This window comes from Haliotis asinina, unplaced genomic scaffold (assembly GCF_037392515.1).
Source record: "Haliotis asinina isolate JCU_RB_2024 unplaced genomic scaffold, JCU_Hal_asi_v2 scaffold_27, whole genome shotgun sequence".
NCBI lineage: Eukaryota > Metazoa > Mollusca > Gastropoda > Lepetellida > Haliotidae > Haliotis > Haliotis asinina.
In genome coordinates, this window is record NW_027133899.1 from 1 (window position 1) to 220,509 (window position 220,509).

General features: G+C 43.2%; 36 protein-coding genes across 38 annotated transcripts; 17 read left to right on the forward strand and 19 right to left on the reverse strand.

The window, feature by feature from the left end:
- Positions 1 to 88: 88 nt before the first annotated feature.
- On the reverse strand, positions 89 to 469 carry LOC137270030 (histone H2A). The gene has a single exon (XM_067803842.1). The coding sequence runs from the start codon at positions 467 to 469 to the stop codon at positions 89 to 91; it is 381 nt and encodes a 126-aa protein (XP_067659943.1).
- Positions 470 to 691: 222 nt separating this feature from the next.
- Positions 692 to 1,365, forward strand: LOC137270042 (histone H2B, gonadal). The gene has a single exon (XM_067803853.1). It carries the CDS (start codon positions 692 to 694, stop codon positions 1,058 to 1,060), a length of 369 nt encoding a protein of 122 aa, XP_067659954.1. The 3' UTR covers positions 1,061 to 1,365.
- Positions 1,366 to 1,656: 291 nt separating this feature from the next.
- On the reverse strand, positions 1,657 to 1,968 carry LOC137270029 (histone H4). Its single transcript, XM_067803841.1, has one exon. The coding sequence runs from the start codon at positions 1,966 to 1,968 to the stop codon at positions 1,657 to 1,659; it is 312 nt and encodes a 103-aa protein (XP_067659942.1).
- Positions 1,969 to 2,425: 457 nt separating this feature from the next.
- Positions 2,426 to 2,836, forward strand: LOC137270022 (histone H3). The gene has a single exon (XM_067803835.1). It carries the CDS (start codon positions 2,426 to 2,428, stop codon positions 2,834 to 2,836), a length of 411 nt encoding a protein of 136 aa, XP_067659936.1.
- An 832-nt stretch (positions 2,837 to 3,668) lies between these two features.
- LOC137270026 (histone H2A) lies at positions 3,669 to 4,049 on the reverse strand. The gene has a single exon (XM_067803838.1). The coding sequence runs from the start codon at positions 4,047 to 4,049 to the stop codon at positions 3,669 to 3,671; it is 381 nt and encodes a 126-aa protein (XP_067659939.1).
- Positions 4,050 to 4,268: 219 nt separating this feature from the next.
- Positions 4,269 to 4,945, forward strand: LOC137270040 (histone H2B, gonadal). Its single transcript, XM_067803851.1, has one exon. The coding sequence runs from the start codon at positions 4,272 to 4,274 to the stop codon at positions 4,638 to 4,640; it is 369 nt and encodes a 122-aa protein (XP_067659952.1). The 5' UTR covers positions 4,269 to 4,271; the 3' UTR covers positions 4,641 to 4,945.
- Positions 4,946 to 5,236: 291 nt separating this feature from the next.
- LOC137270044 (histone H4) lies at positions 5,237 to 5,548 on the reverse strand. The gene has a single exon (XM_067803855.1). It carries the CDS (start codon positions 5,546 to 5,548, stop codon positions 5,237 to 5,239), a length of 312 nt encoding a protein of 103 aa, XP_067659956.1.
- Positions 5,549 to 6,005: 457 nt separating this feature from the next.
- LOC137270016 (histone H3) lies at positions 6,006 to 6,416 on the forward strand. Its single transcript, XM_067803829.1, has one exon. The coding sequence runs from the start codon at positions 6,006 to 6,008 to the stop codon at positions 6,414 to 6,416; it is 411 nt and encodes a 136-aa protein (XP_067659930.1).
- Positions 6,417 to 7,248: 832 nt separating this feature from the next.
- LOC137270028 (histone H2A) lies at positions 7,249 to 7,629 on the reverse strand. Its single transcript, XM_067803840.1, has one exon. The coding sequence runs from the start codon at positions 7,627 to 7,629 to the stop codon at positions 7,249 to 7,251; it is 381 nt and encodes a 126-aa protein (XP_067659941.1).
- Positions 7,630 to 7,851: 222 nt separating this feature from the next.
- Positions 7,852 to 8,525, forward strand: LOC137270039 (histone H2B, gonadal). The gene has a single exon (XM_067803850.1). The coding sequence runs from the start codon at positions 7,852 to 7,854 to the stop codon at positions 8,218 to 8,220; it is 369 nt and encodes a 122-aa protein (XP_067659951.1). The 3' UTR covers positions 8,221 to 8,525.
- Positions 8,526 to 8,816: 291 nt separating this feature from the next.
- Positions 8,817 to 9,128, reverse strand: LOC137270045 (histone H4). The gene has a single exon (XM_067803856.1). It carries the CDS (start codon positions 9,126 to 9,128, stop codon positions 8,817 to 8,819), a length of 312 nt encoding a protein of 103 aa, XP_067659957.1.
- Positions 9,129 to 9,585: 457 nt separating this feature from the next.
- On the forward strand, positions 9,586 to 9,996 carry LOC137270019 (histone H3). Its single transcript, XM_067803832.1, has one exon. It carries the CDS (start codon positions 9,586 to 9,588, stop codon positions 9,994 to 9,996), a length of 411 nt encoding a protein of 136 aa, XP_067659933.1.
- An 832-nt stretch (positions 9,997 to 10,828) lies between these two features.
- LOC137270027 (histone H2A) lies at positions 10,829 to 11,209 on the reverse strand. Its single transcript, XM_067803839.1, has one exon. It carries the CDS (start codon positions 11,207 to 11,209, stop codon positions 10,829 to 10,831), a length of 381 nt encoding a protein of 126 aa, XP_067659940.1.
- A 222-nt stretch (positions 11,210 to 11,431) lies between these two features.
- Positions 11,432 to 12,105, forward strand: LOC137270037 (histone H2B, gonadal). The gene has a single exon (XM_067803849.1). It carries the CDS (start codon positions 11,432 to 11,434, stop codon positions 11,798 to 11,800), a length of 369 nt encoding a protein of 122 aa, XP_067659950.1. The 3' UTR covers positions 11,801 to 12,105.
- Positions 12,106 to 12,396: 291 nt separating this feature from the next.
- LOC137270047 (histone H4) lies at positions 12,397 to 12,708 on the reverse strand. Its single transcript, XM_067803857.1, has one exon. The coding sequence runs from the start codon at positions 12,706 to 12,708 to the stop codon at positions 12,397 to 12,399; it is 312 nt and encodes a 103-aa protein (XP_067659958.1).
- A 457-nt stretch (positions 12,709 to 13,165) lies between these two features.
- LOC137270020 (histone H3) lies at positions 13,166 to 13,576 on the forward strand. The gene has a single exon (XM_067803833.1). The coding sequence runs from the start codon at positions 13,166 to 13,168 to the stop codon at positions 13,574 to 13,576; it is 411 nt and encodes a 136-aa protein (XP_067659934.1).
- Positions 13,577 to 14,408: 832 nt separating this feature from the next.
- Positions 14,409 to 14,789, reverse strand: LOC137270025 (histone H2A). The gene has a single exon (XM_067803837.1). The coding sequence runs from the start codon at positions 14,787 to 14,789 to the stop codon at positions 14,409 to 14,411; it is 381 nt and encodes a 126-aa protein (XP_067659938.1).
- Positions 14,790 to 15,011: 222 nt separating this feature from the next.
- On the forward strand, positions 15,012 to 15,685 carry LOC137270036 (histone H2B, gonadal). Its single transcript, XM_067803848.1, has one exon. It carries the CDS (start codon positions 15,012 to 15,014, stop codon positions 15,378 to 15,380), a length of 369 nt encoding a protein of 122 aa, XP_067659949.1. The 3' UTR covers positions 15,381 to 15,685.
- A 291-nt stretch (positions 15,686 to 15,976) lies between these two features.
- On the reverse strand, positions 15,977 to 16,288 carry LOC137270048 (histone H4). The gene has a single exon (XM_067803858.1). The coding sequence runs from the start codon at positions 16,286 to 16,288 to the stop codon at positions 15,977 to 15,979; it is 312 nt and encodes a 103-aa protein (XP_067659959.1).
- A 457-nt stretch (positions 16,289 to 16,745) lies between these two features.
- Positions 16,746 to 17,156, forward strand: LOC137270021 (histone H3). The gene has a single exon (XM_067803834.1). The coding sequence runs from the start codon at positions 16,746 to 16,748 to the stop codon at positions 17,154 to 17,156; it is 411 nt and encodes a 136-aa protein (XP_067659935.1).
- Positions 17,157 to 17,988: 832 nt separating this feature from the next.
- LOC137270024 (histone H2A) lies at positions 17,989 to 18,369 on the reverse strand. Its single transcript, XM_067803836.1, has one exon. The coding sequence runs from the start codon at positions 18,367 to 18,369 to the stop codon at positions 17,989 to 17,991; it is 381 nt and encodes a 126-aa protein (XP_067659937.1).
- Positions 18,370 to 22,957: 4,588 nt separating this feature from the next.
- On the forward strand, positions 22,958 to 23,631 carry LOC137270041 (histone H2B, gonadal). The gene has a single exon (XM_067803852.1). It carries the CDS (start codon positions 22,958 to 22,960, stop codon positions 23,324 to 23,326), a length of 369 nt encoding a protein of 122 aa, XP_067659953.1. The 3' UTR covers positions 23,327 to 23,631.
- A 291-nt stretch (positions 23,632 to 23,922) lies between these two features.
- LOC137270049 (histone H4) lies at positions 23,923 to 24,234 on the reverse strand. The gene has a single exon (XM_067803859.1). The coding sequence runs from the start codon at positions 24,232 to 24,234 to the stop codon at positions 23,923 to 23,925; it is 312 nt and encodes a 103-aa protein (XP_067659960.1).
- A 457-nt stretch (positions 24,235 to 24,691) lies between these two features.
- Positions 24,692 to 25,102, forward strand: LOC137270018 (histone H3). The gene has a single exon (XM_067803831.1). It carries the CDS (start codon positions 24,692 to 24,694, stop codon positions 25,100 to 25,102), a length of 411 nt encoding a protein of 136 aa, XP_067659932.1.
- An 832-nt stretch (positions 25,103 to 25,934) lies between these two features.
- LOC137270032 (histone H2A) lies at positions 25,935 to 26,315 on the reverse strand. Its single transcript, XM_067803843.1, has one exon. It carries the CDS (start codon positions 26,313 to 26,315, stop codon positions 25,935 to 25,937), a length of 381 nt encoding a protein of 126 aa, XP_067659944.1.
- Positions 26,316 to 26,537: 222 nt separating this feature from the next.
- LOC137270035 (histone H2B, gonadal) lies at positions 26,538 to 27,211 on the forward strand. Its single transcript, XM_067803847.1, has one exon. The coding sequence runs from the start codon at positions 26,538 to 26,540 to the stop codon at positions 26,904 to 26,906; it is 369 nt and encodes a 122-aa protein (XP_067659948.1). The 3' UTR covers positions 26,907 to 27,211.
- A 291-nt stretch (positions 27,212 to 27,502) lies between these two features.
- On the reverse strand, positions 27,503 to 27,814 carry LOC137270050 (histone H4). Its single transcript, XM_067803860.1, has one exon. The coding sequence runs from the start codon at positions 27,812 to 27,814 to the stop codon at positions 27,503 to 27,505; it is 312 nt and encodes a 103-aa protein (XP_067659961.1).
- A 457-nt stretch (positions 27,815 to 28,271) lies between these two features.
- Positions 28,272 to 28,682, forward strand: LOC137270017 (histone H3). The gene has a single exon (XM_067803830.1). It carries the CDS (start codon positions 28,272 to 28,274, stop codon positions 28,680 to 28,682), a length of 411 nt encoding a protein of 136 aa, XP_067659931.1.
- Positions 28,683 to 29,514: 832 nt separating this feature from the next.
- On the reverse strand, positions 29,515 to 29,895 carry LOC137270033 (histone H2A). The gene has a single exon (XM_067803844.1). The coding sequence runs from the start codon at positions 29,893 to 29,895 to the stop codon at positions 29,515 to 29,517; it is 381 nt and encodes a 126-aa protein (XP_067659945.1).
- Positions 29,896 to 30,117: 222 nt separating this feature from the next.
- Positions 30,118 to 30,791, forward strand: LOC137270034 (histone H2B, gonadal). Its single transcript, XM_067803845.1, has one exon. It carries the CDS (start codon positions 30,118 to 30,120, stop codon positions 30,484 to 30,486), a length of 369 nt encoding a protein of 122 aa, XP_067659946.1. The 3' UTR covers positions 30,487 to 30,791.
- Positions 30,792 to 31,082: 291 nt separating this feature from the next.
- On the reverse strand, positions 31,083 to 31,394 carry LOC137270051 (histone H4). The gene has a single exon (XM_067803861.1). It carries the CDS (start codon positions 31,392 to 31,394, stop codon positions 31,083 to 31,085), a length of 312 nt encoding a protein of 103 aa, XP_067659962.1.
- Positions 31,395 to 31,851: 457 nt separating this feature from the next.
- On the forward strand, positions 31,852 to 32,262 carry LOC137270014 (histone H3). The gene has a single exon (XM_067803828.1). The coding sequence runs from the start codon at positions 31,852 to 31,854 to the stop codon at positions 32,260 to 32,262; it is 411 nt and encodes a 136-aa protein (XP_067659929.1).
- Positions 32,263 to 61,688: 29,426 nt separating this feature from the next.
- On the forward strand, positions 61,689 to 76,317 carry LOC137270054 (cdc42 homolog). The gene is made up of 3 exons (XM_067803863.1): positions 61,689 to 62,351; positions 67,562 to 67,620; positions 73,810 to 76,317. The coding sequence occupies exons 1-3, from the start codon at positions 62,195 to 62,197 to the stop codon at positions 74,215 to 74,217; spliced, it is 624 nt and encodes a 207-aa protein (XP_067659964.1). The 5' UTR covers positions 61,689 to 62,194; the 3' UTR covers positions 74,218 to 76,317.
- A 1,831-nt stretch (positions 76,318 to 78,148) lies between these two features.
- LOC137270055 (protein sprint-like) lies at positions 78,149 to 198,655 on the reverse strand. 3 transcript variants are annotated; one of them, XM_067803864.1, is made up of 20 exons: positions 198,609 to 198,655; positions 189,311 to 189,512; positions 128,211 to 128,395; positions 127,370 to 127,490; positions 113,763 to 113,924; positions 109,583 to 109,767; positions 109,182 to 109,273; positions 107,395 to 107,531; positions 105,171 to 107,247; positions 91,255 to 91,421; positions 90,990 to 91,079; positions 90,709 to 90,824; positions 90,470 to 90,545; positions 89,958 to 90,089; positions 87,699 to 87,747; positions 87,389 to 87,588; positions 80,540 to 80,663; positions 80,340 to 80,414; positions 79,966 to 80,100; positions 78,149 to 79,694 (listed from the first exon to the last, which is right to left on the reverse strand). In XM_067803864.1, exons 2-20 carry the CDS (start codon positions 189,380 to 189,382, stop codon positions 79,675 to 79,677), a joined length of 4,215 nt encoding a protein of 1,404 aa, XP_067659965.1. In that variant the 5' UTR covers positions 189,383 to 189,512; positions 198,609 to 198,655; the 3' UTR covers positions 78,149 to 79,674. The 3 variants fall into 3 exon arrangements, with proteins under 3 accessions (XP_067659965.1, XP_067659966.1, XP_067659967.1); XM_067803865.1 differs by having other exon boundaries at positions 198,367 to 198,619; XM_067803866.1 differs by lacking the exons at positions 189,311 to 189,512; positions 198,609 to 198,655 and adding an exon at positions 139,575 to 139,680.
- Positions 198,656 to 199,565: 910 nt separating this feature from the next.
- Positions 199,566 to 208,187, reverse strand: LOC137270056 (adenosine receptor A3-like). Its single transcript, XM_067803867.1, has 3 exons — positions 208,153 to 208,187; positions 202,804 to 203,994; positions 199,566 to 202,487 (listed from the first exon to the last, which is right to left on the reverse strand). The coding sequence occupies exons 2-3, from the start codon at positions 203,528 to 203,530 to the stop codon at positions 202,213 to 202,215; spliced, it is 1,002 nt and encodes a 333-aa protein (XP_067659968.1). The 5' UTR covers positions 203,531 to 203,994; positions 208,153 to 208,187; the 3' UTR covers positions 199,566 to 202,212.
- Positions 208,188 to 211,249: 3,062 nt separating this feature from the next.
- LOC137270057 (uncharacterized) lies at positions 211,250 to 220,230 on the reverse strand. Its single transcript, XM_067803868.1, has 3 exons — positions 220,110 to 220,230; positions 212,694 to 212,855; positions 211,250 to 211,750 (listed from the first exon to the last, which is right to left on the reverse strand). The coding sequence occupies exons 1-3, from the start codon at positions 220,228 to 220,230 to the stop codon at positions 211,527 to 211,529; spliced, it is 507 nt and encodes a 168-aa protein (XP_067659969.1). The 3' UTR covers positions 211,250 to 211,526.
- Positions 220,231 to 220,509: the final 279 nt, after the last annotated feature.

The following is a 220,509-nucleotide window of genomic DNA, read 5'->3' on the forward strand; positions in this document are numbered from 1 at the left end:
AGTTTGTTTTCATCATATTTCCAAGCATTCTTTTGTGTGATTTGGTGGTCCTGAAAAGGACCGTTGATGGAGAAGCGTGGGTGGAAATTTACTTTCCGGCAGACTTTTGCGTCTTCTTGGGGAGAAGGACAGCCTGGATGTTGGGGAGGACACCACCTTGGGCGATGGTTACTCCGGACAGAAGTTTGTTCAACTCCTCGTCGTTCCTAATGGCCAGCTGCAGATGTCTGGGGATGATTCTGGTCTTCTTGTTGTCTCTTGCGGCGTTACCTGCCAACTCAAGAACCTCAGCGGCGAGGTATTCCAAAACGGCAGCCAGGTACACTGGGGCTCCGGCACCCACGCGTTCGGCATAGTTTCCTTTACGGAGGAGGCGATGGATACGTCCAACGGGGAACTGAAGTCCGGCCCTGGAGGATCGGGACTTGGATTTGCCCTTGACTTTTCCGCCTTTACCACGTCCTGACATGTTGGTAGTTTTATCGATATGCAACAACAAGCAACGAACTCAGCCCATTTATACGGCCCTATACAAAGCAACTGGACGCGCACCGGGTCGAAACATGGATTTTGCCGGGAAGGTTGTCTTCTCCGACGTCCGCGCGCTCAAAACCTCCGATCCGATCCGCTGTATAAAAGGCCTGAGATCGCCAAATCCATATACACAATCTTGCACTGCTTCAGTATCAACATGCCACCAAAGGTTAGTTCTAAAGGAGCTAAGAAAGCCGGAAAGGCAAAGGCCGCACGTGTCGGCGACAAGAAAAAGAAGAGGAGGAGGAAGGAAAGTTACAGCATCTACATCTACAAGGTGTTGAAACAGGTGCACCCTGACACTGGTATCAGCAGCAAAGCTATGTCCATCATGAACAGCTTTGTCAACGATATCTTCGAGAGAATCGCCGCCGAGGCATCCCGTCTCGCTCATTACAACAAGCGATCCACTATCACCTCTCGGGAGATCCAAACCGCTGTCCGTCTTCTCCTCCCCGGTGAACTGGCCAAGCACGCCGTCTCTGAGGGTACTAAGGCCGTCACCAAGTACACCAGCTCCAAGTAGACAGTTCACCTACGGGCTTCTGCTTACCACCCAACGGTCCTTTTCAGGACCACCAACTCTCACAAAAGAACACTTGAAAACAAGTAATTAGACTCAGAGAAACACAACAAAACATAACGTGTAGAAACTAAACACAAATAGGAGAGAACACTCACGAGTATTAATGTAAGCCCTATGTATTCTTCATACATAACGTTATAATTATCCATGTTTCTTTTTCTTTAAAAAACAAAACAAACAAAAAACAAACAAACAAACGGTTTAAATTTGTAACCTATACCTGATTACAATACACAATCAACGCATCTAATCTACTCACTTACTAACTGGCTGTTATTGTTTTCTGGTTCCACATATCATCGTTTCACTCATGCTCTTCACTGGTGTGAATCGGTTAACATTTTACTGTGCATTTGAATTTATTCGATTGCATCACGTGCGTGCGTGCGTGCGTGCGTTCGTGTGTGAATGTATTTAGAATGCAAATGAAATAATGACAATGTGTTTTTCATAAAATCAAGTTATCAAGCATTCTTTTGTGTTATTTGGTGGTCCTGAAAAGGACCGTTGAGAGTGTTGGTAAAAACACAAAGTTTTCAACCGCCGAATCCGTAGAGGGTACGTCCCTGGCGTTTCAGGGCGTAGACGACATCCATGGCAGTGACAGTCTTCCTCTTGGCGTGCTCTGTGTAGGTGACGGCATCACGGATGACATTTTCAAGGAAAACTTTCAGGACACCACGGGTCTCTTCGTAAATCAGACCGGAGATACGCTTGACACCACCTCTTCTGGCCAAACGACGGATGGCGGGCTTGGTGATACCCTGGATGTTATCACGCAAAACCTTCCTGTGACGCTTAGCGCCCCCTTTTCCAAGACCTTTACCTCCTTTACCACGTCCTGACATCTTTACTCTGAGAGATTTGCAGACAGAATGTCCTGGGAAAGGCCGGGTTCAGCTTTTAAAGGAACGCGCGGACCTCGGAGAAGACAACCAAGCATAAAAACAGTTGTATTTACGTTCTAGCTAGCATAATAATGGCAAAAACACACTTTTTTTACATAGCGGATACCAATTAGCACTAGTGTGTTCTTACATCACACGTTCATTACGTTTTATTGTCTTGTTTTTGCAGTTATTACAAGTAATTGCCCCAGCCGATGCCAAGAGTTTATACACTAACATCGCATGTGTGAAAACTCACTCACTGAGCCAAGTCAAGTCAGTCCGTACGACCACGAAAAGAAAGGCAACCAATCAGGATAGCTGCTCATCGACCAATCAACGGCCTCCCCGCGCAAGTCCGACTCCCGTCAAGAGCGAGCATCAACTGTGTTTGATTCAGTTTCACTTGTGAATCGAGATGGCACGTACTAAGCAGACAGCGCGTAAATCCACCGGAGGAAAAGCTCCCCGAAAACAGCTAGCCACCAAGGCTGCTCGCAAAAGCGCCCCGGCTACCGGAGGTGTAAAGAAACCTCACAGGTACAGGCCCGGAACAGTCGCCCTTCGTGAGATCCGTCGTTACCAGAAGAGCACCGAGCTTTTGATCAGGAAGCTGCCATTCCAGCGTCTTGTCCGTGAAATTGCCCAAGACTTCAAGACTGATCTACGATTCCAGTCCTCGGCCGTCATGGCCCTTCAGGAGGCTTCCGAGGCTTACCTTGTCGGTCTGTTTGAGGACACCAACTTGTGCGCCATCCACGCCAAGCGTGTCACCATCATGCCGAAGGACATTCAGCTTGCCCGCCGTATCCGTGGGGAGCGAGCTTAAACAGCGGTCCGCTCATATCTATCATAACGGTCCTTTTCAGGACCACCAAATACCCGAAAAGAATGCTTGATTACACGATAATGAAAACACTCGGGACACGAATAAACTTACCAACCAATGATGTTAATTTATGCTTAGGCATATCATTCAGTACGGGCAAAACCTCGCTTTTATATACACAAACGAATTACACACACTCATGGATGTTTATCTTCTATACATATTACAAACCCACGTTTCCAAACAATGAAAATGCATTGCACCCCTAACCCCAAATACATGTACTGTGACACACACACCTATATGCCATTTCAGACGAATTAACCCCAAAGTGCTAGGCGGATAGGGCCGAAACTGTTCTTTCACGCTACCATGTCACAGCTGACGTATGCACCTGACCCAGACATGCACGAATGAAGTAAGCCATAACCCTACCTACCCAACACTATGTTCTGTATAGGCACAGACGTTCTTCATTTACGTTTAAGACCAAACGTACATGTACCGGATCGCCGCTCAAACCTACAAAAGTTGTCTCCCTTCCACTGCACTCTATCCGTGTAGCAGTGATAAATATATTTCTGTAACTGTGAAAGAAACCATTAACTGTAAAGTGTAATTAATATTAGAACTGATATCATCATTTTGGTATTGATTAAATAATTGACATTGTGTATGCGTGTGATTGTATTAATTAGGATAATAATGATTCGATTGTACAAGGTAAACATGGAAAGTTGCTGCAGTTTGTTTTCATCATATTTCCAAGCATTCTTTTGTGTGATTTGGTGGTCCTGAAAAGGACCGTTGATGGAGAAGCGTGGGTGGAAATTTACTTTCCGGCAGACTTTTGCGTCTTCTTGGGGAGAAGGACAGCCTGGATGTTGGGGAGGACACCACCTTGGGCGATGGTTACTCCGGACAGAAGTTTGTTCAACTCCTCGTCGTTCCTAATGGCCAGCTGCAGATGTCTGGGGATGATTCTGGTCTTCTTGTTGTCTCTTGCGGCGTTACCTGCCAACTCAAGAACCTCAGCGGCGAGGTATTCCAAAACGGCAGCCAGGTACACTGGGGCTCCGGCACCCACGCGTTCGGCATAGTTTCCTTTACGGAGGAGGCGATGGATACGTCCAACGGGGAACTGAAGTCCGGCCCTGGAGGATCGGGACTTGGATTTGCCCTTGACTTTTCCGCCTTTACCACGTCCTGACATGTTGGTAGTTTTATCGATATGCAACAACAAGCAACGAACTCAGCCCATTTATACGGCCCTATACAAAGCAACTGGACGCGCACCGGGTCGAAACATGGATTTTGCCGGGAAGGTTGTCTTCTCCGACGTCCGCGCGCTCAAAACCTCCGATCCGATCCGCTGTATAAAAGGCCTGAGATCGCCAAATCCATATACACAATCTTGCACTGCTTCAGTATCAACATGCCACCAAAGGTTAGTTCTAAAGGAGCTAAGAAAGCCGGAAAGGCAAAGGCCGCACGTGTCGGCGACAAGAAAAAGAAGAGGAGGAGGAAGGAAAGTTACAGCATCTACATCTACAAGGTGTTGAAACAGGTGCACCCTGACACTGGTATCAGCAGCAAAGCTATGTCCATCATGAACAGCTTTGTCAACGATATCTTCGAGAGAATCGCCGCCGAGGCATCCCGTCTCGCTCATTACAACAAGCGATCCACTATCACCTCTCGGGAGATCCAAACCGCTGTCCGTCTTCTCCTCCCCGGTGAACTGGCCAAGCACGCCGTCTCTGAGGGTACTAAGGCCGTCACCAAGTACACCAGCTCCAAGTAGACAGTTCACCTACGGGCTTCTGCTTACCACCCAACGGTCCTTTTCAGGACCACCAACTCTCACAAAAGAACACTTGAAAACAAGTAATTAGACTCAGAGAAACACAACAAAACATAACGTGTAGAAACTAAACACAAATAGGAGAGAACACTCACGAGTATTAATGTAAGCCCTATGTATTCTTCATACATAACGTTATAATTATCCATGTTTCTTTTTCTTTAAAAAACAAAACAAACAAAAAACAAACAAACAAACGGTTTAAATTTGTAACCTATACCTGATTACAATACACAATCAACGCATCTAATCTACTCACTTACTAACTGGCTGTTATTGTTTTCTGGTTCCACATATCATCGTTTCACTCATGCTCTTCACTGGTGTGAATCGGTTAACATTTTACTGTGCATTTGAATTTATTCGATTGCATCACGTGCGTGCGTGCGTGCGTGCGTTCGTGTGTGAATGTATTTAGAATGCAAATGAAATAATGACAATGTGTTTTTCATAAAATCAAGTTATCAAGCATTCTTTTGTGTTATTTGGTGGTCCTGAAAAGGACCGTTGAGAGTGTTGGTAAAAACACAAAGTTTTCAACCGCCGAATCCGTAGAGGGTACGTCCCTGGCGTTTCAGGGCGTAGACGACATCCATGGCAGTGACAGTCTTCCTCTTGGCGTGCTCTGTGTAGGTGACGGCATCACGGATGACATTTTCAAGGAAAACTTTCAGGACACCACGGGTCTCTTCGTAAATCAGACCGGAGATACGCTTGACACCACCTCTTCTGGCCAAACGACGGATGGCGGGCTTGGTGATACCCTGGATGTTATCACGCAAAACCTTCCTGTGACGCTTAGCGCCCCCTTTTCCAAGACCTTTACCTCCTTTACCACGTCCTGACATCTTTACTCTGAGAGATTTGCAGACAGAATGTCCTGGGAAAGGCCGGGTTCAGCTTTTAAAGGAACGCGCGGACCTCGGAGAAGACAACCAAGCATAAAAACAGTTGTATTTACGTTCTAGCTAGCATAATAATGGCAAAAACACACTTTTTTTACATAGCGGATACCAATTAGCACTAGTGTGTTCTTACATCACACGTTCATTACGTTTTATTGTCTTGTTTTTGCAGTTATTACAAGTAATTGCCCCAGCCGATGCCAAGAGTTTATACACTAACATCGCATGTGTGAAAACTCACTCACTGAGCCAAGTCAAGTCAGTCCGTACGACCACGAAAAGAAAGGCAACCAATCAGGATAGCTGCTCATCGACCAATCAACGGCCTCCCCGCGCAAGTCCGACTCCCGTCAAGAGCGAGCATCAACTGTGTTTGATTCAGTTTCACTTGTGAATCGAGATGGCACGTACTAAGCAGACAGCGCGTAAATCCACCGGAGGAAAAGCTCCCCGAAAACAGCTAGCCACCAAGGCTGCTCGCAAAAGCGCCCCGGCTACCGGAGGTGTAAAGAAACCTCACAGGTACAGGCCCGGAACAGTCGCCCTTCGTGAGATCCGTCGTTACCAGAAGAGCACCGAGCTTTTGATCAGGAAGCTGCCATTCCAGCGTCTTGTCCGTGAAATTGCCCAAGACTTCAAGACTGATCTACGATTCCAGTCCTCGGCCGTCATGGCCCTTCAGGAGGCTTCCGAGGCTTACCTTGTCGGTCTGTTTGAGGACACCAACTTGTGCGCCATCCACGCCAAGCGTGTCACCATCATGCCGAAGGACATTCAGCTTGCCCGCCGTATCCGTGGGGAGCGAGCTTAAACAGCGGTCCGCTCATATCTATCATAACGGTCCTTTTCAGGACCACCAAATACCCGAAAAGAATGCTTGATTACACGATAATGAAAACACTCGGGACACGAATAAACTTACCAACCAATGATGTTAATTTATGCTTAGGCATATCATTCAGTACGGGCAAAACCTCGCTTTTATATACACAAACGAATTACACACACTCATGGATGTTTATCTTCTATACATATTACAAACCCACGTTTCCAAACAATGAAAATGCATTGCACCCCTAACCCCAAATACATGTACTGTGACACACACACCTATATGCCATTTCAGACGAATTAACCCCAAAGTGCTAGGCGGATAGGGCCGAAACTGTTCTTTCACGCTACCATGTCACAGCTGACGTATGCACCTGACCCAGACATGCACGAATGAAGTAAGCCATAACCCTACCTACCCAACACTATGTTCTGTATAGGCACAGACGTTCTTCATTTACGTTTAAGACCAAACGTACATGTACCGGATCGCCGCTCAAACCTACAAAAGTTGTCTCCCTTCCACTGCACTCTATCCGTGTAGCAGTGATAAATATATTTCTGTAACTGTGAAAGAAACCATTAACTGTAAAGTGTAATTAATATTAGAACTGATATCATCATTTTGGTATTGATTAAATAATTGACATTGTGTATGCGTGTGATTGTATTAATTAGGATAATAATGATTCGATTGTACAAGGTAAACATGGAAAGTTGCTGCAGTTTGTTTTCATCATATTTCCAAGCATTCTTTTGTGTGATTTGGTGGTCCTGAAAAGGACCGTTGATGGAGAAGCGTGGGTGGAAATTTACTTTCCGGCAGACTTTTGCGTCTTCTTGGGGAGAAGGACAGCCTGGATGTTGGGGAGGACACCACCTTGGGCGATGGTTACTCCGGACAGAAGTTTGTTCAACTCCTCGTCGTTCCTAATGGCCAGCTGCAGATGTCTGGGGATGATTCTGGTCTTCTTGTTGTCTCTTGCGGCGTTACCTGCCAACTCAAGAACCTCAGCGGCGAGGTATTCCAAAACGGCAGCCAGGTACACTGGGGCTCCGGCACCCACGCGTTCGGCATAGTTTCCTTTACGGAGGAGGCGATGGATACGTCCAACGGGGAACTGAAGTCCGGCCCTGGAGGATCGGGACTTGGATTTGCCCTTGACTTTTCCGCCTTTACCACGTCCTGACATGTTGGTAGTTTTATCGATATGCAACAACAAGCAACGAACTCAGCCCATTTATACGGCCCTATACAAAGCAACTGGACGCGCACCGGGTCGAAACATGGATTTTGCCGGGAAGGTTGTCTTCTCCGACGTCCGCGCGCTCAAAACCTCCGATCCGATCCGCTGTATAAAAGGCCTGAGATCGCCAAATCCATATACACAATCTTGCACTGCTTCAGTATCAACATGCCACCAAAGGTTAGTTCTAAAGGAGCTAAGAAAGCCGGAAAGGCAAAGGCCGCACGTGTCGGCGACAAGAAAAAGAAGAGGAGGAGGAAGGAAAGTTACAGCATCTACATCTACAAGGTGTTGAAACAGGTGCACCCTGACACTGGTATCAGCAGCAAAGCTATGTCCATCATGAACAGCTTTGTCAACGATATCTTCGAGAGAATCGCCGCCGAGGCATCCCGTCTCGCTCATTACAACAAGCGATCCACTATCACCTCTCGGGAGATCCAAACCGCTGTCCGTCTTCTCCTCCCCGGTGAACTGGCCAAGCACGCCGTCTCTGAGGGTACTAAGGCCGTCACCAAGTACACCAGCTCCAAGTAGACAGTTCACCTACGGGCTTCTGCTTACCACCCAACGGTCCTTTTCAGGACCACCAACTCTCACAAAAGAACACTTGAAAACAAGTAATTAGACTCAGAGAAACACAACAAAACATAACGTGTAGAAACTAAACACAAATAGGAGAGAACACTCACGAGTATTAATGTAAGCCCTATGTATTCTTCATACATAACGTTATAATTATCCATGTTTCTTTTTCTTTAAAAAACAAAACAAACAAAAAACAAACAAACAAACGGTTTAAATTTGTAACCTATACCTGATTACAATACACAATCAACGCATCTAATCTACTCACTTACTAACTGGCTGTTATTGTTTTCTGGTTCCACATATCATCGTTTCACTCATGCTCTTCACTGGTGTGAATCGGTTAACATTTTACTGTGCATTTGAATTTATTCGATTGCATCACGTGCGTGCGTGCGTGCGTGCGTTCGTGTGTGAATGTATTTAGAATGCAAATGAAATAATGACAATGTGTTTTTCATAAAATCAAGTTATCAAGCATTCTTTTGTGTTATTTGGTGGTCCTGAAAAGGACCGTTGAGAGTGTTGGTAAAAACACAAAGTTTTCAACCGCCGAATCCGTAGAGGGTACGTCCCTGGCGTTTCAGGGCGTAGACGACATCCATGGCAGTGACAGTCTTCCTCTTGGCGTGCTCTGTGTAGGTGACGGCATCACGGATGACATTTTCAAGGAAAACTTTCAGGACACCACGGGTCTCTTCGTAAATCAGACCGGAGATACGCTTGACACCACCTCTTCTGGCCAAACGACGGATGGCGGGCTTGGTGATACCCTGGATGTTATCACGCAAAACCTTCCTGTGACGCTTAGCGCCCCCTTTTCCAAGACCTTTACCTCCTTTACCACGTCCTGACATCTTTACTCTGAGAGATTTGCAGACAGAATGTCCTGGGAAAGGCCGGGTTCAGCTTTTAAAGGAACGCGCGGACCTCGGAGAAGACAACCAAGCATAAAAACAGTTGTATTTACGTTCTAGCTAGCATAATAATGGCAAAAACACACTTTTTTTACATAGCGGATACCAATTAGCACTAGTGTGTTCTTACATCACACGTTCATTACGTTTTATTGTCTTGTTTTTGCAGTTATTACAAGTAATTGCCCCAGCCGATGCCAAGAGTTTATACACTAACATCGCATGTGTGAAAACTCACTCACTGAGCCAAGTCAAGTCAGTCCGTACGACCACGAAAAGAAAGGCAACCAATCAGGATAGCTGCTCATCGACCAATCAACGGCCTCCCCGCGCAAGTCCGACTCCCGTCAAGAGCGAGCATCAACTGTGTTTGATTCAGTTTCACTTGTGAATCGAGATGGCACGTACTAAGCAGACAGCGCGTAAATCCACCGGAGGAAAAGCTCCCCGAAAACAGCTAGCCACCAAGGCTGCTCGCAAAAGCGCCCCGGCTACCGGAGGTGTAAAGAAACCTCACAGGTACAGGCCCGGAACAGTCGCCCTTCGTGAGATCCGTCGTTACCAGAAGAGCACCGAGCTTTTGATCAGGAAGCTGCCATTCCAGCGTCTTGTCCGTGAAATTGCCCAAGACTTCAAGACTGATCTACGATTCCAGTCCTCGGCCGTCATGGCCCTTCAGGAGGCTTCCGAGGCTTACCTTGTCGGTCTGTTTGAGGACACCAACTTGTGCGCCATCCACGCCAAGCGTGTCACCATCATGCCGAAGGACATTCAGCTTGCCCGCCGTATCCGTGGGGAGCGAGCTTAAACAGCGGTCCGCTCATATCTATCATAACGGTCCTTTTCAGGACCACCAAATACCCGAAAAGAATGCTTGATTACACGATAATGAAAACACTCGGGACACGAATAAACTTACCAACCAATGATGTTAATTTATGCTTAGGCATATCATTCAGTACGGGCAAAACCTCGCTTTTATATACACAAACGAATTACACACACTCATGGATGTTTATCTTCTATACATATTACAAACCCACGTTTCCAAACAATGAAAATGCATTGCACCCCTAACCCCAAATACATGTACTGTGACACACACACCTATATGCCATTTCAGACGAATTAACCCCAAAGTGCTAGGCGGATAGGGCCGAAACTGTTCTTTCACGCTACCATGTCACAGCTGACGTATGCACCTGACCCAGACATGCACGAATGAAGTAAGCCATAACCCTACCTACCCAACACTATGTTCTGTATAGGCACAGACGTTCTTCATTTACGTTTAAGACCAAACGTACATGTACCGGATCGCCGCTCAAACCTACAAAAGTTGTCTCCCTTCCACTGCACTCTATCCGTGTAGCAGTGATAAATATATTTCTGTAACTGTGAAAGAAACCATTAACTGTAAAGTGTAATTAATATTAGAACTGATATCATCATTTTGGTATTGATTAAATAATTGACATTGTGTATGCGTGTGATTGTATTAATTAGGATAATAATGATTCGATTGTACAAGGTAAACATGGAAAGTTGCTGCAGTTTGTTTTCATCATATTTCCAAGCATTCTTTTGTGTGATTTGGTGGTCCTGAAAAGGACCGTTGATGGAGAAGCGTGGGTGGAAATTTACTTTCCGGCAGACTTTTGCGTCTTCTTGGGGAGAAGGACAGCCTGGATGTTGGGGAGGACACCACCTTGGGCGATGGTTACTCCGGACAGAAGTTTGTTCAACTCCTCGTCGTTCCTAATGGCCAGCTGCAGATGTCTGGGGATGATTCTGGTCTTCTTGTTGTCTCTTGCGGCGTTACCTGCCAACTCAAGAACCTCAGCGGCGAGGTATTCCAAAACGGCAGCCAGGTACACTGGGGCTCCGGCACCCACGCGTTCGGCATAGTTTCCTTTACGGAGGAGGCGATGGATACGTCCAACGGGGAACTGAAGTCCGGCCCTGGAGGATCGGGACTTGGATTTGCCCTTGACTTTTCCGCCTTTACCACGTCCTGACATGTTGGTAGTTTTATCGATATGCAACAACAAGCAACGAACTCAGCCCATTTATACGGCCCTATACAAAGCAACTGGACGCGCACCGGGTCGAAACATGGATTTTGCCGGGAAGGTTGTCTTCTCCGACGTCCGCGCGCTCAAAACCTCCGATCCGATCCGCTGTATAAAAGGCCTGAGATCGCCAAATCCATATACACAATCTTGCACTGCTTCAGTATCAACATGCCACCAAAGGTTAGTTCTAAAGGAGCTAAGAAAGCCGGAAAGGCAAAGGCCGCACGTGTCGGCGACAAGAAAAAGAAGAGGAGGAGGAAGGAAAGTTACAGCATCTACATCTACAAGGTGTTGAAACAGGTGCACCCTGACACTGGTATCAGCAGCAAAGCTATGTCCATCATGAACAGCTTTGTCAACGATATCTTCGAGAGAATCGCCGCCGAGGCATCCCGTCTCGCTCATTACAACAAGCGATCCACTATCACCTCTCGGGAGATCCAAACCGCTGTCCGTCTTCTCCTCCCCGGTGAACTGGCCAAGCACGCCGTCTCTGAGGGTACTAAGGCCGTCACCAAGTACACCAGCTCCAAGTAGACAGTTCACCTACGGGCTTCTGCTTACCACCCAACGGTCCTTTTCAGGACCACCAACTCTCACAAAAGAACACTTGAAAACAAGTAATTAGACTCAGAGAAACACAACAAAACATAACGTGTAGAAACTAAACACAAATAGGAGAGAACACTCACGAGTATTAATGTAAGCCCTATGTATTCTTCATACATAACGTTATAATTATCCATGTTTCTTTTTCTTTAAAAAACAAAACAAACAAAAAACAAACAAACAAACGGTTTAAATTTGTAACCTATACCTGATTACAATACACAATCAACGCATCTAATCTACTCACTTACTAACTGGCTGTTATTGTTTTCTGGTTCCACATATCATCGTTTCACTCATGCTCTTCACTGGTGTGAATCGGTTAACATTTTACTGTGCATTTGAATTTATTCGATTGCATCACGTGCGTGCGTGCGTGCGTGCGTTCGTGTGTGAATGTATTTAGAATGCAAATGAAATAATGACAATGTGTTTTTCATAAAATCAAGTTATCAAGCATTCTTTTGTGTTATTTGGTGGTCCTGAAAAGGACCGTTGAGAGTGTTGGTAAAAACACAAAGTTTTCAACCGCCGAATCCGTAGAGGGTACGTCCCTGGCGTTTCAGGGCGTAGACGACATCCATGGCAGTGACAGTCTTCCTCTTGGCGTGCTCTGTGTAGGTGACGGCATCACGGATGACATTTTCAAGGAAAACTTTCAGGACACCACGGGTCTCTTCGTAAATCAGACCGGAGATACGCTTGACACCACCTCTTCTGGCCAAACGACGGATGGCGGGCTTGGTGATACCCTGGATGTTATCACGCAAAACCTTCCTGTGACGCTTAGCGCCCCCTTTTCCAAGACCTTTACCTCCTTTACCACGTCCTGACATCTTTACTCTGAGAGATTTGCAGACAGAATGTCCTGGGAAAGGCCGGGTTCAGCTTTTAAAGGAACGCGCGGACCTCGGAGAAGACAACCAAGCATAAAAACAGTTGTATTTACGTTCTAGCTAGCATAATAATGGCAAAAACACACTTTTTTTACATAGCGGATACCAATTAGCACTAGTGTGTTCTTACATCACACGTTCATTACGTTTTATTGTCTTGTTTTTGCAGTTATTACAAGTAATTGCCCCAGCCGATGCCAAGAGTTTATACACTAACATCGCATGTGTGAAAACTCACTCACTGAGCCAAGTCAAGTCAGTCCGTACGACCACGAAAAGAAAGGCAACCAATCAGGATAGCTGCTCATCGACCAATCAACGGCCTCCCCGCGCAAGTCCGACTCCCGTCAAGAGCGAGCATCAACTGTGTTTGATTCAGTTTCACTTGTGAATCGAGATGGCACGTACTAAGCAGACAGCGCGTAAATCCACCGGAGGAAAAGCTCCCCGAAAACAGCTAGCCACCAAGGCTGCTCGCAAAAGCGCCCCGGCTACCGGAGGTGTAAAGAAACCTCACAGGTACAGGCCCGGAACAGTCGCCCTTCGTGAGATCCGTCGTTACCAGAAGAGCACCGAGCTTTTGATCAGGAAGCTGCCATTCCAGCGTCTTGTCCGTGAAATTGCCCAAGACTTCAAGACTGATCTACGATTCCAGTCCTCGGCCGTCATGGCCCTTCAGGAGGCTTCCGAGGCTTACCTTGTCGGTCTGTTTGAGGACACCAACTTGTGCGCCATCCACGCCAAGCGTGTCACCATCATGCCGAAGGACATTCAGCTTGCCCGCCGTATCCGTGGGGAGCGAGCTTAAACAGCGGTCCGCTCATATCTATCATAACGGTCCTTTTCAGGACCACCAAATACCCGAAAAGAATGCTTGATTACACGATAATGAAAACACTCGGGACACGAATAAACTTACCAACCAATGATGTTAATTTATGCTTAGGCATATCATTCAGTACGGGCAAAACCTCGCTTTTATATACACAAACGAATTACACACACTCATGGATGTTTATCTTCTATACATATTACAAACCCACGTTTCCAAACAATGAAAATGCATTGCACCCCTAACCCCAAATACATGTACTGTGACACACACACCTATATGCCATTTCAGACGAATTAACCCCAAAGTGCTAGGCGGATAGGGCCGAAACTGTTCTTTCACGCTACCATGTCACAGCTGACGTATGCACCTGACCCAGACATGCACGAATGAAGTAAGCCATAACCCTACCTACCCAACACTATGTTCTGTATAGGCACAGACGTTCTTCATTTACGTTTAAGACCAAACGTACATGTACCGGATCGCCGCTCAAACCTACAAAAGTTGTCTCCCTTCCACTGCACTCTATCCGTGTAGCAGTGATAAATATATTTCTGTAACTGTGAAAGAAACCATTAACTGTAAAGTGTAATTAATATTAGAACTGATATCATCATTTTGGTATTGATTAAATAATTGACATTGTGTATGCGTGTGATTGTATTAATTAGGATAATAATGATTCGATTGTACAAGGTAAACATGGAAAGTTGCTGCAGTTTGTTTTCATCATATTTCCAAGCATTCTTTTGTGTGATTTGGTGGTCCTGAAAAGGACCGTTGATGGAGAAGCGTGGGTGGAAATTTACTTTCCGGCAGACTTTTGCGTCTTCTTGGGGAGAAGGACAGCCTGGATGTTGGGGAGGACACCACCTTGGGCGATGGTTACTCCGGACAGAAGTTTGTTCAACTCCTCGTCGTTCCTAATGGCCAGCTGCAGATGTCTGGGGATGATTCTGGTCTTCTTGTTGTCTCTTGCGGCGTTACCTGCCAACTCAAGAACCTCAGCGGCGAGGTATTCCAAAACGGCAGCCAGGTACACTGGGGCTCCGGCACCCACGCGTTCGGCATAGTTTCCTTTACGGAGGAGGCGATGGATACGTCCAACGGGGAACTGAAGTCCGGCCCTGGAGGATCGGGACTTGGATTTGCCCTTGACTTTTCCGCCTTTACCACGTCCTGACATGTTGGTAGTTTTATCGATATGCAACAACAAGCAACGAACTCAGCCCATTTATACGGCCCTATACAAAGCAACTGGACGCGCACCGGGTCGAAACATGGATTTTGCCGGGAAGGTTGTCTTCTCCGACGTCCGCGCGCTCAAAACCTCCGATCCGATCCGCTGTATAAAAGGCCTGAGATCGCCAAATCCATATACACAATCTTGCACTGCTTCAGTATCAACATGCCACCAAAGGTTAGTTCTAAAGGAGCTAAGAAAGCCGGAAAGGCAAAGGCCGCACGTGTCGGCGACAAGAAAAAGAAGAGGAGGAGGAAGGAAAGTTACAGCATCTACATCTACAAGGTGTTGAAACAGGTGCACCCTGACACTGGTATCAGCAGCAAAGCTATGTCCATCATGAACAGCTTTGTCAACGATATCTTCGAGAGAATCGCCGCCGAGGCATCCCGTCTCGCTCATTACAACAAGCGATCCACTATCACCTCTCGGGAGATCCAAACCGCTGTCCGTCTTCTCCTCCCCGGTGAACTGGCCAAGCACGCCGTCTCTGAGGGTACTAAGGCCGTCACCAAGTACACCAGCTCCAAGTAGACAGTTCACCTACGGGCTTCTGCTTACCACCCAACGGTCCTTTTCAGGACCACCAACTCTCACAAAAGAACACTTGAAAACAAGTAATTAGACTCAGAGAAACACAACAAAACATAACGTGTAGAAACTAAACACAAATAGGAGAGAACACTCACGAGTATTAATGTAAGCCCTATGTATTCTTCATACATAACGTTATAATTATCCATGTTTCTTTTTCTTTAAAAAACAAAACAAACAAAAAACAAACAAACAAACGGTTTAAATTTGTAACCTATACCTGATTACAATACACAATCAACGCATCTAATCTACTCACTTACTAACTGGCTGTTATTGTTTTCTGGTTCCACATATCATCGTTTCACTCATGCTCTTCACTGGTGTGAATCGGTTAACATTTTACTGTGCATTTGAATTTATTCGATTGCATCACGTGCGTGCGTGCGTGCGTGCGTTCGTGTGTGAATGTATTTAGAATGCAAATGAAATAATGACAATGTGTTTTTCATAAAATCAAGTTATCAAGCATTCTTTTGTGTTATTTGGTGGTCCTGAAAAGGACCGTTGAGAGTGTTGGTAAAAACACAAAGTTTTCAACCGCCGAATCCGTAGAGGGTACGTCCCTGGCGTTTCAGGGCGTAGACGACATCCATGGCAGTGACAGTCTTCCTCTTGGCGTGCTCTGTGTAGGTGACGGCATCACGGATGACATTTTCAAGGAAAACTTTCAGGACACCACGGGTCTCTTCGTAAATCAGACCGGAGATACGCTTGACACCACCTCTTCTGGCCAAACGACGGATGGCGGGCTTGGTGATACCCTGGATGTTATCACGCAAAACCTTCCTGTGACGCTTAGCGCCCCCTTTTCCAAGACCTTTACCTCCTTTACCACGTCCTGACATCTTTACTCTGAGAGATTTGCAGACAGAATGTCCTGGGAAAGGCCGGGTTCAGCTTTTAAAGGAACGCGCGGACCTCGGAGAAGACAACCAAGCATAAAAACAGTTGTATTTACGTTCTAGCTAGCATAATAATGGCAAAAACACACTTTTTTTACATAGCGGATACCAATTAGCACTAGTGTGTTCTTACATCACACGTTCATTACGTTTTATTGTCTTGTTTTTGCAGTTATTACAAGTAATTGCCCCAGCCGATGCCAAGAGTTTATACACTAACATCGCATGTGTGAAAACTCACTCACTGAGCCAAGTCAAGTCAGTCCGTACGACCACGAAAAGAAAGGCAACCAATCAGGATAGCTGCTCATCGACCAATCAACGGCCTCCCCGCGCAAGTCCGACTCCCGTCAAGAGCGAGCATCAACTGTGTTTGATTCAGTTTCACTTGTGAATCGAGATGGCACGTACTAAGCAGACAGCGCGTAAATCCACCGGAGGAAAAGCTCCCCGAAAACAGCTAGCCACCAAGGCTGCTCGCAAAAGCGCCCCGGCTACCGGAGGTGTAAAGAAACCTCACAGGTACAGGCCCGGAACAGTCGCCCTTCGTGAGATCCGTCGTTACCAGAAGAGCACCGAGCTTTTGATCAGGAAGCTGCCATTCCAGCGTCTTGTCCGTGAAATTGCCCAAGACTTCAAGACTGATCTACGATTCCAGTCCTCGGCCGTCATGGCCCTTCAGGAGGCTTCCGAGGCTTACCTTGTCGGTCTGTTTGAGGACACCAACTTGTGCGCCATCCACGCCAAGCGTGTCACCATCATGCCGAAGGACATTCAGCTTGCCCGCCGTATCCGTGGGGAGCGAGCTTAAACAGCGGTCCGCTCATATCTATCATAACGGTCCTTTTCAGGACCACCAAATACCCGAAAAGAATGCTTGATTACACGATAATGAAAACACTCGGGACACGAATAAACTTACCAACCAATGATGTTAATTTATGCTTAGGCATATCATTCAGTACGGGCAAAACCTCGCTTTTATATACACAAACGAATTACACACACTCATGGATGTTTATCTTCTATACATATTACAAACCCACGTTTCCAAACAATGAAAATGCATTGCACCCCTAACCCCAAATACATGTACTGTGACACACACACCTATATGCCATTTCAGACGAATTAACCCCAAAGTGCTAGGCGGATAGGGCCGAAACTGTTCTTTCACGCTACCATGTCACAGCTGACGTATGCACCTGACCCAGACATGCACGAATGAAGTAAGCCATAACCCTACCTACCCAACACTATGTTCTGTATAGGCACAGACGTTCTTCATTTACGTTTAAGACCAAACGTACATGTACCGGATCGCCGCTCAAACCTACAAAAGTTGTCTCCCTTCCACTGCACTCTATCCGTGTAGCAGTGATAAATATATTTCTGTAACTGTGAAAGAAACCATTAACTGTAAAGTGTAATTAATATTAGAACTGATATCATCATTTTGGTATTGATTAAATAATTGACATTGTGTATGCGTGTGATTGTATTAATTAGGATAATAATGATTCGATTGTACAAGGTAAACATGGAAAGTTGCTGCAGTTTGTTTTCATCATATTTCCAAGCATTCTTTTGTGTGATTTGGTGGTCCTGAAAAGGACCGTTGATGGAGAAGCGTGGGTGGAAATTTACTTTCCGGCAGACTTTTGCGTCTTCTTGGGGAGAAGGACAGCCTGGATGTTGGGGAGGACACCACCTTGGGCGATGGTTACTCCGGACAGAAGTTTGTTCAACTCCTCGTCGTTCCTAATGGCCAGCTGCAGATGTCTGGGGATGATTCTGGTCTTCTTGTTGTCTCTTGCGGCGTTACCTGCCAACTCAAGAACCTCAGCGGCGAGGTATTCCAAAACGGCAGCCAGGTACACTGGGGCTCCGGCACCCACGCGTTCGGCATAGTTTCCTTTACGGAGGAGGCGATGGATACGTCCAACGGGGAACTGAAGTCCGGCCCTGGAGGATCGGGACTTGGATTTGCCCTTGACTTTTCCGCCTTTACCACGTCCTGACATGTTGGTAGTTTTATCGATATGCAACAACAAGCGTTCGTTCGTTAGTTTAGTGCTTTTGAGGTCGCCTTCGCCGGTTGGCATGTCGGCAGACCTATCCCTCCTTGGGATGCGTGGGGTGTCCCTCTTTGGGACGCATGGTTGCGGACGTGGTTGTGGCTGCCAAGGGCTGGGGGTGTCCCACTTTGGGACGCATGGGCCGTTGCTGGTGTCGGTGCTTGATGGGGGAGTGGGGTACACAGTGGCCTGTGTAATGGGTTTTTTTTTTTTTTTTTTTTTTTTTTTTTTTTTTTTTTTTTTTTTTTTTTTTTTCGTACGGGAGTAGACACGGCCACTCCCCTCGCTATTTGCTGGGGAGTAGACACGGCTACTCCCCGACTTCACCCTGGGAGTGGGCACGGCCATTCCCCTCGCTATCTACTGGGGAGTAGGCACGGCTACTCTCCGACTTCACCCTGGGAGTGGGCACGGCCACTCCCCTCGCTATCTGTTGGGGAGTAGACACGGCCACTCCCCGACTTCATCCTGGGAATGGGCACGGCCACTCCCCTCGCTATGTGTTGGGGAGTAGACACGGCCACTCCCCGATTTCATCCTGGGAGTGGGCACGGCCACTCCTCTGGCTATCTGCTGGGGAGTAGACACGGCCACTCTCCGGCTTGACCCTGAGAGCGGGCACGGCCACTCCCTTAGCTCTCTGCCGGGGAGTGGACGCAGCCACTCCCTCCCATACCTGCTTCTGGAGCGGATATGGCCTCTCCATTGTGGTTACCTATGCTTACCTTGTTCTGTTTTTGTCCCTCCTTGGGACGCATGTGGTTGTTAATTGCCGACACACGTGCAATGGTCCCAGACTATGGTGGGGAGTTTCAAACCATGGTGCGGTTGGGTTGAGACCTTGGGGATGGGAGCTTGGGTGCAATAATATCCCTGTGTCTGTAACAAACCGGAGGACTGGCTGATTGATATAATTTCTCTATATATACTGACATAGTTCACTGTCCAGAAGAAAGTTTGCTAGTGGCTTATACATTGAATGGTGCTCCGTGTGAGCCAGCAACTGCTTTGCTGTCAACGTATCTAGTTTGGTTTCTTCTTTAAGTGTCTGCCTGATCGTGTCAAATCGTAGGCAGTCCAGCATGATGTGAGGGACGGTGGCCTTGGTGTGGCATGTTTGACAGTCTTTGTATGAGGTTTTGGTGGTACCTAGCCTCAGGCGTGTGATCATAATATCCACTCGCCTGTTTTGTGAGGGGCCTGGTAGCTTCCCTTTCACACTGGGGCGGAGTTGATGTAACCATCTGCCTTTGTCTGAGGTGTCCCATAGCCTCTGCCACTTGCTAGTGATTGAATTCTGGATCATACTTCGGATTTCGCTTTTTGAATAGGGATGTTCCAGTGACACATTCAATTCTAGCGCCTGTCTGGCTAGTTTGTCCGCTCTCTCATTGCCGGGTATACCAACGTGAGATGGTATCCAGCACAGCGTGACCTCCTTCTCATTTTCCTGTCTTAGTTTCTGAATGAGAACCAGGATCTCATGGATGGTGTCGGGTCTACTACTGGAGTGCTTGGTTGCCAGTGACTGTATTGCACTGAGTGAGTCTGAGAGGATAACCACTCTTTTCTCATGTAGGTTGCGACAATACCTAAGTGCATGGTGTATGGCTTCCAGCTCTGCAGTGTAGACCGATTGACCGTCCGGCAGGCGTGCCGAGATTGTGTGGTTGGAGGTGGCTGTGTGGATGAGGATACCGTAGGCGGTTCTGTTTCTCACGGGATCTTTTGATCCGTCAGTATATATGTGCGCCGAGTCCTCGTAAACCGTGTCAATCCTACTGAGCGCTCTGACACGTAGTAGCATTGGATTCTCACTTTTAGGCGGTTCATTTGTGAGAGTGGTGTCGACATTTGGAGACCGGAGTCTCCATGGAGGACATTGCACTGTCATTGGTTGGGTTGGAGGTTCTACCTGGTCGCATCCATGCTCTCGCCTTAGCTGGATGACCCTGAGCCCACCTGGCGTTGTGTTGGGTCTCTTTTTAAGCCACGCTTTGGTTCTACCAGAGTAGAGTTTCTCCTCCCACAACCTAGTGACGAGTGGATTGGAGCAGCGACTCCAATAGTTCAATGTCAGTTTCTCTCGCCTGAGATGGAGTGGTAGCTCCCCAGTTTCCACTAATAGGGCCTGGTGGGAGGTACAGGTCGCCGCGCCTGTGACCAGTTTAAGAGCTTGGTATTGAATGTTTTCAAGCCGGCTCAGAGCCGATTGGGAAGCACTGTGGTAGGCTTCGCACCCATAGTCTATTTTACTCCTGATTAGGGACTTATAGAGGGTCAGGAGTGTTTCACTATTCGCTCCCCATGAGCTGCCGGATACAGCTCTCATAGCGTTGAGGTCCTTCTGACAACTCTGGGTGATATTGTCTATATGTTTGGCCCAGGTGAGATGTTGATCGAAGGTTACCCCGAGAAACTTGGCTGATTTCTCAAATTTGACCTCTTTGCCCTTGAGTTTTAGACAGGGTGTGTGGCTTACACGGCAACCCTTACGCTTGAAAACCACTCCTACTGTTTTCTCAGGCGAGATAGTGAAACCCCATTTGTCGCACCATTGTTCCACCCCATCGAGAGCTTCCCTGAGTTGAGCCTGGATCTTGGATAGCTCTCGATGTCTGACCCATACAGCCCCGTCATCGGCGAACTTAGAGGTGTTGGTGTAACTGTCCCGTGGGACGTGTTCAAATAGGTCGTCAATCATGATATTGAATAGCGTGGGACTGATAATGCTTCCTTGCGGTGTGCCATTATCTAACCTGTGTCGCTCAGACAGGTGGTCCCCGAGGAGGACTGATATCGACCTTTCTTGCAAAAAACTTTGAACATAATTTGCCATTTTCCCTCGTACACCAACATTCTCTAGTTTAAGGAGGAGTCCATCGTGCCATACCATGTCAAATGCTTTGCTGAAGTCTAGGAAGACAGCAGCTAGGTACTCTTTCTTGACTTGGGCTAATCTTATATCACTTTCCAGTCGGAAAATGTGGTCAAGACATGAGCGGTTTGATCTAAACCCGCTTTGGTCATGAGATAGGTGTCCGTTTGTTTCAAGGTGATGCTTTAGGCGTATATTCACCATTGCCTCCATACTCTTGCACAGATTTGATGTTAGGGATATTGGGCGATATGAGTTGGCGGACGCCTTCTCCTTTCCTGGTTTGAGCAGAGGTATGACTGCCGCATGTTTCCATGCTGCAGGTACCTCCCCCCTATCCCATATCAGATTGTACAATTGTACGACGACTTTGGCTACGCTGTCAGGCAACCTTTTTAGCATCTCATAGCTGACCATGTCCTCTCCGGGACTAGTACCTTTTTTGTGGTGTATGGCAGTTCTGAACTCCTCCACACTGAAGCATTGATTATAGGCATGCTGTTCGCCTGGGGGCTGTTTGGGCCGTTGCGGTGGCTTCTCTGACTTTGTAAACTCTTCAGAGAAGTTGTTGCTGCTACTGACAGAGGCAAAGTGGGTGGCTAAGATACTGGCTTTTTCCGGTATGGAAGTAGCCCCTGTTATCTTGGGATTGCAAGCGGACTTGCGTTTCCCTCTGATAGCATGTATCTTTTGCCAGACCTGTTTACTGTTTGTTTTGTGGTTGAGCGATCCACAGAACTTTTGCCATGAGTCAGCTCTGGCCTGATCAATGAGATCTTTAACTTTTTTCCTGGCTTCTCGGACTTGTCCTACGGCAGATTTGTCCCTTTGTAACCTGTTTAGAGCCTTTTTCCTAATGCGTCTAGCTTTGGCTATTTCCTCATTCCACCATGGGACGGCACGGGAGCCGTGTTTTGGCTGGGTGAGAGGTATTGAAGCCCGGGCCGCTTTGTATATAGCTGACGTTAGGTTGAGGCTGAAGGTTTCGATATCATCAGAGATGATTTCAGACGGGTCCAATTTATTGCATTCCGTACTGAATAGGGACCAATCTGCTTTGGAGAAGTTCCACCGCTCTCTAGGATTTATGTGGTGGTCGCATAGAGGAGGTGTGCCAAGGTGTGTGATGCACGGATAGTGATCACTTCCCATACTGTCATCATGGACCTGCCATTGGCAATCGTGGGCTAGGTCGTTTGTGGCAATAGCAAGATCTAGGCCTGTCCATCCGCCCCTGATGGGACAATGTCTAGTTGGAGAGCCGTCATTCAGAATTATGAGTCCTCGTGACTCCACCCAGTCCTCCACCATCCTGCCGAAGCAGTCTGAGTGTTTGGCTCCTTCGTCCCACAGCGGGCTGTGGGCGTTGAAGTCGCCGAGGATTAGGCCTGAATGCCCGACCAGGTCCATGAGTTTGTTAAGCTCGTGGATGTTGGTGGGTTCGGCAGTCCTGTGAAACAACAAGCAACGAACTCAGCCCATTTATACGGCCCTATACAAAGCAACTGGACGCGCACCGGGTCGAAACATGGATTTTGCCGGGAAGGTTGTCTTCTCCGACGTCCGCGCGCTCAAAACCTCCGATCCGATCCGCTGTATAAAAGGCCTGAGATCGCCAAATCCATATACACAATCTTGCACTGCTTCAGTATCAACATGCCACCAAAGGTTAGTTCTAAAGGAGCTAAGAAAGCCGGAAAGGCAAAGGCCGCACGTGTCGGCGACAAGAAAAAGAAGAGGAGGAGGAAGGAAAGTTACAGCATCTACATCTACAAGGTGTTGAAACAGGTGCACCCTGACACTGGTATCAGCAGCAAAGCTATGTCCATCATGAACAGCTTTGTCAACGATATCTTCGAGAGAATCGCCGCCGAGGCATCCCGTCTCGCTCATTACAACAAGCGATCCACTATCACCTCTCGGGAGATCCAAACCGCTGTCCGTCTTCTCCTCCCCGGTGAACTGGCCAAGCACGCCGTCTCTGAGGGTACTAAGGCCGTCACCAAGTACACCAGCTCCAAGTAGACAGTTCACCTACGGGCTTCTGCTTACCACCCAACGGTCCTTTTCAGGACCACCAACTCTCACAAAAGAACACTTGAAAACAAGTAATTAGACTCAGAGAAACACAACAAAACATAACGTGTAGAAACTAAACACAAATAGGAGAGAACACTCACGAGTATTAATGTAAGCCCTATGTATTCTTCATACATAACGTTATAATTATCCATGTTTCTTTTTCTTTAAAAAACAAAACAAACAAAAAACAAACAAACAAACGGTTTAAATTTGTAACCTATACCTGATTACAATACACAATCAACGCATCTAATCTACTCACTTACTAACTGGCTGTTATTGTTTTCTGGTTCCACATATCATCGTTTCACTCATGCTCTTCACTGGTGTGAATCGGTTAACATTTTACTGTGCATTTGAATTTATTCGATTGCATCACGTGCGTGCGTGCGTGCGTGCGTTCGTGTGTGAATGTATTTAGAATGCAAATGAAATAATGACAATGTGTTTTTCATAAAATCAAGTTATCAAGCATTCTTTTGTGTTATTTGGTGGTCCTGAAAAGGACCGTTGAGAGTGTTGGTAAAAACACAAAGTTTTCAACCGCCGAATCCGTAGAGGGTACGTCCCTGGCGTTTCAGGGCGTAGACGACATCCATGGCAGTGACAGTCTTCCTCTTGGCGTGCTCTGTGTAGGTGACGGCATCACGGATGACATTTTCAAGGAAAACTTTCAGGACACCACGGGTCTCTTCGTAAATCAGACCGGAGATACGCTTGACACCACCTCTTCTGGCCAAACGACGGATGGCGGGCTTGGTGATACCCTGGATGTTATCACGCAAAACCTTCCTGTGACGCTTAGCGCCCCCTTTTCCAAGACCTTTACCTCCTTTACCACGTCCTGACATCTTTACTCTGAGAGATTTGCAGACAGAATGTCCTGGGAAAGGCCGGGTTCAGCTTTTAAAGGAACGCGCGGACCTCGGAGAAGACAACCAAGCATAAAAACAGTTGTATTTACGTTCTAGCTAGCATAATAATGGCAAAAACACACTTTTTTTACATAGCGGATACCAATTAGCACTAGTGTGTTCTTACATCACACGTTCATTACGTTTTATTGTCTTGTTTTTGCAGTTATTACAAGTAATTGCCCCAGCCGATGCCAAGAGTTTATACACTAACATCGCATGTGTGAAAACTCACTCACTGAGCCAAGTCAAGTCAGTCCGTACGACCACGAAAAGAAAGGCAACCAATCAGGATAGCTGCTCATCGACCAATCAACGGCCTCCCCGCGCAAGTCCGACTCCCGTCAAGAGCGAGCATCAACTGTGTTTGATTCAGTTTCACTTGTGAATCGAGATGGCACGTACTAAGCAGACAGCGCGTAAATCCACCGGAGGAAAAGCTCCCCGAAAACAGCTAGCCACCAAGGCTGCTCGCAAAAGCGCCCCGGCTACCGGAGGTGTAAAGAAACCTCACAGGTACAGGCCCGGAACAGTCGCCCTTCGTGAGATCCGTCGTTACCAGAAGAGCACCGAGCTTTTGATCAGGAAGCTGCCATTCCAGCGTCTTGTCCGTGAAATTGCCCAAGACTTCAAGACTGATCTACGATTCCAGTCCTCGGCCGTCATGGCCCTTCAGGAGGCTTCCGAGGCTTACCTTGTCGGTCTGTTTGAGGACACCAACTTGTGCGCCATCCACGCCAAGCGTGTCACCATCATGCCGAAGGACATTCAGCTTGCCCGCCGTATCCGTGGGGAGCGAGCTTAAACAGCGGTCCGCTCATATCTATCATAACGGTCCTTTTCAGGACCACCAAATACCCGAAAAGAATGCTTGATTACACGATAATGAAAACACTCGGGACACGAATAAACTTACCAACCAATGATGTTAATTTATGCTTAGGCATATCATTCAGTACGGGCAAAACCTCGCTTTTATATACACAAACGAATTACACACACTCATGGATGTTTATCTTCTATACATATTACAAACCCACGTTTCCAAACAATGAAAATGCATTGCACCCCTAACCCCAAATACATGTACTGTGACACACACACCTATATGCCATTTCAGACGAATTAACCCCAAAGTGCTAGGCGGATAGGGCCGAAACTGTTCTTTCACGCTACCATGTCACAGCTGACGTATGCACCTGACCCAGACATGCACGAATGAAGTAAGCCATAACCCTACCTACCCAACACTATGTTCTGTATAGGCACAGACGTTCTTCATTTACGTTTAAGACCAAACGTACATGTACCGGATCGCCGCTCAAACCTACAAAAGTTGTCTCCCTTCCACTGCACTCTATCCGTGTAGCAGTGATAAATATATTTCTGTAACTGTGAAAGAAACCATTAACTGTAAAGTGTAATTAATATTAGAACTGATATCATCATTTTGGTATTGATTAAATAATTGACATTGTGTATGCGTGTGATTGTATTAATTAGGATAATAATGATTCGATTGTACAAGGTAAACATGGAAAGTTGCTGCAGTTTGTTTTCATCATATTTCCAAGCATTCTTTTGTGTGATTTGGTGGTCCTGAAAAGGACCGTTGATGGAGAAGCGTGGGTGGAAATTTACTTTCCGGCAGACTTTTGCGTCTTCTTGGGGAGAAGGACAGCCTGGATGTTGGGGAGGACACCACCTTGGGCGATGGTTACTCCGGACAGAAGTTTGTTCAACTCCTCGTCGTTCCTAATGGCCAGCTGCAGATGTCTGGGGATGATTCTGGTCTTCTTGTTGTCTCTTGCGGCGTTACCTGCCAACTCAAGAACCTCAGCGGCGAGGTATTCCAAAACGGCAGCCAGGTACACTGGGGCTCCGGCACCCACGCGTTCGGCATAGTTTCCTTTACGGAGGAGGCGATGGATACGTCCAACGGGGAACTGAAGTCCGGCCCTGGAGGATCGGGACTTGGATTTGCCCTTGACTTTTCCGCCTTTACCACGTCCTGACATGTTGGTAGTTTTATCGATATGCAACAACAAGCAACGAACTCAGCCCATTTATACGGCCCTATACAAAGCAACTGGACGCGCACCGGGTCGAAACATGGATTTTGCCGGGAAGGTTGTCTTCTCCGACGTCCGCGCGCTCAAAACCTCCGATCCGATCCGCTGTATAAAAGGCCTGAGATCGCCAAATCCATATACACAATCTTGCACTGCTTCAGTATCAACATGCCACCAAAGGTTAGTTCTAAAGGAGCTAAGAAAGCCGGAAAGGCAAAGGCCGCACGTGTCGGCGACAAGAAAAAGAAGAGGAGGAGGAAGGAAAGTTACAGCATCTACATCTACAAGGTGTTGAAACAGGTGCACCCTGACACTGGTATCAGCAGCAAAGCTATGTCCATCATGAACAGCTTTGTCAACGATATCTTCGAGAGAATCGCCGCCGAGGCATCCCGTCTCGCTCATTACAACAAGCGATCCACTATCACCTCTCGGGAGATCCAAACCGCTGTCCGTCTTCTCCTCCCCGGTGAACTGGCCAAGCACGCCGTCTCTGAGGGTACTAAGGCCGTCACCAAGTACACCAGCTCCAAGTAGACAGTTCACCTACGGGCTTCTGCTTACCACCCAACGGTCCTTTTCAGGACCACCAACTCTCACAAAAGAACACTTGAAAACAAGTAATTAGACTCAGAGAAACACAACAAAACATAACGTGTAGAAACTAAACACAAATAGGAGAGAACACTCACGAGTATTAATGTAAGCCCTATGTATTCTTCATACATAACGTTATAATTATCCATGTTTCTTTTTCTTTAAAAAACAAAACAAACAAAAAACAAACAAACAAACGGTTTAAATTTGTAACCTATACCTGATTACAATACACAATCAACGCATCTAATCTACTCACTTACTAACTGGCTGTTATTGTTTTCTGGTTCCACATATCATCGTTTCACTCATGCTCTTCACTGGTGTGAATCGGTTAACATTTTACTGTGCATTTGAATTTATTCGATTGCATCACGTGCGTGCGTGCGTGCGTGCGTTCGTGTGTGAATGTATTTAGAATGCAAATGAAATAATGACAATGTGTTTTTCATAAAATCAAGTTATCAAGCATTCTTTTGTGTTATTTGGTGGTCCTGAAAAGGACCGTTGAGAGTGTTGGTAAAAACACAAAGTTTTCAACCGCCGAATCCGTAGAGGGTACGTCCCTGGCGTTTCAGGGCGTAGACGACATCCATGGCAGTGACAGTCTTCCTCTTGGCGTGCTCTGTGTAGGTGACGGCATCACGGATGACATTTTCAAGGAAAACTTTCAGGACACCACGGGTCTCTTCGTAAATCAGACCGGAGATACGCTTGACACCACCTCTTCTGGCCAAACGACGGATGGCGGGCTTGGTGATACCCTGGATGTTATCACGCAAAACCTTCCTGTGACGCTTAGCGCCCCCTTTTCCAAGACCTTTACCTCCTTTACCACGTCCTGACATCTTTACTCTGAGAGATTTGCAGACAGAATGTCCTGGGAAAGGCCGGGTTCAGCTTTTAAAGGAACGCGCGGACCTCGGAGAAGACAACCAAGCATAAAAACAGTTGTATTTACGTTCTAGCTAGCATAATAATGGCAAAAACACACTTTTTTTACATAGCGGATACCAATTAGCACTAGTGTGTTCTTACATCACACGTTCATTACGTTTTATTGTCTTGTTTTTGCAGTTATTACAAGTAATTGCCCCAGCCGATGCCAAGAGTTTATACACTAACATCGCATGTGTGAAAACTCACTCACTGAGCCAAGTCAAGTCAGTCCGTACGACCACGAAAAGAAAGGCAACCAATCAGGATAGCTGCTCATCGACCAATCAACGGCCTCCCCGCGCAAGTCCGACTCCCGTCAAGAGCGAGCATCAACTGTGTTTGATTCAGTTTCACTTGTGAATCGAGATGGCACGTACTAAGCAGACAGCGCGTAAATCCACCGGAGGAAAAGCTCCCCGAAAACAGCTAGCCACCAAGGCTGCTCGCAAAAGCGCCCCGGCTACCGGAGGTGTAAAGAAACCTCACAGATACAGGCCCGGAACAGTCGCCCTTCGTGAGATCCGTCGTTACCAGAAGAGCACCGAGCTTTTGATCAGGAAGCTGCCATTCCAGCGTCTTGTCCGTGAAATTGCCCAAGACTTCAAGACTGATCTACGATTCCAGTCCTCGGCCGTCATGGCCCTTCAGGAGGCTTCCGAGGCTTACCTTGTCGGTCTGTTTGAGGACACCAACTTGTGCGCCATCCACGCCAAGCGTGTCACCATCATGCCGAAGGACATTCAGCTTGCCCGCCGTATCCGTGGGGAGCGAGCTTAAACAGCGGTCCGCTCATATCTATCATAACGGTCCTTTTCAGGACCACCAAATACCCGAAAAGAATGCTTGATTACACGATAATGAAAACACTCGGGACACGAATAAACTTACCAACCAATGATGTTAATTTATGCTTAGGCATATCATTCAGTACGGGCAAAACCTCGCTTTTATATACACAAACGAATTACACACACTCATGGATGTTTATCTTCTATACATATTACAAACCCACGTTTCCAAACAATGAAAATGCATTGCACCCCTAACCCCAAATACATGTACTGTGACACACACACCTATATGCCATTTCAGACGAATTAACCCCAAAGTGCTAGGCGGATAGGGCCGAAACTGTTCTTTCACGCTACCATGTCACAGCTGACGTATGCACCTGACCCAGACATGCACGAATGAAGTAAGCCATAACCCTACCTACCCAACACTATGTTCTGTATAGGCACAGACGTTCTTCATTTACGTTTAAGACCAAACGTACATGTACCGGATCGCCGCTCAAACCTACAAAAGTTGTCTCCCTTCCACTGCACTCTATCCGTGTAGCAGTGATAAATATATTTCTGTAACTGTGAAAGAAACCATTAACTGTAAAGTGTAATTAATATTAGAACTGATATCATCATTTTGGTATTGATTAAATAATTGACATTGTGTATGCGTGTGATTGTATTAATTAGGATAATAATGATTCGATTGTACAAGGTAAACATGGAAAGTTGCTGCAGTTTGTTTTCATCATATTTCCAAGCATTCTTTTGTGTGATTTGGTGGTCCTGAAAAGGACCGTTGATGGAGAAGCGTGGGTGGAAATTTACTTTCCGGCAGACTTTTGCGTCTTCTTGGGGAGAAGGACAGCCTGGATGTTGGGGAGGACACCACCTTGGGCGATGGTTACTCCGGACAGAAGTTTGTTCAACTCCTCGTCGTTCCTAATGGCCAGCTGCAGATGTCTGGGGATGATTCTGGTCTTCTTGTTGTCTCTTGCGGCGTTACCTGCCAACTCAAGAACCTCAGCGGCGAGGTATTCCAAAACGGCAGCCAGGTACACTGGGGCTCCGGCACCCACGCGTTCGGCATAGTTTCCTTTACGGAGGAGGCGATGGATACGTCCAACGGGGAACTGAAGTCCGGCCCTGGAGGATCGGGACTTGGATTTGCCCTTGACTTTTCCGCCTTTACCACGTCCTGACATGTTGGTAGTTTTATCGATATGCAACAACAAGCAACGAACTCAGCCCATTTATACGGCCCTATACAAAGCAACTGGACGCGCACCGGGTCGAAACATGGATTTTGCCGGGAAGGTTGTCTTCTCCGACGTCCGCGCGCTCAAAACCTCCGATCCGATCCGCTGTATAAAAGGCCTGAGATCGCCAAATCCATATACACAATCTTGCACTGCTTCAGTATCAACATGCCACCAAAGGTTAGTTCTAAAGGAGCTAAGAAAGCCGGAAAGGCAAAGGCCGCACGTGTCGGCGACAAGAAAAAGAAGAGGAGGAGGAAGGAAAGTTACAGCATCTACATCTACAAGGTGTTGAAACAGGTGCACCCTGACACTGGTATCAGCAGCAAAGCTATGTCCATCATGAACAGCTTTGTCAACGATATCTTCGAGAGAATCGCCGCCGAGGCATCCCGTCTCGCTCATTACAACAAGCGATCCACTATCACCTCTCGGGAGATCCAAACCGCTGTCCGTCTTCTCCTCCCCGGTGAACTGGCCAAGCACGCCGTCTCTGAGGGTACTAAGGCCGTCACCAAGTACACCAGCTCCAAGTAGACAGTTCACCTACGGGCTTCTGCTTACCACCCAACGGTCCTTTTCAGGACCACCAACTCTCACAAAAGAACACTTGAAAACAAGTAATTAGACTCAGAGAAACACAACAAAACATAACGTGTAGAAACTAAACACAAATAGGAGAGAACACTCACGAGTATTAATGTAAGCCCTATGTATTCTTCATACATAACGTTATAATTATCCATGTTTCTTTTTCTTTAAAAAACAAAACAAACAAAAAACAAACAAACAAACGGTTTAAATTTGTAACCTATACCTGATTACAATACACAATCAACGCATCTAATCTACTCACTTACTAACTGGCTGTTATTGTTTTCTGGTTCCACATATCATCGTTTCACTCATGCTCTTCACTGGTGTGAATCGGTTAACATTTTACTGTGCATTTGAATTTATTCGATTGCATCACGTGCGTGCGTGCGTGCGTGCGTTCGTGTGTGAATGTATTTAGAATGCAAATGAAATAATGACAATGTGTTTTTCATAAAATCAAGTTATCAAGCATTCTTTTGTGTTATTTGGTGGTCCTGAAAAGGACCGTTGAGAGTGTTGGTAAAAACACAAAGTTTTCAACCGCCGAATCCGTAGAGGGTACGTCCCTGGCGTTTCAGGGCGTAGACGACATCCATGGCAGTGACAGTCTTCCTCTTGGCGTGCTCTGTGTAGGTGACGGCATCACGGATGACATTTTCAAGGAAAACTTTCAGGACACCACGGGTCTCTTCGTAAATCAGACCGGAGATACGCTTGACACCACCTCTTCTGGCCAAACGACGGATGGCGGGCTTGGTGATACCCTGGATGTTATCACGCAAAACCTTCCTGTGACGCTTAGCGCCCCCTTTTCCAAGACCTTTACCTCCTTTACCACGTCCTGACATCTTTACTCTGAGAGATTTGCAGACAGAATGTCCTGGGAAAGGCCGGGTTCAGCTTTTAAAGGAACGCGCGGACCTCGGAGAAGACAACCAAGCATAAAAACAGTTGTATTTACGTTCTAGCTAGCATAATAATGGCAAAAACACACTTTTTTTACATAGCGGATACCAATTAGCACTAGTGTGTTCTTACATCACACGTTCATTACGTTTTATTGTCTTGTTTTTGCAGTTATTACAAGTAATTGCCCCAGCCGATGCCAAGAGTTTATACACTAACATCGCATGTGTGAAAACTCACTCACTGAGCCAAGTCAAGTCAGTCCGTACGACCACGAAAAGAAAGGCAACCAATCAGGATAGCTGCTCATCGACCAATCAACGGCCTCCCCGCGCAAGTCCGACTCCCGTCAAGAGCGAGCATCAACTGTGTTTGATTCAGTTTCACTTGTGAATCGAGATGGCACGTACTAAGCAGACAGCGCGTAAATCCACCGGAGGAAAAGCTCCCCGAAAACAGCTAGCCACCAAGGCTGCTCGCAAAAGCGCCCCGGCTACCGGAGGTGTAAAGAAACCTCACAGATACAGGCCCGGAACAGTCGCCCTTCGTGAGATCCGTCGTTACCAGAAGAGCACCGAGCTTTTGATCAGGAAGCTGCCATTCCAGCGTCTTGTCCGTGAAATTGCCCAAGACTTCAAGACTGATCTACGATTCCAGTCCTCGGCCGTCATGGCCCTTCAGGAGGCTTCCGAGGCTTACCTTGTCGGTCTGTTTGAGGACACCAACTTGTGCGCCATCCACGCCAAGCGTGTCACCATCATGCCGAAGGACATTCAGCTTGCCCGCCGTATCCGTGGGGAGCGAGCTTAAACAGCGGTCCGCTCATATCTATCATAACGGTCCTTTTCAGGACCACCAAATACCCGAAAAGAATGCTTGATTACACGATAATGAAAACACTCGGGACACGAATAAACTTACCAACCAATGATGTTAATTTATGCTTAGGCATATCATTCAGTACGGGCAAAACCTCGCTTTTATATACACAAACGAATTACACACACTCATGGATGTTTATCTTCTATACATATTACAAACCCACGTTTCCAAACAATGAAAATGCATTGCACCCCTAACCCCAAATACATGTACTGTGACACACACACCTATATGCCATTTCAGACGAATTAACCCCAAAGTGCTAGGCGGATAGGGCCGAAACTGTTCTTTCACGCTACCATGTCACAGCTGACGTATGCACCTGACCCAGACATGCACGAATGAAGTAAGCCATAACCCTACCTACCCAACACTATGTTCTGTATAGGCACAGACGTTCTTCATTTACGTTTAAGACCAAACGTACATGTACCGGATCGCCGCTCAAACCTACAAAAGTTGTCTCCCTTCCACTGCACTCTATCCGTGTAGCAGTGATAAATATATTTCTGTAACTGTGAAAGAAACCATTAACTGTAAAGTGTAATTAATATTAGAATTAATTATATAACGAAATACACTGAGACGAGGTTTACTTAGACAGCCAAACACACTCATATGCATAAACATGCCCGCCTTGTTAAAGTACTCCTTCCCCTGTTGTCTAGCCATTTTCATCATCACCTCAATGCCCACACGATAAAGTTCATTATCTTGTTGTCTTGTTTTCTTTGTTACACACCACCCGTGCAGGTCGCGGGGTAGAATAGGCCTTCAGCAACCCATGCTTCCCATAAAAGGCGACTATGCTTGTCGTAACAGGCGACTAACGGGATCGGGTGTTCAGGCTCGCTGACTTGGTTGACACATGTCATCGGTGCCCATTTGCCCAGATCGATGATCGTGTTGTTGATCACTGCATTGTCTGGTCCAGACTCGATTACTTACAGACCACCTGGAACAACTAAACTCACTCACTCACTCACTCACTCAACCACCCAAACTCACTCACTCACTCACTCACTATATATACTTTGACAACAGTGTATGTTTCATCCCTGCTCGACAACGGTACAAGAATCTGTACCGAAGCGTCGCGCTCTCACTATCTCCATCTTATGTTTGTAGTATAAGCAACATATGGGCCAATTTTTAGGCTAGCAAAAAGAAAATGCATAATTGTAACATTATCCGCTGGACTATAATAAGGATGTTCTTATGTACAAAGTTTGTCAGTTCTAAACGGGATGCTGTGGTGAGACATGATGGCATGTATCCCAGCTGATACTACGTAAACTGACGCTCATGATGAAATTGTCTTCATTACTTACTACCTGCCATCAATGTAGTTGGGAAATCAATGAGCATTGCGTCAAGGTAGGTAGGAACAAGCAAAGACAGAAACAAAACGCCATTCGAGGAATTCAATGAGGGATAAGTAAATCAACTTCTCTCCGGGTGTATACGATAAATGGAAAGATACACGCGTGCTATTTAGGAATGCTTTCGCGTACAAATGGGGAAAGAAGAGAGCATTTCAATTTACGTCATTAAACCTGTTTACGAAATCGAAAACGCACCCCAGCCGCCGTGCAAAGTACACATACAACAAAAATATTCCCCATTTCAACAGTGTTACTACACTGTTGCCGCACAGTTTTACACTTCCATACACGGTGCCAGAAAACCTATAATTTCTAAGAAAACATGAACATTCGTCAATTCAAACATACGAGCTTTGTGTGCAAACAAATTTTTCAGAACTACTTTTTATCACCGACGAAGGCCGCAACAAATTCTCGTTTGTGTATAGTGTTTCATTGCTCATAACATCTGCGAGTACATCTTGCCACGCTGTAATGGATGGGGTGAAAATAACAGCTAAGATAAGACAGCGGAAGCAGACGTCCACTGTAGACCTCCTGAAGCCAGTCACCTCTATATACTGGCTCTACTCAGTTATATACAGTGTAGTAATACTACAGCATGTTCATCAACGACGAAACAAAACTTTCAGTTAAAGGTGGAGTGAACATCAAGTATGTATCTATATTTCTATATGTTTGTAACTATGCTCTGTTCATGTTTGTAGTTTATAGAATATTGCTACTGTTTCTTGATGTAAATCTATGCAAAAACTATCTTATCTTATTCAGACCAAACACGTACATCTGTATATGGAATTATACAGCAATAACTTTATTAGTTTCTTTTGGCCTCAAACAGCATGGAAGTTTCCCTGCAATGTTATATGAAATGGCGACAAGCGTAGTAATATCACGAGTGATGTTGGGAATAGGAGGCGAGACGCATGGCACACACTGAAACGTTCCCCATAGTTTGGAGAGATGTCAGCCTTCGATATTTATTTCTTGTGAAAGTGGTGCTCTCATACACATATGGGCAACATGTGGCCGGCTGTAGATAGACAACAATTTAAATTTGACGATTACCACTTCTCAACAGACAAATGAAGCTATGCGCTTTTAACATGTTTTATTAACAGTCATTAAGGGACATAATTATGCTAGGCCAAAAAGTATGTAAACCTCCTCCCCCCCCCCCACCCCCCACCCCAATAACAGAAATTATAAACGGCCCCAAAATTGGTACACATATCATCTATGTTATCATTACACTTTTTCTTCATACTAAACAAAGGCAATGTAATCCCATTTAGTCTCTTGTTAATTTCAACATCGAGGTCACAATTGAGACCATACACCTCACCTCTGTATTAAGACACTCACTCACTCACTCACTCACTCACTCACTCACTCACTCACTCACTCACTCACTCACTCACTCACTCACTCACTCACTCACTCACTCACTCACTCACTCACTCACTCACTTTGTAGAGATATCAGTCAGAACCTAAAGTATTGCCTTTTACTATTTACAGGTATAGACAGTCTCAAGAACACATCGCCTGGGGAGATGATTCAAGATCTATCTCAGGAGAGTAAGAACATGTTTCTGGATATGTACAACAACATCTGGAAAAAGGCTACCCCACTTCATCTAACACTAGCAGAATCATTCCCCTTTTGAAACCAAACAAAGACAAGTATGGCATCAAATCATACCGACCAGTTGCCCTTACTTCATGCCTGGGGAAACTCTTAGTTGGAAACAACACATTGACTACTTGGTAGAAGCCTGTTCCAAAAGAATTAACTTTATCAAAGCAGAGACCATATAATATATTATATGGTCTCTGATGAAAGTTATTGCTCCACAACACTGGGTTGCAGACTTTAGCACTCTCAGAACTTTCTACATTGCATTCATAAGAAGTAAGATCATGTATGGAATACTGTTGTGGTCATCTGCTGCCAAAAGCAATAAAAGCAGACTGGTCAAAATCCAAAATAAAGCTTCTCGACTCATTGCTGGTGCATTAAAGACCACACCTATTGCAGCACTGGAAGTGGAGACTGACATACTACCACTAGATCTCCACATGGAGGTATGTATCATGAAGAAGTTCATAACATCTCATTTCTTGCCAAGTAATAGGCCAGGATGCCTCAAACAGAAATCATCTCCAAGAACATTCTACAATACAGCAAGTCAGTTGCTACAAAATCACAGTTTCAGATTACCCATCATACCAACAGAGGTTTTGAGCAGTGCGATCATCAGTGATTCACTGCCATGGTTATGGTCTCCACCAGTGATCACTGAACTACAGCCAGGCAACCTTAACAAATCAGACAACTCAGATGGACTTGTCCAAGCAACCCTGGAGATGATCAATACCACTTATGAAAAGCATAATAAGATCTACACAGATGCGTCCTTGTCAACAGCAACTGGCATAGCTGGAGCAGGTGTCTACTTACAGACAGCAAAGAAAGAAGTCAGCATACCACTACCACCCTCATCAATTCTTGAAGCAGAATTAGTGGCTATTCTAAGAGCAATAGAAGAAATTGGAGATGAGGAAATCAATCAACAGCCACCATCCAACTACGTTATCCTCACACATTCGTTATCTTCTCTCCATTCATTGCAGTCTAACCAGCCAACTTACTACTGTCTTCTGTGCTCAGACATCACTAATGCAATAACAGAATGTTCATGTGACATCCAACTTCAGTGGGTACCAAGTCATATTGGTATAAAAGGAAATGAACAAGCAGACCGCTTAGCCAACGAGGCAGCAACAATGGGTCCAGTCAACCAGATTGTTCCATCCCTCCCTACACTCCTAAATAACACCAATAGGAAAATTAAGGAAAAATGGATGAAACAGTGGCAACTGTCTGATAAAGGAAGGGGCTATTACAAGATTCAGCCACAATACCACTCTGGTCGATACAAGTGTTTCACAAGAAAAGTCCAACTGTCAAGATTGAAACTAAACCACTTCCCTTGCCAACAATATCTCCATAAATGTGGTTTGACTGACTCACCAAAATGTACACTTTGCAACGAAGAGGACGAATCAGTAGAACACATCTTACTGAGGTGTTCAGCTCTAAAAAAAGAACAATCTTTTGCATCTTCCGATACCCTCCAAGACATCTCTGACAATAATAACAACCAGTGGAAAGCAGCTGACAACATCTTAGGGAAGAGAGACGAATGGATACGTGCAAGGGTCATGGTCACCAGACGCATGGAGCTACACCAGTGACCAGTATATACAGGTATTTTTGCTTTATTGTTTTTTCCGATTCCATGGAAATGTTTCGGACTTAGTCTCAAACGTGAAAAGTGTTTCCCTTCCAGAGCACAGCTCAAAAACTTCCCAATATCTGTCAGCAAAACTTGGTAGCTGTATCTGGCACACCCTAAATTGGTGCCTTTTGCTATTTACAGGTTTTGTGTGATTTCTCATTTTCTGGGTTTCCATGGAAACGATTCTCACTTAGTCTCAAAATGAAGGGATGGGCTTCATTTCTGGAGCAGAACTCAAAAACTTAACATCTTTTTGCAAAACTTGGCAGATGTGTGAGGGAGACCCTAAAGTTGTGCCTTTTGCTATTTACTAAGTTTTGGCATTTTTATTTTTTCTGGTTTCCATGCAAACAGTTCAGACTTTCTCTCAACATGGAGGGATGGGCTTCGTTTCCAGAGCACAACTTGAAAACCATTTTGTATCTTTCAACAGGTCTTTGCACTTGTAGGAGACAGATCTTGAAGTGGTACCTTTTGTCAAGTAAATGTCTTTATCATTCAAAGTTTGAAGTATACCTATTGTGTTCAATATAGAGAAAGACAGGCGATCACAAGCAAGATTCCTGTCTTCATCTCACGGTTTATCACGGAAAGTGGCAGATATTAAAACGTTCAAACAGAATATGCACACTTCAATTTAAATAAAATTAAAGACAAATATCACTTATTTTTCCTTATCCTGACTCATGCTTAACTGCTTATCTTCTCTTCCTGGCGAAGGTAGTGGAACACCTGAAATCCCTTGAAGTTCCCTTCTAAAAGAAGCAGACGTAAAAATACACTCACCCGCGAGTAGCCTCCCTTACATGGATGTCAGCTGATATCGGAGTGATATCACACTCTCCCTATCGCCTGACAAGGGCGGCTGGAGGCACCTGGGGTCCCGTATACAGAGATAAGTTTTTCATTCTTTTGGTCCTTTGCCTACATTTGTGTTGTATGCAGTATTTGGCTTTTGTATATGCATCATTATTGTCAATTTTGTGATTATTGTGTCTTTATTTAACACAGGTTTCATAAACTGGGACTAAGCTGTCGGCGGTTAACCCAAACTTACTTTGTCCAGCGTGTAAGTCATTTTGTTCTTCTGATACTCGTACATTTTGTATAAATTTATCTGGATCATAATTTACTTAGTACATACAGTCTGTTCACAGAGACAGGCAACGTCAGTTCACAGTAGCCATGTCAAAATCTGGTGAGATAAATTCGGGTAACCATTTATTTCTTCCTGCTGAGATTCATTCCAGTCATATGTCAGCCGCATCTCCAGGATCGGGCAAGTTCTCTCCTAAAACACAGAGGAGACAAAGTCTACAAAGACAGGGCCATCTCAGTCAAAGAAATCGAAGTCGTCCAAGTCCTTGTCTTCCTGATCATCGCCGAATCAACATTCTTCTATGAAGAAATTGTTTGGGAAAGATCGTCCCTCTACAAGAACAACACATCTTTGACGAGCCTCCGTTGATAATATGCAGTGAGCACGATATCAACCAACATAGTCAACGTGCGTCGACACCAACAGCACCATCAACACCTCAGAACCCTTATGATCATCAGCAGACATCGTAGACTTTGTCAGCAACCTCGGACATCGAAGCAGGCAACTCTACAACTCAGCCATCACTAAACTCAATGCAGCCATTCAACACAGGCGCCTTCACGCAGCAATTCACTATGCAGATGATGAACCTTATGGAGCGACAGTTGGAAGAAGAGAGGAGAGTGCACTTGTCAACAGTGTTGACTGTGACTCACCATGAGCATACGACTAGACCTGCACTCGTATGCACACACATGCTCCAGAAGATCGAGGTCCCTGTCATCTCATTACAGTACAGAGAAGGATCCACCCATGCCGAGTGAGAACACCCACACGAGTGGTTACACTGGCATGAGTGAGGATACTTGCTCATGTGAGTGCACTCGCGGGTCTGTTTCTCAATGCAAAAGATCTGCTTCAGTCTCCCCAGCCCATTGAAGGCACTGTCTGCAGCCATCCTCCCCTTCAGACGTGGACTCACGTACAAGGGATTGTTGGCATTCAGTGACTGCATCTCACTCTAGGAGGCATGAAGTTAGTCGTCGGAAGCCTTCTGCTCGGATTTGGAAGTCACATCGTGGATCATGGATGGCTTAAACTTTGTCTCACCATCTAAGGACTCCAATGAACTAAATATGTACAAGATGAAGAATGATGACATCGATGTGTTCACGTTCCCACCAATAGCTCCCATGTCTTTGATCCCTGAGACATTATGTATAGCGTTTAAATCAGCAACCAACTTTCAACTTCAACATGTGCCGCTACTCAATGCACATCATTACCCTCTTCATCACATGGAGCCATTCATCAGAGCACCTGATGTAGACGAAGGTTACAAGGTAATCAACACAGTGTGCAGCAGATCCTACAAGGTAGAAGATAAGAGGCTGGCTCAACTTGACACTACTATGAGACGAACATTCTTCGAAATAGCTCGATCAAGAGCCATCAACGAGACTATTATTGCAAAGTTCAGCAGTCCTACCAAAGAGGAAGAGAGAATGATCCTGTCTGCACTTATCACTCTGAGGAAGGATTAACAGTTTATGTCCGAACACCTAGCCTCTACTATTGCGGGTTTAAAGCTACTGCATCATCAGGGAGTGAGAACTTCATGAAGTCTTTTATCAAGCCTCATGGTCTGCACCTACCTTGTTTGTTAGGAAGATATAAGAGGTAGCAAGGATGGTTTGCTTAAGATTCCATGGAAGTCTTGATGATCAAATCCATGAACACTTTGATTTCAGTACTTAAGCAGACAAATCAGCATTACACCAGCAAGTCCAACTTCTCCAGGGTTTAAAGACTGGTAGGGATAAGAAGTTTAATGCTTGAGGGGAGAAGTCATCTTCTTCTTCTCGTCGCCCCTACGGAGGAAACAAGCGCCCTCAGACATCAGGCCGTTCCTCTAGAGATTGAAGATGAAGTAAACGTTGAAGATCAGGTTTGAAACGACTGGAGTCTTCTGGATGAATTCAGTGCTTTAGCTAGGCAGCGCCATTGCGCAATTCACGCAAAAAAAATACAAATTGGGGCTTATTTTTAAATCTATTGTGTGTGTGTGTTGGCGCAAAATAATTTAGAACAGATTTGACTGAAAACCATAATTAAATTACTAATTTCTGTGTATCAAAAAGAATGATGAAGTCCAATTAAAATGTGTAAACGATCTCACTTCTGCAGCTATTTTCAACATTGTTTTCAGGAGTCTTGGTTTGAAATGTATTTGTGGTTAGAGTACGAAACATCTACTGGATTAATGTACTGTAAAACGTGCAAAGGTATGAATAAAGAAAATGCACTGACGACTGGAAGTAACTTCTTTAGAACTTCAACAATGAAGCGTCACCTGACTTGTACTGATCATCAGCATGCATTGAGAGAACTGTCAATGAAAGATGACTTTTCTATTGCATCTAAGAATGCTTTTGAACAGAAAACCGATGCTTTTACTGCTGCTATGAGATGTGTCTACTGGCTGGCAATGTTCAGACGTCACAACCAATGGAACTGGTCTCTATGGACTTTCTTTCACTCGAACCATCTACAGGTGGTTACGAAAATGTCCTTGTGATCATTTCACAAAATATGCCGTTGCCATACCTACTCGGAATCAGATAGCAAGGACAACTGCAAAGGCACTATTCGAGAACTTTATTGTTCATTATGGTGCACCAGGCAGGTGCATTCCGATCAGGGGCGTAATTTTGAGAGCGACGTGATAAAGCAGCTCTGCGGCATTATGGGCATTAAGAAGTCACGTACCACCCCATACCATCCAATGGGGAATGGCTTGGTTGAACGATTTAACCGTACGCTTCTAGGGATGCTCGGTACTTTGCATGACCATGAAAAGGCGAAGTGGAAAGATCATTTACCTCATCTGGTCCACGCCTACAACAGTACAGTTCATGAGTCAACCGGGTTTTCTCCTTTTTACCTCATGTTTGGTAGGATTCCCAGGATACCCGTTGACGTTGCATTCAGCTTATCTTCGGCTACCACACCTCCATCCACTTTCACGCAATTTGCTGCTGATCTGAAGCACAAATTGGATTTTGCGTATGAGTTGGCTTCATCAAACCTTGAAAAGGCCCGAGCTAAGCAACAGAAGCTTATAATCTGAAAGCTCGTGGTGCAACAGTCAAGGTTGGTGATGTGGTGCTGGTTCGCAACGTTGGCATTCGAGGTAAACAGAAGCTTGCCAATCGGTGGGAAGAGGATTTCTATGTCGTGGAGGCACAACCAAATGTAGGCATTCCAGTTTTTAAAGTCCGTAAGGAAGGAACTGCTGAATGTCGTGTTCTCAACCGCAACATGCTTCTCCCGATTGGCACCGACGGAAAGCCAATTCCCAAGCCACGCAGTCCTATGCCATGGTTAAGTGTGTCAGACACTTCGGTGGAGTTGTCTATGCCACGGTTAAGTGTGTCAGACACTTCGGTGGAGTTGTCTCAGTCCCCTCTGGAGTTATCCTCATCCGAACAGGATGTGGGAGCATGTAGTATTTCAGAGGCTGACATCTCGACAACTCAGCAAACAGACACATCCCTGTTGCTTCAAGATCAACATAATCAGCCCTTGGTGCCATCACCATCCACACCAGCACCCTCTGACTTGATCGACCCTGAATCTGGCCTCTCTTTGATGCATCGGCCACAGCGCAGGCGTACCAAACCCAAGTGGATGAAAGATGGTCAGTGGGAGGTCAAGCAGAATATTGTCTGGGTCTGATTATTTGTATCAATAACCAGTCTTCATTACCAGTTCTGATTACCATTTTTGCTAGTTTGCAGCACTGTTTGTTGTATTCACCTTGAATGCTAATCAGATTGATTAGTTCATGGCGAGCACGCCATTTCCCAAAAGGGGGGTGAATGTAGCAGTATGTTACTAATGCTGTATTTCACAGCATAATTCATCAAAATCATTAATCACATATTTCACAGACATTATCTGTTCAATGTTCATTTGTTCCATATTGTCTGTGTCTTGCTGTTGAATGCCACCTCTGTACATCTTCACCTTTTTCTTCTGTTTCTGGAGCCTTGTCAACAAGGATTTCCCTTCACTTCCTTTCTATTTTTAGACAGGTAACCCATTCTTTGGGAGTTTCCCTTTCTATTTATAGGACACATCAAAGACTTCCTTTGATGTGCTACCTATGTTCTTATTGGCTATTGTGCCCTCTGTCCTGACTTCCTTTGGCCACCTGTTTCCAATCTCACTTCACTTGCTGTTGCTGAGGTGGAAGCACCATTTCGTTTTCCAGGTATGGCCAATTTTCTAATCTATTTCCATCTGCCTCTTTACTTCATAATTCTCAATAAAAAGGTGCAACATGTCTTTTAAACAATAGTGAAATATAATTAAAAGTAATATTTAATCCATAATTCTACAAGTTTAGGAATATACATTTTAATTAATGTAAACTGTAAACATGGCTTGGACCATGTGCTTTTGAATATTTGAACAACTTCATGCAGGTACTTTAAAAGGATATTGAATAATTTACTGTGATATATACACTACTTGGCAGTACTGTGATAATTTGAACTATTTAATATTTAAATTATTTACTTGGTTCTGAAGTTTATGACTTCACTTGCTGTTGCTGAGGTGGAAGCATCATTTCGTTTTCCAGAACTTGGCACAGCAACAGCTTCATTCTCCATTTAATAAATCTTCATCTTCACCACCATTGCCTTGTGTCGTCTCGAGCAGCAGCCCAGAGCCGAACTATCAAACACACGGCTACACAAATATGCAACAAAACCTTGCCAAACGATTTGACATTAAAGATGCAGTGGCAGCAGGACCTTCTGTTCTGAATCCCAAGGAATGGCCAAACGACCCAGATGCTACGAGGACATATGGTGACAGGGAAGTAACAGAGTGGTTTACACATTTCCAAACCCTGCTTACTACCAAGGGATATTCTTTGGAAAACATTCTTCTGCAGTGGACTCGTGCTAAGAAGAAAGTTTTGAAGATAAGAAGTTGTGAGCCAGGAATGTCGTTCCTTGCTGTGTGGCAAAAAATGTCCCAATTGCCTGACTATGGTGATTTTATGGCTCTTGTAAGGATCTTACTTTCCCTCCCAGTTAATAGTGCTATCTGTGAGAGAGGATTTCCCCTCATGAAACGTGTTAAGACAGACTGGAGGTCAAAACTAACTTCAGGCAGTCTAACTGACTTGATGTCACTCCAGCTGAATGGTCCAGATCTTAAAGATTTCAGTGCCGATGGACCTGTCAGTCTGTGGTTATCTAAAACTAAGAGGTACCCTTGACAGCCACATGGAAAGAGAAAACCTGTACCTGAGCCTGAGTCTGTGTCTGCTGCAGCATGGTCTAGTGACGAGAGGGATACTCCGTTGGATGACTGATTAGTGTCAGAATGTGATTTTGTGACTAACAGACTGGTGGCAGTTTGGTAAAAACTAAACTAGACATTCAATTTGCCCAAGATTGGGCGTCATTAACAACAAATTTCTTTATTAGTTTTGTTGAAAAGTATTTTGCATTTGAGCTTGTTCATTCTTGAATAAATGAAAACAAGCCAACTATTTTGAATTGTTTTATTTTAATGTCATTGCTACAAACAGTATAAGTCAACAAAATGAAAATGGTGCAGTCTTATTCCCTCAGGTGCAGTCTGGATGAGACTGTTAACTGCACTTGGTGCAGATTGTGAAAAAAAACGAATTCGCACACTGGTCATAGAATACACAAGACTTATAGCTTAGTCACAATCCACGATAGATCTGGTCTAGTATATGTCATAGCATACACAAGACTTATAGCTTATAGTCACAGTCCACAACAGATCTGGTCTAGTACATGTCATAGCATACACAAGACTTATAGCTTAGTCACAATCCACGATAGATCTGGTCTAGTACATGTCATAGCAAACGGCTTGCTGCGATGAATTGTATCATTGACTCAAACATGTACAATAAATATGTTGCCCTCCACATTTCTAGTGAATACGCATGGGTCAGCCTGGGACTGAGTGTAATCTTCATTCAAAAGATAATCATACAAAATATTGATCCAGTTGCATCCTCTCTGTTTAGGACCATAGAGCGACTTTTTTAAATGCCAAACAAACTTTCCATTTTGAAAATCCTGTGGCTGGTCCATGTACAGCTCACAGTCAATAGGTGCATTGAGATATGCTGTTTTAACATCCATCTGATGTACAAACAAATTATACTGAACAGCTAGTTTCATGATAGCCCTAACTGATGTCATTCTGGCCATCGGTGCAAATGTTTCATTGTAATCTACACCTTCTCTCTGGCTTTCGCTCTTAGCTACATATCTGGCCTTGTATCTAACTGACCTATCTGAGTTGTCTTTGAGTGCATATATCCAGCATCCCCATAGAGCTTCTCTATACTCTGGCAATGTGGTAACTGAGAATGTGTCATTTTCAACCAAAGATTCCATTTCATCCTTCATAGCTTTCTCCCACTTCTTAGCATCTGGGGCTGTTATAGCTTCCTCATTGGAATTAGGAATTCCTAACACAATTCTGCAACAGTAGTTTACATTCTGATTTACTGTGTCAAAATCAGCATCATCAGTTGTAATGTACTGACTTGAACCTTCTGAATAAGCATATTTAATGGTCTGGGGGTCCGTACACTTTAATCAACTGGTTCCAAGTGATTACATATGCCATATCACTATGTGGCGTATTCATGTCACATGCTCCCGTGCAGATACGCGGGAATGTAGATCACACTACATAACAATCAGATTCATTCATCAAGTAATCATCAAAGTGTTAGTCAATTTAGTCTTTCTACGAGGAAACCTTTGCTTTTCGTCATAACTGTCGTTGATCTTGGCATCATCTTTTGCACCAGTGCCCACTGCCTTGTGGTCACGTAGATCTTGATATACATTATCGTCACCTGTGTCATCATGCATGTCATGTACACTGTTTTGATCTATATCTGAAGTCTCGTCATTGTCAACACTAAGTCTGAATTGTTTTGACTTTTGTACAGTCTCTCGTCTTTCATCCATGAACTGAACAAGTCTGTATCTCTTAACTACCTTTGTCTCGGGGAAAATACACACAATAAGCTGGACTTCCTCTGTCATACCCCACAAAAATTCCCTTTTTGCTACAAGAATCTAGCTTCTGTTTAGGCAAATTCTCATACACATAGCACTCTGAACCAAAGATATGAATGTTGCTAACACTGTTTTTTTTTCAGTAAACATGTAGTAGGGTGTCTGATTTGTACGCTGACTATAATATCTATTCCTGATGTAGGTCGACGTCATCACTGTGTATGTCCACAATAGGTCGACGTCATCACTGTGTATGTCCACAATAGGTCGACGTCATCACTGCGTATGTACACAATAGGTCGACGTCATCACTGCGTATGTCCACAATAGGTCGACGTCATCACTGCGTATGTCCACAATAGGTCGACGTCATCACTGCGTATGTACACAATAGGTTGGCGTCATCACTGCGTATGTCCACAATAGGTCGGCGTCATCACTGCGTATGTCCACAATAGGTCAACGTCATCACTGCGTATGTCCACAATAGGTTGACGTCATCACTGCGCATGTACACAATAGGTTGGCGTCATCACTGCGTATGTCCACAATAGGTCGACGTCATCACTGCGTATGTCCACAATAGGTCGACATCATCACTTCAATTCTTTTGGCAATGTTGATTCAACCAACATGCGGTCTTCTCATGTCTAATTTTGTTATGCATCAAAATTTCCTGAAACTCTCTGCATGTAAACTCTGTTCCATTGTCACTTCTAATAATTGTACATTTACCATAGGGAGCAGAATCAGCTAGAAACTTTTTCAAAGCTTCACTGCATCATTTTTGAATTTCAGAAAATAGTCAAATTTCAGACCAGAATAGGAATCTTTAAATGTGATGACATATCTGAAACCTTCTCTAGCTGTTGTGGTAATGTAAAGGGGTAAAATCAGTACAGACTAACTCAAATGGTCTTTTAGCTTTGCCACTGCAGACACTATTCTTTGTCCTAGTTTGCTTTGCCTCTACACGTTTCACATTTGAAGCTGTTTTTGCCACTTATTTTCATCCCTGAAACAACTTTTTCTAGTTTCTTAACATCAGATTGATTACAGTGACCAAGAACCCTATGCCATGTGTACATGTAGCAGTATGTCATTTATGCTGTATTTCACAACATAATTCATAAAATTCATTCATCACATATTTCATAGACATCATTATCTGTTCAATGTTCATTTGTTCCATGTTGTCTGTGTCTTGCCGTTGAATGCCACCACTGTACATCTTCACCTTTTTCTTCTGTTTCTGGAGCCTTGTCAACAAGGATTTCCCTTCACTTCCTTTCTATTTTTAGACAGGTAACCCATTCTTTGGGAGTTTCCCTTTCTGTTAATAGGACACATCAAAGACTTCCTTTGATGTGCTACCTATGTTCTTATTGGCTATTGTGCCCTCTGTCCTGACTTCCTTTGGCCACCTGTTTCCCACCTCACTTCACTTGCTGTTGCTGAAGTGGAAGCATCATTTCATTTTCCAGGTATGGCCAATTTTCTAATCTATTTCCATCTGCCTCTTTACTTCATAATTCTCAATAAAAAGGTGCAACATGTCTTTTAAACAATAGTGAAATATAATTAAAAGTAATATTTAATCCATAATTCTACAAGTTTAGGAATATACATTTTAATTAATGTAAACTGTAAACATGGCTTGGACCATGTGCTTTTGAATATTTGAACAACTTCATGCAGGTACTTTAAAAGGATATTGAATAATTTACTGTGATATATACACTACTTGACAGTACTGTGATAATTTGAACTATTTAATATTTAAATTATTTACTTGGTTCTGAAGTTTATGACTTCACTTGCTGTTGCTGAGGTGGAAGCATCATTTCGTTTTCCAGAACTTGGCACAGCAACAGCTTCATTCTCCATTTAATAAATCTTCATCTTCACCACCATTGCCTTGTGTCGTCTCGAGCAGCAGCCCAGAGCCGAACCATCAAACACACGGCTACATACATGTCACAAGCTTTTACATTGTTAACATTGTCTGTACAATCACAACTGAAGAAATACAATCTCCCTTTCTTCACAATGTTGAATGTTGTACCATCCGGTGCAGTCATGTGAACTGTCTGGTTCGAACACTACTGTTGCACCCCTTTCTGTAGCAGCTCTCACTGAGAAAATGCATTGTGGAAATGATGGAATGTACAAAGCCTTTTTGAGTGTAGCCTTAACATGTCGGCCATGAGAATCACATAATGTCACAACAGCATCACCTCTTGCCTGTGCCAATCCACTTGAACGTTTTCCATCCGCAAGTTCAACACAATGCTCATCCGGTCTGAATGCTTCATCACAATATGTGAACAAAGATTTATCACTAATAATATGAGCTGTGGCTCCAAAGTCAAAGTGCTGTTTTTCACATTGTAATTGTAAGCTGGATCAGCATCCACTCTGAATGCAAATGAATGACCAAAGTCATCACATACTGTCTTAACTCCACCCTTTGACTTCTTTCGACATGTTAATTCTGTATGTCCACTCTTCCTGCAATATAGGCAAAATTTTGGATTCATTTGGCGGTTCTGACGCTGCCCTACTTTCTTCAAATTTAAAGGACATTGCCTTTGCATGTGTCCACACTTCTGACATAGAAAACACATTCCCTTGAATGTTTCCTCAGGAGCATTCATGATGCCATCTGACTCCCATGTGTGAAATTTTTCTGTGTCCTCAAAGCTTCTCAATTTCACATTTTAGAGTCTTTAAATGTAATGTCTGCATCAGTCTGAGTAGTAACAACTGAAAACGACCTGAAACTGTCTGGCAAACCTTTCAAGACCATAGCTACCATTAACCCATCACTAATAATCTCACCTGCATTTCTCAGAGTCGGTGACAGTTTCATCATCCAGTTTCGATAACGATGTCAATTCTGTATACAACGAAATTAATCTTGGTTTTCCTATTCCTGCATAATGTTCTTTAAGTATCTGAAGCGCTTTTCTGCCATCATCCGCAGCCTCCCTCATAACAAGCGCCAGACTTTTGTTATCTAAATACTGAATCAGCTCTGCAAATGCTTCTTCATTTTTACCCGCGAAACCTTGCGGTAGTGGGTCAGTCTCATTAGGTAACAGAATAATCTCTTTCAGCTTCTTCAATTTCATGTAACAGAGAAATTTCACCTCCCACTGCTCATATCTGGACCTGTCATACCTGGAAGACATTTTCCCATTCACTAGTTTCTTGTGTCTGGGCCCATAACCTGTTAGAAGTATTGAGAGACAACAACAACACGTCTCATGTTCTTGAGATGGCAGAATACACAGCGCATCTTTTTATTAACATTCGGTTACAGACATCCGTATCTGGTTAATACATTCAACGAAACGAAATATTTTATGGTCAATCCCAAACATTAACAAAGATGACGCCATAACGCTTGATCAAGGCACGTCCACACTTCACAACAAATGTCCTCAAATTGTCCATTCCAACTTGCGAGAAAGGTTAGCAAGTGACATTCCGCCAATCTTCAGGTAAGTTGGACTTGATACCTTTCACATATGACGCACCTGGAGATAAGGCTTCTATTGCAGCATTACCTCCAGTGATCCAATACCTTTGTTTTAGTTTGGCCATGGCGTGTCTTCCGAGATGATTGAGAGACTTGTGTCTCATCTAGGATAAGTCTGGCAAGCAGTGAGGTTCTTGGAACAACGATTTGATGTTTGGCATCAAAGTTCATGTGGGCATTGGTCAGCCGATCACCCACTCTGATAACCCCATCTTTAAGGAAGAGGTTGAGACGATATAGAATCAGAACTTGCTTGGCTTCCTCGAACTTGAGTTTTTAAGGTCCGCGCCTCTTTCTGGTGTCCATTCCATGTGACAACTTTGAGACTACCTTTACACTTTTGGTGCAGGAATTTCATGAACGTCAACTTCTTTCTTGAGTTTCATCCGACTTGAATAGTGTTTCAGTAACACGTCAATAGCATGGGTAGATTTGACTATTGCTTTGTGTCGATCTTAGCTGTGTTTACAGGTTTCTTCACTTTGGGGTTGGCATCTGGGATAGCGTCTGAACTGTGAAGGTCCAGGTTAGAATATGCCTTCAGCAACCCATGCTTGCCATAAAAGGTGGCTATGCTTGGCATAAGGGGCAACTAATGGGATGGGATGGTCAGGCTTGCTGACTTGGTTGACACATGTCATTGGTTCCCAATTGCACAGATCGATGCTCATGCTGTTGATCACTGGATTTGATTATTTAAAGACCGCTGCCATATAGCTGCAATATTGCAGAGTGCGGCGTAAAGCTAAACTCACTCACTTAGCGGACCGATTGTCTATTGTCTCATCCCAGCAGTACTTTGTATGAGGATTCTGAAGAAGCATTTTGGCTTGAAGCACAAATTGGCATGTTACTTTCAACTATGTTGAAGTTGAGAAAATCTTCATCTATAGGCCAAAATAAACCTAGAGCATGTTTGCTAGGGTGTTTGTTACAGTCTAAGTCCAGTTGTGTACACACTTTGCTCCTTCTTCAACTGGTATAGACTTTAATATGTCAAGGCCGTTACTGACCCATTTCGCCAGTTTAAAGTTACCTTGGCTGCAGGGGCTGGTTACATCTTTCACAACTTTGATAGCCTTTTTTCTCTGTAGGCTTGGATGCAAGACAGTCAGTCATCTACATAGAAGCTTGACTTCAACATGTTGATTATCTCAGGGTCATAGTGACCTACATTGTCTCTTGCTGTCTGCACTCAATGAACCATGCATTTGGTATGTTTGTCTGGGCATGTGCTCTACTTTCCGTACAATGATTTCATGAAAAGCAGTTGGAATATGAAAACAGGCTTAGACTCATCTACCAGTCTGTTCATCCTTTGCAACCCCAAGCCCGCGATTGTACATCTGCAAAAATGCAAGGTGAGTTGTCGGAGGATCTGTTTAGAAAACAGTACAGTTGGGACAAAACTGGACTGTATGCTGTCAGCTATGGAAAGAGTCTGGACTTGCACTTCTAACAGTGACGTTGTGCTGTAGGGGTTTGATTTCTATATGCACCATTCTAGCTTTCTCATGTTTGGTACGTACTGGCCCTAGTAAAGATGACATTCATTTTTAGATTTGACTTTGCATATGGTATACAACATGTGGACCATGGGAACTTATTTCTGTAAGCGGGTACTGCTGGCCAAGCTGGAAAGTGATATTCGGCTGAATATTGTCAAATGCATGCTCAATGTGTGAGAAAGGGTCATGTCAATTACACGTGTCAAGTGTGCGGCGTAGGGGTCAAAGGCCATTATTGTTTATGCAAAGCTGACTGCTGGGAATAAAAATCTAATTTTTCCTGCACGTTAGAAACACTCTATTAGACATTTGGCTTTGCATACATCATGGCTGCCATCAGAGAACTGAAAGCTCTTGTGGAAAGTCGTGAACTGACTGGTTATTCTCAAATGAGGAAAACCGAATTGTTGACCTTGCTGAATATGAACTATGACAAGCCCCCAACTGTTGAAGAGCTCAAATTTCAAGCTGCAGAACGGGGCTTGAGGGGTTGTACTTGCACAGGAAAGCCGAACTTCTCATCTTGCTGGAAGACACTGAGTCGGTCGAAATGCAATTTGTACTCACAAATCTGAGAGGCCAGCAGATGACCATTCAGTCTAACATCAGTGTCAATGATGTTAACCCCCTCATTGCCAGCAAGACTGATGTGGGACGATTTATAAAGCATCAAATACCAGCTCACCATCAAAATGTTGCTGAAAAAAAGACTCAGTCGGATGGTAGCATTAAGTACATCAAAAGTTATTTCAGAAGCAAGCAGGGAGTCATCACCCAATCTCTTTGGCCATCGATACCTCATTCAAAACATACAAGCATTGTTGGAAAACTCTACCCACATGGGCTCTAGATGGGTGGTGAACACCATCAACACCGCTTATCTTGATAGAATTACCAACTGCTCACAGTGTATATTGGCTCCCTGTACCCAAGTATTTCAGAGATAAAAGCGCCATCATTAATCCTGAAACCAATGGGAATGGCATTAATAATTATTACATGGTGGTGGTGGTCACAGCTGCCGGGGATGAACTGAAAGGGAATCCATGCAGGTGTTCCAGCTACTCCTCGATTGAAGCCTCTGGGTTTGACTTAACAGGCGTAGAATGCCTCACACTCATCTCCCACTGGACAAGATTTGAAAAGTAAAACCGTGTAGCCATCAATGTGTTTGGTCAGGCAATAAAACCATCATGCACCGGATCAGCTCAGTGTCTTGACATGAACACAATTTCTGCTCGAAAAAGGTGACTAGTATCACTACTAGCAATCAAGGAAAATGAGCATCAACATTTCTGCGAACAGTTCCTGCATGGTTTCATGCAAGCCAACCCGCTGGAATCGCACCTGGAGGATTGCTGTGGCATGGGGACATGGCGATCAGAATCAACATGCCCAACGACAAGAAGAACATCTTAAAATTCATTCACCACCACCATTCATTCACTGGTCAGATCCAATGAGGAAGAAAAACTGAGGAGACTCATAGCCATCCCAGCGTTCAACTAGAGGGTGATATTTGACGTAAACTTGGCAGCACTCCACATGAATAAAAGTCCCGTCACACTCAATGAACCTGTTAACGTGGGGATGAGCATCCTAGATCTGTCAAAATACTGTCTGACTACTGCACTAGAACCGCCATTATGTTACTACTGCACCAGAACCCCCATTATGTTACTACTGCACTAGAACCCCCATTATGTTACTACTGCACTAGAACCCCCATTATGTTACTACTGCACCAGAACCGCCATTATGTTACTACTGCACCAGAACCCCCATTATGTTACTACTGCACTAGAACCCCCATTATGTTACTACTGCACTAGAACCGCCATTATGTTACTACTGCACTAGAACCCCCATTATGTTACTACTGCACTAGAACCCCCATTATGTTACTACTGCACTAGAACCGCCATTATGTAACTACTGCACTAGAACCCCCATTATGTTACTACTGCACTAGAACCCCCATTATGTTACTACTGCACCAGAACCGCCATTATGTTACTACTGCACCAGAACCCCCATTATGTTACTACTGCACTAGAACCCCCATTATGTTACTACTGCACTAGAACCCCCATTATGTTACTACTGCACTAGAACCCCCATTATGTTACTACTGCACTAGAACCCCCATTATGTTACTACTGCACTAGAACCCCCATTATGTAACTACTGCACACTGAGTAGAACCCCCATTATGTTACTACTGCACTAGAACCCCCATTATGTAACTACTGCACTAGAACCCCCATTATGTTACTACTGCACTAGAACCCCCATTATGTTACTCCTGCACACTGAGTAGAACCCCTGTTATGTCACTACTGCAGTAGAACCCCCATTATGTAACTACTGTATATTCTGTGAACACCATTTCTTCTTCAAAGATTTAGTCTCTGTGATGAATGAGTTGTGTATCCATTACATATGAGCAGATAACAAATATCCACGAAACAATAGTGAGACTGCCAATTGTGTATGTTTCGCCAGAAACATCTTGCACTGACAGAATAAAGAATGCGGGCTCAACTAGTGATGACAGTGCCATCTTTACTGTACGGTAATGATTTAATTGAAGGACTAGTAGTAAGGTGGGCAACCTTGAAGATGATAGTATCGACCACGTTACTGTGTGGTGAGGTGGGTGACATTGAAGATGACAGTATCGACCACCTTACTGGTAGTGAGGTGGGTGACATTGAAGATGACTGTATAGACCACCTTACTGTGTAGTGAGGTGGGTGACATTGAAGATGACTGTATAGACCACCGTACTGGTAGTGAGGTGGGTGACATTGAAGATGACTGTATAGACCACCTTACTGGTAGTGAGGTGGGTGACATTGAAGATGACTGTATAGACCACCTTACTGGTAGTGAGGTGGGTGACATTGAAGATGACTGTATAGACCACCTTACTGTGTAGTGAGGTGGGTGACATTGAAGATGACTGTATAGACCACCTTACTGGTAGTGAGGTGGGTGACATTGAAGATGAATGTATAGACCACCTTACTGTGTAGTGAGGTGGGTGACATTGAAGATGAGTGTATAGACCACCTTACTGGTAGTGAGGTGGGTGACATTGAAGATGACTGTATAGACCACCTTACTGTGTAGTGAGGTGGGTGACATTGAAGATGAATGTATAGATCACCTTACTGGTAGTGAGGTGGGTGACATTGAAGATGACAGTATTGACCACCTTACTGTGTGGTGAGGTGGGTGACATTGAAGATGACAGTATCGACCACCTTACTGTGTGGTGAGGTGGGTGACATTGAAGATGACAGTATCGACCACCTTACTGTGTGGTGAGGTGGGTGACATTGAAGATGACAGTATCGACCACCTTACTGTGTGGTGAGGTGGGTGACATTGAAGATGACTGTATCGACCACCTTACTGTGTGGTGAGGTGGGTGACATTGAAGATGACTGTATAGACCACCTTACTGGTAGTGAGGTTGGTGACATTGAAGATGACTGTATAGACCACCGTACTGGTAGTGAGGTGGGTGACATTGAAGATGAATGTATAGACCACCTTACTGGTAGTGAGGTGGGTGACATTGAAGATGACTGTATAGACCACCTTACTGGTAGTGAGGTAGGCAACCTTGAAGAAGATAGTATCGACCACCTTACTGTGTGGTGAGGTGGGTGAAATTGAAGATGACAGTATCGACGACCTTACTGGTGGTGAGGTGGGTGACATTGAAGATGACAGTATTGACCACCTTACTGTGTGGTGAGGTGGGTGACATTGAAGATGACAGTATCGACCACCTTACTGTGTGGTGAGGTGGGTGACATTGAAGATGACAGTATTGACCACCTTACTGTGTGGTGAGGTGGGTGACATTGAAGATGACAGTATCGACCACCTCACTGTGTGGTGAGGTGGGTGACATTGAAGATGACAGTATCGACCACCTTACTGTGTGGTGAGGTGGGTGACATTGAAGATGACTGTATCGACCACCGTACTGGTAGTGAGGTGGGTGACATTGAAGATGACTGTATAGACCACCGTACTGGTAGTGAGGTGGGTGACATTGAAGATGAATGTATAGACCACCGTACTGGTAGTGAGGTGGGTGACATTGAAGATGAATGTATAGACCACCGTACTGGTAGTGAGGTGGGTGACATTGAAGATGAATGTATCGACCACCGTACTGGTGGTGAGGTGGGTGACATTGAAGATGACAGTATTGACCACCTTACTGTGTGGTGAGGTGGGTGACATTGAAGATGACTGTATAGACCACCGTACTGGTTGTGAGGTGGGTGACATTGAAGATGAATGTATAGACCACCTTGCTGGTAGTGAGGTGGGTGACATTGAAGATGAATGTATCGACCACCTTACTGTGTGGTGAGGTGGGTGACATTGAAGATGACAGTATTGACCACCTTACTGTGTGGTGAGGTGGGTGACATTGAAGATGACAGTATCGACCACCTTACTGTGTGGTGAGGTGGGTGACATTGAAGATGACTGTATTGACCACCTTTCTGTGTGGTGAGGTGGGTGACATTGAAGATGACTGTATCGACCACCTTACTGTGTGGTGAGGTGGGTGACATTGAAGATGACTGTATTGACCACCTTACTGTGTGGTGAGGTGGGTGACATTGAAGATGACAGTATCGACCACGTTACTGTGTGGTGAGGTGGGTGACATTGAAGATGACAGTATCGACCACCTTACTGTGTGGTGAGGTGGGTGACATTGAAGATGACAGTATCGACCACCTTACTGTGTGGTGAGGTGGGTGACATTGAAGATGACTGTATAGACCACCATACTGGTAGTGAGGTGGGTGACATTGAAGATGAATGTATAGACCACCTTACTGGTAGTGAGGTGGGTGACATTGAAGATGAATGTATAGACCACCTTACTGGTAGTGAGGTGGGTGACATTGAAGATGACTGTATAGACCACCTTACTGGTAGTGAGGTGGGTGACATTGAAGATGAATGTATAGACCACCTTACTGTGTAGTGAGGTGGGTGACATTGAAGATGAGTGTATAGACCACCTTACTGGTAGTGAGGTGGGTGACATTGAAGATGACTGTATAGACCACCTTACTGTGTAGTGAGGTGGGTGACATTGAAGATGAATGTATAGATCACCTTACTGGTAGTGAGGTGGGTGACATTGAAGATGACAGTATTGACCACCTTACTGTGTGGTGAGGTGGGTGACATTGAAGATGACAGTATCGACCACCTTACTGTGTGGTGAGGTGGGTGACATTGAAGATGACAGTATCGACCACCTTACTGTGTGGTGAGGTGGGTGACATTGAAGATGACAGTATCGACCACCTCACTGTGTGGTGAGGTGGGTGACATTGAAGATGACTGTATCGACCACCTTACTGTGTGGTGAGGTGGGTGACATTGATGATGACTGTATAGACCACCTTACTGGTAGTGAGGTTGGTGACATTGAAGATGACTGTATAGACCACCGTACTGGTAGTGAGGTGGGTGACATTGAAGATGAATGTATAGACCACCTTACTGGTAGTGAGGTGGGTGACATTGAAGATGACTGTATAGACCACCTTACTGGTAGTGAGGTAGGCAACCTTGAAGAAGATAGTATCGACCACCTTACTGTGTGGTGAGGTGGGTGAAATTGAAGATGACAGTATCGACGACCTTACTGGTGGTGAGGTGGGTGACATTGAAGATGACAGTATTGACCACCTTACTGTGTGGTGAGGTGGGTGACATTGAAGATGACAGTATCGACCACCTTACTGTGTGGTGAGGTGGGTGACATTGAAGATGACAGTATTGACCACCTTACTGTGTGGTGAGGTGGGTGACATTGAAGATGACAGTATCGACCACCTCACTGTGTGGTGAGGTGGGTGACATTGAAGATGACAGTATCGACCACCTTACTGTGTGGTGAGGTGGGTGACATTGAAGATGACTGTATCGACCACCGTACTGGTAGTGAGGTGGGTGACATTGAAGATGACTGTATAGACCACCGTACTGGTAGTGAGGTGGGTGACATTGAAGATGAATGTATAGACCACCGTACTGGTAGTGAGGTGGGTGACATTGAAGATGAATGTATAGACCACCGTACTGGTAGTGAGGTGGGTGACATTGAAGATGAATGTATCGACCACCGTACTGGTGGTGAGGTGGGTGACATTGAAGATGACAGTATTGACCACCTTACTGTGTGGTGAGGTGGGTGACATTGAAGATGACTGTATAGACCACCGTACTGGTTGTGAGGTGGGTGACATTGAAGATGAATGTATAGACCACCTTGCTGGTAGTGAGGTGGGTGACATTGAAGATGAATGTATCGACCACCTTACTGTGTGGTGAGGTGGGTGACATTGAAGATGACAGTATTGACCACCTTACTGTGTGGTGAGGTGGGTGACATTGAAGATGACAGTATCGACCACCTTACTGTGTGGTGAGGTGGGTGACATTGAAGATGACTGTATTGACCACCTTTCTGTGTGGTGAGGTGGGTGACATTGAAGATGACTGTATCGACCACCTTACTGTGTGGTGAGGTGGGTGACATTGAAGATGACTGTATTGACCACCTTACTGTGTGGTGAGGTGGGTGACATTGAAGATGACAGTATCGACCACCTTACTGTGTGGTGAGGTGGGTGACATTGAAGATGACAGTATCGACCACCTTACTGTGTGGTGAGGTGGGTGACATTGAAGATGACAGTATCGACCACCTTACTGTGTGGTGAGGTGGGTGACATTGAAGATGACTGTATAGACCACCATACTGGTAGTGAGGTGGGTGACATTGAAGATGAATGTATAGACCACCTTACTGGTAGTGAGGTGGGTGACATTGAAGATGAATGTATAGACCACCGTACTGTGTGGTGAGGTGGGTGACATTGAAGATGACAGTTTTGACCACCTTACTGTGTGGTGAGGTGGGTGACATTGAAGATGACTGTATAGACCACCGTACTGGTAGTGAGGTGGGTGACATTGAAGATGACTGTATAGACCACCTTACTGGTAATAAGGTGGGCAACCTTGAAGATGATAGTATCGACCACCTTACTGTGTGGTGAGGTGGGTGACATTGAAGATGACAGTATCGACCACCTTACTGTGTGGTGAGGTGGGTGACATTGAAGATGACTGTAAAGACCACCGTACTGGTAGTGAGGTGGGTGACATTGAAGATGAATGTATCGACCACCGTACTGGTAGTGAGGTGGGTGACATTGAAGATGAATGTATAGACCACCGTACTGGTAGTGAGGTGGGTGACATTGAAGATGAATGTATAGACCACCTTACTGGTAGTGAGGTGGGCAACATTGAAGATGATAGTATCGACCACCTTACTGTGTGGTGAGGTGGGTGACATTGAAGATGAATGTATCGACCACCTTACTGTGTGGTGAGGTGGGTGACATTGAAGATGACAGTATTGACCACCTTTCTGTGTGGTGAGGTGGGTGACATTGAAGATGACTGTAAAGACCACCGTACTGGTAGTGAGGTGGGTGACATTGAAGATGAATGTATAGACCACCGTACTGGTAGTGAGGTGGGTGACATTGAAGATGAATGTATCGACCACCGTACTGGTAGTGAGGTGGGTGACATTGAAGATGAATGTATAGACCACCGTACTGTGTGGTGAGGTGGGTGACATTGAAGATGACAGTATTGACCACCTTACTGTGTGGTGAGGTGGGTGACATTGAAGATGACTGTATAGACCACCGTACTGGTAGTGAGGTGGGTGACATTGAAGATGAATGTATCGACCACCTTACTGGTAGTGAGGTGGGTGACATTGAAGATGAATGTATCGACCACCTTACTGTGTGGTGAGGTGGGTGACATTGAAGATGACAGTATTGACCACCTTACTGTGTGGTGAGGTGGGTGACATTGAAGATGACTGTAAAGACCACCGTACTGGTAGTGAGGTGGGTGACATTGAAGATGAATGTATAGACCACCGTACTGGTAGTGAGGTGGGTGACATTGAAGATGAATGTATCGACCACCTTACTGTGTGGTGAGGTGGGTGACATTGAAGATGAATGTATAGACCACCGTACTGTGTGGTGAGGTGGGTGACATTGAAGATGACAGTATTGACCACCTTACTGTGTGGTGAGGTGGGTGACATTGAAGATGACTGTATAGACCACCTTACTGGTAGTGAGGTGGGTGACATTGAAGATGAATGTATAGACCACCTTACTGGTAGTGAGGTGGGTGACATTGAAGATGAATGTATCGACCACCTTACTGTGTGGTGAGGGGGGTGACATTGAAGATGACAGTATTGACCACCTTACTGTGTAGTGAGGTGGGTGACATTGAAGATGACAGTATCGACCACCTTACTGTGTGGTGAGGGGGGTGACATTGAAGATGACAGTATTGACCACCTTACTGTGTAGTGAGGTGGGTGACATTGAAGATGACAGTATCGACCACCTTACTGTGTGGTGAGGTGGGTGACATTGAAGATGACAGTATTGACCACCTTACTGTGTGGTGAGGTGGGTGACATTGAAGATGACAGTATCGACCACCTTACTGTGTGGTGAGGTGGGTGACATTGAAGATGACTGTATAGACCACCTTACTGTGTGGTGAGGTGGGTGACATTGAAGATGACTGTATCGACCACCTTACTGTGTTGTGAGGTGGGTGACATTGAAGATGACAGTATAGACCACCGTACTGGTAGTGAGGTGGGTGACATTGAAGATGATAGTATCGACCACCTTTCTGTGTGTTGAGGTGGGTGACATTGAAGATGACAGTATTGACCACCTTACTGTGTGGTGAGGTGGGTGACATTGAAGATGACTGTATCGACCACCTTACTGTGTGGTGAGGTGGGTGACATTGAAGATGACAGTATCGACCACCTTACTGTGTAGTAAAGTGGGTGACATTGAAGATGACAGTATTGACCACCTTTCTGTGTGGTGAGGTGGGTGAGATGGAAGATGACAGTATTGACCACCTTACTGTGTGGTGAGGTGGGTGAGATGGAAGATGACAGTATCGACCACCTTACTTTGTGGTGAGGTGGGTGAGATGGAAGATGACAGTATCGACCACCTTACTGTGTGGTGAGGTGGGTGACATTGAAGATGACAGTATAGACCACTGTACTGGTAGTGAGGTGGGTGACATTGAAGATGACAGTATTGACCACCTTACTGTGTGGTGGGGTGGGTGACATTGAAGATGACTGTATAGACCACCGTACTGGTAGTGAGGTGGGTGACATTGAAGATGAATGTATAGACCACCGTACTGGTAGTGAGGTGGGTGACATTGAAGATGACAGTATTGACCACCTTACTGTGTGGTGAGGTGGGTGAGATGGAAGATGACAGTATCGACCACCTTACTGTGTGGTGAGGTGGGTGACATTGAAGATGACAGTATTGACCACCTTACTGTTTGGTGAGGTGGGTGAGATGGAAGATGACAGTATCGACCACCTTACTGTGTGGTGAGGTGGGTGAGATGGAAGATGAGGTGGGTGACATTGAAGATCCAGTGAAATATTGTTTCCCTGTCATGTCAAAGCTGGAATGTTGCTGTCTTGCCATGACATTGCTTGAATTTTGCTTCCCCGTCGACCATAGCTGGAACATTGCTTCCTCATCATGACATTGCTGGAATATTGTCTCCATGGTGTAACAAAGTTGGAATATTGCTCTCTTGTCATGACATAGCTGGAATGTTGTTGTCTTGCCATGACATAGCTGGAGTATTGCTTCCTCATGACATTGCTGGAATATTGCTGTCTTGCCATGACATAAGTGGAATATTTCTGGCTTGCCATGAGATTGCTGGAATATTGCTTCCACGGCATGACATAACTGGAATATTTCTGTCTTGCCATGACATAGCTGGAATATTGCTGTCTTATCATGACTTTGCTGGAATATTGCTGTCTTGCCATGACATAGCTGAAATGACAAAGCTGGAACATTGCTTCCTCATCATGACATTGCTGGAATGTTGCTGTCTTATCATGACTTTGCTGGAATATTGCTGTCTTGCCATGACATAAGTGGAATATTTCTGGCTTGCCATGAGATTGCTGGAATATTGCTTGCAGGGCATGACATAACTGGAATATTTCTGTCTTACCATGACATAGCTGGAATATTGCTGTCTTATCATGACTTTGCTGGAATATTGCTGTCTTGCCATGACATAGCTGAAGTGACAAAGCTGGAACATTGCTTCCTCATCATGACATTGCTGGAATGTTGCTGTCTTGCCATGACACAACTGGAATATTGCTTCCCCATCGAACATATTGTGACAGTTGGAATATTGCTCTCTTGTCATGACATTGCTGGAATGTAGCTGTTTTGCCATGACATAGGTCGAATATTTCTGGCTTGCCATGACATTGCTGGAATATAGCTTCCACTGCATGACATAGCTGGAATATTGATGTCTTGCCATGACGTAGCTGGAATATTGCTGTCTTGCCATGACATAGCTGGAATGTTGCTTCCCTGTTATTACATGGCAGGAATGTTGCTGATTTGAAGAATATTCCAACTTTGTCGCACACTTCTGACTTGGCTTGAATGAACCATATTCCTAGGCCAAATGTAGAGATAGCATTAATGTCAGGTAATATGATACACCCAGGCTCATCACCAATACTGTATATCTTGACAATGTTGAACACCAGCACCATCCATTAGACAGGGTAGTCAATGCTCATTCAGTTGGTTGTCTAAGAGACAACTAACAGGATCGGGTGGTCAGGCTTGCTTACTTGGTTGACACATGTCATGGGTTCCCAATTGCGCAGACCGATGCTCACGTTGTTGATCACTGGATTGTCTGGTCCAGACTTGATTATTTACAGATCGCCGCCAATAGCTGGAATATTGCTGAGCGCAGCGTAAAACTCAACTCACTCACTCATTCAGTTGGTCTATGAACATGTGGAGACTGGTTCAACAGTGGACTGAACCCAGTTTGTTGTAGTAACCTGATACATCCTGTGGCTAGTTCCATATCAACAAGAATTCTTGGAGGGTGGGAGGTGTCATACTAACTGCTGTATAAGTTTAGAACATGTTTACAGCTGCTCAGAGATCCTAAAAGATAGGGACTTTTCTAACATTTGGCCCAGGACTGATTAATGAAGATATAAGAACTCGCTATCCTTTGGCTATCCTTTACGGGCCTTCTCTGTATGACCGTGCTATTGTACATGTATATTGCATTCTCTCTCATACACACTCATGTAATAGTACCGCACCACTTTATTGCACATGATTTACCACAGTCATATTACCATTTAGACGACACAATGTAAACTTAACGCACCAATCAACACCTTCATCTGTTCATCGCCATGACAACGTATACATATTATAAAAGTATAACTACTGGCATTTGAAAATCCACTTCTTTATGTTATCAGCACTATGATATAGTCAGCATGACGGGTATTCACGACGACTGACAATGTCAACTTGCCCCCCATGAATGCAATCGCATTTTGATCTGTTATCTGGACAAGGGTAGTAGTTATAATAGCGAGTAGATACTGACTGCAGCCTGAAAGACAGGACTGAGAGACGGATCCACGCCTCTCGCTTTTAACTCCCAGAGGGATAGGTTTACTCCTGTGGCACGTGCATTCTCAAAGAAACGCATGACGAGTTTGCAGCCTGTTCCAGCGTAGTCGACACAGCAACCAGAAGCCAGGGCTGAACGCGCATACGCTCCACTGTCAAGTGCTGTTTCCTGGTTGTGACGTCACGCGCACAGCGAGCAGACGGCGAGCGAGTCACACAGCATCTTTCAGCGTTTGGGTTTTCTGCAGAGGAAAAGCGAGTTGTTTCTTTACCAACCCATCTGGACTGTTACCCTAGGTTGTTTATAGTCCAGACGAAGCGGGATGGAGGGCGGGGGTGATGCGCGACCCTCAGGAGCCGATTATGTCAAGTGCGTCGTTGTTGGGGACGGTGCTGTGGGCAAGACGTGTCTACTCGTCAGTTACACCACTAACAAGTTCCCCACTGATCATGTGCCTACTGTTTTCGAAAATTACGCAGGTAAGTGTTTTGGTTTAGAAATTTATTTTATGGTCGTTTTGATATGTATTCACCTGAATCCGATAATGTATTCCTTTGTTTCCTAGCCATCTGTCTGTATCGATTAAACGATACCACGACCCCCATATTCCATAATGAGTACGGTCTATAATGCATGTGGAAGAGCTCAAGTTGCAATCGAGGGGGTTGAGTTCAAGACATGCTGTTCTTCCCCCGATTGAACGGACCGAAAATCGAAAAAATACCGCATGTTATGCTATACAATCGCGTGTCCGTGTGAGTAAAAGAGGGTTTAGCACCAATTTGACCTGACTGTTCTCCTGGCCGTCCATTGCGTTCTGAAGACGGCAATATTCAAGATGCGCTTATTGTCTCGGCCGTTTCATACATTTAGCGAAAAATTCTTTGCATTGTCAGCGCGCGTGAGACAATCCAATATCCTCGTGTCATTAGACTGCGTAGCAGTAGCGCAAGAGACGTGCACGGCAGGCATGCGTGCTTGCTTTAAAGTACGCGCAGTATGCCGAGAAAAGATTTTTTTATCGCTTGGGCTCTATTTAGTCCTTTAGTTTCCAGGTGCTCTGTAGGCTAGGCCGTTTCTCCGGCTTCTCGGCTATTTCCAGGTTCAACAAAATCAACGGAGTTTTTCTGTACACTAAGGAGAAAATCCTCGCCAATCCTCAAGCGGACTGAGACGTACGGCGTTTTAAACGTTTCATTAGTGAGGCCTCGACCAAGAGTCTGCCTGTGTTTACAAACTACGACTTCAACCTTTGAGTTAAGGTAGCATTGTGAATGCGGTCTATAATCAGGGTTTCGAGTGATTAACATGGAGGATAGATTAGCAAACATGAACTACTTTACGGCACACTCTATCTAAACTTTCATTTTCGTGGGTGTCACATGAGGTGACATGAATTGCATCCCTACATTTGCTTCCCTGGAATATTGCCCTATTTCATGAAACCCAGATACTAAGATGAATTATGTACGAATTCTACAATAAGTACACTGGAGCCATTCGGTAAGTTTATATATGATATAATGATGATGTTTACATGTGATAGAATGAGTGTGTGAGATACATGTGATAGAATGGATGTGTGGGACATATGTGCTCGAATGGGTGTGTGGTACATATGTGCTAGAATGGATGTGTGGTACATATGTGATGAATGGGTGTGTGAGATACATGTGATAGAATGGATATGTGGGATATATGTGATAGAATGGGTGTGTGGTACATATGTGATAGAATAGGTGTGTGAGATACATGTGATAGAATGGATGTGTGGGACATGTGCTCGAATGGGTGTGTGGTACATATGTGCTAGAATGGATGTGTGGTACATATGTGATAGAATGGGTGTGTGAGATACATGTGATAGAATAGATGTGTGGGATATATGTGACAGAATGGGTGTGTGGTACATATGTGATAGAATGGATGTGTGAGATACATGTGCTCGAATGGATGTGTGGTACATATGTGCTCGAATGGGTGTGTGGTACATATGTGATAGAATGGATGTGTGGTACATATGTGATAGAATGGGTGTGTGAGATACATGTGATAGAATGGATGTGTGGGATATATGTGATAGAATGGGTGTGTGGTACATATGTGATAGAATGGATGTGTGGTACATATGTGATAAAATGGGTGTGTGAGATACATGTGCTCGAATGGATGTGTGGGATATATGTGATAGAATGGGTGTGTGGTAGATATGTGATAGAATAGGTGTGTGGGATACATGTGATAGAATGGATGTGTGGGACATATGTGCTCGAATGGGTGTGTGGTACATATGTGCTAGAATGGATGTGTGGTACATATGTGATAGAATGGGTGTGTGAGATACATGTGATAGAATGGATGTGTGGGATATATGTGATAGAATGGGTGTGTGGTACATATGTGATAGAATGGATGTGTGAGGTACATGTGATAGAATGGATGTGTGGGACATATGTGATAGGATGGGTGTGTGGTATATATGTGCTAAAATGGGTGTGTGGTACATATGTGATAGGATGGATGTGTGGTACATATGTGATAGAATGGGCATGTGGTACATATGACATAAAATGGGTGTGTGATAAATATGTGATAGAATGGGTGTGTAGTAGAATGTGATAAATTGGATGTTTGGTATATGTATAATAGAACGGATGTGTGGCATGTGATAGAATGGGCACATGGTACATATGATAGAATTGGAGTGTGGTAAGTATGTGATGGAATGTGTGTGTGTGGTACATATGATATGAAGTGGGTGTGTGGTACACATGATATGAAGTGGGTGTGTGGTACACATGATATGAAGTGGGTGTGTGGTACATATGATATGAAGTGGGTGTGTGGTACACATTATATGAAGTGGGTGTGTGGTACATTTGATATGAAGTGGGTGTGTGGTACATATGATGTGAAGTGGGTGTGTGGTACACATTATATGAAGTGGGTGTGTGGTACATATGATATGAAGTGGGTGTGTGGTACATATGATATATGAAGTGGGGGTGTGGTACATATATGATAGAATGGGCATATGATATAAAATGGGTGTGTGGTACATGTGTGTTAGAATGGATGCATGGCACAAATGTGATAGAATATATATCTGTCATGTGCTAGAATGGGTGTGTGGTACATGTGCTAGAATGAATGTTTGGTACATATGTGATAGAATGGGTGTGTGGTATTTTGTGATAGAATTAGAGGTGTAGCACTCCGGGATCCAGGACGGAACATGACATCATATTTTCAGATCTTTTAGCATTCTGGTTGGACATCATTAGTCATTTCCAAGAGATGTATATCTTGAGATATGGTATGTTTTATCGTTCCCTGAAACTGTATTTACTTTTAATAAACCTTCTTCACATTGACGTGTGTGTATGTCCGTGACTTCTGACACATGACAGGAATACTACCCCTGACTGCATGATGTTGTTCCTTGTAGACAGAGACTCAGGGGATGTTGTTCCTTATAAACAGTGACACAAGAGATGTTGTTCCTTGTAGTAGACATCGACACAGGAAATGTTGTTCGTTATAAACAGTGACACAGGAGATGTTGTTCCTTGTAGTAGACATCGACAGAGGAGATGTTGTTCCTTGTGGTAGACATTGATATAGGAGATGTTGTTCCTTGCAGTAGACAGCTACACAAGAGATGTTGTTCCTTGTAGTAGACATCGACACAGGAGATGTTGTTCGTTATAAACAGTGACACAGGAGATGTTGTTCCTTGTAGTAGACATCGACAGAGGAGATGTTGTTCCTTGTGGTAGACATTGATATAGGAGATGTTGTTCCTTGCAGTAGACAGCTACACAGGAGATGTTGTTCCTTGTACACAGCGGCACAGGAGATCATGCTCCCTACAGTAGACAGCTACACAGGAGAATTTGTTCGTTGTAGACAGCGACACAGGCAATGGTCAGACTCACTGATGCATGTCCGGGTGGTCAGAGTCGCTGAATGGTTGGTGCATGTTCGGGTGGTCGGACTCGCTGAATGGTTGGTGCATGTCCGGGTGGTCAGAGTCGCTGAATGGTTGATGCATGTTCGGGTGGTCATACTCGCTGAATGGTTGGTGCATATTCGGATGGTCATACTCACTGATTGGTTGATGCATGTTTGGGTGGTCATGCTCGCTGAATGGTTGGTGCATGTTCGGGTAGACAGACTCGCTGAATGGTTGATGCATGTTTGGGTGGTCATACTCGCTGAATGGTTGGTGCATGTTCGGGTGGTCGTACTCGCTGAATGGTTGGTGCATCTTCGCGTAGACAGACTCGCTGAATGGTTGATGCATGTCCGGGTGGTCAGAGTCGCTGAATGGTTGGTGCATGTTCGGGTGGTCGGACTTGCTGAATGGTTGATGCATGTCCGGGTGGTCAGAGTCGCTGAATGGTTGATGCATGTCCGGGTGGTCATACTTGCTGAATGGTTGGTGCATGTTCGGGTGGTCATACTCGCTGAATAGTTGATGCATGTCCGGGTGGTCAGAGTCGCTGAATGGTTGGTGCATGTTCGGGTGGTGCATGTTCGGGTGGCCATGCTGAATGGTTGGTGCATCTTCGGGTAGTATGCTGAACATGCTGAATAGTTGATGCATGTCCGGGTGGTCATACTTGCTGAATGGTTGGTGCATGTTCGGGTGGTCATACTCGCTGAATAGTTGATGCATGTCCGGGTGGTCAGAGTCGCTGAATGGTTGGTGCATGTTCGGGTGGTGCATGTTCGGGTGGCCATGCTGAATGGTTGGTGCATCTTCGGGTAGTATGCTGAACATGCTGAATAGTTGATGCATGTCCGGGTAGTGATACTTGCTGAATGGTTGGTGCATGTTCGGGTGGTCATACTCGCTGAATGGTTGGTGCATGTTCGGGTAGACAGACTCGCTGAATGGTTGATGCATGTTCGGGTGGTCATACTCGCTGAATGGTTGGTGCATGTTCGGGTGGTCATGCTGAATGGTTGGTGCATCTTCGGGTAGACAGACTTGCTGAATAGTTGATGCATGTCCGGGTGGTCATACTCGCTGAATGGTTGGTGCATGTTCGGGTGGTCATACTTGCTGAATGGTTGGTGCATGTTCGGGTGGTCATGCTGAATGGTTGGTGCATCTTCGGGTAGACAGACTTGCTGAATAGTTTATGCATGTCCGGGTGGTCATACTTGCTGAATGGTTGGTGCATGTTCGGGTGGTCATGCTGAATGGTTGGTGCATCTTCGGGTAGACAGACTTGCTGAATAGTTGATGCATGTCCGGGTGGTCATACTCGCTGAATGGTTGGTGCATGTTCGGGTGGTCATACTTGCTGAATGGTTGGTGCATGTTCGGGTGGTCATACTCGCTCCCGATCGGGCGGTCGTGAAACTTGTCCCAAGTCGATAATTTGCCGAGCGGCGTCAAATAGCTAAAGTTTACTCAGTGCGGCCTTGAAGGTACAACGAACAAATCCAGATACATGGTCGTCTATCAATATGACAGGCACACCTTTCTCATCACTGCCTGCACACTATCCTAGCATCAGCGTTACAATGGCGTGTTAATTTAAGTATGCAGAGAAGTGGTCTTGGGGAACTAACTCCACTGGAACAAGGTAACAAAGCTAGAGGCTTGGATCAGGCGGTGAACATTTGGTTCAGTTACCTCTTTCGGTGGGATAATGTCATTCCGGTTTTGTTGCAGTAACGGTGACGGTAGATGGGCTGCCAACTGTACTTGGTCTGTACGACACCGCGGGACAGGTGAGTCAATCATCATGCTGGGTCTAGAGTGACATGTCACAATTTCTGCACACACCATCACAGGAAAACGTAGCGGGCGTCAGCCACCTGTTACCGGTGTACTAACTAATACTGAGACAGACAAATACATTTCTTTAGTAATAAAAGCCATCAACCAACAATACAATAATATGACTGCTTATATTGTACTGCATACAACTGTATTTATACTATATTTATATTTCTCGTTGCAAAACTAGTTAAATATAGTTCAGTATTTGTATGTTGTTGTGTGTTGGGGTTGACATTTGAACACTGGGTAGATAGTCTTACGATGGGATGGTTATACGTCCAGTGTATGAAATAACGTCTGCTTGCTAGTTACATGGTGGGCTTACAACTTTACTTTATAGCCGGCCCTGTGGGCCAATCCATTTTCCATAGGTATATATTTTACCATGTCTCTGACTACGGGTGATATTTTGAAAATTGTTTGTGGTAGCTAGACGACGTCTGTATGTATAGTTCATTATATTTCAAATCGTAACTTCCACAGACCAGCCTACCCTTTTATCTAACACTAAACGTGATTGGTCTAAAGAATGCTTTCAGCGACCAATTCGTTTTTGTTAAATTTGCTGTTGCACGTTTACTTTTCACAAGGAGCGTTACAAATCCCCTGTGCTGACTGCATGAAGAACATGTAGAGGCCATTCTTGCCAAAGATACTGACCATTCTAACTGCATGTTTGTCTCATTCACATGGCAGTGACACTAAATGAATCAACGGGGACCAGCAAGCTATGGTTTGTAAAATTTGCTTTTGCATATAATTAGGTTTATCTCACAACAAGTCCTTCTTTGATAAGAGTATTTTAACACCATACCTAAGTTTCCTATTTTCAATACAGGGCTGGTTGCATGTTCACAGGGCCAGCAACATTTTTCAGTTAGCAGTTGGGCTTCCTGGTATTATTAGGAGTTTCATACACTGTTATATGTGTATTCGAGTTTTCAAACACCATTATCACATCGTACTCATCTGTGCTGTGTACATATATACGCTCGTCATATGTTCCCACCTGTTACCACGTACCAAATAAATGTTCATACACAACCATACGTTGCTCCTTGACGTCAGCGATATGTCACCACGTACCAACCTTCTAACTGCCCCTGTACCACCACACCTTACATATACTGCATGTATTGTGGCATACTAATGACCAGAACTTTGAATCTACCAACGTTAGTGAACAGTTTCCTCCTGTTTATGGGTGAACGTCTACCTCAGCAATGCTTTCACAATTCATTGCAATGTATATCAGAATTCACAATCACAAAAAACAACTCTTAGGACTGTTTATCTAAATTGTATCGTATCTAAATTGTATCTTACCTACAGTTCATAGAGTTCAAATGTTCACACTTTTTCACTCATGCACCAACCCCTTTGTATAACAAAAATAACAGATCCAAATAAATTCCTATAAGGCTCATTGTTATTTTTAAATTTAGAAGAATTTCAAAGAGCTTCCCTTCCTGTGGCTAATACAATATTCTGTACAACATTAAGTAATATTGGGCTATATCGTCTCTTGTGGCGATACATCGATGTATTAGGGATCCTCGCGATATACATATCCTGATGTAGTGCCTAAATGTGTTTTGTATCGATGTATTAGGGATCCTCGCGATATACATATCCTGATATAGTGCCTAAATGTGTTTTGTATCGATGTATTAGGGATCCTCGCGATATACATATATGATATAATGCCTAAATGTGTTTTGTATCGATGTATTAGGGATCCTCGCGATATACATATCCTGATATAGTGCCTAAATGTGTTTTGTATCGATGTATTAGGGATCCTCGCGATATACATATATGATATAATGCCTAAATGTGTTTTGTATCGATGTATTAGGGATCCTCGCGATATACATATCCTGACATAGTGCCTAAATGTGTTTTGTATCGATGTATTAGGGATCCTCGCGATATACATATCCTGATATAGTGCCTAAATGTGTTTTGTATCGATGTATTAGGGATCCTCGCGATATACATATATGATATAATGCCTAAATGTGTTTTGTATCGATGTATTAGGGATCCTCGCGATATACATATCCTGATATAGTGCCTAAATGTGTTTTGTATCGATGTATTAGGGATCCTCGCGATATATATATATCCTGATATAGTGCCTAAATGTGTTTTGTATCGATGTATTAGGGATCCTCGCGATATACATATCCTGATATAGTGCCTAAATGTGTTTTGTATCGATGTATTAGGGATCCTCGCGATATACATTTATGATATAATGCCTAAATGTGTTTTGTATCGATGTATTAGGGATCCTCGCGATATACATATCCTGATATAGTGCCTAAATGTGTTTTGTATCGATGTATTAGGGATCCTCGCGATATACATATATGATATAATGCCTAAATGTGTTTTGTATCGATGTATTAGGGATCCTCGCGATATACATATCCTGATATAGTGCCTAAATGTGTTTTGTATCGATGCACTCGTATCGCGTAGTTCAGGCAAACATCGATACTATCGATGAGTGCTTACGCTACTAATATACATACATATTAGGATGCACGCACACACACGTACACACACACGCGCACCCACACACAGATACTGGACAAACATGGTTAGGGATATATGTAAATTATGAATAATGATTTATTTATTCACTGACATTCTGATGAAATATCAATCATAAAAATACCAACATCCGTATCTTATTTTTCCAGTAAAATTATATACATTCAACAATATAGTAATTTGACATGGGAGCAGTTTGAAGTTTTGGAAAAAGTTGGCACAAACCGATCCATTCTGAATCTCGACGTGGAGGAATGGTTGCCGACGAGGTAAGGTTTAAGAAAAAGAAACGTTAAACAAAAACGTAACGTTACACTCTAGTTTGTCGTGAACTGCACGCAACATGAAATACAATTGCATCATGAAGCCGATGAATGAAGATTTAAAAAGTCACATCAACGGGAGTCCATTTCCCGAGCCCATAAGATCAACGACACAACGCCATCGGCCGTTTACATCGTAGCATGAAGTGGCAAGGCACTTAGGCGTGTACAGGCAGACCTTCTCAAACGTATCGACCTGATACAAGAGTACTGTGACTGTTAATGACAGGCCCAAGTCAGGTCGACCTAGAGGTTCCACCACCTCCCAGGATCGCTACATCCGGTTGAGATATCTTCACGAGGGCTACAATCACAATTCAAATTCCCGGATTGCGCCGAATCTCCGACCAGTAAGTGCGCAACGTTTTGCTAGAAGACCAGTTCGACGTGATGTCTTGACAGGTCACCGGGCAGAAAGTCTACAATGGTATCGACAACGAGTGAAAGGGCCGCGGGGAAGATGGAGAACAATTTTGTTCTCAGATGAGTCTCGGTTTCTTTTAAGACGTGCTGTTGTATACAGACGCTACGCCGATAACTGTGCACTGCGGGTCGATAGATTTGGAAGGTAACCATCTTAGCGGCTGGGCAGCTCTTCGGTACGTGCGGGTTTCAAGTTCATTGAGCGGGATTCACTACAGAGACGAAATGGTGCAACGTCATGGCGTTCCCATCATCAACTTCAAAGATTGATCTTTCCAGGATGACAGTACTCGACCTCACGCTGCACGTGTGTGCTAGGACTTCCTACAGCAAAACAATGTTCAGGTGTTACCTTGGCCTTCTCGATCACCCGATTTTGTCCCACATTGAACATCTATGAGACACACTTGATCAACGCGTGCACCAGCGTAACCCGCCACCTCATACACTGCTAGCACTTCACCCTAATGGGTACAATGTGTGATGCCCATTTATGGTGATCCCCGCCGTCATATTGCTGGAATGTTGCTAAAAGCGGCCCAAGTCTAAACTCACTCATTCACTACGAGCACTTCAGCAAGAACATTTATAAATTCCTCAAGGCTGCATTCGCAGTCTCCTATCTTCCACTGCTTCTGCCAAACTGTTATCGATGCTGGCTGTGGTCATACCAGTAAATGAATAAGCTCTAAAACAGCATGGCAAGTTTCTTTTCTTTCTTTTTTTTGTGTGGTGTGCGTGTGTGTCTCTGTGTGTGTGTGTGTGTGCGCGCGCGCGTGTGTGAGAGAGAGAGAGAGAGAAAGAGGGAGGGGGGAGGGGGGGTGGGGGGGAAAAAGAGAATTTGAATACAATATATACAGTATGGTTCAAAATTATTGAGAATAGCTAAAGCATTTCATATTATTAAACGAGAACAAATCAGATAAAATTGAATGTATTGTGAAAGTGAACTGACCTTTTCATGTTGTGTAGGTAACAATTTAATATTTTATCAAGTCTCCTTGAGCTTCACGGCACAGTCTAAGACGGGTAGGCATACTTCCTACCAGAGAGGTTAGTGTCTCGTGAGTTATGCTGTCCCAGTATCGGACCACTTCTTTCTTCATGTCTTCAATTTTTGTCAACCCCTTTTGATTCACACATTCCTTCATCATCCCCCAAATGTTCTCAATGGGATTTAAGTCAGGACTATATGCATGAAATGGTAATGCAGTCACATTTTTCTCCTGAAACCACTGCTTGGCATGTTTTGCGGTGTGTTTAGGATCATTATCTTGCTGCAAAATCCAGTCATTTCCATAAAACACATGTGCACTTGGAAGGAGAAAATTATCTAATATGTTAGTGTAGCGTTGACTTGTCAGATTTCCCTCAAACACACACAGCGGGGTTGTTCCTAATAAGGATATCCCTCCCCATACATGAAACTTTGGGCTGTAGTTAGGTCGTCGATACAACGGTGCTGACGCAGACTATGTCCATATTTTCACATTATTGGGATATACCCATATTGAGCTTTCATCAGTAAAAATCACATTTTCCCAGTCAAAGTTTTCATGTGCCAAACACCACTCAACACGCCTGTCTTTATGTTCTTGTTTCATGAGAGGAGAAGGAATTCCAGTCTTTTTCTCCCATCCAAGATCAATCAAATTTCTTCTAACTGTAGATTTTGATACAACTGCTGATGCCCTTTCTATCATTTCATACCTGATGTTGGAGATGCTTGCCCTTTGCTTTTTAGACGCTAAAATTCCCAGCCGGACGCGATCTGAGAAGTCCCATTTTCTGGGTCTCCCTGCTCCTTTCTGGTGCCCAAAATCCTTTCCCTCTTTAAAATTCTTCCTAATCCTATACACAGTAGAAAGAGGAGTTCCTGTTATCTCTGCCAATGTATTTACATCATCAATTCCTTGATTACACAACTCAAAAATCAACCTTCTTTTATCTTCAGCAGACATTGTTGACAGTGCTGAGGAAAATGACGTCTGCTACAAATTCAGGGGAGGTAACTCTAATTGTACTATACTCAGTAGGCCAAGATGAGTTACCTCCCTTATACCATTACTTAGTTTTAAGTATCAGTGAATCAGTTGAGGTGTTAGGATAGCTCAAAGTAAGAAGAAAAATTCTCAATAATTATGAACCAGACTATACATAAATACCAGTCAGTGAAACTATCTTGGTACATCTGTATACTGGAAAGATTTATCTTTAATATTCCAAATTATAGTTTGTGCTCTTGGTCGGCTGCATTCACAAGCTAAAAGAAGAGGCAGGGTTCAGAGTAGTCTTCAACAATTGATAATGTATTAGACGACAGGGTTTAGTACATAAATATCTGTCAAAGACAGGTGGGAGGTCTTACGCGTATTTTGTAGACATTTCTGGGACGTAATTCTGTAAAGAGGCAGAAAAAGTGATACACGTTGTGAAGAATTCCAGCATGGATCTAGTCAGTGACCGACAGGCGGAAGCGTGTAAGGATTTTGACTGTCCATTTGGCTTCCAGCAAGACTGTTTTGATCCCTTTTCTATGTTCACTCAAAAACTGAACAGTACACCTTTCCCCTTGACACTATTTAGGCAATGGCCTGAATTACCCCAAACATAGTTATAGTCATCGCTCAGTGTTGGCGCATTAGGAAAAAACACATTACAACCTAAAACACAATAATAAAGGTTGGTTTGATTTTTCAGGCGGTAGATTCCGTCAGATTACACAATCTTTCCTCGGAGTTAGTGATTTATGCACCCAAATACGCACGCCATCCATATTCCTGAACACCGTCTCCCTGAAAATATATGTATTTCGTTTCTGTTTTACAGGAGGAATACGACCGCTTGCGTATCCTCGCTTACCCTGACACCAACGTCTTCATCGTCTGCTTCTCCGTCGTCAACCCTGCATCTTATGAAAACGTCGAGGAAAAATGGATACCGGAAGTGCGTCACTACAGGCCGCGGACGCCTATTCTTCTGGTAGGAACGAAAAAAGACTTACGTGAGGGGTACAGCGACGACGTCCAGCAGCTGCAGCGTGATGGCCAAAATCCAGTCACATTCCAGCGCGGCCAGAGGCTAGCCAGTCGAATGAATGCAGTGGGTTATGTGGAGTGTTCCGCCCTCACTCAGGACGGACTGAAGGACGTTTTCGAGGCAGCCATTAACGCGGCCAAGAAGTACAATGTGTCTTGTTCGGGATCTGGCAAGAAGCCATGGTGTGTCATGTTATAACTGCGCATTCGGATTTGTAATGTTTGTGTGTTATGTTATATCTGAGGGCCCGAGTATGTCAACTACACATACCAGTGTGTAATGTTACAACAGCCCATCCGGGTATGTCAAGCTGTAACTACTTTTCGGGTGTGAAATGCTACGACAGCTCGTGCGGGTTTGTCTGGTTGCACCAGCGCTGCAGAGTACGACCATGTTATGACAGCACCCCGAGAAGGATTCCAGAGAGCTACTACACACGTTATCAAAGGTGTGAGATACATATCTGTGAACTGTATGGACCAACTGCGGCGAACTGTTTCACCACATAACTGTATGGACCAACTGTGGCGAACTGTATCACAGCATAACTGTATGATTGCCACAAAGGCCGAAGTGTTATAAATAGTGGAGGACTGAAAAGTCGTATTCACCGTTGCCACAACCGGAAGTCGTCGGCTCATACTTGCAGTCGGGACTACCTCGTGTCTTATATTTCTTGCTTGCACATCAAGAGCTTTGAGTCATTGTACACCATATTTATTATTTCATGTAGTTATTGTAAAACGTAATGTGTCACCCAAATGATACTTTAAGTTAACTATTATTTTCATACCAACATGACACCGTCGTATGTTGTCTGTGTATTGGATATTCAAAAGTTTGGATAAGATACGGTTGGTGAGACAAGGTTGGTGAGTTAGTATAGTACTATGGATGTTCGTCTTTAGCAGACGGCCCAAACATTCAGAAGTCCTTTTACAAAAGGGTGGAGCGTGTTTGTAATTCGTCTGTTGATGGTGTGACATCGTAACCTTCAACTTAGTTTGGCCGGACTCACATTTATAGAAGCGTCATAGCCTTAAACAGCGAACAAAGATGTGAATGTACTATTTATCAAGGAACCAGCTAATAGACGCATGGTTATTTCTGGCTGGTTTGAATGTCCTTTCTGTTTTTACCAACCTGCTTGAGCCATCTTAAGTCGCAGTGAAGTTAACACTACGTGGTTTCTGAAGGTTGAACGAAACACCGACTGATCAGGCTCTCCCAGTTAGCGATCATCGGACATCGGTTAATGATAGAAAACTAGCATGCCTTAATCGGTTGTGTAGCTAGTGGAAGGGGTACCCATGCCAGGTAAGGCGATATATGCTTTCCTGATTTACCAAGTATGTTTTGTTTGTTGTTCGTGGCTGCACTCACCATTTTTCCAGCTATTGTTTAATGAAGACAAATTATCCCCTGAATGTGCTGGGATGAAGTAATGGTTTGATATCAATATATGCAAATATACTATTTTAATATATCCATGCAGCGCTTGTGTTTGTTTTATTTCTGTTTATCGATGTTGTCTGTTGATGTGTCTATTACAGTGGCTCATTATGTAATTATGTGACCAGCGACGATTATTATTTCATGTTGGTCGGTACCAAACTGAAAATATCTTTTTTGAGCTTTTTGTGATTTTGTCTCTGTTTACTAAGGACATTGATGATATTTATGAATAGACCAAAGAATTTATCATCAGTCGTAACAGAATTCCTTATGTCCAACCTACGCAATATTCATGCAAGGGGAGGAAATCGAACCCGGTTCTGAGCCGTACTAGTATGGGAACAAACAGGTCAGCCAGCTGCGCTCGGGTCTGTAGCTACACTGATGTGTGTGGACATAATGGTGTGCTAGGGGCGACAAGCCTCTCAAAATATTACGTACAACCGAGTCCAACGACTGCGTTAACTCTCAAGGTGCTAACGAGAGCATTGGCTTTGGTTTGTTACAGGCATTGGTTCAGTTTCTGCCAGAATTCGTCTTGATTTGGAGTGATATCAAAACACGCGCTGGACATTACTATAGGTATAAATGGCGAACAATGTGTGTTAGCGTCTCACCAAGACAAGGCGTCAAGACAACCCTTCATGGCGGCACGCTAATTTGTACGTGTTTCTTTGTTAAAGTCCGTCTACATGCATATACATTGTTTTACTGCTTTAAATGTTTTCATTGTTTATCTTTTGTGGAATAATTGTACACGGAAACCTGAGATGACACTGGATGACGTCACACTGCGCGTCATCATCTACCGCCATGTGATCACGGAATAAATCATCAAATGTTTGCCAACTGAGTTTGTTTCTCTTATGATATGCCCGCACCTGGTGAAATTAAATGTGTTACAAACAATTCCAAAATGTTTGCATGATGTTTAACAATATTGCAAGTTCTTAAGTGCGGTGTATATACAGCGATTCTGGGCCAAACAAGACAGTGCTTCCCAATACGTGTATAACCATTTATTTCCATAAAGCCACCTACTCATCTTTACACTTATGATAAGCATTTTGTAGTAACGCCATTACCCGTCTAAGCGTTGGTATGGGCGAAAAAGAGTGAGTAGGGGAGTTAAGATTTACGCCGCACTCAGCAATATTCCAGCTATATGGCGGCGGTCTGCAAATAATCGAGTCTGGACCAGACAATCCATTGACCAACAGCATGAGCATCGATCTGCGCAACTGCGAACAGATCACATGTGCTAACCAAGTCAGCGAGCCTGACCACCCCATCCCGTTCGTCGCCTCTTACGATAAGCATAGTCGCCTTTTATGGCAAGAATGGACTGAAGGCCTATTATACCCTGAAAGAAAGGAGTTAGTTGGCAAAAGATTACGGAAACAAAGCAACCACACGATTATGCCAGTATGGTGGCTCCATAGCGTCAGTTAGCAAGAATCTTCACCTGCTGCCATGCCGCTGCCATCAGCAGTTTGATAAACTGCTGCCAGCAAACAGGCCTGATCCAAGACAGCCAAAGATCGGGAGGACTGAGAATCACGACACCAGCTGAAGACTGCTACATATGACTGACCCATCACAACCAGACAGCGATGACAGCAGCAAAAGATCACCAGACAAAGGACAACGTATGGCTGGAATACGGGTCTACTCAGTGGAATTAACTTCACCCATCTACACATTTATGAGAACTCCCAGTTGTGAGACTCAATCAGTCAAATCACATTGGAGTTTTATGTCCGCTTCTGGCTGTGAGACTCCTAAATGTGACAACACAATATTCCCAGTTGTGAGACTCCTAGTGGTGGGATGGTGGAGTTTGCATCTAACAATTAAAACAATCCCAACACTCCCCCCCCCCCCCAAAAAAAAAAAATGAATGGTGATACAGTAAACAACAGAATCGCATCACTTGCAAGCCGGGTTGCTGTATAACAAAATGCACAGATATATGACTTGGACGGTTGTAGTATTTGTAATATTCACATTGCAAATATACAGGCAAAGGAACAAGCATCAATGTACACACTGTCCTTACAGGGTTTCTTGGCAACATGCAAAATCCACTACATGGTGCTAACACCCTGGCCGGTTAGTGATGAACAAGCAACTTGATACTACTCTTATGGTCCCATAGATATGTAGCTACTGGTTTCAAAATGGCAACAGTAACAAAATTCAAACCTTGTTGAAATTGTCAAAGGTCATGTTGAAGAAGTGATTTCATCTCCAAAGTGCCCAATATTCGTTTTCTGTGTTTACTGTGGTCAAAATCATGGCATTAAAACAAATGATGTGTCATGAACTATTGCTACTGCAGGTTACCTGAATTTGGAAGGAAAAATTGAACAAACTGAATTGTGTACACACATCATGGATCATTCATATACAGTTTCAGCTCCAGGGAGAGTGTAGTTTCAATGGAGACTCACATCATCTATAAGCCGTCATATGGCTCGCCCTGCAACACAGGAATATAACCTAAATGTGTGCTGTCAAGTTGAACCTACCAATGCAGTCAGGAGGTACCCCCCCAAATTACATTCTGTTAAGGCCCCTCTAGATGAGCTTCATTCAAGTACTGTCAGTACGCTCTACAACCATGGGGCTAGGATAATCCCTTGTCTCAACCCATACAATAAAAACAATGAAAAGCATTTAGTCTAATACTTTACTTTTCATATTAGTTCATTCATATATGAAAAACACAGCTTGATATAAACACAACATTCTATATTATGAGTAAGTTGAATACAGAATGATGTTATACTATTATGGCACAGAGGATGGCAAACAAGTGTTATATTACTTTGTGGCGTGAAATAAGCTGTTTCTGTAGTGTTTAGTTTACAACTAAAAACATGATATCACGATGTGGGTTATACAGACACATTAAAAATGTTAAGCAACAGTTACATTTGGTCACAATGTGATAATGCTGATATCATTTTGAAAGAATATTCTCATGATTGTTTGAACATCACTATCATTCATCCAGTCAAAACAAATACAAATTCAAAAAAATTATTTTGATTGAATATATTTGATTAAAATTTCACAAAAATAATATAAAACTCTCCCATGTCACAACCATACATAACTCAGGCTAAACAGTATATACACACTATACACAACTTCTGTACATGCAGCTACATCATGTGGCATAATGTACAGTCTGGGCACATGTCAATATACACAATGTACATAGTTACACTATGGACAATGTTACACAATGTACACAGATTATAGACCTTATCATACACATGTATAAAACCACTTGCCATGTTTACAATAATGTACAGAATATGTTTGTATGTACGATATAAAGCGGAAACAGATTGTACAGTCAACAGACAACAGAGTACAATGTTAGCAAGCACCAAGGGATTATGTCACCATCAACACTGGTCATGATATATTCTCATAAAAAAATTGCTGCCATGGGAATTTGTCAGCATGAAACCAAAACAATTAACTTTGTCTGCCATGGAGGATGAATATCATATATTGCACAGTACTAGCATTGTGATGGAGTTACTTCCCCTGGCAATAACATGTCCAGCACATGGCAAAGTGGAAGCAGCTCCAAGCTCCATGGTCGTCCCCACTACATGACACAATACTGTCTCATTGATCGCTGGATTAAACATTCCCCATTCTCTATCAAGCCTTACCATCTGTTCACCAGTCGGTTTTAAGACATAAGCATCAGAGAGGCACTGAAGATCCAATTCCGTGGATATACAGCTTCTTCAAGACAATATATGCCACCCTAACATAGAACTAGCTCTGCTGTTCATCACACAAAGAACTTCAAAAGCCAAAAAATGAGCTCTCTCTGCGAATCTGGGATCTGAACTGTCATTCTTATGTTTCTGTCATGGAAACAATAACAAGATTGAGGTGAGAAGTCTGGGGTTTGTTCAGCAACATGTAGCAGCAAGGGCTCCAGTTGGATCCAGTTGGAGCTGGTCAGTGTTCACAGTGTAACTCCCTTCTAATAAAGCTTCACTTGCATCTTTGAAGATGTTTCTATGGAGAGTTCATATCTGTGTAAGAAAAAGTTGATGTCTTTGACTCATCTCCATGGCAACTCCATTTTGGGTCGTTTGGAGGAAACAAAAGATTAATGTAGCACCATAAATTCCTGGCAAGACATTCAGTTGCAAATGTCACTTGTTACACCTTGTCCTGCATCACTGAAAGAGATGATGAACACATCATGAACACATCATGAACATAAAACAAGACTAGCAAATGACCAAAGACATTCCTATGCTGAGGTGGCTCCTGTGGAACTTACATTGCATATATGACAAACACTTTGGACCGAATTGTATTTTCAAATTAAACCGAATGAATATTTGCATGAAATATTATGTATGATACAAGGGTATTTCTAAACAAGTGTACATGTCCTGCTGTCTCCCAGTTTGTGACAAGAAAGAGTGCTCTTGCAGCAAGACATACATGCAGGTTTCTTCAAATTGCGCGGCCAGGCAATGTTGGCTTCCATTCTCTTGTATGCAAAGACAGCTTCTTGTGTTGAAGCAAGGTATTCTCCTTTTATCATTTGCGGGCAGAGGTTGTCTGCTAGGTGGCGCTCTGCAACACAAAATAGGCACCTAAAGTAAATATCTTTTTCAACAAATTTCAATAATTTAAATTAGTGCTGAGTTGATTGCTTTTGAAAATTCTTGACTTCCTTCACAGATGCGTAACATCAAAACAGTATGCTAATTCTACATTTCATTTGATAACTCTAGTACACTTTGTTGTCTAACTGATGCTCCACCAAACTAGTATAGAACCTGGCTTATGTTAAGCTACAAACGTAGGCGTACCATCTCCATCGACCAGAAGGTACAGACCATAGTCCTGTGGGTTGGTCACCTTGAACTTGTGTGCAATCAAGGCACCTGCACAGAAAAACAAAGTAAATCATCAACTAATGTGTCATTGCAGCCAGCCCAGTTATTATGTTTGAAATTATATTAGGTAATGTTTTGAGCTATCAGCAATTGTAAGAGAGCCTGACACTCACAGACGTCCTTGGTGTTCATACTGGGTCTGATGGGAAGTGTCTTCCACACAATGCTGTCTCGCAGCTCATCAGGAATTGCTATCTTCAGGAAACCCTGCATGTCACTGATGCTCGGAAGACGACCCTGGGAAACAGACATGGAGAAACTTATCAATGGAAACAAAAGTGAAAAGGTTTGATAGTTTTTGCAGTATTCATGATTACTGAAAATGACTTCTCCATGCGTTCATACAATACCTAATTTTCTGAATAACATTGATATTTTATACTTATCCTGACTCATGCTTATTTTTTATCTCCTCCCTCTATGTGAAGATAGTGGAACACTTGAAATCACTTGAAGTTCCATTCCTTTGAAGAGGACATACAATCACTCACCCACAGGAAGCCTCGCCGTTTTCAGCCACGTCAGTCACATGACCAGCCCTGTTTGTCACTCTCTCAGTAATTCCATAAGCCTGACATGAGAATTGCAGCGAATCCAACATGTCTGAGTGGGGCGGTATTGAAGGCTTGACGGTATTGAGTCAGGATAAGCCTAAAATATCAATTTTATTCAGAAAATGACATTTTTCATTAACCTGACTCACGCTTACTTGCTTACAGAATCCAACAGAAGCGATGGTGGGTCAGATCATGATGGATTCTTTTGGCTGCCATATAAATACGACCAGTACTTCTCCCCTCCTGTGGCAGCAATTCGGTCCTGTTCTTCCCATATTCATCAGTGAAACATGGAGGATCACATCCAGTTGAACTACTCTTCGTGTGAAGCGATCCCTGACTGGAACGTTATGATATATAGATCAGCTACCATTCTGCTAGTGTCTAGCGCAACAATATGTCAAGATTCCTATCAAGGCAAGTTGGGACCGTTAAGTTGGACTTGCGCATGGACTTGCAACCATTTTACTCCCCACAACGTCTGTCAACAAGTCACGTGATAAAGCGTGAGATTTTAGATATACTAATTTCTTCCTCCAACTAGCTTTCTACTGCAACTCTTTCTTCATGATGTCCTCATCATAGAGTTGCAACCCTTCTTATGTACAAGTGACTCCTTTGCAACTACAGGGTCATCATCACTCTTGATAAAAAGTTGTGAGTGAAACTCAGCACCTTTGTGGAACTGTTAGTTGTTACGGTACAACAAGTGGCCCAAACTGGTGAATGCCAGTGACGTCCTTAGTGGTGATGTCTCATAGTTAGTGGTTGGCAAACACCATGGATGATCTCCACAACCAGCCCTCCTTCATCCTTGTAAGTGATCTATTTCCATGTAGAGCAGGTGGCAACGCCAAGGCTCTTACGTCATGTGGATTGGAGGTTCACAGAGGTTTGAGTCGTGTTGCTTTGTAGACCCTCAGTATAACAGCTCTCATCCATACTGAGAGAGTGTGGTGGGATACTTCTGTAGGTGTCTCAGCAGATAGTGGGATGAATAGGCGCTTGTCTCCTTGACTTAGTTCAATGAAGACATATTTTCAACACTCTGACTGGGCATAATGATAAATCCTGTGTATCATGCAGCCCAAGGACTGTCAATAATTGTAATATAAGTTGTCCAGGCTGTTGATTTTTGGTGATAAAATCCCATGGCAGTCCTCTGTGCACAATCTCAGGATGATGGGTGTCAAATTGTGTACATATGACTGAAGTCTACAGCATGTAGATCTGACATCTGTGCTGCTGTAGCTATGTGAAGTAGAAACAGCATTGTCTGTGTCAACAGTTCGAGGGATGTCTGATCCAGAGGCTCCTTAGTGCCACTGGTGAGATGCTGGGGTACAACATTCAAGTCTCAAGTTGGTGCCTCAAATCTGCATTACAGAAAAGAATAATACTTTATGAACAACAAGTTCTTTTTATTATATTGCAACTCTTCGGTAGTATGGCTTCTTATACCATTATCAAGCAAAAGTAAAGCAATACAGCAAAGAACCGACTTTTATACATATAACAGGGATTAAGTAAGACAACATAAGGGACTGCATTGAAGGGATTAACAAAAACAACAATGGGATTATATAGGTTATAATACAACAACAATTGGGAGAAAGCCAGGCTAGAACACGGTATACATAGCAGGCTGGGTGGGCAGTAATACAATGAAAATAGGAGGAAGCCGAGGTATATATATAGCAGATGGGATTAATTGGCAATGATATTTGGAGTGCTCTGTTCTGTTTTTATCAGCTGATTGTAGGTGGAAGGGATGAGGTATCCTTGGTCCCTGTTGACTGAGGGGTTGTGTCAGCATATTTGGACTGCTTCTGTCAGTTTCTTTTGCTAATGTCTTGGAGGTTTTTTAAGAATATTTCCACATTGTCAAATTCAAGGTTGTGACTAGGAGTGTTGATTATGTGTTCAGAGATAGCTGATTTATGGTCTGAATAAATCTGTGTTGATTGTTTTCCAGCTTGGTCTCACTGATGGTTGTCCTAGTTCATTGATGAGTACTGGGAACCATTTTCTCCCTGGCCAGTTGGTGTGACAGAGTCAGGCACAGCATCATGGTCTATTTTATCTTTCGGACTACTTCCGGTAATAACACTGGAGCCGAGAATGCGTAAGCGTTCACTACTTCCCACAAGATGCTGAGTGCCACTGTTGTCTATGCAAACGGATCCGGTATCCATTCTGCTGGAGATGGTTGTAGAGGATGTGGTATAGCATCTCCCATCATGTTGCATGCACCTGAGATGTGGCATGCCTTTATGTAGAGATTCAAGTCGAAGCGTAGAAAGTTAGCTGAATCAACATGCGAAATCATGCAGAACCTTGCTAGTTTATGTAGAACGCTACTGCGGAGTTGTTGGTGTGGACCATCAGTAGTTTGTTCCCCAATGCTCTTGACCAGTGTTGTACTGCATTGATTACAATTTTCATCTCTTCATGGTTGATGCAGAGCGCGTTCATTGCGTGCATAATTTCCTGCAGCAACCTCATTGTCCATTTGGGCATAGAGATGACTGTTGCAGATCAGCTCTGTCAAACAAGTCTCTGTGCAACGTTGTAATGGGCATAGTTGTAGTCTTCCCCTTCAGGTCAAATGCTGCGCTGAAGCGAGTAGTCCGAGACGACACTGCCACTGTCGTAGTGGCAAGAGAGAGATTAGAACTTGCGATATATCATGGCTTGAATCTTGTCTCAAAACTCCGTGCTGTGAAGATTCTTCTTCCCTGGAATGTAGAACTTGTGTCATATCCAAGTCTGATTTCATCAATAATCTTACGGTAATACAGTACCGTTCTGTGTATGCCATACTCATTGTTGCAGTAACGTTTCAGTCAGTATACTGTGCTGGGCATTCCAGATCAGATTCCAGATGTGACATCACCGATATTGCAGCCAAAAGATCATTGTGAAATCTTGTGCAGTTGGTAATTCCCTCACCAGCATTTGGGCTTGCCTCGGAGATACACGAGTGAGCACATGCATAGATGACTGAGTAGAAGTGCATGAAACCTTCCACCGCTTAATACTGACGTAGGTACACTGACCTCCTGGTCATTGTGTCGGTGTTCTTCAACTGAAGATTATACCATTGTTATCTTATACAGATGCTTGAAGCTATTTCCACACTTGCCCACGTTGGTACAGATTAACTGTAGTAACCGTGTTCCATGAAGCATCGAAAAAATCTTATTGAATTCCTTGCTACTGGTGCCAGATGCTTAGAGATGAGTAGATAAAATCATCGTATCTCCTTCAAAGCTGGAAACTTCTGGCGTTAAATGGCGAATGTTGGTATGCTGATTCAGCATGCGCCAGTTTAGTAGAACAGTTCACATTCCCTCAATGCATTCGCGTATACTCCTGTGAAGGATGAAGATCCATGTTCAGTGGTGGTTACTACCTGTATCTCAAGCTGTGGTGTCCTGATGAAGTATGCAGGGAATCCTTCCCACTGAAATGCCGAAGTGTAGTCGCCAAGTTGGTTGTAGAGTAAATCTCTGAGTGTTGAAGGATGGGATGTGTTGATGCTGATACTTCACTGCAGTATAGGAAATTGTGGATAAGTTGTCCGGTATCATAGATATCAGTGTAATTGGAGGGAAGGTCAAGATGTCAAGTCGCTGTACATTATTGTGTAGGTCAGGACATTGTAGGACTCCTTCAATTGTGAAGTGAAACTCTAGTCCAATCGCAATCCAAGATGTAATGTCTGAGTCCGAGAAGAGGACTCATTTTCCATCTGTTGTAAGCTGGCAAATCTCCGATGAGTCATCATTATTCTTCTGCACTGCAGTCACGTCTTGTCCAAAGGTTTTGTTGCACATCGTCTCTGCACCAAACATCAGAGTGATCCTCATGTCTGTGTGCATCGCTGGATTGGTCATCATTCTGTGAATGGCATGCATGTGGAGATCTCATCCAGTGATGATGATGAACAATGATGACGTCTGTGATGATCGGGGGATGCAGTCGGTGAATCCTTGTGGATGTAGTAGGATATGTGTGTGCATGCACTCTCAGTGTTTAGATGATACAGCTGATGGTGAAGATCTTCACGAATGGTTCACTCAGTATGCATCTTCTTCATCCAACGGACATGTTGCAGCTGTAGAAGCATCACGTGACTGTAATTGTTGGTGAGAAATGATGATGTCCAAATGCTATGGTAGCTGTAGATTCACAGAAGCATCCGATGTGTTGAGTGTAGATGTTCTCGATGTCTGCGTTGAAAGCACTCTCTGAAGATGCAACAGATGAACGTCTAGTAGATGCTGCGTGTTGTGCTGATTCCCTGAACCTCTGTACCTCAGATAGTAGAAGTCAAGATTCATTGCAGATGTTTTGTTCGTAGAAGAGCTGGTTCGTTGTTTCAGCGATGCTCTAGAATTATTTTGTAGTTGAGGACTAGTTGCCAGACACCACTTGAGAGAGCCTGTGCAAAAATTCTTAGTATGTATTTGAATAGTAAACAAATACAAAGAAAATTCTTACCAAGTTCCCAGTGAACACTGGAAGAACAAAAAATGTGCAAGTAGGACATAATATTATGGAACAGCTGCAGACAGCCACACCAGGAGCACGCTTTCTTCAGTGAAAATGTAATCTCACGTGATGAAATACATGTCCAACACAAAAAATACATAAGTTTATCCACAATTTCGTATTGTAATGATAATCAATACAATACAGACCAAAGCTGTACAATGCTAAATTCTGTGTACAGGACCAAAAATATAAATGGATATAAAATGCCATACAGGGACTAAAGTTGGCTCCAAATATCTTGTTGGGCGATGAGGATGACCGATGTGGTGGGAAACAGGGAAGCTTCCTGTGGGTGAGTGATTCTATATCTGCTTCACGATAACAGAAACTCAAGGCATTTCAAGTGTTCCACTATCTTCGCATAGGAGGAGGAGATAAGCAAATATGCAGGAGTCAGGATGGGGAAAATTTGTTGATATGTCAGTTACATGATATAGCCTGTAAATGCTAGTCAGGGCAATGATACTTGCTATCAGTAGTACACGGAAACGATCAACCTATAGCTCACTATGTACAAGGAAACCATCAACCTATAGATCACTATGTACACGGAAACGATCAACCTATAGCACACTAGGTACAAGGAAACGATCAACCTATAACTCACTAGGTACAAGGAAACGATCAACCTATAACTCACTAGGTACAAGAAAACGATCAACCTATAGTTCACTAGGTACAAGGAAACGATCAACCTATAGCTAACTAGGTACAGTGACAAATGATCAACCTATAGCTCGCTAGGTATGAGGAAACGATCAACCTATAGATCACTAGGTACAAGGAAACGATCAACCTATAGATCACTAGGTACAAGGAAACGATCAACCTATAGCTCACTAGGTACAGTGACAAATGATCAACCTATGGCTCGCTAGGTACAAGGAAACGATCAACCTATAGATCACTAGGTACATGGAAACGATCAACCTATAGATCACTAGGTACAGTGACAAATGATCAACCTATAGATCACTAGGTACAATGAAACGATCAACCTATAGATCACTAGGTACAGTGACAAATGATCAACCTATAGTTCACTAGGTACAAGGAAACGATCAACCTATAGGTCACTAGGTACAGTGACATATGATCAACCTATAGATCACTAGGTACAAGGAAACGATCAACCTATAGCTCACTAGGTACAAGGAAATGATCAATCTACAGCTCACTAGGTACAGTGACAAATGATCAACCTATAACTCACTAGGTACAGTGACAAATGATCAACCTATAGCTCACTAGATACAAGGAAACGATCAACCTATAGATCACTAGGTACAGTGACAAATGATCAACCTATAACTCACTAGGTACAGTGACAAATGATCAACCTATAACTCACTAGGTACAGTGACAAATGATCAACCTATAGATCACTAGGTACAGTGACAAATGATCAACCTATAGGTCACTAGGTACAAGGAAACGATCAACCTACAGCTAACTAGGTACAGTGACAAATGATCAACCTATAACTCACTAGGTACAGTGACAAATGATCAACCTATAGCTCACTAGGTACAGTGACAAATGATCAACCTATAGATCACTAGGTACAGTGACAAATGATCAACCTATAGCTCACTAGGTACAAGGAAACGATCAACCTACAGCTAACTAGGTACAGTGACAAATGATCAACCTATAACTCACTAGGTACAGTGACAAATGATCAACCTATAGCTCACTAGGTACAATGACAACCAACCAACCAACATGTCACTATATACAGTGACAAACAATGAACCAAGGTCACTAGGTACAATGACAATCTTTACAGTGACAAATAATCAACCAACAGGTCACTAGGTACAAACAATGAAGCAATATACCCACCGGGTGACGTGCTCTGTGGCTCTCCTGTGTTTCCTGGAAGTTCTTGAGAACAAGGACGGCACTGCTGAGGGTAGTCAGATAGTAGCCACCCTCTCCTGTAAGCAAGGAGGGATGCAGCAAACCCCAGATGTACTCTGCCTCAATTTCTGCAGACACCAACCCACAATGCACCAGAACGTAAATCAACATAGGCAGGAAATCTGCAAAACAGAAAGGTACACTGGAGTATCCCTTGTGAAATAGATCTGAATCTACAACCACTGATAGCTTTACAAATGTCCTGAGATGACAGTGTCTTGTCAGTACCTACCATCCGCACCCATCGGTTGCTGAGTCATGGACAGCTGCTTCTGACGCACCTGCAACATTGAACATAAAGGTCAGCGACAGAGGTAAACTTTGTATCACACTGATTAAATAGATAAATTATGGTGTAACTACTAACCAATCATCCACTAAGTTGATAGTGAAAGTGACATTGTGAATGATACTCATGATCACTGGATACAACTCTTTAAAGATCACTGGATACAACTCTAAAGATCACATACACTCCTGCTTTGTCTAGTTCCCAAGCTACAACTTGTTTTCATAGATGTTGTCTGTCAAAATTACTTGGTGTCGTTAGGCCTTACTTGTTTGAGCCAGACGCTAGTGATAGTGCAAACAATGATCAGCCTCGCTGATCACGATTACGGTTAATTTCTTCAACCTAAACAGTGCTACATTAAAAAGAGTGGATGCAGTTATTTGAAAATATTCCCTGTAGTTCTTGTCTGATTGTAATAAAGTGTCAAAGCATCAGTGTTGGCTTTTTCAGGTTTTCTAATGCCTGAATGGCTTAATGACTGGTCAAAACTGATCCCATTTCTCTGTTGTTGTTTTTTTTAAACTCGATATTTAATCGTGTCATGTAAAAATATTAGGTATGATAACAAAAATTGACATTTGATTCATTTGTAAACTGAATACCACTACTTTGACATTGCAAGATAAATGAGAAAATGTATGTAGATAAATATATGTATATACACTTCAAGCACATGGCAAATGCTTATACGTGTATTGTATGTATTTCTTATAAAAGAATAAAGTTCTGTTTGTATCCTCAAAACAGTGTCGGCCCTTGTAATCCGTGTTAGGTGGTATAACCATACACATAATTTGTCATCATTCACTTGATGTTCAGTCAATAAATTTATAAGAGGTATAGTTAGTGGTAACGCCACTTAGATTACCCAAAAAAGGTCCCCATTTGACATTACTTGTGTCTGGATTGATCAAAGGATTTACTGATAAGACACTGATCGATTGATTACTTTTATGCAGATTTAAATGTGGATTTGTTGAAAGGTAGTGTTTATGTATGTACATTTACCAGTCTATACTGAATACACTCTGTCATGTCTGTGTCTGTGCAAAAACAACACCCTTCTTTCAAAGGATTAACTGCCAATACATTGATTGATTGCTCATTACTGGCTAAGTAAATTACTTCTTTAAAAGAATGAATGACATCATGCCATTCTTTGCCAGATGTGCTATATTGGGTGACCAGTGACACTATGCACCAATGTGAAATACATGAAATGCTAATTCTCTTTTCTGTATATTAGACTGTAAAAAGACATATCATTTGGAAAATCTACATATGAATGGCATATCCCTCGAACAAGGTAATAACTTGACATTGCTCCTATAACTGTAGTTTGTACTAACTTTAAGATCTGTATTTTGTTTTTAGTAAATTGTTGTAGCATTCAACAGAATCCTTGTTTTTGTCAAGAAGTGTAATGATACAGACAACATATACTAGGCCGGCATGTGAATTATGATTCACATTGGCAAACTATAGAATGTCATATAAACATATGAAGCACATTCCTGTTATACATTTGCTACAAGTATCAGCAGATAACTTCTTTTTATTAAATTCAAAATGCATACAAGTATGATTATGAAATAATTAGGATTATGAGACCAAATAAAAAGACGTACATTGACTAGTGTCTACATACTGGTGAGTGAATGTTTATAAACCAAGTGACTTTAGCAACTGAAAACAATTATCGCACAGTATTGTCACTTTGACCCCCCCACCTCCCATTGATGGAAGAAGTCGTTATGCTACAAGATGTTTCATTTTAAGCAAAAGTAGTTTTGATTTTCTTACTAGATGAAAACAAACCATAATCTCATACTTTAGCTCCTGACTTCACGAACGCTGTATACCACAAACACTGGTGGACTGGGGCACCTGTATACCGAGACACTGGTGGAATGGTGCACCTGTATTCCCTCATTCTGGTGCAAATGTATACTGAGACACTGGTGGACTGGGGCACCTGTATGCTCACACAGTGGTGGACTAGGGCACCTGTATACCCACACTGGTGGACTGGGGCACCTGTATATCCACACATTGGTGGACTTGGGGACCTGTATACCCACACTGGTGGAATGGTGCACCTGTATTCCCTCATTCTGGTGCAAATGTATACCGAGACACTGGTGGACTGGGGCACCTGTATGCTCACACACTGGTGGACTGGGGCACCTGTACACTTACACACTGGTATATGGTGGAGGTGGCTAACAGCAAATTCTCCAGCTTCTTCAAGGGCGAGTATGCCTTCTGCATCTTGTCCAGGTGATGCTTAATCAACTCCATGTCAGCCTGCTTTGGGGGCTGGATGCCAGTCTGGGGGACAGACGTATCAGTACAAGTGACTGTAGCCTTAAATGTACAACTGACTATAGGCATAAACATATAACTGACCACAGACCTAAACGTACAACTGACTACAGACATACATGCACAACTGACTACAGGCTTCAATGTACAACTGACTACCGGCACACACACACTGACCACAGGTACACGTAACTCACCAGACTTAAACATACAACTGACAAAAAACTTGAAGTTGCAACTGACCACAGACTTAAATGTACAGCTGACCCAATAACACATTGGTACACTTGTGACAGAATACATCTGTATAATCCAGCCTATTCAAATTCAATACAATACAACTGCAGTGGTTTAGATATGTAAATTCTAATCATGTCTCTCAATACCTTGATGCCGATCTCCTCTGGTGTTTTCGAACGGGCATACATGATATTCCTTGTCATCAGCTTCAAGCTTCCCGACCTGGAACAACATGGAAACATGGAAGAGGAAGCATTATTTATCCATCACAGGGAGGCAAGGACGACATTAAACATGGGGATTTACATCAGATTTTTGTGGACCAAAGTGAAGAATAAGATCACAGGACATGCTATAGCAAACTGGCTGTACACTATGTGTTTACCTGTTGTGTTCACGGACAAACAGCTTGTAGATGTGGTGTTTCACAGGTCGGAGGACACAGACGAGAAGGGCACCCTCAATGATTGCATCAATGTTCAGGAACTCATTGGCCCCTAGCTGGAGACAACAAAGAGATTCATAGTTCAACATCTGGTGCTTCAAATTGATGAAGTAACATGGCAGACTATGTTTAATGAATGCTGTATCACTGCAGATAGCTGATGACCAAATTTGGAGCAATCAAAACCCTCAGATTGTTGGACTACAACCATGGCTACTCACCCTGGTTCTCTCTCTCTCTATGAGTCCTTCCAACTCCCCTTCTCCATGTTTCACCAGGTAGTTCTTGATTCCTGTCATGAACTGCCGCACCTACAACACAACAGTTGCCATCAACACAATGCAAGAAGTGACTATATGTATTCCTATTGCTCATGACGTGACTACATGTGCCCTTATTGTTTGTAAGGTGACCATATGCACTCTCATTGTTTATGATGTGACTATATGCACTCCCACTGTTCGTGACATGGCTGTTTGTACTCACATTGCGCATGACATGGTGTGGGTTGCGTTCCTGACTTTCAAGTGTACACTGGATGAAATTGTCGATGGTGCTGCCAAATGTTGTGTTGTGGTCAACAGAGAGGCGGAAGATGTATTCGCGGATGTTGCCCCCAGGGTTGGAGGTGCTACTATGCCACGATGACTGAGCTAGAACAGAGAAACAAGAAAACATGAAAATGCTGACATTTCTAAAAGCTGAACAGATTGAGAGTTTTGACAAAAAATATTTGATGGTTTAGGAGCTTTGACTATCTCTATTTTAAGTAAATTGTCCTTGTCATCAAGAAAACCCAAAAATATATTAAAAAAAGACAACATCCCAAATCCAGTGCACTAGTCACTCTCTCTTTTTTTAATACTTATTAAAATCTAAATATTTTAGATATTTACATACTTACCTTACCATAGGACTTATGCATATTACCTCAAGCAATGCTTAAAAGAGATCAGACAATTGTTGATACACCATTCTACCGAATGGCTACCTCATGTATCGACGAGTGTATAGGAACGGAAGTGACGCTATCTCACTATTCGCACATGCGCAAACAATCCAAAACTTCACTATTACTGAAAATGAAATGAGTCCAAAGAAGTCCAGAGTGGGGAGGAAAAAACATCCATCGTTGGGTGGGTGTAACCTCCCTATGGTAAGGTAAGTATGTAAATATCTATAATATTTAGATTTTAATACATTTTTAACTTACCTTACCATAGGGCTTATGCATAAGAATTTGACAGATAGGATGGCGGTGTCGGACTTCAGAGGACCAAGCAATGATGAATCAATCTTGTCGGAATAAAGGCAAAACCGAGGAGGCTAGCTGACAACTGGAATGAGAGAAAGATAGTAATCCTCAGTAAAACCAACTCCAAACAAGCAACTATGAAAACATTTCACCAAACCACACACCTCCTTAAGACGCCAAGGTAAGAAATTCATAATTACCTAGTGGGTGGAAGGTCAGGTGAGTTGCTGAGCTACCACCAAAGGCCCGAAAGACTGCAATCCCTCCACATCTTCGACAGCAACATCCCGAATGTAATGGCTTGCGAAAACTGTGGAAGATCACCAAAAACATCCTTCCATAACTGCTGGAACAGAACAATTCCTGTGCAAAGCCATGGTGGACACCAAAGCTCGAATTTCATGTGGGTTGCTGGCAGAATAGTGGCCCATAACCACAATGCTATTGTATTCCTGGACACTTCTGCTTTTACTGACGCAGAAAATGGAATAAACAGTCTTTTCCGAGTCCATCTTCTAGATCCTGACATGAAAATGTATATTTTCAATGCCCGCACAGGACAAAGAAGTAGTTCTTCAGAGTCCTGAGAGCCTACAATGGTTGACAATGGAGGAATGGAAAACAATCTGTCCCGTTGTACAGGGAGCTGATTCTTTGCGACAAAATCCCATAAGAGCCCTAAGCCCGACCATGCGGAGTCTGCTCAAACTTGACACGGGTGACATCCAAAGTGTGAATTTCACTAACCCTAGCTGCAGTGGCTAGCGCCAACAGAAAAACTGTCTTCTTTGAAAGGTTCTCAAAAGACACTTGCTCCAAGGGTTCATAAGGAGGGCCCTGGAGATGGTCTAAAACAATGTTCAAATCCCCGGCAGCAGGACGAAAGTTCACTTTTTGATCCTCCAACCAAAAAGCTTTTAACAAGGCGAGGAGTTCTGGCACCTTGGAAACTTGCCGGTCGCACTTGACTGCTAAAACAGAGTTCAGTGCTGATAAATACGTCGCAATGGTACTACCTCGCAAGTGTTTAGATTTTCTTAAGCATAGAAAAAATTCTGCCAGAAACTGAGGAGAAGCTGACAACAGATTCTGCTTCTTAAGAGTACAAAATTTCTCAAATGACATCAACTTGTTGTCGTAAAGAGATGTCGTAGATACCCAGTGCACACACGCAATGACCTTTGCCACCTGAGTAGAATAACCCTTAGCTCTTAAAGCTTTCTGCAAATGGTCCAGATGTGAACTGGATCAGGATGGGGGAGACGGCTGTGTGGATGACGGAGTAACTGCGGCCTTTGATCTTGGCCACCACCACTAGTAGAAGTACTGGTGGAGGGAACGCATACGCATCCAGCCCTTCCCATGACAGGGATGTGGCGTCTGTCGCCTAAGCCAGTGGATCCGGTACGGGGGACATGTACAAGGGAAGTTGATTGTTGAGGCTTGTCGCGAACACGTCGATGAGCGGCTGACCATGTTGTTGACACAACAGACGAAATGCCTCCGGGTGTAACATCCACTCGATGGTCTGCCGGGTCTGGACAGGGCGTCTGCCAGTACGTTTCTGCATCCCGGGATGTGACGAACCTGAACTCGGACATTGCCATCATCGGGAATGTTGGCCAGCTGAAACATCTGCTCCAACACCCGTCAAGATCCTGTGGTGCCCCGATTCCGAATCACCCAGACGACCGTGGAATTGTCGGAAGCTATCAGTAGCCATGTGTTCTGCAAAATTGACATCCAATGCTGAACCACGAGAATGACCGCTTGAAACTCCAGGCTGTTGATATGCCACCTGCGTTAGACATCAGACCACAGCCCTGAGACTGTCTGACCATTGAGGTGAGTGCCCAAACATAGAAGGGAACTCGACAAAGAGTTCGTGGTCAGGTTTCAAGTCTGTCAAGGAGATGCCGACACAAATGTTTGACTCTAGAGTCCACCATCGAAGATACCGGTGAAGATGGTCTGGCAGAGGGAACTTGATCGTCGAAGGTCGTCGGCTTGTATGTACGGAAGGAGAAAGTGCTGAAACGGCCGAAGCATCAGACGACCCCGTAGCGTCAGGTCTTGAGCCGACGTGAGAAGGCCTAGCAGGGACTGCCACTCCCTGAGAGACATCGGCTGAGTGAGTCCACGATCCGCGAAGGCAGCTAGCTTGTCCCAACGCGCTGTTGGGATTCTGACAAGGTTGGAGTGAGTCAGAAACAGGCCCCCGATGAACGTCAACTCCTGGAATGGTTCCATATGGGACTTCTCTCTGTTGACAATCCATCCCAGTTGTTCGAGGAGATGCGTGCAACTGTCTGCGTAGCCATGATTGAGAAGACAGTCATCTATTTAAGGATCAAAATCGATATTCCGGAGATGTAGAAAACGGGTGATCAGTGTGATACGAGTGAATAGCCACGGGGCCGTGGAAATGCCATATGGGAGTACCTTCCATTGGTAGTGACTGTTGTCGAACACAAACTGCTGGAACTTCCTGTGCGGCCAGTAAATCGGGACATAGAGATAAGTGTCCTGCAGGTCTAGACTGGCTAGCCATGACCTGGGCCTGAGCGTGGCCCGCAGTTGTCCCAGAGAGATCATGCGGAAGTGCGGTGGGTCATTAAGGTACAGCCTGTTTAACGTTGCCATGTTATGTATCATGCGCATTTTCCCAGAATCCTTCTTGGGTATGAGGAAAATGGGTGAGTAGAACTCCGGGGACTGTTGGGTGTCTCGCACTGTCTCTATAGCGTTCTTGTTTAAAAACGCTTGAATGCTCTCGGTTAGAAGTACACTTCGGGTTGGAGAATACACACGTGACTGGGGCGTCGATGTCAGAGGCAGCGACACGGTAAGAGGAAGCTTGTAACCGGTCCAAAGGATGCTGGTAACGCACAGATCTTCTAGAAATGTCCAGTTCCTCCAAAAGATCCCTAATCTCCCGCCTGCAGGAGTGGGTCGCATCGGGACAACTAGGGGTGGGAGGTCCCAGTTGCACTGGACCAAACCAACGTGCAGAGTAGGGGCGCTCTGCTGGGTGTGGTAGGAGGCTCCCGGGAGTGCTCAGGTGCATGGGGCTGTCCATCATAGATAGATGGATAGCTATCGGGATGAGAAAGGTGCCCTAAACAGCTTACGCTTAAACTCTTCCAGCCAGTTACAAGGTCAAGAAAACTGCAGTGTGGAACTGCTGTCGTCTTCGCAAGAGCCAACAGGTGCGCCCCACAAGTCATACAGAACTTTGTCCTGCCACTAAAATAGTGTCGACAAGTGATCCACCCGAGAGGCATTCCCTTCCGTAAGATCCCAGGTGGCTGCCGACGTTGCAGACGCCAAAGCTGAAATGGGTATAAGCATTCTTTTTCAACTCTGTGTCAGTGGACAACAATCTGGAGTCTTGAACTCTGTATGAATTCTGTGGCGAACTTGTCAACCGTTTCAGTGATTCGTTGTGAGCCGCTCCACTGACTGCAAAGTCTAAACTGTGTATCTTATAATCGCTCTTTTTAGATGTTGGTGTCTTGATCGTAGATGACAGGGACCACTTAGCAAAATCCGCATCCAAGGAAGCAATCGCGTCTGCCACCATTGGATGTAGGGGAATAAGTAGTTCTGGCGAAAACTGTATTGCCTTCTGATCGTCTGTACCAGGAGACGGGGAGGGACAGTCTGGAAGCCTGTCAGCGATCCAGTCATAGACCGCTGAAGGAAGTAAATAAGTGCCGCTATCATCTGAGTCAGGAGCATCGTCATTATTGTCTGGAGAGAAAAACCTTTCCTCAATGTCGTCCCAAGAAACCAAGTGACTGTGATGCCGGTGGCCAGCCGTTGAGGTAGATGACTGAGGCTCCATATCAGCACATAGACGAGTGTCAGGGGAGCATGATTTGAGGCGCCTCTGTGAACGATGAGATGACGGTGTCCTAGAACTGCTTTGGCATCTAGAATAAGTCGGTGATCTGGAACATTGATCCCTATCTGACAAACAACGAGGGGAAAGAGATCGAGAACGGGAGCGATGCCGGTAACCATGACGATGGCTTTTGGAGCCACGACGGAATCTTGGAGTATTTGAGCGAGTACGCTCCTCCATAAGCTGCTGATAGAGCATCTCTTCCCGAGAGATAGTAGCGGTAGGCATGCGCTTGGGAATAGTGTCACAGAAGGGGATAGGGAAGTGGCAGACGAAAGCGATGGCGTCGTAATAGGTGTTGGCATTGCTGCTGTGGACAATGTATCATCCAAGGGTGCAGCTACAGGCATCAGCGTCGCGTCGGGAGCGTAGAACATAGCGTAGCAATCAATGCCGATGATGGCGCTGGGTCAGCGCTCGAGTGTAGCAGGGTTCTCAGCAACTTCTGTACCTCCAAGTGAGTGAGGACGTCTGGGTGAGAAAGATCAACAAATGAATCCGAAGGGCGCTGCAATCCAGGCATCGGGTCCAAAGGTGATGGTGATGGTTGGTTATCCGGTGTCTGTGCAAGCGAAGATTGTGAAAACAGCAAAGAAGCTGGGGACGACATTTTCCGTTTTCTCTGAGAAAAACGTTTCTTCTTAGCCGATAAGTAGGCCTTGAATTCCTGTACAGTAAGAGATAAACAATGATGGCAGTGCTCACAGAGTGTGCAAAATTGTCAAGTCATCATAAAGCTGCAACATGCAGAAAAAGCTAACAAAATTGAAAACCACGCCATAAAGAAATGGTTAACATAGTAGAAAATAGAGCAACACCCCTGTAGAACAAATGAGCACGCCCTAACGACGAGACAACAGAGAGAAACCAACATGGCTGCCCCCACTGAAACACGCAAGGCATACAAAGAACAGCGATAAAATGGATAAAAAACCCAAGTTATACACATAGCAAAGCACACTGGCAAAGGAAACAGTTTGGAGACCAACCGTTACCCACATGTACGAAGAAATGAGACAAATAACAAGGGAGAGCTGAATATAACGATGTGAGTCAAAGACACGAGGTAGCCAGGTAAGTGAAGTTAAATTACTGCAAACTTCACCACCACTAAGGGAAAAACAGTAGAAAAACCATACCTACCAGTGCAAAAACAACTTTAATATCAAACAGTAGCAAAAATCAAATGAAAACACGTCTGACGTGTGGGACGATTTAAGTAAAAGTGAAGTTTTGATTGTTCGCATATGTGCCAGTAGTGAGATCGCGTCACTTCCGTTCCTATACACTCGTCGATACATGAGGTAGCCATTCGGTAGAATGGCGTATCAACGACTGTCTGATCTCTTCTAAACGATACTTGAGGTAATATGCATAAGCCCTATGGTAAGGTATGTTAAAAATTTAATGGTCCAAAAGGGATTTTTAAATATAAGCGGGGACAGATGGGGATGAAAGCTAGTGTATAAATCAGGATAAATATTTATTGATATTTTCAGTCTACATACTCTTTCTTAACCTGACACATTGTTATTGTTTGAACAATAGGTGGTGGGCTCAAACCAAATGTGTAATCTGTCACCTGCTTGAACAAATTGTGCCACTGATGCCCTGAGTTGTACTGTATAACTGGGGTAATATGCTTTCACTTGTCTTTATGGCACAGTAACCTGACTTTTAATGTGATCTTTGGTGATTTCTGTTCGCTCTGCCATAGAGGGCTAGGGTGGAGGTTATATGACTATAATGTCTTGTGGACTAGAAGCTAATGGAGGAGACAGTTCGGTAGTAGTGTTCCCTGAAAGAGGATTAAATAACCTCTCCATTTTCACGTTGACTAAAGAAAAACATTGTGTGTTGGAAGTTAAAGTAACTAGTAAGCTGTAAGTACTTGGTTTAGAACCTAAATGGAAAAGCCTCTTCTGCTGATGCAAGGTGCCAGAAGAGGAAGCAGAACTGCTGTGACATTATCCCTTTTGACCATAGTTGTCACACAAAACAGTGCCGCCAGACACAGTCTTATGTTTAACCCCGGCTGAGATGACAAGTAATTAGCTTCTTCAGCAATGTAGCTGTATCTCATCCTCAGATCTTGCAAACTGACCAAAGCTCTTCCATTATCATGGAAGATCTGTGAAGAATGAAACAGATTGCTGTACCTGATTATCCTCATTCAGTAATGCTGTGTATACTATGTTCCAGACCTAAGTTTCTGACAGGGATGAAGCTGTTCTGAATGTAGGATGTTGAATTCAATTTGATTAGTTTGGAAGTATTTGTTGGTTTCCACCAGGTGTGGAAACCATTCTTGATGCTCAGTGCGGTTCAAGTCAGAATCAGTTTAAAGTTCTTTGAAAAATCTTCAGTAAGATATGAACATATGAACACCCAATCCTGCTCCTGTGTGGATAGAAAAGCTTTGATATGGAGCATCCATTCTGTTGACATGGTTTGGCTGGTATGCTAGCACAACTGATGCTCCTGGAATGTGTGTTGCTTTGCTTTCAAAATCACTGATCTGGTTGTGAATTGAAGATTTTTGTAGAAAGCTAAAACTAAGTTGCATGATCAGCTCATGAGAAACCTGGCTCTATGCTCCTGTGTCAGTAGTTGAGTACATGTCCTTCACGTTCTGTATACTAGAACAAGAGTCATCAGAAGACATCCCCCCCCGCCCACACATACTTGAAAGTTACAGTTACTTGATGAGTTTTAGACTAAGTCTGAATCATTTCTATGGAAATCATGAAAAATATAAAGGCCATATATCTGTAGCAAAAGGCACCTCTTCAGGATCTGACTCAAATATCTGCCAAGATCTGTTGATATCAAATGGTTTTTGAGTTGTGCTCTGGAAACGAAGCTCATCACTCCATATTGAGACTAAGTCCGAATCGTTTCTATGGAAACCCAGAAAATGATAAATCACAAAAACCTGTAAATAGCAAAAGGTACCATGTTGGGGTCTGCCACACATATCTACCAAGTTTTACTGACAGACATTCTGCTCCAGAAACGAAGCCCATCCCTCCATTTTGAAACGAAAAAATAAATCACAAAATCATTTACATAGCACAAGGCACCACTTTAAGTTCTGGCTGATATGTCTACCAAGTTTTGCAGAAAAATATTGAACGGTTTTGAATTCTGCTCCGGAAACAAAGCCCATCCCCACCAATAGACTAAGACCAAAACGTTTCATGGAAAAACAAAAACAAATAAAAATCCCACAAATCTGTAAATAGCAAAAGGCACAACCATAGGTTCAGATTATTGTATCTATCAATTTTGGTCTAAAAACATTGAACGGTTTTTGAGTTATGGTCTGGAAACAAAATGATAACGGATGGATGGACTGATGGAGTGACAGACAGACTGACGACGTGTTGACTATATCCCACAGCATTACATGCTGAGGGGACAAAAATGACCTTCATCCAGGATTCTTGGCATCTGAATTGATCTCATTAACACCTAATCTTTGCAAGTCTTGAAGTCACAATGTATAATTACGCCAAGAACTTAATGCCATACATGAAAAATAGACAGTGTATATGATTTGATTATCAAAAATACAATATCCATGCCTAACACTTTACATGACCTACATAATTTCGATGGGAAGACTCTAATGAACAGAACAGTTAAAGAAACCATTTCACACTGAGCAAACATTGAGAAAGTGACAAGTCATGTGGTTCCAGTGCACCTCAATTGGGCAAGGGTGCATGTTCTTGGTTTTATCCCCCAATTTTTTCACCAGGATTATAATGATTACATATCATGTTACATTTTGTGCAAGCATACCAGTTAAGAAGAAAACATTGCCAAAATAAAATTCTTGTCAAAAGGCACAAATTTATTAAAATGTAAATATTATAGATATTTAAATACTTACCTTACCATAGGTCTTATGCATATTACCTCAAGCTTCGCTAGAAGAGATCAGACAGTCGTTGATTCGCCATTCCCTAGAAGGCTACCTCATGTAATCTACGAATGTAGTCACCGAAGTGACGTGATCTTCCCACTCGTGCAAGCGCGAACAATCCAAAAATCACTTTTACTGGCAACAGGAAGGTCCGAAGAGTCCAGAGTGGGGAGGAGCATCCAGCGTTGGGAGGGAGTCACCGCCCTATGGTAAGGTAAGTATTTAAATATCTAAAATATTTAGATTTTAATAAATTTTTAACTTACCTTACCATAGGTCTTATGCATATGGCTTCAACAAATGGATGGTGGTGTGGACTCCAAAGGACCATCCCTCAGCAACCAGTGCACATGCATTAGGAGAACCTGGGAGACCCATGCCAATAGTCACAGGACAAACCTGGAAGTAGACAAAGAGTAACCCAAGGGAACTCCAAAGAAAAAACCGATACACCCCGAGGGTGAGGTTAATCTTAAGACCAACGGAAAGTAACAGTGTTATTACCTCATGGGCGGCCGGCCGGGTAAGTTGCTGTACAACCACCAAGGGACTGAAAGACTGTAGTCCCTCCATGTCCTCAACTGCCAAGTCCCTCAGGTAGTTGGATGCGAAGGCAGTAGACGACTTCCAAAAGCAGCCTTCCATAGTTTGTGGCACTGTGCAATTTCCAAGGAGGGCCATGGTAGATGCCAATGCTCTGATCTCGTGTGGGTTGTTCGCCACCAGATGAGGTAGATGCTTGGCATCAAAAGTCGTCAGGATCGTAGATCGAAGCCATAAGGCGACTGTTCCTGTTCACCTCCCCTTTGCAGGTAGTCGAAAGTGGGATGAACAGTCTTTTATGGGAACGTCTCTTAGAAGCCAACTTCTGGATGTAACATCTGAGGGCTCGAACGAGACACAGCAGCACCTCCTCCAAGTCATGTTGTCCCAAGACTGAAGATGACGGAGGAATGGAGAACAGCCTGTCTGGCTGTCCAGGGACCTGATTCTTGGCCACAAAATCTCACAGGAGACCCAAGTGGGCTCGTCCATGCCTTGACTGCTCAAAGCGAACCTGTGTGACGTCCAGGGCATGAATTCCACTAACTCTAGCCGCGGTAGCCAACGCTAGAAGGAAGACCGTCTTTTTAGACAAATACATGTAGGAGGCTTCCTCTAAAGGCTCATACGGAGGTCCTCTAAGATGTTGTAGGACGATGCTTAACTTTCTGGTCCTCCAATTTGAAGGCCTTGAGTAGCGCAATAAGCTCTGGTACCTTGGAAATCTGTTTATCCGCTTTAATCGCCAAGAAGGAGTACAAAGCTGACAGATAAGTCCCCAAGGTACTGCCTCTAAGATGCTTGCAGTTATGCAGGAACAGGAGGAAGTTCACTAAAAACTCTGTCATAGGATCTTGCGATCTTGAGCACAAAAACTCTCAAATGAGCGTCACTTGTCGTCATATAAGGACCTAGCGGACATACGATGCGCACAAGCTAGGACGCTTGCCGCGCTCGAGGAGTAGCTCTTAACTCTCAATGCCTTCTGCAGATGACCCAACCGTGAAGATGAAATCTCAGCGGGTCCGGATGAAGCTGCCGACTGTGCGGATGTCGAAGCAGACGAAACTAATCTGGGAGCTGGTACGACTCTCCGCTGGCGAGACGACGCAGGTCGGGGAACCATGGCCTAGCTGGCCACCAAGGCGCGACCAAAAGCAGTCGCAGGTTCTGAGTCTGCTTGACCTTGGCGACCACTTCTGAGAGAAGGGCTGGTGGTGGAAACGTGTAAGCGTCCAGACCTTCCCATGACAGGGACGTCACATCGATCGCCCACGCCTGCAGGTCCATAAAGTGACTGAGTGGAAATCCTGTGCTCCTGGGCGATTAACTTCGCCACTTGAGATGTGTACCCCTTGGCCCTCAAGACTTTCACAGATGGGTCCAGGCGCGTCTACGTCTACGTCTGATCATATCCTAAGGTGACGTGAGCAAATCGAGTAGACATTATCACTGACATAGTGATAACGGACAGAGTACAGCTTGTTTATAACATCACCTTGAACTATGTCCCCCGAACCTGTTACGGCGATGTGAAGAATCAAATCCCGTGTAGTTAGATTCTCAAGACATCCAAGCTGACTTAACAGCCTGATAATGAAGTCCACCTCTCTCAAGATAAGCTTGTAAGCCGTGAAGATGCGTCATTCTTCGACTTCAGACCGACCATGCTGTTCATTATTAATGTGTTGACATTGCAATGAAGTCTGTTTATAGCTGGCTGTCTGTCCGATCAGAAACTGCCATACATCACTGCAAGCCTCCTGACAGGCAGCGTTGAGACTACTTGAGGATCTCTATGTTCACTAGAGAAATCCAATGCTGCTGTAGACTGCTAGTCTAGAGTGTAAACGACATCTTCCCATCGTAAAATGACTGTAAGTCACTGCAGACAACTTCCTAACACTAGAATTGGTCCCTCGATGACCAATCAGATTGTAGATGTAACGTCCCTGGATACTTTGAAGGGCGTTGTCACTTGGGGACCAATCAAAATGTAGATGTGACGTCACCGGTGTAGCAGATAACTGATCATCTTGAAATCTTGTAAACGGCGATACCCTGCTAGCCTGTAGGCTTGACTGTAACCATGCTGTTTGGCGAGCACGTGTATAAATTAGTAAAGCGCGCGAAAACCCTTCCACTGCTTGAAACTGACGTAGACAAATTGCTTTTCAGGTAGATGTGTTGGAATTTTACCCGAAGATAAATGCCGTCCTCTCTTGTAATCAGAGGTGTAGTTAGGCATGGCACTTTGTTGTTGTCTCGAAAAATCTTTGTGACAAAATGAGTCAAGCATGTAAAGAACTTTCTCCGCTTGAAGCTGATGTAGACAAATTGTAATGTAAGGATCTTCGAGGATGCGACCAGTCCCTCCAAAGGACACCCAGTCTCCTGCCTACCGGCATAGGAATACCTGGTAAGGTGATTGATCATCGAGGTGTTGTCTTCAGACCAGTCCATCACCGCCATCGAGGTAGCTGACACCAGCGCAGACAACGGCTTAAGCATCCGCTTGAGTTAAGTCTCAATGGCCACCCGCTTAGAATCCTGCACTCTGTAAGAGAGCTGCAAGGAGCCCAATAACTGCTACAGAGATTCATCCAGGACAGCCACGCTGTCCGCGAAAACCAGGCTGTGTATATTGTTATCTGACTTCCTGAACTTACACGCTTTGAAATTCGGATTAGATGACAATTTCACAAAGACCGCAAGGTGAAGGGCAGTCCTGTAACCTGTCAGCAATCCACTCGAAGACAACTGATAAGGGTAGTTAAGTGCCATCACCATCGCCGTCGCCTCCAGCCTCCTCGTCGAAGTACGGGCAAAAAACCTGTTCCTCCAGGTCCTCCCAGTACACGGAATTCGAATCACGCCGCAGTGTAGAAGACGAAGTCGATGCATGAGCACCAGATTCCTTGGACGGGATCCAAGGTGGTTCCGGTGACCGCAAACGCCGAGATCTAGAGGAGCGCCGAGGTGCTATGGACTGGGAGCGCAAGCAACGTCTTCACCTGGTAGTAAAGCGAGAGTCCTCATTCAAAGGGCGTTGCGGGGACCGTGAGCTTGACCGAGAGGGCCGACAGAGACTACTGTGGAGGGTACAGGATCGCCGACTCCCAGGGAACCTGGAGCATGACCTTGCGCCCTTCATCCAACTGTCGTTGCAAAACCTCTTCCCTGGACAACGTATGCAACACCCTGGGTATACAGTATGGTGCAGGCGCTGGCACAGGTTACGGCATAGGCGCTGGGGTCGGGATAGGCGCTGACGTAGGCATAGGCATTGGCGTAAGCACAGGCGCTAGCATAGGCGCTGGCGCAGGCATAGGTGCTGGCGTAAGCACAGGCGATGGTGTAGACATAGGCGCTGGTGTCGGGATAGGCGCTGGCGTAGGTATAGGCGCTGGTGTAGGCACAGGTGCTGGCATAGGCACTGGCGGAGGCATAGGTGCTGGCGTAAGCACAGGCGCTGGTGTAGGCATAGGCGCTGGTGTCGGGATAGTCGCTGGCATCGCAGCAGCACCGGGCGTCAGGAGGGAGTGCAGGAACCTCTGGACTTCCGGATGTGACAAGGCATCTGGATGAAAACAGATCCACGATGGAATCTGAGCGAGGTGGTTCCGGGGACATGCAGTGAAACACGGGCAAAAATACTAATCGACATGGAAAACCACATGGAGGAAGAAAAACCAGCAAGATATAATACCCCCACGGACGCCATGCAGCACTCACACACGATGCGGGCGAACCCACCCCGAAGTGAGAGAACAAAACTACACGAGGTAGCAATGTAAGTGCAGTTAAATGATTACTTACCTTAACATGCACACCTAAGGGATACAAACCATACCTACCCGTGAGGAAACAACTTTATTGAACCACAAAGTAGGTAAACTAAGCAAACCAAACACGTCCGAACAGACGAACGTTAGAAGTAAAAGTGATTTTTGGATTGTTCGCGCTTGCGCGAGTGGGAAGATCACGTCACTTCGGTGACTACATTCGTAGATTACATGAGGTAGCCATCTAGGGAATGGCGAATCAACAACTCTCTGATCTCTTCTAGCGAAGCTTGAGGTAATATGCATAAGACCTATGGTAAGGTAAGTTATAAATCAAGCACATCCTGAAATCTGACTGGGGCAGACTGTACAATGAGGGTAAACAGTGCAGTGATGAGGGTAGACAGCAGAGTGATAAGGGTAGATGGTACAGTAATGAGAGTAGACAGTACAGTGAAGAGGATAGACAGTCCAGTGATGAGGGTAGACAATAAAGTGATGAAGGAAGATGGTACAGTGATGAGGGTAGATGGTACAGCAATGATGGCAGACGGTACAGTAATAAGGGTAGGCAGTACAGTTATGTAATGTACAGTGAGTGAGTGAGTTTAGCTCCATGCCACTCTCAGCAATATTCCAGCTGTATAGTGGCAGTCTGTAATTAATCAAATCTGGACCAGACAACCCAATGATCAAAAACATGAGCATCGACCTGTGCAATTGGGAACTGATGACAGTATCAACCAAGTCAGCAAGTCTGACCATCCAATCCTGTTATCCTATCCACCCCATGCAATGGTCGCCTTTAGAGGCTAGCTTGGGTTGTTGAAGACCCATTCCACACCGATGGTAGATGGTACTGTCATGTGGTTAGACACTACAGTGATAAGGGTAGACACTACAGTACTGATGGTAGACAGTGCTGTGATAAGGTTAGAGGGTACAGCAATGACACGTTAAGAATACAGCAATGACACTTACAAACAATTGGTCGTAACCGCTCCCGTAGATCTGAATTAATGACTTCACTAAGATTGTCTGTGATCACTTCGTCATCATCTGAAGGATCAAGGATAATTCCTCCCACGGTGCCGTCAAGGGCAACATTTACATGTGCACTTTGTAACGAATCTGTTGTAAACGCAACCGGAGTCTGATGTGCAGAAACACTTGCATTCATCCATGACTGATCTCGATGAGGCATCTTGATGACTGTCTTGGGTTTGGAATCTGCACTAGGCATATCAGACACATGGCAAGTACTCACACTCTGATTGGTTGATACAGTATTCCTGTCACATTGAGTCTTTTCTTGCCAGCGTTGCACACGTTCCTCAGCATTCATGGCAGGCTGCAGAGCACCATTGTGTGTGTGCAATATCTTCTCCAGTTGGGAATCATCCCATGGTCTACAAAATACTGTGCCTGCAGTGCTTGCTGTGACAGATGCCGGGGTGTAGGCAGCCAGGTTGTCATACTCAGACACACACTTGACGTTGCGGATGGTGAGGGGGCGGAGTGGGAGGACACTAAACTCTGGATGAGCACATGAGATCATGTCTTGCACTGTTGATGATTCTGACAAACAGGATGTTCTATTGTCTAGTGATGTCTGCTTCTTGTACACAGGGAATTTATTTAGCGGTGGACTTTCCACTTTCCCAGAAGTAGTTTCCAAGTCTTCCAGAGAGAAGAGAGCATCATCAATTCTACTCTCATCCCGCAATTGATGCCTGTCAAATTCAGTAGTTGAAACAGCACTTTTGTTATTGTCTGATGTACGAAATTTCAACATGTCAGTTTTTAACCGAGCAAACCTCTCCTTTAAACTCCTCTGCCTTGTCACCTTGTGGGTCTCCTGCTTTGTGTCTGTTTTCATGCTCTGACTGCGACAAATCGCACGTCTGCTACTCCTGGTCTCAGCAACCTTGATTTCTTGAGTTTTTTCACAACCGAAACTGAAGACAAAACTGCTGGAGTCTGATATCATGTCTGAGGTTGGGACATTCCGTGGTGATAGGATGGTCTCCAGCTTTGGCTGCTGTGATACTTTTGGAACCAGATGGGCTGTAGGAACAATCAACAAATCAGGCCCATTCTTGGGACTGTATGATGGTGCTGAACGTCGCCTGATTCGTACACTAACTGGGTGCCCACAGTTGACAGCATCTGCTGGTTCAGCATAGATGGGTGAATGAACCAGTGTTGATAGAGACGATGTAGATGAAGATTTAATCCGTGACAAATTAGGCAAAGGAGGTGGTTTAGTTTTAGGTGCTGACTTTGAATTGGGTGACTCTTTTCTGGGCACACTCAGTCGTGGGTGCCCCTGGACATCCATCATCTGCTGTTGACACTTCTGAACATGGGACATAGAGTAAGTATCAGCCCTTACACTGTGCCCCAAATTAACTTTCATCGTCAGTTCAGATGACACATGCTTGGACTTTTGGGAAGAACTCATAGCTATAGCCTTGTGGACATTGTTCTTCGGGAGTGATCCTCCACTGGAAGAGAGAGTTGATATCCCTGACTCATTATGGGTTGGGCTGATGTCATTGTGCACCCGCAGAATGTCCTGACCAAACCCATCCTGAGTCTGAGTCCACATGTTGCACTTCATGTTGTTCTTTATACTGTCACTCTCACACATCGAGTTCTTCCAGATGTCCTCATAGTCGCTCATCTTGTCCTCCAAACTGCTCCGGAAGTAGCTTGTCTCTGGGATGTGAAGGAGGTCAAGAGATGTTGTGAAGTAAAGACTTGATTTGCCCTTGTCGGAAGATCGAGGATGAGTGTGTGACCTTTTTGAGACCTGTTCCTTTGAAGCATGTAAGTGGGGTGAGGCCTCACTGTCGTTTCCTGATGGTTTGCTTAATGCAGGTACAGGGTCTTGATGCGAACAACATTCCCTGTCTTTTTCACTTGTCTCCACACTAGTGCCTTCCCCCATCTTTGCTGGTATAGGTGGTGTCTCCTGAGCAATTCGGGCATGTTTCTGATCAATTATAAACTTGGAGAAATCACCCAAGGAAGCAGACGGTACAGCACTCTTCACCTTAAATAAAAACAAAATACTCTAAACAGAAAAAAATTAAATCAATTTAGTTAAATCACCTTAAACTTAATGACTACAAAATATAAATTATATAGATAAATGAAAGAAAGAAGCAGAAAAGGAAACAAAAAGATAGAAGTTGTCCACCTTGGCTGGTAACTCTGGAGGGAAACTGGATGTCGGTCGTGTGATGTTGATTGGCTCACTGCTAGACTTGTGTAAGACTGGTGTCCCAGCCAAGCTGTCAGAACTGTTGTGTCGGGAAACAGGAGACTGCCAGAAGTCTGGTAAGATATGTAATATGCAAACTCACATTCAAAGATTAGTCTTGACATTCAACTCACTGTGTCACTGAATACTGTTTTCAATCTTCCATCAATCTTGAAGTAACAAACTTTATTAATTATTGAAGATAATGGGCATGGGATAGAAAAGCTACTAATATGGAAAGCCTGTTCTATTCTAAGGGAGAAGATTACTGAAATATTACTGAAGACAAAAACAAACAAGAGTCATCAGAAGATGACATATCCCCTGGCCCCAACATATTTGAAAGGACAAATCATCTGACAGTTACTTAATGTTTTTTAAACTAAGTTTGAATCGTTTCAATGGAAATCATGGACAAGAGTCATCAGAAGATGACATGTAGCCCCGGCCCACACACATTTGAAAGGACAAATCATCTGACAGTTACTTAATGTCTTCTTAGATTAAGTTTGAATTGTTTCCATGGAAGTCATGAAGAAATATAAATGCCATATATCTGTAAACAGCAATAGGCACCACTTCAAGATCTGTCTCATATATCTGCCAAGACCTGTTGAAAGACATGAAATGGTTTTCGAGTTGTGCTTTGGAAACGAAGCCCATCCCTCCATTTTGAGACTAAGTCAGAATTGTTTCAGTGGAAACTGGGAAAAATAAAAATGCCAAAACAATGTAAACAGCAAAAGGCACCATGTTGGGGTCTGGCACATATACCGGTATCTACCAAGTTTTGCTGACAGATATTAGGAACATTTTGAGATGTGTTTCAGAAATGAAATACACCTCTCACTTTTGAGACAAAGTTTGAATTGTTTTCATGGAAACCAAGAATGTAAGAACTCACAAAAACCTATAAATACCAAAAGGCACCATTTTAGCTTCTGATTGGTATAGCTACCAAGTTTTGCAGAAAATAAAGAATGGATTTTGTGTTCTGCTCCGGAAACAAAGCCCATCCCTTCATTTTGAGACTAAGTCCGAAACATTTCTATTGAAACCGAGAAAATAATATATCAAGAAAACCTGTAAGTTCCAAAAAAGCTACCACTTCTGACTGATGTATGTAACAAGTTTTGCGAAAAATACTGAATGGTTTTTGAATTCCGCTCCGGAAACGAAGCCCATCCCTCCATTTTCCCCCCATCCCTCCAAGTCTGAAACATTTCCATGGAAACCGAGAAAATAATAAATCATAAAAACCTGTACATAGCAAAAGGCACCATTTTGTGGTCTGCCACAGATTTCTCCCAAGTTTTGCAGTGAAAATATTGAACGTATTTTTAGTTTTGCTCAGGAAACGAAGCTCATCCCTCCATTTTGAGATTAAATCTGAAACGTTTCTATGGAAACAGAGAAAACAATTATTCACAAAAAGCTGTAAAGGGCAAAAGGCACCACTTTGGGATCTACCACACATATCAACCAAATGTAAGTGTTGCTGATAGATATTACAAAGTTTTTGAGATGTGCTCTGTAAACGAAACACCCCTCTCACTTTTGAGACAAAGTCTGAAACGTTTCCATGGAAACTGAAAAAATGATAAATCGCAAATACCTATACTTAGCAAAAGCACCACTTTAGGTTCTGGTTCGTATTTCTACCAAATTTTGCAGAAAAATATTGCTAAAAAGGCATGTTTGCAAAAGTTGAACTTTGAACTCACCTTGACCTAAGAGTGCAAGGGAAGACAATTCTTTAGGTGACCTTGCTCTCATGATGACCGCTGGAAGGACAAGCAGCTCAGAGAGCTCTTCCCTGTGGACACACCATACCACCATCAATGAATTTTGCTTTAACAAACTTCAAAGTAATATCATTAAGTTGAATATTCTGTGATGAAATGTTACTTGTTTGTTCATGTACCATGCTGATAGAGAAAATACTTCAGAGAATTCAGTTCTCAAAGATGATATAATGACTACTCAACACACTTTCAAGTGCTGAATCCATAATAAATGTAAACCAATAGCTTTGAAGTTTGTATTTTGGCACATAATATGTTTAAGCTGATTTCAACATTTCAGTGTTGGCTAGTGAGATGAGAATAGGGCTGCATGTACTGACTTGCAGCAGATGTAGAACTCAATGAGGTAAGGTATGGATGAGAAGTAGTGGGCAGAGCCTTGCAGCCTCAGTCCATGGCTGGTACTCTCGATGATGTAGTGGTCAACACTGGAGCAGTTCTCCTGCTGATGCTGCACTGACAATGCCAGGGAGTCACGCTGACTAGACCGACGCACCACAAAAGACTGGAACACATTGTCACATCAACCTCAGTTCAAACCATTTATTTTGAAAACAAGGACAAACAATCTGTCTTGGACCTTGTTCAGTACCATGTATGTCTCCCTTGTACTAACAACATCTGTACTGGACCTTATTCAGTTCCGTGCATGACATGAACATGTCTCTCTCTTACAGCCATGCTGGGACAAGGACCTGGTCACTATCTTCTGCTGCATTGAGGTTCCCACGAAATACAAGGCGATACTGTACACAGCACTGGGCATGACGTACAATGCCCCAAAGTCTAAATCTTTTCTGTCAGGATACAACACAAGCCTATTTCAATCCCTGTCTCTAAGACACAAATTCTCCTCTTCTACCCATTATTGGGTTTTTTTTGCAACATATCCCCCTTGCTCTGATCATCTCTTTACTTCATCTACACCTACACAACTTGAACCAGACATACCCTAGTCCTTCTGTCCATCTATTTACTTCATCTACACCTACACAACTTGAACCAGACATACCCTAGTCCTTCTGTCCATCTATTTACTTCATCTACACCTACATAACTTGAACCAGACATATCCTAGTCCTTCTGTCCATCTATTTACTTCATCTACACCTACACAACTTGAACCAGACATATCCTAGTCCATCTGTCCATCTATTTACTTCATCTACGCCTACATAACTTGAACCAGACATACCCTAGTCCTTCTGTCCATCTGTTTACTTCATCTACGCCTACACAACTTGAACCAGACATACCCTAGTCCTTCTGTCCATCTGTTTACTTCATCTACACCTACACAACTTGAACCAGACATACCCTAGTCCTTCTGTCCATCTGTTTACTTCATCTACACCTACACAACTTGAACCAGACATACCCTAGTCCTTCTGTCCATCTATTTACTTCATCTACACCTACACAACTTGAACCAGACATACCCTAGTCCTTCTGTCCATGTATTTACTTCATCTACACCTACACAACTTGAACCAGACATACCCTAGTCCTTCTGTCCATCTCTTTACTTCATCTACACCTACACAACTTGAACCAGACATACCCTAGTCCTTCTGTCCATCTGTTTACTTCATCTACACCTACACAACTTGAACCAGACATACCCTAGTCCTTCTGTCCATCTATTTACTTCATCTACACCTACACAACTTGAACCAGACATACCCTAGTCCTTCTGTCCATCTGTTTACTTCATCTACACCTACACAACTTGAACCAGACATACCCTAGTCCTTCTGTCCATCTGTTTACTTCATCTACACCTACACAACTTGAACCAGACATACCCTAGTCCTTCTGTCCATCTCTTTACTTCATCTACACCTACACAACTTGAACCAGACATACCCTAGTCCTTCTGTCCATCTGTTTACTTCATCTACACCTACACAACTTGAACCAGACATACCCTAGTCCTTCTGTCCATCTGTTTACTTCATCTACACCTACATAACTTGAACCAGACATACCCTAGTCCTTCTGTTTACTTCATCTACACCTACACAACTTGAACCAGACATACCCTAGTCCTTCTGTCCATCTGTTCACTTCATCTACACCTACACAACTTGAACCAGACATACCCTAGTCCTTCTGTCCATCTGTTTACTTCATCTACACCTACACAACTTGAACCAGACATACCCTAGTCCTTCTGTCCATCTATTTACTTCATCTACACCTACATAACTTGAACCAGACATACCCTAGTCCTTCTGTCCATCTGTTTACTTCATCTACGCCTACACAACTTGAACCAGACATACCCTAGTCCTTCTGTCCATCTGTTTACTTCATCTACACCTACATAACTTGAACCAGACATACCCTAGTCCTTCTGTCCATCTGTTTACTTCATCTACACCTACACAACTTGAACCAGACATACCCTAGTCCTTCTGTCCATCTATTTACTTCATCTACACCTACATAACTTGAACCAGACATACCCTAGTCCTTCTGTCCATCTGTTTACTTCATCTACGCCTACACAACTTGAACCAGACATACCCTAGTCCTTCTGTCCATCTGTTTACTTCATCTACACCTACATAACTTGAACCAGACATACCCTAGTCCTTCTGTCCATCTGTTTACTTCATCTACACCTACACAACTTGAACCAGACATACCCTAGTCCTTCTGTCCATCTATTTACTTCATCTACACCTACATAACTTGAACCAGACATACCCTAGTCCTTCTGTCCATCTGTTTACTTCAGACATACCCTAGTCCTTCTGTCCATCTATTTACTTCATTTACACCTACACAACTTGAACCAGACATACCCTAGTCCTTCTGTCCATCTATTTACTTCATTTACACCTACACAACTTGAACCAGACATACCCTAGTCCTTCTGTCCATCTATTTACTTCATCTACACCTACACAACTTGAACCAGACATACCCTAGTCCTTCTGTCCATCTATTTACTTCATCTACACCTACACAACTTGAACCAGACATACCCTAGTCCTTCTGTCCATCTATTTACTTCATCTACACCTACATAACTTGAACCAGACATATCCTAGTCCATCTGTCCATCTATTTACTTCATCTACGCCTACATAACTTGAACCAGACATACCCTAGTCCTTCTGTCCATCTATTTACTTCATCTACACCTACATAACTTGAACCAGACATATCCTAGTCCTTCTGTCCATCTATTTACTTCATCTACACCTACACAACTTGAACCAGACATACCCTAGTCCTTCTGTCCATCTATTTACTTCATCTACACCTACATAACTTGAACCAGACATACCCTAGTCCTTCTGTCCATCTATTTACTTCATCTACACCTACATAACTTGAACCAGACATACCCTAGTCCTTCTGTCCATCTATTTACTTCATCTACACCTACATAACTTGAACCAGACATATCCTAGTCCATCTGTCCATCTATTTACTTCATCTACGCCTACATAACTTGAACCAGACATATCCTAGTCCTTCTGTCCATCTATTTACTTCATCTACACCTACACAACTTGAACCAGACATACCCTAGTCCATCTGTCCATCTATTTACTTCATCTACACCTACACAACTTGAACCAGACATACCCTAGTCCTTCTGTCCATCTATTTACTTCATCTACACCTACACAACTTGAACCAGACATATCCTAGTCCTTCTGTCCATCTATTTACTTCATCTACACCTACACAACTTGAACCAGACATACCCTAGTCCTTCTGTCCATCTATTTACTTCATCTACACCTACACAACTTGAACCAGACATACCCTAGTCCTTCTGTCCATCTATTTACTTCATCTACACCTACACAACTTGAACCAGACATACCCTAGTCCTTCTGTCCATCTACTTCATCTACACCTACACAATTTGAACCAGACATACCCTAGTCCTTCTGTCCATCTATTTACTTCATCTACATCTACACATCTCTTGTTTTGCCCGAATAACTGCATTTGTGGTTTTTGTTTTTGGAGGGACAGGTTTTACTTTCCGTTAGTAAGACTGCTTCCCAAGCTTTACTTTTCGTTAGTAAGACTGCAGGATTAGAACCGCAATTCTCTCATCTGTAGGCAGATGCATTACCGCAGAGCCACCAGGCAGACGAAGGTGCAGGGGTTAAATTATCTACTTATAGTTACTGTCTTTAAATTATTTCACGCGCGCTTCAGTTATTGTTATGTAGCTTCATCAAATGATCATCTACATTGTAATTACCCATCATTGACAGTATATATATATTAGAGAAAACACTTCTCGGTTTTGGCAGACAATGTGAAACCATCGAGGCTCCGTCCTCAGGATTTCCCTCCTCCTCCGGTTTTAAATTGTCTGCCAAAACCTCGGAGGTGTGTTTTCTCCTATACATATCCTGGTCCCTCTCTCCATCTCTTTATTTCACCTACACCTACATAACTTGAACCAGACATATCCTGGTCCCTCTGTCGACTTCTCACCTACACTAGTGGAACCAAACATACCCCGGTCTCTCTGTCCTTGAGGAGATGGACAGCACCTGATCGGCCAATGTCTGGAAGCAGCCATATTGTATGTGTCTTTGACAGTCTCTCCAAAAGGCTGATTGACCGTTGATCGACATCTGCTACTTTGTCAGACAAAGGAGATGCGGTCCTCACCTCATGCTTGAAGAAATAACAAAAGAAATTTGGAACAACAAGAATTGAAGTAGTATAGGGAATGATAGTTCTGGACCACTTTCAAGAAATGTCTCTACAAAGCCTTATTTACTAAATAAGGCTTTGGTTGGGCCATTAGCTCTTGCTACTATTACCCCTACTACAAAAAAGTTGGCGGTAATTACTGTGCCTTGGTAGGAGGTAACACTGTGCCGTACGGTACGATCAATAATTCTTCTCTTACAAACCCCCTACCCGGCCCATCCCTCAAGTAGTATAAGTTGGGTTCGTCGGCTTTTATATCCACTTTATCTATGTTGTAAGTTTTGACTGACCATATAGGATCGGTGGCTCGCTTACGGCTATCGCCCTCGTGTTCCCCCGGCTGGTATAGATACCTCACTAGGGCCCTATCTGGTATCTGTTTCTCCTTCCCACGCAATGGAGCGGCCGACTCTGCAACTATTGATTTTAGTTTGATAGCGTCTGCCGGTTTCTTACCGGTGAGACGGGTGACTTCATGGTTGATTGCCGACACCACCTTGGGTAACCTCGTGACCCATTCAGTCGATCGTTTTCCAGGGGTGGCCATCTCCCTAGCATACTGATAGCCGAACAAGCGCTCAGCCAAAGTCCTATTAAATCTCTCAACTATGGCTTGGCTGCGATGGGCTCCGGCCGTGCCACGCCTGACCTTTGTATCGTGTTTGGCTAGCAGTTGTGACACGGCACCCATGAACTCCCGTCCGGGGTCAACTTGCAGCTCTGTTGGCCACGTCAGCGGGCTGCGTTTGTATATGCGTTCGAATCCTCTGGCTACCTGGGCCGAATCTTTCGTGGTCAAGGGTTCGGCTTCCTTGTAACGACTGGCTACATCCACTACGGTTAAGGCATACTTGTACCTCTTATCGTGGGGTAGGAACAGTAGGTCTGCCTGGTGAATGCTATTAGGTATGTTAATACCGAACCTCCTTCTAGGCACGTAGCGTGGTGCCGGCAAATAGATCTGCCACAGGGCTTGTTTTTCAAGCCACGCTTTGGCTTCCTCCGGGGGTACTCGCGCTAGTTTAGCTAGCTTATCTACTGCGTTAGCTCCTTTCCAGTACCCACGCGGGCTGTAGTAAATAGCCTCAAATTTTTTCATGTCCATACGCGTATGTGTTTATACCATCAATAGCTATCCAACGTTTCGTGTCCATAGGCGATAGGGACGTCTTGTTTATAGTCAGTCCGTATATCTTATGCCCATCACTTCTAAGTGTGTTCATTTTATGCCTAAAGGTACGGGTCTTGAACAGGGCTTCCTTGAATCTGGCGTGTTTGATGTGTTGTTTCACCACATACTTCTTAACCCCCTTAGCCTTCCGGATCTCACTATTGTCGGCTTTCAGTATGGAGTACATCTTAGGTCTCAAACCTATGTACTCGGCTATGGGCGTGCCAGCACACTCGTCCTTCATCTTACCTAGGACCTTTTTATTTACAGTACTGTGTAGGGTATGGGTCTTAGGGTAGTCGCTGGTGTCGTATAAATCGAGGTGTTTTTTCATGTCCTCGTACACGTCCTCGGTTCGAATCTCCATCAGCAGGGAATCCGTGTCAGTGTACAGCACTTCACACCTGTCGCCGTACTGTTTCTTGAGCTCGTTGTAGTAAAAGTCGTACATCAGGTGTTTGGATAAATCGAGGATGCTCATCCCCACGTAAACAGGCCGGTTGAATTTTATGTGGCTTTTCTTCATGTGTATGGCAACCAGGTTGTCTGTAAATATTTTATTACGGTTGAATGCCGGACTGGCTATCAATTTCCTGAGCTTGTCTTCCTCACTAGATCTAACCAACTTCACGGTTACGCGTTTCCTCAGGTTTTCCATAGTCTTACCAAACACCGAGTTATTCATGAGCTTGTAGAGATTTTTCTCAAAATCACTGGTGGCTTTTTTTCGTAGGTCTGTGTTCATTCTGATGTAGGGCTCCATCCATGGACTCTGGTCGAACATGAGCACCCTGTGTATTTTGGTCAGCCTCATACCCAACGACAGGTACAGCTGTAGGTTGCGATAGTGAACGATGTACTTGGTCTTATTCATTAAGTTAGGCACGAGTTTTTCAACGTCTGTCACACGCCCACCTGACAAGTTATGTTGGTACTCAGACATCCAGTCTGGGTTAACCCTCATACGTTCGGGGGCCAGGGGGTAGCTGTTGTGCGATGTGTGTAATTCCTTGGGATACTCTAAGTCAACCTCGAGGATATACCCTTTGTTCGAATCTGGTGCAACCCCCATAACATCAACGTGGGGTACCCATTCGAATCCCCCTGTAGGTAGATACTGGCTCATGGCCCAGCCGTACAGGTTGTTTGCGTCGAGGTAGAGAATGTGATTGGTTGGTTTGTTAGGATCGTAACCTTTCACGTATTGATTATTTGCTTTCGCGTATCGTTTGGATGCCATGGAAATCCCACCTCGCAAGCCTTTCTCAATGAATAGGTGCATGTCGTAATCTGTGAGCAATTCCAAATTAACTCCGGTCTTTTTAAGCAAGGCGTCCCACGACAGACCTGGGCTGGTGTAATACCATGCGGGGTCGAGTTTATACTGCTTGAAACAGGTCCGCCTGAACCTCTCAAACACGTCGGCTAACAGCAGTACATCTGTCCTCAAGTACAGGTCGTGATAATCACCCAGGTTCTTACAACCCAGTTTATTCCATACGTTAGTCGCGTGCGAGTAATCATCTCGTGAGACGGACGCCTCATTCAGCTTGCTATAAAAGCAGTCAATAGGGGGTAGTCTGGTCTCGGTGAACTTAGCCCAACTATCCATGTACTCATAGGGGTACACACCCTTCCTCATAAGCAGGGGTCTAGTCTCGGCGTCTGTGTATCGATCGGTGATAGGGAAGGTATTGTTGGCCTTGACCAGACTGTCGAGTGACGACAGGAGGAACTGAAACGAGTCAATGAACCTAAGTCCGTTTAAGCTGAAGGAGATGTATCTCTCCATGTTGTTGGGGATGCACGTTATATTACCATCGATTTTCGCGATGGCCTGCATGATCAAGTGTGAGTCGTACCCTCTCAAGTTGTGAAAGACAACGGGGATGTTTATTGTCTTAGGGTTGATTTTAAGCTTGAGGTTGCACGCGTTGTGAGCGGCGCCTCTATACTTACCAGTTATGTGGCAGTGATCTCTCACCGAATCACCGTTAAGTGGTGAGTCGCACACGTGACAGTTAGTGCTACTAGCGTGAGCTAGCCTGTCGGCTAGGGTCATACGCATGGGAGCGATTCTATACAATGCATTCCTAATAATTTTTTCTTCCTCCTGCAAACACTTTAGAAACCTTTCAGCCGCGTCAGGGCCCCTATACACTACCGGAGCTTTCGTTTCCCCGTCACAACGGACGACAATGTATCCAAACGAACAGGCTTTATGCTCTTGTGTCTTGTGGGTGAAGCTACCCCCACTAGGGGGTGTGGGGGAATCCCCACCCACAACTAAGGCTTCGAAGTCGGCGTATATGATATAAGGTACAGACATTTGGTTCTTGTGGTTACTGAATTTTAGGATATTTTCACCTTCCTTAGGCATGTCGACTCGTATGGCCGTCTGCCCCACACCTTGACAATCATCCCGGTGGGATTCTAATAAATCAGCTCGACTGAAACCGTGTAGGCATCGTACACAAAAGTGTTTTTCCCCAACGTGTTTCGACTGGTCGTGCAACAACCGGCTGAGATGTTTTATCCACGTGTAGTGATACTTTTCACCTCGCTGGATCATGAATATATTGATAACTTGGCGATCCTTCACCGGGCTTACCCTGTGTACTATTGTTGTGTTACCTTCGTGCCCAAAGACATTTATAGCCAGATTATTCTGTTTTTCTACTTTAGTGATCTGGGATATGGGGGTGGGTTCATCTATACCATCCCAATTAAGCCCATCATCTTGGGGATAGCTAGAAAGCCTATCTGAATGAGTGCCAGCTGGAAATAAGGCTGACCTGATAGCTAACCTCAGGCAATCGTTTCCTCTATTCTTAACGTTTACTATGGCATGTTTGTTCCTATAGTAGGGAGGCAAGGCTAGGTATGACCCGCCTCTGAACGGTACGTAGTTAGCTATGTCTAGATAGACATTATCGATTTTATCTACAGCCCACCCGGACCCCAAGTGTGTGTAGCGTTCTAGGTATTCTCGTATCTGCTGAAAACTTGTATCGATTGATGCGTCAATGGTCTCTGCATGTGTGACGACCTCTTGTTGACCTCGGAAGTAAGGCTGAACATACTCAGTGGTACTCCCAACCTGCTTATCGAGCGACATTTTCACTGTGATCTGAAACTTGATACTTCCTAGATTATTTAGTTCCTGGTTGACCTTATCAGCTATCAGAGGCTTGATATCTATAATGTCTATGTTTCTATCAACGTGCATGCGCCAACCTCTCAAATAATTACCTACGGCGTGCTCAGTGCACACGAACTGTAGGTCAATAGCTCTATTCTGTCGTAATAATTCTACAAGCTGTGGTTTTCTCATACGGGAATACCCGCCTAAACCCAAATCGTGTGCCTCGGCTTTCAGTTGTTTTACAGTGGGAGGTTTTGCTACAGGGGCATGTGATAACAATGCGGTTAACCCGGCTCTCCCCAGGTTTGAATAACCCGTGTGTCCAAGCTGTTTTGCTTGAGCTTTTAATTGTTTTACCGTAGGAGGGGCTTCTAAACCTAGTAATCTCAACAATGCTGACTTCCGCATTCTAGAATACCCGATAACACCTCTCTGTTTTGCGACCCTCTTGAGCTCGCTTACAGTAGACATCGTGTTTACACCTAAGAGAACTAATGTCTAATTGGTTCACAGTAAGGGGAGGTAACTCTTAAGTGGCTATCTTGAGCAGTCGCCTACGTTCTTTTATGTAGCCTTTTTTATTCTCGTAGATGAGTTGATGTCTGACTACGTTCGCTCCGTGAGCTTTACATAGACAGTAGTGTCCTTTAACCCCGATACCACACACAGAACACGTGTAGTTAGGACTTCCCATATGGAAACAACAGAACCCCTGATTCCTGCATTTCCTACCACAGGCCTCGGTCTTCCCCATAAGTATGTATTCGCATCGGTATGGAACGGGTCTCATGTTTACTTATATAGGTATTTTAGTTTAATTGCTTCGCAACCAACGCAGTAGCTGCTATACCCAACACTATGAAGCCCAGTTCACGATTTATTTGTCCCTTGGATGGTGTGTAGTACTGAGCGAGTGTGGGTTTATTGAGCGGTTCCAATTGTTTACCAGTTAGTAGGTAGTATTCTTTCATTGCTTCATCGACATCGTAGAATGTTTTAATGGCATGGTTTTCACGCTTGAGTTGTTCGTTAATAAAATCGATCCTCTGGAGGCGTTTTTTAACGTACTCGTCCTGTGCTCTTTGTAATTTCTCAGTAGCGAGATCGTGTCGCTTCCTTTCTTCCTGTATTTCAGCCGCGTGATCATCTCGTAGTTTCGAGAAGAGGAAATTACTCCCGGAAAATGCCAGGGCATTCACTAACGCCCCACCAACCATCATAGCTATCGTGGCCATCCCTATATTTATTTCATTATATTATCAGGTATTATTCCTTGTTTTACTAGGATGTCTTTTGTGGCCATCGCCATACCAAGGTTCATTATGAGCATACCCATATCCTGCAGGTTGAAATCTAGCTTGATAGTTGGTTGTTTAAGCACCATTTTAGTCAACCGAGCGTACCCTACTGCTAGACTGGCGACCACTGTGGCGTGGTATGCGTCGTTGACGAACGTTTTCCCCTCAGACATTATGTATATGATATAAAATATTAAAATTATAACATGATATGCGGGTCGACGGTGGGGGTACCCCCCACACCCCCAACAGTGGGGGTTACCACCTCAGGTACCACCTCACGGTGAGGGTTTCCCTCACGTGTATATAACCACGAGATAGCCAAGGCAGCAGTTACACCTACAGCCAACAACAGTCGGGTTGGGTTGGTCACTTTATGTTGGTTACACCACCGTTTTTTACCGGCAGCTACTCTCTTAGGATTCTTCTGTCTGGTTACTGTTGAAGTGGTCTCCACCGTCACCTCGGGACTCACTGGTTCCGTCACCTCGGGACTCACTGGGGTTTCCTGTGCAGCATCCATCTATACTATTATTATTATTCTTTCTCTCAAATTGACAATGTTTTGCCGTGATAATCGCCGCCGTCACTGGAGCCAACAACATACCATATTTGTGGTACAGCCCGCAGCTGATAGAGCTCACGGCGTGTTCGATAAAAGGGTCTTTCTCGAGGTCCTCCCACAGGTAAAGTCGGCGCTCTGGTGGAATGGGAAGGAAGTGTGATACAATACCGGTGTATATCTGGGTCATAGCCGATCCTATTGTCTTTGTCATTTCTGCTCCGAGCCGGGACTCGTATCTAGCGTACAGCTTATCGATTTCTTCGGCTGACATTTTGTGAATTTTATCCGGGGTGTAGTCTCCAAAGTAATGTTTGGCTTTGCCGCCAACAGCCAACGCCACCAGTTTCTCTCGCTTGGGGGAATCCCCAGTGGGGGAACCCTCCAACGACAATTGTTCGAGCAATTCCTCACACTCCATCTTATAATATAACAAGTAAGATTTAGTTTTAACTATATAATACCCGATACAGACAAAACACAGAGAAATGAAAGTTAAGTTGCACACGACAAATACTTCAAATATCATAGCTTTGCTTAGCTTTGCTTAGCTTTGCTTAGCTTTGCTTAGGAGACTACACCCCGGATAAAATTCACAAAATGTCAGCCGAAGAAATCGATAAGCTGTACGCTAGATACGAGTCCCGGCTCGGAGCAGAAATGACAAAGACAATAGGATCGGCTATGACCCAGATATACACCGGTATTGTATCACACTTCCTTCCCATTCCACCAGAGCGCCGACTTTACCTGTGGGAGGACCTCGAGAAAGACCCTTTTATCGAACACGCCGTGAGCTCTATCAGCTGCGGGCTGTACCACAAATATGGTATGTTGTTGGCTCCAGTGACGGCGGCGATTATCACGGCAAAACATTGTCAATTTGAGAGAAAGAATAATAATAATAGTATAGATGGATGCTGCACAGGAAACCCCAGTGAGCCCCGAGGTGACGGAACCAGTGAGTCCCGAGGTGACGGTGGAGACCACTTCAACAGTAACCAGACAGAAGAATCCTAAGAGAGTAGCTGCCGGTAAAAAACGGTGGTGTAACCAACATAAAGTGACCAACCCAACCCGACTGTTGTTGGCTGTAGGTGTAACTGCTGCCTTGGCTATCTCGTGGTTATATACACGTGAGGGAAACCCTCACCGTGAGGTGGTACCTGAGGTGGTAACCCCCACTGTTGGGGGTGTGGGGGGTACCCCCACCGTCGACCCGCATATCATGTTATAATTTTAATATTTTATATCATATACATAATGTCTGAGGGGAAAACGTTCGTCAACGACGCATACCACGCCACAGTGGTCGCCAGTCTAGCAGTAGGGTACGCTCGGTTGACTAAAATGGTGCTTAAACAACCAACTATCAAGCTAGATTTCAACCTGCAGGATATGGGTATGCTCATAATGAACCTTGGTATGGCGATGGCCACAAAAGACATCCTAGTAAAACAAGGAATAATACCTGATAATATAATGAAATAAATATAGGGATGGCCACGATAGCTATGATGGTTGGTGGGGCGTTAGTGAATGCCCTGGCATTTTCCGGGAGTAATTTCCTCTTCTCGAAACTACGAGATGATCACGCGGCTGAAATACAGGAAGAAAGGAAGCGACACGATCTCGCTACTGAGAAATTACAAAGAGCACAGGACGAGTACGTTAAAAAACGCCTCCAGAGGATCGATTTTATTAACGAACAACTCAAGCGTGAAAACCATGCCATTAAAACATTCTACGATGTCGATGAAGCAATGAAAGAATACTACCTACTAACTGGTAAACAATTGGAACCGCTCAATAAACCCACACTCGCTCAGTACTACACACCATCCAAGGGACAAATAAATCGTGAACTGGGCTTCATAGTGTTGGGTATAGCAGCTACTGCGTTGGTTGCGAAGCAATTAAACTAAAATACCTATATAAGTAAACATGAGACCCGTTCCATACCGATGCGAATACATACTTATGGGGAAGACCGAGGCCTGTGGTAGGAAATGCAGGAATCAGGGGTTCTGTTGTTTCCATATGGGAAGTCCTAACTACACGTGTTCTGTGTGTGGTATCGGGGTTAAAGGACACTACTGTCTATGTAAAGCTCACGGAGCGAACGTAGTCAGACATCAACTCATCTACGAGAATAAAAAAGGCTACATAAAAGAACGTAGGCGACTGCTCAAGATAGCCACTTAAGAGTTACCTCCCCTTACTGTGAACCAATTAGACATTAGTTCTCTTAGGTGTAAACACGATGTCTACTGTAAGCGAGCTCAAGAGGGTCGCAAAACAGAGAGGTGTTATCGGGTATTCTAGAATGCGGAAGTCAGCATTGTTGAGATTACTAGGTTTAGAAGCCCCTCCTACGGTAAAACAATTAAAAGCTCAAGCAAAACAGCTTGGACACACGGGTTATTCAAACCTGGGGAGAGCCGGGTTAACCGCATTGTTATCACATGCCCCTGTAGCAAAACCTCCCACTGTAAAACAACTGAAAGCCGAGGCACACGATTTGGGTTTAGGCGGGTATTCCCGTATGAGAAAACCACAGCTTGTAGAATTATTACGACAGAATAGAGCTATTGACCTACAGTTCGTGCGCACTGAGCACGCCGTAGGTAATTATTTGAGAGGTTGGCGCATGCACGTTGATAGAAACATAGACATTATAGATATCAAGCCTCTGATAGCTGATAAGGTCAACCAGGAACTAAATAATCTAGGAAGTATCAAGTTTCAGATCACAGTGAAAATGTCGCTCGATAAGCAGGTTGGGAGTACCACTGAGTATGTTCAGCCTTACTTCCGAGGTCAACAAGAGGTCGTCACACATGCAGAGACCATTGACGCATCAATCGATACAAGTTTTCAGCAGATACGAGAATACCTAGAACGCTACACACACTTGGGGTCCGGGTGGGCTGTAGATAAAATCGATAATGTCTATCTAGACATAGCTAACTACGTACCGTTCAGAGGCGGGTCATACCTAGCCTTGCCTCCCTACTATAGGAACAAACATGCCATAGTAAACGTTAAGAATAGAGGAAACGATTGCCTGAGGTTAGCTATCAGGTCAGCCTTATTTCCAGCTGGCACTCATTCAGATAGGCTTTCTAGCTATCCCCAAGATGATGGGCTTAATTGGGATGGTATAGATGAACCCACCCCCATATCCCAGATCACTAAAGTAGAAAAACAGAATAATCTGGCTATAAATGTCTTTGGGCACGAAGGTAACACAACAATAGTACACAGGGTAAGCCCGGTGAAGGATCGCCAAGTTATCAATATATTCATGATCCAGCGAGGTGAAAAGTATCACTACACGTGGATAAAACATCTCAGCCGGTTGTTGCACGACCAGTCGAAACACGTTGGGGAAAAACACTTTTGTGTACGATGCCTACACGGTTTCAGTCGAGCTGATTTATTAGAATCCCACCGGGATGATTGTCAAGGTGTGGGGCAGACGGCCATACGAGTCGACATGCCTAAGGAAGGTGAAAATATCCTAAAATTCAGTAACCACAAGAACCAAATGTCTGTACCTTATATCATATACGCCGACTTCGAAGCCTTAGTTGTGGGTGGGGATTCCCCCACACCCCCTAGTGGGGGTAGCTTCACCCACAAGACACAAGAGCATAAAGCCTGTTCGTTTGGATACATTGTCGTCCGTTGTGACGGGGAAACGAAAGCTCCGGTAGTGTATAGGGGCCCTGACGCGGCTGAAAGGTTTCTAAAGTGTTTGCAGGAGGAAGAAAAAATTATTAGGAATGCATTGTATAGAATCGCTCCCATGCGTATGACCCTAGCCGACAGGCTAGCTCACGCTAGTAGCACTAACTGTCACGTGTGCGACTCACCACTTAACGGTGATTCGGTGAGAGATCACTGCCACATAACTGGTAAGTATAGAGGCGCCGCTCACAACGCGTGCAACCTCAAGCTTAAAATCAACCCTAAGACAATAAACATCCCCGTTGTCTTTCACAACTTGAGAGGGTACGACTCACACTTGATCATGCAGGCCATCGCGAAAATCGATGGTAATATAACGTGCATCCCCAACAACATGGAGAGATACATCTCCTTCAGCTTAAACGGACTTAGGTTCATTGACTCGTTTCAGTTCCTCCTGTCGTCACTCGACAGTCTGGTCAAGGCCAACAATACCTTCCCTATCACCGATCGATACACAGACGCCGAGACTAGACCCCTGCTTATGAGGAAGGGTGTGTACCCCTATGAGTACATGGATAGTTGGGCTAAGTTCACCGAGACCAGACTACCCCCTATTGACTGCTTTTATAGCAAGCTGAATGAGGCGTCCGTCTCACGAGATGATTACTCGCACGCGACTAACGTATGGAATAAACTGGGTTGTAAGAACCTGGGTGATTATCACGACCTGTACTTGAGGACAGATGTACTGCTGTTAGCCGACGTGTTTGAGAGGTTCAGGCGGACCTGTTTCAAGCAGTATAAACTCGACCCCGCATGGTATTACACCAGCCCAGGTCTGTCGTGGGACGCCTTGCTTAAAAAGACCGGAGTTAATTTGGAATTGCTCACAGATTACGACATGCACCTATTCATTGAGAAAGGCTTGCGAGGTGGGATTTCCATGGCATCCAAACGATACGCGAAAGCAAATAATCAATACGTGAAAGGTTACGATCCTAACAAACCAACCAATCACATTCTCTACCTCGACGCAAACAACCTGTACGGCTGGGCCATGAGCCAGTATCTACCTACAGGGGGATTCGAATGGGTACCCCACGTTGATGTTATGGGGGTTGCACCAGATTCGAACAAAGGGTATATCCTCGAGGTTGACTTAGAGTATCCCAAGGAATTACACACATCGCACAACAGCTACCCCCTGGCCCCCGAACGTATGAGGGTTAACCCAGACTGGATGTCTGAGTACCAACATAACTTGTCAGGTGGGCGTGTGACAGACGTTGAAAAACTCGTGCCTAACTTAATGAATAAGACCAAGTACATCGTTCACTATCGCAACCTACAGCTGTACCTGTCGTTGGGTATGAGGCTGACCAAAATACACAGGGTGCTCATGTTCGACCAGAGTCCATGGATGGAGCCCTACATCAGAATGAACACAGACCTACGAAAAAAAGCCACCAGTGATTTTGAGAAAAATCTCTACAAGCTCATGAATAACTCGGTGTTTGGTAAGACTATGGAAAACCTGAGGAAACGCGTAACCGTGAAGTTGGTTAGATCTAGTGAGGAAGACAAGCTCAGGAAATTGATAGCCAGTCCGGCATTCAACCGTAATAAAATATTTACAGACAACCTGGTTGCCATACACATGAAGAAAAGCCACATAAAATTCAACCGGCCTGTTTACGTGGGGATGAGCATCCTCGATTTATCCAAACACCTGATGTACGACTTTTACTACAACGAGCTCAAGAAACAGTATGGCGACAGGTGTGAAGTGCTGTACACTGACACGGATTCCCTGCTGATGGAGATTCGAACCGAGGACGTGTACGAGGACATGAAAAAACACCTCGATTTATACGACACCAGCGACTACCCTAAGACCCATACCCTACACAGTACTGTAAATAAAAAGGTCCTAGGTAAGATGAAGGACGAGTGTGCTGGCACGCCCATAGCCGAGTACATAGGTTTGAGACCTAAGATGTACTCCATACTGAAAGCCGACAATAGTGAGATCCGGAAGGCTAAGGGGGTTAAGAAGTATGTGGTGAAACAACACATCAAACACGCCAGATTCAAGGAAGCCCTGTTCAAGACCCGTACCTTTAGGCATAAAATGAACACACTTAGAAGTGATGGGCATAAGATATACGGACTGACTATAAACAAGACGTCCCTATCGCCTATGGACACGAAACGTTGGATAGCTATTGATGGTATAAACACATACGCGTATGGACATGAAAAAATTTGAGGCTATTTACTACAGCCCGCGTGGGTACTGGAAAGGAGCTAACGCAGTAGATAAGCTAGCTAAACTAGCGCGAGTACCCCCGGAGGAAGCCAAAGCGTGGCTTGAAAAACAAGCCCTGTGGCAGATCTATTTGCCGGCACCACGCTACGTGCCTAGAAGGAGGTTCGGTATTAACATACCTAATAGCATTCACCAGGCAGACCTACTGTTCCTACCCCACGATAAGAGGTACAAGTATGCCTTAACCGTAGTGGATGTAGCCAGTCGTTACAAGGAAGCCGAACCCTTGACCACGAAAGATTCGGCCCAGGTAGCCAGAGGATTCGAACGCATATACAAACGCAGCCCGCTGACGTGGCCAACAGAGCTGCAAGTTGACCCCGGACGGGAGTTCATGGGTGCCGTGTCACAACTGCTAGCCAAACACGATACAAAGGTCAGGCGTGGCACGGCCGGAGCCCATCGCAGCCAAGCCATAGTTGAGAGATTTAATAGGACTTTGGCTGAGCGCTTGTTCGGCTATCAGTATGCTAGGGAGATGGCCACCCCTGGAAAACGATCGACTGAATGGGTCACGAGGTTACCCAAGGTGGTGTCGGCAATCAACCATGAAGTCACCCGTCTCACCGGTAAGAAACCGGCAGACGCTATCAAACTAAAATCAATAGTTGCAGAGTCGGCCGCTCCATTGCGTGGGAAGGAGAAACAGATACCAGATAGGGCCCTAGTGAGGTATCTATACCAGCCGGGGGAACACGAGGGCGATAGCCGTAAGCGAGCCACCGATCCTATATGGTCAGTCAAAACTTACAACATAGATAAAGTGGATATAAAAGCCGACGAACCCAACTTATACTACTTGAGGGATGGGCCGGGTAGGGGGTTTGTAAGAGAAAAATTATTGATCGTACCGTACGGCACAGTGTTACCTCCTACCAAGGCACAGTAATTACCGCCAACTTTTTTGTAGTAGGGGTAATAGTAGCAAGAGCTAATGGCCCAACCAAAGCCTTATTTAGTAAATAAGGCTTTGTAGAGACATTTCTTGAAAGTGGTCCAGAACTATCATTCCCTATACTACTATTGATATGTCCATATATTTTCCAATTTACTCAGATGATTTGATGACAGGACATGTATCTAATGTAAGTGATTCAATATGCTATTGAAGGAGGGAGGGAGAAGGTGATGTAATTGGTACTTTCTGAAGAGACTCATTTAATTGTACTCTCCATCAACTGTATCTCCAGCAAACTAACACTGACCTTAACAACTTGTTGTACATGGTATAGGGGCATCTCGGGAGACAGGCTGCCTGGTGTTGTGATGTCATGGCCACTGTCTGCAGTAGATGTCTGCTCGCTCTGAAGACTCAGCTTGCTGCCACTGCCAACACAAGTCAACACTTCCAGAATCTTACAGGCACACGACATAGTAACAGGTCTCACAGACTACAGATCAGTACACGTTGCCCAGAATCTTACAGGCACACGACATAGTGACAGGTCTCACAGGCTACAGATCAGTACACGTTGCCCAACCTGGAGCTAAGCTGCCATGGTGACAGTCTGCTGTATCATTCTCACAGCTCATTAAACTTTCATACAACTATTCAAACTGTTAGCGTTCTCAGATATCAACCAGAAATAACAGTTTAGCACCCAAATAGTCCTTCATAAACTCATCACTCATAAACAGAAGAATGACAAAGTTGAAGAGAACGGGAGAGCCAACTTGTCTCATATGTCTGTATATAAACATATGTGATATATAAATGAGAAGTTATGTATTACTAATGTTCAAAGAAAGCTACAGTCAGCATGTTACCAGTTGCAGGACTAATGTTCAGCAAACTAAGGGTTGATATTATGAGCAATACCTCACAATTTCTGGACATCTCTGAATTGACAAAGTTGCTGAAAAGATTATATCCCTGAATTTTGGAGGTTGTAACAGTTCCAGATACATCCTGTTGTTCTCAATGTCTGCAACCTGAAGAGACTTGATGTGGTGTGGCACCCAATGTCTACAACTTGCACACAAATGTTATGGACTTTTTTAACACATACGACTGTTACAGAGATTTGACACTGTTACCATGGTTACCTGATGCAGGCTTTCTTGTGCTCCTGAGGGCTATCATAGGGGGAAATTCTAGGATGAGGATCCTCAGGGGTCATCGTGGGCAGGTTGAAACATGACTTTTGATTTGACGATGTTGAAGGTGAAGGGTAGAGATGACACAGGTCTGTCAGCAACAAGTCAAGGTCATTCGCAATATTACTCAGCATCTGAAATTAAAGTATGTACATGCTCAATGCAGCAGTTGTCTATGAAAAATTGACCTGAATAAACTCCATGGTTCAAGAATCTAACATTTATACATTTCACCAGTGCAGGAGGTGTGTAGTACCTTTTGAGGCATCAGCTTACCATTTTAACTCTTCTACTACAGGGTAACTGCATCCCTACAGTAAAGGAGCCATGCATGGTTACACCAAGATTACTGCACACCTGCCACAGGGTTACTACATAGCTACTATAGGACTACTCCAGGACAACTAATGGACTACACCAGGCCGAAGAATTGACTACACCAGGATGCCTACAGGATTACTTTAGGGCTGCCAATGGACTACTCCAGGGCTGCGACAGAACTACTCCAGGGCTGCTACAGGACTACTCCAGGGCTGCTACAGGACTACTCCAGGGCTGCCACAGGACTACTCCAGGGCTGCCACAGGACTACTCCAGGGCTGCTACAGGACTACTCCAGGGCTGCTACAGAACTACTCCAGGGCTGCTACAAGACTACTCCAGGGCTGCTACAGGACTACTCCAGGGCTGCCACAGGACTACTCAAGGGCTGCCACAGGACTACTCAAGGGCTGCTAATGGACTACTCCAGGGCTGCTACAGGACTACTCCAGGGCTGCTAATGGACTACTCCAGGGCTGCCACAGGACTACTCCAGGGCTGCCACAGGACTACTCCAGGGCTGCTACAGGACTACTCCAGGGCTGCCACAGGACTACTCCAGGGCTGCTAATGGACTACTCCAGGGCTGCCACAGGACTACTCCAGGGCTGCTAATGGACTACTCCAGGGCTGCTACAGAACTACTCCAGGGCTGCCACAGGACTACTCCAGGGCTGCTACAGAACTACTCCAGGGCTGCCACAGGACTACTTCAGGGCTGCCACAGGACTACTCCAGGGCTGCTAATGGACTACTCCAGGACTGCTACAAATACTACTCCAGAGTTACTACAAGACTATTTCGGGGCTGCTAATACACTATTCCAGGGTTTCTAAAAGATTACTCGGGGTTACTACTGTGGATGCTTACAATTCAGAACATTCTTACATCACAGGAATGTAGCACTCTGTGTGTTGAACATGTTTGTATCTCAAGTCTTGCTCATGGCCAGTTTTTTCCCTCTCATTCACATTTAAGCTAAGGTAGGAAAGAGAGATTCTAGAAATGAATCATCAGGATGTCCGATGCATCAATGATGATGTGTCTGTGAAGGCTGTGGAGCAACAATGGTTGGAGTTATAAAGGTCAGGATGATGTGTCTGTGAAGGCTGTGGAGCAACAATGGTTGAAGTTATAAAGGTCAGGATGATGTGTCTGTGAAGGCTGTGGAGCAACAATGGTTGGAGTTATAAAGGTCAGGATGATGTGTCTGTGAAGGCTGTGGAGCAACAATGGTTGGAGTTATAAAGGTCAGGATGATGTGTCTGTGAAGGCTGTGGAGCAACAATGGTTGGAGTTATAAAGGTCAGGATGATGTGTCTGTGATTGTTGCTGTGCGTGATACTTTCTATTAGGGGAACCCAGGAAACCTTGGTGTGAAAACAAAGTGGAAGTGAATACATACTAAGTATAAGTACTACAATACTAAGAATACCATATTCAGCAAGTATCAGAGGCCTGACAGACTGTTTTCTGTCTGCTAACCTTTCTGTTGAAGCATGTAAAATGAATATCAAGGATCACTGTACAGTACAAGTAGGAGGCTGTGACTCGGCTTCGTAAACCTCGATCAGAATTTCAACCACTGATGAAAAGGTTGCACATATTTATAGATGAAATGTTTTTATGAAGGGTACTTGAGATCTATTTGAGGTGACTTGTCGCATCAGCATAATTTCATACTAACTAATCCCCTTGTCTGATAGTTATCCAAACTCATACTAACTAATCCCCTTGCCTGATAGTTATCCAAACTCATACTAACTAATCCCCTTGCCTGATAGTTATCCAAACTCATACTAACTAATCCCCTTGTCTGATAGTTATCCACACCATACTAACTAATCCCCTTGCCTGATAGTTATCCAAACTCATACTAACTAATCCTCTTGTCTGATATTTATCCAAACTCATACTAACTAATCCTCTTGTCTGATAGTCATCCAAACTCATACTAACTAATCCCCTTGTCTGATAGTCATCCAAACTCATACTAACTAATCCCCTTGTCTGATAGTCATCCAAACTCATACTAACTAATCCCCTTGTCTGATAGTCATCCAAACTCATACTAACTAATCCCCTTGTCTGATAGTTATCCAAACTCATACTAACTAATCCCCTTGCCTGATAGTTATCCAAACCATACTAACTAATCCCCTTGCCTGATAGTTATCCAAACCATACTAACTAATCCCCTTGCCTGATAGTTATCCAAACTCATACTAACTAATCCCCTTGTCTGATAGTTATCCACACCATACTAACTAATCCCCTTGCCTGATAGTCATCCAAACTCATACTAACTAATCCTCTTGTCTGATAGTTATCCACACCATACTAACTAATCCCCTTGCCTGATAGTCATCCAAACCATACTAACTAATCCCCTTGCCTGATAGTCATCCAAACTCATACTAACTAATCCCCTTGTCTGATAGTCATCCAAACTCATACTAACTAATCCCCTTGCCTGATAGTTATCCACACCATACTAACTAATCCCCTTGCCTGATAGTTATCCACACCATACTAACTAATCCCCTTGCCTGATAGTTATCCAAACTCACACTAACTAATCCCCTTGCCTGATAGTTATCCAAACTCATACTAACTAATCCCCTTGCCTGATAGTTATCCAAACTCATACTAACTAATCCCCTTGTCTGATAGTTATCCACACCATACTAACTAATCCCCTTGCCTGATAGTTATCCAAACTCATACTAACTAATCCTCTTGTCTGATATTTATCCAAACTCATACTAACTAATCCTCTTGTCTGATAGTCATCCAAACTCATACTAACTAATCCCCTTGTCTGATAGTCATCCAAACTCATACTAACTAATCCCCTTGTCTGATAGTCATCCAAACTCATACTAACTAATCCCCTTGTCTGATAGTCATCCAAACTCATACTAACTAATCCCCTTGTCTGATAGTTATCCAAACTCATACTAACTAATCCCCTTGCCTGATAGTTATCCAAACCATACTAACTAATCCCCTTGCCTGATAGTTATCCAAACCATACTAACTAATCCCCTTGCCTGATAGTTATCCAAACTCATACTAACTAATCCCCTTGTCTGATAGTTATCCACACCATACTAACTAATCCCCTTGCCTGATAGTTATCCACACCATACTAACTAATCCCCTTGCCTGATATTTATCCAAACTCATACTAACTAATCCTCTTGTCTGATAGTTATCCACACCATACTAACTAATCCCCTTGTCCGATAGTTATCCAAACTCACATTAACTAATCCCCTTGTCGGATAATTATCCACACCATACTAACTAATCCCCTTGCCTGATAGTTATCCACACCATACTAACTAATCCCCTTGCCTGATAGTTATCCAAACCCATACTAACTAATCCTCTTGTCTGATAGTTATCCACACCATACTAACTAATCCCCTTGTCTGATAGTTATCCACACCATACTAACTAATCCCCTTGTCTGATAGTTATCCACACCATACTAACTAATCCCCTTGCCTGATAGTCATCCAAAGTCATACTAACTAATCCCCTTGTCTGATAGTCATCCAAACTCATACTAACTAATCCCCTTGCCTGATAGTTATCCAAACCATACTAACTAATCCCCTTGTCTGATAGTTATCCAAACTCATACTAACTAATCCCCTTGCCTGATAGTCATCCAAACTCATACTAACTAATCCCCTTGTCTGATAGTTATCCACACCATACTAACTAATCCCCTTGTCTGATAGTTATCCAAACTCACACTAACTAATCCCCTTGTCTGATAGTTATCCAAACTCATACTAACTAATCCCCTTGCCTGATAGTTATCCAAACTCACACTAACTAATCCCCTTGTCTGATAGTTATCCACACCATAGTAACTAATCCCCTTGTCTGATAGTTATCCAAACTCACACTAACTAATCCCCTTGCCTGATAGTTATCCAAACTCACACTAACTAATCCCCTTGCCTGATAGTTATCCAAACTCACACTAACTAATCCCCTTGTCTGATAGTTATCCACACCATACTAACTAATCCCCTTGTCTGATAGTTATCCAAACTCACACTAACTAATCCCCTTGCCTGATAGTTATCCAAACTCATACTAACTAATCCCCTTGTCTGATAGTTATCCAAACTCATACTAACTAATCCCCTTGCCTGATAGTCATCCAAACTCATACTAACTAATCCCCTTGCCTGATAGTTATCCAAACTCATACTAACTAATCCCCTTGCCTGATAGTTATCCAAACTCACACGAACTAATCCCCTTGTCTGACAGTTATCCACACCATACTAACTAATCCCCTTGTCTGATAGTTATCCAAACTCACACTAAGTAATCCCCTTGCCTGATAGTCATCCAAACTCAAACTAACTAATCCCCTTGCCTGATAGTTATCCAAACTCATACTAACTAATCCCCTTGCCTGATAGTTATCCAAACTCATACTAACTAATCCCCTTGCCTGATAGTTATCCAAACTCACACTAACTAATCCCCTTGTCTGATAGTTATCCAAACTCATACTAACTAATCCTCTTGTCTGATAGTCATCCACACCATACTAACTAATCCCCTTGCCTGATAGTTATCCAAACTCATACTAACTAATCCCCTTGTCTGATAGTCATCCAAACTCACACTAACTAATCCCCTTGTCTGATAGTTATCCACACCATACTAACTAATCCCCTTGTCTGATAGTTGTCCACACCATACTAACTAATCCCCTTGCCTGATAGTTATCCAAACTCACACTAACTAATCCCCTTGTCTGATAGTTATCCACACCATACTAACTAATCCCCTTGCCTGATAGTTATCCAAACTCATACTAACTAATCCCCTTGTCTGATAGTTATCCACACCATACTAACTAATCCCCTTGCCTGAGAGTTATCCAAACTCATACTAACTAATCCCCTTGCCTGATAGTTATCCAAACTCATACTAACTAATCCCCTTGCCTGATAGTTATCCAAACTCATACTAACTAATCCCCTTGTCTGATAGTTATCCACACCATACTAACTAATCCCCTTGTCTGATAGTTATCCACACCATACTAACTAATCCCCTTGTCTGATAGTTATCCAAACTCATACTAACTAATCCCCTTGTCTGATAGTTATCCAAACTCATACTAACTAATCCCCTTGTCTGATATTTATCCAAACTCATACTAACTAATCCCCTTGTCTGATAGTTATCCACACCATACTAACTAATCCCCTTGCCTGATAGTTATCCAAACTCACACTAACTAATCCCCTTGTCTGATAGTTATCCACACCATACTAACTAATCCCCTTGCCTGATAGTTATCCAAACTCATACTAACTAATCCCCTTGCCTGATAGTTATCCAAACTCATACTAACTAATCCTCTTGTCTGATAGTTATCCACACCATACTAACTAATCCCCTTGCCCGATAGTCATCCAAACTCATACTAACTAATCCCCTTGTCCGATAGTTATCCAAACTCACACTAACTAATCCCCTTGCCTGATAGTCATCCAAACTCATACTAACTAATCCCCTTGCCTGATAGTCATCCAAACTCATACTAACTAATCCCCTTGTCCGATAGTTATCCAAACTCACACTAACTAATCCCCTTGTCTGATAGTTATCCATACCATACTAACTAATCCCCTTGCCTGATAGTCATCCAAACTCATAGTAACTAATCCCCTTGCCTGATAGTCATCCAAACTCATACTAACTAATCCCCTTGTCCGATAGTTATCCAAACTCACACTAACTAATCCCCTTGCCTGATAGTTATCTATTTACCAGTTCTGACATGAAAACAATACGTACTGCAATATGCTGATCGAAAACCAGTCCTTTGATATGCATTCAGAAAACTTTGTAACACTTGGAAATCTCCAGACATTTTCGTATTTTTATGGTGTAGTGAAGATGGTGATGAAGATGGTGATAATTGTGGCAATTATGGTAATGGCGGTGGGAATGATTGTGTTGAAAATAATATTTATCTGGATTGATAAGTTCTGTACAAAGCCTTCGTACAGTGTTCCCAGAAATTATTGAGAAAATGTTTTGTTTTTTTTCTAATGATGCTAAGATTGGAAAAAGGGCTTTCACAATGCACTAAGCATACTAAATAAGGGAGACAACTCTTGAAGGCTTAGAAGGCAGCTCATTACGTCAAGAGTTATCTCCCTTGTCTGAGCAGACGGCTTCCTGTGTTGACATGGCAGAATTTGCAGCAAGAGAGAAAAGAAAGCTCATTCTAGATGATTTTGAAAGGGGTGAGGCTGATGCTAAAGTGTTAGCTTGTAGACATGGTATTCCTCTGTCTACAATATACAGAACTTTGAAGAATATTCAAACAGGAACCGGGATAGAGCACAAAGCAGGGGCAGGTCGGCCTAGGAAATTCAGTGTTGTGGATCGCCGAAGACTTGGGCAGATTGTGAGTAGGGGCAAATTGAAAAGTGTTGAGAACATCAGAAATGAAATGATTAGCAGAGGAAGTCCTCAGGTATGCAATGAAACAGGCAGGAATTACAGAGACTTAATTGGGTGAAAAAACGTGGAATTCCCTCGCCGTTGATGAAAGATACACAAAAGGAAAAACGTTTAAACTGGTGTCGGGCTCATGAAAATCAAGATTGGGAAAATGTTTTCTTTTCGGATGAACGTTCTGTTTGACTTTTCCCTAATTGTGTGAAAATTTGGACCAAAGATACTGTCAAATCTATGTACCAGCGACCAAAACATAGCCCGAAGTTTCACATGTAGGGTGGCATATCGGCTCGCGGAGTGACGCCATTGTGTGTTTTCACGGGAAACTTGACAAAAGAAAGATACTTTGACATTCTAAATGGTCACCTTCTTCCGACAGCACAAACATTGTATGAAGATGATTGGATTTTCAGCATGATAATGACCCAAAACACACTGCGCGCTACACAAAACAGTGGTTGTCGGGCGAAAATGTTCAAGCTTTAGACTGGCCCAGTTACAGCCCAGACCTAAACCCAATTGAGAATGTGTGGGGAGTCATGAAGGACAGAATAAACCAAAAGGGACTGAGAAATATTGAAGATATGAAGGCCGAGGTGGTCCAATATTGGGATACCCTGTCACACGATTACCTACAAACTTTGATGGGTAGTGTGCCTAGGCGTATTCAGGCATGCATTGCTGAGCGAGGAGGTCTAACAAAGTACTAAAACAAGACTGAGACTGTAAAAGGATGATGTTTTAACATGTTTATGTAAGTAAAACGCCAGAAGTTAATAAACGTAATGAGTTACATGACGCAACATGATTCTCAATAATTTCTGGGAATACTATAAATACCATATCTCCTGCTCTGCATTTAATGCTTGGCGTGGAATAAAAAGGTTTAATCACAACCTAATCAAGCACAGTGACTTTGTTGTATTTTTTCTTGATAAATCAAGCGTCTACTTGATTATTTGTAGTTTTTGCTAAATAACTTCTTGCTAAAAACTGCAATACACATCACAATATATGCTTTAGCAACGCAATATGAAAATTCTCTGCAATACCAACCCTAAAAATGTTGCTATTGTACATAAAAGTTGATCATTAATGCAAACTTGTCATTCCTATAGCTCACAAGTTCTAGAAAGTCTATCAAACAGTTCATAACTTGGCATGGTGCCTCCAGTTTCATATATAACCTGGAGGGAAGTGTTATGTTTCAAATATACACTAGCTTGATGCCATCCTCAGCCTTACTGATCTACATTGTCAACTGGTTGATCATTCTGCCCGACTCTCAGCCTACTCATCGACATCATGAACTGTCTGATATTACCTATGACTCTCAGACTACTCATCTACATTGTCAACTGTCTGATCATATTGTTCCACTCTCAGATTACTGATCTACATTGTCAGTTGTCTGAGCACCTTGGCTCTGACTCTCAGTCTACTGACCTTCACTGTCAACTGTCTGATCATATTGTTCCACTCTCAGATTACTGATCTACATTGTCAGTTGTCTGAGCACCTTGGCTCTGACTCTCAGTCTACTGACCTTCACTTTCAACTGTCTGATCATATTGTTCCACTCTCAGATTACTGATCTACATTGTCAGTTGTCTGAGCACCTTGGCTCTGATTCTCAGTCTACTGACCTTCACTGTCAACTGTCTGATCATATTGCCTCTGACTCTCAGCAAACTGTCTGTTTATCTAGCTTAATGGTCATCTCCTTGAAAACACTTGCATTCAGAATCAAGCTGCAACAAGTACTGGCTACGAACCTTAATGGTGTGCTTGTAACTGGTTCAGATCAGGGAAGGCCAATGAGAAATGGCTCAGAGAGTGGGGAACTGTTCAATCCTTCAACTACTCTACATCAATCTAAGAGACCTGAAATATTACCAGCTTCAGGAAGAGTAAGATACAAACTACAATGTGTGTTGTAGTCTACCACAAGGTGTGGATCTCCTATGTCCAGGTGCTGACAATGGGCAACAACAATCACTGTCAGCTGCCAACTGGAAGACAAAGCCACACAACCATATATTCCAGATTACTGACATGTTTAGTTGTGTTAGGCTTGGGAATATAAAAACATTTTTCAACAGAGACAAACCCAAAGAAATCTGTGTATGACAGTGAGTGAGTGAGTGAGTGAGTTAATATTTAACGTCACATTGGCAATATCTCAGCCATATCGTGACGAGAACATTTAATACTGAAATGAAATATATATATCTATTATAAAACCTGTCAACGAAGGACAGTAAAACAACTAGAATATCATAATTTCAATTAAAACTAGCATGGAAAGTTAAAACTAATAGCACTATTTAGACAATACAATATAAAAACAGACTATAGATCGCCAACAACAGAAGGTAGATCACCACACTAGCGACCATGGGGACTTACAGTACCTTTGCTTCCTACATGGGTGTATGACAGACAGGTGACAATAATATGTGTGTAATGAACGCATCATATAGTGGTGGTTTTATGGGTCGTAGGTACGCTTACCAGATGATCAAGTTATCAGGGCACTAAGCAGTGTTCTACACCACTTCCATGGTTCTGCATGGCTGACACTAAGATAACCTCACACTAAATTTTCTGCACCATTGCTTCCACGTTTTTGTGTGTTCGGTAGCAGCAATCTGCATTATGGGAGATAAACAGGAATGATGTCTAAGTCATCATGTTGTTTGTTCTGATTATACACACACATTCTCATACAGTGTACACACACATTCTCAAACCCTGTTCACATGCATTCTCATACCCATTCACACACATTCTCATACAGTGTTCACATACATTCTCATACCCTGTGCACACATTTTTGTACAAAGTACACATACCTTTGCCAGATCACGTAATTACAATAAATAAATGGATGTACCTGAACAGATAATTACAATACACCAATAGATCATGATGATCAGTAATTAAAATACACCACTAAATGTGCCTGAACATCAATAACAATACACCACTAGATGTGCCTGAACACATAAGCACAATACACCACTAGATGTGCCTGAACAGTTATAATACACCACTAGAAGTGCCTGAACACATAATCACAATACACCACTAGATGTGCCTGAACACATAATCACAATATACCACTAGATGTGCCTGAACAGTTACAATACACCACTAGATGTGCCTGAACAGTTACAGTATACCACTAGATGTGCCTGAACAGTTACAGTATACCACTAGATGCGCCTGAACAGTTACAATATACCACTAGATGTGCCTGAACAGTTACAGTATACCACTAGATGTGCCTGAACAGTTACAATACACCACTAGATGTGCCTGAACAGTTACAATATACCACTAGATGTGCCTGTCCAGTTACAATATACCACTAGATGTGCCTGACCACTTAATTACAATACACCACTAGATGTACCCACTGTTCGTATGGCCCAAGAGCAGACCTATGAATTGCAGTCTACCTATATTACCATAGATAAGCCAAATTTTGAGACAAAAGAAAAGCAGTCAGTAGAAAAGGAGTTTGCATGGCTATGAAAATATTTTTCAGGTCGATAGTGCCCTGTCAGGATGATCTTACAAGTCAGAGAAAACAGAGTGATGACCCTCACATAAAGTCACACTGAGACCAGTGATGACCCTCATGTAAAGTCAGAGAGAACAGAGTGATGACTCTCACTGAAAGGTATGAGAGAACAGTGTGATGACTCATGGAAAGTCAGAGAGAACAGAGTGATGACTCTCACTGAAAGGTATGAGAGAACAGTGTGATGACTCATGGAAAGTCAGAGAGAACAGAGTGATGACTCTCTCGGAAAGTCAGACAGAGAGAACAGTGAGATGACCCTCATGTGAAGTCAGAGAAAACAGAGTGAGGGTGCTAGTATTATCTGTTACACAGTAAAGAGCATAACAATCACATTGTTTTGGTAAATACTGTTGTAAATCAACAAAATACAAACTCTACTTACCAAGATCCTACTGATAACATCCAGTAGTTAGTATTATTTCATTAGGACACATCAGATTGAAAACATGTGAGATGTTGACAGTAAGTACTGAAACACCCCTGAAGCGTGAGTGTCGTAACTGCAGCTCACCCACACAAACCCATATAACAGAGACTTACTAACCCATTTACACTGATGATGTCACAATGTTGTGCCCCAATACACACCTGTGGTCCCAACACACCTAGGCACCAACACCCACCTAGCCTGCCCCTCTAGTCAAAGTTTACAACTTGTCAGCTTCACACAAGATGTGGACAGGTTTTGTTGACAGACTATCGATCCCAATGTAAGGAATGTTGCACACGTGTCTGCAAGCTTACAGCAGATCTCCCATGCTTGACCGTCCTTCCTTAGCCAATCCCCCATACAACTGAAACACAATGATCCTTCACATTCTTTCTTTTGTTGGCTTTATCTAGAGGTTTTCTACATGTAACCAGAATATACAGACTGTACTCACCTACTGACAGACCTGAGTGCTATCTGACTCTAAATAGTAACTTCTTTGCAAGCATTATACCTCCATGCTTGTAATGAGAGACCGACAAAACAAACCTGGGATGTTTACCTACTGAAGTTGAAAGAGGTCACACACAAGCCCAATGTCAAGGCCAGCCCTATGAGCATGTCCCCATTCAGGTGATAACTATCACGTCATGTGACCCTACCAGACTGACTATGCCGATCCTGCATCTGCTATGCATGTCTACTTGTGAAGATTATGTCACGCTATAGGATACTGTCACACCAAACAATAACCTTGGACACAGCACAGACTTTGTATGGTGTAATGGGTAGCTGTAATGGGTTCTGAGTATGTTATTATGGTATAGAGAGCAGCACGTGTTAAACTGCCTCAGTAGACATGGTGTATATGAGAACAATGCTAAATGAAATCAAAACATTCAGTTTTTGGTTAACCTCATACAATCATAGAAAATTAGATTAATTATATGATTACAATTGTAATTATCATACATGCTACACCACAGAAGATCAAAGCTATGATAGTGAAAGCAGACACTGGTTCATACCTTGATCACTACCTTGTCTGACATCATCTTACTAACCAGTCCATGTTGATCACTACCTTGCCTGACACCATCTCACAAACAACCCCATGTTGATCTCTACCTTGTCTGACATCATCTCACAAACAACCCCATGTTGATCTCTACCTTGTCTGACATCATCTCACAAACAACCCCATGTTGATCTCTACTTTGTCTGACACCATCTCACAAACAACCCCATGTTGATCTCTACCTTGTCTGACATCATCTCACAAACAACCCCATGTTGATCTCTACCTTGTCTGACATCATCTCACAAACAACCCCATGTTGATCACTACATTGTCTGACATCATCTTACTAACCAGTCTATGTTGATCACTGCTTTGTCTGACATCATCTCACAAACATCCCCATGTTGATCTCTACCTTGTCTGACATCATCTCACAAACAACCCCATGTTGATCACTACATTGTCTGACATCATCTCACAAACAACCCCATGTTGATCACTAATTTGTCTGACATCATCTTACTAACCAGTCTTTGTTGATCACTGCTTTGTCTGACACCATCTCACAAACAACCCCATGTTGATCTCTACCTTGTCTGACATCATCTCACAAACAACCCCATGTTGATCTCTACCATGTCTGACACCATCTCACAAACAACCCCATGTTGATCTCTACCTTGTCTGACATCATCTCACTAACAAACCCATGTTGATCTCTACCTTGTCTGACATCATCTCACTAACAACCCCATGTTGATCTCTAACTTGTCTGACATCATCTCACTAACAACCCCATGTTGATCTCTACCTTGTCTGACACCATCTCACAAACAACCCCATGTTGATCTCTACCTTGTCTGACACCATCTCACAAACAACCCCATGTTGATCACTACATTGTCTGACATCATCTCACAAACAACCCCATGTTGATCTCTACCTTGTCTGACATCATCTCACAAACAACCCCATGTTGATCTCTACCTTGTCTGACATCATCTCACAAACAACCCCATGTTGATCTCTACCATGTCTGACACCATCTCACAAACAACCCCATGTTGATCTCTACCATGTCTGACACCATCTCACAAACAACCCCATGTTGATCTCTACCTTGTCTGACATCATCTCACAAACAACCCCATGTTGATCTCTACATTGTCTGATATCATCTCACAAACAACCCCATGTTGATCTCTACATTGTCTGACATCATCTCACTAACAACCCCATGTTGATCTCTACCTTGTCTGACATCATCTTACTTTGTCCCAACTGCCTACAACTGCACTAGATATACAGCATGAATCCTAAGATTAGTAGATTCACTTCTCTGCAGTGCCAGCCATGACGAGCAGGTAGGTACACAATTCTATCCCATCCCACTTGTTCTGTGTACACACTAACACACAACTGTGAAGCAGTAAAATCCACCGAATGATATGGTTCAGTGACCGGATCTATGTCAGCCCTGCTGGGCTGGTGAAAGGACTGAGTATAGCAGGGGAGAAGTGGCCTCAATACTGCATTGTCTGCTCAACTGATAGCTTCCACCAGTCCCTTTCAGCCAATCCCATACCCTCAAGTCCAGCTGTTGCATTTAGTACTTCACTCTACACTGCAGGCAGTGTCATAAACCTTTCTGCATTGTCACTTATAATTCAGAGATTGTAACTGAGAATGAAAAGAAGATCAGTTCATTATAAATTGTCAGTGTATCGCTCCTTCAAATGGAGTCTTGCAGTGTGTCATCTCTCACTGTCAACAACCACACCAGTGATGAGCCTGGGTGCCAGTTACCTATCATCTCTCACTATCAATAACCACACCAGTGATGAGCCTGGGTGCCAGTTACCTGTCATTTCTCACTGCCAACAACTACACTACTGATGAGCCACAGGTGCCAGTTATATATCATCTCTCACTACACCACTGATGAACCTGGGTGCCAGTTACCTCTCACTACACCACTGATGAGCCTTGGTGCCAGTTACCTATCATCTCTCACTACACCACTGATGAACCTGGGTGCCAGTTACCTTTCACTACACCACTGATGAACCTGGGTGCCAGTTACCTCACTACACCACTGATGAACCTGGGTGCCAGTTACCTATCATCTCTCACTACACCACTGATGAACCTGGGTGCCAGTTACCTCTCACTACACCACTGATGAACCAGGGTGCCAGTTACCTCTCACTACACCACTGATGAACCTGGGTGCCAGTTACCTATCATCTCTCACTACACCACTGATGAACCTGGGTGCCAGTTACCTCTCACTACACCACTGATGAACCAGGGTGCCAGTTACCTCTCACTACACCACTGATGAGCCACAGGTGCCAGTTACCTATCATCTCTCACTACACCACTGATGAACCTGGGTGCCAGTTACCTATCATCTCTCACTACATCACTGATGAACCTGGGTGCCAGTTACCTCTCACTACACCACTGATGAACCTGGGTGCCAGTTATCTCTCACTACACCACTGATGAGCCTTGGTGCCAGTTACCTATCATCTCTCACTACACCACTAATGAACCTGGGTGCCAGTTACCTCTCACTACACCACTGATGAACCAGGGTGCCAGTTACCTCTCACTACACGACTGATGAGCCTTGGTGCCAGTTACCTGTCATTTCTCACTGCCAACAACTACACCACTGATGAGCCACAGGTGCCAGTTACCAGTCATCTCTCACTACACCACTGATGAACCTGGGTGCCAGTTACCTATCATCTCTCACTACACCACTAATGAACCTGGGTGCCAGTTACCTCTCACTACACCACTGATGAACCTGGGTGCCAGTTACCTCTCACTACACGACTGATGAGCCTTGGTGCCAGTTACCTGTCATTTCTCACTGCCAACAACTACACAACTGATGAGCCACAGGTGCCAGTTATATATTATCTCTCACTACACCACTGCTGAACCTTGGTGCCAGTTACCTCTCACTACACCACTGATGAGCCTTGGTGCCAGTTACCTATCATCTCTCACTACACCACTGATGAACCTGGGTGCCAGTTACCTGTCATCTCTCACTGCCAACAACTACACTACTGATGAGCCACGGGGGCCAGTTACTTGTCATCTCTCACAGTCAACAACCACACCAGACATGAGCCTGGGTGCCAGTAACCTGTCATCTCTCACTGCCAACTACAACAACACTGATGGACCTGGGTGCCAGTTACTTGTCATCTCTCACTGCCAATAACTACACTAGTGACGAGCCTGGGTTCCAGTTACCTGTCATCTCTCACTACACCAGTCATGAGCCAGGGTGCCAGTTACCTGTCATCACTCACTGCCAACTACAACAACACTGATGAGCCTGGGTGCCAGTTACCTGTGAATCATGAAAAGACCCCATCAAATGTAAGGTATCAGACTTCCTGGATTACCTGCAGGTCAGCATTGACTTGGTGTCTCAATTGGGACACCTCCGATGTATCATACCCTGTGGGCACACAACTGTTGGGAAAGACAGACAGCATTATGCTTCTTGTAATTAAACTGGGCACAGTGTTACTGTCTTGATGCTGACTGTTGTGTTCTGCACATGTCCACTTACTGTCTAACTTATATACATACAACCCTCTGGTGCTCCAGTTCCTACAAATCACAATCACAACACTTTCACCATGAGTGGTGTTTTCAAGGCCAGTGCAAGTGATGGTAAGACAGTAATAACTTTCCTGAATCCCTGTAAATCTGCATATGATATACCTGTCCACGCTCTTATCTTTTCCAGTTGGCTTGTGATGCTTGATCACTGACCACTGAGGTTGGTCAAAATAAGATAACCTGTTGTCACAGTATGAAACTTGTCACCTGCAAGGTAAGCAGCTTGTTGCCAGGTATAGAAACATGACAGCCCTCGGGTAACATCAGATCTCACAGTAATAAGTTATGCCTTACTTCTTTGAGTCATATTGGTGTTGTACTGCTGCGGAAAATATGAAAAGGAGGTATGCTGAAATATCCATAACTGGCTGCCATAATGTTCACCAGTCAGAGGTCACTATCGCTACATAAACTCACTCTCAGGCAAATACCAGTAACTGACACCCACAGGTCAAGTCATTTTGACACCTAACCTCCACTTCAGAACAATATGTCATGTGACAGCTGTGTGTTCACTGCTACCAAGCAGATAAGTGTTCAGTTTGATTTCTAATTCAGCATTCACAAGTAATGTTGCAGGCACATTTGTTCACGCATGTAGACCATTCTTTTGTCCCAACATACATCTGTAATCCATTCCTCTCATGGTCACAGGGCACCAGGGAGAGTGACCTCCTCACCCAGCCCTCAAGACAAATGACACAATACCAAGACAGCTCGTAATGAGGTTGCATCTAGAGCCTTGGCTTTCATACAAGACCTCTAATGTCACAAGTCTGTCTTACGGTCCGTGAACTGTAATAGTTTCTCGTCTGTCCATCCCATTCTGTCCATCCCTTTCTGTCCATCCCATTCTGTCCATCCCTTTCTGTCCATTCCATTCTGTCCATCCCTTTCTGTCCATCCCTTTCTGTCCATCCCATTCTGTCATGTTAAAGACCTAATAGAAGTCTAGACTTCTCCCTACTCATTAAGGTTTACTTTTCATTTAATAAGGAATTCCTTGTTTCTATCAAAATCAAATCTATTCAGACACAGAGCATTAGTTGATAATGTTCCTGGCAGTGATTGCAATCAAGCACAGTATGTCATGCAAACCTGTGCTCCATTGTTCAAAACAACCTTACCTCTAAGGTCAACCTTATCTCTAAGATTTCAACCTTAGACCTTTACGAAGGTTAGCCTTCCGTTGCACGAAACAACCTCAACTAAGGTTAACCTCAAGTTAAGGTTGATAACTAAGGTTGGTTCGACCCAACCTTAGCGTCACTAAGGTTTGAAAGGGAATATGGCAGCTGTTTTTATTTTGAGGAAGCAGAGAGTGTACAGAAATGGGAATGTCAAAAATAGCATATTAATGATCACTGATATCAAGTTTTCATGAAAACAAATTATGATAATTCTGAAACGTCGCTAATAGTAGTATAGGGAATGACAGTCCGAAAACACTTTTCAAAAACCCCCTCTAAAAAGCCTCATTTACTAAATGAGGCTTTGGTGGGACCATTAGCTCTTGCTATTATTACCCCTACTACAAAGCTACGCCATCACGTTTACCGTGACTTGGCAGGCGGTAACACTGTGCCGTACGGTACGATCAATAATTCTTCTCTTACAAACCCCCTACCCGGCCCATCCCTCAAGTAGTACAAGTTAGGTTCGTCGGCTTTCATATCCACTTTATCTATGTTGTAAGTTTTGACTGACCATATAGGATCGGTGGCTCGCTTACGGCTATGTTATGTTTATATCGATGAAACAGTTTAACGTGAACCGCCTACGATCTCTTTGGTGTTCATAATAAAGGCTTGCTGGGCTTTTTGTATTCCCTGTGCTATGTACTTTTTTTTCTCGTCCTCGCTGATAGCAGACTTACGAGACTTGGATCGAATATCTTGTTTCATTCCGTTATATTTTTTGAGTTCAGAGAGGATTGAACTAAACTCCTCTTCTGAGATCTTACTGTCAGAGAGTGCCGTGGAAATTCGCTCACTCACTGTGTTGAGTTTTGCTTCAGCCAGAACCCTGATCTCGTCGTGTTTCAATACCTTACGATTAAGTCTGCGTGATACTAACTTAAGCGCCAACCCTACCAACCCTGTCACCCCAGCCGTTATTTCAATACCTAGCACTATAGGTGCAGCCACGATGGTGGTTAACAACCCAACGCCTGCCGCCCCTAGTCCCATGCTGGTTGCCATAAGGGTAGTGTCAGCCCCATCCACGATATTGAAAGCTCTATTATATTTTTTACATAGTGCTTTCCGCGTGTCACGGTCTTGTTCTAGTTGACGTTTTACATCACATAACTGCCTCAAGCGGAACCCATCTACGGTTTCTAACGTCTTAGCTACTTCCTCTACGACTGGGTACAGACCCATCCTATAATATATATTTTGAAAGATATTTTAATTGGGGTTCAGTTAAAAATCTATCAATGTATTTGAAGCCTATAAGTTCTAGATTAGTAGTCAGGGCAATAGGTGAGAGGCTAATAAAATATCCTATTCTAATAAAAACCCCACTGGGGCTTATTAAGTGGTTTATAGGACCCGTGGTATCCTGTTGTATAACAATACGACAATATTGGTCTGTGTAAGACCAGCGTATTGACACCCCGGGTAAAATTTGGTGTACTATTGGGGGGTCTCCATCGAATGAATCCGTAAAGAAGACTTCTATGATGAGTGTGAAAGGGGGGGTTATTATTTCAGGATTACTAAATGTTAATTTATTTTCGAAGAAAGTTGATAATAACCCTTTTTTGTTGTAACCAGCAGATTGTCTGAGTGCTAATCCCCTCTCCGTAATGAAATCCCCGGCCCAGATACCGTTGTTCCTAATCTTAGTGATCCAATTATTTTCGTCTATTGTGATATAAGGTGAGGTGAGTGTTAAGTTGATCAGCCATTTAGGTTTTTTAAAATCTGGTAACGGCACCGGTCTGTACACGTTGTCTTTGAAGTGTAGGATGTATAATTCATCTTCCTCACCAGGCTGATCGAATCCCTCTGTATCTCCCAGGTCGTTAAGTGTAGTGTTGGGATGATGACTGGTCATTATTATACTATTATGATATAATTTCCAACTGGTTTTCTGATAATAATTCAGGGGTTAACTTAATACCCATGAAGTGTATGTTGTCAGGCAGGAAGATATTGATTAGTGATATCTTGTTTTCTACGATCACGTTGACCCCCTGCAGACTGGTCTTGGAGTCGACACCCACCCGCACGTAAACGTTGCAAACTTGATACTGGTGTCGTTTCACCCACCCGAGTTTGATCCCCTTCACGATCTCGACATCATTCACCGATGGTTCCCCTAGGTAGACTTTGATGAATAGTGTTGAGTTTGCCGGTAGACTCTCTAGTATCTTGACCACGCCTTCGAATTCAGACACCAACTGCAATTTCACGTTTTGTATGGCCGGTTTACTCGATAGCATGTGGGCTGCTATAGTGTTGACTGGGCTGACGACTATGCTACGTCTCTGAGTTGGGACGTAAGCCACGAGCAGGGTTCCATTGTTCACGACTTTGTTTAGGTGGTTGTCTTTGTTATCCGTGAACACGTAAGGGGAGACGAGTCTAATATTGAGAAACCATTTGTTATCGGGTAACAACACCCACTTGTCATCTTCGGTGAAGACGAGCATATATGGTTTGTTTTTGACGACGGTAGTGCTCTCAACATCGTCTAAGTCGAACAGTTTACCTCCGAATGATGGGTATATTCTCCAGTTGTCATCACCGGTGTTGACGAGGGCGTACTTAGTGTTGGCTGTTGCCCCTGTGGTATCTATCATATCACTTAGGGCTCCACCGGAGGGGATTTCAACGCGTTTGTAAATGTTGTTTTTCAGTTGCAAGGCATACGATTTACCATCTACTCCGGGAGCGTCGAAACCGTGTGTGTCTCCGAGGTCGGAGATCCCGATATTGACGCATTTTTTCACTCCGGGCCCTTGTGCGCTGGTCATGTTACGTGAAGCGTTAAGCTGAGGTATCCTATATTTACAGGATTATGATTTATATCTAACACCGATATTGTCAGCTCAGGTATGTTGCCCTGGGTTAATCTCTTATACTGCCGTGGTGAAAATGACTCGGTTCTACCGTCGTTGAATTTCTCAGTTTTCACCGGCACTGCTCTCAATATAGTGGAAGGGTGACCTCCTTGAATGTTATACGTTGTGCTCACCTGACTGAGATGAATGTACAGCTCTCGGTACGGTACTAGGTCGGGTAACTTCGTGCCTGTGACGGTTGTTGTTGGTTTTATCTCGTCAGGAGACATACCGAGTATCCTCGCTAATGGTCGGCCGAGCCTCAAGGAGGTTCTTCCGTTGTTGATTAACACCACTGTGCCGTTTGAGTCGTTCATCTTGAGTTCGGCTCCCAGGGGTTTGAAGACCTCGTCGTTTAGCGAGCACACGCTGTAGTAGCCGTCAGTTATTTGACTGCGAGTTCCACTGACGAACAGCTTATTGTTGCTGATATTAATGTTAGTCCATTGCGGTAGGTAGGTGATATCGCAGAGTGCGACTTCGAGTTGACCTGACGTGTTATCGATCGCGTGCGTCAGCTGAACGGCCTCACCGCTCGTTATTCCAGGAAGTGTTATGTACATATTACATATATATTTATTATATAATAGTTTTAAAATGTATTCCCCTGGTGTGTTGTACCCTAAACTGGACGTAGATTTCTCCACCATGAAGATCGTGGTTGCTCCTGGGTTGTATTTCAATGCCAAGTTTATAGATATGCCTGATAAGTATAAGCTTTCGGTGACTAACATTGAGGCAGTCCACGCTTGGTTCAACAACCCTATGCAGTTCTGGCAGAACCAATTCAACTTTGCTGTGTGGTGCGCTACAACGGGGTGTGGTGTGACATTGACCGACACTCGGCGTGGGCCGCTGAGTCAGTCTGTGTTCAAGTTCCACATGTACTACCAGGTCAGACGTATCCTTAAAGAGATCAGCGCCCCCCTCCCACAGGACAAAGCGTGGGACGCAACAAACAACCCGTACGATAGACGGGCCTACGAACGTATTTGCAACGAATTCGAAATAAACCCGAAGACGGATTGGCGTTTGCCGGGGCTGAACCACGGGTTGGGTATTCCTTACGCTCATGGGCTCTCGCCAAAGGCATTTGACAAACATATACTAATAAAATTTATGCAACGAAAAATGTTTAGTACGGAACGTTTTTCCCATGCATTAGCTGATCTTGTTCCTAAACCTAACAAATCTGGACCAAAACCAGTGAAAGATGCCAGTGATGATTTACTGGCACTAGGTATACTTAGGCAGGACTTTGCTTTGTCGAGTAATGAATGGAGGGATGATCGTATGGACTTTAAAAAAGGTGGTGTTGGTTTCACAATCCAGAAAGTGGAGCAGTCAAACACAGACGGGTGGAAAATGTTCATGCTGGACACGTCGAAAGGATTCACTCGTGCCGGGGTAGTCAGGTTGAATGACTCGATTCGAACGTACGTGTGGGCGCTGTTGGGTGCGCAGTCGATGACGCGTTCCAACATCATCGGTAAGGGAACTGCTTACGACGCTCAGACACAATTCGTTTCCAACGTTGAGGATGCTATCAATTCTCCAGTTGATCTCCCGCGGGCTATCGAACGCTACCAAAACGTGTTAGAATACGCCAGGTCTAAAGTCGACTACGTGTTCGGCGTGGGGTTGTACATGGCTCCGAGTGATATGCAACTGAGAGTAAAAAAAGTGGTGGGTTATAACAACGAAATAGTCATAGCCACGAAGAATCAAAAGTTGGGTATCAACCCCGATATTAACACCACCTATATCCCACACATCCCACCACGTGAAAAGGGTATAGTTGCGTCGCCCCCGGAGTCTAAAGTTCATGTGCCCCCCACACACCCTAATATACATGTGGGGGTACCCCCCTATCAGCAGCATATTGATAATAAAACGGCCCTAGTGGTTGGTGGGGTAACTTTAGGACTTATTTGGTTAAAGATTTCTTAGCCGCTACGTACACCAGACCCGCCACGGCGACGATGGCTGCCCACAGGTTTTGACTGAGCCACATGGCAGTTTTAGACAGAGCGCCCAACAACCACGAGACGATGCTACCCAGGATGCCGGGAAGGGCTTCGGCGGCTTTACCAGCCAGTTTAGCTAGGCCTTCCCCGAGTTTTTTGATCCAGTCTTTAACACCACCACCACCGCTGGGAGTTCCCCCTCCGCCGGCACTTGGGGGTGTGGGGGCACCCCCCACCAGTGACACCACCAGGGTTGATATAATGAAACCCAATGCAGTCAGAATGCTGGCGATGGTGATCCCTTGCTCCCGGAACAATATCCGAATCCTGTCTGCTAACGTGGTGTCTCGGTGGAGGACTTGATTGATGGTGTCCCGTATACGGCTGACCTGGGATCTAAGCTTTTCTTTGTAGCCGGACGCTGTCTCCAACCAGGTCTGCCTTTCATCTTCCAAATTACGTATTCGTTCCTCAATGGTGGCTTTTATAGACTCATCCTCAGTTTCACCGAGTTTTTTCTTTTCATAGGCGATGTGGTCGTCTATCTCACTTATTTTGGCTGTGCTTTTCCAGAGCTGACCACGAATGGTTTGCATCAACAGGTCCAACCCCCTCAGTTCCCGAACTGTAAATTCGAGCCCCGGGAAGGGTTTGTTCTCGTAGTCGGCCAACACTTTTTTAATATCATAAGTCATGTTTTGATCTGATGTGGCGTCCCTGATACCTTCCAGACCTTGAACTAACTTCGGAGGAATCTTAGGTCGCGCGCCACCGTAATCTTTGAAGCCTAGTTCCTTTTGGACAAACTGACTTCCATGTTTACCGGCCAATGTTGATAAAGCAAGCGGTTCTCTAGTGCGTTTATTCATAAGATCGATCCCCGGGCGAGACTTCAAACGCAGCGTGCCATTGCCATCAACAAAAAACTTGGAATCGTCTCGCTCCAACGGATATACGTAATGTTTATCCTTTTTTAAACCTTCATAAAATCCGTCGACGGCGCCTTTAAGGAGCTCGTCACCTTGCGAGAATGAGGTCTCCTGATCATCATTGAATGCCTGGGCACTAGCGCCCGGTATCTCATCCATAGGTATGTCTTCATCCATTAGTATTAAAAATATATTTCTTTTATATAACAATGTACGGTAGAAAATTAGATCCTTTCAGAAGATTGAGAGAGCCATTAGGTGCCAGAGCCGTGCGACAGTCGGTGACCATCACCAACAATCCCAGCAAGATAGACCAGAATCAAACTCTGCTGGTTAGATTTCCAAACCTTGGTGAGAATGACCTCATTGTACCAGGCACTGTTCGACTGGCGTTCAATATCACGTTGACCTCCGACAACGACAAACGCGAGCTAGTGCGGAACGTGGGTCGAGCTATCATCAAGAAAACGACCGTCAAGATCAGCGGTAACGAGGTGCTGAGCATCGACGACAGCGACGTGTTTCACTGCTACAAGGATCTCTGGAAAAGCGAGAGAGAACGAGTCAATGATGTGTACCAGGGTATCAGCAAATCAACCCGGGCGCGCATAGGATACGTCTTCACGACAGACCAGCAAGACAAGCTATCGGACGGTGAAAAGGCCATCGCTCTAGCATACGGGAATCGATTCTGCGTGCCGCTCGACTTCGAGTTGCTCACGGGACACGCGCCGTTTTACCAGGCCGCACTGGGTGATAGGCTCGAATACGAGCTCACGTTTAACGACTATAGCAAAGTAGTGCGTACACCGAACGGTGATGAGGCCAGTTATGCCATAGACAACATCTCTCTGGAGTTCGACATGGTCACTAGCCCGGAGCTGGCCAGGCAGGTTCGAAGCCAGTACTCTGGGAAGATGGCTATACTGTACGATCGCGTACTGAGGCATAGATCAGTCGTGCGAGATAAGAGCGACACTGTGTGGAATATCAACCTGAACGTGCCGGCGCGATCGATGAAAGGTATCCTGGTCGTCCCCGTGGAGGATTACGATCCATTCCGGAGGGACAGCGAGAAGTTTTTCAACCCCGAGATTGAAAAGGTGGAAGTTACCATCGAGGGCGTGCCCAACCAGCTGTTCAGTCATGGTATGAGACCACACCAGCAGTGGGATGAGATAAAAAAGCTACCAGTGGGGGATTACATAACAAAGGACCTGGACCTCGGCTCCGTGCAGATCGGTGAATACTTGACCACCAAGTACGCCCTATGGTTGGACATGCGATCCACGGATGATGATAAACTGCACGGTAGCGGGCGCCGTATAGATAACGGTAGCGAAGGGATAACCATCCAGATTACTAAGAAGGCTCAAACCGCTGGTAAGTTGAAATTATATCTGTACGTTATTATGGACGCGCAACTTAATATAGACAATGGGAGATTCGTGCAAGCCATCTACTGATGGGGGAGACCCCCTGGGGTTACCCACTGACCCACACTGCGCTATCATATGCGGGCAGACTGGCTGTGGTAAGACCGTTTTCGCGTTGGATATGTTGGAGGGTTACTACAAGGATGTGTTCGATAACATCGTTATCATGTGCCCTACTCTGAGCATGAATAAAACGTACGCGCGACCTTGGGTGATGACGGACCCGGACGTACACAAAATCGACCCTGGAACACGCCTGCAGGACTGGTTGAAAGCTCTTCACGAGAAATTTAAAGGGGAACCGACGCTGTTCATACTGGACGACTGCAGCGCTAATCGTGAGATAACAAAAAAGAGAGACATGCTATCGTACCTGGCCTTCTCCGGCCGTCATGCAAATCACAGCGTCTGGGTGCTAACGCAGAAGTTCAACTCGGTGTTGAAAGACCTCAGGGAGCAGACGCGATGGGTGGCCTTATTTCACTGCAAGGATAGGGATTCGTTCGAGGAGTGTTTGAGAGAGAACGATGTGATGAGTAAATTAGAACGGGAACGGGTGAAGAAACAGCTCGCTGAAACTAAACACGCTAAGCTCGTTCTAAAAACCGACCAACCAGTAGCATATAGAGTATACTAAAGCTAAGCAAAGCTAAGCAAAGCTAAGCAAAGCTATGATATTTGAAGTATTTATCGTGTGCAACTTAACATTCATTTCTCTGTGTTTTGTCTGCATCGGGTATTATATAGTTAAAACTAAATCTTACTTGTTATATTATAAGATGGAGTGTGAGGAATTGCTCGAACAATTGTCGTTGGAGGGTTCCCCCAGTGGGGGTGTGGGGGATTCCCCCAAGCGAGAGAAACTGGTGGCGTTGGCTGTTGGTGGCAAAGCCAAACATTACTTTGGAGACTACACTCCGGATAAAATTAACAAAATGTCAGCCGAAGAAATCGATAAGCTGTACGCTAGATACGAGTCTCGGCTTGGAGCAGAAATGACAAAGACAATAGGATCGGCTATGACCCAGATATACACCGGTATTGTATCACACTTCCTTCCCATTCCACCAGAGCGCCGACTTTACCTGTGGGAGGACCTCGAGAAAGACCCTTTTATCGAACACGCCGTGAGCTCTATCAGCTGCGGGCTGTACCACAAATATGGTATGTTGTTGGCTCCAGTGACAGCGGCGATTATCACGGCAAAACATTGTCAATTTGAGAGAAAGAATAATAATAATAGTATAGATGGATGCTGCACAGGAGGAGACCCCAGTGGTGGTACCCCCTTCACAGGAACCAGTGACGGTGGAGGTACCTCCAACAGTAACCAGACAGAAGAATCCTAAGAGAGTAGCTGCCGGTAAAAAACGGTGGTGTAACCAACATAAAGTGACCAACCCAACCCGACTGTTGTTGGCTGTAGGCGTAACTGCTGCCTTGGCTATCTCGTGGTTATATACACGTGAGGGAAACCCTAACCGTGAGGTGGATACCCCCACGCCGCCGGCAGGCCCCACTATTGACCCGCATATCATGTTATAATTTTAATATTTTATATCATATACATAATGTCTGAGGGGAAAACGTTCGTCAACGACGCATACCACGCCACAGTGGTAGCCAGTCTAGCCGTAGGGTACGCTCGGTTGACTAAAATGGTGCTTAAACAACCAACTATCAAGCTAGATTTCAACCTGCAGGATATGGGTATGCTCATAATGAACCTTGGTATGGCGATGGCCACGAAAGACATCCTAGTAAAACAAGGAATAATACCTGATAATATAATGAAATAAATATAGGGATGGCCACGATAGCTATGATGGTCGGTGGGGCGTTAGTGAATGCCCTGGCATTTTCCGGGAGTAATTTCCTCTTCTCGAAACTACGAGATGATCACGCGGCTGAAATACAGGAAGAAAGGAAGCGACACGATCTCGCTACTGAGAAATTACAAAGAGCACAGGCCGAGTACGCTAAAAAACGCCTCCAGAGGATCGATTTTATTAACGAACAACTCACGCGTGAAAACCATGCCGTTCAAACATTCAACGATGTCGATGAAGCAATGAAAGAATACTATCTACTAACTGGTAAACAATTGGAACCGCTCAATAAACCCACACTCGCTCAGTACTACACACCATCCAAGGGACAAATGAATCGTGAACTGGGCTTCATAGTGTTGGGTATAGCAGCTACTGCGTTGGTTGCTAAGCAATTAAACTAAAATACCTATATAAGTAAACATGAGACCCGCTCCATACCGATGCGAATATATACTTATGGGGAAGACCGAGGCCTGTGGTAGGAAATGCAGGAATCAGGGGTTCTGTTGTTTCCATATGGGAAGTCCTAACTACACGTGTTCTGTGTGTGGTATCGGGGTTAAAGGGCACTACTGTTTATGTAAAGCTCACGGAGCGAACGTAGTCAGACATCAACTCATATACGAGAATAAAAAAGGCTACATAAAAGAACGTAGGCGACTGCTCAAGATAGCCACTTAAGAGTTACCTCCCCTTACTGTGAACCAATTAGACATTAGTTCTCTTAGGTGTAAACACGATGTCTACTGTAAGCGAGCTCAAGAGGGTCGCAAAACAGAGAGGTGTTATCGGGTATTCTAGAATGCGGAAGTCAGCATTGTTGAGATTACTAGGTTTAGAAGCCCCTCCTACGGTAAAACAATTAAAAGCTCAAGCGAAACAGCTTGGACACACGGGTTATTCAAACCTGGGGAGAGCCGGGTTAACCGCATTGTTATCACATGCCCCCGTAGCACGTCCCACTGTAAAACAACTGAAAGCCGAGGCACACGATTTGGGTTTAGGCGGGTATTCCCGTATGAGAAAACCACAGCTTTTAGAATTATTACGACAGAATAGAGCTATTGACCTACAGTTCGTGCGCACTAAGCACGCTGTAGGTAACTATTTGGGAAGTTGGCGCATGGATGTTGATAGAAATATAGACATTACAGATATCAAGCCTCTGATAGCTGATAAGGTCAACCAGGAACTAAATAATCTAGGAAGTATCAAGTTTCAGATCACAGTGAAAATGTCGCTCGATAAGGAGGGCACCACAGGGGTCACTGAGTATTTTCAACCTTACTTCCGAGGTCAACAAGAGGTCGTCACACATACAGAGACCATTGACGCATCAATCGATAATAGTTTTCAGCAGATACGAGAATACCTAGAACGCTACACGCACATGGGGTCCGGGTGGGCTGTAGATAAAATCGATAACGTCTATCTAGACATAGCTAACTACGTGCCGTTCAGAGGCGGGTCATACCTAGCCTTGCCCCCCTACTATAAAAACAAACAAGCCATAGTAAACGTTAAGAATAGAGGAAACGATTGCCTGAGGTTATCTATCAGGTCAGCCTTATTTCCAGCTGCCACTAATCCGAACAGGCCTTCTAATTATCCACAGGACGATGGGCTCAACTGGGATGGTATAGATGAACCCACCCCAATATCCCAGATCACTAAAGTAGAAAAACAGAATAATCTGGCTATAAATGTCTTTGGACATGAAGGTAACACAACAATAGTACACAGGGTCAGCCCGGTGAAGGATCACCAAGTTATTAATTTATTCATGATCAAGCGAGGTGAAACGTATCACTACACGTGGATAAAAAATCTCAGCCGGTTGTTGCACGACCAGTCGAAACACGATGGGGAAAAACACTTTTGTGTACGATGCCTACATGGCTTCACCCGAGCTGATTTATTAGAATCCCACCGGGATGATTGTCAAGGTGTGGGGCAGACGGCGATACGAGTCGACATGCCTAAGGAAGGTGACAATATCCTAAAATTCAGTAACCACAAGAATCAAATGTCTGTGCCTTATATTATATACGCCGACTTCGAAGCCTTAGTTGTGGGTGGGGATTCCCCCACACCCCCTAGTGGGGGTAGCTTCACCCACAAGACACAAGAGCATAAAGCCTGTTCGTTTGGATACATTGTCGTCCGTTGTGACGGGGAAACGAAAGCTCCGGTAGTGTATAGGGGCCCTGACGCGGCTGAAAGGTTTCTAAAGTGCTTGCAGGAGGAAGAAAAAATTATTAGGAATACATTGTATAGAATCGCTCCCATGCGTATGACCCGAGCCGACAGGCTAGCTCACGCTAGTAGCACTAACTGTCACGTGTGTGACTCACCGCTTAACGGTGATTCGGTGAGAGATCACTGTCACATAACTGGTAAGTATAGAGGCGCCGCTCACAACGCGTGCAACCTCAAGCTTAAAATCAACCCTAAGACAATAAACATCCCCGTTGTCTTTCACAACTTGAGAGGGTACGACTCACACTTGATCATGCAGGCCATCGCGAAAATCGATGGTAATATATCATGCATCCCCAACAACATGGAGAGATACATCTCCTTCAGCTTAAACGGACTTAGGTTCATTGACTCGTTTCAGTTCCTCCTGTCGTCACTCGACAGTCTGGTCAAGGCCAACAATACCTTCCCTATCACCGATCGATACACAGACGCCGAGACTAGACACCTGCTTATGAGGAAGGGTGTGTACCCATATGAGTACATGGATAGTTGGGTCAAGTTCACCGAGACCAGACTACCTCCTATCGACTGCTTTTATAGCAAGCTGAATGAGGCGTCCGTCTCACGAGACGATTACTCGCACGCGATTAACGTATGGAATAAACTGGGTTGTAAGAACCTGGGCGATTATCACGACCTGTACTTGAGGACAGATGTACTGCTGTTAGCCGACGTGTTCGAGACGTTTCGGCGGACATGTTTCAAGCAGTATAAACTCGACCCCGCATGGTATTACACCAGCCCAGGTCTGTCGTGGGACGCCTTGCTTAAAAAGACCGGAGTTAATTTAGAATTGCTCACAGATTACGACATGCACCTATTCATTGAGAAAGGCTTGCGAGGTGGGATTTCCATGGCATCCAAACGATACGCTAAAGCAAATAATCAATACGTGAAAGGTTACGATCCTAACAAACCAACCAATCACATTCTCTACCTCGACGCAAATAACCTGTACGGCTGGGCCATGAGCCAGTATCTACCTACAGGGGGATTCGAATGGGTACCCCACGTTGATGTTATGAGCATTGCACCAGATTCGAACAAAGGTTATATCCTCGAGGTTGACTTAGAGTATCCCAAGGCATTACACGCATCGCACAACAGCTATCCCCTTGCACCCGAACGTATGAGGGTTAACCCAGACTGGATGTCTGAGTACCAACATAACTTGTCAGGTGGTTGTGTGACAGACGTTGAAAAACTCGTGCCTAACTTAATGAATAAGACCAAGTACATCGTTCACTATCGCAACCTACAGCTGTACCTGTCGTTGGGTATGAGGCTGACCAAAATACACAGGGTGCTCATGTTTGACCAGAGCCCATGGATGGAGCCCTACATCAGAATGAACACAGACCTACGAAAAAAAGCCACCAGTGATTTCGAGAAAAATCTCTACAAGCTCATGAACAACTCGGTGTTTGGTAAGACTATGGAGAACCTGAGGAAACGCGTGACCGTGAAGCTGGTTAGATCTAGTGAGGAAGACAAGCTCAGGAAATTGATAGCCAGTCCGGCATTCAACCGTAGCAAGATATTCACAGACGACCTGGCTGCCCTACACATGAAGAAAAGCCACATAAAATTCAACCGACCTGTTTACGTGGGGATGAGCATCCTCGATTTATCCAAACACCTGATGTACGACTTTTACTACAACGAGCTCAAGAAACAGTACGGCGACAGGTGCGAAGTGCTGTACACTGACACGGATTCCCTGCTGATGGAGATTCGAACCGAGGACGTGTACGAGGACATGAAAAAACACCTCGATTTATACGACACCAGCGACTACCCTAAGACCCATGCCATGCACAGTACGGTAAATAAAAAGGTCCTAGGTAAGATGAAGGACGAGTGTGCTGGCACGCCCATAGCCGAGTACATAGGTTTGAGGCCTAAGATGTACTCCATACTGAAAGCCGACAATAGCGAGATCCGGAAGGCTAAGGGGGTTAAGAAGTATGTGGTGAAACAACACATCAAACACGCCAGATTCAAGGAAGCCCTGTTCAAGACCCGTACCTTTAGGCATAAAATGAACACACTTAGAAGTGATGGGCACAAGATATACGGACTGACTATAAACAAGACGTCCCTATCGCCTATGGACACGAAACGTTGGATAGCTATTGATGGGATAAACACATACGCGTATGGACATGAAAAAATTTGAGTCTATTTACTACAGCCCGCGTGGGTACTGGAAAGGAGCTAGCGCAGTAGATAAGCTAGCTAAACTAGCGCGAGTACCCCCGGAGGAAGCCAAAGCGTGGCTTGAAAAACAAGCCCTGTGGCAGATCTATTTACCTGCACCACGCTACGTACCTAGAAGGAGGTTCGGTATTAACATACCTAATAGCATTCACCAGGCAGACCTACTGTTCCTACCCCACGACAAGAGGTACAAGTATGCCTTAACCATAGTGGACGTAGCCAGTCGTTACAAGGAAGCCGAACCCTTGACCACGAAAGATTCGGGCCAGGTAGCCAGAGGATTCGAACGTATATACAAACGCAGTCCGCTGACGTGGCCAACAGAGCTGCAAGTTGACCCCGGACGGGAGTTCATGGGTGCCGTGTCACAACTGCTAGCCAAACACGATACGAAGGTCAGGCGTGGCACGGCTGGAGCCCATCGCAGCCAAGCTATAGTTGAGAGATTTAATAGGACTTTGGCTGAGCGCTTGTTCGGCCATCAGTATGCTAGGGAGATGACCACCCCTGGAAAACGATCGACTGAATGGGTCACGAGGTTACCCGAGGTGGTGTCGGCAATCAACCATGAAGTCACCCGTCTCACCGGTAAGAAACCGGCAGACGCTATCAAACTAAAATCAATAGTTGCAGAGTCGGCCGCTCCATTGCGTGGGAAGGAGAAACAGATACCGGATAGGGCCCTAGTGAGGTATCTGTACCAGCCTGGGGAACACGAGGGCGATAGCCGTAAGCGAGCCACCGATCCTATATGGTCAGTCAAAACTTACAACATAGATAAAGTGGATATGAAAGCCGACGAACCTAACTTGTACTACTTGAGGGGTGGGCCGGGTAGGGGGTTTGTAAGAGAAGAATTATTGATCGTACCGTACGGCACAGTGTTACCGCCTGCCAAGTCACGGTAAACGTGATGGCGTAGCTTTGTAGTAGGGGTAATAATAGCAAGAGCTAATGGTCCCACCAAAGCCTCATTTAGTAAATGAGGCTTTTTAGAGGGGGTTTTTGAAAAGTGTTTTCGGACTGTCATTCCCTATACTACTCTAATGAACCAAGAATTGGTTGGGATGTTTTCGAAAAAACACTTACACAAACGCCGAAGTGCGCTTTCCGCCATATTGGATAGTGTTTACAAAATCACATTTCGACAAGGCCGATATTGAGACGCCTATTATGTCACGTATACTTCATAGTCTACTGCGACATATGCATCATATAATTCCCCACACATCATAGAATCAAATTACAAATGGTCTTTGTCACCAACACCAACTGTCTACATAAAACGAACGAGAACGAACGCGGTGCTCGAAAGACTGTGCCTTTCAAATGTAAACAAACAAAAAATCCGATTTTACACTACGTGGCATTTTCGGAAATTTTCCAGCATCCAGTCGTGTAATCATTGCTCACAATGGTTAAGTACGCCTAGAATATTAAGCTGAAGAGTATCGCAGCAAGAAATAGCAAGTTAAAAAATATACAATGCAATCATTTAATGATTCATTAGCAACTGTCAAAGTTTCCATGCAGCGTGATGCAATGACTGACGCAAAATCAAGCAGAACGACAACAGTACTTATCGGCATTTCTGGTTTCTTCCGTCATTTACATTGTAAACGGTAAAAACATATAACAATACACAGATACTCAGAATAATTCTGATTACTTACATCTCATATTTATGTTCAAAAGATCCCTGAATCAATGCAAGAGTCTTTGCAACATCCGCCATTTTGAAAGAAATCGGTCATGGGTAGTGATGTCACACGTCAACATTGTTGCACATATTAGGCAATTTCTCTGAGGAGAAGGTCGGTTGAACAAGAGTAAACACAATCTCCATATCATTCCGATTGCACTTTCAGTATTGTGATGTATATTTTGCATATTCGGACCAGGTGCGAGTCTGTCAAAAACGTTTTGAGACATATTTTGATAGCAACTACGATATCTAACTCAATATTTATACGAAAACTGCTGAAGAATATGTAACAGGTCATGTTTTAATTTGGACAAACCTTATGTACATAATTTAATAGTTCTCTCTTTTTACCTTTCATTACATACCTATGAAGAGAAATAACATAATCATAAATGTTTATATCCTAAATGAATATTCATTTACGCTAAATTGATGCCAGGCAGGTGCACGTGTTGCTAACAATAAGATACGTAGTAAAACCGTCTAATTGTTGATATATTCAGGACACTATTTCGTTTTTTCTAAAGTGCGTTGAATTCTGGCATAGAAGCTGAGACCTTTGACATATTCAATGGAAATTAGGTGAGATATATACTAATCAGCAAAGCAGTGTCGTCTTTTTCCGACGTCACAAAAGGCACAAAACATGCCATGACGTCAACTAAAATGTGGCATCATTTTCAGTTATATTATTATATAATGTCATTACATTTGAAGATATGTCTGTTAATAGTGATGCAAAAATAATCAAAATACATCTACACAAACAGGAGAATTTGGGAATCTAAGAACTAAATTATGTATTGCCATCCAAATCGATTTCTCATGTAGTACGTTGGTATCTTTCCTTATAAACTGTGAAACTACCAAAAAGTCTCCGCTCACATTGGGGAACTTTGTATTGGAATAGGTTTGTTCACTGTGTACAAAACATTGCGAAAATATACTGTCTGTATTCACAGCAAATTCTCTCCATGTGGTCTTAGTTACACTGACCTGATGTAAAGCATAGTGGAGTTATGCCCCCTTAACTCTATACTTGCATTAGCTTCCTGTCGACGTTTGACGTCATAAAAGAGAATCCATTATTGACATTTAATGCGGTCCATTTTTTAATATTGAGTGTATAATGTTGTGCATTAACACATAAATCCATTTCATATACACTTATGTCGTTCTGACACCAGACTGTATTTTCTTCGCTCACACTTTTTGTAAAGATGATAAATTTTAAAAAACGTAGCAGAGTGCTCAGTGAAAACTGAGAAATTTAATGATTTTTAACGCACACAAAAGTCTTGGACAACATTTAGCAGTATCTATTTCTCAAATCCCTGAGGTTGTCGCAGTTATATTTATACCAACAGATAGGAAATTAAATATTCTACATATCTGTGTAATTTTATAGCTGTACACAGGTCCAGGACCACACTAGCGCAATTCTCGCACAACGTTCACTTTTCAAACCTTATGAAAATGTGCGCCTGAAAAAAAAAATCGGCATCCACGGATTAAGGTTACAGCTAAGGTTGGAGCCCAAGTTAAGGTTGCCCTAAGGTTGTTTTGTGCAACAGGCGTATCTTTTTCTTAAAGTGATCATAACTCTAACCTTAGTGCTTAAGGATGACCTTAGCTAAGGTTGTTTTGAACAACGGGGCACTGGTCCTACAGGACCTTAGTTACTCATCCACCTAAATACTCTGCACATGCGCTTCACCAAAGCTTCTCTTTTGCTTTGTAATTCTTGCTCTAATTACAATTAATACTCACACACCTTAATACTCTGCTCAGGATATGTTGGAACTTTTACTCCATCAATGTGCTATGTTATATTCCTATTTTGTATAATGTAGTATCATTATGGTGAGCCAAGTTCCGGACACCGGTCCTACAGACATCCATCAGCAGGCAGTAATGCATTCCCAGCAAGCATGCACAAGTATGCACTACTCCTGGGAATTAATTATCAGTGGACAGAATGAGCCACAGAAGAGGATATAGCACATAGGACATGGGGAGAATTGTGTATCTCCAGCTGCGGCATTGACAATATCCACAGTGAGGGGGAGTTGTGGACATTCATGTCTTGAGGCACGGTGCAGGTAAAGGCACCAAAGGACTCTATCTATTCCTACCTGGAGGTCTGTATACTGCAGTCAGTCATCAACACCTGTTTCTTTGGTATCTTGTCAGCAGCTTAAACTCTGGTACTTCTCAACCACACATACACACACACTGTTGTGATTTAATTTCAACACAGCAACATGTAAAGTCTTACCACAGCTCATCATTCCACACTAGGTATTTGTTCTAAACAAGACGATGCTCACAGACAAATCATTGACATTTGGCTGTGTTCATTTCATTAGGAGAAGACTAATTCATGCTTTAACCTCCGCTCAAAAGGCTTCAGGACTAGAATATCTTAATTTTGTAGCTTCAGTTGTTCCAGGAGCTAGCCTCATGTCACGGCTCACACTTGTTCAACAAACTCCCATAGCAGACAAGAGAGATCTAAAACAGGGAACAAAAATACACATTTGTACTGTTTGGTTTTGACCCATAAACATGGTGATCTATGAGTCACATGATGCTCACACACTATATAGGACACTGCCAGAGGAACAAGGTCATGAATCATGTCTCACAATCAGCTTTGGTATCACCAGCTTCTCCTGAGGAGCATACAGTGTGACACTAAGAAATGCCATACCATGTAACTAATGTAGCAGCTACTTCTGTGACATAGTCAACCACAGTTCCACCAGCTGATTGTGTGACACAGTCAACCACAGTTCCACCAGCTAATTCTGTGACATAGTCAACCACAGTTCCACCAGCTGATTGTGAGACACAGTCAACCACAGTTCCACCAGCTGATTGTGTGACACAGTCAACCACAGTTCCACCAGCTGGTATTGTGGCACAGTCAACCACAGTTCCACCAGCTGATTGTGTGACAGTCAACCACAGTTCCACCAGCTGATTGTGTGACACAGTCAACCACAGTTCCACCAGCTGGTATTGTGGCACAGTCAACCACAGTTCCACCAGCTGGTTTTGTGGCACAGTCAACCACAGTTCCGCCAGCTGATTGTGTGACACAGTCAACCACAGTTCCATCAGCTGGTTTTGTGGCACAGTCAACCACAGTTCCACCAGCTGATTGTGTGACACAGTCATCCACAGTTCCATCAGCCGATTGTGTGACACAGTCAACCAGTTCAACCAGCTGGACTACAGGTTTGCCACACCATCTTTTGATTGTGTGACACAGTCAACCACGGGTCCCTCCTTGTGAGTATAACCCATACAAATGGCAGAGACAAGTCATCTAGAAACTGACTAGCTCTCCCAACGCCTTAACAGCAGAACAACTGCTTATCCTTCCTGATAGCAGCAGTTCGTTTGATATGTCACGAGAGTCTTACAGACATCCAAGACATGAGCATGTCGAAGAGTCTCAGGTACCGGGCAAGGGAGACAGAAGGAAAGCAGGTGCTTATTAGGCGCTGTTATGTGCAAGGTGCCAGTGATCTTAGGATGGTAAGAGTCAGGCAACTGAATACTGACACTGTCTTTGTGAAAGACAGTCACAGCAGGGTCCAAAGACATCGAATGAACTGTGACCCGTCTGCCAGACATTACCACCACAAGAAAGGCAGCCTTCCAACAGTGAAAGAGATGAAAGTTCATAAAAAAGAGGACCTGACAGCCAATCAAGGGCAACTGATAAGTCCCACTAGGGACTAATCTGTCGGACAGTCAGACTGATGCTATCCACACCTGCTAAAAAGTGCTGCACAAGAAAGTGCTGCCCTAAGACACCACCACTGACAGGAGTATGGAAGGCAGATATAGCCATGGAGTAGCCTTGGATAAGGAGGTGATTCCAGACAGTAACAGGCCACCCACTGAATCCTGAAACCAGCTTTGAGCCAACAAAAGAGGTGCAAGGAGTGCAAACAGTCGAGGTGGCTGGGTGGCAAGCTGCAAGAGAACCTTGGGAATCAGGTGTAGAGGGGGAAACGCCCACAATACCCTGCCCGTCCAGTTGGAAAGTGTCCTGGGCAACGGCCGTCGGATCTGGTATCTGAGCGCAAAACACCAGAATGTGGTTCGTCTCTCCAGAGGCGAACAGATCTATCTGGAATGATCTGAACAACTGGGAGATGAAGCATCCACTTGTGTGGGTCCCAGGACACGTTGAGAGAGCGTGTCTGCACAAACGTTGTCTACCCCTGGGAGATAAACAGGCATCACCCGAATACTGAATCGGTCACACCATAGCAGGAACTGCTCGACTCCAGTGAGCCGCAAGTGCACAAAGGAGCCAATCGTCCAGGTATGGGTGGCAGCACCTGTCCTGTGACCTGGCCACTTGCGCTGGGAGTAGCATGAGTTTGGTGAACACCCTCGTAACCGTAGCAATACCGAAGGGACGCACCCAAAACTGATAACACGTCTTGTCAAAGAAAAACAGGAGGTACTTCCTGAAGTTGGGGTATGCATCTTTGAGGTCGATGAATGTGAGTCAGTCACCTTTTTCAACAGATGAGATCACTGAAAGTCGACCACCCACAGGGCTATGTGGCAGAAGACAATGAAATCCTGATCTCGGCAGTGCACTGACTGCTTGATCTGGGGTTAATGATAAGGACTTAGGGTTCCTAAAAGTAGAGACTACCTCCATGGCGTCAGGGACTACTGTGGCTGCCCCAGGAAAGAGGGCAGACCCCATCATGTAGGAGAGTGCCAGCAGTGCCTGTTGTGTAGCGGGCAAATACAGGACAACAAAGAGTCAAAGACGACAGAGGCCCATTACTGCCGACATCACTTGGCAAGCCAAGGACCAAATGAAGTCTCCGGCCCGACACGACTTGTCAGCTACTGTGTGCAGTACCAAAGCAATGTGCTGCCATACCGCAGCCTCAATGATGCACCGAGCGAGAAAAAACAACATACTCGTCCCTCCCGGATCCTCATTCTCTTCCATAAGCTCCTCGACCCGATCTACTGGCAGTGAAGTCTCTGTTTCCATAGACAGCTCCGGGGGATCGGTCGAGGGAACACCTGAGAAGGAAAGAGGCTTGTGCAAAGCCTGATGCAAATGACCCAGAACCTGACATAGAGTCAGTGTAGCGAACTGATGGTAACCTGAACAGTGTTGACACCAAATGGCCAAGTGGTGGGACCGATTGTGACTGTGTCTAACCAACCACGAGGACAGTGAGACCAACAGGAGGTGGTATGGATGAATCCTTCGCTAGTTTAGCTGCATCACCCCCAGATGTAGAAGACAAAGAAGAGCTCTTCTTCTTATTGTCTTATTTGGCTTGGCTTGTTTTTTAAGGAGGCTCCTGCCCAAATGTCTCCCCTGTCTGAATTAAAGATATACAGAAGATCATATCTGCATGGAGCGTCTTGATCGCACAGGGAGTGAAGGTCAGACACATTTTGCAGCCTTGATCATCGTGCGCTTCTTCAGCTAAACAGCACAAGCACACCAAGTGCCAATCTGAAGCGGTAGCATTGCACTACGGGGTTAACTGTTAAGAAAACAGAACTGCTATATGACTAGTAGCAAGGACTGTTTGAAACGTATAGTATGCACACATACATGTCAAACAGAAAAAATAGTATGCACAGGCGGCATTTAACTGTATAAGGCAAAACAGAGTAAATTGTAAGTGATATGCATTAGTAACCAACAACATTACTCTGCATAACTTACCAAACCCTCCCAAAATAGGAGATAATAAAGTAAGTATTATTAAATATAACCCCCTAATCCCTCCTTCCTATGCTCACAGAACCAGAAGGAAGGACCACTGGGACTGTGTGTCTGTGAATGGACATGCATCCGTTCTGGTTAACAACAGCACGAAAAGTGAGGTACGAGGAGGACAGTGACAGTTACCTGCTCTTGGCTACAAGGTGTTTTTTTGTTTTGTAAAATGCTTATTGAAATATTGTTACAACATTTTAATGCTACATGTACCCCAAGGAGGACTTCTTCTGAAAAAGAATATGATTGTTGTGAAACTTTCCCTCATACAGGGACTGATACATAAAATATGGAGATGTGGTAGTCACAATCTGCACTTGTTTCATTAAAAACTTGTATTGTAGATAGAGAAGTTTCAGTTACCGTGTAGTCGGGGATGAGCCCGTAGTTGAGGCTGTTGATGGACATGACAATGTTGAAATGTACCAGGCTGATGCTAAACCCAAATTCTTCACAGATAGAGAATGTCAAACTTTTGAATAAATCCCCATCCAAGTCTTCAATATACACAAAATTCCATCCATACAGAGTCTAATGCTGACAAATATGATCCTTGCACAAACGATGTCATCAAACTACCACAATTCTGGTTCTCCTGGATCAGAGGTATCAGATCCATTTTCCTGTTGCAGGTGACACTGCAGGGCTCATTCCCACTACCCCAGCTGCTGTCTCGTTTTTAGAAAGCTACTGGCTCAAAATCAGCTGGAATTTATAGACAGAATGTGGAACTTACAAAAGGAGTTTTTAAAACAGAAAACAATGTTTCACCGATAAGAAGATATGTAATTGACAATCAAGCTCTCATAGTAGACCCAGTACAACAACTGTTGACAGTTCATACTATTACCGATTCCATGAAAATCTAATTTACAAGCATCTTGATGGGTTTCGTCATTGTCCTTGTCAATCTGAATGAATCAATCTGCAGCTTAGGAAGGTTGCGGTGACCAGAGGTATGGTTCCCCAGGGTGCAAGATGACCGTGACTACATCCACGATCAGTGGCTGATCAGTGTAAGTCAACACAGGTAAGCTGCCCCACTTCACTAGGTCACCCTCTGTCAGACATCCAAACACTCAAATCCGAAAAAATCAAAACATGTGAGGCTGCTAGCAAACTTGAAAGCCAGAAATCAGTGAAATCTGTAGCATATGAAAAATTTGAATTCGGGAATTACTCTTCCAGAAGTCCAAGATACATGACAGAGAGAAAGCATCTGGAGTCTACTGCCATGTACTTCTGTCTCACTTGCAGCCAGTGATCAGGATACATTGAGGTGATGGCCACCAGTCAATGACACTTGTAACTCCACCTGCACTTTGAAAACACTGTGATAACATGTTATCAGAGATCCAACAGCAATATTATCTCTCATGTCAGATACCCCATGTACGAGGGATTGTTAAAGCCATAAGAGTAATGTTGTTGTTAAATGATTTTTGCCAGTATTCTAAGGTCAGTAAGATATTTAGTCCAGGAGGAGATTCTCAAAAGGGGCCTGGAAATGGGATTTTGTAGCCTCCCCAGTACCGATTTGGCTTGACACTATTTTCAGTTAGTATGATGTCTTGGGCTCATGAAAAGGCCTGTAATACTCTCAGATTGTAGTATCAGGTTTTTTTCATAGGCCATTTTATGTGGTGGGAGTCTGTGAGCATTGTCATAACATTTGGTTTGCTGCCCAACAACACCTCAAAGTTAATGTTGTATAGTTTTACTACTGTCAATCTGATTACTTTCATTTTGACTTTTGTGTATTGCTAAAGGATGTAGAAATTATTTGACATGTTTTTGCTTTTGCCACCATTTTGGCCGTCATCTTGAATTGTCGTGTGTAGACTTCACAGCACTTGAATTTATATATAAATTAACATTGAATGTTTCCATTTACATCCAATGTTGATACTTTTGATGTTATTTGACACTTGTCTCTTATACAACGGTGGCTTGGACACAAAACAAGTTATTTTGTATGGTCATGTCATGGTAATATGTTATGTTTTACAGCTTATTCTTTGAGACGGGGGATTTTAGCGATTTGCTGACTTTTCATGGAAAAATGTGGTGGTGATTTATTTATTGAAAGTTTACATTGTTCTTGTAACTTGAATCAGTTGTTTTTGTTTCCCGTTTACCTTCTAGAGTGACAGCATGTTATATGGAATTATTTCATATTATCCAGAATTCAAAATGGCTGCCAAGATGGCCACCATTGTAGTTTTACTACATAGCAGAGGACTAAATTTGTACTGATATAAAACCAAACAGTTCATGTCACATGTTTAAAACAATATAGAAAAACAAATAACTAAATTTCAATGGTATGGTTAATAAAAACTTCACATTCCTGAAATATTTTATGAAATAACCTAGTCCAAAGAATAAGAAAACTATTCTTCATGGTCGATAACTGTGTCTAAAGTCTGGTTGTACAGGGCTGGGGAAGCAGGGGTACAGCTGCCCACCTTTAATTTTTTTACAGGTTATTTTTTACACATAAACATATTGATATAACACTATTTTAATGTTGATAGTGCCCCCCTTAATTGAGAAATTGTCAAATAATTTCTACATTCTTTAGCAACACATGAAAGACAAAATGAAAGTGATTATGTAAAGTGCCATCAGTCACACGTGATGCTGCCCTTATTGCTTCATCTCACGCCCAAGAAAGCACCCTTTGTTTTAGCCAGCAAGCCGAGCAGCAGTACATGCTTTGGCTCAGGTTTTAATTAACTAACTCAGGACCAGCTTTTAATTAACAAACTCAGGACTGAGTTAGTACACTCCCTTGGCATATGAACTGTGTGTATAGGCTATATATTGGTCTTGATACTGGCACTGACCATGTCTCACTGTTCAGAAGTTGTGATTTGTGTGAAGGACTGGTGATCGTCTAGTAGTCATCCATTGTATATGTTACTTATTACAGAAAAATGTTACATTGTTGAACTGCAAAGTGAAAACATGTAAGTTACTAAATTATTTCATGAGAGCAATAGTGCAACAAAATGCTGTTTTGTTTGATTCACAAATTAGTGACCCTTCTGTTGTACTGTTTATTTAAACTGTCCCTCCGTGTAAGCAGTTATGTCCCGTGCTAAATGTTGTTCTGCAGGTTCCATGAACCGTACCTTGTTCACTCCAATTGCGGATCAGTTGTTTAATTTGTTCCAAATTGTTAGTTCCAAAACCATGTGTTAGTAGGAGTGACTAGGTTGGGGTTGAATACAATAATGTAGGTAGAACAGTATGCATGATGTGTTTGTACGAAACCATCAGTACTCACTGTATTGTAGCCGCATTGTACTACGCAAGGAAACCCTGTCCCTGTCCGGGTGTGTAGTGATGAAATCGAGGCAGTTGGGGGCGAGTTTATATACCTCCACTGGAACACTGTATGACAATTCCCTTTGTTTTTTGTTTTGGTTATTGTTTCTTATTAGTAGATTTATTTGGGAAAACCATCATATATGAGGTGACATACTCACAGAGTCTGTTATGCTTACTGGAAGCTAATGCAAGTGCTATTGGTACATTTGACTTTGTATGTAAAAGCTACCTTCTTCCAAGTAAATTTTCATGTTGAATTTGTATGCACTGTACTAACCTGACATAAGCTACTATCTACATTATGTATGATAACTGATACCTTCAGACATACATGATTCTTATTTTAACGTGTCTAATGCGATCAGGCTTGTTCTGCTTTTCACAATTACACTGATAGTAGTAAAACTATCCATGATTAACTTTGAGGTGTTGTCAGGCAGCACCACATGAAATGGCCTGTGAAAATAAACTGATACCACAATCTGAGAGTATTACAGGCCTTTTCAGGAGCCCAAGACATCATACTAACTGAAAATAGTGTCAAGCCAAATCGGTACTAGGGAGGCTACGACATCAAATGTTTCAGCTGCCTGCTCCTGGACTAATTCACAGATTCTGTCTGCACCCACAACACAAGTGACTGATTATGTCACGGGTCTGATGTCTCGGTATCAGTAGGTCAACTAGCCTTAAGTTGTTGTAGTCTGTCTATACCTTTCATCCAATCTGGCAATCAGCCATGCCACATGTGTCCAGTATCTGGGAGACATGCACTCATCATACTAACACACACCTTGTCCATGCTATGTCAGCCTTTATCAGCCAGTCAATTACAATCCTACTTAGTGGCCAGTAGGCCGGCCTTGTGGACATAAATCTGTAGCTGGAAGTGACTCACATCACTTTCAAATGTCTACACTAACAAGTAAACTGCAAGTTTTGACCTTTTTTGCATTCTATACACCTATAGTGTGTATCTTCCCATACCTTTGATGGAAATATTGCCCAGTTCAGTAAAAGATCTTGAGTGCTTTGAAGGCCTTTTGGTATCTTCAAAACCTACTTGATGTATTTCTGCCGGAGTGAAACTATCGGTCGTAACAACGGTTTACTTACTAAAACATGTTTTCTTCCTCAACGATCTGTCGGCAAGTATTTGTGTATCTATGGAATTTCCTTTCCGGTTCTCTAACTATATTTCCAACATTTCACATGATATTTTCCATAAGGATAAGGTCCAGATGCTTCATGTTAACTAAAGAACATCTTCAAAGAAAACTGAATAACCCAATCTATATATGACTGTGTCAGTGGTCTACATATGGGCTGACTTAAGCTAAGTCCTGTCAATATTAAACTGAAGTGAATAGCTGCACCAATGTTGAATTGTCTAACAAGTCTCAAATATCGTGTAAACCATAAAACATTAGAAACCATGTACAACAGTTCATATTAGTTTTTGATTATTGCAGTCATATATGGGATAATTGTACCAAACAGATATACTTGAAAAGCTCAATGTTGATGTTCTAAAACCATGTGTGGTGCTGTTTATGGTACCAGACATAATAAAATATACAAAGAAACTAATTATCACCTCTGGTGTCATAGAAGATACTTTCATACACTGACTGCATTTTACAAAATGGTTAATAACACTATGCTAAGTTATTTTAGTAACCTTGTTCCGTCTAGAGTATCAGATGTTGTTGGTTATAATCTGAGGGATCTTAGTAACCTTGTTCCGCCTAGAGTATCAGATGTTGTTGGTTATAATCTGAGGGATCTTAGTAACCTTGTTCCGCCTAGAGTATCAGATGGTTATAATCTGAGGGATGGTTAAAATCTTCATACTATAAACTGTAAATCTGTAAATTAGGTCCTTTCTTCCAGATACTGTCAAAATATGGAATTCATTACCAGCTGAACATGGAGCACCGCTGAGCCTCTTGAGATTCAATTTTTTTAAACGATTCTAATATCTACATAAATTTCGGTAGCACATTTTGTCAAATCATACATTCTCATGACTTGAATGTAGTGACCTTTAAATGTGCACAAATATGAAAGATATATTTATATCTCCAACATCATCTTGCTCTTGTTATATGAAGACACTGTTCATTGATTTTTTTCATGTACTCTTTACAATGATATACATGTTTTTATACCAAAGGCTTCAATCTAAAATCAATTTTGTTTGGAAACCAAAACTGATCCTAAACAGCAAGCAAAGAACTTTTAATTTCAGTGCACTTGTTTATAAAATTATCTGGCAGATTTGACCTACAATAATTTGTCTGTATGACATATAAGATTTAACAATGTTTGTCGTTATTGCAACATCTTACATCAATTCAAATTGTACATTCATCGTGACATATTTACTCTTCCTTTCACTGTATCCTGGAGTGGTATTTACATAAGCTTATCCTTGTTTACCAATCCAGTTTCTTTCATTGGAAATAAATATGTTTAAATCACAGACCTTGCCACAATCACAGCTGATTTTGTGGACAACACTTTTGGGTTTTTGTTGTCGTGTCTAGGTGTTCCTGCCATTAGCTGTCAGTGGGATTATCAGTGGTGTAGATTACATGTGATATTATTTGACAAGATGCTAAGATGAACATTAAGATGTTCATGTGGCGTTTTGCTAAAGGGGATATTGGGTAATGATACTAAATGAATAGGTGCTTGTCTTCTACATTACATTGTATTAGGTTTGGGTTAGGGTTAGGGTTAGGGTTTGGGTTTGGGTTTGGGTTAGGGTCCTTTCCTTACCCTAACCCTTTGCTAAAGGGGATATTATGTAATGATGCTACATGAGTAGGTGCTTGTCTTCTACATTACATTGTATTCAAAGGATAATGGTTGATAGAACATTCTGCAGAGAAATGCCCCAGGTGATGATGACCTTGCAAACACTTGCCAGATAACAAGAGTGTTATCATTACAACAAATCAGGTAACCAGTTTCTGACTGCAGTATCAATCCACTGTGTGTCTGGTCTCACTGTGTGGCATGGATTGTGGGGCCTGGGGGTCAAGCTGGGGTCAGACTCCCCTACCATGAACTGGTCATGTTTGTACTTTAAACCTGTCATGTAGAACATGTGGAGCTGTCAGGTCATTACATGCTGCTGTGACTCTTCTATATTTAGGCTCAACTTTGTTCCTCCTCCATTCAGGCTAAGTTTTGACTTGTTCCTTCTCGGTTTAGACTAAGTTTTGACTTGTTCCTTCTCGGTTTAGACTAAGGTTTGACTTGTTCCTTCTCGGTTTAGACTAAGGTTTGACTTGTTTCTTGTCCACTCAGGTTAAGGAGTGTCTTGTTTCTTCTCAGTTCAGACTAAGGTTTGACTTGTTCATTCTCTGTTCAGGCTCAGCTTTGTCCTTTCTCTACTCAGACTATGGTCTGACTTTTACCCTCTCTACTCAGGGTAAGGTTTGACTTGTTCCTCCTTTTGTTTTTTCCTTGTTACTTTCAGTATATATACCTTGGCTTCACTTCATGTTACCTTACAAAATGACAATGGTACAAGAATCTGTATTGCAATCACAAAGCAAATACGTTATAATCTATAAAGTTCCTCAATGCTGAGTCACACTGTTTACTACCACCATCACTACCATTGCTCATTGTTTATTGTTATGAAACAGTGGTGCAAGGCCAGCCTGTTTGTGACCTAACTATCACTTCACTTAGAACGAGACTGTCACTGACAATCACTTCTCCAAGACAGGGCAGTGTCAACATGGTAATCACTTCTCCCAGCATCAGCTGTCATTGACCTGGTAATCAATTTATGGTGAAGCCCTCATAGTCCTGGCTTGTATTAACAAAAGTACTACTGAGTTTGTAGGCAACGTTCTGGATGTACTGGGCAATTATTGTACAGTGTCCAATCTCCATGTCATTTCTAAGGTCACTGAACGAGCTGTGTGTGACAGGCTGTTGGCTCACATATCAAACAATGATCTTCTTGATACATATCAGAAACCATAGCACTAAGACTGCTCTAATTAAAGTCATCAACGATTTTGGATCTGGATTAGACAAGAAAGCTGGACTGCTTGTACTGCTGGATTTGAATGCAGCATTTGTTACGATCAATCACCATCTTCTCTTGAATCCACTCAAAAGTCACTTCTTTGTTGATGGAAGTGCACTGAACAGGTTTCAATCATATCTCAGTTCATATCAAACTGTCACAGTCGCTGATGAGTCTTCTGATAAACAACTTCTTGATTATGGAGTTCCACAAAGTTCTATCCTGGGGCCAGTCCTTTTTACTTTATATATTGAAGAACTTAAATCCATAATAGACAGTTACACAATCTGCCGGCAACAATATGCTGATGACTCCCAGCTGAACATGTTATTCAGTCTGCCTCTCCAAGTGCACTTGAAACTGTCTTGCATCTGACTGAGTGCTAGGATGACATCATATCTTGGATGCTTTAGAATAGACTGAAGCTTAATGATTCAACGAGTGAATGCATTCTGGTTGGCACTAAACAATGGTGCTGAGAGATGAATATTCAAAACATACCACTTGGAAACGCCATCATTTGAGTCTCTTCCACAGTCAAATATCTTGGCATTACAGTGGACTCTGATCTCACACTGGACTCGCACATCAACAACCTTACAAAAACTTGCTTCTATATTTTAAGAAACATTGGGAACATTTGCAAGTACCTGTCCACAAGCTCTGCGGCAACCCTCGTCATCTCACTGGTGACATCCAGTCGACTACTGCAACTCTCTCCAGGCAGGCGCCACCAGTGTTCAGCAATTGAAGTTGCATCAAATGCAACATGCAGCTGCCAGAATTGTAAGCCAGACCAAACCACCTGAACATATCACTCCAGTACTTTGGCATCTCCACTGGCTCCCCATTCATCACAGAATTATCTTCAAAATTTTCTGCTTTGTGCTCAAGGGTCTTACTGGACATGCGCTGCACTACATAACTGAACTGATTCATTCATACATCCCCAAGAGAACATTATGATCCAAGTCCAAAGCACTTCTTGTGATCCCTAGTGCTAGGATGTCCAGCTGTGGGAAGAGAACCTTCCAATAGTGCGGAGCAAGTGGACTATAATAATAATGTTAATCTGCATGATGCCTAACCTGTAGCTATGGAAACACAATTTAACACATTTTTACACATGGTAAAACACTATCCAATGAGTCTGGGACAATAGCACACACTATGCCATTTGTACATACATGCATACATTTAAGGATTACGCAAGTCTTTGCTCCATCTGCAGCTATGAAACCAAATCAAAAACAACACAATACAATCTTTATGTGCTTTGCTCATCACAGCTCATAACAGCTTGTCAAGGTGTAACCCCAGAAATATCTCAAATTCATCATGTTGTAATTCACCATTTCTTTTACAAAACAAAAACATTCAAGAACTCTCAGAACCTGTTTTCCTGCACAACCAATAACCATTATGAAGAGACAGTAAATTGATTCTACATGATCATATAAACTGATAACAAAGCTGACATTCCTGGAGACAGCACAGCATTTTCAAATGATCATCAATGTAAAAGTACAATTCAGTCACTTTAAGTGAGACTTGTTGACTGAAAGGAGTTCATTAAAGAACGAATAACGAATAACGAACAATTTTTTGGTATTCTTTTTACCACTGCATATGAAAGACTTCTGGTTAGTCATAAACGGAACACCATTTTTTTTAATTAATACCAAGCGCTTAAAAGTTGCTAAAAAGCCTTCTGCTTCTCTCTCGCCCGCAAATGAAACCACAGACAGGTTACGTAACTCTGTCGCCAGAGCTGTGCAGTGATGTCATAGGCGGAACGATTTTCAGTTAGTTGTATAGAAAATCTGATTTCTCAACGTCACCAAAGACATGCCGAATTGTTGTGTTGCCGTCAATTACTCCTTGGGGTCGGGTGAAGGTGTCACTATGCACAGATTTCCACCGGACCCCGTAATTTGTGCTTGGTTGTTTGTGTGTGCGAAGCGAAGCTAAATCAGATGGTTCACCCCCTACCACGCAAGTGGAGTTCAAGTTTCATCAAGTTTATAAAAGCAAGACTGCTTACTATACATTGCTGACCAAAAGGGTTTTGCATGTATATAACGCTTTCTTCCTCGGAAGCAGGGGTAGTGGTCGAAGTGACAATATTATCGGAAGTAATATTATATCGAATCCTGCCTCGCTTCCAAGAGTGAACTTGTTATGTTATAAGCAATACCATGTAAAACTCTAATGTCCATCCATAAAATACACATTTTACTACCAGTGAAAAGTAATTTTGATTTTGCAAGTCGGTGAAAAGAAACTTAAATACTTTTTTCCTCAGACAGGGCACCGCTATTGAAAATCGTGAAGTCACGGACTAAAGACCATTTGAATTAATGAGATTATGGTTTTTCATCAATTTAGAAAATCAAAACTACTTTCTACTGGTAGTTAAATATTTGTATTTGAATCATGACCAAAACGAGTTTGCATGATACAAGCTGTAACATAATATAAGTGAGGTCGGGGTCGAAGTGAAAATACTGCGCGATAAATTTCTACACTAGCTAAATTTACTTGTTTTGTAAATGTTCACTCACCAGTATGTAGACACTTGTCAATATACGTCTCTATATTTGGTCCCATAATCCTAATTACTATATAATCATGCTCGTATGCCTATTGAAACTTAACAAAAAGAAGCAGTCTGCGAATGTATAACAGGAATGTAATATCTAGACATTTTATAGTTTTGCCTATATGAATCATACTTCGCACGCACGCCCTAGTGTATGTTGCTTGATCATTACACTTCACGATGAAAACAATGATTCTGTTGAAAGCTACGACAACTTAATGAAAACAAAATACTAATATTAAAAATAAAACAAATTAAAGTTATAGGATCAATGTCAGGCTATTACCTTGTTCGAGGAATGTATCCATGAATATCCACAAAAACAATTGACATATAATTCATCTACAGACTTCACAAGTAATGTGTCTTTTTACAGTCTAATTTTCGAAAATGTGATGCATCATCAGCAAGTTTTTCACGTTGCTGTATTATATAAGTCTCACTGGTCCCCCAAGATAGCACACCTGGCAACTTATTTAAATGTGTGTCATTCTTTTAAAAGAGTAATTTAATTAGCCAATAATGAGCAATCAATCAATGTATTGGCAGTTAATCCTTTGAAAGAAGGGTGTTGTTTTTACACAAACACGGACACAGAGTGTATTCAGTTCAGATTACTAAATATACATACATACACACTACCTTTTGACAAATCCCCATTTAAATCTGAATAAAAGTAATTAATCAATCAGCATGTTATCTGTTAATCCTTTGATCAATCCAGACACAAGAAATGCCAAATGGGGACCTTTGTCGTTTCATCTAAGTCGCGTTACCACTAATTATACCTGTTATTAATTCATTAACTGAGCATCAAGTGAACGATCACAAACAGTGTGTAGGTTTATATACCCAACACGGTTACAACCTAGTAACACCAAGTGATTTTGACAGAATTGTCTGTGAAAACAAGGGTTGTAACTCAGAAACTAGGCAAAGGAGACAAAACTAAACGATAGTAGATTGTGAGAACATACAGCTTTCATTTTTCACAACAGCTGAAATGTAGATGGATTCTGCACAGACCCTCATATCAATACCTTCTATTATGTCACGGAGATGCACCACTCTGATTGGTTGAAATTTCGTTTGCGGCTGAGAATTGTGCACTGTTGTCAAAAAGGTTGATTTAAGGTAATTAAAGATCGAAATGAGCAGTTTTAATGACAGGGTTTCATTTATAACAATGTGAATGAGTGATTTATGCATTTGCATCCCCTAGAGTATATGTGATCTTTCAGTAGAGTAAGTTTAATTACCTGTGGTTAATAAAGGATCTGGGTTTGTCAAATCAGTTCTAAGTAGTTGTCAGGGTAATATAACCATGTGCACAAAACTTGAGATGCATAAACAAGAATCATTAGGAGTTGACATGTCTTCGAGGTCCAGGTAATTCTGCTACTTACAACTCACTTTTGGTTCTTTGACACTGTTTAACTAAAATTTGGTTAAGTGAAAAAATAACACTGTTTTGCATTTTTCAACAAAAGGTACCTATTCGCCACTTGTGATTTGTGCAGCAGGTTTCAGCAAGAAACATTCAACTGGAATAAAACATGAATACAGCACTAAATTTATACAGTGAAGAAGTTCAGCTCAAGACACCTAAAAACAAGAGTCATCCGAAGATGACATATCCAACCCCGGCCCCCATATATTTGAAAGGACAAATCATCTGACAGTTATTATGATTTTTCAGACTATGTTTGAATTGTTTCCATGCAATTCATGAAAAAATATAAATGCCATATATCTGTAAACAGAAAAAGTCACCATTTCAAGATCTGTCTCATATATCTGACAAAATCTTTTGAAAGGTATTGAGAAGTTTTTGAGTTCTGCTCCGGAAACGAAACACACCTCTCACTTTTGAGAATAAATCTGAAACGTTTCGATGGAAACCCAGAAAATAATAAATCACAAAAACCTGTAACTAGCAAAAGGCACCACTTTAGATTCCGATTGATATATCTACCAAGTTTTGCAGAAAAATATTGAACAGCTTTTGAGTTCTGCTCAGGAAAGGAGGAACATCTCACCAATTTGAGACAAAGTCTGAATCGTTTCCATGGATACCGAGAAAATAATAAATCACAAAAACCTCTAAATACCAAAAAGCACCACTTTAGGTTCTGACTGATGTATGTAACAAATTCTGCAGACAAATATTGGACGGTTTTTGAGTTCTGCTCCGGAAACGAAGTCTATCCCTCCATTTTGAGACCAAATGCCAAAACTGTGTAAATAGCAAAAGGCACAACTATAGGTTGAGATTATTATATATATCTATCAAGTTTGGTCTAAAAATATTGAACAGTGTCTGAGTTATGCTCTGGAAACAAAATGATTACTGACGGACAGCACATTTTTGATTGGCATTCAAATTGGTATTTCTACGTTGATAATCTTTTGTGAAAGAGTGAGTAATGCATCGTTTCTTGGGCTCACACATCACTGCTATTGAGAAAACAAGTCCCAGTTGTTAAAACTTTGTGTAATATTTTTAACTATGATGACCCGTGACCACCACGTTTGAGAGCGGCATTAGTTCTGCTCACTGTCATTGGTCGGGTCACGATAGCGTGATATCTGACAGCCAATCAGAACAAATATTACTTCTCAACATGTTTTAAGCTTGTATTTATTTCAAGCAATGGGTATTTCCTAAATTTGTTTGTCTTTCATTTCAAATATTTGATACTAAATTTAACCATAAAATTTTAATTTTGTGAGATGTGTGACGCATGAAAAATTAAAATAGCATTTTGTTTAACTGACACTGAGTAAATAACGCAATAATGCTGTCCAGATGCAACACTGCCCTACCCTTCAGGGAGTCTGTCCCTTCCCTTCAGGGAGTCTGTCCCTTCCCTCCATCTCCACTGACAACATATATGTGGACCTGCTGCCAAGGCACATGTTCGAGAATTTTTTTCCCCTCTAACATTGCGAAACATAGTTTATGATTCTAATGATGTTGATAATATAGTCCTTTGAAATTTAATAAGTGTTTTCAGACACCGTGAAAAGTGATAGATTTGATACAAGAATCACATGTTAGTTAGGCTCCGAAAGTTATATATCATTTTGTTGTGACTAACTTGACTAGGTTTTCTGTCCTACAGTGTTGAAAGGTTTAAAGTATTGTCATTTTCTCTTGTCTTATCAAGTTGTAGTTGAACATCATTCATAACTATATTATAACAAAATCATCAAATGGGAAGCATCAACAATCATTGATTTCATGCATATCTGAGTTTGATGGAAATGGACCCGCCCAAAAATATGTCATGAGTCCCCAAGACTCCCAGTTTCGAGGAGCTATGTAAAACCCTGATATTTAATGACATATTCAACTTAATAATATTGTCTACTTTCCAGGCAAACCTGAAACTCTGACTTTAAGTTGATTACATCATTGCTTTCTCCAGTCATCTGTGGAACTCATGACACATGGTATGCTCAATGATGAAACACCAACAGAAACAAATATTCATGTAAACTCACCAATTTTAACCTGTTCATTCTTCCATATGGTAGGATGTGCAGCACTGTATACTGCAACCTCTGATGCCAGGGACTGGGAAACCCAACACTCATTACCTCCACTCCTGCAACACTCCACCCCTACCACTAGTCATTACTTCCCTCCCCCACTCACTTACCAAGTACAGCCAGGAGGTAGGGAGGGATGCTTGTAAACAGATCATCCACAAGAGGGGGGAAAGTACTGCAAACTCTATCATGACGAGCTTAGTAAGCCTCCACCCTTCAGCAATTAACCGGTGAGGTCTCCTTCAGCCAGCAGCAGGCGATCATACAACACAGCAGTATTTCACAATGCATCTCACCAATGCCATGTAGCTGTCAGCAGTAAACAAAGGACGTGTAGCTGGACTGGCAATCACTGACGTTCACTCTCTGTAAGATATGTTCTATGAAACATCTCCAATTTATCTAAATCATCAACAGTCACCAGCATCTCCTCCACAACATAAACTAGCGTCTCTTCCAGGCTCCCTCTTCTAAACTGCATATCAACCACATCACTTACTGTAAGTGACCTGTGTCAGTAATTAGGAGACAATCCTACCATATTTTGAAGTAGTCCTCTTTTAAGTCCTACCTGAGAGTTCATACCTTGACGCCATAACACATCATGATGAGGTGACAGAACTATGACAATCAGAAGATGACATATCCCCCACCGGCCCCTACATATTTGAAAGGACAAATCATCTGACAGTTACTTGATGTTTTCTTAGATTAAGTTTGACTTGTTTCCATGGAAGTCATGAAAAATATAAATGCCATTTATCTGTAAACAGCAAAAGGCACCACTTCAACATCTGTCTCATACATCTGCCAAGATCTGTTGAAAGATATAAAATGGTTTTCGAGTTCTGGAAACAAAGCCCATCCCTCCATTTTGAGAGTAAGTCCGAATTGTTTCCATGGAAACCAAGAAAACGAATCACAAAAGCCTGTAAATAGCAAAAGGCACCACTTTGGTTTTGCCAAGTTTTGCTGAAAGATATTACATAGTTTTCAAGTTGTGCTCCGGAAACTAAGCCCATCCCTCCATTTTGAGACGAACTCCGAAACATTTCGGTGGAAAGTGAGAAAATAATAAATCACAGAAAACTGTAAATAGCAAAAGGAACCACTCTGGGCTCTGCCACACATATTTACCAAGTTTTGGAGAAAAATATTGAACAGTTTTTGAGTTCTGCTCCGGAAACAAAGCCCATCTGTCCATTTTGAGACTAAGTCCGAAACGTTTCCATCGAAACCGAGAAAATAATAAATCACAAAAACATGTATATAGTGAAAGGCACCACTTTGGAGTCTGCCACACATATCTACCAAGTTTTGCAGAAAAATACTGAACGTTTTGTGAAGAAGCTCACCCCACCATTAGACTAACACCAAAATGTTCCATGGAAAATCTGTCAATAGCAAAAGGCAAAACCTTAAGTTAAGACTATTATATCTATCAAGTTTGGTCTAAAGATTTTGAACAGTTTCTGAGTTATGCTCCGGAAACAAAATGATTACGGATGGATGGACCGACGCCAGACTGATGGACAGACAGATGAGGTGTCAAATATATCCCCCACATGAAAATGAAATGGATTACATAGTCAGGGTCAGGGTTAGGATTACATAGTTGGTTCCTTTGGATGATCACAGACAAGGGCAGTGTTAACAGTATCATTTTTACTTGACATTTTGTAAAAATAGAATTTGGTAATAGCAGCATTAGTGATCATGGGCTATTTATCTCAGATCTGGAAAATTGCATTTAGTGTACTTACATACAACACAGAGATTCAGAACATTTTTGTCTATGAGGTGTGGCACTGTTTGTACATCAAAAGTACCACTCTGTCATATCATACAAGACTTAATTTACTACGCATGTGCAGTACTGAAGGCCTGTGCCGACTGATCTATCAGTTCTCCGTCAGTGGTCTATAAAAAATGATGAAAAGTATCTTTGCAGGTTCATGTTCCATAATATAAATTCACGTGACCAGATGCAAGGGGCTTTGACTTACTGACAGTCAATAGTCCTGTAAACTATTTCCCACGAAATTCAGAGTCATTCAGTGTGCAAAGTTTCCAAATCTTCAACTCAACTGAGGTGACTAATCCAAAATTCTACTTTCTAAAACATATAATTCAAACATGTTATTCCCACAGAAAGCCTAGTGTGCCCACAAAGATCTGCAACAATGGCGACTTGGTGAGCAGGAACGCCTGTGGCCAGTGACCCTCAACTGTAGGCAATTATAGCTCATTCCATGCTACTGACATTTCAGGCCTGTCAAACATTAATTGTATTTTTCCTCAGTCAGTGATCAGCTGTGTAATTGATACCACACACTGTGTTCATGAATATCCCATGAACAGCCTAACCCTACAGCTCTGAGTTGAGCTGAATCAGCAGATCTTACTGATATGACTGCAAAATCAGGCTTTTCTCAATGGTTAACTGCACAGAAATGATTGTTTCTTCTCACAGAGCCGGGAGACCTCCCAGCAATCATGTCAGACAAAATACTGAACAGCCACATACAGACAGTATGGCCCCTCACTCTAACCTTCATGACAGACACAACACTGTACTGAACAGCCACATACAGACAGTATGACCTCTCATTGTAAACCTCACGACAGACACAACACTGTACTGAACAGCCACATACAGACAGTATGGCCCCTCACTGTTACCCTCATGACAGACACAACACTGTACTGAACAGTCACATACACACAGTATGACCCCTCACTCTAACCTTCATGACAGACACAACACTGTACTGAACAGCCACATACAGACAGTATGACCTCTCATTGTAAACCTCACGACAGACACAACACTGTACTGAACAGCCACATACAGACAGTATGGCCCCTCACTGTTACCCTCATGACAGACACAACACTGTACTGAACAGTCACATACACACAGTATGACCCCCTCATTGTAAACCTCATGACAGACATAACACTGTACTGAACAGCCACATACAGACAGTATGACCCCTCACTCTAACCTTCATGACAGACACAACACTGTACTGAACAGCCACATACAGACAGTATGACCTCTCATTGTAAACCTCACGACAGACACAACACTGTACTGAACAGCCACATACAGACAGTATGGCCCCTCACTGTTACCCTCATGACAGACACAACACTGTACTGAACAGCCACATACAGACAGTATGACCACTCATTGTAAACCTCACAACAGACACAACACTGTACTGAACAGTCACATACAGACAGTATGACCACTCATTGTAAACCTCACGACAGACACAACACTGTACTGAACAGCCACATACAGACAGTATGGCCCCTCACTGTTACCCTCATGACAGACACAACACTGTACTGAACAGTCACATACAGACAGTATGACCACTCACTGTAAACCTCACAACAGACACAACACTGTACTGAACAGTCACATACAGACAGTATGACCACTCATTGTAAACCTCACAACAGAGACAACACTGTACTGAACAGTCACATACAGACAGTATGGCCCCTCACTGTTACCCTCATGACAGACACAACACTGTACTGAACAGTCACATACAGACAGTATGACCACTCACTGTTACCCTCATGACAGACACAACACTGTACTGAACAGTCACATACAGACAGTATGACCACTCATTGTAAACCTCACAACAGACACAACACTGTACTGAACAGCCACATACAGACAGTATGGCCCCTCACTGTTACCCTCATGACAGACACAACACTGTACTGAACAGTCACATACAGACAGTATGACCACTCATTGTAATCCTCATGACAGACATGATGACCCTGAAGTGAAACCCATCTTACAAGTCAACACACGTGAACCTCACTGACTTGGTGTGATCCCATCAGGGCATCTGTGACATGACACTTTAAGTGATCCCATCAAGGCATCTGTGAAATGACACTTTCTGTGATCCCATCAAGGCATCTGTGATGTGTTACTAGCGTGTATTTTCTGTAAATTTTATTATTTAGTGAGTGAGTGAGTGAGTGAGTGAGTGAGCGAGCGAGTTAAGTTTCACGCTGCTTTTAGCAATATTCCAGCAATATCACGGCCGGGGACACCAGAAAATGGGCTTCACATATTGTACCCATGTGGTTATTGATTGAGTGATAATTACCACTGGGTCAGAATGTTTAGTGTTTTGAGTGATAGCTATTTGGAGTCATGTCATGCCCATTTTGCGCTCTCTCATCAATCAAGGATGGCCAGAGGAATGAAGTTCCCTTGACCTCAGACTGCTTCCTTATTGGGGATTCAAAGGTGAACTCAGTGATAGCAATGGGATCAGGTACTGATACCACAGTTAATGTACAAAGAGATGCTAGAAAAGATCCACCTGAACCATTTCAGACCAGAGTCTAGTCTGAGAAAGGCAAGAGAAGTATTGTTTTGGCCAGGCAAGAAGATGTCTCTCATCATCATGAGTAATGCATGTGGGACATGTGCACAATATGGGAAAGAAGCTCCCAAGGAGCCTGTGAAATCATTACCAATCCCACAATGCTATGGCAACTAATCAGTCAGGATTTCTTCAACCTAGAACAGAAAAACTACCTGGTAACAGTGTGCCACTACTCAGATTGGATTGAGATTGACAAGCTGGAAGACTCACTCTAATCAACAGTTATAGCAAAGACAAAAGTCCATTTTGCCAAATGTGGCATCGCATAAGTGTGTCACACAGACAATGGCCCACAATTCAGCAGCAAGGAATATGAGGCTTTTCCCAAGAAATACTGCTTCAGACACACAACCTTCTCACCATATGGAAGAGCTGAGGCTGCAGTCATGGTGGCCAAAGCCATGATGGAGAAATCTTCAGATCTAGATCTAGCACTGCTGATTTACACAAACACTCCCAAGAAAGGATACACATACACCTGCCCAATGAATGCTGAATCTGCGAACAAGAACATTACTCCTACACCAAACCAGCTGCTTCAGCCTGCAACGATCAGCAGTGAGGTCGTAAACCAACAGATAGAGGCAAAGAGAAATGCAAGTAAACCGCACTATGACAAACAATCAAGCGAACACAGTCCAATGATGCCTGGAAACTACGCATATGTCAAACCACCACCAAGTCAGAGGGGACGTCCATGAACATGATGAATATACAGTAAAATAGTGGACAGATGACAAGATGACAAGAGATCATACACCATCAAGACCCCAACCTGCTCTCTGAGACTGAACAGCGTCCAACGGAAGTCAGCAGCTCCCCCACCAGCTAGCATGAGTAATGAGATCATCACATCTTGTGATCTTACATAAGAACCAGACAACACCACCATCACATTGATACCAGTAACAGCGAGACTGACAGATCCAGCACAGTCGACCACAAAACACATCACCACAAACAGTTGCAGATGATGGGATCAGCTCTGCCGCAGTGCAAACTCAACCGATCAGGGAGAAGAGACTACCAGAGAGACTCAAATACTAAAAAATACTATTTGCTTGACCCCGATGGTAGAGACTAACAGATTATGAAGGACAGTTAAAATGAGTTTAAGAGAGTACACTTCATTTAAGTTCCAGACAGAGTTCCTTGAATATTTTAGGGTTTTTTGAAAAAAAAAAAAAAAATGCTCCCTATATTGCATTGATGACTAAATGCCAGAGAGGTTTCTGAACCATTATATGTGTATTGGAGAGATTTTCAGTTTGAACTCTAAATTTTCAAAGGAAGGGAAATGTTGGTAGGAATGGTACATTCTGAATGAGACCCGTGAAGGTCCCGGGGTAGAATAGGCCTTCAGCAACCCATACTTGCCATAAAAGGTGACTATGCTTGTCGTAAGAGGCGACTAACGGGATCGGGTGGTCAGACTAGCAGACTTGGTTGACACATGTCATCGGTTCCCCATTGCGCAGATCGATGCTCATGTTGTTGATCACTGGATTGTCTGGTCCAGACTCGATTATTTACAGACCGTCGCCATATAGCTGGAATATTGCTAAGTGCGACGTAAAACTAATGATCATTCCAAATGCATGGGAATGGAGGGCTCATGGCATAGAATGGTGGCCCCATACATGTACGAAGGCTCGTAATTCTGTTAACTGCCGTTTGTCAGCACTGGATATCAATATGCTGAAACTATCCCATCAAAACATCTGTGACATGACACTTTGTGTGACCCTATCAAGGCATCTTTGACATCACACTTTTTGTATGATCCATTCAATGCATCTGTGACAATGCATATCAGGAACTCAAGCCGCACCCATTCCATTGCCTGCTAATCAGGAAAGACCATTCCAGTTGTGGGTCTTCATTTGCATTGGGGCAATACCTATACAAACTTATGTGCACAAAAAGTCAATCAATTGCATTGAAATTTACTGTTCATTAGAGATTTACAAAGAATGTAGACATTGACATTCAGTATACCCTTTGGCTGACTACCTGTAATGGATCAAGAGGCCAGCATGTTCTTGGCAGCATGAGCTGCTGACAAAAGGTAGTGACAGTTTCCAAACAAGAAAATATGGTCATCAATATGTCCTGCCAGTGTTCTGTTTAACTCCAGCACAACAATAATGTCTTGAAAACACACACCACCTATAACGGTTTCTGAAAGTCTGTCCCCATGATCTCAGATCGAGCTGAAAACAATATCCCCCTCCACCTTCATAGCTATGAAACCATGCTTTCCTTGACAACAGTAACGTCAAAAGACAGTTAAGTCACTCACACATTTTACGTGTGAATTGTACCTGCTGTCCTACACAAGGATGGATGTGTCTCCTGCAGCATTATCAGGATCTACATAAGAATTAGAAACTGACTTCACTCAAACGTTTTCAGTGACTTCTCCACACCGGCACAAACATCAACATATAGTATCCATGTAGGGATGTTGACAAAACTAACCCTAACCCTAACCCTAACCCTAACCATTAGAAACTGACTTCACTCAAACTTTTTCAGTGACTTTTCCACACCGGCACAAACATCAACATATAGTATCCATGTAGGGATGTTGACAAAACTAACCCTAACCCTAACCCTAACCCTAACAATTAGAAACTGACTTCACTCAAACTTTTTCAGTGACTTTTCCACCCTGGCACAAACATCAACATATTGTATCCATGTAGGGATGTTGACAAAACTAACCCTAACCCTAACCCTAACCCTAACAATTAGAAACTGACTTCACTCGAACGTTTTCAGTGACTTCTCCACCCCGGCACAAACATCAACATATAGTATCCATGTAGGGATGTTGACAAAACTAAAACCAAAACACCTAGTCTCTAAAAGCAAGTAATACCTGATAGTTTCCTAGGTGCCAAGCTGAGGGTGCTGTAACCTTGAGCGAGTTGCGTTCCTGAATGTGTCATTACAGCTTGGTAGTATGACCTACGTATTCATGTTCTCTATATTTACTCCCCTTATCTGTAGGAATAACACATTGTGGAATTTCAACATCTAGAGAAGCCTTCATAAACAACTGTGTAGATTAAACTCAAAATGAACAATGACATTATGTTGCTAAAGTTGCAGTGTCAACCCCTGGAATCAGGAAGATGCCTCAGCATAGTGATAGTCATCTCTTGGCCCTGTAAGACAGACAACTTACACGGCCCAAATAGTGCAAGGGAGATAACTGGTGCTACTGTAATGTAAAAACCTGGAGTCAGGAAGATGCCTCAGAATAGTGATACTCATCTCTTGGCCCTGTAAGACAGACAACTTACACGGCCCAAATAGTGCAAGGGAGATAACTGGTGCTACTGTAATGTAAAAACCTGGAGTCAGGAAGATACCTCAGAATGGTGATAATTATCTATCACTGGTAGGTAACTTGGTTACATTGAGAGTGGAGTATTGTGCTTTTTAGAAACTCAAAGGCAGAGGTAAAGTAATATATGTGTTCTGACGTCCCATATCAACTTTATGAGATAACAAATTCCACCTTTACCTCAATGTTATCTTCCTTCAGGAACGAATATAGCTATATTACTTTGAAAACCCTTGATAATCATGTAAAGTAAAACCATGTTAATATTTTTGTTTCATATTTTGTCTCTCAACTGTTCCATGTCAGGACAAATTGTTGACTAGAACATCATAAGTGGTCAAGAATAATGTGTTATGTGTCCCATGCTTTATTTCCACCATATAGCGTATGAATTTTGGGTTAATTACTTATAATAGAATAGTACAGAGTCAGTTTACTTTGGTTTCAAATCTCCTGGCATAAACACAGCTGTAAGGCAGACTTGTCATACCTTCCTTCTTGGCATAGTTCTCTATGCTTAGATTTACTTAAATTCCGGAAAGATATATATCAGTAATCACCAATGTAATGAATCCACTTATGGGACTAAATAGCCAGGACTCACTGCTTGACCAAAGAGCAAGATACAAAGATTCACAATAGAGGTTTATAGTACAATGCAACTGAGTCAAATCTAAAGTAATGGGACACAAATACAATATCAACTCACCAAAGTCTTGGTTTTCAGTAAGAGGGAGAAACAGTTCTACTAAATGTTGTGGAGCAAGCAGTCTATCCTGGACGTAGGTTGATGTTGATAATCAAACGAAGAGGCAGACAGATGTAGATTGGCTGAATGATGACACAACTCCAGAGCAAGTCCGTGTGTGACTCCATGTGTGTGTCGTCAACACAACGGCCAGCCTTATATATACACACAGTCATTGATTCTTGAGCATTCCAGCGAAGTATGGAACCATTGCGTTCAGCAAGACAAAACACACCAAAGGGAGGTTACTCTAAAGTGCTACCTTAAAGGCGTGGTGCTAAAACACTAATCACCCGTGATACAAAATGTAACCCATGATAATTATCACTCAAAACTCTATGATGTCTGTGAATCTACAGCTGTACAACTACTGTACTGTTGTCTGTGATTCTACAGGTGTACAGCTACTGAAGTGTTGTCTGTGACACTGCAGCTGCACAGCTGCTGAAGTGTTGTCTGTGACTCTACAGCTGTACAGCTACTGAACTGTTGTCTGTGACTACAGCTACTGAACTGTTATCTGTGAATCTGATGTACAGCTACTCTTGCCTGTGATTCTACAGCTATACAGCTACTATACTGTTGTCTGTGAATCTGCAGCTGCACAGCTGCTGAAGTGTTGTCTGTGACTCTACAGCTGTACAGCTACTGAACTGTTGTCTGTAACTACAGCTTAACTGAACTGTTATCTGTGAATCTACAGATGTACAGCTACTGTTGTCTGTGACTACAGCTGTACAGCTACCAAACGATTGTCTGTGAATCTGCAGCTGCACTGTTGTCTGAGATTCTACAGCTACTGAAGTGTTGACTGTGAATATGCAGATGTACAGCTACTGAACTGTTGTCTGTGACTCTACAGCTTTTGAACTGTTGTCTGTGAATCTACAGCTGTACAGCTGCTGAAGTGTTGTCTGTGAATCTACAGCTGTACAGCAACTGAGGAGTCTGTGAATCTACAGCAGTACAGCTACTGAGGAGTCGTGTGTGAATCTACAGCTATACATCTACTGTACTGTTGTCTGAGATTCTACAGCTGCACATCTACTATACTATCCATGAGAGACATTGAGCAGGTGTCACTGACAACGCCTGTAAACAAATATTTAAGTGAATATAATTGTGTATTAAAAATACTTTTCCACAATATACAACCACTGGGAAGACCGGACAAAAGTATATACAACTCAAAGTGAAGTGGAAAGTTTTGCAATGTAATCTCACCTTTATGTAACTTGATCTCTCCATTCCCCTATCAGGAGAGCCTGGAGAACTGGAGAAGGGAACAGATGACATTTCATACTCCAGGAGATGACTTCCTTCTCTGCAGTAAAGGTATTCCAACACAATAGGTATATGCTGTTCGCAGTCTCCTTGTGACAGGATCACTTCAGGTGTTGTCAGTCATGATGTTGTTGCTGTCATCCTGAAGGAAAAACAAGAATGCTTGTATCGGACCTGCTACATTCTGCATACTCCTGTAGCTGGCCTCAAAATGTAAACACTGCTCCACGTAGCCTGGGGCCATTAAATCTGTTGAACAAGCTGTCAGTGGTCCATGAAGTATCCTCCACTACACAATGGTGTTTTGTCTAACCCTGCCCCTGCAGGACAAGTAAGGTAAAATGGCCACAATGTACTCCAATTTCTGTCCTGTCATATATACACCATGTTAAACTTGATAATATTGACCCATGCATTTAGGTGATGTTTTCACATGCTCAGTAAACTGTCCACTAACACAGGGGAAGGGTTGTGCACAGAGGACGTGAGAGTGCCAACATACCTACTGAGTAAAAATCTACACACCAATTGACTGATCCCAATACTAACTGGCTGATCTCAACACTAACTGATTGATCTCCACACTCACTGCTGTCTCAACACTGACTAATCTCGATGACAACTGTTTGATCTCAATGCCAACTGACTGTTCTCAACACCTGCTACCTGTAGATTCAGTAAGGAACAGTGGCAGTGTGCTACAATGTCTACACTGTTACACACTGTACCTGTAGATTCAGTAAGGAACAGTGGCAGTGTGTCACAGTATCTCTACTGTTACACATTGTACCTGTAGCTTCAGTAAGGAACAGTGGCAGTGTGCTACAATGTCTACACTGTTACACACTGTACCTGTAGATTCAGTAAGGAACAGTGGCAGTTTGCCACAATGCCTCCACTGTTACACAATGTACCTGTAGATTCAGTAAGGAACAGTGGCAGTGTGTCACAGTATCTCTACTGTTAAACATTGTACCTGTAGCTTCAGTAAGGAACATTGGCAGTGTGCCACAGTATCTCTACTGTTACGCATTGTACCTGTAGCTTCAGTAAGGAACAGTGGCAGTGTGCCACAGTATCTCCACTTCTTTGAATGTCATTTAGAAGTGAAAATACATAAGAATGAAGATTCACCTGATGAAGGAGTAAGCATTAACTCCGAAACGTTGTGTTCTCACATAAAGAAGTTGATATCCATAAAAATCTTCATTCTTAAGTATCTCCACTGTTACACATTATGCCTGTTGATTCACTCTTCACTCACTAGTGTGATATTGTTATTGGTCAAGTACATCAAGAACAAAAATGTTTGGAAGTATGAGTGTTTGTCGTTTATTTACAGGTCACATGAAACCAAAAAATCAAACATAATTAAAAAACAGTTATCACTTGTTAGTGATATATAAAATGCATTGGTGATTGTGAAAAAACAAATAAACAAAATTATAAGCTTATAATTGGAAATCTAAAGTGCAAAGCATACCTCAAGTCTTCTTGGATACTGAACCTAGTCAGAGCTTGTGGGTGTGCACAAGTGTAACGAAGCCTTGTCATTGGCCACTGGTTCATTTGCCGATATGCTTAGCTGGCTCTTTGTTTATGGCTTGTAAGCCAGATAGGTGTTAATTTCAAATTGCATGTGGTCAGTGACTGAAGTTGTGCACTGCATATTGTCATTAGCAAACAGGCAAGCAGACATATAAGTGTCAATAAACCAGACAATATATCTTCTGTAGGCCTGTAACAAACTATTAATGGGTCGCAATTGTCGGAGTCTCCAATAGCAATTGATCATAGAAACAAAAACGTATCCATGCATTGATAACACATGTGACTGTGGTGATGTAGACATAGTACTGCTGACTGGAGTGATACAGACATAGTATTGCTAACTGGAGTGATACAGACATAGTATTGCTGACTGTGGTGATGTAGACATAGTACTGCTGACTGGGGTGATACAGATATTGTACTGCTAACTGCAGATAGATGTTATACATTAAACTGATGTTGAAAGGCATGACATATTTGTAAAACATGCCACACAGGGATGGCACCATAGAGGTCAGGAGATGTCATGGGCATGTTCATTGTAGCTTCCATTATGGGAATATATTCACATGAAAGTATATGGTAACAGTTCCACATGAATCTATCACCAAGGTAAAGTTCAGTACAAAAGTCTGATCCCACAAGACATTTAGCCCCATACACAGCCATAACAATGGGGAAAATTCCTCACAAACAATCAGTCACTGACATCGCAGAATAACATGACATTGTTGGAAGGTTTATGAAATGTTCCTTGAATGTTGCTGTAGGACAGTTGGAGGTCAGTGAAAAGTTCTTGTGGTATACAGGTACTTGGAATGTTGCTGTGGTGCACTGGTAGTTGGAATGTTGCTGTGGTATACAGCTAGTTGGAATGGTGCTGTGGTGCACTGGTAGTTGTCATGTTGCTGTAGTGTACTGGTAATTTATGTCCTTGCTGTTTGCTATGTGTGTTTTGTGTCATTTAGTCTTATGTTATGTCAAAATCTGTCCTTGTTATTCCACAAGCCAAGGTGATATTGCTGTATTATTGTCGACTGATGGGAAATATAAATAGTACTGCTTATGACATAGTACAATACTGCTGACTGCGCTGAGACAGACACAGCTGCTGTGATGTACTTGAAATGGGCATTTCTCACTTGAAAAGGCTTTGAACTTTGTAAGAACAAGCACAAATTATCAAATCAAAGTTTGTGCTGAAACGTTCAAAGTGTCACAGTGACCTTGAAAATGATGTGAAGGTCACCAAAACCGACTGGGCCCCTACTTGGTGTCAAATATGAAGAAAATCTAGTGACCGGTTCTTGAGATATCTTGCTGACAAGCTAAACATGTTGGTGAATATGCTGAAACATTCAAAGTGTCAGTGTGACAGGGCAGTGTGACAGGGCAGTTATACAGACCCAATGTCTTTATATTAGATCTGCTCAGTGACAGGGCAGTTATACAGACCCAATGTCTTTATATTAGATCTGTTCAGTGACAGGGCAGTTATACAGACCCAATGTCTTTATATTAGATCTGTTCAGTGACAGGGCAGTTATACAGACCCAATGTCTTTATATTAGATCTGTTCAGTGACAGGGCAGTTATACTGACCCAATGTCTTTATATTAGATCTGTTCAGTGACAGGGCAGTTATACAGACCCAATGTCTTTACATTCGACCTGTTCAGTGACGGGACAGCTATACAGACCCAGTGTCTTTATATTACACCTGTTCAGTGATGGGGCAGTTATACAGACCAAGTGTCTTTATATACTACTCAAAAAAAAAAAAAAAAAAGAAACGCATAGCTGAAAATTGGTATCAGTTTATATACTTAAGGTTCAGTAACACAGGGCTGTCATGAAGAAAACCTGAATGAACATTAATGGTCCAATGCTGCAAGAAACTGTACGTCACAAATGCCAAATGTTCCAAGGTCATGGTCACAGAACAGTCAGTATCTTGTGTGGCCACCATTAACATCAATGATTGCTTAGCATAGGCATCTCATAGACTGGACCAGATTCTGCATGAAGTGCCTAGGAATGAGTTGGTACTCTTCCCTCAAGGCCACAAAGAAAGCAGGTAACTTTCTGAGGCTGAGGGTCACGCTGTCGCACACGACAATCCAATTCGTCCAACAAATGTTTGATAGGGTTAAGATCCAGTGGTCCTGAGGAGCAATCAAGAACTTGAACATTGTTCTGGGCAAGGATATACCTGATCATTCTTGTTGTATGCAGCGGAAAAATGACGTTCTGGTGGTTCATGAAAGGAAGGACATGAGGCCTGATGATTTCATCACGGTAACGTTGAGCTGTCAAATTGCCCTGGATCTGAATGAGATCTGTCGCGCCATTGTATGAGATGCAGTCCAAACCATGACACTGCCACAATTTGCAGCATAGCATTCATTTATTACATCAATATACACATGATCTTCCGTGCAGCATGTAACGTGACTTGTCACTGAAGATAACAGTTCTGCACCTTTGCAATGGCCATGGGAGATGTTGGCGACACCACTGTCTGCGTTGTTGCCGATGTTGACGTGTAAGGACAGGTCCTCACAAAGGTCTTCTGGAATGAATACTAGCCTCACGTAAGCGGTTCCTCACAGTCTGATCAGAAATTGTTCTCAGTCCTGGCACTACTGATGTTGTCGTGGATGCTGTGGTGAACCTGTTCCGCAAATGTCGCAGCCGAATAAACCTGTCTTGAGCAGGTGTAGTCACATGGGGTCGACCTGACCTGGGGCGATCATGTGTTGACCCTTCCTGCTGGTAGCAATGCCAAAGTCTTGTTATGGTACTCTGTGATGCATTCAGTTGCTTTGCAATTGCAGACTGACACTCCCCTGCCTCCAAATGACCAATTGCTTTGTTGCGCTGAGCCTCAGTAAGTCTAGACATGACTTTAACACCAAAATTAAGGTGGTCAACTGTTGCAAGAGCATTGAAACCGTCTGACTTTTATTGGAAATGAGGCATGGAATGTGCATGCAAAAGGAAACGCATGAATTTCTTCCCGTTCACAAATTATTGCATTTATTGAGGAAAACAGATTTTGGTGTGTTTTGGCAAGCTGTCCTCAATTACAACTGATTCAAATTCAGAAATGTTTGCAGACAGCATTCACCATAGATATACTGACAAATATTTGACTGATCTAATTGTCAGTTTTTGCACTCTTGTTGGCTCTGCCAAACAGTGATGTCAGGCTGTTCCGAACAATGATGTTGGGATTTTCCGAACACTGACGTTGGGCTTTTCTGAACAATGGCGTTGGGCTATTCTGAACACTGACGTTGGGCTATTCTGAACAATGGCGTTGGGCTATTCTGAACAATGGCGTTGGGCTTTTCTGAACACTGATGTCGGGCTATTCCGAACACTGACGTTGGGCTATTCTGAACAATGGCGTTGGGATTTTCCGAACACTGATGTCGGGCTATTCCGAACACTGACGTTGGGCTTTTCCGAACAATGACATTGGGCTTTTCCGAACACTGATGTTGGGCTATTCCGAACACTGACGTTGGGCTATTCCGAACACTGATGTTGGGCTATTCTGAACAATGGCGTTGGGCTTTTCCGAACACTGATATCGGGCTATTCTGAACACTGACGTCGGGCTATTCTGAACACTGACGTTGGGCTATTCTGAACACTGACGTTGGGCTATTCCGAACACTGATGTCGGGCTATTCCGAACAATGATGTCGGTCTATTCGAACTGACGTCCTCCATAATGAGTGTTTAAGTTCAAGTGTTTCGTTCATTTTTCGTACTCTGATCTCTAGGTTTTCACAAAATTTGTATAATTTAGTCTGTTCCAGTTTATAAGTGAAAATGTTGAGAGTGGCGTTGACCATCAAACCAACCAAGCAATAATTGAAACGTGCAGGTAGGTCCTCCGCGAATTTTTTCACTCAACACTATGGGTAAAAGGAATTCATGTAGCTTTCTTGCAATTTCAGGGAGAGTTTGATCTGAATTAACGTCTTTATACTGTAATTTTAGGGAGAATGAAAAGTAAAAGGACGACATACTGTTTATAGTGGTGTGGTACATTAATACTAAAAAGTGTCTTCACTCACCATACCGATATACCTGGTACATGTCATGTAACAGTATAGTGCAATAGTGTAACTATAACTCATATATTATACATGTATTACATGTCATTGCAAACAAGGTCAGATATCTCATTGTTTGATGTGTTATCTCAACATCCAGTTAATGATGATTGTAGCGGAGGAATGCACAGTGGAAGTCCTTATAAAAGAAGAAAAGTCTGAAAAGAAATGCACCAAACTAACTAACGAACGAACTAAAAGGGTCCCAGAAACTATGTGCAAGTAAAAATAATCTGGTTAAAACTAACTTTCTAAATATTAAATATCTAACAATTGGGCTCCAGAAACTAATATTCTCACAATACTATGGAGACAAGCTTTCACAATGAAATTTAAGCCCCAACTGACCACATGTGTTTGTCCCTCTTACATCACACGTGGAGCACATGCCTTTTGTGATATGTGTGCCTTTTGGCAAGTTTGGGTGTCACGTTAATGATATGTACATGAACAGTTTCACACATGGATGCATTTTCGAGAAACCCTTCTGAACAATGATAAAATTCTCCCGGATACCATGCACGTAAAACAAGTCACGTATGTACCATTCAAATATTGCAATGAACGCATCATATGAAATATTTTATGCCTTCACATTTACGCGTATCAGCATGGATCAAACATGCTTCACTTGGTACAAGATGTGTTTGTCAGGTGTGGTGCTGAGCAGCTACATACCAGATTAACAACTCTTTCATTTGTGCGTACAGCGGATGGGTTTTCTTGTTCTCAATGGAAAAAAGGTTGTTAGGTACGATTCTAGACATGACAGTTTCATCTACAACTTTGAAAGACACTGGTTATAGCCACTTCAACCAAAGTTAGGCCACCCCCCTGGGGATTGTGGGGTCTTACGGAGGGGACTTACGGTCACCAGTAATTGACAAATACAAAAATCCTTTGTAAAATACTGACCTTAACCACCTCACGGAAAATTTCTTGATTGGCATTGATCAATATACTTTACTAAAACATGAAACTTACAAGTATGTGAAAGAGCAATATGGACGAACTACAAATATAAATCAGACTGTATTGACTGCTTAGAGAAATAGTCAGTTAAGCCATAACAGGTTGCATGTTAACAGAAAAAGCACATGTGATTCCACCTACGTATAATTTAACAAAGGCAGTTAAGAAATTTGATATACAGTAGGCCCAAACACAGAAGAAATATTCCTTCATTTTTGTTCAAAATGCAGCATTCACCATGTTCACTGTTTGAAAAAATTAGCAGAAAAAAAAATCTAAAGGAAATTCCGTGAAATTTTTAACACAATCACTTGATTGATGTTTTGTTGACAATACAGTTCCTATATTCACTTGTAAATCATATAACTGCCAGGTAACAAACAGGTATTCCTGAACAGTGTCTCTGTACAAATTTGTTCCAGTATGTATCTGTTTATCAGGTTTTTAATACACACAGGTCTTCATTTCATGATCTTTATTTTTATTGAGTTGATATCTGTCTGGTCGCTTTCTTATTTAAACATTATTTCAGTAAATGTATATTGTGGAGGAAACTGAACTGTTTTGAATGCAAAGCAACTTGATCACTTATGGGAATTACTGTACACAACGGCAGTGACACTTTCTATTATTTCACATCTGAATAAAAAATCATGTGGTATACGGAAGATGAGAATGCAAGAAAAAATTATTTCCTCCAAAGCCATTCTTTTTAATACATGATTAAAGTGTATATATCTTATTAGATGACATGTGGACATATTTTACGGGAGACAAAATTAACTGGCCATGAAAAGTAATGGAATTACGTATTTCAACAGGGACAAGGGTGAAAATAATCAACTGACGTGCAAGGTGCCTGTCAGTTAGTAATAGAGCACAGTCTAAGGGAAACCACTATCAACAAAGTCCTGAAATTAACTGCCCTCGATATTCCTATAAGGTCACGGTTGAATATCTCAAACATTTATCAACATGCCTCAACAAACATATTCCTGATGTAAAAGTAAGTTGTTCCCCGCAATAATGTTTGAAGTTATTGTCTCATTTTTAAATATTTGGCTTGGGAGAACGCAATAGCTTGTACGGTAAAACCGATTGACCTTTATGAACGATGATCATGTTTTTGTCAGCAGGGCATGTTTCCAAAGTTAATGATTATTTATATACACAGAACAAGTTAAATTCGAACACCTACAACAAGGGAATGGAGTCAGGTATAATTATCTTGTTTTGTGTTTGTCTTGACACTTTACAAACCAGATGGGTTAATAAAAAAATGTTTGTTTTAGTATCAACAAATACTAGTAAGCGACAAAAGCAGCCTTAGGCATAACATTGAGTAGCGAAAACTGCTGGGGTCAATGATGCTTGTTTGGTAAAGGATGACAGGGTTGCATAATGGAGGGTTAGTGTTGATCGGATGGTACAGTCCATATATGGCTAACTAAGCTGTGCATTATGGTTTGGAACTGTGTAATCCGCTTTAAAAATAGACGTGGTGATATATTTATTTTTTATTCTCTGCATCTTTTGAAATATATTTAAGGAGAAGACAAGTGTTTTTCCGGCTCAGTAATACCCAACACCACTCTAACATATTGTCAAGTTGATGGCATCTGGCCCGTGTTATTGACTGCACAAAAATTCTGCTGTTTTGGATCCCTCTAACCATGGTAACTCGAGATCTACATGAAGAAAATAAGCTGATCTTTTCCATTGGGGCTGTGCCGCCACAACACAACTTCATAACTGGGTATCATGAGATAAAAGCATGCAAACTTAAACAGCAAAGTTGATTAAAAGTATTAACTACACAAAGGCATGAATGGCAATCTTTACAATTATGAAATGAGCATGATAAAAACTTCTTTTTCTTTTTAACTGTCATTTCAAACATAAATCAAACATGAATCCCAATTCTCCTGCTCCTTATTCAACAAACACTTACATAACATGGCATGCAGTACTGCAGTACGGTGTGCCAACTGAGAATAATTGTCTTGCTATGAGAACATGTAATGAAAATAATTAGCGAGATATACTGCATTTCTTTGCGTTCATGAGTCACGTGATCATCAGTCACATGATAAAACGCCATAAGTCTTCCCAACTGCAATATTGCAAGCACTTCAACAACATAAATAATTTCACTTCTTTGAATTTGAAAGGATTTAGCAGTTTGTCATCATTCATAGAACCCTTCTACCTCCAACATCTTAAGGAAATATGCTGCCAAAACTCGACGTACGAAAGTTTCTAAAATCTGCAATAATAAACGATTGCCAACAACACACATTTTCTTCCATCAAATCCGCACACAAAGGATCGTTACCTACCTACCTGCAGCTTATCAGCGTAACCCGTCTAGACAAAACACGGTCTGCGTCGACACACAGATTAACTCCGCGAAACAAGACGCTGATCCACAGGTGTCAGACTTGCGTCCCTCAGCCTGACATAGTCACACACAACACACCTTAGTACACTTCTTCAAATGTCGTCATAAGGAGCTCCGTCATTAACCTAAAGAGCTTTCTGAGACAAGGGAGTGTCACGTCTCCAGAACAAGCTCGAACACTCACCTGCAGGTAACAAGCAAACGCGTGAGGGAAACTCCGAACGAACTAAATGACCTGAGGTCACTACGAGAACGAGGCTGTCTCAACGCGCAGGTTATCCCCAGACATCTAACAGTATGACGACTTACTCTTTGCGTGAACTTGAGGTATTCCGTGGCGAGAGGTGTGGCGATGTACATGATGATAAAGACTGCATAGTTGCAGACAATGGACGCGACTCTGTGGTACGTTGTGTCAGGGAGCCCATATATAGAGTATGCTTGTAGAGTATCCCTGGTTGTGCGTTCTTTTAGGAACATAGTGTAGGAATCACCATGATCGATTGTTATGGCACAAACTGGCATATTAAAGTGTAAGTTGAATGACTAGGTCCACTGTTGGCGGACATCACATGCACAGGTAAACACGAGTCCGGTAAACACATGGCGATAGTTGTTCAGAAATACATGTACAGGTAAACACATGGCGACAGCTAGTTGTTCAGCTTGTGTCGGACTACCATCTGCCTTTCCGGATGGAATACATGTACTGAAACAAGTTAAAAGTGAACACCGGTTCCTGCCACCAGATTGTTTGTTACAGGAGCTGTGAGCCAGAGTGGTTAAATGAGTTTATGTAGGCACATACATTAATTCCCATAATTAGAGTCGCCTAGAAGAAGTAACACACAAATGTAATAACAGCCTTTTAATAGACAATCATTACTTTCTTAAAGTTGTTGCTTATTGTATGGACCAGCTAAACTAACATTTTCATTCCTGCTTCTCACACTTGAGAAATTTAACCCTTGTTTCGCGAAATTCAATGAAATCAACATTAAGAAATTGAAACTCAGTGAAATACATGTACATGCGATACCAAAATTGTTTTGAGTAGTGGACATGTTAAAAGCAAACAGCCATGCCTCAAGTGAGGTCATAATGTTTCACGAAATTCAATGAAATTAACATTAAGAGATTAGAGAGTGAAAGATTTTTTTATTATAATATCGCAGTAGGGAGTGAACATTTGCATATTCAGCCACTAAAGCCTCATCCTCGATATCTCCAGAATGCATGCCCTGGAGGATGCTCAAACCGTGAATTATGCGATTCATGGTCATCGTGTGAGACATCGCTCAAAACCTTCCTGTTCAGAGTTGCCTTATCTGTGTATCTTCTATCATCTCCGCGGGGTCATGTGTCCTTAGAGAATGGGTTCAAGTTACAGCTGGACTGTGATTATTATAAATGCATAACATTCCCTAGCGGTCCGCCAGTATTTCATGACAATGAGTGCTTTACGTGCGCTTCTTGCAGTCCTACACCTGGCGAACAAAGCCAATCGGCATCTGTACTACACCTGGCGAACAAAGCCAACCGGCATCTGTACTACACCTAGAGCATGCAGCTCCGACCGTATGACTGACGGGGATCTGGGCGGAGTTGCACCTGACGTGCGAGACGGCTCTGTTCCATCAAAGCGAAAACGGAAACACAACTTTTTCTGCGATCGATCACGAAGCGTCAAAGTTCAGATTCTGTTGGGCACTGAGGTTTCAGGACTACACGTCTTACTTATGGATGGACAGTAATCCTTATTTCGAGTTATTAAATCATTTATAGTTCTCATCTGAAGTCAAACGGACTGTACACTATCTAACCACACGTGGACCAGACCTGGACTACCCTATATACCCGCACCTAGTTTACACCTGGATTACATTATCTCCCCACCCCTAGACTCCACCTGGACTACACTATCTACTCACCCCCAGATTACAACTGAACTACACTATGTACCAACAACTAGATGGCACTTGGAATACATTATCTCCCACCCCTAGACTCCACCTGGACTACACTATCTACCCAACCCCCAGATTACAACTGGACTATAGTGTCTACCCACCCCTAGATTATATCTGCACAACATTATATACCAACACCTGATTTGCACCTAGACCACACTATCTACCCACCCCTAGATTACACCTGGACTACACTATGTACACACTCCCATGTTACACCTGGACTATAGTATCTACCCACACCTAGATTACACCTGTACTACATCATCTACCCACATCTGTATTACACCTGGACTACGCGATCCACCCACATCTAGATTACACCTGTACTAGATCATTCACACCTAGATTACACCTGGACTACACTATCTACTCGCATCAGTATTACACCTAGATTACACCTGTGCTACATCATCGACCCACACCTAGATTACACCTGGACTACGCGATCCACCCGTATCTAGATTAAACCTGTACTAGATCATTCACGCCTAGATTAGACCCGGACTACACTATCTACTCACATCTGCATTACACCTGGACTACACTGTCTACCCACACCTAGACTACACCTGCTGTACATAATCTACCCACACCTTGATTACACCTGTACTACATCATCTATCCACATCTGCATTACACCTGGACTACGCTATCCACCCACATCTAGATTACATCTGGACTATACCATCTCGATATACCAAGATTACATCGGGACTACGCTATCAACCACGTTGTCTATACTACAGTCGATCGCGAGTTTAAGTGTTATATTTTTCTGTCGTCATTGTGTTTCGCTTGGTGTGTATTTTTTAAAATGATGTCTCGTTACTTGGTACAGGTGACATTTTCGTTCTTGGCACTGCTACTCATGAATCGTGGACTTGGGTCCGTCATTTAGTGACATGTGTTACACTTAAACAAAGAAATATTAATACCGCCAATTTGATGTTCATTTGGATTAAAACGATTTCTAAAATATACACCCACGAATAGCATGATATTATCCAATATGGCTGAATGAACACGGTGTAACAGTTTATTAACACGAGGGCTTTACGTGTGCTTCGGTGTCTACTTGGAGCAGTTGGATCACAAGGCTTCACTGTGTGTTATGATGGGCATGCCGACACCATGCATCCGTGTGAAACTGTTAAACAGTTTCTTACGTCAAATCTGATTTAATATTCATTAATTATTTTCCTCTCCGGATTCTATACCTCGTGACCATGGTAGTTTATGTCGACATCTTGCTGTGTCAAGCTGCAGGAAGCAAATATCACCTGGAGGTGTTCTTTTGCATATTGTGCACGTCACATGGAAGTATTTATTTGCATATTGTGCACATCACGCGAGGGGTGTTTATATGCATATTACATTCCATGTTAAAGTGTCAGGTAGCTGCTATCGTCAACCACGTGTATTGCTACATTTTCATCACCTAGTTGTCTGGCGTACATCACCGCGACCCGGTATGGGATACTTCACCAGTTGTCTGGCGTACATCTCTCGGTGTCCAGGATACATCACCAGGTGTTCGTCGTACATCACCCTGACCCGGTTTCAGGACTACATCAACATGTGTCTGGGGTACATCACCGGGTGTCTGTCGTTCATCACTAGGTGTCTGAGGTACAACACCGGGTGTCTGTCGTACAACATCGGTTGTTCGTCGTACGTCACCCAGACCCGGTGCCCGGAATGCATCATACATCACCCGGTGTCCAGAATACATGACGGGGTGTCCGGCGCACAGCACCCAGTGCCTGGTTTTCATCACCCAGTGTCTGGAATACATCACCGGATGTGTGGAGTACATCACCGGGTGTCGTCCAGAGTCAAGGGGACCAGTCCCACACTAGCCAGAGTGTACACACTGTGTCTAGCGGAAGGGGTAGGATCCGACCAGCAACAACAGCAACATACTCTCCTGAACACCTTGCCGACCGCAGGAATCTTGATGGCGTACACTAGAGGGTTGATGAGGCTGTTGAGGAAGCCCACGCCGGCTGTGTAGGTTAGGACGGCACCGAGGTCAACCCCTGTCTCTTCAACTAGGGGACGGTCAATCAGGACCAGTAGGAGGTACGTGCCTGGGGAATGAAAAAAAAAACGGCTGCTCAGCACGAGGCTCACACAAAATCCCAAGTAAATCTGGCTACATGACAACCTTCTCCAACTTTCTCAGCGATATGGAGTCTCCAAAGGCAATGCAATGGAGTAAGTGTACAATGTTCTAACGAGGTGGACTGCTGTCTACAGTACAAGGAGGTAACTCCCTCTACAAGTAACACGCTACACCAAAATTGTTTTGAGTAGTGGACATGTTAAAAGCAAACAGCCATGCCTCAAGTGAGGTCATAATCAATTAGAAGCCCTGGCCTTGTATCTTATACTAGCAATACCTACCTACAGGCGCCCAACACAAGATATACATGCCAATGATGATGCCCACTGTCTTGGCGAACCTGAGCGTCGACCTAGGCGTGTTGCCTGAACTCGTCCGACACAGCTGGGCGTGTATTGCCATGGCGTGCTTCCTGGCCAGAACGTAGATTTGTGGGTACAGTGTCACTATGGCAACCAAAGGTATCACAAATATGACCACAACAGTCACAAGATAGCTAGTGGAGAATACGGTGAAGAAGTTACACGTCTGCTTCACTTGTGACCGGTTCCATCCAGCTACTGGCAGCACTGCCAGCGTCAGGGCCAACACCCACACAGAGGTGTTCAATACTGTCACTCTTTTGGACGTGAACACTCGTTTGTGCCGGAATGGGTCTTTGATTTTGACATATCTGTCCACTGTAAGCAACATAATGCTGAGTACAGACGCCATGTTTACACCAATCAGGAGCCCAAACCTGAAGAGACATTCGTGAACGTCTTTCCATTCAAGCATAGTGTATACACTGTTGTAGATTACGATGAGGCCAGTCAGGGCATCGGCCATGGCCAGGTTGACAATGAAGGAATTGGATCCGTCGTCGCGGGAGGAGCGTAGAGCCACGAGCACGACCATGTTAAGAACGATTTCCGTGATTCCCATGAGAAGAAGAAACGGAAGTCCTACAAGGTCGGTGAAGGTCACTGGACTTCCGGTGAAGGCAATGAAAGCGTAGCTGTTATTCATTATGTGACTGCTTCCTATTGACTGTGTACGATTAATTTCTTCTTAGCAAAACAAAACATCTTCGCATTCCACTTGATTGAACAAATCATGTTTACAAATACGCGAATCACAAAAACTGCTAGTACAGACACAGCAGAGTTGAACAGCTATGTCATGTCGCCCTCCCCTGTTGTGTACACCTATACTCGATGTGTACACTTGTACACTACGTCACAAGACGTGTACACCTGTACACACTGTCAAAAGAAATATGTACACTTATAGGCTGCATCAAATATTGTATGTACACGTGTAAGGTGTACATCTGTACGCTGCACCACAAGGTGTGTTAATGTCGTTGTCGTGTGGGTTTTAAGTAGGTATCTGGCTGGGTGAGTCACGTGCTTTCCACCGACATCGCCGCGCCCCGAAGGATAGAGGAAGGGATACGATCGTCTCATGTTAATGCTCCTGGCATCGGGTGTCTGAAAATATACATCTGAATTTGTATTTAATTTGCCGTAAATGTAAGACATTAAATTTAGAAGCGTTACTAATCTGATCGATCAAGGAACCATCACACATATTACAGAACTTACACATGAACATTAATCATGAATTTTAAAAGGTGAACCTCTATGTTACTTGACCGTTGACCTAGTTCCTCAGTACTGACCCAGAACAATTCCTTGTATTGTCTGTGAGCGTGTAGACTAGTTAACACGCTCGAACAGCTGCATGTAGCTGACTGTATTACAATATTCAGGTGATGGTCAGTCTGAAGAACTGATCTAAAAAATTTAGCACAATGGTATAAAAGTGTCTCAGGGTGATAAGTTTTACACGATTATAAAACTATATTTCATCAACAGGGGATATCGGAACCGCGTGTCAGTGGGCAAAAGAGGACGTTTGGAAGCGTTAGAATCACCGTCTATCACTCGATACAATCGCAGCACCTGTAACTCTTGCCAGTTGTTAATATAGTGTAACTTAAGTCAGACTTAGTGAAGTATTCGTTGACTCGAGGCCAGCTGCCTGCGTCAGAGTAGTGGTAGTGTTAGATCGTCATCCATCACTGTTCGCCTCAAGCACATCCTTGTTAGAATGTGTTTACAACACTGACTGTTAAACATTTTTCGACACTGCTTATCTTCAAGCGCAAACTATTAGACTCTTATACTTTTTTCACAAAGCAGTTCAATATTGAAAATTATCATTCAACACGTCTGGCATTCTTCAAGAAACACAAGGCGAAGAATGGATGCACTGGCAGTTCACTGTGATGTAGGGCGAACAATATACTGCGAGTCCGGGTAACACATGCATATGTGCCGCACTGGCCAGTGACTGTCCGTCCCTCCTTGACTCTGGCTTGCCTCATCTTGGTCTGTCTGTGCTCTCCCCGTTGCCTGCCTGCTCCCCATTTGCAAGCTATCCTGTCTGCTTTTAAGGGTAAATGAAGATGTGGCCTCTCATGGACATAATCTGCTTAGTTGGTCATATTTGACTAGCTTGACGTATCTGACAAATGTGCATGACAAATAATGTTACATCATGCCTACATATGCTAAGATGCTGACAGAACACGTATTCATTTCTTCTATCTGTATATACATCCGTTTGTATGTATATATTCACCATTTCGTCAATCACCACTCGAACTACTTTACCACCTTCATGTCTGAACACACAACATATTTGTCTAATCTCACAACATCGCGTCTAAATTCCGAACTTCTATATGTATGTTCAGCACTTCCATGTCCATAAGCACTCATATGAAGCATAAATTCGCTACATCTACGTTTGTCATGTCATTTGAGTGACAGTATGCTGACCTACTATGTTGAACTATGTAGAGTGCTTCCTCCTCTCACAGACGGGTCAATGAATATATTTGAGAGTGAGCTGTATCAAAATATGACCAGGAAGACTGGGGCACATTCAACACTGGTTGCAGAGTCTATTTTAGAACCACACGCCGCTTCTATGGCTGCATTCACCTTTTTCTATCCATTTTCAAGTCGGTGTCTGTTTTTACCGGTTCTCTATCCAGATCGACAACTTCTATGACCACAATCACAGTTTCCGTCTACATTCACCACTTGCGTCTCCATTCACCAATTGTGTCTACATTCACCTCCTCTATGATTACATTCACTGCTTCTATGACTACATTCACCACTTGTGTCTTAAATCGCCACTTCTGTGTACATTCATATCTTGACTACATTTACCACTTGTCTACATTCACCACTTCTTTGACTACATTCACCACTTCTATGTCTACATTCACCACTTCCGTGTCTACATTCACCATTTCTATTAGATTCACCACTTCTGTGTCTACATTCACATCTGTGTCTACATTCACCACTTCTGTGTCTACATTCTCCACTTCTGTGTTTACATTCTCCCCATCTGTGTCTACATTCTCCACGTCTGTCTACATTTACCACTTCTGTGTCTACATTCACCACTTCCATGACTACATTCACCACTTCTGTGTCTCATTCACCATTCCTGTGTCTACATTCACAACTTCTTTCACTACATTCACCACTTGTCTACATTCACTGCTTCTGTCTACATTCACCTCTTCTATGATAACATTTACCACTTCTGTGTCTACATTCACCAATTCTGTGTCTATATTCGCCACTTGTCTACATTCACTGCTTGTGTCCACATTCACTGCTTCTATGACTACAATCACCACTTCTATGACTACATTCACCATTTCTATTAGATTCACCACTTCTGTGTCTACATTCACCACTTGTAAGTCTACATTCACCACTTCTGTGTCTACATTCTCCACTTCTGTGTCTACATTTACCACTTCTGTGTCTACATTCTCCACTTGTGTCTACATTCTCCACATCTGTGTCTACATTCTCCACGTCTGTCTACATTTACCACTTCTGTGTCTACATTCACCACTTCCATGACTACGTTCACCACTTCTGTGTCTCATTCACCATTCCTGTGTCTACATTCACAACTTCTTTCACTACATTCACCACTTGTCTACATTCACTGCTTCTGTGTCTACATTCACCTCTTCTATGATAACATTTACCACTTCTGTGTCTACATTCACCAATTCTGTGTCTTAAATCGCCGCTTCTGTCTACATTCTCATCTCCTTTGACTACATTTACCACTTGTCTACATTCACTGCTTCTATGACTACATTCACCACTTGTGTCTTAAATCGCCGCTTCTGTGTACATTCATATCTTCTTTGACTACATTTACCACTTGTCTACATTCACTGCTTCTATGACTACATTCACCACTTCCGTGTCTACATTTGCCACTTGTCTACATTCACCGCTTGTGTCTACATTCACTGCTTCTATGACTACAATCACCACTTCTGCGTCTACATTCACTGCTTCTGTGACTACATTCACTATTTCTATGACTACATTCATTACTTCTGTCTACATGAACCACTTCTGTGTCTACATTCCCCACTTCTATGTCTACAATCCCCACTTCTGTGTCTACATTCACAACTTCTTTAACTACATTCACAACATGTGTCTACACTCACCGATCCTGTGACTATATTCACCACTTCTGTCTACATTCACAACTTCTTTGACTACATTCACTTGTCTGCATTCCCTACTTCTATTACTTCATTCACTTCTGTGTCTACATTCACCATTTCTAGGACTACATTCACCATTTCTAGGACTACATTCATCATAGTTTCTACGACATGTAGCTTCACACACATCAGATGGTGTTAGTCACTGTTGTATTCAGCATTCAGTTTCGTTTTCCCCTTTAAAATCTTACTTGCCCTATATGTCATGTAAATTGCCTGGTTTAGTTATGCCATGGCAATGGGTAATAAATGTGCCTTACTGAAAAAATTTTATGGATAAAACTTCTTTTATTTTGTGAATGCAGATGTTTGAACCATTGTCTCGCAGAAATTCCTGTTTGATAACTGTACAAGAATCTGCGCAATGTATAAATAAGAGAAGATGTCACCCATAACATTTGTTCCTAATAATACTATTAAATGGGACAAATGAAAAAATTCAAAAGTTTTGAAATTCATATGTCATCATATTTTTTGTCTGAGAATTTGTGACCCGTGAAGGTCCCGGGGTAGAATAGGCCTTCAGCAACCCATGCTTGCCATAAAAGGTGACTATGCTTGTCATAAGAGGCGACTAACGGGATCGGGTGGTCAGACTAGCTGACTTGGTTGACACATGTCATCGGTTCCCAATTGTGCAGATCGATGCTCATGTTGTTGATCACTGGATTGTCTGGTCCAGACTCGATTATTTACAGACCGTCGCCATATAGCTGGAATATTGCTAAGTGCGACGTAAAACTAAACTCACTCACTCACTCACTCTGAGAATTTGTATTCTTGAATGGGGGCTCTTAAACAGATAATAGGACCTATACTGAAACAATGCATGAAAACTGTCTTCACTGATACAACAGATCATAAATTGGATTATAGTTACAGGTTCGTCAGTCCCTTGGAACTAACATGTACTAAAGCTATTTTACTAGTATACTGAACATGCGTCAAGATGCACTACCATATAATGACAGTAATGTTGATAATCAGAAAATGAAAAGAAGAACAGGCATTGGCTCACCTTGCTTGTTCCACTGGCCGGCGCTGAGTGTTACTGGCAGTAAGTAGATCAAGTCTAATTATAATCAGTAGTGAAAGTGGCTCATATCAAATTGCCGCATGTGTGCATACACAGAAGGAAGCGTCCACTTATGAAATAGAACATTATATTCATGCTTACAAAAACACCAGCAGATAAAAGTGTGCCTTCAGTTTTCATGTGCGGAAGGGTATGGGTCGAAATATTTTCATATTTCCTTTTTGGTTACACAGGATGATGGCGCTCAACAGATTTCCATTCTGTCTACACATAACACTTCCAACAGGAAGTTAGTTTGGATTTTGATTGTTCAATAATTTTCCCTTTGTAACAGTAACTGGGTATTAAGCCTCCTATATAACGCTACACATGGGCTACACTTGGGCATTTCAACACGAACAAAACTCTCGTGAAATTGGTTCATAAATTGTTACTCACAACACTGAATAGTTCAGTTAACCCGGTTAATAACCGGCTATAGACAGATATAAACCATTGTTGCTTCAATTGTTTTTTAAAAAAAAAATGACCATTTATCGCACGATTTTACCTATTAAACAATCACAAAGATGACGCCTAGCAACTCAGTTCGTTTCATAGCTGTATATAAGGAAAATGTATGACTAGATTTTCCCATATCTTTATTTTGTCACCATAAGGACATCTTGATTTGAAGTTGAATGGTCCAAATGTCTCAGCTGATGCAATATACAAATAATACAAACCAAATGTTCTTTACATGAAGACATAAATACAAAGTATAGCAAAATAATTAAGAGCAAGAGCTGAACTTGCCCTTTTCCAGACAATGAACCATTACCATGTATCATTATATTTTCTTCATAGGAATTAAGAAAATACAATTTACAATAAAAGCAGAGAATGCAAGATTAAAGAATAAAATGAACTTAAAAAGATTAATGTTCACTAAAAACTTTGATGAGACTAAAGCATTGAACCATCATATATTAAATAAACAAACACGAAAATAATTTGAATCCACTGTGATCAATGGGTGATGCTTATTGGCAAGAAAAAATGCTAATGATTCACTTACTCATTGTGGCTTTCCTGGCAACAAGATTTGTACTTGAAATGTGGCTTTAGCAACAATAGGTACTTTTCAAATGTGGCCTTCCAGAGTTTCATGATGGAGATCAGTACAGGGCCTTTTTAGGGTAAAATACCAAAATTTAAGCTTTTAAGCTTTTCAAGCCTGAGTGTATACTGATAATACAAAACTATGTGCTTTGCCTTTTACATACTGAACAATTGGTGTATAATCTGTTATTTACAGACATTCAACGTTGAATGTATCACCCTATATACAGATATTTAAGCTTGGGTGTATCATCTGTTATTTACAGATATTCAAAACTGGATGTATCACCTGAGATATACAGACATTAAACACAGGTGTTTATTATGTAAGCATATTTTTCCAGCCACTTGATTGGTTTAGAGGCAGTCATGTGACCCTCAACAAAACAGGCGGATTGATGCCACCTCAGCTCCAACCAAAAGTCATATTGACTTGAGTTGCTAAGAATAGGCTATGATGTCATGTTATAACGTCATTCTATTGTATACATGTCAAAGTATTGTTGACATAACTGTATTGGTTTATAGTAAGTGAGTTTAGCTACACTCAGCAATAGTCCACTTATATGACAGCGGTCTCTAAATATCAAGTCTGGACCAGACAATCCAATAACCAACAGCATAAGCATTGATCTGTTCAACTGGGAACTGATGACATGTATCAACCAAGTCAACAAGTCTGACCACCCAATCCCGTTAGTCGCCTCTTATGACAAGCATAGTTGCCTTTCACCAGCAAAAAGTAAGACTGACCTCAGACCCTGTCGTCAGTCAATATTGCTTTCTGCAGGTCCAGAAAAGCAGCTATCAACCTCATCACCAGTCTATGACTGTATTGTATAAACTGTCATATACAAACACTCAACAAACTCTCTATATCATCTAATTCATAGAGACATTCAACACTGGTGTGTATCATGTATTTAAAAACAGATATTCAACATGGGTGTGTATTATGTGGTATATACTGACATTCAACACTGGGTGTATCATCTATCATATACAAACATTCAACACTCAGTGTATCACCTGTTATGTACAGAAATTCAACATTGGGTGTATTGCCTGATTTTGATAAATTCGCAATACAATTGAGTAGAAAGTAATATATAAAACACAAAATGCATGTGTAATATTTACTTCTCACTCTCTGCATGGACTTACTGCACCATCAGGGGTGCATCCAGCTTTTTGTCAAAGTTGGCCATTTGGCCCTCCCACTTTGAGAAAGTGGGCCAACACACAAGTTAACAGGGGTCAAAGCTAAATGACTGTATTTTCTTATTGTATCACCCATTATGTATATATGCGCTACCATGGTAACAGTGACACTAACATGACTAAGCAGCTAACTTTAATAAATTGATGAAGTACTTACCTTAAATTCAAGTTTGTTTTCTTCTCCAAAATATCTGCATTCATTGACGAATGGTTAAGAAAAGTTGCTTAAATATCCATGCTGTGAAATAACCCACTGAATGAAATTGCTTTCATGTCTTGTTATTCATGCTCAATACGGTAAAATCTCAATACGGTAAAATCCTTAGCGGTGAATTCATGTCAATACCAACTGATCGTTGAATATTTTATCACAATAGGCTTCATATGGCGCACATATTATATCCAAGTGCGCCAGCTCAACTTTATTTGCGTGAAATCTGACGCACTGACATTTTTTGTGTGCCAGAAGGACCACCAAATGCGTAATTCCTGCACGGCTGTGGCCTGGATGCATCCCTGCACCATGTCAGCAGTGACTGCATGAAATGCATGGAATGCAGTCACTGCTGACATGGTGCCGTAAGTCACCCTCCTGTGTTGTCACCCACCTGTGTGGTCAGTATGTTATCTTGTCAATCTTTTGTCCATAAAAGATGCTGATTACATAAATACAGTACAATTCAAGAAAAAGGTGGCAAATGTCCATACACACCCAAGATATGTGAAGTTAGTCAATAATAAAAAGAGACACCGACACTTTTTTTCAGATTTATTTGATGTTGAATAGGAATAATTAACATGACATGAAACTACACATTTTCTGGCACCACTTGTTCCAGATCTTTATAAATTATGCTGGGGAAACACATGGTTTGCAAACTTTGCTTGACAAGATTCCAGTGTACAACACCATTGGGTAAGTTCAAAAACTATGATGACATGATCAAACTAGAAACAAAGTAACAATGAGTTAACAGGTGTCCATGGCAAAAGAACAGACTTACATGGACAATGGAAACCTACCATCTGTGAACCTAAGCAAATATTTCATCTCCAGAGAACAGGCTAAGCTGCCTCTCTTTGCTAGCATGACAGGAAGTGGAGAAAATAAAAGGTGAACTGGCTAGCCTTGACTTGGCAACTTCTGCCCTTTTGTAAGTTGGAAATATCTTACTGATGACATCACAGGACTCAGTCCTGGTCGCTGGTGCGCGTGCCCTTGGTGTAAAAGGAACGACCTGTTCAGCAAAACTTGTGACTGTAATGAATAAAACTTGGATAACTGCAGAGTATGAACAGCAGATTATATAATAAGAAATGTACCTCGTGCAAATGCCAGTGATGATGCACAATTACACTTTGACCACTGACAGTCATCAAGCACAATATCTGACATCAACACCATGCTTAGTAAGACTAGCGAGGCTGTATATAATATGTTGTATTAAAGTACATCTGTGTCTATCAAATAACATGAGGACAGTAATTCCCAACATGTTCAAAACAACAAACCTATCAAATCAAATAAAGTGCTGATGCAACAAAACTAAATGCATTGAAGGTCCAAATCTTGCCTGCAATGTATGTATACATAGAATAATACTGTTGACACGTTTACTGCCACCACAAGTATACCCATAGTGCCAGTGTCTGGGCCAGTTTGCCTCTACAAGTAATTTTGTAGCTACATCAGTGGTAGTTTAAAACAAGTTTCACATGTTGGCAAACAGGCAAAAGAAGCAATCATCTCCTGGTGTTAACAAAGAATGCCACGAGCCGTTTGATTCTTGCACCTATTTTGCCAACAAGTGAAACATCTTCTTAAATACTACTATGAGATAACTCATTGTGGCAATTTTTACCACAATTGATACTACGACTATACTTGAGGTAGGCAGTCAACATGTTAAATATAAACCGTGGAGTGTCATTTCTGAGATGATCAGAGGATGAGATTGGAATTGCTTATGAAACATGGTATTGGGACTGAAAGTTCTGAGTGACAGACTAATGTAGGCATGTTACTCCATATCAACAGTTATGATGCAGCTCTAGGGTACCATTCTAGAATTCCTTATTTACACATACTCTGTCATTCTTTGGGGATACCAACATAATTCTTAAAACTGCCTCAACTAAAATCCCAACAAGTTTCCATTAATTCAGTCTTTTCCAACATAACTGGGAAATGTTTGACTCACACAAGTCAAGATCAGGCATCTGTCTACATCCCTTATGACCCCAGCCTGCATGGAGGTATGAGCAGTTGCGGTCAGCAGGGACCTCTCTCAGCCTGGTACTGTGCACTACCCTCACCATAGGACGGCTTGGCGTTGAAGGGACAAGGGTTTCACCTCTAAAATCTGAACAGAAAACACACATCATCAATATCCAGCCATTGCACTGCATAACATGCACTTTAACACATCTAGTGCACCAGAGTGGGTATAGCATGCTTCTGATATGCGTGGTGGTGGTTGCATCTCAAAATCATTCAAACATGCAATTTCAGTATATCATACAAGGGAGATATACACTCCTTTCCACAAACATATTGCCACTGCAGGTAGTAGATGTGGGAGTGAGTGTGTTGGTGTAACAGTGCTTCAAACAGCAATTCAGATACACCTTATGGAAGGAAAGGGGGGCTTTTGGCTCTGCTTATAGACCTTTCCAATTACAGAGAAATCCAGGAGGGAACCTAGGAACAATCAGGGTAAATCCAACCCTGATTTTGTGTTTAGCACCAAAAGTTCTTGCATTGCAATGGATTTAGAGTGAGTACACAGGACCATTTTTACAACTCACATTTGTGGAAACGTTCTGTATGTTTAAATTTAGGAGAAAAAGACAGATCCTGATCTACTTGAAGTTATCTGCAATTAATTAATTAATTATGTAATTTTCTGAATAAAATTGATATTTTATACTTATCCAGACTCATGCTTAATTGCTTACTCTCCTCTTCCTGAAGAGGGTAGCGGAACACCTGAAATCCCTTGAAGTTCCTTTCTAAAAGAAGCGGACGTAAAATCACACTCACCCATGTATTACCTCCCTTTCCCTCCACATGGTCAGCTGACCGTCATGATACTTCACTCTCTCCTTTAATTGCTCGACACGAGAATACGAGAATTCAGTGTGTCTGTGAGGGCTTTCGCCATGAGTCAGGATAAGTATAAAATATCAATTTTATTCAGAAAATTACACATTTTTCCTTGTCCTGACTCATGCTTAATTGCTTACAGAATCCGACGGAAATGGTGGTGGCTCAGACCACGCTGGATTCTGCTGTCTGTTGTAAATTACATCCAATAATTCCCCCCTCTAACGGGAACTTGTAACAGCGATAATTCAGTCTTATTCTTCTCAAATTCATTGTAGATTTATGGGGGGAATCACATCCAGTCGAAAGAGCTTCGTTGATTGGTACGTGATGGCACTAACAGCAAGTGTCTTGTTAGTTTCTGATGCAACTAATTATCATGATATAACAATCGAAGCTAGTTGCGACCTATCTTCATAATGAATACAAGGTCATAATCACAAATGCAAGTCTGTTCAAGACGTGCACATAGACTCTCCACCATTATACTCCACAGAGTGCCTGGCTTCCACAAGTCAAGTGATAAATCGGATGAGTTTAGTCAACGTCATCGGGAACTGTTAGTTGCTGAGCAACGACAAGAGGCCCAAACTGATAAATGCCAGAGACGTCCTTCGTGGTTATGTCTCGTAGGTAGTGGTTGGCAAACACCATGTTTGACTTCCAAAAGCAGCCCTCCATTATAGTTGATAGCGAGCAATTCCCATGTAGTGCTAGTGTAGAGGCTAGGGCTCTGACTTCATGTGGGGTGGAGGCTCCTATCCTGCTGCTTTAAAAGGCTTTCAATATAACAGCTCTGATCCACACAGAGATAGTGTCTCAGTAGATATAGGGATAAACAGGTGCTTGAAACTTTGCATTCTAGACTTGGTACTTGCGATGAATATCTTCAACGCTCTCACTGGACATAATGATAAATCTTGAGTATCATGGGGTCTAGGGAGTGAAGATAGTGCCGGTATGTGGAACTGTCCATCCGGTTGACCTGGTAGTTGATTTTTGGCAATAAAATCCTATTGTAGACCCAGATGAGCTGTCTGCTGGTGACTTGCATCAAAGCTCATGTGGTTGAAGTCTAGAGCATGAATTTCTGTAGCCAAGGCAAGTCAAAACAGCGTCCTCTGATTTAGCAGTTCAAATGAGGTCCAATTAAGCCGCTCGTATGCATTACTTGTGAGATGTTGGAGTACGATGTTTAGATCCCATGCTGGAGCTCTAAATCTACTTTGTTGATCTTCCAACTTGAAGGAGCGTAGCAAGGCAAGTAACTCGGGTACTTTAGTCAGCTTCGTCCCTGTTTCCATGGTGACAACTGAGCTGAGAGCTGTCAAGTATGAAGATAACATAGAACCTTTCAGACCTCTGGAATGTCGCAGGGGACATAAATATTCTGCTCTCTGCGGATATGTTGCCTTCATCGCCGTGAAGCCTTTCTTCTTGGCGTATGTCTCAAACTGCTTCCACTTGTCATCATAATTTGTGCGAATGGATTTCCGTAAGGCTAAGGTAACTGCTTTCGCTGCTCTCGTCGAGTATCCTGTGTGTTTTAAACAGATTTTGATATGTTCCACATGTGAAGTCGTACCGCAGATTGATTGCTGTGTGCCTGTTTCGTGTGGGGATGGTCGATAAGATTTTCCCAATTTGGTAGTTGTAGTGTTGATTGTCCTAACTCCTCTATGACTGTTGGAAACCAATGTCTCGTTAGCCAGTAAGCCAAAGTCAGTTGTAGCCTCTTGGTCTGTTTTATTTTCTCGATGACTTTTGGTAGCAGCACTGGAAGGAGAAGCGCAAATGCGTTTCAGTCCTTCCCATGTGGTGCTGAGAGCGTCTATTGCCCAGGTTAATGGATCTGGTACCAGTAATACAAAGGTTGTAGTCTGTTTGTGGAACCTTTTTGCAAATAATCTATTTGCAGTGATCCAAACGTCTGGCTGATTAGTTAAAGCAGCATCCACTCATTTGGTGATGGACGAAGAGGACGAGATAAGGCGTATGCCATGATGTTGCAGACTCCTGGTATGTGACATGCACTTGTTTGGAGATTCAGACTGTCGATCACGTCGAAAAGTTGAAACAACAGGTGTAGTAGAGATGGCGATCTCATTGACCCTTGCATGTTGAGTTGTCTGTGTGGATCATCAGTAGCTTGTCTCTCAGTGTTGTCAACCAGTGATCGATAGCATGAATCACCACTTTCATTTCCAACTGGTTGATGGGAAGAGTTCGATGTTCCGTCTTCCAGATTCCTGCTGTAACTTGTTGTTTAGATGGGCACCCCATCCTTGGAGAGACGTGTCTACATAGAGATGGTTGTTGAATGCCGACTGTAAAATGTAAGTTCCTGTGCAGACATTTGACTGCCCCCCATAGCGGGTGTGGTTTCAAATTGTCCAGCATCGTAAACCGGTCAAGACGTGAAACCATGACTCAGGAATCGCTCTCATAGACATAGTTGTAAGCGTCTTCTTCTGGTCATATCCTGAGAAGACGTGAGCAGACCAAGTAGACACTGACACTGTCGTAATGGTAGCGGAGAGAGTAGAACTTGTTCTAACATCAACCTGAACTTTGACCCACTGATTCTCTGGGACAGCGGTGTATTTCCATGTAGCGATGAATCAAATCCTGAGGAAATTAGATTCACATTCCATCCAGGCTCAGCTAGTAGCCTGATAGTGAAGTCCAACTGTAGACTGAGTTGGCTTCTCTCATGAAGAACTTGCATACCATGAAGATACGTCATTCTTTGTTTCCAGATCATCAATACTATTCATTATGACCGTGTTGACATTTGCAGGAAGTCTATTTATAGCTGGCTGCCTGTCCCATCAGGAGTTGTCATTCATTGCTGCAATCCTCATGATAGGCCATGTTGAATCTGCTGTTAGAAGACCTCTATGCTGCCTGACAAATCAAATGACGCTGTAAACTGTTAATCTAGTGTGTAATCGACATCTTTAGGCGTCTCTCAGGGAGCAATCAGATTGTAGATGTGACGTCACCGGTGTAGCAGATAACTGATTATCATGAAATCTTGTTCAAACGGTGATACCCTTGCCAGCATTTAGGCTTGTCCGTAGCCATACTGTTTGGTGAGCACGTGTCTAGATGAGTAAAGCAGGGGAAAAAAACTTCCGTCGCTTTAAGCTGATGTAGACAAATTGTCTTCCAGGTAGATGTGTCGAAATCTTTCCATCGAAGATAATACCTTCATCTCTTTTGATCGGAGGTGTAGTATGCATTGGACTGTTGCAGTCATCCCAAAGAATCTTCGTGACGTATTCATCGTTGAGAATTCCCAGCTACTTCCAGTCGAGTTGAAGACATTCACCAACTGTAGACGGTTGTATGGGAATGGCCCTGTGTGGAAAGCTCCAGTCATTCCGACCCTGATCTTCAATGTTTATCTCCTGGATGCTCTGGTATTAAACTTCTTATCTCTCGTTCTCTGGAGTCTGGAAAACTTGGACTTGTTAGTGTAACGCTGACTTGTCTGCTTGGGTTATAGCTAAAACGGCATTATATTTTACTTTATTTACATCAAGTTATCACGCATTCTTTTGGGTTGTTTGGTGGCCCTGAAAAGGACTGTTGTCAACATGCCGATGGACTTGATCATCATGACTTTTTAACGTCTTGTCGAGGGAGTAGATTCAGTTCCGCAGTAGTTGAGACAAGGTGTTTAGACATTAACTGCTGATCCTTCATCTGAGTGACGAAAGTTGACAGGAACATTCACTCTTCCTCATTCACAGGATTGCTGAACTTGAGATGCGAGTCTAAATCGAGCCTGTCCGAATATCTCACAAGATCATTTTGGGGACTGCTGATGATCTTGTTGTTGTTGAAACTTGGATGCTGACTTGAATGCTGTAGATACCTTCTCAGGAATTGGAAATATGGCCAGAAACGTTAATGCATGTCTTCCTTCTTTAACCCTTTTTTTTTTCAAACTCATGTTGCATGAAGCGGTAATGAACGACTGCGTTGAGTGCAGTCACGGCTGACTCATTAGAGGTGTCTGCTGTGATGACTGAGGCTGCTGACGAAGTCTGCATTGTCTGACGACCTGAAGCAGCAGTCGACGTAGTTGAAAACTGTAGGCATCATTCTTCTTCAACATGACCTCATCAAGCTCATGTTGGATGAAGGCATCTGCGTTGAGTGCAGTAAATCTAAGTCCGAAGGGGAGGGTGACTACATACGACGTCATCTACGAATAGGGGAGACTGAGGGAGACCTTCTCCATTCATGAGTCCATCCATGATTGCACTCACTCGAGCGGGTGACATCACTGCCCCTAGTATAACTACTCGTGCGAGTGCACTCACTCGGCATGGGTATATCCTTCACTGTGCTGCGACCCGATGATCGGAATCTGGATCTTCTGGAGTGCTTGTGTGCGTGTGTGTGTGTGTGTGTGCACCTCTTCATCCTCAGATGTGAGTGCAGGTCTAGATGAGTGCTCTTGCTGAATCGCAGTTGACATGGTTGATGAGTGCAGTCGTCTTTCCTCTTCCAATCGTCGCTCCATAAGTTCATCATCTGCATTGTGAATAGTTGCATGAAAGCACCTGCATCGAATGCATGCGGTGCGTGCATTGACAACTGTGTTGAAGAGTTGTCTACCATGCCCAAAGTTGCAGTCGACATGCGACTGATGTCTTCACTTCGTATCATCAACGGAGACTCGTAAAAAAATTGACGTTCTTCATCAACGAGGGATAATTTTGTGATGATCTTACAGACGAAGACTTCGACATCGATGACTTAGTTTCCTTGACCTGTGATGGCCCTGCCTCAACAGATGGTTTCTTCTGAGTCTTGGGAGGGGACTCACTCGACCCTGGACACAACCTAGGAGATACGGCTGGCATCTCGCTGGAATATATCTCAGCATCAATGATTAAATGGTTACCCAATTTTATTTCACTAGAATAGATGTGGTTAATGTGAGCTGACGTTGCTTATCTTTGCTTATTAGCACGTCTGTAAACAAACCGTAAATATAATAAGAATTCTGCTTTAGACAATTTAATGCAAAATTTAAAACAAGTATGAGCAGAACATAAAGGTTTACATGCTGGTTTACATGATAGGGAGAGAGTGAAGTATCATGGCGGTCAGCTGACCATGTGGAGGGAAAGGGAAGTAATACATGGGTGAGTGTGATTTTACGTCCAGTTCTTTTAGAAGGGAACTTCAGGGATTTCAGGTGTTCCACTACCTTCGGCAGGAAGAGGAGAGTAAGCAATTAATCAAGAGTCAGGATAAGGAACAACAATTTTGTACATGACATTAAGGCACATGCAAGTACATGCCATTACCGTATTTTGTACATAATTTTTAAGTACAAACAATAATCAAATCTGCTAGCTTGGTTAACATATAAAAACCTGAAGTGTGCTTCTCACTGTATCTTAGGCCATATCTTGTTTTCCCATAGTAACCACATTAGAGGATTTTGTTTCGTAGGGACATTTTCTACTTTTTGCTAAAATGACTTCTTCCCAGGTTTTACTTTCTGCAATCATCTTTTCGTAACTCTAAATGAACATCAACATTCAAATGAAATATGAGTGTTAGAAATCAATTGAAACATATCTTTCAGAAATAAGGTCAAAGTGCAAATGTTTTCCCTAGCAAGTTTGGAACAGCAATTCTCTGATTTGCAGGAAGACCCTGTACCACACAACCACCGGACTGAGCAAGGGAATAGGGTTGAATTATGTGTTTGCAGTTACTGTCATGAAAATTGATTTTACATGTGTTTCAGTTATTGTTAAGTAACTTCATTATATGATCATCAAAACTGTAATTATCCATAGACAGAATATATGTTAGAGAAAACACTGACACGGTAAAACCAATGGTAGACTATGTAAAACCATTTGGGTCGGGAAATCACTCAGGGGTTCAGAAATATTTTGAAAAGCCACTTGCCACAGGGCAGGTGACTTCAAGAAGTAACTTGTCCTGACTAATTTTCCACTTGCCCTGATTTTGTCACACAATGTGTGATGTTAATATTTACTGGACTATCTATCAAAGAGTGATAATTTCACGCTCTACTAACACTACTTTATTATCATTGCTAACTTTAATAGCTTCATTATGAGCAGATATGAAATAAATTCCAAGATTATTTGCAGTCTGAAACCATAAGCTGAAATTATCTAGTAGTCCATGGACAAGTAAGATGCCATTATTTGATTGCCCAAAATGTAAACTAACTTGTCCCGGGCATCGGGCGATAGGACTTTTGAACCCCTGTCCCTCTGGTTTTACAGTATCTACCAAAACCTTGAAGGGCGTGTTTTCTTCTATTCTCCTGTGTCTGTACACACACTTACATGCAACAATTTTAACAAAAGATAGGTTAGTTCAAAATGAACATATATGAAGTTCTTACACAAGCTTTTGGGTGTCACTCAGACTCAGGGAGATCATGACATATCTTTTGCAAATGTTTATATTGGATATGCTATATTTTTGTGGGTTCACTAACCCATGTCAGGGCTCTTTGGGGAGTGGATGTCTGGAACCAGTGCAGCAGCTGGGTCTGGTCTTGAGCAGCTTGGGGTGGAGGGCACATGGTGGTAGTCAATAGATTCGCAGAATGTGTTCATGATCTGAAAGAAAACTAAGGGTACATGATGAGCCCAAGTGAGCCTCTGAAAGCTCTAATGTTTCTACAAATACCACACCCTCAGTATGTGTTAATTTACAGTATAATAGTGATAACTTACCTTAGGATAATGGATTCCTGATTACAATTATCAGAAATATGCACCTTCATATTAGCTGAACCACAGTTGTGTTCTCAGTCTTCAACAAGTGTTTAGCTCAAGATTTACTGTATTTTATACTAGACAACTGAAATCTATTAGGCTACTAAAACTGAACTT

Bases quoted from the DNA above. Each gene is read 5' to 3' on its own strand.
- LOC137270025 (XM_067803837.1), bottom strand. From the start codon at position 14,789: ATGTCAGGACGTGGTAAAGGCGGAAAAGTCAAGGGCAAATCCAAGTCC.
- LOC137270056 (XM_067803867.1), bottom strand. From the start codon at position 203,530: ATGAATAACAGCTACGCTTTCATTGCCTTCACCGGAAGTCCAGTGACC. The intron at 202,488-202,803 runs GTAGGTATTGCT...TTCATTCCCCAG, and splicing joins CTTGTGTTGGGCGCCTGTAG to GCACGTACCTCCTACTGGTC.
- LOC137270017 (XM_067803830.1), top strand. From the start codon at position 28,272: ATGGCACGTACTAAGCAGACAGCGCGTAAATCCACCGGAGGAAAAGCT.
- LOC137270030 (XM_067803842.1), bottom strand. From the start codon at position 469: ATGTCAGGACGTGGTAAAGGCGGAAAAGTCAAGGGCAAATCCAAGTCC.
- LOC137270036 (XM_067803848.1), top strand. From the start codon at position 15,012: ATGCCACCAAAGGTTAGTTCTAAAGGAGCTAAGAAAGCCGGAAAGGCA.
- LOC137270055 (XM_067803864.1), bottom strand. From the start codon at position 189,382: ATGTCATCTGTTCCCTTCTCCAGTTCTCCAGGCTCTCCTGATAGGGGA. The intron at 128,396-189,310 runs GTGAGATTACAT...CTTTAATTTCAG, and splicing joins AGAGATCAAGTTACATAAAG to ATGCTGAGTAATATTGCGAA. The intron at 109,768-113,762 runs GTATGTTTGGTT...AATGTGTTCCAG, and splicing joins TCAAGGACAGAGAGACCGGG to TCTTTTGTGGTGCGTCGGTC.
- LOC137270054 (XM_067803863.1), top strand. From the start codon at position 62,195: ATGGAGGGCGGGGGTGATGCGCGACCCTCAGGAGCCGATTATGTCAAG. The intron at 62,352-67,561 runs GTAAGTGTTTTG...GTTTTGTTGCAG, and splicing joins TGTTTTCGAAAATTACGCAG to TAACGGTGACGGTAGATGGG. The intron at 67,621-73,809 runs GTGAGTCAATCA...TCTGTTTTACAG, and splicing joins TGTACGACACCGCGGGACAG to GAGGAATACGACCGCTTGCG.
- LOC137270057 (XM_067803868.1), bottom strand. From the start codon at position 220,230: ATGAACACATTCTGCGAATCTATTGACTACCACCATGTGCCCTCCACC. The intron at 212,856-220,109 runs GTTAGTGAACCC...TTTTCTGTTCAG, and splicing joins CCCAAAGAGCCCTGACATGG to ATTTTAGAGGTGAAACCCTT. The intron at 211,751-212,693 runs GTGAGTCAAACA...TATTCATTACAG, and splicing joins GATGCCTGATCTTGACTTGT to TCACAAGTTTTGCTGAACAG.
- LOC137270028 (XM_067803840.1), bottom strand. From the start codon at position 7,629: ATGTCAGGACGTGGTAAAGGCGGAAAAGTCAAGGGCAAATCCAAGTCC.
- LOC137270016 (XM_067803829.1), top strand. From the start codon at position 6,006: ATGGCACGTACTAAGCAGACAGCGCGTAAATCCACCGGAGGAAAAGCT.
- LOC137270029 (XM_067803841.1), bottom strand. From the start codon at position 1,968: ATGTCAGGACGTGGTAAAGGAGGTAAAGGTCTTGGAAAAGGGGGCGCT.
- LOC137270032 (XM_067803843.1), bottom strand. From the start codon at position 26,315: ATGTCAGGACGTGGTAAAGGCGGAAAAGTCAAGGGCAAATCCAAGTCC.
- LOC137270047 (XM_067803857.1), bottom strand. From the start codon at position 12,708: ATGTCAGGACGTGGTAAAGGAGGTAAAGGTCTTGGAAAAGGGGGCGCT.
- LOC137270033 (XM_067803844.1), bottom strand. From the start codon at position 29,895: ATGTCAGGACGTGGTAAAGGCGGAAAAGTCAAGGGCAAATCCAAGTCC.
- LOC137270020 (XM_067803833.1), top strand. From the start codon at position 13,166: ATGGCACGTACTAAGCAGACAGCGCGTAAATCCACCGGAGGAAAAGCT.
- LOC137270018 (XM_067803831.1), top strand. From the start codon at position 24,692: ATGGCACGTACTAAGCAGACAGCGCGTAAATCCACCGGAGGAAAAGCT.
- LOC137270022 (XM_067803835.1), top strand. From the start codon at position 2,426: ATGGCACGTACTAAGCAGACAGCGCGTAAATCCACCGGAGGAAAAGCT.
- LOC137270026 (XM_067803838.1), bottom strand. From the start codon at position 4,049: ATGTCAGGACGTGGTAAAGGCGGAAAAGTCAAGGGCAAATCCAAGTCC.
- LOC137270051 (XM_067803861.1), bottom strand. From the start codon at position 31,394: ATGTCAGGACGTGGTAAAGGAGGTAAAGGTCTTGGAAAAGGGGGCGCT.
- LOC137270034 (XM_067803845.1), top strand. From the start codon at position 30,118: ATGCCACCAAAGGTTAGTTCTAAAGGAGCTAAGAAAGCCGGAAAGGCA.
- LOC137270027 (XM_067803839.1), bottom strand. From the start codon at position 11,209: ATGTCAGGACGTGGTAAAGGCGGAAAAGTCAAGGGCAAATCCAAGTCC.
- LOC137270019 (XM_067803832.1), top strand. From the start codon at position 9,586: ATGGCACGTACTAAGCAGACAGCGCGTAAATCCACCGGAGGAAAAGCT.
- LOC137270048 (XM_067803858.1), bottom strand. From the start codon at position 16,288: ATGTCAGGACGTGGTAAAGGAGGTAAAGGTCTTGGAAAAGGGGGCGCT.
- LOC137270035 (XM_067803847.1), top strand. From the start codon at position 26,538: ATGCCACCAAAGGTTAGTTCTAAAGGAGCTAAGAAAGCCGGAAAGGCA.
- LOC137270024 (XM_067803836.1), bottom strand. From the start codon at position 18,369: ATGTCAGGACGTGGTAAAGGCGGAAAAGTCAAGGGCAAATCCAAGTCC.
- LOC137270039 (XM_067803850.1), top strand. From the start codon at position 7,852: ATGCCACCAAAGGTTAGTTCTAAAGGAGCTAAGAAAGCCGGAAAGGCA.
- LOC137270050 (XM_067803860.1), bottom strand. From the start codon at position 27,814: ATGTCAGGACGTGGTAAAGGAGGTAAAGGTCTTGGAAAAGGGGGCGCT.
- LOC137270049 (XM_067803859.1), bottom strand. From the start codon at position 24,234: ATGTCAGGACGTGGTAAAGGAGGTAAAGGTCTTGGAAAAGGGGGCGCT.
- LOC137270037 (XM_067803849.1), top strand. From the start codon at position 11,432: ATGCCACCAAAGGTTAGTTCTAAAGGAGCTAAGAAAGCCGGAAAGGCA.
- LOC137270042 (XM_067803853.1), top strand. From the start codon at position 692: ATGCCACCAAAGGTTAGTTCTAAAGGAGCTAAGAAAGCCGGAAAGGCA.
- LOC137270041 (XM_067803852.1), top strand. From the start codon at position 22,958: ATGCCACCAAAGGTTAGTTCTAAAGGAGCTAAGAAAGCCGGAAAGGCA.
- LOC137270014 (XM_067803828.1), top strand. From the start codon at position 31,852: ATGGCACGTACTAAGCAGACAGCGCGTAAATCCACCGGAGGAAAAGCT.
- LOC137270021 (XM_067803834.1), top strand. From the start codon at position 16,746: ATGGCACGTACTAAGCAGACAGCGCGTAAATCCACCGGAGGAAAAGCT.
- LOC137270045 (XM_067803856.1), bottom strand. From the start codon at position 9,128: ATGTCAGGACGTGGTAAAGGAGGTAAAGGTCTTGGAAAAGGGGGCGCT.
- LOC137270044 (XM_067803855.1), bottom strand. From the start codon at position 5,548: ATGTCAGGACGTGGTAAAGGAGGTAAAGGTCTTGGAAAAGGGGGCGCT.
- LOC137270040 (XM_067803851.1), top strand. From the start codon at position 4,272: ATGCCACCAAAGGTTAGTTCTAAAGGAGCTAAGAAAGCCGGAAAGGCA.